Source organism: Mustelus asterias, chromosome 21 (assembly GCF_964213995.1).
Source record: "Mustelus asterias chromosome 21, sMusAst1.hap1.1, whole genome shotgun sequence".
In the NCBI taxonomy this organism is placed as follows: domain Eukaryota; kingdom Metazoa; phylum Chordata; class Chondrichthyes; order Carcharhiniformes; family Triakidae; genus Mustelus; species Mustelus asterias.
In genome coordinates this window covers 54504396-54792753 of record NC_135821.1, presented here as the reverse complement: position 1 = coordinate 54792753, position 288358 = coordinate 54504396, and the positions used below count along the sequence as shown (strand labels likewise).

The 288358-nt window shown below is 44.7% G+C and overlaps 1 protein-coding gene, 1 non-coding gene and 1 pseudogene across 4 annotated transcripts; 1 reads left to right on the top strand and 2 right to left on the bottom strand.

Annotated features, from left to right (window-relative positions):
* Nucleotides 1-51075: 51075 nt before the first annotated feature.
* On the bottom strand, nt 51076-153804 carry LOC144509285 (grainyhead-like protein 3 homolog). Of its 3 annotated transcripts, none has more exons than XM_078237909.1 (16): nt 153663-153804; nt 115288-115474; nt 110581-110651; nt 108735-109056; nt 103950-104014; nt 102768-102924; nt 98923-99034; nt 95435-95529; nt 83136-83294; nt 77849-77927; nt 72901-73040; nt 69885-69922; nt 66431-66519; nt 62042-62127; nt 57510-57574; nt 51076-52819 (listed from the first exon to the last, which is right to left on the bottom strand). In XM_078237909.1, exons 1-16 carry the CDS (start codon nt 153677-153679, stop codon nt 52705-52707), a joined length of 1797 nt encoding a protein of 598 aa, XP_078094035.1. In that variant the 5' UTR covers nt 153680-153804; the 3' UTR covers nt 51076-52704. The 3 variants fall into 3 exon arrangements, with proteins under 3 accessions (XP_078094035.1, XP_078094036.1, XP_078094037.1); XM_078237910.1 differs by having other exon boundaries at nt 95435-95526; nt 153663-153724; XM_078237911.1 differs by lacking the exon at nt 153663-153804 and adding an exon at nt 141770-141832.
* A 21787-nt stretch (nt 153805-175591) lies between these two features.
* LOC144509618 (U2 spliceosomal RNA) lies at nt 175592-175810 on the top strand (annotated as a pseudogene).
* A 93017-nt stretch (nt 175811-268827) lies between these two features.
* Nucleotides 268828-269009, bottom strand: LOC144509623 (U2 spliceosomal RNA). Its single transcript, XR_013500517.1, has one exon. It is a non-coding gene; the product is annotated as a U2 spliceosomal RNA (small nuclear RNA).
* Nucleotides 269010-288358: the final 19349 nt, after the last annotated feature.

Here is a 288358-nt window from a genome sequence, read left to right as displayed (position 1 = left end):
TGCTACGTCTCGCACCAATTTTTACTGATGCACCACAGAAAGTATTTTTTCTGGTTGTACAGCTCCTGCTCTGTCCAAGACGGCAAGAGACTACAAAGGGTCGTGAATGAAGCCCAGTCCATTATGCAAATCAGCCTCCTATCCATTGACTCTGTCTACACTTCCCTCGGAAAAGCAGCCAGCATAATCAAGGACACTACGTACCCCGGACATTCTCTCTTCCACCTTCTTCCATCGGGAAAAAGATATAAAAGTCTGAGGTCACGTACCAACTGACCCAAGAACAGCTTCTTCCCTGCTGCTGTCAGAGTTTTGAATGTATCTATCTTATATTAAGTTGATCTTCTCCTACACCTTAACTATGATTGTAACACTACATTCTGCACCCTCTCTTTTCCTTTTCTATGAACGGTATGCTTTGTCTGTATAGCGCGCAAGAAACAATACTTTTCACTGTATGCTAATACATGTGACAATAATAAATCAAATCAAATCAAAAAACCTGTATAGATGAAAGAGATGCCTGCAGGATAGATGAGCAAACAGACCATAGAATCATAGAGTCATAGAAACCCTACAGTGCAGAAAGAGACCATTTGGCCCATCGAGTCTGCACCGACCACAATCCCACCCAGGCCCTACCCCCTTATCCCTACATATTTACCCGCTAATCCCTCTAACCTACGCATCTCAGGACACTAAGGGGCAATTTTAACATGGCCAATCAACCTAACCCGCACATCTTCTGCCCCCTTGTAATTGTGATTTCTGCCCTGGGAAAAAGCTTCCAACTGTTTACCCTATCTACACCTCTCAGGTCGCCCCCTCAGCCTCCGTCTTTCCAGGGAGAACAATCCCATGTAAACAACAGTAGGTACAGTACGCCAGACTTTAGCTGTCCAGCTAAATTACTGCTGCAGCTAATTTAGTATTGGTTTCAGGTTTCAGAAAGCTTCAATTTACAAACCATCCTGGCTAATTCCAGATATGTGTGGTCAATGCATTACAGAAGCTGATGTTGTGAATTATGCTTTCTTATTTAATACGTAAATTAATTACCATAGCACCATGGTACAGGAAGCGGGGGGGAGTTAATAGGGATCTAATGGTAATTGGGGAAAGTATAGTCAGGCGGATAGATATAGTTGTCTGCAGCCAAGAGGGGGAGTCCACATGGCTGTGTTGCCTGCCTGATGCCTCGGTTTGGGACATCTGCTCTGGGCTGGAGGGGAACTTACAGTGGGCAGGGGGGGAAGAGGATCCAGTGGTCATGGCCCACGTATGTACCAACGACATAGGTTGAAATAGGAGGTTTTGCTGATGGAGCATGAGCAGCTAGGTACTAAATTACAAAGCAGAACCTCAAAGTTAATAATCTCTGGATTACTATCTGAGCTACAAGATAAATTGGCCTCAGTTAAATCCATGGCTCAACGATTGGTGTGGGAGAAATGAGTTTGTTCCATGGGGCAATGGAGAAAATGGGAACTGTACCACATGGATAGTCTTAACCTGAACCATATTGGGATGAATGTTCTGGTCAGTAGTATATCTAGAGCGGTAGAGAGGACTTTGAGCTAAATGGTGAGGACAAGGGATCAAGTTTGGGAAGATGTGATGAATTAAATGGAGAAGACAAGGCAAAAGAGCAAGGTAGGGATAAGGGATATGATGATCGGAACATGGTTGCAAAGGACAGAGTGTACAAACCTAAGAGTGCACCAGTAGATAAGACTAGAGGTTATAAAAATAGTAAAAAGACAGAACTAAAGGCTCTGTACCTGAATGCTCATAGTATTTGTAACAAAATAGAAATAAATATGTGTGACCTGATCGCCATTACAGAAACATGGCCACAGGACGACAAAGGCTAAAACCTGACTATTCAAGGGTACAACCTTATGGGAGGATGAATAACAATAAGTGCTACTGTCCCATTTTCTCATAGCTTCCACAGAAATCCCAAATAACTTTGTGTAGGATCAGGCAGGAAAATCCAACCTCTAGTTTTATAATATTATTGAACCAGGGTAATAATTTTTTTTAAATTGTACATCAGTTTGTTTTGACACATTGGTGGTTCAAACAGTGTTAGATCACCAATCACTAAAGCTGGGAATCCAGATCTGTTTTCACATTCTACGAGTATCCTACATGAGAATATAAATAAATCAGCGGGAATTCTCCGACCGTCCTCACCGGCGGGATTCTCCGGTCCCGCTAGCAGTGCACCCCTGTCTGCGGGTTTCCCATCGATGTGGGATGACCTCAATGGGAATTCACATTGACAGTGGCAGGACCAAAGAACCCCAGCGCTAGCAAACAACGCGCCACCTCCTGCCGGTGGGGAACATGCGGCTGGGAGGCCGGAGAATTTCGCCCATCACATCTGATATTGATAGATTCAAATTATTCAAACTGTTTATATGAAGATTGAACTAATGCTGAAAAACCAGAAGCATTTTCAACTGCAGGCATTGTATTTGACTCTGGCTTTGCATTTTTTAAGTGATGACATGCAATTACTTGAGGATAAATAGTGCAAAGCTCTTGCTATGATTGTTCTGCGTCTCTATCGATCAATGAACAAAACAGATACGAGGAGCCTCTCCCATCAGCACCCATTATGCATCATAGTACATAAGAACATAAGAACATAGGAACTAGGAGGAGGAGTAGGTCATTTGGCTCCTATTGATCTGCCATTCAATAAGATCATGGTTGATCTTTTCGTGGACTCAGCTCCACTTACCCGCCCACTCACCATGACCCTTAATTCCTTTACTGTTCAAAAATGTATTTATCCTTGCCTTAAAAGCATTCAATGAGGTAGCCTCAACTGCTTCACTGGGCAGGTAATTCCACAGATTCACAACCCTTTGGGTGAAAAATTTCCTCCTCAACTCAGTCCTAAATCTGCTCCCCTTTAATTTGAAGCCATGCCCCCGAGTTCTAGTTTCACCTGCCAGTGGAAACAACTTCCCTGCTTCTATCTTATCTATTCCCTTCATGATTCTATATATTTCTATAAGATCTCCCCTCATTCTTCTGAATTCCAATGAGTATAGCCCCCAGTCTACTCAGTCTCTCCTCATAAGCCAACCCTCTCAACTCTGGAATCAACCTAGTGAATCTCCTCTGCACCCCCTCCAGTGCCAGTAAATCCTTTCTCAAGCAAGGAGACCAAAACTGTACAGAGTACTCTGCACTTCTTACTATTTTTTCCTAGTTAGTGAATAGGATAGATTTTCTAATCTCTATTTATTATTGTGGTTCTGTAGGATTGAATTCATCAACTGTCGCCGCTACAATACCAACCAAGTATCAAACAGTGAGGTATGAAATACCCGAGAGGAAAGGGTTTGGTTCTCAGGCGAGGAGATTTGATGATGATATGCAGGTAATAATTCTTCAAACTTCCACCAACTGATTGAAACTACAAACAATTTATTTTTAAATTATTGATTAAAAACATAGACTGTACATATATGCTAAAGTGGTGAATTTCAAGATAAAGGACTTCTTATTTTCGCATCGTTTAAGCTTTCAGTACTTCTAGCTCAGATAGTGCATGGGTTCGGTGCTCAATAATGGGCCTCGGGTGCTCTGCCAGACTCCCATTGTGAGAGACAGGCAGAACCCACTCGACAAAAGGCAGGGATCCCAGATGTGCGGGTTGTCTGACATGTAGGGAATCAAAATTCCGCCCACCCTTTACAAAGCAAATAGCATTGGGCAGGAGGAAGAGACTTGCTAGACAGCGAGTTCCCACTGGAGGCCATTTTGCCCAGTGCATAAGAAAAATAGCTTCCACAGTGGCACGATGGTTAGCACTTCTGCCTCACAGCGCCAGGGACCCAGGTTCAATTCCAACCTTGGATGACTGTCAGAGTGTAGTTTGCACGTTCTCCCCATGTCTGCATGGGTTTCCTTCGGATGCTCCTGTTTCCTCCCACACTCCAAAGATGCACAGGTTAGGTGGATTGGCCATGCTAAATTGTCCCTTAGTGTCAAGGGTATTAAAGAGTGGAGATAGGGCTTGGGATTGTTGTCAGTGCAGGCTGGATGGGCCAAATGGCCTCCTTCTGCACTGTACGGATTCTATGATTCAGATAATTAGGTGGATACCACTGGAGAATGAGAGGATAATCCAGGCCTGAATTGAAATAACAGTATAGACTCCTTGTACATTAGCAAAAGGGGAAATGGTTGGGATCAAGAGTAAAGTCCAGGCAACCTCCAACCAATGTTACCAGATTATTTGGCTGCATTGGGCATGCATATGCTGGAAGTGTGTCTGCAGTGACATGGGTGCCAGTATTCCCTGTGCAAATTAGATACACTCCAGCTGACTCTACAGACTCCAATAGGGTAAGCACTGGTGGACACTGGGCAGGTGCAAAACTAGGATTGCCTTCAGATTGATGGACACCATCTCTTGGTGCAGCCAATGAGATTTAACTGTGAAAAATGTAACTATCTTCAAAAAGCTCGAGGGAGTTTATCTCCTGTGTCCGGGGGAACATTTCTCCCTCAATCAACGTCACAAAAACAGATAGAAAAAGTAAAATGCTGGAAAGGCTCAGCAGGTCTGGCAGCATCTATGGAGAGAGAAATAGAGTTAATGCTTCGAGTCCATGCGACTCTTCTTCAGAGTTGAAGAGAGGTCGAAATGTGATGGATTATATACTGTGGAAGAGAAGGGGTGTCGCAGGTGGAGCAAAATAGGAGGTGGGGATAGGTCGGAGCTCAGGAATGATTTATCACTGACACAAGACAAAGGGAGTGTTAATGGTCGCGTTACAGACCAAAGAAGGTGCTAATTGTGACATAAAGATCGGACAGCAGAATGCGTGAATAGCAGAGAAAGGGTAAGTGTTCTCTGAAAGCCAAATGTAAGAACAAGTTATAGACTGGCTCTGTGGGGGGAGGGGAGTTGGGGAAAAAGTACAGAAACCCAAAAACAGGTTATCTTTCTGTATGAAAATTGGCGACTGTATTTCCTATATTACAACAATGACTACCAAAGGGTACTTCACTGGCTGCGATGTGGGGCAGCACGGTGGCACAGTGGTTAGCACTGCTGCCTCACAGCGCCAGGGACACAGGTTCGATTCCTGCCTTGGTCACGGTCGGTGTGGAGTCTGCATGTCCTCCTTGTGTCTGCATGGGTTTCCTCCGGTTTCCTCCCACAGTCCAAAGATGTGTGGGTTAGGTTGATTGGCTATGCTCAATTGACCCTAGTGTCAGGGGGATTAGCAGGGTAAATGTGTGGGGTTACGGGGATAGGGTCTGGGGGGTTGGTACAGACTCGATGAATGGTCTCCTTTTGGACTGTAGGGATTCTATGTGTTTCAAGATGTCCATTAAAATCAATCAACCCTCCCTTGCTCACTCCCTCCCTATTCATCACAGAACATTTTACTTTGAATACAAACACTTGCAAGTTCCCCTCCAAGTCACAGACCGTCCTGCCTTGGGAGCATATCACCAGTAATGAGGGTGAATGTTCACCATACCGACAGCAGGAGTGTATTCAGGAAGGCAGTTCACCACCACCTTGTTTGGAGATGAGCAATAAAGGCTAGCCTTGACGCAACACCCATTATTACATGGATTTAATAAACAAAATCAAAAATGGCTAGCAGAAAGGAAACTTTCAACTCTTAGGTTTCCTATTAGTTCGGCAGTCCTTGCATTTTTCCTTTGGCTGTGAATTGCTTTGGGACCTCCTGAGGCACAGTAGAAATGCACATTGAAATCTAAGTCCTAGAAAAGAAAACACAATGACTGGAATCTCCATGGGAAGATGATGGCCTAATAGTATTATCAGTAGACTATTAATCCAGAAATTCAGTAATGTTCTAGGGACGCAGGTTCGAATCCCACGACGGCAGATGGTGGAATTTGAATTCAATAAAAATATCTGGAATTAAGAATCTACTGATGACCATGAAAACATTGTTAATTGTAAGGAAATACCCACCTGGTTCACTGATGTCCTTTAGGGAAGGAAATCTGTCATCTTTACCTGGTCTGACCTACATGTGACTCCAGAACAACAGCAATGTGGTTGACTCTCAGCTGCCCTTGGACAACTAGGGATGGGCAATAAATGCTGGCCAGCCAGCGACGCCCATGTCCCACAAATGAGAACAGCCCTAGCTCCCTCAACCTCTCCTCATAAGACCTACCCTCCAAACCAGGCAGCATCCTGGTAAATCTCCTTTGCACTCTTTCCAGCACTTCCACATCCTTCTTATAGTGAGGTGACCAGAACTGCACACAATATTCCAAATGTGGTCTCACCAAGGTCCTGTACAGTTGCAGCATAACCCCACGGCTCTTAAACTCCAACCCCCTGTTAATAAAAGCTAACACACTATCGGCCTTCTTCACAGCTCTATCCACTTGAGTGGCAACCTACAGAGATCTGTGGATATGGACGCCAAGATCTCTCTGTTCCTCCACAGTCTTCAGAACCCTACCTTTGACCCTGTAATCCACATTTAAATTTGTCCTACCAAAATGAATCACCTCACATTTATCAGGGTTAAACTCCATCTGCATTTTTCAGCCCAGCTTTGCATCTCTTTCCCAAATCCACTATGTGTAAAAGTGGTTCAACAAATGGCAACAGATGTGCCCTGGAGGATTCCAAGGCTTCACCAGACTTATCATAGAATCCCTGCAGTGCAGAAGGAAGCCATTCGGCCCAACAAGTGTGCACCGACTCTCCGACAGAACATCTTACCCAGGCCCTATCTCCTCGTATTTATACTGCTAATCCCCTTAACCTACACATCTTGGAACACTAACTTGCACATTTTTGTCTGTGGGAGGAAACCAGAGCACCCGGAGGAAATGCACGCAGAAATGGGGAGAACGTGCAAACTCCACACAGTCACCCGAGCCCAGAATTAAACCCGGGTTCCTGGCGCTGCGAGGCAGCAGTGCTAAGCACTGTGTCACCGTGCAGGATAGGTGACTGGCTGATGGACAGAAGACAGAGAGTTGGGATAAATAGTTTTTTTTCTGGATGGCAAGAAGTAATTAGTGGAGTGCCACAGGGTTCGGTCCTTGGGCCCCAGCTATTTACAATCTATATTAATGACTTGGATACGGGAGTAGAAGGCTCTGTAGCCAAATTTGCACATGACACAAAAATAGGCAGGTCAGTAAGTTGCAATGAGGAAAATAGAACCTTACAAATGGATATAGATAGGTTAGGAGAGTGGACCAAAATGTGGCAGATGGAGTTTAACGTGGATCAGTGTGAGGTCGTGCATTTTGGTCGCAAAAATGGGAAGGCAAATTATCTAAATGGGGAGAGACTTCAGGGTGCTCCGGTGCAGAGGGATCATTCAAGAGTCAAAGAAAATTAGGTTGCAGGTACAGCAGATAATAAAGGAAGCAAATGGAATGTTGCCATTTATAACTAAAGGAATAGAATATAAAGGTAAGGAAGTATTGTTGCAACTAAACAAGGCATTGGTGAGGCCACACCTGGAGTATTGTGCACAGTTTTGGTCCCCTTATTTGAGGAAAGATGTAGTGGCATTGGAGGCAGTTCAGAGGAGGTTCACTAGATTGATTCCAGAGGGGTTTGTCGTATGAAGAGAGATTGAACAGTTCAGGCCTACACTCTCTGGAATTTAGAAGAATGAGGGGCGATCAAATTGAGGTATGCAAGGTGATTAAAGGTATGGATAAAGTAGGCATGGAGCGGATGCTTCCTCTTGTGGGGCATTCTAGGATGAGAGGCCATAATCGTAGGATAAGGAGTAGCAAATTTAAAACAGAGGTTTGTGAGTCTGTGGAATTCGCTATCCCAAAGTGCGGTGGATGCTGGGACAGTGAGTACATTTAAGGAAGAATTAGACAGATTTTTAATTAGTAATGGGTTGAAAGGTTATGGTGAGAAGGCAGGAAAATGGGGATAGGAGCATATCAGCCATGATCGAATGGCGGAGCGGACTCAATGGGCCGAATGGCCTCATTCTGCTCCTATATCTTATGATCTTATGAACTTATGAACATGGTGAGTCTTATGATTCTCTAGAATCACAGAATTGTTATGGCACAGAAGGAGACCATTCATCCCATCATATCTGCACCGGCTCTCCAAACAAGCATTCTGACTTAGTGCCTTTTCCCCGTAATCCTGCGCATTGTTTCTATTCAAATTGTGTTTCCTTTCAACACAAGTGTAATTTCCATTTGGGTGCAGAGCAGTCACTTCAAGGTGACCTAAATATCTTCATAGACATCTTCATTGAGCTTGTTGCTTCTTGTTTGTTGTGCCAGGTGGTGAAATGGTTGTAAGTAAGAGTTGAAAAAGACATGGGCGTAATAGCTGGAAGATTATAACTGCAATTGGGGAGTAGAGGAGGAGGGAGATGAGCAGTTATCAAGAGGAATGGAAGGCGTGGGTTGGAATGTATGGCTGGAGAAGATTACTGGGTGAGGCTGGGAAAAGATTTCAAAATGAAGATTGAGGATTTTGAAGTTAATTTGATGGTGCAGAGAGTGTGTGTATGTGTGTGTGTGTGTGTGGGTGGGTGGTGGGGGGGGGGGGGGGGTGAAAGGTAAACAGTGCTTTATGTGGGGTGGGACCTGGGCTGTGGAATTCTGGGTCAGTTGAAATTTGCACTGGTTAATAGCTAATAAGGAGATAATTTCAGAGGTTGCACTGTCAAGTGTCAAAGGCATGAATGAAGGCGTTAGCACTGATGGCAGTAAAATAGGGGAGGACAAGGAAAGGACTGGTGGCTTTGAAGACTCCGATGAGGGTGAAATCATCCTTAAGCAACATTGGACCCAACCTATAAACTTCAGAATTGTTGATGGAGGCTGAAGAAATTGTGTCGAGATACAACTGAACGGCTCCAACTCTGCCCATCCTTGAGCTGTAGAAATGTATAACACATCAGGACTTAAAGTTACATACAGGCAGTTAAATAGGCAATAGCACTGGAATCAGGAAGGTCGCAGAGAGGTAGATCTGAGTGTGAGCGATCTGCTTGCAGAAGCTGACCATATGTAAATAATTTCGCTGAGGGGTAGCATGTGGATGATGAACGAAGGGGACCAAGGATGCAACCTAGGACACACAGGCGACTGTGCAATCAGGGGAAGAGAATGGACTTGAAAATATCCGAACCAGACACTAACCGCAGACTTGAATAATAGTCACAGTGTGCAAACAGTTCAGACGGTTATAAAATTTACTTTTACTGACCAAACACAGTTACTGCTGAACAAATGCTTTTGTTTGAAATACGTGGAGTTTAATGAGCTCTAAGATGAGCCACCAGATGGCAAAACCTGCCAGAGGTGAAAGGAATTTAACAGTCATTTTCTAATAAAGTTTGGTTAGCCTGTGAACTGTGCAGATTAGGGGCAGGTAGTGTTTGCCAATGAATGAGAAAGCATTCTGCTAAGTATGTGAGGCTGTTCTGAAAATATAGTCCATCCTTCCATTAGGAGTTCCAGTTTGCCAATCACTAGTGATGGTTGAACACCCCTTCAGGTCATTGCCTCTCGCCTGGTCCCATTTCATATTGACACACCTGCCTGTCTTTCAGCGCCCATTGTCCATCTCCCCCACTCCCCCCATTTAGGGTTCACACTATCCCCCTTCTGCCCTCTTCCTTCAGCACTACTCCTGGCTCCTGCCAGCTGCCACTGCTGCTCAGAGACATGGAACTCTTGGAAGGTGGTCCGAGTACAATTCCCTGATCTTGCAAAGGCATCAGGAATATTGCTACCTACAGTATTCGGCAGAGTTCTACGGCCAGAGCACCAGACAGCAGCCAAGAGTAACAGTGAAGAACAGAGCCAGAAATGGCAACGACCGGCATCTATGAGTATAACAGGTATTCACCGAAAACCTCCAACCTCGTCCGTGGCTGGGATTCTCCGGGGCTGCTGCAGTGAATAGAGTTTTGGCTGAGCAGGGTGGACGAGATTGGAGAATCCTGGCCGTTGATTCCAAAATACCGAATTCCAGTTGTCCGGGCAATATTAGATGGAGGGAGTCCAATTTAAACCTTCTATAGGTGAGTGATGAGTTTTGAGCTGGAGGAAATGACAGCTTTTCTTACAGGGGATGTAAGCATCGCTGGCCAATCCCTTATTGCCACAACTGAATGGCTTACTCAGCCGTTTCTGATTCAGCCACATTCCTAGGAGTCTGGAATCACAAGTAGGCCAGACCAGATAAGGATGGCAAATTTTCTTCCTTTAAAAGAATTTAGTTTCATGGCCACCATTCCTGTGATAAACATTTAATTCCCAATTTTATGAATTGAATTTAAATTCTACCAGCTGCCTTGGTGGAATTTGAACCCTTGTCCCCAATACATTAGCCTGGGCCTTTAGTCCAGTGACATTCCCACTACACCGCCATCGCCCCTGAGCTAGTGCTGTGGGATCTTTTACATCCACCTGACCATGCAGATGGGGCCTTTGTTAAACATCTCACCTGGAAGGCAGCAATGAAAGCCTCTCCTGGCAGTGCCTGGGACAGGGTACTGCCTGAGCATGACCCTCTTTACCCTGGGGGCTGTACTTACCTACCTGTGTGACCCCTACAGGGACTGTCTGACAGGTCTCCGTTTGTTGGGATCCCTTCAAACAATGTTGGCCTGGCAGACTGACACAAAATGGTTACTCTCAGGTTTTAATAATTTCCTTGTGTCATTCAATTCTCATTGTCCAAGATTAGACTCAGATGCTTTCTGCATCTAATGACACATGGTGCAGACAAACCACATGCTTATACCAGTTTCCATTTCCAGTTTTCCCTGTAACCGGTTGTCAGAAGCTATATCTTGAGGGTGAGATAAGAGTGGTGCAATAGATATAAATACATATTTTTTTGTTTAAGGGGAATGTTTAAAGATTCAGCTTTGTTCTGTGGGCAGTTGGTGTGTCTGGAAAACATTTAGCTCAGATGCTGGGAGAGCAGGATAATTACTCATTTTAGCCATGTGTTGTATACTTAGAATGGAGCTAATGAATTTTTGTTTATAGATGAAGATTTCCTCTGGGTTTTTAATGGGGTTGATTGATGGGGTCATGTGGTTAATGAGAGGAGCTACGTCTGTAGGAGAAAAAACAGCTTTTCAGTTCTGGCTGAGTTTTGTTTGAAGACAGAGTTCTACAAGCTGCTCTGAGACTCATTTTCTCTTTCGGAAAGCTTCAAGACTGTCTAAACTCAATATAGCAAATATATTAATGTGTGCTCACTGTATTTAACGTGGCATTGCAGGTCTATAAGTGGGATGTTGCATATTTGGGATTGAAACAGTGATTAGTTAAATGTTAAAGTTGTTTCCAACTGTTAATAGTTAAGCCGCTTCATTTGTTAGAGTTATTGTTAAACTGTGTTATGAAATAAAGATAGAAGCAAAATATTATGAATGCTGGAATCTGAAACAAAAACAGAAAATGCTGGAAAATCTCAGCATGATGAAGGGTCATCTAGACTCGAAACATTGGCTCTATTCTCTACCCGCAGATGCTGTCAGACCTGCTGACATTTTCCAGCATTTTCTGTTTCTGATATTAAACAAAGTTTGTTTTACTATAAAAGACCGCTAATTTGTCAGTGAAATTACTATTGGAGCAAAAGCATCCTATCCTCACATTTATGCCAAAATAGAAAATTGTTGGGGTCCAGCCTGGCTTCATAATATTAATGTGCAGGTTCAGTCGGCAGTTAGGAAGGCAAATGCAATGTTAGCATTCATGTCAAGAGGGCTAGAATACAACAGCAGGGATGTACTTCTGAGGCTGTATAAAGCTCTGGTCAGACTCCATTTGGAGTATTGTGAATAGTTCTGGGCCCCATATCTAAGGAAGGATGTGCTGGCCTTGGAAAGGGTCCAGAGGAGGTTCACAAGAATGATCCCTGGAATGAAGAGCTTGTCGTATGAGGAACGGTTGAGGACTCTGGATCTGTACTAGTTGGAGTTTAGAAGGATGAGGGGGAGGGATCTTATTGAAACTTACAGGATACTGCGTGGCCTGGATAGAGTGGACGTGGAGAGGATGTTTCCACTAGTCGGAAAAACTAGAACCAGAGGGCAAACCTTCAGGCTAAAGGGACGATCCTTTAAAACAGAGATGAGGAGAAATTTCTTCAGCCAGAGAGTGGTGAATCTGTGGAACTCTTTGCCGCAGAAGGCTGCGGAGGCCGGGTCATTGAGTGTCTTTAAGACAGAGATAGATAGGTTCTTGATTAATAAGGGGATCGGGGTTATGGGGAAAAGGCAGGAGAATGGGGATGTGAAAAATATCAGCCATGATTGAATGGTGGAGCAGACTTGATGGGCCAAGTGGCCTAATTCTGCTCCTATGTCTTATGGTTTACTTATGGTCTTATATACCTTAAGGTCCTGGTCCAATACCCTAACAAAGGACATCACTCCACTTCAAACATGGCTGACCAGTAGGCTCTCCCACTCTTACCATCTGCTATAGGTGTGTTGGAAAGATTTACAGGTTGATAATCGAACTCTTTGGTCAGTTGATGAACACAGCTCCTGTGGCCATCAAATCCTGGAATGGAACCCAGAGCTTCTGACTCAGAGGCAGGGACAATACCCACAGTGTCACAAGGCCTCACTTCTCCAAAATTCCCTGCATATTGATAGTACGTAATCTTTTTCTATTCATTTAAGATATGAGGTTATTATTAAGGGCTGAGGTGATCAAATCAGTGCACGTTGAAGGAAATGCCATTAGTAAAATTCTATGATGTTTTGTGCTGCTTTTATTGTAAAGAGGAGATGAGATAAACATTTCTCTACCAAACAAAACTTCTGTCATGTTTTGGATACATTGGAATACAGGAAACTAGTGAATTTAGCAAGTGTCTTCATGGTGGTTTGGCGGGATTAGTGGAATGAAAATTCAGTGAATGTTGAAGTCCACAATTATGGGCAAAGCTGTTGGATGGTGCAGTTTGTCTCAAAGCTGTGTTTAATGAAACAGCACCTCGTGACAGCCTCCCTTATGAAACACCAATGACTAAGACAGGTTTCTTCAGATAAAACCAAGTAGTTGTGCCAATTGGCCTTGCAAAAAGTTCCTGGGACAAGGGTGGGAGGCTCCCAAATGCTTGAGGTTGTAATTGTACATACCTTTATTCCATCCAGGTGAACTCCCGTTCCTCCTCCAAATCAATGCCTGTCATGGGAATGTCCAGAGAAATTCCCAGTTTATTTGCTACTTGCTTTATGTTCAGTGGGCCTCACAAAGAGATTCTGAATCTTGTATGGTTGAATATTAATTGATAACACATAACTATGTACCTAAATGCAGAGTGTAGCCCAAGCTATGAGCTAACTCCATGCTTGCTTCTGCACAGGTCTCTGTTCAGTGAACAACTCTCTCGAGTCTCAGGTCATGAGTCTCCTTACACGACACTGTGACCCGTGCTGTTTCCCAACACCACGTTAGCCTTTGTTATGTCAGTTACCCTTATACTACACTGCCAGTATTCTGCAGTGTGTAACCTCCCTCTGCCTTCCCAGAGCCTATCCCCCCATTTTCAGGGCAAAAGTCAATAATGTGATAGAATACTCTCCGCTCACTTGGAGTGTGGCTCCAACAAGTGCGGTCGCCACACTACCGGAAGGACGTGGAGGCTTTAGAGAGAGTGCAGAGGAGGTTTACCAGGATGTTGCCTGGTATGGAAGGGCTTAGTTATGAGGAGAGATTGGGTAAACTGGGGTTGTTCTCACTGGAAAGACGGAGGATGAGGGGTGACCTAATAGAGGTGTATAAAATTATGAAAGGCATAGATAGGGTGAACGCTGGGAAGTTTTTTCCCAGGTCGGTGGTGACGTTCACGAGGGGTCATAGGTTCAAGGTGAGGGGGGGGAGGTTTAACATGGATATCAGAAGGACGTATTTTACGCAGTGGGTGGTGGGGGCCTGGAATGCGCTGCCGGGCAAGGTGGTGGAGGTGGACACACTGGGAATGTTTAAGACTTATCTAGATAGCCATATGAACAGAGTGGGAATGGAGGGATACAAAAGAATGGTCTCGTTTGGACCAGGGAGCGGCGCGGGCTTGGAGGGCCGAAGGGCCTGTTCCTGTGCTGTATTGTTCTTTGTTCTTTGTTCTAACGACAGATCCGATGCAATCCAGGACAGTTAACATCATTCCTATGTTTTAAAAGGGAGAATTCCAGCCATAATTTAGTTCAGGAAACCATGGCCAGAATTCTCCGGCTGTCCATGCCAGCAGGATCTTCTGGTCCTGCCGACGGCGCACCCCCACCACGGGTTTCCTGGCAGTGTAGGGTGCAGTCATTGGGAAATCCCATTGACAGCAGTGGGACCAGAGGAACCCACCGTCAGTGAATAGTGTGCTGCTTCCCGCCACGAGGAACATGCAGCTGGGTGGCCAGAGAATCCTCCCCATGGACCAATTAAATTCATGCCACTTGTGGGAAAGATAAGGGAGTCCTTACCCAAAGATGGAACGGAAAAACATTTAAAAACTGAAACATTTAACAGAGGAGTCAGCACAGATTTCAAAAGGGGAGATCAGGCATAATCAACGTTATTTTCTTCTCTGAGGAGCTAACAGAAAGCGTAGATTATGGCTGGAATTCTCACTCCGACGGGATTTTCTGGTCCCGTGGGCAGTGCAGCCCTTACTGCCAGTTTCCTGGTGGTGTGAGGTGGCTTCGATGGGAATTTCCATTGTCTGTGGTGGGATCAGAGGATCCGCCACTAGCACAGGGGTATTCTGTACAGTCACTGGGGTTCAGGGGTATTCAGTACAGTCACTGGGGTTCAGGGTTATTCAGTACAGTCACTGGGGTTCAGGGGTATTCTGTACAGTCACTGGGGTTCAGGGGTATTCAGTACAGTCACTGGGGTTCAGGGTTATTCAGTACAGTCACTGGGGTTCAGGGGTATTCAGTACAGTCACTGGGGTTCAGGGGTATTCAGTACAGTCACTGGGGTTCAGGGGTATTCAGTACAGTCACTGGGGTTCAGGGGTATTCAGTACAGTCACTGGGGTTCAGGGGTATTCAGTACAGTCACTGGGGTTCAGGGGTATGCAGTACAGTCACTGGGGTTCAGGAGTATTCAGTACAGTCACCGGGGTTCAGGGTATTCTGTACAGTCACTGGGGTTCAGGGGTATTCAGTACAGTCACTGAGGTTTAGGGGTATAAAATAATGAGAGGCATAGACAAGGTAGATAGTCAATATCTTTTCCCAAAGGTAGGGGAGTCTAAAACTTGAGGGCATGGGTTTAAGGTGAGAAGGGAGAGATACAAAAGTGTCCAGAGGGGCAATTTTTTCACACAGAGGGTGGTGAGTGTCTGGAACAAGCTGCCAGAGGTGGCAGTAGAGGCGGATACAATTTTATCTTTTAAAAAGCATTTAGATAGTTACATGGGTACGATGGGTATAGAGGGATATGGGCCAAATGCGGGCAATTGGGATTAGCTTAGGGATTTGTTTAAAAAGGGACAAGTTGGGCCGAAGGGCCTGTTTCCATGCTGTAAACCTCTATGACTCTATGACAAACAGCACACTGCCTCCACCCGCTGAGAAAACAGCTGGATATAGCACTTGGGGTGAATGGGATCAAAGGTTATGGGGAGAAAGCAGGATTAGGCTCTTGAGTTGGACGATTGGCCATGATCGTGATGAATGGTGGAACAGGCTTGAAGAGCCAAATAGCCTCCTCCTGCTCCTATCTTCTATGTTTCCATGTAAAACACTGAGGGCAGGCCAGAGAATCCCGCCCGATATGTATCTGGATTTTCGAAAGGTCTTTGACAAGTTACAGCAAGGTAGACTCTTGATCAAGGTCAGAATATATGGAGTCAGGGGACAAGGTGAGAATGATAGCAAAGAAAAAACACAGAGTAAGTATACTTGGAAAAAAATTAGAAAGTAGAAATTTGCAATGGTTGATGGAACCAAGATTCAATGTTTAATGAAATGATTTCGAGCTGGGAATCAAAATTTGCAAATAACTCTATACAAAGAAGGACTGCAACAAAATAGAAGACGGGATTTATAAACCTTCCAGATGGGTATGTCAGGGGAGGTAGTGGCATAGTTGTATTGTTGCTGGACCAGTAGTCCAGCGACAATACCTCTGGGGACCCAAGTTCGAATCCCGCTATGACAGATGGTGGAATTTGTATTCAATAAAAATCTGGAATTAAAGGTCTAATGATGACGATAGAATGATGGTTGTAAAAATCCACCTGGTTCATTAATCAATGTCCTTTAAGGAAGAAAATCTGTCATCCTTACCTGGTCTGGAGATCCACAGCAATATGGTTGACTCTTAAACACTCTCACAAATAAGTAGTTAAATTTGTAGATTGGTTACCTGTCACTACTGAGTGATTAGCCTATGCCAGTGATGACCCACCTCTGGGAAGATTACCAAGTGGAGGGGACGTGTTGGCCCACTTACCTGACACCAGTAATTCTGACTTTTCCCCTGCTCCTGCCTTCATATTCGCCTCCTGTGGGACCAGAAAGATTCCGTTCATTGAGAGAGCAACGCCTCAAAGAGATTTGAACAAGCAATTTGAGATAGGAAACGTGTAGGTTGGAAGATGGGAGTGTTAACCAAGGGTATTCCATTCCGGGAGGGATTCAGGTTGCTTCTTTTTGGGGAAATTAGAACTTGTAGAGGTTGGGGGAACAAGAAAGGGAATATTGGAATAATCAAGTCTTGAGGTGGGCAATGCCTGGACTATCTTCCAGGTTGTATAATAGGTGCCAGTATATAATCTATACTGGAACAGCTTTGGTAATGGCACAGTTAGTTCTGGAGCACAAGTCTTCAGTGCTTCAGTCCAGAATGCTATCAGGACCCATAGCCTTTGCTGTATCTACTGCACTCAGCATTTTCTGAGAACGCATGGGATGAATCGAATTGGATGAGTTAAAAGAAATTGATGAATGTAAAATCAATCCTTCAAATCAGTCTCCTGCTGTTTAGTTGTTATCCCTGTTGCATGTCACTTTTGGTTCTCTTCTGCCACTTCAGTCACTGTGTTGTGCTGTTTGCAACTTTGAAAAGACATTACATCAGTCACAAACACTATCTAAGGACCCTTCACATTTCTAACACAAGGAAACAAATGATTGGTTCACCCCCTGTCACAAGTTAATGAATCAGATGATGGTACACTTTAATAAGCAAAAAATAATGCTGGGATCTGAAGAAAGAGCAGAGCAGAGGCTACTAGAAAAACTCAGCAGGCCCGGCAGCATCTATTAGAAGAGCAAGAGTTAATGTTTTGAGTCCTTTGACTCTGCGTCAGAACTGAAGGGAGGGAGAATGTGTTAGAACTGTAGAAACTGCAACAAGAAGTAGTAACTTTAAGAACAAAGGGCAGATAGCTTGGTGTGAGGGAGGGATGGGGAAGGAGTGGCGGGGGGTAGTGGGAGGTGAGGTGGGCAGCACGGTAGCACAGTGGTTAGCACTGCTGCTTCACAGCTCCAGGGACCTGGGTTCGATTCCCGGCTTGGGTCACTGTCTGTGTGGAGTTTGCACATTCTCCTCGTGTCTGCGTGGGTTTCCTCCGGGTGCTCCGGTTTCCTCCCACAGTCCAAAGATGTGCGGGTTAGGTTGATTGGCCATGATAAAATTGCCCCTTAGTGTCCTGGGATGTGTGGATTAGCGGGTAAAATATGTAGGGATATGGGGGTAGGGCCTGGGTGGGATTGTGGTCGGTGCAGACTCGATGGGCCAAATGGCCTCTTTCTGTACTGTAGGGTTTCTATGATTTCTTCTATGATTTCTATGATTTCATACTTTATTTGGTTTGACTGTCTATCATCATTTGTAAATGGAAACACCAATGGTGAAGGGTATTGAATTCCTTCATGTCTAAGGTTGAGGACATTGCACATTTACCTCTGTCACTACTTTCCCATTTGCTCCCAACCTCTCCCACAATCACCGATCCAATAACCTGCTCACAGTTGCTCAGTTTCAGTTCTACCAGGGCTCCAGACCTCCTTATAGCTTTGCTCCAAATCTGGACTAAAGAGCTGAATTCCAGGGCTGGGGTGAGAATAATTGTCATTGGCAACAAGGCAACGTGGCACCAAGGAGCCCTATTAAAACTGAAGTCAACATGAATTGGGGAAAACTGCCCTTTGGTTGAAGTCACACCTAGCATGAAGGAAGATGGCTGTGATTGTTGGAGGCTGGTCAGCTCAGCAGCATGATATCACTGCAAAGATTCCTCAGAGCAGTGTCCTAGGCCCAGCCATCTTCAACTGCCTGATCAATGAGAGTGCCTTCATCTTAAGAACAGAATGGGGATGTTCATTGCTGGTTACACGGTGTTCAGTTCCATTCTTCAATGTTGTGGTGATCTGCATCTAGCAAGACCTAGGCAACAATTAGGTTTGATTGCTAAGTGGCAAGTAACATTTGCACTGTGCAAGTGCCAGCTAATGACAATCTCCAACATAAGAAAGTCTAAACAACTTCCCTTGACATTACCATTCCTGAAATCCCCACCACCTGATGAGTCGCCACTGAGCAGAAACTGGACCTGCCATATAAATACTGTGGCTGCAAGGGCAGGTCAGAGGCTGGGGAATCTATGGTGACCAACTCACCTGCTGACTCTCCAAAACCTGTCCTTGGCATAAACTGAGAGTGTGATGAAATACTCTCCACTTGCTTGGATGAGTGCAACTCCAACAACACTGATGAAGCCCAGTACCGTCCAGGACAAAGCAGCCCATTTGATCAGCACTCCTTCCATCACCTTAAACATCCACTCCCTGCACTATCGAGACATTGCCTCTGGGACTGTGTATCATCTACATGATTCACTGCAGCAAATCACCAAGGTTCTTCAACTGCACCTTCCAAGCCCTTGTTCTTCTGAGTGATGGAGGTTTGCAAACATATGTGAACACAACCACCTCCTCATTCTTTCCAAGTTACAGATCATCTTGGCTTGGAAATATTGTCACTCATTCAAAATCCTACAACTCCCTCCCTAACAGTACTATAGGTATACCGATATCATGTGAATGCAGTGGTTCAAGAAAGTGGCTCGCCACCACATTCTCAAGGGCATTAGGGTTGGGCAATAAATGCTGACCTAACCAGCGAACCCCACATCCCATGAGTGAATCAGATAAAATCTCTGCTGTAGTAGTGCGAGTGACCCATTAATACACCAATATCCTATGTTGATCAATAAGCTCTTACACCGACATACCTTTACAGAATGAAAACCCGGGACCAGGTTCCTATGATTATGGTCATGGATCGATTGAAACTTTCAGCACCTCTGTCTCCAAAAGAGGAATGGGTGGACTTGCGTCCAAAGTGAGTTTCTGCATTTTCTTATCAGAATATAATTGTGATATCAAGGAACATATCCAGCTCTTGTTTGGTGAGCATGTTGCTGTTTGTGCTAATTGTTCTGCAAATGGTTGAGTCTTTACATAAGCATTCTCTGTAAAACAGATAAATAACTGAGTCTGTGGGTGGAATTCTCCCATGCCCCCACCAGGTGGGGGGAAGGGGGGGCACGATGGCGGTGTGGGGGGGAGAATTTGGTAGGAGGCCTGCTAATTGGATTTACATCATTGTGAATTTACAGTGGGATCTTGCGATGCTGCCCACCAGGGCAGCTGGAGGCTGGCATGCAACCAATTTACATCCTACTAATGGGATGTAGCTGAAGGCCCAACCAGAATCTTGCATCCACGTCTGGTTCTCCATGACGCCAGCGGGAAAACACAAAAAACATACACCGGCCCAGAACAAGCTTAGCCCAACATGGCGTGCCAAAGGTCAGGACTCACCTGAAGAAGGCCCGGGGCTGTCTCTGGAGTTTGGAGTAGAGGCAGCCAGCAACCCTGGAGCCTGGAAGACCACAGCAGTGGGTGGCGGGGGGGGGGGGGGGGGGGGGGGTGGGGGGGGGGGGGGTGGGGGGGGGAGCATCAATCATTTGGATCTTCCAGTTTGAGTGTATTGAGATGGTCCATTTTCCAGGCTCGGTGTGTTCCTGGGGATCCATCTTCTTCCTTCAGGGCGGCACGGTAGCACAGTGGTTAGCACTGCTGCTTCACAGCTCCAGGGACCTGGGTTCGATTCCCGGCTTGGGTCACTGTCTGTGTGGAGTTTGCACATTCTCCTCGTGTCTGCATGGGTTTCCTCCGGGTGCTCCGGTTTCCTCACACAGTCCAAGGATGTGCAGGTTGGGTTGAATGGCCATGATAAATTGCCACTTCGTGTCCTGAGATGCGTAGATTAGAGGGATTAGCGGGTAAATATGTTGGGATATGGGGGTAGGGCCTGGGTAGGATTGTGGTCAGTGCAGACTCGATGGGCCAAATGGCCTCTTTCTGCACTGTGGGGTTTCTATGTAGGGTTTCTTTCTATGAATGCATCTTTTTTCTTCAATGGTGGGTCAGCGATGTCATGTGCCTTTTCAACGTGGCACCTGAGTATGAGGGCAGACCGCGCGCCGTCATACTCAGAATTTGGTATGATGGCATACACATTTGGTGTATATGCTTGGCTGAGGAGGAAATGGTGTGAAGCTACCATCTGTGGGATTATGAATGAACACCTCTAAGTCAGAATCCTGCCACAGAAGATGGCGTGAAGCTCCCGGATGCTTAACTAATTACGCCAGGGAAGCCCATCAGCCTCTGTAGTGGGAAGGACTCTCCGTCCCTACCATGGGACTCAGTGCTGGATGCATATAACAGATTGTCAAAGTCTTGTGCATGGGAACTCTCAGATCAATTTTAATCAATGTCAGTTGGAGACTGAAATACACTGAGTCCTTTCCACATTATTCTCTCCCTTCCATAACTATTCCAATGGTAACATTTCTTTCTTTTTACTCACTGTTTAGGTACCCCGTCAGGGGCGGAAAAGATTTTCTCAGACTCCAGGAGCAAATGCCTACAATATTCCATCTCCGCTTTTATCAAAGGTGGATTATCACATGGGGAACAGCAGCATGTTCCAGCCTCCCATTGCCATGAAACTGGATGATTTCAAGAATGTGACACCAGGTCCCAATGAGTATGATGTGAGTAGCGAAACTTAACATTACTGAAAGGTTGCTGCAACTGGAGAAAGTATCAGAGAGCTACTAATTGAGTGAAGCAATATGTTGTCACGTTACAGTCCAAAAGGAGGCACAAATTAGTTCATTGTTGATCTCAGTGATTTATTTGAGCTTTTTTTTAACTCACACACTTGCTAGAGGTGGCACGGTGGCACAGTAGTGGTTAGCTCTGCTGCCTCACAGCGCCAGGGACCCGTGTTCAATTCCAGCCTCGGGTCATTGTCTGTGTGGAGTTTGCACGTTCTCCCCGTGTCTACGTGGGTTTCCTCTGGGTGCTCCGGTTTCCTCCCACAGTCCAGTGGGCTAGGTGGATTGGCCATGCTACATTGTCCCTTAGTGTCAGGGGGATTCGCAGGGTAAATACGTGGTACTTTTTTCGATGTGATGTGACTGAGCTATAGCAGGTTGAGGCTCGGATAGAGACAAATGTGCGATAACAGTACCAAGTCCCATTAATCTGCAGTTTCACTGTTACAATCCCTCAATCACATATCATATGTTGGGTAGCAAAGGTAACATCCTGATTGACTGATAGTTCAGTATAGTTCCTTGTGTAAAATGTGGCTTCATTCACATATTGCCAAATGACTTGTGTGCCAGTAGTAATATGCGATGTTCAGTTTGGGGGGGGGGGGATAAGCACACAACAATACATGGAGTCAGGAGCTGGCTGAGATGGCACCAGGAATCCGGCACATTGATCCGTTTACTTTTGATAAGAACATCACCAACAACTGGAGAAAGTTTGACAAGTCGATGAAAATCCAAGCCTACACATTGCTGAACCTGGCAGATCCATAGGCTGTGGGGAAATCGGAATCCTTTACATTCCAGGAGAAGGAAGACCAAGAGGACCCTGAGGTAGAGTGAAAGAAATTTGAAGAAATCTGCATGCCTGTAAAATCTGTAATTATGCATAGGCACAATTTCAACACTGCCAGTCATAAACCCAATGAATCGATAGAGTCGCACATCTCAACACTGAACAGTCCGGCAAAAAAGTGCCAATTTGGTGCTCTCACTGATGAACTGTAAGCAACTGTATAGTGTGTGGAATATACACTAACAATGTATCTGTGAAAAATACCTTAACATTGGAATCCGTCATTAATATTTGCATGTTGAATGAACAGTCCGAGAGGAGCACTGAACAATTAAGAAGAAAAGCTGAAGACTTTTCAGTACAAAACGCACCCTGCTCAAACTGCAATAAGAGCTTTAACAACACCAGGTTAAAGTCCAACAGGTTTATTTGGTAGCAAATACCATGAGCTTTCGGAGCGCTGCTCCTTCGTCAGATGGAGTGGAAATGTGCTTTCAAACAGGGCACAGAGACACAAAAATCAAGTTACAGAATACTGATTAGAATGCGAATCCCTACAACCAGCCAGATCTTAAAGATACAGACAATATGGGTGGAGGGAGCATTAAGCACAGGTTAAAGAGATGTGTATTGAACCTCCTTAACATCTCTTTAACCTGTGCTTCATGCTCCCTCCACCCACATTGTCTGTATCTTTAAGATCTGGCTGGCTGTAGGGATTCGCATTCTAATCAGTATTCTGGAACTTGATTTTTGTGTCTCTGTGCCCTGTTTGAGAGCACATTTCCACTCCATCTGATGAAGGAGCAGCGCTCCGAAAGCCAATGGTATTTGCTACCAAATAAACCTGTTGGACTTTAACCTGGTGTTGTTAAAACTCTTACTGTGTTCACCCCAGTCCAACGCCGGCAACTACACATCAAACTGCAATGGCCAGCACCCACAGAAAGAACCGTATGTTTTGCATTTACCAAGCATTGTAAGAAACGTGGTGAACGGAATCACTTTGTCAAGTGTTATGATCGAAGACATATCAACCAGCTCCTGTCATAAGACATGCTGCAGCCAGCTATCTCTCCGAAGCTCAGTTTATAAACAAAGTGAATGAGCTGGAGATAAATAAATGAAAATCTTTAACCTCCAGATGCATTCTCCTGTGAAAGTGTTGACTTCTTCAGTGAAAAGGATGAAATATTCACAACTCTCAACATTGCTCACAGCAACGTCAAACTGAAAGTTAAGATTGATACTGGGGCAAAATGCAGTGTTCTGTCAAAGCCACTGCTGGAGAAATCGAGCCCTGTACTGCACTCGATTCCACCCATAAAGTAAACCTTGTAGCATATAATGGACAAACCATACGCACAGACAGCACAGTCACCCTGGACTGCTCGCAGCGCAAGTTTCAATTCCATGTAGTCAATCAGGATGTTAAATCAGTGCTGAGTCTCCATGACAGCATTGCACTCGGATCTGCCTTGGGCTGGATGTGCATGTTTTACAGCAACAAGCATTCGAGGTGCTGAAATACAGACCTGTTAGACCTGTTATTGGGAATCTGCCTATTATATATCACTCAAGCCTGGGTGATTCAATGCCACTCACTGTCTGTGCTCCAAGAAGAGTACCCCTTGCTAGGAAACAGAAGGTAATAGGTGAACTAGACAGAATGATGAGACTCATTCTCAAAAAGCCTCTCCATACTGCGTCACCACACCTGCAGTGAATGATGCTCATCCTCCCATCATACAACCTCACTCTGATCGACAAATATGGTAAGGAACTGTCCTTAGCAGATGCCCTTTCCAGGGCTCACCAACCCCCCACTGAGCAGGCTGAGTGTGAGGAGGACATTGACATTCTGACAATCCAAGTGTTGGCATCGTGGAGACGCAATGAACTCGAAGCTGCCCTGCAAACAGACCACACACACAAACAACTCCATGACATCATCCTGAAGGGAGGGTCTGCAATAGCATAAGAGGTTCTCCATGAGCTCCATATGTTTTACACTGAGAGCGTAAGATGGGCTGATACTGCACGGCTACAGGTTCCTAATCCCTCACTATCTGCTGAAATACTGAACCCAGCAGCTCCCCCAAGGACACCCAGGGGTCAAAGCTACAAAACGCAAGGCAAAAGAAACTATGCACAGCTGTCAATGTATGTCGACATAGAGAGGAAGGTGTCCAGGTGTGTACCTTGCAATGGGCTCAGGCCTCACCAAGCTAAACAACCACTGCACCTTCCTAAGATTCCAGATGCTCCATGGTCACGCACCACAGCAGATGTATTTGAGTGGGAAACAGCATCTGGTCCTAGTTGATTCATTCTCAGAGTGGTTGGCTGTTAATGACTTACCTGACATGACACACACTACAGTAACCTGGAAACTGAAGAGATACTTTGCCATGCATGGCACTCCACAATGGCTAATGATGCACAGTGCCCGGCAGTTTGTGTGCAGGGAGTTCAAGGACTTTTCCCACATATAGGACTTTGAGCATGTTACAAGCAGCCCCCTTTTATCCACAATCGAATGCTTTGACAGAGTGTGCAGTCCATTCAGCAAAGCACCTCCTCGGAAATTGCCTCTGCGGCAACTCAGACTTTTATGCTTCATTGCTTCGTTTGTGCAAACTGTCATGGGAAGGTCTGCCCTCGTCAGCACAGAGAATGTTCTCCAGATGCACCAGAACCATGTTGCCAAAACCCAGTTGCAGCCTAAAGTGGAAGAAAATGTGAAGGAAGCTCTCCTGAAATGATGACAAAGAGGGAAGAGCTACAATGACCACAAAACTCACAAACTCTGGACTCTGGAGCTGGGCTAGACAGTCGGAATGTAAACTACGTGGGGTTATGACAAACTGGCTGTTGGGCACAGCCATGCTCCCCAACACAACAACAACACAGTCTCCTCAGATGGCGCCATGTATGTCAGGAACCTGCGTTATCTGAACCAACCCAGCCAAGTGTCACAGAGGCTTACACACTGAGTCGGCAGTCCGTGCCTCCCACACTAGCTGAGATGGAGGCCCTTCCTGCTCTTAGTGCAACAATCCCTGGAGCCACCGCACCCATCCCGGGTTGACCTGGTGCCGTCCATCATGTGGACAATATCCTGGCTGTCTCCCAGGCACAACCAACCAACCAACCAACCAACCATGCTTGGTCTAATGTGCGGGGGAGGGGGTGGGGGCTGGGGGCATGGCTGGGCAGAGAAAGTATTATTTCTGAAGAGGAAAATGGCACAATGTCATTGTTCTAATGTGCAGAGTGGGAGTGGAAGATTTCTTGAAATCATTGCACTAGTAATTTGTGTAGATAAAGGAAAGTGAACATTGATGTTATTTCCATAAGCCTTTTAATGTATTAACTGCTGAAAATTCAATTAGGCACAAATTGTGGGTCATAATAACAGATACGGGAGGTGATAGTCATGTCAAATGATAGATGTGCAGAAGGATTTCACTGCACTGTTTACAACTCTTTCCGCAGATTTCTAATGTTTACCTTGGGAAAACGAACAATGTCTCGGCTGAATCTGCATTTTTATCGAAAACCAGCAGGAACATGCTTGCTCCAGGCACTCTGAAGGGACCCTCTCCTTGTAAGTACACACATCCTACCAGTACAAGGAAGTAATCTGCATCTAGGTGCTTTTTGCATAAATAGCACAAGGCTCACTGAAGAAATGAGGTAAGTTATTGAGGAAGTTGCAAATAATATTTAAGGTTTGATCCACTTATTCCCGCACTACGATCGGAATGTATAGGGCTGATTTGCATGTTTATTATACTTTTGCTTGCTTTCTTTCCCAATCAGTGTTGCTAAAACTGAGGTGGACTTTCTGTCACAGAATGGTTATCCTGTAAAAGTAAATCAGCCTTATTGTTGTGAATGCTCCATTATTTTAAGTTCACTGAAAGGAATTAAAGCTGCATGGAAAACTGAACTTGGCACAAAGGCCAAGATGTTCCAGTCCCGACCGTGTCGGCCAGTTTGGCGACAGAACTGGAAAATATGGTGAGAACTGCAAAGTTGCGTTTTACGTTGGTGTAAACGTGTGTCACTATTGTTCCCTCCTTCTGTCAATGATGGGAGTGTTTTCCTGATGTTCAACGTCAAGAACATCATTTGAATATATTAACATATAATTATCAGGCCCCTAAACCCGAACCACCTTGCCCATCAGAAAATCCATCCATCTCGGCATGACGATAGAACGGTGTGAATCACGACTGGGCTCCCAAGGCGGGTACCTGGTTGCAGACTTCCCAGGAGTGCTCAGGTGTGTGCAGCAGTTGAGGGGGAAGAAAGCCATGGCCGGGCACTACCTGGGGGCACTGCCTGCTCCCAGGTAGTGCCAGGGCAGTGCCAGGGGAGTGCAGAGGGGATTCCAGGGTGGACTCCTTGCCTTTAAAAATGGTGCCTTGAGCCTCAGCTGACCATCACTGAAGTGGTTGCTGTGCAGGGAATTTTACCTTTTTTTTAATGTGCTTCAGGTAAAAACATAAGAACATAGGAATAGGAGTAGACCTTTAAGCCCCTCCAGCCTGCTCCATTATTCAACTAGATCATCGCTGATCTCCTACCTCAATGCTTCCCGCAACCAGGGGTAACATCCTTTCTGCATCTACCCTGTCAAGCCCTGTAAGAGTTTTGTGCTCTCCATTGAGATTGCTTCTCATTCTAAGGTTTATTTATTAGTCATAAGTAAGGCTTACATTAACACTGCAACGAAGTTACTGTAAAATTCCCCTAGTCGCCACACTCCGATGCCTGTTCGGGACAATGCACCTAACAAGGAGGAGCACCCGGAGGAAACCCACGCAGACACGGGAAGAACGTGCAAACTCCACACAGACAATGACCGAAGCCGGGAATTGAACCCGGGTCCCTGGCGCTGTGAGGCAGCAGTGCTAACCACTGTGCCACCCTGCTGCCCCATTCCTCTGAACTCTAGAGAACACAGGCCCAATCTCCTCAATCCTCCCTCATCGGACAACCCTGCCATCCCAGGGATTAATCTAGCGAAGCTTTGTTGCACTCACTCCATGGCCAGTGTATCCCTCCTTGGACGAGGAGACCAAAACTGCACACAATATTCCAGGTGTGGTCTCACGAAGGCTGTGTACAACTGCAGCAACTGCAAAGCACTGTAATAGGCAAAAGATCTTTCCTAGATTTGGTAAACAACAAGGTTCTTTTGCTGCAATTACCAAGGGTCAATAAATTGTGCAGAATATTTGTTTTGTATACCTGTGGACTGTACTGTAGTGTTCAATTGTTCTGTGTTTAATTATGTGAATTTGTTTACAATTAATCATCATCGTGCTTGATTGGTTAAGCCTGGGTGTGAACTCAGAGAATAGCAAACCAAAGTTATAGAAAGAGGGGAAGCATTGGGTAGACAGGTTAAAACACTGTAAATAAAACCTGTTACATATATGGAAATTAATGTCATTGTTGCGTAGGTCTGAGCCCATAACTTTCAGGCCCCGAGTGTCATAACTGGGAGAACCCTAAAGATGCACTAGGGAACCCTCACCACGCACACACCCCATTCCCTGTCGGAAGTCCTACATAAAGATTGCATGGAAATTGCCCAGGAAGTACAAACTTGGGAACCATCTGATACTGTGATTTATATCGCAAATGTCAAATGCTTCTGGCTGTCATACAGCAATAGTTACCCAGGAAAAGTTAGAAGAAGAATTAAAACCGCTTCTAACTTCTTGGTGACTATGGCACTGAATCCCCCTCCCCACCCCCATTCATTGTGCCCCTAGGTCTGACTTCCTTCCCCATCCCCTCATTGACCACACTTCTCCACTGATTAACACCCCCACTGACCATCCAACTGTCCCCGACTGACCACCCCACAACTGACCTCCTGACCCGTCCCCTCCACTGACCACTGGACCCCACACTGACAACTCGATCTTCCAAACTTACCTTCTCCCTGGCTTCCCAAAGTGACCGGGACCTTTGAACTTACCTGCTTTACAGCTGCTAGTGCTGTAAGAAAGGGAGCGTGGCTTCCTTACCCTTGACTCAGCTGCCCTCAACACAAGGCCTGGGGAACTCACTGCAGTGAACCTTTCTCACCCAGCCAGAGTCAGAAGCTCGAGCGAGAAAGAAGGTGAGTAACTAGGGTTGATTCAACTGTGATTGCCGCTCCATGAAAGTTCAGGGCCATAAAATACACAACCTAACATCACTGTTAATATGTCAGATGTTGAAACTCTTTTCCAGGTCAATACAGAGTCAGCCATTCTTTGACAAAGGAGTCATCAAAATCCATAGTCTCCTCTTTTAGATCCAAGACAATCCGCCTGAAATATCCAAAGGATTCAAGTCCAGGACCAGCAGCCTATCAACCTTATAAACCAATGGGACAAGAGAGGATGCAATTTGTACATCTACATCCCTGGTACGTGTAGCTGACTCCATCTGAGTGGTTACTAATACAGCAAAACCTAAATGTTGGAGGTCTGATTGTGGAAAAAAATATGATGTGTAGATTCTGAGTTTTCAGAAAGTGTGAAGTTTTCATCCTCTGAGTTTAATGGAAAATTTGGGGTGGGCGGTGGAGCAAAGGGGCAAATAACACGGTGCAGAGCCATTTTGACCTATGGTGATCCTCAAGCAAAGACCCAAGAATCTAAACAAATTGCATAACACAGTATGTGTCACTTTAGACCAGGAGTAGACCGTTCAGCCACTCAAGTCCATTCTATCATTCTATTGCAGCACAATTGAACAATAACTCAACTTTATTTATCTGCCTTTACTTCACAAGTCTTGGTAACCATACCCAATAAAAATCAATCAATCTCTGCCTTGAAATTGTCAGTTGACCTATATTCCTGCCCAAAATATATAATGTAGTGTGTGAGCATCTGGAACAAAGGCTGGGGGGACTGGGGAACATGTTATGGCTCGAACTAATTTTTCAAATTATACTGCTGAAAAGAGAGGTATGTTGCTGAGATTTCCATCATGCACACATCGGGACAAATACAAGAATGCCAAATTTCAAACTATCAGAGCACGATGGCACAGTGGTTAGCACTGCTGCCTCACAGCACCAGGGACCCGGGCTTGAGTCACTGTCTGTGTGGAGTCTGCACGTTCTCCCCGTGTCTGCGTGGGTTTCCTCCAGGTGCTCCGGTTTCCTCCCACAGACAGAAAGATGAGCTGGTTGGGTGCATTGACCCGGACAGGTGCCGGAGTGTGGCGACTAGGGGAATTTCACAGTAACTTCATTGCAGTGTTAATATAAGCCTTACTTGTGAGTAATAATTAAACTTTAACTTTTAAGCAACAGTAGAAAAGGGTGCTGAATGGACAAGGTGTTGCCATGGAGAAAACATTTGAGACAATTTCACAAATGGATAAATTTCTCAACTGAGACCCTGTGGATAGGTTCCAATATCATGAAATAAGCTGTAGTTAACTTCATTATGTAAATCACTCGGGCTAATTTACTGTTTTTATGTCATAGATTTATTATCATTTAAGTAAATATTTGTGACTTCTCATATTGTTTTGTTCCAATTTATCTTTTCTAGGAAGAAACATTACATGTGTCTCTCCGCTCCTCCCTTCCCAGTACGTAAAAACCCCACTCCTCCCGGCCCTGGTTACTATGACGTTGTTGATTTTCACGATCCACCCAAGCACTATATGTCTAATGCTGTGTTTGTATCTAACACGAGCCGCTGGACTGGAAATGTCCACAGCAAAGATGTTCCAGGGCCAGGTACGAGACTATGATGGTTACTGATAAGGAACGGGAATAGCACGATGTTGTAACTTTCGCAATAGATGGTTGGCGCTGTTCTTGAAGGTTGTGATGCACATTAGAGTTTGCAGACGATGTCAGCGACTACTGCAAAAACCTTTAATGACTTAACAAACACATAGGTGGGAAATCTGCTGCCCATTGGTACATTCTTGCTGTAACTCATGGGTAGGCCAGAGGGGCCTGAATTTAGGCTGATTCAAGCCTTACATTGGGACTTAAAGTTTAAAATTATTTTATTAGTCACATTAACATCTAAAGATCTAAACATCTAAAGATATGTGGGTTAGGTGGATTGGCCATGCTAAATTGCCCCTTAGTGTCAGGGAGCTAGCTAAGGTAAATGCATGGGGTTACGGGGATAGAGTCTAGTTGGGATTGTGGTCGGTGCAGACTCAATGGACCGAATGGCCTCCTTCTGCACTGTAGAATTTGATGATTCTATACACTCTGCAGGCTTATGAGGTTTTCACCTGTCTTGATACAAAGAGAGATGTCAGTGACTCCCAAAGCAGACAGTTATATTCAGCGCCCATCCAATGCTGCTAAATGCCAGATATTTATCTCCAACGTATACATGGAATATACCATTTTGATGCACACTCTCAGCTCTAAGGCTGACGCATGACAAAAATTAAAATGAAATGCATTTGTGTGAAGGAATGTATGCAAAATAAACTCAGGAATAATGGGTGGATTTGTGGAGGTTGATTGCCAAAGGAGGCGAACAGGTAAAAACCTTAAAATATCGTCTGATTAAAAACAGATTTGACGTATCCAGTCATCATAAATTTGTGGCTTTTGCGGCTATGCTGCACCTGGCACAAGCAAATAATCTGGAAGAGTGCCACGGGTCTGCTAGAAATGCGATAAGGGTTGAACATACAGCAGGCACTATCTGGAAGTGTGCACCATGGGAGATTGGCTATAATATCCACACTGCTGAGTTCATCAGCACTGAAGCTGCAAACGTCCTCAGTTCTGCTGAACCTCCGTTGGAACCCCCGGCATCTGTTTACACTGCACCCCCGCTGATTCTCGGGTTACTGGCCGGCTCTGTAAGAGACAGATCCAAGCCCAACCCTTAAACAGGATACTGGTGTAAAGGGCAGCACTGAGAGAATTGAAACGTCCCAGCCTCCACATGGGTGCAAAAGAAGGTGGAGAGGAGATTTGACCGAGGTCTTCAAAATCATGAGAGACAGTGTAGATGGAAAAATGTCCCCTTTGGCAATGTGGGGTCAGGAACCAGTGGACACAAATTTAAGGCAAAAGAACCAAAAGATGACACGTGAGAAACATGTGAGATTCAGTAGTGAGGATCTGGAATGCGCTGCCTGGGTTGCAGGGGCAGATTTGATTGTGCCTTTCAAAAGGGAACTGAATAAGCTCCTGCAGGGAGAAGAAAAAATTTGCAGGGGAAAAGGCAAACAAGAGGGACGCTGCATTGCTCTTGCAAAGAGCTGGCACACACCCCCGTGGGCCGAGTGGCCTCCTGTGCCTTAAGCATTCTCCACTTTCATAATTGGACCCTACTGGAGGGGGAGGGAAGGAGAGAGTTCAGGGGAGCTACCTGGATCATCGAAGGAATATTTTTATGCGCACAGCGGGGGAGGAGGGGGCAATGTGGAGATAGATGGGCAGCGCAGCACCTCATCCCTCCTGCCCTGTGCCACATAAGCACAGTTTGTTTGGGCCCAGGGCAGTAGGTAGGTGATGGGAATGTTGTTCCAGTGGGGTGCATGGACACCATTGCCATACAAAATGTTGACCCTGCAAGCTGCAGCTGATCCATCCAGAATGAAAGTCAATATATGTTAAACACCAGTAAGGTACAAATTGTAAATCAGGATGATTGTGCTGACTGATGGGGTTTTAGCAAATTTTGTTTATTGATTTCCCCAGGATGTCAAATACAAATGCAACATGATTACCAAGCAGTTTTGCTTGCTTCCTTGTGTTAAAACCACAAGCCAACTGCTTGCAGTCAACCTGCGAAGCACAAGGAAATGTTGAACGCCCCCAAAAAAAAACATTTTTGCCAGCTTCACTCACCATTACTCTCCACCCACAGTTTGCAAATTGACACCTCCTAATGGCCCTGAAGGTTGAAGCACACACAGAGAGATCTCTCCCCGTGGGAAAAGCCAAAGAGTGTAACTGTTGTCGATGAAATGTCGCCAGGTCTGTAAGAGCTTTCAGGAATAGGAAGATACTTTACTACGAAAAAAAACCCTGCATGCCATCTCAACTTAGCCATTTCAAAATACCATGCAGCTGTAAAACATTGCAGGGTCAATTTGCAAACAAGAACTCAATAAACAAATAGTTGCATTCCTATTGTCCTTGTTATGATAGATAGCATTCCCTGACATTCCCTTTGCACATTGCCAGGTTCTTAGTAAATATGGGCTTCTGAAGCTGTGTTGAAGGAAGAACTTGGTTCTATTTTTAAAACTTCCTGTAGTGTATTTTTTGCATTTTGGCAAACTTCTCAGTTTTCTGTCTTTGCAGCAGGTAAGTTTCCCTTTGGCTAGTCGAACAAAAGCAAAATACGGCAGATGCTGGAAATCTGAAATAAGAACTGTGCTGGAAAAAAAACTCAGCAGGTCTGACGGCCTGTGTGGAGAGAGGAATGTGGAGTTAACGTTTGGAGTCTAGTATGGGCGGCACGGTGGCATAGTGGTTAGCACTGCTGCCTCACAGCGCCAGGGACCCGGGTTCAATTCCGGCCTCGGGTCCCTGTCTGTGTGGAGTTTGAACGTTCTCCCCGTGTCTGCGTGGGTTTCCTCCGGGTGCTCCGGTTTCCTCCCACAGTCCAAAGATGTGCGGATTAGGTTGATTGGCCATGCTCAATTAATCCTAGTGTTAGGGGTAAATATGAGTGGTTATGGGAATAGGGGCTGGGTGGGATTGTGGTCAGTACAGACTCGATGGGCCGAATGGCCTCCTTCTGCACCCAAAGATTTCTATGAGGAAGAGTCACAGGGACTCCAAACATCAACTCTGTTCCTCTCGCCCAGAGGCTGCCAGACCGGCTGAGTTTATCCAGCATTTGATTCCCTTTAGTCAGGTTGTGGGAAAGGGTCCGGCAGTCATGGATCAGCAGCTTGTCACATTCCCAGCTCCATTTTCCTCTCTGCTGCCTGGAATGGGAAAGTAAGTTAGGCAGAGTCTACAAGGTTGGCATTTCAACTCTTTTGTGGGGAGCAGGGGCAAATGAATTTTCACCCCATCAGCATTTAAGAATATTGGCACTGGGAAAAGAAACTCCTTCTCAGATCCTTAAATTCTCACCTCTGTCTGAGAGTTGTGATCTAATGATTTGCTAAACCCTTAGCAGATGTCATCATTTCAAATTTTTCAATTGTAATTTGCAGCTTATCAATGTAGATTCATAGACATTCACAGCAGAGAGGGAGGCCATTCAGCCCATTGTGTACATACCGGTCACCAAAGACCTGACCGCACTAATCCCATTTTCCAGCCCTTGGCCCATAGCCCTGGAGGTTATGGCGGCACAAGTGAATATCTAAATAATTCTTCAATGTTAAGACAGTTTCAGACTTAACCACCCTTTCAGGCAGTGAGTTCCAGACTCCCACCACCCTCTGGGTGGAAATGTTTCTCCTCAGCTCCCCTTTTAACCTTCTACCTCTCAACTTAAATCTATGCCCCCTGGTTATTGACACCTCTACTAATGGAAAGCATGCCTCCCATCCACCCTATCTACGCCCTTCATAATCTTATACACCTCTATCAGGTCCCCTCTCAACCAAGGAAAACAGCCCCAGCCTATCCAATCTTTCTTCATAGCTCAGACCCTCCAGCCCAGGCAGCATCTTGGTGAATCTCCTCTGTACCCTCTCCATGCAATCACATCCTTCCTGTAATGCGGTGACCAATACTGCACTCAGTACTGCACTACCCTGCTGAAAGATAAAACGCTGTATGTTCATACGAATTATAGATATGGGTGAGCGGGATTTGTGGAGCAGATTGGTGTGCCATATTTTGTGACATGCCTCCTTTATCCATGGCACTGACTAAGGTAGTGTTACCTTGCCAGGCTCCCTGAAGCACTTTTTATTTCCTCATACCTTTGCCTCATGCAGCAGGACGCCCAAACTGCATTGCTCTTGCAAAGAGCTAGCACAGATTCAATGGGCCGAATTACTGTCATCCAACAAAAGGGCTTGGGGGTTGCACCAATCTGCCTCTTGCACAACAACTGTTTTGCATCCCTCCAGGTTACGTTTTCTTACAGTTGACTTTTAACTGCCAGTTCTTTTCCACCATTCAGTGTACGGAATGACTGTCATATATTCAGGAACTGTTTTCAGTAAAAGACTGAAAGAGGTTTTGCCTCAATGTGCAGCCATTCACTTTATGTGGTAAACGCCTTTAACTTTTCCTCCAGCAGTTGTAATGGGGAAGTAGGTGCGAGATTTTTCTCCAATGTGCACAGAAACACCTCAGTGTGGAAATGAGCTGACCTTGTACACTCACATAGGGTCAACTCTCCATGAGTACCACAGTGTGGAAATGAGCTGACCTTGTACACTCACATAGGGTCAACTCTCCATGAGTACCTCAGTGTGGAAATGAGCTGACCTTGTACACTCACATAGGGTCAACTCTCCATGAGTACCACAACGTGTTGCAGTCCAGATAGCACTGAGACAAGGAGTGGGGGGAATTTTACACTCCAGTTTTTGGAGGGCAGGAACGGTGGAGGGGCCGGGGAGTTGAGTGCGAGTCCCAAAACTTTTACTGGCGGGATATCAATTATCATCCCGCTGCTCCCCCCTCCTGCCTCCCTCCAAGGCATTTGGGGTCCTGTCTTCACTAGGATGAGGCTGTTCGGGGATCCTGTTATCGCTAGGATGAGGCTGTTCGGGGATCCTGTTATTGCTAGGATGAGGCTGTTCAGGGCCCTGTTATCATGAGAGTGAGGCAGTTCGGGCTCTGTTATCACAAGGGTGAGGCTGTTCGGGGATCCAGTCATCACTAGGGGAAGGTTGTTCGGGGATCCTGTTATCACTAGGGTGAGGCTGTTCAGGGCCCTGTCATCACTAGATTGAGGCTGTTCAGGGCCCTGTCATCACTAGATTGAGGCTGTTTGGGGCCCTGTTGTCACTAGGGCGAGGCTGTTCGGGATCCTGTTATCATTAGGATGAGGCTGTTCGGGGATTCTGTTATCGCTAGAGTGAGGCTGTCCGGGCCTTGTTATCACTAGAGTGAGGCTGTTCGGGGCCCCGTTGTCACTAGGGTGAGGCTGTTCAGGGCCCAGTCATCATTAGGATGAGGCTGTTCGGGGCCCTGTCATCACTAGGATGAGGCTTTTCAGGGCCCTGTTATCATTAGGACGAGGCTGTTCAGGGCCCTGTCGTCATGAGGATGAGGCTGTTCAGGGCCTAGTCATCATTAGGATGAGGCTGTTCGGGGATCCTGTTATCACTAGGGCAAAGCTGTTCAGGCCCAGTCATCACTAGGGCGAGGCTGTTCGGGATCCTGTTATCATTAGGATGAGGCTGTTCGGGATCCTGTCATCACTAAGATGAGGCTGTTCGGGGATCCTGTTATCACTAGGGTGAGGCTGTTCGGGATCCTGTTATCACTAGGGCGAGGCTGTTTGGGCCCAGTGATCACAAGGGTAAGACTGTGGTCAGGGAACTGAGAAATGGAGTACAGCTGTTCACCTATATTCCAATCAACCTTTTAACTCTAACCGCTGTCCAGTGACATCCCTTTCTCATCCCTCTGGATAACAGTGTGGGGAAGAAGTTTCAGGTTGTTTTTGAGGATGTGCTTGCTGATTGTGGCAGTATTTGTCTCATCGCAAAGTCGAATTATTAAAGTACGAATCACAAAGTGGATATCATTGCCCTACACCACTAAACCAGCCAACTGTTCACTCTGAGCCTGCCCATGCAGAGTGTTTACTTACCTCACACTCAACACACGTTCCATCGTGGAGGCCAGAGACAAACTTGAAACTGAGCCTCAGATCTTGTTGTCGTAACCTGGCCAACTCTTGCTACTCGTCCTGCCTCTCGTGACACCTTGCCCATTGTAAGGATTCCAGTTTTGGGTGGCTGCCTTCTCAGCAGCGATATTGAGGTATGTCCTGGGAGGGGAATAAAAGGACAGCGGGTGGAGGACCGATTAAAGGTCAGGATCAGTTGTCAAAAGTGCTATAGATCTGGGAGGAGTTCCGAAGCATTAAATAAAAACACAGTTATTGAGTGTGGCCGATACTGGCTCTACATCAGACCAACCTATTTAGTGCAGGGGCTCTGAAATAGGTGGTCACATAGATAAGGGACCTCACAGCTGTTGAAGACTGCGACCCGCAGGCACAGAGGCAGCCACTGATGTTACAGTGTCCATTCCATTGGTGCTGATCAGGGCAGGATATTATTCCTCAATGGTCACAATGCCATTCAAATTCTGCCTGACAATATTTTGATGTCTATATTTTATAAATCGTATAAATATAATTTTATAATTCTTATTTAGCTAAAAAGTATGAAATAAGTTCATTACTGGTGAGGCATTGGTTTTCCAACATTGTGGCCATGGCCTCCCTTTCAGTTGAGGTTTCTGTTCAACAGATGCTACCAAGTGGGTGGCATGGTGGCACAGTGGTTAGTACTGCTGCCTCACAGTGCCAGGGACCCGGGTTCAATTCCAGCCTGAGGTGACTGCCTGTGTGGAGTTTGCACGTTGCCCCCGTGTCTGCGTGGGTTTCTTCCAGGCTCTGGTTTCCTCCCACACTCCAAAGATGTGCGCGTTAGGTTGATTGACCATTGTAAATTACCCCTTAGTGTCAGGGTGATTTGCAGGGTAAATACATGGGGTTACAGGGCGGCACGGTAGCACAGTGGTTAGCACTGCTGCTTCACAGCTCCAGGGACCTGGGTTCGATTCCCGGCTTGGGTCACTGTCTGTGTGGAGTTTGCACATTCTCCTCATGTCTGCGTGGGTTTCCTCCGGGTGCTCCGGTTTCCTCCCACAGTCCAAAGATGTGCGGGTTAGGTTGATTGGCCATGCTGAAATTGCCCTTTAGTGTCCTGGGATGCATAGATTAGAGGGATTAGCGGGTAAAATATGTAGGGATATGGGGGTAGGGCCTGGGTGAGATTGTGGTCGGTGCAGACTCGATGGGCCAAATGGCCTCCTTCTGCACTCTAGGGATTCTATGATTCTAAGTATAAATGACAAAACACATTAAAACCAGCCTGATCATGGAAACTTCCTTATTAACATATTTTAATAAATAAACATTTCCTGGTGCTCCTTATAGATGATCATGAGGCTATTTCCAATGTTTGGTCATGGTGAGAGAATCAGGCCTCTGTCAGCCAGGGAGGCGATGGAGTAGAGTTAAGTTGGATCATTTACACCACATCTGAAGGCCAACACATGATCAGACAAGAGCAGACTATGGCCAGAATTCTCTGATGCCTATGCCCCGGCACTGCTGCCAGCGAGAATGGAGAATTTGCTGCTCAGCCAAATCTGCATTCACAGCAGCGAGACTGGAGAATACCAGCTGCGGATGAGGTCAGGGAATCCTGGCCTCCACTCATTGCAATGGGACAGAGAATCCCAGCTGCAGACAAGGTCGGAGAATCCCAGCCTCCGTTCGCTGCAGCGGAACTGGAGAATCCCAGCCACGGATAACATCAGAAAATCCCAGCCTCCATTCACTGCAGCGGGACTGGAGAATCCCAGCCGCTGACGAGGTCGGAGAATCTCAGCCTCCATTCACTGCAGCGGGACTGGAGAATCCCAGCCCTGGACGAGGTCAGAGAATCCCAGTCTCTATTCACTGCAGTGGGACCAGAGAATTCCAGCCACGGAAGAGGTTGGAGAATCCTGGCCTCCATTCACTTCAGCGGGAGTGGAGAATCCCAACTGTGGACAAGGTCAGAGAATCCTGGCCTCCACACACTGCAGCGGGGCCGGAGATTCCCAGCTATCGATGAGATCGGAGAATTCCGGCCGATAGCTGTGAACTACACTCACCCTCAGTAAAACTAATTCAGCAGAGTCGCAGAGTCAGATCACCATGACTCCTTTATTTTTGATAGCTTTAAGGTGTAATTATCAATTAAATCCATGATAGCTTATATCATATGCTTAGCTGACCCTAGCAGAAAACTAATGGGAATGTTATGTTTATTTATTCATATAGACACAAATTACTAATTCAGGTGAATAAATCACTCATACTTCCAGCTAAATGAATAGCATGATTCAAGGATTGTAACTCTTTTAAGATAGGAGAGGATATTGAAAATTGGAGAAATAGGCTCTGATATTTTTACCCTCATTTTCCCTAAAACAATCCAAGACTGTCAAACTTGAAATCCTTGAACAATGTAAATGGAAAAGTCAGTCTGGACTCCAATTCAAACTCAGTTCTTTCAGATGGGACTCCAGTATCTTGAAGTTGGAACAATCAGAGAAACAGTATCGTTTAATCATTGTGAATGGTACTTGCCAAACTTGAAGTTTAAGTTTTATTTATTAATGTCACCAGTCGGCTTACACTAACGCTGCAATTAAGTTACTGTGAAAATCCCCCAGTCACCCCTTTTCGGGTACACTGAGGGAGAATGTAGAAAGGCCAATGCACCTAAGCAGCATGCTTTTCGGAAGTATCACTAAATCTTAATTAAAATACTATTAGAAATGCCTTCCAAAATGCTATCACATGCTGTTGTTTATCTGTTCTTCCTCCCACAGCTTCCTATGTGCCAGAGAAGAAAGGCAAACAGTCGTTCCTGTACAACAGTGGTGGAAAGTGGGTGCCGTTATAGACATTGATGGAGAAGCAAGCAAGGACAAATGGCTTTCCAGTGATTACACGTCACATCAGCTTATATTGCACATATGAAGGTGTGAGCTGTGCTTTGGGTGGCACTGGACACACAACAGCATGGACTCATTATCAATTTTGTCAGAATTCTATTGTGGAAAAAATACAATCATCATCAAGTTTTGGAATGTATTATTAACCTTGGACTGGGGACAGTTTCACCTGCATGTATCATGTGATGAATGTTTCCTAATGAAGTATAAAAACTTCTCCAAAAGAAGAACAACTTTTTATTTTCTGTAGGAATCAACCTTAATGATGAGGGCATTTGCATTTAAACTATTGCTTATGTTATCCATACAGGCACTGAAAGCATAAAGGTGTGATCTACTTTAAGTATTGGGTTAACATATTTATTTATCATTATTTCAACCAAACAGCTCACGTAATGACACTTATTCTCGAAAGCAAAACCACATCATTATGGCCATTATAAGAAATTAGGGAGAATGTGGTGATTCAAAACTGCACAGGATAGCATGTTATGTCAAATGCATTCATAGTGAGTCAGCTTTACATTGTTGGCATCTCTGAATAAAATGCAAACTGGTATATTAATGACAAGCAACTGTGTTTCTTAAAACCTACCATTTTGACCAAGCTTTTGGTCATCCCACCTAATATCTTCCTACAATGCTTCCTCCAGACTAACTCATTACCATAGCTATTAACCCACTATACTGCAAGGACTGCCGCGAAAATGGGAATTATTCAGTTGTTTTTGTGCCTGGTAGCTGTGGGTTGTCCATGTTTCACAGATGTAGAAGAGAGGGTTTTAAACCAAATAGAGTGGACCAGGGATCAAATCTGGGAAGATGTGATAAACCAAATAGTTGAGACAAGAGAGAAAGCTAGTACTATGGGAAAGGACAGACAAACCATGACTGGAAGGGACAGAGAGTACAAATAGAACATAGAACATAGAACAGTACAGCACAGAACAGGCCCTTCGGCCCACGATGTTGTGCCGAGCTTTATCTGAAACCAAGATCAAGCTGTCCCACTCCCTATCATCCTGGTGTGCTCCATGTGCCTATCCAATAACCATTTAAATGTTCCTAAAGTGTCTGACTCCACTATCACTGCAGGCAGTCCATTCCACACCCCATCCACTCTCTGCGTAAAGAACCTACCTCTGATATCCTTCCTATATCTCCCACCATGAACCCTATAGTTATGCCCCCTTGTAATAGCTCCATCCACCTGAGGAAATAGTCTTTGAACGTTCACTCTATCTATCCCCTTCATCATTTTATAAACCTCTATTAAGAGGTTTATGTAAGAGTAAGTCAGCAGATAAGACTGGAGATTACAAAAATAATAGAAGGACAAAATTAAAGGTTTCGTATCTGAATGCATGTAGCATTGAAAACAAAACAGATCAATTAATAGTGCAAATAGAAATAAATGAGGATGATCTGATAGCCATTACAGAGACAAGGCTGCAGGATGACAGATTGGGACCTGAATATTGAAGGGTGCACAACATTTAGGAAGGATAATAGCTAGGAAACGGTGGTGGCTGGCTCATTAATTAATGACGGTATTAGCACAATAGGGAGGGATGTCCTAAGCTCAAGTAACCATGATGCAGAGCAGTTTGGATAAAGATGAAAAATGATAAAGGCACAAAATCACTTTTGGGAGTGGTGTACAAGCCTCAGAGCGGTAGAGAAATAATCATCGGGGGTTTTAACCTACATATACATTGGAAAAATCCGATTGGCAAAGGTTGCCTAATGAGGAATTGATAGAATATTTTCAGGATAGTTTCTTAGAACAGCACCAATTCTGGCACCAATCAGAGAGCAGACTATATTAGATCTGGTACTGTGCAATGAGATAGGATTAATTAATCCTCATAGTGAAGGAGTCTCTCGGTAGCAGTGATCATAATGTGATTGAATTTTACTTTCAGTTGGAGGGAGAGAAGAGTGGCTATAAGTAGCATTGGTTTGTAATGGAGTTCCTCAGGGATCGGTGTTGGGGTCCTTGCTCTTCCTGATATATATTAAAGGCCTAGACTGTGGTGTTCACGACATGATTTCAAAATTTGAATTTGATGACATAAAGATTGGAAACGCTGTCTTGAACTTCAAACGGACATGGACATTTTGATAAATTGGGCAGACAAGTGGCTAATGAAGGTCACTGCAAAGAAGTGTGAGATGATTAATTTTGGCCGGAAGAATATGGAGAGACAGTATAAAATAAATGGAGAAACTCCAAAGGAATAGAGGGAATTCAGTGTATATGTACATAGATAATTGAAGATGGCAGGGCATGTTGAGAGAGCAATTCATGAAGCATATGATATCTTAGGTTTTATTAATAGGGCCATTGAGTGCAAAAATAAGGAGGTCATGTTGAACTTGTATAAGACATTAGTTATGTCTCATCTAGAAAACTGCATGCAGTTCTGCACACCATACTTAACAAAGGATGTGAAGCATTGGAGAGAGGAGATTCGCAAGGATGATTAAAGGGATAAAGAACTATAGCTATGAGGATGGATTGGAGAGGTTGACACTGTTTTTCTAGAACGAGAGTGCACAGAAAGAGTGGTGGAAGCAGTCCTTGAATGTTTTTAAGGCAGAGGTAGCTTTCTCAAGCTCAAGAGATGAGGGTTCTCCATCTAAATCATTCACCAGAGGAAGCTGGTGGGAGAGTGTCAAGAGTGGACTGGAAGATACGATTGTGTCGCAGGCTCACTAATGATATTTAAATCAAGATTTACATATATTTAAATATTATAATCAGCCCTGAGTCCTTCCCAGGCTCGAGGCTGATCACGCTGGAAATCGGGGCCCAGTAAGATCGCGAGAGGAGAGAAATCAGGCGCAAACTTGATTTTTGATCTCTCTTGCGATGTGCTGGCTCACCCCACCCATTGACTGGCGTGATAAGCCAGCAAGATTGCCCCCATTCTACAGTCATTCTAAACCAAACCATTTGATAATTGGATTAAATGCTGACTAATCCTGACAACACCGAGACCAATACCTATCCACTAGACCAATACCTAAATAACAAGATGTACAATACTCAATATTTAAATGAAGCAATACTCTTTTATTCTCATCACCATTGATACATTGGTAGGTTTGAATAAACACCCAGATTACCATTGTAATGACAAGGTACCATGCTTCATTTTGCCGATCGTCCAGAATATTCAATTCAAGAACAACCAAGCAATACAAGAGAGGACACATAGAGTATCCTCTATGGTCCCTCAAGTCCGTCATGCCAAATTATGGCACTTCCATGCCCATTCATGCACTTACAGATATCTGGGCTTTCAGCCAAGAATAAATAATGAGGGTTGGCTGAGAGTGCAAAAACCAGAACCCCATGGAAACTAATACTTGATTGAAAGCTCTGATTCTGTGATCTATGCTGTCAATTGCACAATGTTAAAGAGGTTTCAAGTGCTTGCAGTTTTTGTTGTTAATACTTTAAAGGGTTTGAATGGTTGACATTTTTATTTGCCTGCAGTAAAAAGGAATTATTTGAAGGAAGTGGACAATAATCAATGAATGACTTTTTAAAAAACCTTTTCTAAAACATTCTAACAAGGTTTATTTGTTCTACATAATGGATAGTGGTACATGGACATGGGGGTGCCATTGATTGGCATGGGACAGATGAGTAGCCACAGGGAATAAGTGGGGAGCATAAAGTGGTATGGATGGGGCATGAGCGAACATTTGAACTTAATCTTTCAAAAGGTTCTCTCGTGCAGCCTATGGTTCCTGACACCTCTGAGGTGCTGTGACCGATGACTCTTGGAAAAGCTGGCTTGACTCCATGGCAGTTGCAGGGGATTAGGACATGCCTATCCCCTCAATAGAGCTTGCTAGATCAGGATTGCAGGATGCAGGCTCGTGATCCAAACGCTTAAAATGCCCTGGTGAAAATCAGAAATCCAGAAATGGGGTTGCCAATTGGAATTGAATCCTAGTTGCCATTTCTAAAGCACACCAGAGTCTCCCCAACTCTGTCAAAATTCAGCCCTATGCCACCTAATTCCAGACATATCTGCCAGGGGAGAAGCGTCGCAGCATCTACCCTGTCAGGTCCTCTCAGAATCTTTTATGTTTCAGTGAAACCACTTTGGTATTCTTCTAATCTTCACAGGGGATAGGCCCATTCAAATCAATCTTTCCCCATAACGTAATCCTCTCACCCCACCAGGCGTCAATTTAGTTAGTTATTGCACATCATTTAAGGCAGGAATATCCTTCTATGGATACACAGTCAGAATCTGTACGCTATACTCTGGGTGTGGTCTCGCAAATGTCGCAAAAGTGCCTTTTTCTTGCATTTCAACTCCTTTGCAATAAAGGGCAACATACCTTAGTAAATGTTTGCTGTACCTCCATGTTAACTTCCCTGTTCCATGAACAAAGAAACTCAAACACCAACATTGAATAGTTTCTCACCATTTGAAAAAATGTTCCGTTTTTCTCTTCCTCTTACCAAAGTGAATAACCTCACATTTTCTCACGTTGTACTGTATTTGCCACTTCCTTGCCAAATTAGTAAACCCATCTGCATCTGTTTGCGGACTCCATGGGCTGCATTTTCTCAAGGTCTTCAGCACCCAGCCTGGGATCAAATGAAGAATCCGAGCCCACACTTACTGTCAGCGCAACTGATGATGCAATCTTCCTGGAGGTTGTCTCCCAATTGGCTGCTTCTGAACTCGTTGTCTTATTAAGCATAATGGGCAGGCTTATAATACTGCTGGTGAACATGGAGAAGCCCATGGAGGCATGCATAAACCGTCTGGACAATAGCCATTAGGCTCATAGGAGTGGAGAGGAAATCCCTCTGTGTGGATTGTTTGAGGTGGGAATACGGCCTATCCTGCCCTTAACTCCATCTTTGGGATATGACCCCTCCAGCTCCAATGGATCCCCATCTTGCCAGCTGCGTCCATTGGTGGCATCTGTAGGTGGTGGAGGCTGTTCCATCAGTGGCAGAATGCCCGTGTGGCCACAAAATCGGACCTAGTGTGATCCATAATTGCCTACCCATCCATGAAAAATGTCTCGGGTTGTGGGAATACATCAGGAGGCCATCCTGATAAGCTAACAACTATTTTGCCTCCCTCTCTCCCACTCCACCACCATCACCCCCATGTATCTGAGCCCTCTATCACAGCCTTGCAAGATTAAGCCCTTTGTGCCCTCCTTATAACATACTTTCCCATCTAATGTTGTTCCATCAGCAGGGCACCTTTATTCTTACTCATTGTTTCCTGTCCTTCAGCCAATTCTCCCTCCATATTAAAAATATTGCTCACAATCCTATCAGCTTTTATTGTGTGCAAAAGCCTTTCATGTGGCATAGTATTGAATATTTTTATTGAAAATCCTGTTATAGAGACGGGAGAAAAGCAAACTGAACTCTTCTATGTTCTTGCCATCTGTCCATAAGGAGAAGTGTTTTAAGTTTTGAAATAGGCTGTGGCATGTTTGGCCAAACACTCTGTGAAGTCCATTTTTAAACTGACTCACAGAAAATTCTCTTTAGCGTTAAACCAGAAGTATTGTTTATTCCTATATTCAAACCAGTACACTGGCCATCACAGTTACACACACACAGACACACACACAGACACACCCACACATACAGACAGACAGACAGATAGACATACACACACACAGACACACACACACACACAGACACGCCCACACACAGACACACAGACACACAGACACACACATGCAGACACACATATAAACACACACACACAGACGCACATACACACACAGACACACACACACACACAGATGCACACACACAGACACGCCCACACACACATGGACAGACACACAGACACACGCACAGACACACACAGGCAGACACATACAGACAGACACACACACACAGACAGACAGACACACACACAGACACGCACACACACACAGCCAGACACACAGACACACACACGCAGACACACATATAAACACACACACACATACACACACAGACACACATACACACACAGACACACACAAAGACACACACACGCAGACACACCCACACAAGCACACTAGAAGGAAATAGGAAAGAAGAGTTTCATAACTAGGAATGACTTTGCAAAATAAAACAAGATATGTATATTAATTCATTTGAATGTCAGAGTTCAAAATATCAGAGCCTAGCGAGGATTCCTTCATATAGGAGTTAAGGTTTAGGCGGGTCCAGCTAACTGAAAGATGGAGTTGCACAATTGGTGCTGTTGGTAATGAGGGTGGTATGTAGACATATGTTTTGCTCCACAGGCAATGCCAGGAATTTTTCAAAGAACTAGGCTTCAAGGAGGTTTAGACTTGAGACAGGCTTTGTTATTAGTCTGGAGTCTTGCTTTGGTGCTGACAGGCTGGAAGTTAACAGCTGACTGCCCTGGGAGTCCAGGAATGTAACATTTAAACTTTCCAAAAACCAAAGGAGCTTAGGTCATGTGGTGTTGCCACTGATGAGACATTTTCAGATTAAGAATCAGTTTCTATGTCTCTGGTCAAAATGCATTGTTCATCTTAGGCAATAGATGGTGGCTTTTGGCGCCTCCGCAGGTATTACAAGTTTTGATGGTTCACTCTCTTTGTTTTAAGTTAAGACTGGGGAGACTGACCAGCTGCTGCTCCCTTGTTCCATTGATTATATTGGGTCCACACAATGATCGGTGTATGATTATGCAAGGATGTGAGTTGAGCTTTGTCCTTTAATTACTGTTGGAAATTTCCAGATCTGTAGCCAACTTGCAAATCATGTGATCTATCATGTTTTTGATCCAGCAAAGTCCTCTATAAATAAGCAGAAAGTAAGGTTTGGTTTAAACAGTTATGGTCTATTTCATGTCTTTTGGACATTGTAATCCTGCGATGAAAAAGAGAAAATATTTCTGTTAAGTTTAAATCGGAGTTGAAGTTTGTGAACTCCAGTTGCCAGAAAACCTCTGAGTTTCTGTGCCTGTGCTGGCCAGGAACTAGCCACACATGTGCAGTTCAAGGCTTTTTGCCTTTTCATGTCTCCTTCTTGTGTGACAGCCAGGAAAGGGGCTGCACCTGTGCAGCTAATGCTTTTTCTCATCTTCAAACCAGGAACCCGGCCTGTGCACATGAGCAGAAGAAAAGTGAAACAGGTAAAACTGCACATCAGGTGACCTGAAGAGAAGAATCATTGCAGAGACTGTGTCCCAGGGAACAGGACACGGGAGGGGAAGAGGGAGAAAGTCCCAAACAAAGAAGAAGGTCCTAAATAAGGAAGTGGGACAGGAAGAGGTCCCAGCAGACAGTCCCAGGTAAGGAAGAAGAGCAGAGATGAGAAACAGATCCTGTTACATAAAGTTGAGAGAAAGAAGCAGAGGAAAAGATTCCAAGTAAATGAAAGAGCTGCAAGTAGCTGACTTGAAAAGACTTGAAAGAAATGGGCTCAAGAGAAGCCCTGAAGATCTGAGGGAGCGGCTGAAGATTGGTGACTCTGTGCTACAGTCTATAAGGCAGAGATAACCTTTGGAGCAGTGGTGTTCTGCTTGGTGTGGCTGAAAATCTGAAAGTGTGTTGGGAAGGTAAAGATTGAGTATCCGCAGAGATCCAGAGATCAGAAGACATGATTGAAACCCTGGAGGTGGATCCTTGTTGAAGCTGTCTGAGTGGGAGCAATGTTTAGAGAGAATTCCAATGCGAGTTCTTCAAACATGTAGGTTGGAATCACTCAAGAGAAAGACAGAGTTTTATTTAACTGGTTGGCTCACAGAATAACAATCATCTGGGTGGGATGCTGACAAATCCATAGAATGTTTTTTTTGGTCGCATCTGTCATTTACTTTCAAGTGTGGTGTGTCTGACCACATTTGACCTATTGGTTCACATTGTACCTCATACTTATCCTTAACATTAAAGTATAAGATAGGCATGGTAAATTGATTTATTTTTCCTTATTTGTATGTATCTGTAAATATATAACTGAGGTCAGGGAATAGTAAACACTTGAATCATTTTATTGTGTTTGTACTGGAATCATCCAACGTTTCTGTCAGGTATAATATAGTTATTTTTTTCTTGTTTAAAAAATGTTTTATTCTTTGTGTTAAAAATTCATCAGCAGATTCCTGTGAATTTGTTCAGTAACTTACCTCCACACTTTCTAAAAATATAGAAGTTAGGATCTATCAAGCCAAGTTTCACTCTGGGATTGGAATTACCCAGTATTAACATCCGCTGGGATCATAACAATCCAAATACATCACCTCCGCTGGTTCCCTTTTATCCAACCAGCTACTTAAACCTTTAAAAAAACAGGCTGGTCAGACATGACTTCCCTTTCACAAAATTGTGTTGGCTCTGTCTAATCATATGTTGATTTTTTAATTGCCCCGCTACCACTTCCTTAAAAATGGATTCCAGCATTTTCACGATGACTGATGTCAGGCTAACTCCCCTATGGCTTCCTGTTCTCTCAGCCCCACCAGTCTTGGATGGTGAGGTTATATTTGCTACCTTCTAACCCATTGAGACTGTTCTAGAATCGAGGAAATATAATGCGTTCATTGTTTCAATTACGATTTTTTGTCCCCCTGCAGGAACAAAATTTGTGTGTGCTGTGGTAGTATCCAATAGCAAACATTTAAATGATGTGGTAAAGTATCACTTCTTTCCAAATTGCATGCTTCAATTGCAAGATCTGTTAGCCATTGGTAAAAGCTACAACATCTCATCGACAAAAGTGAAAGGAGAAAACTTAAACAACAGTAAATAACGTTATATAGACCCATGGGGGGGGGAGGGCAATTCTCCCAAACAAACTCTAAGTGCCGAATTCGTATGAAAACTGGAGTAACTCCCGCCAATTTTTTTAGTGTGATTTTCAGAATGAATTTCCGATACTGTGTGCACTGCAGAGTGTCCTCGAGGGATTCACACTGAAAATCAGGGGGCAGGGCCTATTCCTGCTGGAGAGGCCGGCAGCATAGCGCTGAGTGGGCCACTGTGCATGCGCCGATCTCTCAGCGCTCGAGATCGATGCATGCACAGTGGCTCCATACTGCCCCTACCCGCTCACTGGCTAGCCCAGCGACCCAGCATCACTGCCCTTCCAACCATCCCACCCCCCAATCGCTGGCCTCCCGGATGTCTCCAGGCCAAGCCCAATGTTTCCCCTCCCAATCCCCCCCTGCCCCCCTCCCCCCCGCAGCCCCGACCCCCTGACAGCCCCAACCCGCCCCCACCTGGATGGTCAGCCCCGACCACCCCCTTCCCTCCTTCTGCAATCGATCCCAATGCAGAGTGCCAGTGGGTCCCCCTACACCCACCGATTGGCTCCCCAATAGGCCGCCCCACAATAGGCCCTTCCCCCTTCTAGCCCAGCCTCCTTGGCACTGCCCAATGCCTGATGGGCAGTGCCAAGGTGCCCCTTGAGCAGTGCCAGCCAGGGGGCCAAGCTGGCACTGCCTGGAGGAACCCTTCCTTACCCCTGACCTCCTGGTTGGGGGGGGGGGGGGGGCCTCCAGCAGGGTTGGGCCACCTGTTCCCCATTAGTGGGGAGCTGTTGTAAACCCTGATTTCAGTCCCGGGCCCGCTAATGACATTCAAATTGAAATTTCAATATTCAAATCAGCTCCGCGATGATTTCCGCACGGAGCTGATTACTCCAAAAAACCTGGAGCCGGAGACTCATGGAGGCCATGGCGCCCAGTGAAGAATCCACTAAATGGCCTCCACTCAGCGAGCTGAGAGAAATGTCTCCGTGCACTTTAAAGTATGCTCCAAGTCAATAATAGATCTCTGTGTTATTATGTTGTGCCACAGGTTAAATTATCCAGTCTTGTCCTTGGTTTCTGTGATATTTTGTACTGACATTATTTCATGAACAAATTGCTCACTGCGGTCATACATCCATCTATCCTTAAATCATTCCACACTAATGTATAGGAAACATAAACTGTAAGAGTGCCAATAGATGTGCAAGCACACTTGGCTCACAATGTGCCCACTGGCCAATGCGTAGTTCCTCCCCCCCAGTTCCATTGTGTGCTCTCATCAGCTGGCCCCCAGTCTGTGCTTGCTTGAGTGGTGATGTCACTTACTCACCGAGTGGTTAAAAATAACACAGCAAACAGCACACCATAAATTACAAGTTTTTTATTTAACTTTTTTTTAAAACATAAAATAAACAATTCTTTTGGTCACACAACAATGTTTTCCAGTTAATAAAATGTGTCTGTTACTTGTTCGATCCGCATTTTCCAATATTATTCACAATCCAGTCAGTGACAGTTACAGTAGCTGGTACAAAAGGACTAATGGGATGTCTGGTTTACCCCACAAATTAAGATGAACTGATAAACTACAAGTGGCACAGGTACCTATGTCTTTTTGGGCCATCCATTCCCTGTTGCTGGTGCTTTAACTGCCGGTATCTGCCATTGCCATTAATTGCTTCCGACGGTGGACAAAATATTCCCTTTTTGTGAAGCAATGCAGACCTATGACTCTAGCACTGAAGGAAGAAAGAGATTAACAGCTCCCCCATATCTCCCCCATGGTCCACCCAAACTAGAACTACTGGTACAAGCCAGATTGTTAGGAACTGGTGCTGTGTCTCGGACTGAGAATAGTCCTGAGCACAATTCAGGGCGGGTATTAGTGCGAATAACTAGTTAGTGTTATTAAAGCATGAGGCATACAAAAGATTTTATTTTTAAATGTTGTGAACATCATCATCTTAGAACCAGTTACCTCCTTTAACAAAAAACAGGCTCTTTGTTTAAATTCATTTTTACAGGATGTGGGTATCACTGGCTAGTCCATCATTTATTGCTCATTTCTAGTTACCCTTGAGAAGGTGATGGTGAGCAGCCTTCTTGAACTGCTGGGGTCCCTGATGTGTCGGCATATCCACAGTGCTCTTCGGGAGGGAATTCCAGGATTTTGACCCAGTGACAGTGAAGGAGCGGCGACGTATTTCCATGTCAGGATGGTGAATGACTTGGAGCGGAACTTCCAGGCGGTGGTGTTCCCAGGTATCTGCTAGATATTAGTGGTTGTGGATTTGGAAGGTGCTGTCAAAGGAACCTTGGTGAGTTCCTGCAGTGCATCTTATAGATGGTATACATGGCTTCCACTGTTTGTTGGTGGTGGAGGGATTGAATGTTTGTGGAAAAGGTAGCAATCAAGCAGGCTGCTTTGTCCTGGATGGCTTCGAGCTTCTTGAGTGTTGTTGGAGCTGCACTCATCCAGGCAAATGGGGAGTGTTCCATCACACTCCTGACTTGTGCCTTGTAGATTGTGGACAGGCTTTGGCAGGGGTCAGGAGGTGAGTTACTCATCGTAGGATTCCTAGCCTTTGAACTGCTCTCTGGAAGCCACAGTATTTATGTGGCTGGTCTAGTTCCGTTTCTTGCTTAGCACCAATTGTATAATCTTTCCGTGACGTGGAATACAGGAACATTTCGGTAACCAGGCAGGGGGCACGGAGGGGGGAGCAGGGTGTGGATTCTCTGGCCTCCTTGCAGTGTGCTTCTCACAGCAAGGAGGCAGCATGTTGTTCATCGCTGGCGGGATCCTCTGGTCCCACTGCTCTCAATGGGTTTTCCCATAGACTGCACCACATACTACCGGGTAACCCACAGGTGGGGGTTGGCCATCAGCAGGACCAGAGGATCCCGCAGGGGTGAACAGCCAGAGAATTCCAGCCAAGCTAACTAACAGATAGTTTAAAAACCCATTTGGTTTACTTAAATTCTTTAGGGAAGTAAATCTGCTTTGGTCTGGAAAATATGTGATTCCAGATGGCAGCAATATGGTTGACTCTTAACTGTCTTCTGGGATAACCAAGTACAAGGTACAATGGCAGCAAAGTTGAATAAGACTATAACTGGAAAGACTACCCAGTATCATTCAAAATGTCAAACTTGGACATGGCTAAGGCACACCTTGTATATCCAGGTACAGGAAGGTGGGAGGGGGTGGGATGGGAGGAGGTTGGAGCGGGGGTTGGTGGAGCGATAGAAAGAAGATAGAACAAGACTAGAAATACATTTTCTTTTCATCAGATAAGGTAAAAAAGGTAACATTTGTTTCAAATTTGTGAACTTTGTAAGCTGCATCTCCATGGATACCCAAGAGATGGATACAATGGTACATAGACACAGTGGGAGGCTTAATTCTCTCATTGGAAGTGAGATGCATCAACTAAGGGAATTTCATTTGAAAAGTTAGACTTTACATTTCTCAATTGAAATTTTGACAGGAATTTGGCAGTGACGTTTTAAATGCCGTGTCATTCAGAATCGCTGAAGAAGCAGATTCATTACTGTGGGATCACAAAAATATATCAGGCAATTCTGACACCACGCCCACAGTTCAAAAGATATCATAAAGAAAACATGAAATGTCCATCACCGCACTGTTCATACTTGAGCCTTACTCTTTATATGTACAACATATATGCTTCACAATGCGGAGATCTTCAGCTCAATACTAATAGATGTCATAAACTGACTATCATAATACACAAACCCCATAATAATCGTAATAAGTCAATAGAAAATCAGGCAAGACAATTCATAAGATATTTTCCTGCCCTTGTGCACTAACATTACTGAAAGTGTCAGCCTGAGTCAATAGCACAAGCTGACTTTATGTCTCAAGCAAGTGCTCTCATTAACGTTAGTGAAGAGAGAAAAACATATACTCAGAAAAAGACAATAACTTGAATCACTCTGATTCGTCCTATCTTCAGGCAGAGAAATGTAACGTTTCCTTAAGAAGTTTGTCAAGCAACTGACCATTAAATTTGGAAACTCAGTAAAAATATGATAGCACAAGACAACAAGCCAGTAGGAATCAATGGTCTCCTTGGTTTACTGCCTTGGAGAACAATGCTTCCATGCTCCGAATTTGACAGGTAACAATGCCAGAGAACATTTGCTATAAAAATAAAGAAGTTATACATGGCGATAGATTTTTTTTTGAAGTAGTCAGTTAACATGGCTATTAATATTTTAAATTTAGTCGTCTGAGTAATATTTTGGTAACTGGGTGATTGCCCAGGTCACTGTGTGTTTCTCCCTCTTTAATCCAAGATACAATAATTTCTATATACCCATTGTACATTGCTTTAATATTTCAAATCATGATATGATACCAGCACACCATGATTCGGAAATACATGACCCCTGTAAGTTGATCGGTTTCCAGATTTTGGAAATCCTCAAGGTCCCCATAGAATTTTGGCATTAAAATGACATGAAAATTTCCTCGACTGAAGCATTAGGGAAGTATATCACAGATTAATAGGCGCGAATGGGAAGGATATGATTGTGAAACCGTACACTTCGTTTTATATTTCAAGAAAATATAAATATTTTTTGAATTATCACAGAGATAAATATTTTTTGAATTAGCGCAGAGTCAATGTCCCTCAAAGGAGAAAGTCGGGTTTTTTTATTTTTTCCTGAGCAATGAACTCTTCCACTTACTTCATGAGTACCGTAAAAACAATTTATAGCAATGGCTTTGCTATTCCTTGTAAAAATATTTTAAATTGAAAAACCTGATGAAAATTTGAAACCAGTTGAATTTGCAATTAAAAAGACACACATACATTGCAGAGAAAGATGATTAACCATAATATCACACATTCAAATACACTGAAGTATACAATCGAGTGGCTAGTGATTCCACGTATATTGTCCAACTGAGAAAAAACGTATTGGGCAGAGTATGTAGCACTTTTGACACTGGAGGCTTGACAAGTTGAGTAGTATAAACAAATAAAGGAGAAAAAAAAGTTCTTCAATGATACAGGGCTTCGTCCAACATGAGGATAGATTAAAAATACGATAACATTGAGGTCTTTGTGCTTTGGCTTCAACAAGTCAATTTTTACAACTGACCAGAAGAAAGTGATCTTGGATCCATATATTGAAAGCAGCTAATAGTGTTTGTATCTGGGGAGAAGGAGAAGAGGTAGAGCAGTAGCTGGTGTGTTGCTAATTTTGAGGCTCCTTTGACTTTGTCCATGAGTGCTGAGACTCTTTAAACCTCTTTAAGTGTTATCTGACAGCCTCCACTTATGTCTTTTATCTCCACCAAAAATGCAGCGTGGTTGCAGTAATGCTGCACAATGTTATCATCCATGTTTACCAAGATTCTGTGGGAGGAAAAATGAAAAATGAACGTTAATTAGGGCTCATTAATTGCAGTCAAAGCTCTTAAGGCTAAAATAGAAACCCCACTCTCAAGGGATAGCTTCTCACCGCACGTGAGTCATGTGAAAAGTATTCAAAGTACTTTTAAATAACTTTTAATATGGCAATCTCCTTCACATGACGTGGCAAAGTGACTGAAACCGCAGTCTTCTATTTGATGAGTGCAACATCTATTCTTTAATAAGCCTGTAGGACACATGCTTCTAATGAAGAAGAACACTTTGAATTTGCACCTCCACTCTGGTTTGGAATTCAATTCCATCCCTACTTGTTGCAGATTCAGCTGCACCACAACAAGTTGCAACTTGTTTAGAAAGTCAGGGCTAAAGTAACACAACCAGCTTACAATACTTATGATTTCTAAATTTAAATACTAAATTCCTTCAATGAACTGGGAACACCTGTTTTGACGTTCTTGCAATGAGTCATTGAGCAAGGCCCAGAATCAGTGCTCAGATCAGTAAGGCTACATTCCAACCCAGTCACGAACAAACATTCCAAGGTGATTAACTATTTGTGTGCATTCATTTCCTCTTATTCATCTGCAATCCCTTTTGTTTTGCAACACTCTTTTATTAAAATTATCAAACCCATAAATCATGTTTCAGTTTAATGTTAATGCAGGCTCTCACACTGACATTTTTATTATCAGGTTGAATAAACAACTTGAGGAAGGTTTCAGGATCCTGCTTGAATTCCGGTCCTACCTATTGTTCAATGTTAAAAATGTGTCCTTATATATCATAAAATGGTGCAAGTTTAAGAATTTACCTAAGGATATTATGAAGAAATACCATTCTCCAGATTAAAAAAATGCAAAGAAACTTTGAACTTCACTGTGTAATCATAGGATCGTAGAATCCCTACAGTGCAGAAGGAGGCCATTTGGCCCATCAAGTCTGCACCGACCACAATCCCCCCTGGCCCTATTCTCATAACCCCACATATTTACCCTGCTAGTCCCCCGGACACTAGGGTCAATTTAGCATGGCCAATCAACCTAACCTGCACATCTTTGGACTGCGGGAGGAAACTGGGACACCAGGAAGAAACCCAGGCAGACACGGGGAGAATGGGCCGACTCCGAGGCTGGAATTGAACCCAGGTCCCTGGCTCTGTGAGGCAGCAGTGCTAACCACTGTGCCACCGTACTGAGAATTTAATCATAATATAGTGGCTTTCTGGAAATACAGCAGACAAATGAGTGAAAAACATTTTAAAGGAATAACACTGGCGCTATTTTGAGAATTTGAGATTGCTGTGAGCCTTTCCAGTTTACAATAGTCTGTGTTGATCGGAGACAGTTTTGGTTTTGCAGCAGAGTGTGTGCAGTGCACTTTAGTCCCAAAGTCAACCAAATAGTATTGTGTGTGACCCCACTTTCATGAGCTAGTCTGGGAATGCTGTAACAGAACAACAACTGTTGTGAGGTTAAAATATCTGCTTGGACATTAAAATATAACATTCAAATAGAATTACAACACCAATGTAGATCATTTGACCCAAACATCTTGGGTGAGATTTAGTGGGCCGTTTCACTGCAGGCTGCCAATCCCGTTATGGCTGTTAAATCTCAATAGAGGGCCATAACAGGATTTGCACCAGTGAGATCTGGGTTCGAGATCTTTCCCATCTCCCCCGCCGGTGACATAATCAGGTTCGCTCACAGGAAGGGTGTGAACTTGATTCACATGAAGTTAAATACAATTAAACGCCTTACACCGTAACACCCGGCCCTGTGGAATGATCCCCCGTGCAGTGCGATGTCACGCTGGTGAGAATCACTATTGGTTTTCAAAAGCAGAAACCAGTGGTGATGACCATGCCGGGGGTGCTGACGTGCCTGGGGGCCCCAGGAGCTGAGGCCAAGGCTGCGCATTGCTCTCTGGCCCCCTGGTAGTGTGCCAGAGGACACTGAAATGTGCCCTTAAGTGGCACTCGCATGGGGCACTGCTGGGGGTAACCCTCTTCCATTGTTGGGGGGGGGGGGTTCCCATGTGTGTAATGTGTGTAAGAGGGAATAAGAGGGGTATATGCTGGTGACAGGACGGGGGCGGGGGGGGGGGGGGGGCGGGGGGCAAGGGAGAGAAGGGAGAGTGCCCCTCCGATACTTCGTGGTGGGGGTTGGTCACTCCTAAGCTTGAGGGAGGAGAAGTCTTCCATGGCTGCAGGGGGTTGGGAGGGAGTTTATTCTGTTTGCAGATCGGGGCACCTTGTAAAGATTATGGCTCAATCTCTGTGGAGTCAGCCACCCCACCTTTATCCAGGCCCTGCTCCGCCAGAGCAAGCTATGCCCCAGATTTTGTTTTGACGCAGTATCTGAGGATCTGGTCAGAAAATGTGGCCGTATTTCTGGGCAGAAACACACCAATTTTCACTCAGAAACTGACACTTTGCCATTTTGTTATAAAATTCCAGCCCCTTATATTGGAGTTATCTTACACGCGCAACTGCATCTTCGATCCGTGTCAATAACCTGTTCATACTCCTTTCCTTCAACATCCTGCTAACCTATTCTTAAATGTTAGTATGGTCCTTGCTTCAGTTGTTAACTCCAGCAGTGCATTGCTCACTTGCCAGCTTCTGTTTAGAAAAGTTTCCTGTGCTCTCTGTTCTTTATCTCTTTCCCCTTCATTAGGTCCTTCAATCACTGGAGTCAGGTCTTTTCTATCTGTCCCATCATATTCATTATGTTATCAGCAATTGTTATCCCATTGTAGATATTCTTGTTAATGTAAAATTACTCTGCATTATAATGGTTAGACAAACTGGTACAAATTCAGATGCAGTAAAATGGGATGCAGATTCACCCCCGTTGTTCACCATCAGTGTCTATTTTACTCTCGCCTTTAATAATCCACATAAATCCATGTATCCAGAAATGTATAAACATGCCAATCAAGAAACAATCCAGGCCACAGGGGAACCCACTCTGCCAAGATCCTTTTTATTAAGCATTAATAGTAAGTTGCGATAATGAAATAAGAATGTTACGATTGGATATGGATAGGCTAAGTGAATGGGGCCACATTTGGCAGATGGAGTTTAATGTGGATACGTGTGAGGTTATCCATTTTGGTAGGAAAAAAACAAAGGCAAGTTATTATCTAAATGGAGGGAAACCTCGGAGTGCTTCAGTGCAGAGGGATCTGGGTGTCCTCGTGCATGAATTGTAGAAAACTAATATTTAGGTACAGCAGGTAATAAGGAAGGCAAATGGAATCTTGGTTAAAAGATTGCTAAAGGAATAGAATATAAAAGTAGTGAAGTGTTGCTGCTACTGTACAAGTGAGACCGCACTTAGAATAATGTGTACGGTTTTGGTTCCTTTACTTGAGGAGGGATGTAGTTGCATTGGAGGCAGTTCAGAGGAGGTTCACTAGACTGATTCCAGAGATGGGGGGCTTTGTTTTACCAAGAGAGATTGGGCAGTTTAGGCCAATATTCTCTAGAGTTAAGAACAATGAGAGGAGATCTAATTGAGGTGTACAAGATGATAAGGGAGATTGACAAAGTAGACATGGAGAGGATGTTTCCTCTTGTGGGGCAATCTAGAACAAGAGGTCATAGTTTTAGGATAAGGGGGGGGGCAGATTTAAAACAAAGGGAGGAGAAATTACTTCTCTCAAAGGGTTGAGAGTCTGGAATTCATTACCCGGGAGCATGATGGAAGCAGGGACATTGAGTAAATTTAAGGAAGAGGTGGACAGATTTTTAATTTGTAAGGGTTGGAGGGGGCTATGGTGAACAGGCAGGAAAGTGGAGTTGAGGCCAAGATGAGATTAGCCATGATCGTACTGAATGGCAGAGCAGGCACAAGGGGCAAAATTGTCTACTCCTGCTCCTAGTTCTTATGTTTTTAACGGCATTATTTAAAATTCCCCAACCACTGATAACTCATAATATCAGAGCTACCTCAGGTTATATCAACTCACAGTAGAAAAACTCCATTTGAAAAGTATTAGATGCTGCATCACTTCCAAACCATGGAGCTTACCCATAATTACTTTGTGATTTAAATTCAATGTTACCCTTATCCCATCCACCACTTCCCTGTTACCCGGTAAATTTGTCTATTTTTGTTACTACATAATTGTTCCATGTGTTTGATTTGATTACTTAGTCCGCATAGGAACATTTTAATGTGAACCCGTGATGGGGTCGATGAGCCATTAAAATCCCAGTTCACTTCGGCGGGACTGGAAAACCCTGCCGACATGAAGGGCTGGAAAATTCCGGTCGTCCTTGGGCCATGAACATGTTACTTGAGTGAAACACCATTATTACCAAAATACCATTATAATGTAGGGCATGATCTTACGGCCATTCACGCCATGCTCCCGCTGCAGTGAGGTCGGAGAATTTGACAGCCGGGATCAGAGAATTCCGCTGGCGTAAATGACCGAAGGAATCCGGCCGTTGTCTAAAAGAGAGAGTCACTCCACCGATGCAAGTAATGACTACAATTGCCCTGACTTCAGAGTTGTGTCTGAAAAAAATCTACAGCTGAAGAACATGTACTGGTCATTACTTCAGTCTATGTGCTTAACAGCCCACTGGCAGTTGCAACTAATCTGGCAGTGTAAATGAGATACGTACAACACAAGAGGTAAAATCCGTTCAATTACTCACCCTTTCATACAGTTCTTGTAAACTTTGCAAATTCTCTCCTCAAGCAGTCCATACTTTTCTGAAATCTAGGTCAAGAACATCAAAATACAATTGATAAAAGGGTCATGCAAAATCACTTCAAATATCTGAGGTCATCGCTGCTTGGAGGTTTATGCCTAATAAGGGTTGAAAACATGCAAAAGAATGATAGCATATTTACTCAAAGTTTCTACCGTCCATTGGGAGTCCTTAATCATAGAATCACAGCATCCCTTCAGTGCAGAAAGAGGCCATTCAGCCCATCAAGCCTGCACCGACAACAATCCCACCCAGGGTCTATCATGTAATCCCATGTATTGACCCTGCTAATCTCCCTGAAACTAAGGGGCAATTTAGCATGGCTAATCCACCTAACCTGCACATTTTTGGAGTGTGGGAGGAAACTGGAGCACCCAGAGGAAACCCACGCAGTCACGGGGAGAATGTGCAAACTCCAAACAAACAGACACCCGAGGCTGGAATTGAACCTCGTGTTCCCGGTGCTGTGAGGCAGCAGTGCTAACCACTATGCCACCGTGCCACCCCGCACCCCCCATACATTTTTCTAAATAAAGCATTCTAGTCAAAGACAAAAACATGCATTTACATGGCATCTTCAATGCATTATAAAACAAGTGACACTGAGCCACATGTTGGGGATATTAGGGCAGATGACCACAAGTTGGGACAATAATTGTAAGGAGTATCTCAAAGGAGGAAAGCAAAGGAGAGAGGCAGAGGGAGAAAGGGAGGAAAATCCAGTGCTTAGGACCCAGCCAGCTAAAGATACAATCACCAGTGCTGGAAGAATCAAAACTGGGGATACTCAAGAATGCAGGGTTAGAATAGCACAGCTATCTCAGAGAGTTGTAGGCTTGAGCAGATTTCAGGAAAATGAGCAGGGGAAAGCCACAAAGGGATTTCTAAACAAAGAGGAGGATGATAAATTGAGGCATTGCTTAATCAGCAGCTATCAATATATGTGACGATGGAGAATATGGAACGATAGGAAATTCCCCAACGCTCCCAACAACCACATTCCTGACCTACGCTCTCCTCAAGCTGGGGATCAAAGAATTTACACTTGCTTCTCTGTAACTCTCAACTTCCAGCAGTTTTTTCTGTAACAGCCTGAACAATTCCCCTAAAAGTTCAATGGGTGGATTTGCCACGTGAACAATATTAGTGGAGAAAAACTAAAGTAATGAAGGAAATCAAAATATTAACAACCCTGCACTTGTTGCTGCTGAGCACATTATCACCAGAGGTGAAGAAATCCTTGATGATCTGGTAGTTGATTATATTTGAGTCTTTCCAGTTTGTGAAAAGCTAACACAACCTTAATTCAATGGGTTGTCAGAGGGCAAATCGTTGTTTGCACTAATAAGATGTCTGCACTTATTTGGAAAGGTTCTCCACAGATGCTGACTGACAGTTTGAGTTTTTCCAGCACTTTTTTTGATTTTACTTGATTTCCAACATCCACAGTATTTTGCTTTGTATTTTGAAAGGTAATGCCCCTGTTAGAATGGTAGGCAGGGGAACATGCTAACACATTGATAGGCCAGCATTGTATTGCACATTTTCATCCCATAAAACCTTAATTTCCAATTGATTTTCCAGATGAATTTTGCAAATATGCAGAGTGGACCATACTTTTCACATCAATTTTCTTCCACCTCTCCTTGCTTCTGGTTGGGTACAATTCCACAGCTACCAGACACACTCTAGGCAGCATCTTGTTGAGGCATTCGAGGTCTTGTCTGCTGGCTGGACAGCCAATGAGAGATCCGTGCTGCCTCTTTTTCAGAAGGCCCGCCAAACCACAAGCCAATCAGTGGCTAGACCAATGGGACGTTTTCCCAGTTGGGAAGCTGGGAGCTGCCGGCCAGAGTCCTCAGCAGTGCCACTGCTGCCAGGCATCAGAGTCCAAGGATCATGGAGTGGCCCAGCTAGGTAATATGGTAAATGACATGTCGCGGGGGGTGGGGGGAGAGAGAGGGGTGTAGAGGCTGGGCAGCAAGGCCAGAGGTTGGCTCACAGCAGTACCCTCGCCCCCTCCCTCCCCAATGTTGAATCTCTCAAACAAGCAGCCCGTAATGGTTTGCTTGTCATGGTTTCCACATGAAGACGGGCCACCTGTAGCTGCATTAAAACCAGCATCGGAAGGATGATGCCCTCAAGTGGTCATTAATTGGCCTCTTAAGGGCCTCAATTGGCGGCAGGCTGGGAAAGTCGACCATGGGCCTTCCCACCCAGAGCTTAATTCGGGCAGGGGCAGGAAGGTGGTGGGGTTCGATTGCATCACCAAACCACCAGAGTAAACGTCTTTCCCTCCTCCATGCTCACCACGAGTGAGAGCACTAGGTTCCTCCCTCTGACACCATCAAAGTAGCTAAGCCTGATCTTGTCCTCCTCTGACACCCATACTGATACACTTCTAGTAGATCACTTGGTAACAATCAGGAGCTGGAATCCTGATCAAGTTACCCCTTCCTAACTCAGGAACACTGGAGCCATTTGTACCACTCAGAAAATCATGCAAACTGAGATCAATTAATTCAGCATTATTTAGGGACCTTCATGCTTTACAGATTATTGGCATGGTTGCTGGTTTCTGGTATGTTTGACCTATCTTACCTAGAGAGACTGTGGTCTTACTCGGCTACTTGCTTTATACTGGTTTATACTTATGACATATAAGTATAACATGATATATATATGGGCGGCACGGTAGCACAGTGGTTAGCACTGCTGCTTCACAGCTCCAGGGACCTGGGTTCGATTCCTGGCTTGGGTCACTGTCAGTGTGGAGTTTGCACATTCTCCTCGTGTCTGCGTGGGTTTCCTCTGGGTGCTCCGGTTTCCTCCCACAGTCCAAAGATGTGCGGGTTAGGTTGATTGGCCATTCAAAAATTGCCCCTTAGTGTCCTGAGATGCGTAGGTTAGAGGGATTAGTGGGTAAAATATGTAGGGATATGGGGGTAGGGCCTGGGTGGGATTGTGGTCGGTGCAGACTCGATGGGCTGAGTGGCCTCTTTCTGTACTGTAGGGTTTCTATGATTTCTATGATATATGACTGTGTGGCCCAATTCCCCTCCAACTCCATTTTCAAGTTTCCTGATGACACCACTGTAGTGGTGGAATAGTAGATCATAGTCGTGTTGGATCTCAAACAATGACGAGACACAGTACAAGAAAGAGATAGATAATCTGGTGAACTGGTGCAATGGCAATAATCTCTCCCTCAATGTCAACAAAACGAGGGAGATAGTCATCGACTTCAGGAAGTGTAGTGGAGGACATGCCCCTGTCTACATTAATGGGGATGAAGTGGAAATGGTCGAGAGCTTCAAGTTTCGAGATGTCCAGATCGCCAACAACCTGTCCTGTTCCCTCCACATTGATGGTATAGTTAAGAAAGCCCTCCAAAGCCTTTACTTTCTCAAGAGACTAAGGAAATTTGGCATGTCCACTGTGACTCTCACCAATTTTTACAGATGCACCATAGAGAGCATCCTTTCCAGACGTAAAACAACTTGGTATGGCTCCTGCTCTGACCAAGACCGCAAGAAACTACAAAGGCTGGTGAACGTAGCCCAGTCCATCAAGCAAACCAGCCTCCCATCCATTGACTCTGTCTACACTTCCCACAGCCTCAGAAAAGCAGCCAGCATAATCAAGGTCTCCATGCACCCCCGGACATACTCTCTTCCACCTTCTTCCACCAGGAAAAAGATAGAAAAGTCTGAGATCACGTACCAACCGACTCAAGAATAACTTCTTCCTTGCTGCCATCAGACTTTTGAATGGACCAATTATATATTAAGCTGATCTTTCTCTACACCCTATCAGTGACTGCAACACTATATTCTGCACCCTCTCCTTTTCTTCTCCCCTATATACTCTATGAATGGTATGTTTTGTCTGCATAGTGCCCAAGAAACAATACTTTTCATTGTATCCCAAAACATATGACAATATTAAATCAAATCAATACAAAGAAGATGTGTGACAAAATCTCTTGAATACAGTGTATTCCATACTTTCTTCCTCTCTCTCTCGAGTCCAGCTCATGACAGCTTATGTCACTGATACATCAATCATTAGCATATCCATTCTGATTACCCATTACACTACACTTCTGGTCTTTATGGCTTAAGTACTCATTGAACAAACTTTCTAAGTATAGGAGGGTCCCACTAAATTAATTTTTATTGTCTGGATGAATGTTAGTTGAATTCACTTGGTATCACACAAGTATCCACATAGTCAGTCCCCATGGATGCACTGAACATTACTCCTCTTGAACTCAATGGCTAAAGGAGAAACAGATTGCCCCACTGAGTTTTGCTACACAGAGCCAGATGTAAATCATTGTGAAATTCCTCAATTTGTTGGAAATGCCATGAAATACCATGAAATGGGACTCACACATTGCATTTTCCCCACTAACCTTACTACATTTTAAAGTAAGGTATTCACTAGAGAGAGGTAGGTAACCTGATACTAACAGCATTCTTCAATCCATTAAGGTTAGGCGTCTTTAAGAGCAGAGCATCGAAAACTTCATCTGACTCCCTCCGCACATATAACAGCACTAGAAAGGAATTTAGAAATGTATTAATTATATTAAAATTTATACTTGATCATTACTTATCCCATTTTCCAAGGAAAACCATGCAAAGTGAAGAGTCAGTATCAATATATTATATTTACACATGATACATAATTATAGAATTGCTCGATATCATTGTTCATTAAAAGTTTAAAAATGCAGAAGAATTTGAGAATTGCAATAACTTACAAAACTACACAATATTCCAATAACCTTTATCAAGTGATTTTCTATATTTTACAACAAAAATGATTACTGCTCAGTGTTTATTCTGTGCTTAGTTGCATTAGGTTTGACACATTTAATAATGGATCTACACTGCACGCTGCAGCATTTTAATTTAAAATACATGAGCATAGGATTTGTTCATTCCTAATAAATAAGGGTTTTGACGACAGTCTCTATTTTAAATTAATTACACCATGAGGGAGTTTGCTTCTTGACCTATGACCCATATATGAGATTATATTAAATGATATGAATCTATTATTCATCATATAAAACCAACAGAGATTTCAAACAAAGCACACTTCTTTATATCCTGCAACCTTCAAACACTGAAAAATGAATTGTAATCTCTGGACATTTATTCCCAAGTTGGAAGTATGAATATAAAATTATCTGGAGAGAAATTTATACTACAATGGAGTTTGAATATTTTGATCATTTTTTTATTTTCTACTTTAGAGAGATATAGCACTAATTTATACCAAGGGACAGGTTATTTTCAATAATATTCAGTTTTCATGTGGGCACATTCATTTTTATGATAGTATTCATGAAGTTTCGAGTAGTTTTAAATTTTGATCATGTGCTCTCAAAAATATGTGTTATGAAACAGCCACGTTGGAAGGTAATGTGACCCATTAACCCTCACGCACCACCCAAGAGGAACAGTCAGGCCTGGATTTTTGCAATGACAGAGAAAATCCAGAAATCCTGACCCCCAAGACAGCACCTACCATTTTTATAGGGGAGAGATTGGGCCCAGGTCAGAATTTGCACATGCGTTTCACAGAGGCTGTAGCCCATATAAGTCAGCAGCTGCCTTCTATCATGTCTAAGACTGGCAATCCAGCTGTGTGAAACATGACAGGTGCAGATCAGATGTCATGGGAGCAGATTTGAACTTTGTGGAATCCATTGGAGAGGTAGGGTACCGCTTTGGATATGGTCCCAGGACAGCTTTGGGGGAGGTCAGGTGCCTCTTGGGCGAGGTAAGATGTCTCTTGGGATTGTTAAATATTAGCATGAATGTGCATGAACCTATTTACCGTCAAGCCCATTGGACCTGTCAAAAAATGTCAAAATGAACTGTCAAAGGCAACTATCAAAAACACCTGTCGAGATATTTAATATTCCCACCCTTTAAAACTTTAAAAAATGTCATGAGTATTTTTTTTAAAAGTGCTTGCTATTTAACTCTTGTGTGTTGACACAACCCTGGGGGTTTCCATTCCTGGATCAGTGCAGCATGACTGATTTCATATACCTTCCATCATTACAGTAGGGTGCTTGACATTTCAAAGTTTTACTAACAATTCCAAGTGGTTCTAAACTCTTTGAAGTGGGATTATGAATTCTGATGCTAAATTTTATAAGGAATTATGCATTTGAATTAAATATTTGTTCTGATAAGGATTTTGTAGTTGAAAGGTGAATATGCAGTGAATTGGTTTTTATGAATGAGTTTTTAAAAAATCTGCATTAGAGATTTAGAATTTTATTTTGTTTCATCTCAGCATGGCTCCTGAGGTCCACCCACGGTGGACGCTGAGTGAGTTGGCATTGTTGGTGTAACAGCAAAGGATGGTGGGTGGGAGGCATGGATTGGTATGAGTTGGTATTAAGTTGGAAAAGATCAAGGGCCAAAAGGTTGGCAGAAGTGGCATAGGTTGGCATAAAGGATACAAGGAAACAAGGAGAGGGGGGGATGAAGGGCGTGAAGTTGTTTTATGTTTTGCTGTCTTTTTAAAAATACTTAACAACAGTGCCAGACCACAGAGGCAGGCCTTCCACCTAACCCGCCTCTGCATTCATCCTGGGGTTCACCCAAAGTGGCGCCCAGAGAACCCAAAAGGAAAATTCCAATTTCCAGCATACTTTCTCCAGGATCGGATTTCCAGAGCTGGGAGATACCTTGGCTACGTGTTCCCAATCCAAGAGCGGAAATCCAGGCCTCGGAATGGTAACAGAGCTCAAGATGGTGAAATGAAATCCCAGCAACAGGTACTAAAATGCAACACAATAGCATTGCGTAGTGGTCTTGTCACTGGACTAGTAATCCAGAGACCCAAGGCGATTCTCTGGGGACCCGGGTTTGAATCCCACCTTGGCAGATGGTGAAATTTGAATTCAATAAAAAAAATCTGGAATTAAATGTTTAATGATGACCATGAAAAGACTGTCAATTGTTGTAAAAGCCCATCTGGCTTACTAATGTCTTTTAGGGAAGGAAATCCGCCGCCCTTATCTGGTCTGGCCTACATGTGATTCCAGACCCACAGCATTATGGTTGACTCTTAAATGTCCTCAGGGATGGGCAATAAATGCCGGCCCAGCCAGCAATGCCCACATTCCATGAACGAATTAAAAGAAAAGGGGCTAATTGCCCTTTTAAGTGCCTTAAGTGGCTCCCTGCTGCTGCCATGTGGGTAGCCACAGCTATCGATAGCAGCCTCCAGGGAAGTGCAGAAAGGTGGGAGAACATCGTGGAACTGGCCAATGTGTATTGTTCCAAATTTCCATGCTGCCCCAGTCATCTCCAACCCTGGGGGCTGGGAAAATTCAGCCCAATATGATGTTGGATTTAGTTCTGTTGAATTTTGCTTTTCTTGCGACCTCAGTAGACTTTTGTCTAATGAATGTATCTCTGCAACCACTATTGTTACCATCAGTATACTTCCACGATGTTTTGCTCTTGCTTCAATTTATGGGCCTCCAAAAATCAGGGCCGGAATTTTACTGCCCGCCGTCACGGGAATCGGAGCAGGCAAGGGGCGTACAATGGGAAGGTCCGTTGACTTAGGTCGGGATTTTATGGTTTTGGGACAAGCAAAGCGTAAAATCCCGCCCAAGGAGTTTGGAATGTCCAGCAGTTTAAGAAAGTATTTATGAGTTAATTTTAAGGCAGTAACATTTACAAGCCTTCAGATTTTGATCTTATGGCTTCATCAAAACTAGCTGTCTATTTGGTTACCTGGAGTGCCTTCTGATTTTTATTATGTTTGTTGTTAAAAGTCACAAATCAAATCCAGACGTATTTCCCAATCTTTATTTTAAACAGTAACTTGCATTATCAGATAGTTGTTTAATAACGCAGCATAGACAAGAACACTAATTCTACTTTACCTGATAACTGGGGAAGGTCTGTAAAATTAGTGAGTATAAAACTCAGTTGGACCGTTTAGCAGGAAAGCTATTGAATACTTGGCCTAATCTGCCTCTGCCAGGTATCACGGTTTCTGATTACATTATTGTTTAGTTTGGAGCTGCTTGCAGGGAAACCAATGAAAACTGTCTCTTTTAATGATGCATTAGGTCTATAGAAGCTACAGTGTCCCATTGTTGCCTCTGCCACGCTACACCTGACACTTGGGCTACCGTCCATGGCGACATTTTAAACATGTTATCGGACTTTAAAATTAATGGTGGTTCAATCCAAGCGACCACTCTCGGTGTCATTGTTTTAAACTGAACAAGGGCGCAAATCTGTATCTTAACCCAGTCTACCCCTAGCAGGTCCTTTAAATAGCAGAGGGAGCTTGTGACACATTACTGTTTGACACCACTCTTCAGAAAATAGGTACAGTTAGGCTGCCAGGCAGGGGCCTAACTTACATTCAAAAGTGAATATCCGCTGACGAAGTGCCTACATACTGACGAGACTCAGTATGTAGGCACTAAAGATCAAGGTAAATATTTTCATTGAGCATTCTTTTCTGCGGATTCTTGGTGGGTCAGGAGAAGTCGGAGAGCTTCACACATCCTTTGGCCTTCCCAGCCCTCACCTTTCCCAGCGATGGCATCTCCTCTCAAATCCCAGCGCTGACTTTAAAGTACACATTCCCTCCATGGCTTTCCAATTAATGGCTCTCTCTCACAGATTTCCGGCCCTGCTGACTGACCCTGAAGTAACTCCTGCCAACTTGGGGACAGGAAGTAGGGGCAACACTGCATTAATTCAAGTGAGGCCCAGGAGTGAAATGGCCAAGGCAAAGCAATTCTCTGCCAGAGCGTCCCTCCCACCCTGAGCACTCAGTGTTAAAGACAATTTTGGCTGTACCTCTTTCTGGTTCACAAAGCCTGGCTTGTTTGACTGGTGGGTTCAATTCATCTTTGTAGAGAATCTTGTTTTCCCTTTTCATTGGAAACCTGCAAGGTAAGAGCACGCGATTAGGAGTGATAAACAACACTGTCAGATGTCACATCAGAATGCAATTATGGGTACACTGTGGTCAATTCAAAATTCCATTATCCAACTCCATTCTAGACATGTGCGCAACGCAAGCTGAGGTTTCAGGCACCTGATGTGATTTTAGATATTTAAAGTAAATCTGATTTTTTTTTAAAGGGCTTCATCTCACTGTAATTCTTGGTTCAGCATGTTGGTCACCAGTCAAATGTGCCCCAGAGCTTCTCATCAGATTGAAACAGAAACGCCTGTCCTAAATGGCATTCTTTGCTGCATCAGTGTAGAATGGGAGTGCACTAAGTATTGTCCTTAACTGAGTCTACAGGAGGATTTTATATAATCTAGGTGAATTATTCTTGATGGTGCCTGTCGCAAGATGTATCCTTTTAATTTTGTATGGAGAGTACATGTGTAATGATATAATACAAGCCTTGAGTGTATTTACACTGTAACTACCCAGCAGAGACTGGTAACCAGTATTCAGGTTCAGTCAGGCTGAATCCTGTTTCCATTGATTGACTTCTGCCTGGTTGGATTCTGTTTACGAGAGGGCTCTGTAAACACCTGGATGCATGATTGTCTCTTAACATTAGAAATGTAAATGTTTGCAGAACCGGTGGGAGAGAAATCCCTGATACATTTAGATTGAGGTTATTGCAAATAGTCGCAACAGTTGTTCCCTCCAGCACTGGTTCACTATGGTTGCAGTGTGTATTAGCCGCAGGATGCACTGCAGCAGGTTGCCAAGGCTTCTTCGATAACAAGCCACAGCCTCTATCAGAAGAATGAGGCTCGTAGACGCATGGGATCACCATCACCTGCAAGTTCGCCTTCAAATCACACAACACCTTGACTTGGACATATATCACTGTTCCTTCATTGTTGCTGGGTTTAAATGCTGGAACTCTACCTAACAGCACTCTGAAAGTACCTTCAATGCAAGAATTCAGCAGTTCAAGTGGGCCTCTTAGGCTAAGGACGGCAAAATGTTTAACACTACTGGTTCATAGCTCCAGGGACACAGGTTCAATTCTGGCCTTGGGTGACCTTGTGTGGAGTTTGCACATTCTCCCTGTGTCTGCGTGGGTTTACTCCAGGTGCTCCGGTTTCCTCCCACAGTCCAAAAATGTGCAGGTTAACTGGATTCGCCATGCTATAATTGTCTCTTAGTTTGTAGGTTAGGTGGATTAGTGGGATAAATGTGTGGTGTTATGGGGATGGGGCAGGGGGTGAGCCTGGATAAGATGCTCTGTCGAAGAGTCTGTGCAGATTCAATGGGCTGAATGGCCTCCTTCTGCACTGTAGGGATTCTATGATTCTATGCTTCTCTGATCAACGTATCCTTGGGGTAACCTGGGATGGGCAGTAAATTTTTCTACCTTTTCTAATTTTCTAAATTTCTTAAAAAGGAGGAACGTGTTAGGATGTGGTTGAGGTTGGGGGAGTGGCAGAATGTGAATTGTTCCTTAAGAAAGCCAGCATGAACACAATGGACTGAATTGGTTGTTTTCTGTGCTGTAATGATCCTATGATTCAGTAAAGGAACCAAGAGTTAAGGGGATAAGGTGGGAAAGTGGAGTTGGGGATTATGATATATACAGTGAGGAGGTGGTGGCATATTGGTATTGACACTGGACTAGTAATCCAGAGACCCAGGGTAACGCTCCAGGGTCCCAGGTTCAAATCCCGCCACTGCAGATGGTGAAATTTGAATTCAATAAAAATCTGGAATTAAAAATCTAATAATGACCATGAAACCATTGTCGATTGCTGTAAAAGCCCATCTGGTTAACTAATGCCCCTTTGGAAAATATCCTTACCTGCTCTGGCTAGATCCACAGCAATGTGGTTAACTCTTAACTACCCCCTCAAGGGCAATTAGAGATGGGCAATAAATGCTGTCCTGGCCAGCGATGCCCACGTCCCACAAATGAACAAAACAAAATCATGATCTCATTGAATGAGAAGAATTCAATTCTCATCGAATGGCAGAGCAGACTGGATGGGCCGAATGGCTTACTTCTGCTCCTCCATCTTATGATTCTATGAATGCTGGCATCGTCAGTGATGCCCGCATTGCAAGAATAAATCTCCCTTCAGCCAGCGGAAGCCATATGACCCTATCCCCTCCAGTCTCACTTTGCCCTGCCCCGGCATCAGGTCAGGCTCTGAGCCCACATTTGCCCTGTTCCTTTCACATCCGTGCAGAGCTGAAGTTACTTCATAGCAAACCGACAGTGTAAATGGACCCTTTGTCTCCATCAAGAGCTGCTTTAATCTTTTAATTAAACCACAAAAAAAAAACTATCATACACTTTCGTAAACCGTTTAATCTACAGTCTTGCCTGTGGCCTAACAGAACTGTCGAACACTTTCAGCATGTGTTGTGCGGCTGAAACTGAAACTGTGCTTAAAATTAAAAATAAAATCAAAGCAGCGTGATATATAATAACCCTCACCCAAACATGGGTCAAAAACATTTCAACCTCAGGTTTCAGCTGGAGGTGTTTACAACAGGTCTGGCTGTCCATTCTGTTCTACTCTCATATAACTCACAACTGTGACTTGTTCTGAAATTTATTTTAAACTACAAATAATCCCCAAATGTGGACAGCCTTATACAGTTATCCTGTTTATCTTCAGTGGCCATTATCTTACCTGTGCAGTTCAATGATGGCACAGTCATTCATAGAAGAATGAAATAATAATTTGTAGTTGCGAATTAATCTGTGATGATGGCGGTTTTAAGTTCCAGAGTTAATTGAAAGCTTGCGGTAAGATTTGGAGGATTAGTTACTCTTTTGGACTGACATTCAGCTCATTCACCTGACTTCATAAAACATATCCAGTGATTAATACTAAAAGATGAATGTTCCATCATTTACACTGACATATTTTTCAGTGTAATTACCTTTTTCACTGTTTCTATGCTGGAGCTGTTTTGTGCATGCTAAGCTTTGACATGCACACAGAGTCAGATGAAAAGTTTGCCCATCAGTTAAAAAGGACTTGAATTTATCGAGTGCCCTTCAGGAGCTAATGATGTCCCAAAGCGTTTTACAACCAATTAAGTTCTTCTGAAGTGTAATGTAAGAACGTTAAATTCCACTGTCCCCTGTAGGAGATGGTGTCAGTACGTAAAGCCATTTGAAATTTCCTTTATGACTCTGTCAAAGGCTCTCTAATTATCGAATTGCTGAATGGAGGCATATCGCAGGGCTCCTCTGAATTATAGTGAGGTACCTCACTATCAACCACATAGCACCATCAACATGGAAAACTATCCCCAAAGCACTTCACAACTTTAGAGTAAACAAAAACTTACCTCTCAGGATTTGTGACTTCACAACTCATTGAATGCCCCTGAAAAGTAAAGTAAATTAATATAATTTTCCAAGTATTAGGGTACTTTAAAAAAAATAGCAGTTACTGCTAACGTTAAAAGAGGATTTTGGAAAGCAACTTTGCAAAGATATTTCTCCTCATTTGCATGGGTTTCCTCCGCGTGCTCCAGTTTCCTCCCACACTCCAAAGATGTGCAGATTAGGTGGATTGGCCATGCTAAATTTCTCCTTAGTGTCCCAAGGTGTGTAGGTTAGGGGTATTAGTGGGGTAGGTGCATGGGGTTACGGAGATAGGACAGGGAGGTGGACCTGAGTGAGATGCTGAGTTGGTGCAGACTCAATGGGCCGAATGGCCTCCTTGTGCACTGTAGGGATTCTATGATCTCAGTCCAAAATGGCCGACACTGACCTTGGGTTCTGGACTTTTGGTCAGCTAGAAGGGAAACATCTTCCTAGCTTCTACCCTGGCAAAGAGCTGAAGAGTTTCATATGTTTCATTTGATCACCTCTCATTCTTCCAAATACTAGGGGAAAAGGCCTTGGGCAGTATTTTCTGGCCCTGACCAACGGGATCATCTGGTCCCACCGACCATCAATGTACCTTTGGTTGAGCCACCGCTGATTGTCCTAAAGTGGGTCCCGCGATGACAGGGGCTGGAAAATCCTGGCCTTCATCTACTCCATTAGGAGCTGGATGGTAACATATATATGTAAGCTCAGTCTCCAACCGCAGTGCAAAAACTGACTTGAAAACAAGATGTGGCTCAAATGGTCCATTCACCACATAGGATTATGTCCAGTTTATGGACCAAGGAAGTCAGCTTGGTTCTCAGATTCATGTTGCACCGCCTAATCTCTATTGAGTCAGTAGTAAAGGTGTGAAAGTTGGCCTCTGGAGGCAAGGAAGCATTCTCACCTTCAGGCTAGGAAATAATGCAATGTACCCCATTGGAAAGTCAACAGGCACAACAGGTTGGGCCCTATTTTACCATTTTGATTCTGAGTGCTGAAACTGGGAGTGTTTCAGATCCGACTTTTAGACCCATTCTCAGGCGCCCCCCTATGCACTCTGCCTGAGAAAAAGGAGCGATTCTGAATCGCGCTGCAGAAGCCTGTGGGCGGGGCTTAACACTACCCGAAATACTGCTGCTCCAATCGGAGCCATCAACTGCGCATGTGCAGCAAAATAAAATAGAAATACGCTCCGCTGCCACATCGCTCCTGGGCCTGATAATGCCTCCCTCCCAGCCCCCACAGACATTGCCCCATGCCCACAACATAACTGTCCCCCTTATCCCCCCGCTACCCAGACCGATCGCAGCCTCCTGCCCCTCTTCCCCCCACCGATCGCATGCAGAGTGGCAGCGGATCCCCCCTTCCCCCCTACCAATCACACACAGAGTGGCAGCGGCCCCCCCCCTGCACCCTCCTGCCACCAGAGAATCATAGAACCATAGAACCATAGAAAATTACAGCTCAGAAACAGGCCTTTTGGCCCTTCTTGTCTGTGCCAAACCATTTTATGCCTAGTCCCACTGACCTGCACTTGGACCATATCCCTCCACACCCCTCTCATCCATGAACCCGTCCAAGTTTTTCTTAAATGTTAAAAGTTTACCACTTTATCCGGCAGCTCATTCCACACTCCCACCACTCTCTGTGTGAAGAAGCCCCCCCTAATATTCCCTTTAAACTTTTCTCCTTTCACCCTTAACCCATGCCCTCTGGTTTTTTTCTCCCCTAGCCTCAGCGGAAAAAGTCTGCTTGCATTCACTCTATCTATACCCATCAAAATCATCTAACCTGCTTCCTTCCCCCTACCAGAGAGTGATCTGATCCGCCTCCCTCCCTCCCCCCCCCACACCAGAGAGCGATCTGACCCACCTCCTCCCCCCACCCAGAGAGCGATCTGACCCGCCTCCCTCCCTCCCCCCCACCAGAGAGCGATCTGACCCGCCTCCTCCCCCCACCCAGAGAGCGATCTGACCCACCTCCTCCCCCCACCCAGAGAGCGATCTGACCCACCTCCTCCCCCGCACCAGAGAGCGATCTGACCCGCCTCCTCCCCCCACCCAGAGAGCGATCTGACCCGTCTCCCTCCCCCTCACCACCACCAATCTGAGTCAGAGAGCCGCCGGAAGCTCTGAACTCACCTCCTCACAGCCTGGAGTGCCCGAATCGGACCTTCGTGGACCATGTCTGTTTTGTGCTGAATCTGCACGGGCGAACGCGGTGGTGAAGGGTAAAGTGCCGTTAAGTTTAGGCGTCCAGCCCATTAAGTCAATTTAAATGCACGCAAATGCATTTAAATTGACGTCGCACCCGTTTTGGGCGCGGTCCCGACGGCGGCCATTTTCAGCGATTGGTAAAGGGGGAACGGGCGCGGAGGCAGGCGCGGATCGTGCTACTCGCCTCACGTCCAACTCTACCAAGTTTTCATGCCCCAAAACGGGCGCAACGTGATGGTAAAATTGGGCCTGTTATGTTGCCTTCCATGTTAAAATTAAAGTTTCTTTATTGGTCATAAGTAGGCTTACATTAACATTGCAATGAAGTTACTGTGAAATTCCCCTAGCCGCCACACTTTGGCGTCTGTTTGGGTCAACGCATCTAACCAGCACGTCTTTCAGACTGTGGGAGGAAACTGGAGCACCCAGAGGAAACCCACAGGGAGAACATGCAGACTCCGCACAGACAGTGACCCAAGCTGGGAATCGAACCCGGGTCTCTGGCGCTGTAAGGCAGCAGTGCTAACCACTGTGCCCCCCCCGCCCAGCCCCCCCCCCCCCCCCCCCCCCCCGCACCCAGCCCACCGCAGTGCTGAATATTTCAGTTCAGGCATGAAGAATAGGTAATTGAGGTGGATTTGTTGTTTGCCCATTAGATTCAACTTGGGTAAGAATAAGAAAGGAAATAAAAATCTCAACTGGAGACTTGTAAAATAAATAGTAACGATCTTTCTACATTATTATTGCACTCATCGGTGCACTTACTTACCAATCCAGTCCGTTGTGAATAAAGAATATGGGCTTCTGGGGTGAATAGAACTGGAGGAGAAATTAGATCTGATATTGGCTTGAAGTATGTAATATCATTTCCTTTGTGGTCTGGCCGTGAAATCCTCTTGCTGATGATGGCTGTTAAATGAAAAGGATGAGACGGAAGATTAAGAGCGTATTTCTTTGCAGGTTGATAATGAATACAGATAGGAAAGGGCTTTGCAGATACCCTCACTCAGGTTTAACAGCCTTCAGAGACTGGGGCCAAATTCCCACCCACCACAGCTATTGCAAACTTTACAATCTTCAATCACTCCAACAGAGCAGAAGAAATCAAGATCTAAGAAAAGACATTATCAAAGCTAACCACCCCAAAGACAAATGGCAGAGGGTTGCAGTGGGGGTGGCGGGAGGTGGGGGCGGGGGGGGGGGGGGGGGGAGGGGGGGGGGGGGGGAGGGGGGGGGGCACAGAGGTTAAACCATCAAATGCGCAAAATGAGATTGGAAATCATGTGCCCGTCACAGTTTTTATGGCTGTGGATTTCATGGCACCTGAATGTACCAACACGGAGAGGAGAGGTGCTTCATTACCGTATTAAACCCGGATCCCAATTGCATTGCTGAGTCAGCTTGCATTGAGTCAGAAAGCCCAGTATTGAAAAAAAAGCAGGAGCCACCAACTAAATGCCTTTTCCAGCACTTCTTGTGGGCCAGGAGGAGCAGGAATGGGTCGCTCAAAGAAGCCTTCAACCTCCTACCTGCAGATCATAGTCTCTCTCCTTTTGCCAATTGTTGACTCCCTCCACGCTACCAGCCTCAATATCTGCTCTTCCCCCAAAACTGTAAATGCTGACTAAAATAACTCCTCAGAGGGTGGTCTCCCTTCACCAGATTCCCTTTATTTACAAACTCAATACCACTCCTTGTGTGCTTCTGGTACAAAGTCAGAATCAGGAATGCCAGTGGACCTGACACTCTCATATACAGGTGAAGGGGGGTTGGGGGGGGGGGGGGGGAGGGGGCGGGGGGGAGGTGAATATTATGACTTCAATGAGACCCATAAGGTTGGCCTCTTGGAGTATGAGCTCCCTGATTGAGGTCATAATTGTCTGCCCAATCAGGAAGCTCATACTCCAAGAGGCCAAACTTATGGGTCTCATTGAAGTCATAATATTGACCTGCCCCCCAACTCCACCCCCCCTCCCCCTTCTCGCCACATTACTGCTGAATACCTCTGGCTGTGGCCTTCTGTGGCTGGTTCTCCCCAGCCCACCCCAACGCCAAGCCTGGTCATTGGTTTGCCTATCAATTGGGCTGGCTACTGGGCGAGAAAGGGATGCTGGGTGGTAAATGATAATGAGGACTTGCTGCTTAGTTTTGTAGGAGCTCTGCGATCCCCTGTTTCCTGTCGCCTTCCCGCCTCTCTGAGAATATCAGGAGCACGGAGTCCATTCCTTCCAAATTTTTTGAATCGATCTAATCTTCTGTTCACTCACTCTGACTGTACTTACAGTGTCAACCAGAGCTGTACTTTGCAAAATGCTTTTATCTCGGGAGGAATATCCCCAGTGGCACAAATGGAAAAGCTGGGTTTCAAACACCAGAACCCTCATGGCCACTCCGAGTGAGAATCCCACAGTAAAAAAATAAAAAACAAAAAATGTATCTCCTAGAAACCCCAAATGAAAGCAAAATATAATGCAAAACACAAAGCAGGTCAGTCAATATCTGTAATGAGAAAAAGCAGGGTATGTAACATCGTGGGATGTATTCTTCATCAGACTGAAGATTAAACAATAAAGAGTAAGTTTAGTAAAGTTAAGAAGTTGGAGAGGAAATAATGGTGAAAGATAAGAGGAAAAGGACCAATTATAGCAAGGTAATTAATGAATTAAATAGCCTGAAAGCTGTCAAGTAGAAAATAAGTGATTTAAAAGATAATACAGACATATGGAAAGAGCAAAAGAATGTGGAAATAATGGGGGAAAGGGTTGAAAAGGCAAAGGAGAGTCACATGCAGAACAAACATTTGCGAAATAAATAAACAACAGAAGAGGAAAAATGTAAAAGATGTGTTTGCGGCAGGAATTGAATTCTAACCGAAGAGGAGAATCCCAGGAGACAAGAGGATGAAGAATGATCATACGCTGAGGTCCCAGGTTACAGCTAGCTCCGAATCCTGAAAACTGTCAGCCCACCCTCCTCCCAGAAATTGCCAGGCCCTTCCGACATCGCAAGCAACAACTGTTATGAAGAGAATATGGAGTGCAGCTGGGTCTGAAGCTCCCAGCATCACGTTCTCCCCGTGTCTGCGTGGGTTTCCTCCTGGCGCTCCGGTTTCCTCCCACACTCCCAAGATGTGCGAGTTAGGTTGATTGACCATGTCAGGGGGATTAGCAGGGTAAATACAGGGAGGGGTTACAGGGATAGGACCTGGGTGGGATTGTTGTCGGTGCAGGCTCGATGGGCCGAATGGGTCAGGATTCTATGAAAATCTCAGTTAAGACAAGATAGATAAGAGGCAGGATTTTTCCTGCGAGCTAGTGAACCTCACGGTTAGGCTGAAATGGGGATTAGGAGATTGAACGTGGGGGGGAAGAGTCACTCAACGTGATTTTTCTCAGAGGGACTAATTAGCGGTTGCTAACCAATTAAGGGTGGTGGGCGGGCTCTTGAAACTGGAGGGCCAATCAGAGGTTTTATAGCTTGAAGGCAGCCATTGGATGCCGTGGCAGTTAATTGAGGGAAAGGATGCTTCAGAATGGAGATGCCAGTTGTATTATCACTTTCTAGGTTGACATACAGGAAACTGAAGGGCAGACAGAAAGTTTGAGCACAAAGCTTCAATGGCAACTTGTTGTTGCTTCAGCTAACACTGCGCAAGAGAATTGAATCACGTGACACTTCATAACTTCCCCTGATGGCATATATATTAGCATGAGCACATATTTAAATGATTATCTTTAATATATTAGCAAATCCTCTTTCATGACACTGTATTGTCATTCCAACTATATTAAATTTAAAATAAAAAATGACATTTGCAGCAAGGCCATACTATGGTCTGAGGACAGGGGTGAGGTTGGAGGTGGGGGGAAGGGAGGGTTGTGGAGCCCTCTCCAGGGCAACCTATGGCTCCTGCAGCAGCCTGGCAGTGCAGGGAGGGTCTCTAGGCCTGGAGTCAGGAGGCCACCTCCAGGCGGCTACGCCAGCCTCTGCCACCCATGTGCACCTAGAGGCCAACTGGAAAATCCCATCTGGTCTCCTCCAGTTGGCTTCAGGTTGCCATTAATTGGTTGAATTGGTGAGGGCTGAGAGCCCTGCCACCATCACCTGCCACAACCTCCACCACCAACCCCCACCCCCTGATGTTTTTCATTTCAGGAAAACGGCCCGGTTTGGGGGGGGCAGAATGGAAACTGGCACACGGGACGGTCCTGCCCTCCTCCGCTCCTGCCCCTGACCCAGTCGAGGATTGTTGCTTTTGAGTCTTACTTTGGAGTTTCAGCAGGAAACATTTGGATGTCAGGTTGGAAATGGAAAAGCGAATGTTAAGGTGAAGAGGCACGGTCAGTTCAGGGTAACAGAGATATTCAGCAAAACAGCCATGTAAGCTCCATTTGGGTTTCCCAGTTTGGAGGTGGCTGGAAGGTAAGATTGAGAAGATGGAGTGTTTGAGACACTGGGTAATGATGTGACAGAAGGAAATGGGCATCTACTGTGTCTGCAGGGGAGGGCACCAGTAGAAGGGTAGCTGGAAGTGGGGATGGTGAAAGATTTTGCAAGAGTATTGTTCAGGGAACCAGACCCTTTGAAAGACAGAGAGAGCTGAGGAAAACATGCTTAATCTGTGGGATCATTTTATATACAGTGAAAATGGTTGAAGGGGAGCTGCGAATTGAACAGAAAGTGAAAACAAGAAGGACTCTACTGATGTTGTGAGAGGAAGGGGAGAGATAAGAACAAACAACGGGGAAAGGGCGGGATGCAGGGTCCGTTTGAAGGAAACGGGAGAGATTTAAGTTTATTTATTAGTGTCACAAGTAGGCTTACATTAACACTGCAATGAAGTTACTGTGAAGACCCCCCCCCCCCCCAGTCACCACACTCTGGCACCTGTTCAGGTACACTGAGGGACAGTTTAGCATGGTCAATGCACCTAACCGGCACGTCTTTCGGACTGTGGGAGGAAACCGGAGCATCTGGAGGAAACCAATGCAGACACGGGGAGAACGTGCAGACTCCACACACACAGTGACCCGAGCCGGGAATCGAACCCGGGTCCCTGGTGCTGTGAGGCAGCAGCGCTAACCACTGCGCCAAGTTTCAGAAGCTCTGTGGGAAATGGGGTTGTCAGAGAAAACTGAGGAGCTCTGAAGTTTAATGATGCATTAACTCCCTCTGTGTAGACCATCTCTCCCTGTCTCTTGCTCCACCTTTTTCTCTCTGTTTTGTAATCTCACTAAAATGTCTGTTCACCTCTTTGCCATTAGTCCGATGAAGGGTATACATTTCTCTCTACTGATGGCTGACTAACTTGCTGTGTATTTTTACCATTTTCTGAATTAGAACTTAGAATTAGAATTAGAATTTAGTTTTTAAAAAAGTGATCTTTCTCCTGATATTTCACAGAGAATTAAATCTTATCCTCCTTCGAGTTCTTCAAGTTGAATATTTCCTGTTCAGGACAGAGCATATATTTTGTACATTCTTGACTTTGCTCCCGCGATTGTTGTGCTGGAGATAGAGTCTTGTGCTATTATGATTTTCATCCACTTTATTCTGTAGGGTTTTGTCATGCCATCCCAAACAGTGGCTGGAATTCCCCGATCTCGCCCGTGGCTGGGATTACCTGATCCTGCTGCGGTGAATGGAGATTTGACTGAGTGTTGACAGTAGTAGTGGGGCATACAAGACCGGAGAATTCCGGACAGTGTTTTACTTACTGTCCGTGGTGGAATCTGGGAACTTGCTTTTTCTTTTTGATTGTTTGCGCTCTTCATCTCTCATTTTCCTCTCAGCACCCTGGAACAAAGGACAGAAGAAGAATATGGAATCACTCTCCAGATTGTGAGCTTCAAGTTAAGTTGTTAACAGGAAGCAACTTGCTTCCTTGTGTAAAATTCAAATGGTTAATTGCAACAGGACTGTATAAGCAGTAGTGAGTCGGTTAGGATTATATTCATTGGAGTTTAGGAGAGTGCGAGGGATCTCATAGAAACTTATAAAATTCTAACGGGATTAGGCAGGGTAGATTCAGAAAGAATGTTCCTGATGGTGGGAGAGTCCTGGACAAGTTTGAGGATAAGGGGTAAACCTTTTAGCACCGAAGTGAGGAGAAACGTCTTCACCCAGAGGGTGGTGAATGTGTGGAATTCACTATCACCGAATGTAGTTGAGGTCAAAACATTGGGCGGGATTTTACAACCTTGTTTGAGCAAGACCAGAAATTCCCGCCCAAGGTCAATGAACATTTCTGTTGTCCGCCCCTCACCCGCTCTGATTCTGTGGCCAGCGGGGCGGTAGAATTCTGGCGATTGTGTGATTTCAAGAAGGAATTAGATCTGTGGAATTCACTACCACACAAAGTAGTTGAGGTCAAAACATTGTGTGGTTTCAAGAAGGAACTAGATATAGCTCTTGAGGCTAAAGGGATCAAGGGGTATGGGGGGAAGATGGAATCAGGACATTGACTTTGATGATCAGCCATGATCATAATGAATTGCAGAGCAGGCTCGAAGGGCCGAATGGCCTACTCCTGCTTCTATTTTCCTTGTTTCTGTGTTTCTATAAGGCACTAACAACCAAATGCTACATCATCATTCTCAAAGAATCCACACATTGTATTTCCTGTTGGCAGATCCAATTGTAGAATCATAGAATGATACAACACTGGAGGCCATTCAGTCCACCATGCCTGTGCCAGCTCTTTGGTTAAGATATCCAATTAATCTAATTTCTCTGTTCTTTCCCCATAACCCTTTAACTTTGCTCCTTTAAAGTATTTATCTAACTTGCTTTTGAATGTTACTGGTGAATCTGTCCCTATGGTTCCAGAATTTGTGAGTCACCTTAACTCTGTATCCTTTGTGTAATGATTGTAACAACTCACTCTGTAAAGAAATGTTTCCTCCTGTCACCTCCAGTTCTTTTGCTTGTCACTTGTGTGTTTTGGTTACAGACCCATCTGCTCGTGGAAATCATTTCTTTTTATTTACTCAATCAAATCCATTCAGGATTTGGAACACCTCCAACAAATTTCTTCTTATCTTTCTCTATTCTAAGAACACCCTCAGCCTCTACACGTAACTGATGTCCCTCTTCCCTGTCACCAGTCCAGCAAATCTCTTCTGCATCATTAAAGTCTCATGGTTCCAGAATTGAACACAATAGGCAGATTTTCCATTCCCATCAGTGGGATCAACTGCCAGAAGAGTTAGATGGACTCAAAATATTAATGCTATTTTCTCCCTGCCAGACCTGTCGAGCTCTTCCAGCATTTTCTGTTTTTTTTTTCAGATTCCAGCATCCGAGGTATTTTACTTTAATTTATAGGGTGGCACAGTGGCACAGTGGTTAGCACTGCTGCCTCGTAGCTCCAGGGACCCGTGTTCAATTCCGGCCTTGGCTCACTGTCAGTGTGGAGTTTGCACGTTCTCCCCGTGTCCGCGTGGGTTTCCTCCGAGTGCTCCGGTTTCCTCCCACAGTCCAAAGAAGCGTGGGTTAGGTTAATGGGCCATGCTAAATTGCCCCTCAGTGTCAGGGGGACTAGCAAGGTAAATATGTGGGTTATGGGTGGGATTGTTGTCAGTGCAGTCTCAATGGGCCGAATGGCCTTTCTGCACTGAAGGGATTCTATGGGGCAAATTTTCTGTTCCGCCCGCCACGGGAATTGGAGCGAAGTGAGGGACAGATCATGGAAAGGTCCGTTTTAAGAGCGAGTGTGGCCGGAAAATTCCACCCTATGATTCTATGGTATGTCCTCTTGATGTCTTTTATTATTAGCCTCACTTTACTACATTTGCAAGTTTCATATCATCTGCAGATGTTGATATTATAATGTATAATATCAATTCCAGGCCATTGATATATCTGAAAAAAGCAGTGGTCCCCATATTCAGCCCTGGGGAGCACCATTGCGTACATCTTTTTGTAGCAATCCAATTGATCTCTTTACCTCCTTTAGGCATTGCTAACCTATCACTTTAATCTGATTAAAGCACTTGAAAAAAATAGACTAGTGCTCCTTACAGTTCTATCTAACTGAATCTATCTACTGTCTATGCAAAGTATCTGGTCAGGAGACAAACTATCAGATTGTTATTCATTTCCAAACCCATGCATTTACACGGCTTTTGAAAATATAAGGGTGGTGTTTAGGTCCACATACCATATCACCGGATAAACAAAACAGACTGTTTCTACACTTTGGGTGTACCTTAAACTCCAAGGAGTTCTTTCTCACCCATTCTCTCTTTCACTGTCACATTCCATTTCAGCTCCATCTGTTATTTTGTGATGGTTGATGCCTCAGGTATATATTACATATCTTTCACTAATCCTAGCTCGGGTTTTAAAAGAGATCCTATCTCTTTTCATTTTTTACCATTATTCACAATGGAAAAGAAAAACACACTTACGCCAAAAGACCTCTGTAGTACACAAGAGGTTTATTATAACAATGGCTCTTCAGCCAGTGCAAGTTTTATAGAATACTCCGCAGCCATTGCAGTCAACAAGATGGCATTTTCCAACCAGGGCTGAATTGCTAACTAAGTGCCGTTAAGAACTAGAAGCCTTCCAATTGCATTCACCCGACATCCAATCAATGTAAAAATACAGTCAAACATCTACTAATGCACTCCTAACTTTGCGGAATCACTCTTTCATAACTTTCCCACTAGTAACAGTAACACTATGTACCTGTCTAATCTATGACAAAATGGGTTTGATCACCTGTTGAGAAAGCAGGTGTCTCACTCACTATTATAAACATAAACATCAGGGGAAAGAGACAATAGTCTGAGATCACGTACCAACAGATTCAAGAACAGCTTCGTCCCTGCTGTCATCAGACTTTTCATAGAATCTCTACAGTGCAGAGGGAAGTCATTTGGCCCATCGAGCCTGCACCGACAACAATCCCACTCAGGCCCTATCCCCGTAACTCCATGTACTTATCCTACTAATCCCCCTGACACTAAGGGGCGATTTAGCATGTCCAATCAACCTAACCCGCACATCTTTGGACTGTGGGAGGCAAATGGAGCATCTGGAGGAAACCCACGCAGATACAGGGAGAACGTGCAAACTCCACACAGACAGTCACCCAAGGCCCGGAATTGAACCTGGGTCTCTGGCACTGTGAGGCAGCAATGCTAACCACTGTGCCATCGTGAATGGTCTAATCATATATTAAGCTGATCTTTCTCTTCACCCTATCTGTAACTGCAAAACTACATTCTGCACCCTTTCCTTTCCTTCTCCCCTATGTATTCTATGAACGGTATGCTGTATAGTGTGCAAGAAACAATTATTTTTACTGTATCCTAATACATGTGACAATAATAAATCAAATCAATTCAAGTTTTAAATGACTAGGTTAGAGGTCTCATGCGTTGCCTCGAAAAGGTTTACCTTCCAGAGATGGGGGGGGGAATTTTCCCACCCCACCTGCCACGGGAATCGTAGCAGGAGAGGGGCGGACAATGGAAAGGTCCGTTGACCTCGGGTGGGATTTTCCGATTTTAGGGTGAGCATGGCCGGAAAATCCCGCCCAGGGTCTGCAAAGCATAGAACCTAGAAACAGACTTTGATAGCCACGTTTTTATTTAGAACTTGCCCACTCAGGGCATGAACTGATGAGAAGCCGACAGATCTTTTCCAGCATTTTCTGCTTATCGTTTCATCAGTTTCAATGGAGTAATCAAGATCCAAAGAACTGACTTAACTCAATCACTCAGGCTATATGCGCACAAGTCAGGGGGCATTCCTCAACTGCACTCACCCAAAGTGTTCGAAAAAAACTATTTTGCAGGTTTTGGCATTTCAGTTGTGCAATGTATATTCCTATCACTGAGATTGTTTTCATTGCAGCAATGGCAGAACATTTCCTTTTTTATCGGAGGTTCATCTTATGCACAAAGAGAAAAAAAATCTTTATCCACTGACATCAATAGGGGTTTCAGACAGGGAGGAGAGCAGGATATATTTTCTCCCATTATGTTAACTCTTTGCAATAAAAAGATAAAATTTATGGCTCTTGTCCATAATAAGCCACAACGTTGAATATACCTAATTACAAATATGATCTGCAGTTTATCAATGCACGAAAATGAATGACGCAATACACCAATCCTTTACCAAATCCAGTTTGGCATTAGCAACTAACTAGAATGTTCACAATATTAGAATGTAGCCATTGGAAACTTAATGGATTGTTTTCTGTGACCAAAATATTTAAATAAATTTTCATACAAATTATACTATTGTCACCTTCATACTAATGCTCTTGATATTCTGTCAAATAATTTTTTAATCTCCAAACTCAGAAGAGCAGCTTTTATGGAACATTTACATTTTCTAAACTATCCTTCGTGTCACTGAGCAAGGCTAACAATTTTGTACCAATCAGGACTGAAGGGAGGGCATATTTGTGCTGTGGTTTGATACTTACTGGGAATTAAACTATGATCAGCCACAATCACCATTTTCTTTTTGTTGATATCTGAAACTTTTTTTCCCACAATGTATCCACTTTTTATTTTTCTTATCTATATTTCTTGACCTTTGCTAATTATGGGACATAGGACTTAGAAGCAGGAGTAAGCCATTGGCCCTTCAAGCCTGCTCCACCATTCATTACGGTCATAGCTGATCTGGTTGTGGTCTTAATTTCATGTTGCTCTCTGCCCCCCCATAAACCTTGCCTCCCTTGCCTAACTAAAGTCTATCCAACTCAGCCTTGAATACATTTAAAGACCCTACCTTCCGGGGAAGAGAATTCTAATGCCCATCTGAGAGAAAATAAATTCTCCTCATCTCTGCCTTAGAGAGGAGCCCACTTCTTCTTAAACTATGTTCCTCAGTTCTAGTTTCACCCCCACAAGAGGAAACATCCTTCCTGTATCCACCCCATCCAGTCCCCTCAAGGTATTTTTGTTTCAATAAGATCATGTTATAAGATCATGCTACAAGACATCAACATCCAAACAAGCGCAGATCAAACTGTACCTTGTCCACAAATATTTTGATCTGACAGACGGCCCGGTGAATAGGCTTGTCTGATTTGGCTTCACAGTCGTAGGTGTCTATCTGGAGATTCAGGGGAAGACCTTTGACTCCCTTCTGTGAGGAGAAGTCCGTACTAAGGCAGTTAATACCAATGTAAACCTATTGGAGAGAAAAGAAAATGGAAAAATTATCTTTTTTGCACACTGATCAATGCTCCTTTTATAATTAAAGTATCCATTTGGGTGAGACTGGGAATTTTGGACTGAATTGTTAGAGGATTCAGATTATGATTATCTCTGGGGAGCAGGTGACACATTAAAATTCTCATTTACTGAAAGAAGTATTTCAAATGAACTCTTTTTTATAGGTGGATCCTACGGATAATCACTGGTACTCTGCGCTAAACAGGTTAAAGTGAGTGGGCAACAAGATGGCAGATGGGTTATGATGTGCGGAAGTGTGAGGTTCTTCACTTTGGTCGTGAGATTAGAATTGTGAAATATTTTTAAAATGGTATGAAACTTCTAAATCTAAACGGCGGCACGGTGGCACAGTGGTTAGACACTGCTGCCTCACAGCGCCAGGGACCCAGGTTCAATTCTGGTCTTTGGTCACTGTCTTTGTGGAGTCTGCACTTTTGCACCGTGTCTGCGGGGGTTTCCTCCAGGTGCTCTGGTTTCCTCCCACAGCCCAAAGATATGTGGGTTAGGTTGATTGGCCATGCTAAATTGCCCTTTAGTGTCAGGGGGACTAGCAGGGTAAATACGTGGGGTTATATGGATAGGGCCTAGGTTGGATTATTGTTGGATTGTTGTCGATGGGCCGAATGGTCTCCTTCTGCACTGTAAGGATTCTATGATTCTATGAAATGTTGAGAGAGACTTGGATGTAATTGTACAAGGGGGTACAGAAAGTTAGTGTGCAGTTACAGCAAGCAATTAGGAAAGGCAATTAGTATGTGTTGGCCTTTATTGCAAGGCGTTTGGAGTACAAAGTAAGGAAGTGTTGCTACAACTGCACAGGGCCTTTGTAAGACCACAGCTGGACTACTGTTTTATTCGCCATATCTATGGAAGGATATACTTGCATTGGAGGTGATTAAGCACAGGTTCACTGGATTCTCTCCTGGAATTAGTGCACTGTTCTATCATTAGATGCTGAGTAAATCAGGCCTATGTTCTTTGGATTTTGAAGAATGAGTGGTTTTCTCAATGAAACCTACAAGAGACTTGAAGAGACTTAACAAGGTAGACACTGAGAGAATGTTCCCTCATTGCTGGGAAATGTAAAACATAGGAGGACCATCTAAGGATGTGGGGGAGGTGAGTGCGCAATCATTTAAGACTGAAATGAAGAGAGATTTCTTCACTCAAAAGGTTTTCAATCTTTGGAATTCTCTACCCTACAGGTTGTGGACGTTCCATTGGCAAGTATATTTAAGGCTTGGGTAGGTAGATTCTTGGGGTTTAAGACAATCAAGGGATATGGGCAGTGGGTGGGAAAGTGAAGTTGAGGCATAAGATTGGCTATGAATATATGGAATCTTGGAACAGGCTCAAGGGGCCTAATTCTTATGATCTTAACTTTAGAGTGAGATAGTATTATTTGATGGACTTGAAGCTCTATCATACTTTTACTAATGAAATGACCTGCCAACACGAATATAATTTCAAGAGTTGTCCTGATGTCTGCAGAGTGTGATTTTTACAAAAAGAAACACAGGAATTATTTGCTCATGACTGATGCACAAATCGATAGCTGTGAAAATGTTGCAGAACCTTCCAACTATGTCCAAACAAATCCAAGTGAAGCTCTTCAGAGTATTTATTGCACAAAGCATACACATCTGTTGCTTTACTGTCAGGATAATGAAGTCCGAGCTGTAATAAAACCAATCATGTGTAACCTTATTGAAATTAATATCAACTACGTGCTATATTCCTTTCATGATGATCATGTGGCAAACGACCAGATTCTGCTGATCATTCACCCGATTCAGCTTGTTTACGACATTACTATCCAACTGGGCCTCACAATAGCTGGGGGTGACAGAGAGCCAGCGGCTTGAGGCATCCAAAATCAATCGACTGGAGGAACTCTGTTTCAGAGCTATTTGGAAATTTCAGTTACCTGGGGATCAGCATCCATGAGGTCCCCATGCAAATATTTCAATTAGACTTTCAAATAAAGGAGACCTTTTGTTTCTGGCATTGGTTTGGTGGATATTTGTTTGCTGGCAAATTCATACGTTCATCTGTTTTGGCAGGAGTATGTTTCAAATGCCTTGTATGGTCTGAATTTTACCATGGACGTTGGAATCCTAACATCACGGGTGTTCTGAGCCTGCACTTGCCAGCAGTGAGAACAGCTCGGCAATATTATCGGAGGCAACTTCCTAATTGGCCACCTCTGGAATCGTCATTAGTAAGCAAAGTGGGTAGGAGGTAGACACTGTCAGCCCAATCGCAGGCCTCAGTTATGGAGAGGCAATGGCCTAGTGGTATTATCACTAGACTATTCATCCAGAAAATCAACTAATATTCTGGGGACCTGGGTTCGAATCCTGCCACGGCAGCTGGTGAAATTTGAATTCCATAAAAAATATCTGGAATTAAGAATCTACTGACAACCATTGTCGATTGTCGGAAAACCCATCTGGTTCACTAATATCATAGAATCCCGACAGTGCAGAAGGAAGCCATTCAGCCCATCGAGTTTATATTGACTCTCCGACAGAGGATTCCACCCAGGCCCTTTTCCCATAACTTCATATATTTACCCCACTAATCCCCCTAACCTGCACATCTTGGGACACTAAAGGGCAATTTAACTTGGCCAATCCACCTAACCTGCACATCCTTGGACTGTGGGAGGAAACCGAAGCACCCGGAGGAAACCCACGCAGACACGGGGAGAACTTGCAGACTCCACACAGACAATGACCTGAGGCCGGAATTGAACCCAGGTCCCTGGTACTGAGAGGAAGCAATGCTAACCACTGTGCCACCGTGCTGCCTCTGTAAGCACCTGAGGCCACTCGCCCATGTCACACATCATTCCCCATAGCAGGAGATGCTGTTAACTGGCATCCCTGCCAGCATTAACCAACTAGTGGAGATAGAGATAAATGACTCCTGAACACTTGTTTATGTTCCACCCAGCTCCTCCTCAGTTTTATATATATTATATATATATTCAATTCATGACAGACCTTACAGATACAGTAACTGAGTGACATCTTATCATAAAGAAAGATTTGAATTTATTTCATGACACTTGTGATATAAGAAACACTGCAGTCAATTTCCACACAGTAATGTGAAAAAGACCCGATCATTTGTTTTTGTGATGTTGATTGAGGAATAACTTTTGGCCAGGACAAAGGGAAGAACATCGCTGTCTTCATTGATATAGTGCCATGAATCTTTTACACCCACTTGAGGGGGCAGACCAGGCCTCAGTTTAATGCCTCATCTGAAATAGGACACGTCTGACAGTGTAGCACTCCCTTGGTACTGTACCATCAGCCATTAACTATCAAATGGCGACAAGACACCACGTGTACCCCTCATCAAAAGCAACCTTTCCGGATGTATCACAGCTTGGTATTGCTCCTGCTCTGACCAAGACCACAAGAAACTACAAAGGGTTGTGAATGTAGCCCAGTCCATCACGCAAACCAGCCTCCCATCCAATAACTGCATCCACACTTCCCGCTGCCTCGGAAAAGCAGCCAGCATAATCAAGAATCCCAGACATACTCTTTTCTATCTTCTTCCGTCGGGAAAAAGATACAAAAATCTGAGGTCATGTACCAACCAACTCAAGAACTGTTTCTTCCCTGCTGCCATCAGACTTTTGAATGGACTTACCATAAATTAAGCTGATCTTTCTCTGCACCCTAGCTATGACTGTCACACTATATTCTGCACCCACTCCTTTCCTTCTCCCTTTGGTACTCTATGAATGGCATGCTTTGTCTATACATCACGCAAGAAACAATACTTTTCACTATATCCCAACACATGACAATAATAATCAAATCAAACCAGGGGCCTCCCCCAACTGGTGTGGGCTGGGGTAGGGGAACTGATGCGACCCATAATTTAGCACTGAGTAACGAAATGGCGAAAAAAGTGTCTTTTAAAGAAAATGAAAAGCTATCAGAACTCTACCATTATTTAATATTATACAATACTATGTAAAGTCACTGCGTAAATCAATCCACATTAAATAATTGCGCATAAATCCTGAAACAAGCTGCCATCTAAAATTTCTATTGCAAAACAAAAGGAAAATAACAGCATTGCCATAATAAATGACAAATCTGCCCTGCAGCTCAATTCTAATTAGTATCTGACATATTCTTCGGACCTCAGAATTATGCTGTGTGATTTGACTGCACAAATGCAAAGTGGTCATGTGCTTAAGACCACAGAGCATCATTTCAAACCTGCATCACATATTTCGAAAATTGTTTTGTAAAAAATCCGTAGTTAAAGAAAACTAATTGAACTGTAAATAGTTTTTTTTGAGGTGGGGGGGTGGCGGGGGTTGGACTACAATTTAATCTCGTTCCAGTCATGTGGCTTTTCTCTCCATCTTACTCAAGTTTCCTTCAGCCGACCAAACTGGGGCAGCTGCACACCGATTACAATCAGACCCTCAAGGAGTTTCGTTTCAAGCGCATTTATAGACCGTGCTGTCAAAGGAGTTTTAAATCATCTGTCACAGCTGGATCAGACATTTTTTTTAAGAAACTTTATTTCCTTGTTCTGCTTGACAAGAAAGGAACATGAACGTAACAAGTGAGCACTAAAGGTTGCTTGTTTCGCAGGAAGCCACCTCATTGTTGCCATGTAGCAGTTAAGGAAATAATTCCAAATTACTATAGAACCTCAAAGAACAGGTGCTAGGGAGACAGAGGGACAACAGAGGGGGATACAACACTTTCTTTCTCCTTGCCTGCCCTGGTCTGTAATTAGCTTGAATGTAGTGTGTGATTCCACACCCTACAGCCTTTAGGGAGGAAGATTTGGAACATTTCAGGTAATTTTCAAGGTGTACATTATTGAGTACATGCCCTCAGGAATATTACATACCCAATAGAATGATGCCCACATCCCACCTCTTAGAGTAACTTTACTAACAGGTTATCATTCTATTGTATGATTATACGCAGATTTTTCTGCAGATGTAACTTTAACTCAACAATATTGCGTTCAAATATATCCTACAAATTATTGTACAAGAATCATTTAGACAGTGATCTTCAGTAAGGCGATGCTATTAAGCCATCGACAATCAAATGCAATCAGACCAATTTAAGAATTTCATAAATTCTTAAACTTCACGGCTTTTGGAGTTGTGATAGGAATTGTGTATATTGCAGCAGCCCTTAACTCAGTGAAAATAATTGCCAATTTTGCAAAGATGGTTCATGGCAGCTGTCACAGGACAGAAGGCAGGTCCTGCCACATTTTACTTGTAATCTTTCACCCTGCCAAAACTGGATTGCATACTTTCCTTGAAGCTGGAATTGCAGCCAAATAACAATAAACAGATGCTCAAGACATTCAGACTGAGGTCCTCCTCTGCTGTCAGGTGTGGCCAGTACAGAGGTCAACCCTGGTCTCTTTGAATTGCTATTCCTCTGACATCTCCTACAAATGAAGCAAGTTATTGGACTGCTTCAGAAGGAATGCATTGCGACTGCTTTCTGGACCTTCATGATAATGTTTCTGTGATAATCAAATACTCCTTTTCTGTTCTTAAGGAGGGACCCTTAGTGCCAGGTGCAGATCACTTGTTCTTATAAAATCATAGCATAGAATCCCTACCGTGCAGAAGCAGGCCATTCGGCCCATCGATCCTGCACAAATAACAATCCCACCCAGGCCCTATCCATGTAACCCCACATATTTACCCTACTAATCCCTCTGATACAAAAGGTCTCAACATAAAAGTAAAGTAACATGGGCGGCACAGTAGCACAGTGGTTAGCACTGCTGCTTCACAGCTCCAGGGATCTGGGTTCGATTCCCGGCTTGGGTCACTGTCTGTGTGGAGTTTGCACATTCTCCTCGTGTCTGCGTGGGTTTCCTCCAGGTGCTCCGGTTTCCTCCCGCAGTCCAAAGATGTGCAGGTTAGGTTGATTGGCCGTGCTAAAATTGCCCCTTAGTGTCCTGAGATGCGTAGGTTAGAGGGATTAGTGGGTAAATATGTAGGGATATGGGGGCAGGGCCTGGGTGGGATTGTGGTCGGTGCAGACTCGATGGGCCAAATGGCCTCTTTCTGCACTGTAGGGTTTTTATGATTCTTCTATGATAACTCGCACATCTTTGGACTGAGAGAGGGAACCGAAGCTCCCGGAGGAAACCCACGCAGACATGGGGAGAACATGCAGACTCCGCACAGACAGGCACTCAAGGCCGGAATTGAATGCAGGCCGCTGGAGCTGTGAGGCAGCAGTTCTAACCACTGTGCCACCATGACCCCCAATATATACTCCCTCTGGAACTCATTTTGTTCATGTGATGCTTTGGAAATGCACTAAGGAATTTAAACAGGATTCAGAAGCGGCCATTCAATCACTTGAAAATGTTCTGCTATTCGGTTGGATCACAGCTGATCTGTATCTTAACTTCTTCCACCTGCTGGTTCTAGAATCCTTAAAACCCTTGCCTAACAAGAATCTATACATCTCAGTGTTGAAACTTTTGATAACAAAGCCTCAAGAGCCTTTTGGGGGAAGAGAGGAAGAGTTCCAAATCACCACTCCCCTTTGCATGAAGAAGTATCATTCCGACATCACCCCTGAAGGGCCCATCCCTAATGCGAAGGCTGTGTCTCCTTGTTCAGCTCCTTCATCCTGCACAGACCAGACCAAATACTATTTCTTCATCTATCCTGTCAATTCCTTTCGTTATCTTAAACAGCTGAAATAAACCACCTCTTCATCTCTTATATTCAAGGCAATACAAGCCTAGGCTATGCAACCTGACCTTATAATTTAACCCTTTTAGCCCCACTGTTGTTTAAATGGCAACAATGGGGAGGCAGTGGTATAGTGGTATTGTCACTGGGTTAGTGGCCCAGACTAATGCTCTGGGGACCTGGGTACAAATCCCACTATGGCAGATGGTGAAGTTTAAATTCAGTAAAAAAATAAACTGGGTATTAAAAGTCTAATGGTAACCATGAAACGATTGTGGGAAAAACCCATCTGGTTCACTAATGCCCTTTAGAGAAGGAAATCTGCCATCCTTACCTGGTCTGGCCTACATGTGACTCCAGACCCACAGCAATGCGGTTGACTCTTCAATGCCCTCAGGAATGGATAACCCAATTAGTGACTCCCATGAACAAATACATTTTTTTTAAAAACAGCAGCAAACATAAAGAGGGGTGGAACTGGCCAGGAAAAAAAATGAAGAATACAAAATCATAGAACCATAGGATCGTACCACAAGATCCCATTGTGCCTATGCCAACTCTTTGAAAGAGCTACCCAGTTAGTGCCACACCCCTGTCTCCAGTTCTTTCCTTTTCAATTATAGATCAAATTCCCTATTTAACATTGTTATCAAGCCTTCTTTCACCAACCGTTCAGGTAAAATTCCAATCAACAATCACTCAGCAATGTCATTAATCTCCCTTTAAAAATCTACTTGAGCTGGTCAAGCCCGAGGATGTGTGATGAACGTGTTAAGGAGGCTGTGATAAGTGATGTGTCTGGAGCCTATCCTCAGACTTGTGAAATTCAATGTGGCCTCTAACCCTAAGAGATATTCAAAGTTGCACATTGCCAAAAATGGCGCATCAAATCAGGCTTGTGATGTACCACGCCCCATCTTAAACCACACGTCCACTGACATGGAACATGCCCACCACAAGTAGGACCCCACAAAATTGACCATATGGCATTTACTGGAGACCTGCTTATGTCGGTGGAAATAATATTTACTGCAACATGTGCTTACTACAGCAGCAGTGGATTTTCAGCATTTTCTAAGCAGCTTGCTCCGAACTGTTCCCGAAGTGAAGCCTCCTGAGAACTCCTTGGGTGGGATTTTCTGACCCTTCCTGTAAGTGGGATCTTCCGGTCCTGTCGGCGGCCAATTGCAAGCCACTTGCGCCACCGGAGAACATGCCATGGAGGGTGGGGGAGAGGGGGCTGGAAAATCCCACTACCTCTTAATTAATGCTGAAAAGAGAGTCATGTTGCCCAAGATTTTTGTCTTGGACTCATCAGGACAAACACAAGAGTGCTAAGTTTCAAAGAATCACAACAATGTATACTGCAGGTGGAGAATTTTCTTTTACTTACTGGGGAGCTTGATGAGCCAATACTTTCCTGTTGCTTTGTCCCTAGCAAAATCTTGGCCAATCAGAGTCAACTTGCCAACCAATCAATACCCACTACTCCTGTCGTTCCATGTTCCAACCCCTCTCTGAATAAAAGAGTTTTATTTACTGAGTTTCTTCTTGTATTTATTCGGAAAGTGGGGAGGGAATCCAGCAAGATTTAGAAGCAGTTCTCAAACCAGAAGAGGAAAAGTGGATTCCAAAAACAGCCTATCAGGCTATTTACTGCAACTGTAACGTTTTGGGAATTTTATGACCGTTTATCCACAGAAAAGCTGCAGAAAACAGTTTCATTTATTCATTGTGATTTCAAAGCCAAGTATTTTCATGCAAATTTTCAAAATAACATTGAGAAGAACATGCTCGTGAACTAAGCATTGAAATTATTTTCCCAAGGATAGAAAACAATAAGCAATTTATGACGGTGTTGCAATAATCAATAAATGCCCTCACCTCACCCCGGCCCACATTGCATTCGAAATTCCCTGGTCCTCAGCACTCAAAAGTGCTCAGGAGGGTCAGTGCAGACTCGATAGGCCAAATGGCCTAATTCTGCACTGCAGCGATTCTATGAAAGCATGATTAGGTAAAGGCATCTTCTTTGATTGTGAACATAAGGAGATAAGGAGGTCAGGGATACACACCCAGGGTGGGATTTTACGCTGGTGAGATTTTACAATCCCAACAAAGCCAATGAACATGCGAACAGTTTGCTACATTTTACACGCCAACCTCCGCCATGGTTCCACCCCAAAAGTTAGGATTTCAAGCAGATGGCTACTGAGGAGGCATGCAGCAGACTCAAAATTGGAATGTAAAGGAATAATTAGAAGGAGTTTAAGACAAACAAGATGACCAATTGATGTGCGGACGTTTAGTGTAGTCATTATTTTGTACTGTCTTGTGATGGCCAATCTTAGCATTTGCTCTGTAAATCCACAAGCTGTCTATGAAATAAAGCAGCATAATAACTTACATTAGGCCTGATCTCAGCAAGTGTTATTTTCTTCAAGACATGCACGTGTGATGGACATGGGCTGGAATCTCCAATCTCACCCATGGCTGGGATTCTGTGGTCCCACTGCAGTGAATGGAGATTGGGCTGAGCGCCAAATTCTCCATTCTCACTGGCAGCGATGGCAGGGCAAGTGAGATCGAAGAATTCTGGCTATAGCATCTGCTTCAGCTCACAAGAGGTTGCTATTGTTACACCTTTGGCTTATGCAATCATAAATTTAGTTATTGGGTGGTGGGGACACATACTTAATATAAGATGATCAATCCACTAAAGGGAAGAGACAAGAATTATTGTACCTGAACAAAGATCTACAGTAAAGTAACTTTTATAAGATATGTTAACTTCACTTTTTTAAAAAATCACCTATTTTAATATATCTTAAAATTAAGCACATCTCTTCATGCTTAAACTAGCTAGTGATCAGTTTTATTCCATTTGGTCACTAATGTTACTCCTGAGAGTTTTTGAATGTAAAAATCAAAAATTGATTGGAGGGCAAATGACCCTTTTTCTCCAGAAGGGAAATGGGATAATAAAACCGCTGGCTACCACCTCCAGATTCCCACAATAGAATGGATGTTGTCCTCCGTGTTTACCTCCGGGGAAAATATTATGAGGCTACAGACATGAGCTCCAGATTGTCTTGCAGTCAAAACTGGCAAAGCGATTGAACTGCCGAGATAATTGGCAAGATTGTCAGAAAGAAGATAGCTGTTACAACCCATAATTGCGATTGGATCTCCTCTGCAATTTTGCACTTGGGCCAGTTGAATAGAGCACATTTCAAATAAAGCTAGTTTAAATTTCAATATCGACCTTATGGGTTATAATGTTTCACAAAATCTAAACCTCGTAGCAAACACGATTCTCCTCTTGTGGGGAAGTGGTGGTGTAGTGGTAATGTCACTGAGACTAGTAAACCGAAGGCCCAGGGAACAGGTGCCAGAGTGTGCGATTAGGGGATTTTCAAGCAACTTCATTGCAGTGTTAATGTAAGCCTACTTGTGACACTAACAAATAAAATTTAAATTTTAACAAATCCCACTGAAGTCACGGGGGTCGGGGGGGGGGAATTAAAATTCAATTAATAAATCTGGAATTTTAAAAATTTAGTTTCAGTAATGATGACCATGGCAACTATCGATTGTTGTAAAAACCCATCTGCTTCACTAATGCCCTTTAGGGAAAGAAATCTGTCATCCTTACCTGATTTGGTCTACATGTGACTCTAGATCCACAGCGAGCCTCTATCAAACCCCTACAAAGTCTAAAAGGGATTAAACCAGACAGGCCACCCAGCCTGGGAAATGACAATGACAAACTCAACCCTGCTAAGTTCTCCTTAACTAATATCTGGGGGCTTGTGCCAAAATTGGGAGAGCTGTCTCACAGGCTAGTCAAACAACAACTTGACATAGTCACACTCATTGAATTGTACCTTACAATGTCCGAGACACCACCATCATCATCCCTGGGTCTGTCCTGTCTCACCGACAGGACAGACCCACCAGAAATGGCAACGGTGGTATACAGTTAGGAGGGAGTTGCCCTGGGAGTCATTGACTCCAGACCCCATTAGAGGAGGTGATGGCCGAGTGGTATTATCGCTAGGCTGTTAACCCAGAAACTCAGCTAATGTTCTGGGCATTCAAGTACTGCCGCGGCAGCTGGTGGAATTTGAATTCAATAAAAAATATCTGGAATTAAGAATCTACTGTTGACCATGAAACCATTGTCGATTGTTGGAAAAACCCATCTAGTTCACTAATGTCCTTTAGTGAACTTACCTGGGCAATTTTAGGGAAGGAAATCTGCTGTCCTTACCTGGTCTGGATTTATATGATTCCAGAGCCACATCAACACTCTGGCTCTCAACTGCCCTTGGGCAACTAGGGATGGGCAATAAATACTGGCCAGCCAGCGACGTCGATGTCCCATGAATGAACTTTAAAAATGCCTCATTGTATCAGTTCAAAAATGGGCAAGGAAAAGGCCCATAATCATTTGAGAGCAAAAAAAATCTCATCTCTGTCTTAAATGAGTGACTCCTTATTTTTAAACAGTGACCAGTTCCAATACCTCCTAGTTCTAGTTTAGTTCTTGTCTCTGCTACAGATTTCTGAAATATTATAGCTAAAAAGGATTGATTAATAAATGATGTGATTGACTTAGCTTTTGCTTTCTTTTCTATTAGAGACTTTGTTCACCTGAGGTGCTAATTTGTTGTTGTTTTATGAATACAAAACCTGAAGGAAACAGGAGCAGATTGAAATAGAATTTCCATATCATAGTTGAATATGAGGACAGGAAATGAAGTGTGAAGGACAGGAAGTACATCCATCAGCACTGCTTTTATAATAATAATGGATTACATAAATCTAGTGAGAGACAGACTGGCACATATAGATTGGTAGACTTAAGATTCAGGTGGGTGTCTTGTAGAAATCAACTATTTATTATCAAATAATTTCATCATTTCTCTTTGATCAATTGGTTCCAGGTACAACGCCTCAAAACCAGCAACCTCGCGACTGGGACTCTGTTGGATTTCAGAACCTGCTGGATTGCGGATTGGGTGGTCCAGACCATTGGCAGTTCGGACCAAGCTGGGCCAGGTGGGGTCAAGGGTACTACTGAATGTGGAAATAGGCCAGCGCGCAAGTAGCAAAGGGGGTAACTTAGTCAGGCATCATACCACATCAGTGTAGTGTTTAGCCAAATTGTCCAGGTAAGTTAATGTTTTATTATTTTACTCTATTAAAATTAATTCTAAAACTGCCTAGTTTTCAGACAACTTTGCGTTTTTGGACAGCGGGATTTGAGACACTGTACTGTATTATCTCGGTTAATTAGTAAATATCATTGTCGGTGACTGGGTTTCCCCAGTGATATCCCATACATCTCCCAGTTTTACCTTTGCTTCCGTGCTGGTATCCCAGACGAAGGACAGAGCATTAAATGCCACTTCTTTCACACAGCTGATTGTGTTGCTGCTTTCCTTGTAATCTGCTATAAAAGCAAATGGATAAAATGAAGCCGTGTATCATGTAAAGAAATATGAACTAAATAAGCCTCTGAGAGCGATGTCAGCATTCTGCTCCCAGTGATGTTGTTCTGGTGGAAGATGGTGCTTTTAGTGCTATTGTGAGACCACCAGAACCTTGATCCAGTAATCTGATGGACAACAGTTTGCTGGTGGGATTTCACCACCAAGCGTGAGCTCACTATTGTCTGGCTGCTGAATTCCAGCAGTGCTGGGGCGGATCTGCCAGTGAGGTACCTGAGGACATCACAAGCAGGTAAAGGGGCAGAGCTGCCCTGATGATCAGAACATGGGATGTCCAGTAGGCCTTGGGATCTACTGCCACTTGCCCATGGCAGCCCCAATAACTGGCAGCAACATGTGGAGTTTGCACGTTCTCCCCGTGTCTGCGTGGGTTTCCTCTGGGTACTCTGGTTTCCTCCCACACTCCAAATATGTGCAAGTTAGGTTGATCGGCACATGGTAAAATTGCCCCTTAGTGTCCCAAGTGTAGGTTAGGAGGATTAGCGGAGTAAATACGTGGGGTTAAGAGGATAGGGTCTGGGTTAAGATGCTCTGTTGGAGAGCCGGTGCAGACTCGATGGGCCAGATAGCCTGCTTTTGCACTGTAGGGATTCTATGATTCTATGAACAGGAATGACAATCCACTGGAGTCCTGGAACTACCATCCTGTTATCAGTTACGTGCGGCAGATGGGGGAGGAGCAGCCTCTGGCAGTATCTGCGGAGCAGGAAGGGCAATGCATATCAGGCAATAATACCTCACAGCCCAAAGTTTCCAACCATCCCCACCTCCATTCCATTTGATTGTGTTAGTGAATCCAACACCAGCCATCCATTAAGATACATTTTTAAATGTGGTTCCTACTTTAATAATAAAAGTATGCTGGGTGCCTCAAAAGTGAGACTAATTTTGAATTGCTCTAACAAAACGCTTCCACCGATGAAATAAATAAAAGCAACATACTGCAGATGCTGGAAATCTGAAATAGAAACAGAAAATGCTGGAAAAACTCAGCAGATCTGGCTGCATCTGTGGAGAGAGAAGCAGAGTTAAGGTTTCAGGCCGGTATGACTCTCCACAGATATGATGGGCTGAACGGACCTTTTCTCTGCTGTGACCTTCAACAGTTCTACATTAAATCCTTCTTTCCTTTCCTTGTCCTAACCCTTCAGGAAAGTCCTCTGGTACGGACATTGATCAGGGCAGAAACATCACCTTTCCCTCTAGACAAACCCACAAGCGACTGAGGTCTGTGATTTCTTAGTCTGAACCATTTATGTGGGGAATTCAGCAGACACACTGTTTAACCATTGACCCCTCACACCCTCCACCTTGCCTGGCGGCCTCAAGAATGAAAAAGTCTAGGTCCTCAGTGAAAAATGACTTTTCACACCCCCCGACCCTACAGCCAGCGGTTGCAGGTTAGCAGAACAAGTGAACCACATTACACAACACAGCCATTAATCCACAATCACATCCTATTACATTGTATGTGCACAGAAACAGACCATTCAGCCCATCAGGTCGTGCTTGTACTATTCTGGTTTCTGCTCGGGTTTATGCTTCACCTGAGCTTTGTCCTTGTTGATCTAACCTTTCAGTGGCCGCATCCTCACAAACTTGCCTGCTAAGCTGAATTTCTACAGCACAATTTGGCTGACTGTTGATGTGAGGCTAAAGTCATCCTGGGAATTTTTTTGCTGATTATTTGAATCAATTGACTTTGCAAGATTGAGCAGTGTGTCACCTTGCAGCACTTTCGCTTAACAGCACTGGCATCTATAACGCTCCTGGCATGTACTTTGCTGAGATCGTATTCAGTTCCTTGTGCGATACATTCTCCAATCACCAGTTAGACTTTAAATTTTCCTTTAAATCTAAAAGTCACGACTGTTCTATATTATTAAGCATCTTAAATTATTTTCCCATGCATTTCACTTCACCAATTGACCCATTCCAAATCTAACATAATGGATTCCTCTCTGTAAAGGATTTTAATGGATCGCAGGTGAAATGAATATTGAACATTTCAATAAATATTAATGACAGCTAATGTTAAATTTTAGTGCGGTAAAGATTGATATTAGTCCTCAGCACAATATCAGCATTTTCAGCATATTTCTGCCAGATTTTCAGGAACAAAAAAAAGTAAAAAGGAAAGAAAAGGAATTGGAAATAAAATGTGGGCTGCGATTCTCCTATCCCGCTGCGTTAATTTTTTAGCCCAGCGGTCCGGGAGACTCTCGTATCGGTCGATTTGTGAGGTTCGTGCTGCGTTCGCGCCTCGCTAGCATCTCCCAGCGCCGGATTTCTGGCGGCATCTGCTCCATGCTGGAAATCAGTGGGGAGGTGCAAAGACCATTTACATAGTCATCTGAATGTTATTTGAATATCATTTGTGAGGCCGGGACTGAAGTCTCCGGGCCCGCAATCCTCTCCAACCCCAGCCAGAGTATTTAACTCCTGTGGGAATTACAATAGCTCCCCACTTTCGGGGAACTAGTGGCCCGACCCTGCTGGAGTGAAGAAGGGGCAATCGGGGCCCCCCAGAGGGTCAGAAGGCAGGCTGCTGCCCCCTGGGCATTGGCACCTTGGCAGCGACAGCCTGTGCACCTTGGCACTGCCCATTGGGCATGGGGTGGCGCCAAGGGGCATGGCCTATGGGGGGATCTAGGGGGAAAGGCCTGGTGGGGGCGGGGTCTGGTGGGGCAATTGATGGGGGTGGGGGTTCCGCTGCCACTCTGCAGACAGGATTGGTGGGGGAAGGAGGGAGGCCAGTGATCAGGGCGGGCTGGGTGGTGATTCGGGGGGGCAGTCTGCTGCGGGGGATCGGGAGTGCTGGGCAGGGGGCGGTCAGGATTGCAGGGTGGGGGGTGGCCGAGAATCCTGGGGTTGGGGAGTGGGGGGGTGGTGGGGGGCTGGAGATTGGGGTGGGCTGGGAGGGGGTGTTCGGGGATGGCCCAGGAATAGCTGCTGAGATAGTGATCGGGCCGTGGGGGGGAGGGGGTGGAAGAGCCAGCATTGCGGGATTGTGGGGCCGGCCAATGATCGGGCTGGCCAGCAATCGGGAGGCCGGCGGTGCGGGGCCACTGTGCACACGGCAATCTTGGCGCTGACAGATTGGCGCATGCACACTGGCCCACTCAGCAATATGCTGCTGGCCTCCCAGGTGGGAATAGCCCCGCCCATTGAATTTTAATTATATTTACGCCAGTGGCCTCTGCAGTGCACAGAGTGTGGGAGGTTCTTCTCTGTGGAAACAGCGGGAATTACTCCAGTTTTCATGCAAATTCAACACTTAGAATTTTTTGAGAGAATTCTGTCCCCAATATCCATGACGGTACCAATTTCCTTACCAAAATCAATGACCCGTTGCTTGACTGTATGCTGTCGGGAATGCCAATGTTTCCAATACTTCACTTGTTCCTCCGGAGTCTTCGCATTGTCAAAAACAGCCATAATCATACTCTACATAGAAGAAGATAGTAATCGATCACTTCGTGATGAAACACTTTTCTGAAGCAGACCCTCAAAAAGCAAGCAAAGGATAGGTTGGGAAGTTACTGGAATTCAGAGCGTAATCTTCTGCACCAAAGTCTAAGTTCGGTGGTGGATGTGGAAGTGTTAGTGATTGTGTGATGATACTGTGCCTTTAAGTGATGTATTTGAACTATGTTCTTGTGCAGGGTCTGTTGTAGCAGTTCTATGCAGTCAATGCCATTGTGTCTATCCTGTATTGTTGCTGCAGCAGCATAATTGCTTCTAATGGTGAGAATGTCGATTTAAATCCGAACTAATGCTGCTCTGCTGTTCTCCCTTGGGATTTCCCAGAGTAGGGCTTCATTGGGATGATTGACAGGTATGGTCATATGCTGCGGAAGTTGGGCTTATATAGAATAGTCAAGCTTAGCTGCTGCGTGCGGAGTTGAGAGAGAGCAGTGCCTCTCTTTGCCCCTCTCTGAAGTTGGAGACTAGATTCTGCCAGGAGCTAAGTCTCTTTTTTTGAGATTCAACTGTTTGAGCGTGTTTTTTTCTCTAAGAGTTGCTGTTTTGGAAACTGCTGTCTGGATCTCTGTCCAGACCTGTTAAAAAGCTAAAAATCCAGCCTCACATGAGCATACTTTTGTTTTGCGCTGAATAATTCTGAAGAAAGGTGTGTGTCGAGGGGGGTATTGCTTTACATTGGAACAACAGAGATAGCTAGCTGTTAAGGATTGTATTTTGCCATGTCTAAATATTTTAATTGGTAAAAGTTATGCTAATTCTTTTTCCTATATTCTAATTGTGCTCTTAAATAAAGTTTATTTTGATGAAAGCTTCCTAGTGAATCATTTGTTTCATACCTGGAGTGAATCTACTGTATATAAATGTATGTTGATGGTCTGGAATTTCCTGGAAACTTGTACTGACATGTCTATACCATAGAGACCTTAAAAAGGTGCCAAAAACCATGGTGTCCATTTGAGCCACCCTGCCTGTACCCTCGCCAAAGCAGTGAGAGGTTGATTTGTCATAGTGCTAGCCACACTGAAATCAATGGCAATCGTGAATTTCCTGGGCTAACTCCAGTTTTCACGTCGTTGGCGCTTAGACAGGAAAACAACGGGGTGGGTGCCATGGCGACAGCACGATTAACGACTGGGGAAGACAGTTCACGTGAAACTGCTCGTAACTTTTGTAAATGTGAAAAGCCAATTTCAGATGATGTCCTTGTCATTCTTCAAATGAGGACGAGCGTGAACTCAAACTTTTCATATTAGAAAAGAACGGATTAATCACCGATGACCGCTCACTGTTGACTTTGGATAGTTATTGTGTTATTGCATTGTCAGGTTAAACTAATGAAAATGGTTTCTGATAACATTGGATGCTGAGCAACTGTACATTGTACATTCTAAACTACAGATGATCCTTTGGATGATAAAGCACAAATTTAGAAATTGAAGCTTTACAGTTTAAACATGCCACCTTTCAACATGCTTTGCTGAATTTAATCTGCACACACAGCACCTGTGAGAAGAACGGCCCCATTTTTATTTTGGGTGTGGGGCCTTCTTCAAAGGGGCCCACCCCAATCATCATCTGTTCCCTCCACAAATATGGACTGAACCATTTGGTGCTGCCACCATTTTCTGTTTATACTTTGCAGACCTCCAGCATTTGCACCTTTTGCTTTCTGAAGGCAAAAATTCAGTTACCATTCCAATAGAAGATCCTGCCCGTCGCCACACTGCAAGACGGATGTGGTTGCACTCGGAAAGATGCAGGGGAGATTCTCCAGGATGTTGCCTGAGGTGGAGTGTTTCAGCTATGAGGAGAGGCTGGTTAGGCTGGGGCTGTTTTGCTTAAAGCAGAGAAGACTGCTCTAAGGAAAGTTTCCATAAGTTTGAGGAGAGAACCACATTGAGGTGTACAAAACTATGAGGGACATAGACAGGGCAGATAGGAAGAAACATTTCCCCTTAGTAGGGGAGTCTATACCTGGGGGGGGTAGGGTGGGGGGGGGGGTGGTGGTGGGGTAGGAGGCATAGATCTAAGGTAAGGTAAAGGGGATTTGGAGGGGATTTGAGGAAAAACCTTTTCACCCAGAAGGTGATGGGAATCTAATAGAGGTGGGAACCCTCACAACATTTAAGAAGCGTTTAGATGAGTGTTTGAAATGCCATAGCATACAAGGCTATGTACCCAGTGCTGGAAAATGGGATTAGAATAGAGAGGCCAGCATAGACACGATGGGCCAAAGGGCCTCCTCTATGCTGTAAAACTCTATTTTCAATCCTAAATTATGAAGTTGTCAGTTTATGACAATAGTTTACAATAGCCTGATTTGCCCGAGTAATAAATTCCTCCACAGTATCCAAGACAACAGCGCACTGAATGAACTGTTTCAGGAGATTTTAAACAAAAAGCACCAATTAAGAAAGCTATAGGTTTCTTGAGACCAGATAGAAATTTGTTGGCATTCACATCCAGAATTGTGATACTTTCCTTGCAAATGATAAATTAAAATCAACAAAACCCTACAAAGATAACACCTAAAAGATTGTTTGACATCAGGATTATGGAGATTGCTTAAATCGTGATGAGGCACGAGTGACTTACTTCATAGACTACCCTCCACTCCAAGCTGCTTTCCCATCATATGTGTTGCCTTAGCAAAAGCTCCTTTTCAAACTTATGTGATTCCATCTGGTGACCTCCCTTTACTCACTGGGCAAGTGGAAGTATCGCTAAGAAATATAACTGTTGACCTGTGAGTGCTGACACATCACACTTAGCTTTTAAATCTGCTGTGACTCTTTTTCACCAGAGTAAAAGAATTGATTCAAAATGTTCCTACATTTGAACCCTCTGCCTTACTTTAGAAAATACAGGAGCTTCACAATAAATGTGGTATATAAGCGTAGATCTTGCTTTATGAGAGGGGTGTCATCAGTATTTGGTAAAACCCTCTTTTTGATGGGGTGAAAAAAGGTCACTGGGGCCCAATCTTACTGTCCGTTCATGCCACGCTCCCACTGCAACGAGGTCAGAGAATTTGGTAGCCAGCCAAATCTCCGTTCACTGCGGCAGGATGGGAAAATCCCACCTGCACGAATGGTGGTAAGATTCTGGACCAGGTGTCAGTCGGAATTCTCCAATCTCATCCACGGCTGGGATTCTCCGGCGCCACTGCTCTAAATGGGGGTTTGCCTGAGCGCTAAATTCTCTGTTCTCGCCGGCAGCGGTGACAGGGCGTACAACATCGGAGAATTTCAGCTGTCATTTCCATTGTAAGGATGTTGTGTAAAAGTAACACAATAATGTGAAACGGCCATGATCTGCATGGTAACATTGTGTGTTTGCCAACGATTAGAAACTGCTTGGGAACCTTTTCTTTCCCCATGAAAAGCAGACGTCTCATTTGGATATATGTCCAGTCCATACATCCTTGCAGCTCGGAAAGAGCCAGATGTGTTTAAACATTGACGTGCTCGCGACATTAATGGGTGGAAAACACAAATGTGCAATCACAGCTGGCAAGGCTCCATCCCAAGAGGGCACATTTGGTGTCCATGTGAATAATGGTCATACTAATTTATAAACAATTTAACAAGATCAAGTCGGTGTGAAAACATATCAGCTCACAGCAAATTTCACTAGCCGTGCAAAAGAAAATCTAGCTTAATGAAGCCAAGATGTAGAATCTAAAACAACTTACTCGGACTTTGGTTGAGGGCAATTGCTGACATTTGTCACCTTCCACAGCTCTCAATGTGACCGGGTAAAACTGTCCCTTGTTGAGGTAACCCATCGATTCCTCCCCTGGTTTCTGGTTGACAGATTTAGGTCCTTCCAGCATACATTCAAAATCCGCCCTTAAAATGAGGAAAAACATATCGTAAAAACAATTTTGTCATTTTTTTGAGCATCACAGGTGTGGCTTTTTCGAATTTTACCTTCCCTTGAGGGAGTGTGGCTGCTGGCAACCTAAATCAGGCATCTGACAACACGTGGTTTTTTTTTGACTATTTAAAGGTTTGTGCCAGCAGCAAGACAAGGGGTTGAATGGCCTCCTTCTGTCCTGTCAGTTTCTATGGGGATTTTGTGAATTCTGTTCATTTCTAATACACTCTGCACAAGCAGTGGGCAAAGCTTCACTCCAGCAGCTCCAAACCAGAAAAGTCTGTCGATTAAAACAAATTCACACTTAGCCAAACGTTCATGGCTGTGATGTAGGAACTCGGAACAAGACAATAGGAATCTTTTACTAATCACTATTTGCTTTGAAACATGTACTTTACTGATTGCATCACGAAAATTTTGCCAAGGTGATTAATCCCAGTTAAAGTCCCACTACATCCAGAACTGTAATAGTTTTGCTTGCAAATGGTAAATAAAAATGAACAAGATTCATGGAAAACTGTTCAACGCTGAAATAGGTTCCGGGTTCAATTTGGAAATTCCATTTACTTTTTAAAAGAGCGCCATTATTTGTAACACATAAATACTTTATCTAGCCTATCCTAACATTGTGTAACTAAGACCTCTCAGAGGGTTTGATATTCTGTTTTGTATCCTTCTCCCACACCAACCCCATCAATAGCCGAACCTTGGGCGAGATTCTCCGGCCTCCCAGCCGGGAAGTGGCGCCTTGTTTGCTAGCGGCGGGATTCTCTGGTCTCGCCGCTGTCAATAGGAATTCCCATTGACGTCACCCCATGCCAGCAGATAAACTGTGCGGGTGGGTGCGCTGCCGGCGGGACCAGAAAATCCTGCCGGCGTAAACAGCTGGAGAATTCCAGCCCTTAACAAGAAGTGTTTTCATAAAATACAAAATAGAAAGTGGCTTTCTTTAAAAATATTTGACCTAATGGCGCAAACTGAGAGGGAATATACCTACCTTGATTTACTATTTGTAATGTTTTCCTCATCACAGGATGGTCTTATCAAATCATTAAGAAAGGCCTATTTAAAGAAATGGAAAAGATTGTTACATTTGTTACATCCACAGTATTATTTCCCCAAGTTTTCCACTGTCCACTTTGTGCTTTCCTTTTCAGATGGCCAAGTCTGTCCATGTGCATTGCGTTGGAGCCAACAAATCAATAGAGTCCTTTAACCAACTTCCCAGCGCCAATTAATTTCCTCTTAAATTTTTGGTCAAGGGCAATAAACTCATTCATTGAGAAAGTTTTGTTGCTTAAAGTAAATAAGAATGGTGATTTACGTTGTCGCTGTCTTAATTGAGAATTCAGTTTTGTAGCATTGTAATCACAGAGCCCAGCTCCATATTGACACATTTAAGATAGGCTTTACCACTGAGCTAGTTAAAGCAGTGAGTAACTGAACTAACCGGGTGGGAAAGGTCCCAGGTTCAATCTATGGCTTGTGTTGAATTAACTGAGCCCCAGGCAAATATTCCAAATGTTTACATTGGTCTCAGGCCTCAGATCCATTGGATAGTGAAAAAAGGGAAGTAGGCTAGAGTTCTGTCTCCTGGTAAATATGATGTGGAGATGCCGGCGTTGGACTGGGGTAAACACAGTAAGACGTTTAACAACACCAGGTTAAAGTCCAACAGGTTTATTTGGTAGCAAAAGCCACACAAGCTTTCGGAGCTGCAAGCCCCTTCTTCAGGTGAGTGGGAATTCTGTTCACAAACAGAGCATATAAAGACACAAACTCAATTTACATGAATAATGGTTGGAATGCGAATACTTACAACTAATCAAGTCTTTAAGAAACAAAACAACGTGAGTGGAGAGAGCATCAAGACAGGCTAAAAAGATGTGTATTGTCTCCAGACAAGACAGCCAGTGAAACTCTGTGGGGGTTACAAATAGTGTGCCATGAACCCAATATCCCGGTTGAGGCCGTCCTCGTGTGTGCGGAACTTGGCTATCAGTTTCTGCTCAGCGACTCTGCGCCGTCGTGTGTCGTGAAGGCCGCCTTGGAGAAGCGTTCTCGGGTAAGCGTTCTCCAAGGCGGCCTTCGCGACACACGACGGCGCAGAGTCGCTGAGCAGAAACTGATAGCCAAGTTCCGCACACACGAGGACGGCCTCAACCGGGATATTGGGTTCATGGCACACTATTTGTAACCCCCACAGAGTTTCACTGGCTGTCTTGTCTGGAGACAATACACATCTTTTTAGCCTGTCTTGATGCTCTCTCCACTCACGTTGTTTTGTTTCTTAAAGACTTGATTAGTTGTAAGTATTCGCATTCCAACCATTATTCATGTAAATTGAGTTTGTGTCTTTATATGCTCTGTTTGTGAACAGAATTCCCACTCACCTGAAGAAGGGGCTTGCAGCTCCGAAAGCTTGTGTGGCTTTTGCTACCAAATAAACCTGTTGGACTTTAACCTGGTGTTGTTAAACTTCTTCCTGGTAAATATCCAGAGATCCTTGTTGGGAGAGGAAAGTGTTGGATTTAGTCAATGTATATCATAGAATCACTACAGTGCAGAAGGAGGCCATTGGGTCCACCGAACCTGCATGGACAACAATCCCACCCAGGCTCTATCCCCATAAACCCCCATTTTTACCCTGCTCATACCCTTGACACCAAGTTGCAATTTAGCATGGTCAATCAGTCTAACCCGCTCATCTTTAGGGTGTGGGAGGAAACCAGAGCACCGGGAGGAAGTACATGCAGACACGGGGAGAACATGAAAACTCCACACAGACAGTCACCCGAGTCTGGAATTGAACCTGGGTCCCTGGCACTGTGAGGCAGCAGTGCTAATCACTGTGCCACTGTGCCGCCATCTAGCTCCCTGACCAGCAGAACTATCTGGGACGACTCATAAAGAGTGCCCATGAAACAGAACCTCATAAATGAGTTGATGCTTTCAGAAGCAAAAAAGGACAAAAGGGACACAAAAACTAGGAAGAAAATATATTTTGAAGTACCTGCAATATGCAAGACATTTTATTGGCATTTATTGCCTTTTGTTTCATGGAGTCTTTGAATTGCATGAGTGTCTTATTGTATTTTGAAAAGTTAAGCTCAAGGATTTAAAGGTTCAAATTATACCACTGAATGGTTATGTGGATGCTTAAATTTTACAGTGTTCTGCTCTCCCTAACCTCTCCCTAACCTCTTCAATGCACGCTCTCCTCAATTTGGAAAGTCCAGTGCACGATATTGTCATGGTTACCATTGATGGAACATCAATACCGGAATTCTCCAGCTGTTCATGCACCACCACCATTGCCAGTGAGAATGGAGACTTTAGCACTCAGCCAAATCTCCGTTCACTGCAGCGGGACTGGAGAATCCCAGCCGTGGGCAAGGTCAGAGAATCCGTTCCCTAACATCCGTTCCCTATACATCAGAGTATATGACGTATTTCTCCTACTCTTTTCCCCAGTTCTGTGGCAGACATTTTAGGGCTATGGGGAGGGGGCTAATAGATTGAACTTTGGTCTTTCCTATCTGGGCCCTGGATCCAAATCCAATTCAGACTAATACGATATAGCTCTGCTTGAAATGAATGTGAGTTTAAATTTATTTGTAAGTGTCACAAGTAGGCTTCCATTAACACCGCAATGAAGTTACTGTGAAAATCCCCTAGTCGTCACACTCTGGCGCCTGTTCGGGTACACTGAGGGAGAATTTAACATGGCTAATGCACCTAACCAGCATGTCTTTTGGACTGTGGGAGGAAACCAGAACACCCGGAGGAAACCCACGCAGACACAGGGAGAACATGCAAACCCCACACAGACAGTGTCCCAAACCAGGAATCGGACCCGGGTCCTTGGCTCTGTGAGGCAGCAGTGCTAAACACTGAGCCACCGTGCCACCATGCCACCGTGCCACCATGCCACCACAGTGGTCTGAATCTAGCATTCAGGGCTCGTGTTGTGCATTGTCCCTTATTGAACTCTATTCGGCACCAAATGGCAATCACATCCAGAATAGCCTGGGGGTTGTTGGCATGGGAAATGGTAAAATGACACCTTTGTGCAACAGAGCGTGTTCTTCTGATGCAGGGACTGAGATTAGAGCAAGCTTTACGTTGCTGGCCCTGATTTAATCACACAGTGGGATCAGTCTGTGTTAGGAGCAACAGGTTTGCATGTTGACGCCCAAGAGATGGCTTCATAGTGTAAAACTTAAGACAACTAAATTTAAGAGAACTTTGCTATCCATGAAACAGAAGGGCAGCAGTAACTGAATATAGCTAACATTGGTAGGGAAAATAACTTCACTTTGCAACTTCAGCTTCCAATTTCTTATTTAACTTAGTAGCAGATTCTCCTATTGTCAAATTCTAATTCACAAACTAAAGTGCGCACTAATTCTTCAAATTTACATGTTGGTAGCTGAGCTTTCAAACTTCCTGCCCCTTTATTGTGTCCAGTCATCTTCAGCTTTAACCGGAGTTCAACAATTTCGGTCTGTCACTTTCTGTTGGTTCTATAACCAGGACTAATTCATTACCATTGGCTGAAATTTCACAACGTAAGTTTTGATAGCCATTCATTCTGCATAAATACCTCACTGAGCCCCAAAAGTATGCAAGACAAACTCCAGAATATTCATCCATTTGTTCATTCCGTCCTTTCCTGATACCTTCCACACCTGTCCCTCATTTGTCCCTCCTGCACCACAGAAACGCAGGAACGCTCAGCCATTCCAGCTCCACTGCTGCTTCATCAGTTAATGCCTCAACAGAAATAATTTATTTGAATCCTCTCTTCTCTTTGAAGCTCTTTTCTCCTTTTGATTTTTTCTTCATATCATTTCATTACTTAGCTAAAAACATAACCTGATGACTCATTGCAAGGTCCTTGTCTAGCCAACCATTGTGCTGGGCAGGGGGGTGGGATTGAGTACCATCACACCATAAGATATAGGAGCAGAATTAGGCCATTCGGCCCATTGAGTCAGCTTCCCCATTCAATCATGGCTGATATGTTTCTCATCCCCATTCTCCCACCTTTCCCCCGTAACCTTTGATCCCCTTATCAATCGAGAACCTATCTATCTCTGTTTTAAATACACTCAATGACCTGGCCTCCACACCCTTCTGTGGCAACGAATTCCATAGATTTGCTACCCCTGTGGCTGAAGAAATTCCTCTTCATCTCAGTTCTAAAGGGTCATCCCTTTACTTTGAGGCTGTGCCCTCGGATCCTTGTCTCTTCTACTAATGGAAACATCTTCCCCATGTCCACTCTATCCAGGCTTTTCAGTATTCTGTAAGTTTCAAAGAGATACCCCAAAGAGATCCTTCTAAACTTCATCGAGTACAGACTCAGAGTTCTCAGACACTCCTTATACGTCAAGCTTTTCATTCCCGGGATCATACTCGTGAACCTCTTCTGGACCCTCTTCAAGGACAGCACATCCTTCCTTAGATATGGGGCCCAAAATTGCTCACAATGCTCCAAATGGGGTCTGACCAGAGCCTTATAAAGCCTCAGCAGTAGTGCGAAGATTAATGTCCTCCACTACTCTACCTCCCCACTGCGACCAAATTGAGATCAAGACCATGCCAAGCATAGAAACACAAGCCTGAACCTGCCATGTTCCATTGGTACACAATCAATTTAAGCCAGTACCAATATTAATTGCTTGGGTCTTAATCTTGCTAAAATGTTCTAAGCTAGCTCATTTTCATAAATAATTACTTTAACAAATATTCGTATTACAATGAAAACTAAACCTACCTCAGGTGACATGTCCTTGAATGCATCTTTGAAACTGTTCTCAGGAGCCCACCTTTGTGTTGGTTGCGTCATTAAAATATTATCAAATGAATCAGTTAGACCGCAGTCATATAGATCCGAGGGAATAATGGTATAGTTATCCAACAGCGGCTGCGACTTGGGAGTTGTAAAGATAGAATCTGAATGGAGCCGCTGGGATCTTCTGGTCGGATCAGGGTACTCTGTTGACATGGCGATATCTTCGGACAAAAGTTTCATAGCTTGAACAGAGTTATCCAGAGACGTCATGTCTTCAAATTCAAATCCAATTCTAGAGTTACTCCTGTCGATAAAATGCATTTGTGAAAAGGCATTGAATTAAACTTTTCTCCCACCCTTATTTTATTTGATTGTTCACTTTTCGGAAGGCTTTCTACTCCAAACACTCATCTCAGTGATTGAGCCAATGAGAGCCAGCCAGCTTTCAGTGAGACAATAAGTCAGTCAGTGAGTGAGGAGCTCAGTCACAGGATTCCTTCCAGTGTAAGAGCAGGTACAATTTTAGCCTATCTGTCTGGTGGATACCAGGCAGGTGGGCAGTTACAATGCCCTGTCGATTTAGCACGTGATTTCCTGCCTCTTTTGCATTGATTCTGATTTTAATGTGACTCTTTACAAAGGATGGAAAAAGCACCTGGCTGAAACTAAAGGAAGTCCATCCTTAAATATGCAGAGCGATGCCATCACTTTAACTCTGGCCTGAAGAAGGGAGGCTGCTGTAACTTTCCTATGAGGTCAAGACAGTGAAAGAGGATCTGGGACCAGCAGAACTTATTTGAGGTTTCCTTCACTTTTTATTTATGTTGCCATGCCTGGAACCCTAACTGTCATAGAATCATAGAATCCCTACAGTGCCAAAGAAGGCCATTCAGCCCATTGAGTCTGCATGAACCACAATCCCGTATCCCCACATATTTACCCTGCTAATCCCCTGTCGCTAGGGTCAATTTAGCATGGCCAATCAACCTAACCCGCACATCTTTGGAGTGTGGGAAGAAACCGGAACACGCGGAGGAAACTCACGCAGACACAGGGAGAAAATGCAAACTTCACACAGTGACCCAAGACCGGAATTCAACCCGGGTCCCTGGTGCTGTGAGGTAGCAATGCTAACCACTGTGCCACCGTACCGCCCCCTTCATTCTAGAAAAAAAAGGGAAGAGGCAAAGATGCATCCAAAATTATTTTTGTGGAGCCGGAGGAACAGGAGTGTGCGTTCCTCCGAGCTCCACAAAACCGGTCCCACCATTGCCCAGATTGGATATTCTCCCACACCCCCCCATAACCCCTGGCCCCCATGTCTCTTCCATCTGCTGACCTGCATGTTGTCTGGGTACCACCATGTTGTGGCTGCCCTGAGGGAATCATATCCCACAGCAGTCTGTCAGACAAACAAGAACAGGGACTATTTCTGTCTGGAAATACTGGGTGGCCGGGGGGGGGGGTGTGTGCGAGGGGGGGCACCGGTGTGATGGCCGGTGCACTCAGCCACGAGCCATTGTATTAAAAATGGGGCAGAGATGAGGAAATGGTTCGTTGCCATTTTAATGATTTTCTGGAGAGATATTTGCTTGATTCTGGCTCTGAGACAGGGCGTTCATTTCTTGCAGCATTTTTGCTTGCGTTGAAAGGGGGAAAAAAGAGCCCTGGCTCTACAGTTAAAGGCCCACTTGGGAGTAAGAAGAAATGGAAAGAAGCATTTGTCCACAGGGGAATTCAGTCCAGCGTTTTCTGCCATTTTCAACTGAGTAGAACGTGATGTGGCCAGTCAATGCGGGAAAAAAACCCATCAAGACCTATTCCATACCTCTTTACTAAATTCGGTTCACACTGGCGAGGCACTTTTCCAGGCAGAAGAAACCTTTCCTGCTTTGGGACCTATAAAAGAAACATCACATTTTTAAAAAAATGAACACACAGGAAGCTGTTGAGATTGACAGAAATTTATCAGCCGGCAGGAATCAGTGTGAACTGCCAAGAGTGATTGTATGAACACATACTAAGGAGGGTCCAACCTATCTGTTTGTTCATATCAATTCATGTGCACTGAGTAACTTGGATCTTATCTGACTTTTGAGAATGAGATAATAGGCTATGGTTTTCTATATGCTTCTCAAATTTTGTAGTACATTTTATAGCGGCATTACTATTGCTTTGCAAGTTCAATGTGCACATCTCAAGTGCAACACTCAAAAGGCTCTTCTCTCCCCTGCGTTCACATCTCTCTCCCCTGATGTAAAGGGAGCAAATGATCACGTAGCAGCCCTGAGTTTTGCATTTATGATGTGGGGGAGCAGTCACGGGCATTCAGCCTCTGATCTTCGGGTAAGCGTTCTCCAAGGCGGCCTTCACGACACACGACAGCGCAGAGTCGCTGAGTAGAAACTGATAGCCAAGTTCCGCACACATGAGGACGGCCTAAACCGGGATGTTGGGTTAGTGTCACACTATCAATAACCCCCACAGTTTGCTTCCTGGACTTGCAGAATCTCACTGGCTGTCCTGTCTGGAGACAATACACATCTCTTTAACCTGTGCTTAATGCTCCCTCCACTCACATTGTCTGTATCTTTAAGACCTGGTTGGCTGTAGAGATTCGCATTCTAATCAGTATTCTGTAACTTGATTTTGTGTCTCTGTGTCCTGTTTGAGAGCAGATTTCCACTCCATCTGATGAAGGAGCAGCGCTCCGAAAGCTAATGGCATTTGCTACCAAATAAACCTGTTGGACTTTAACGTGGTGTTGTTAAAACTCTTACTGTTTTTGCATTTATGCCAATTGTTTGATGTACCAGTGAATTTCTCAGTAGTTTGACACACCGTCACATGCAGTCACTTTTTATTTAGGATTTCATAAGATACGTGGGAGAACAACAGGCCATTCAGCCCAGCCTGTCGAAGCCAGGGGGTAGAATTTTTGACCCCGCCACAGCAGGGCCATAAAATGAGGCGAGGCATCCAAACATCCATTGAGTTTGGCCGTCAGGAGGGGCTGGAAAATCCTGCCCCACGCAGGTCCATAAAATTCTGCCCAGCATTTGTGATTGACTTGAGCCTTGCCCATCCTATCAAATAGAAGTTGGCCCATGTTTTTGTTTCAATGCCAATTGTATCTTAAATTAAGCTACATTTTATTTGACAAAAAACAGTTCTTCCTGACTATAGTGGCATCTCAAACCATCCAATTACACTGTATTAACCAGAAAGATTTATCATGTGACATCCCAACCACGTAAGCAGGGTGAAAACAAAAGGATATTGGATGGGTGGTAAGAGAATTTTATTAATGATGAGTTGTATAACAGTGACATGAGCAGCACAAAGAAAATTATTTCTGGTGAGGCTTTTATTAAATGGAGAATTGAAATGTTGACAAGGGAAATTAAGTTCAAATCCGCATGCAGTGTGATATTAATGGAACTGATTTGTGGAGGCCAGGCTTCTGGCCATATCATGGAACTGTTTGAACATAGATGAACAGAATAAGCCGGAGCAGGATCAGTCTCATTCAGCCCTTCGATCCTACCCTATCCTTCGATCCTACCTTCCTCAACTCTACCTCCTGCACTATCCCAATATCCCTGAATCCCCTTAGTATCCAAAAGCCTATAGATCTCTGTCTTGAACATATCAATGGCTGAGAATTCACCTGCTTCTGGGCAATTATGGTGCTATTGGTGTTAAAGGTCACTGTTTGGACTTCCCAGCCTTTTAGTGTGCGCAGTGATGGAATTGAAGAGAGATATAGGGGTACATTTTCCAGTCCTGCCCATTGCGGGAATTGTCACAGGAAAATTGGATGGATCATTTAAAGGTCCGTTGAACTTGGGCAGGAATTTTTGGTTTCATAGAGGAATAGGGCAGGATTTTCCAGCTGTGCTCACCCCAAGACTGGAAATTCCCGCTCGAGGTCAATGGACCTCTCCATGGTCCATGTCCCGCCCTGTGGCTGGCGAGACGGGAAAATTCTGCCCCTAGAGCCATGGAGCAATACAGCATGGAACCAGGTCCAATCAGTCCATTCCAACCATGGTGCCCTCTGAGCTATTCCCAATTGCCCCATTTGGCCCTTATCCCTCCAAACCTTTCCCATCCATGTTTTCATCCAAGTGTTTTTTAAATGTTGCTATTGGACCTGCCTCAACCACTTCCCCTGGCAGCTCATTCCATATACCCACCATCCTTTGCGTGAAGAAGTTGCCCCTCAGGTTCCTTTTAAGTCTTTCCCCTTTCACCTTAAGCCTATGCCCTCCAGTTTTCAATTCCCTTCCCTGTGAAAAAGACTTTCAGGGGGCAGGGATTGACAGGAAAATCTCACCCATAGAATCACAAAGAAAAGGGAGAGGATTAAAATTTACAGCAAGTCATTTTAGCCATTCCGGTGCCATTTTGATTCCGGGCAGAGAGCAAAAAGCTCCTTGAATTGAGTTCTGGGGTGGCACGGTGGCACAGTGGTTAGCACTGCTGCCTCACAACACCAAGGACTTGGGTTCGATTCCTGGCTTGGGGTCACTGTCTGTGTGGCGTTTGTACATTCTCCCCATGTCTGCGTGGGTTTCCTCTGGGTGCTCCGGTTTCCTCCCACAGTCTGAAAGATGTGCTGGTTAGGTGCATTGACCTGAATAGGCGCCGGACTGTGGCGACGAGGGGAATTTCGCAGTAACTTCATTGCAATGTTAATGTAAGCCTTATAGAACATAGAACAGTACAGCACAGAACAGGCCCTTCGGCCCACGATGTTGTGCCGAGCTTTATCTGAAACCAAGATCAAGCTATCCCACTCCCTATCATCCTGGTGTGCTCCATGTGCCTATCCAATAACCGCTTAAATGTTTCTAAAGTGTCTGACTCCACTATCACTGCAGGCAGTCCATTCCACACCCCAACCACTCTCTGCGTAAAGAACCTACCTCTGATGTCCGTCCTGTATCTCCCACCACGAACCCTATAGTTATGCCCCCTTGTAATAGCTCCATCCACCCGAGGAAATAGTCTTTGAACGTTCACTCTATCTATCCCCTTCATCATTTTATACACCTCTATCAAGTCTCCCCTCAGCCTCCTCCGCTCCAGAGAGAATAGCCCTAGCTCCCTCAACCTTTCCTCATATGACCTACCCTCCAAACCAGGCAGCATCCTGGTAAATCTCCTCTGCACTCCTTCCAGCGCTTCCACATCCTTCCTATAGTGAGGTGACCAGAACTGCACACAATATTCCAAATGTGGTCTCACCAAGGTCCTGTACAGTTGCAGCATAACCCCACGGCTCTTAAACTCCAACCCCCTGTTAATAAAAGCTAACACACTACAGGCCTTCTTCACAGCTCTATCCACTTGAGTGGCAACCTTTAGAGATCTGTGGATATGGACCCCAAGATCTCTCTGTTCCTCCACAGTCTTCAGAACCCTACCTTTGACCCTGTAATCCACATTTAAATTTGTCCTACCAAAATGAATCACCTCACATTTATCAGGGTTAAACTCCATTTGCCATTTTTCAGCCCAGCTTTGCATCCTATCTATGTCTCTTTGCAGCCTACAACAGCCCTCCACCTCATCCACTACTCCACCAATCTTAGTGTCATCAGCAAATTTACTGATCCACCCTTCAGCCCCCTCCTCTAAGTCATTAATAAAAATCACAAAGAGCAGAGGACCAAGCACTGATCCCTGCGGCACACCGCTAGCAACCTGCCTCCAATCCGAAAATTTTCCATCGACCACCACCCTCTGTCTTCGATCAGACAGCCAGTTGCCTATCCAATCGGCCAACTTTCCCTCTATCCCACACCTCCTCACTTTCATCATAAGCCGACCATGGGGGACCTTATCAAACGCCTTACTAAAATCCATGTATATGACATCAACTGCCCTACCTTCATCAACACACTTAGTTACCTCCTCAAAAAATTCTATCAAATTTGTGAGGCACGACTTGCCCTTCACGAATCCGTGCTGACTATCTCGGATTAATCCGCATCTTTCTAAATGGTCGTAAATCCCATCCCTAAGGACCCTTTCCATCAATTTACCAACCACCGAAGTAAGACTAACCGGTCTATAATTACCAGGGTCATTTCTATTCCCTTTCTTAAACAGAGGAACAACATTCGCCATTCTCCAGTCCTCTGGCACCATCCCCGTGGACAGCGAGGACCCAAAGATCAACGCCAAAGGCTCTGCAATCTCATCCCTTGCCTCCCAAAGAATCCTAGGATACATTTCATCAGGCCCAGGGGACTTATCGACCTTCAGTTTATTCAAAACTGCCAAGACATCCTCCCTCCGAACATCTATTTCCTCCAGCATATTAGCCTGTAACACCTTCTCTTCCTCAAAAACATGGCCCCTCTCCTTGGTGAACACTGAAGAAAAGTATTCATTCATCACCTCGCCTATTTCTACTGACTCCATACTAATAAATAAATAAATGTTTACTTTTTAAATTAAAAACCTGCTTTAGTGAAAATGTGATTGCCCCTTTGATCACATACTTTTCAATCAAAACAAATACCTTATAATAGTCGTAGAGGAAACTCAGAGCTGCTACACTTTCGTCATCACCATTGATGCTCATCATAGCCTTTGTTGCTGCAGTTAGTGGATTTTCCAGGTAGTTTTTCCAAGCTTCGTCCTCGTTACTGACAGAATGTAATTGGAAATTGACTCCTTCATTGTGCAACACCACCACAGGTCTAAAACTGAGAAAGATTCATCAAAATTGCAGTGAAAACCAAGTCAGCTGGCATCATTGAGACAAATGAACCAAAATGGCTGCTTGCAAATGAGGTGAAAAATACACAAAACAATTATTTGAGTGAAGTGCCGTGGTAGATGAACACGCAGCGCCACACTGGTTCGATACCCCCATTTGCAGAGATCCTGGTCTTCGCCATGCAGAGAACCATTGAACCATAGAAAGATTACAGCACAGAAGGTGACCATTCGACCCATCTTGTCCATGCCAGCCCCAAGGATACCCAGGTGCCCTTTCTAATCCCACCTTCCTGCACCCAGCCCATGGGCGGGAGGTTACGGCCTCGCTCATCCCAAAACCGTAAAATCCCGCCCGAGGTCAGCGGACCTTTCCATGGTCCGCCCCGATTCCCATGGCAGGCGGGATGGTAAAATTCCAGCCCATAACTCTGCAGCTTACGGCACTTAAGGTGCAGATCCAGGTACCTTTTAAAAGAGTTTAGGGTCTCTGTCTCCCCCATTAATGCGGGCAGTGAATTCCAGACACTCGTCATCCTCTGCGTTAAAAGGTTCTTCCTCATGTTCCTCATGAACAAAGTTGGAGAAAGGGATTTTTCCTAATTCCTGGCAGGTTGCACAAGAGCAGGTTTGAGCCAATGTTACGTGACCAATGAGACCAGTAATAACGAGGATAAACTAATTTCATGGAATTTTGAATTTGCCGCTGAACCCAATGGCCTGTTTAATGCATCCCGGACTTTGGGGAATGGGTGAATGCCAGTGGAAAAATGGAATGCCGTCACATTCTGAGGAACATGTCCTTTCCTCACGATGACACTCAGACAGGAGGGAGATGTATGATCGGGTGTCAGGGTAGAGTTTAGCCCGCTGTTTACGCCAGTAATAAACCAATACAGTGGGCGGGTAAGATGGCAGCCAGCATGCCAATTACTGTCAGTTAAGGGCCTCATCCCACCTCGGCCACCATATTGCAGCAGGTGGGGGAAAAGCGGAACAAAGGAGAGCAACCTTTCACAATCTTGGACTAAAAGGCAGAAAGGAATGCTGGTGTGGGGGGGGGGGGTGGGGGGGAGTTGGCTCCTCGGAGGGGTGCTTTGTAAACTTTGGGGCACCCCTCCTAGGATGGCACCCCCCCACCCCCCATGTACCTCCACTCCAGCTTCCAGAAATATCCTCCCATTCCCCCATCCTCCTCCCTAGAATCCCTAATTCTTCCCTGACCAAAATCCCTGGACTTAACTGTCAGTCCAGTCTCCATGGGCCCTCTTCTGGGAGCTCCTTGTAATCCCAGGAGCAGCTACTGCTGAGTTCTGGCGCTGCTGGAACGATCATAGAATCATAGAATCCCAACCATGCCCATTGAGTCTGCACCGAATCTCTGAAAGCTGCCGGACAATCAGGTTGAGGGTGGGATTTCCTTTCCCTCTGAGAGTAAGTCCCACTCTCAGCGCTTTGATTTGATTTGATTTTGATTTGATTTGATTTATTTTGTCATATGTATTGAGATACAGTGAAAAGTATTGTTTCTTGCTATACAGACAAAGCATACCATTCATAGAGAAGGAAATGAGAGGGTGCAGAATGTAGTGTTACAGCCATAGTTAGGGTACAGAGAAAGATCAACTTAATGCAAGGTAGGTGCATTCAAAAGTCTGACAAGAAGCTGTTCTTGAGTCGGTTGGTACGTGTCCTCAGACTTTAGTATCTTTTTCCCGAGGGAAGAAGGTGGAAGAGAGTATGTCCGGGGTGCGTGGGGTCCTTAATTATGCTGACTGCTTTAAAGCTGCCTCCAGCATATGATTGCTGCAGGACAGCCTAAAGGTGGTAGGCTCACGACAAATCTTTCGACCAGGAGTGAGCAAATGACCCAACACCCCCCCACCACCCATGTGAAAAACACCCCAGTAATTTTAAATAGGACCAGGCCTATTTGTCTGTGCTCGCTTGAATGATGCTTATGTTTCCTGTGAGAATAACTTGTTCCATTTCAATATGATTTATTCCCCCTACTATTTTTAAAACATAACAAAATAGCCAAGCCTTGTCACACCCCTCAGTGACATTTTAACTACAGGTCTCCTTGCTGCTCTCCAACAGTTTGTTTTCACAAGCTTCTGTCAACAATCATGTCCACAAATCAACCTTCTAAAGAAAAATATTAAATACCCACACAATATTGCTATCCGCATGCAAGGCTTTGATCTTTCTGAGATAATGGTTTCATTTCTGACACTCACCCAGAATTAACACAATATATTCCTCTTAAAGGCACCACCTTGCACTGTCTCAAATTCTTTTCCAGTAAAACAAATAAGCATCGGGCAACTAAGGTCATTTCAGAAGAATATATTCCTGCCATAAAACGTGCTTTTAAGTCATGAGGAGGGATTCTTTCTCCTTTGAGAGATATGTACATAATTAGGTTTCTTTTCTTTTAATTATAGGCATGGAGAGAGATTCTCCCACCTCCCAGCCGTGTGTTTCCCACCAGTGGGAGGTGGCACGTTGTTTGCTAGCGGCGGGATTCCACCACTGTCGATGGGAATTCCCATTGACGTCACCCCACACCAGCAGGAAACCAATGGGTGGGGGTGCACTGCCAGCAGGACCGGAGAACCCCATGAACTGCTGGAGAATTCCAGTCATGGGGTTTTGCAGAACAGATGACAAGATGGCCACCGTTGAAGGGATTTGAAACCAAACACTGCCCTGCATGCAAACTAGCATATTTCTACCAAATTCAGGCAAAGCTCAATAGAGTTACAGGTCCAAAGGTATGCAAGTTAGGTTAAGTTGATTGGCCATGCTAAAGTTGTCCCTTAAGGTCCCAAAATGTGTCAGTTAGGGGGGAGTAGCGGGCTAAATATGTGGGGTTAGGGGGATAAGGTATGGGTGGGACGCTCTGTCAGAGAGTCGATGCAGACTCAAAGGGCCGAATGGCCTGCTCTTGCATTGTAGGATTTCTATGTTCTTTTTAAAATTAGCAATCTATGGATGGAGAGGGGTTGATAGGCTAAGGGTGAGCACTTTGAGGGAAAAACTGTCAGTGCTCAATTATCTTCTGCAAAATGTCAATTTGATGTTCCAAGAGAAGTGAAGGAAGTGTTACATTGCTCTCTAACAGGTTATCACCTCAGCACTGCACCACATCAGGCATTGATCCAACTGTGTCTCTCAGCTCTCGAAGTTGACTCTGTTCCTATACCAGACAATATGAATGCGGTACATTGATACCTGTGTCTGGTTCCTCTGTTTGACTGAGGCCGCTGGGAACAGATTGTGCTTATCTAAACAACACCGAGCAAGGGGAACATTTCCAAAGAAACCATAGAATCCCTACAGTGCAGAAGGAGGCCATTCGGTCCATCAAGTCTGCACCGACAACAATCCCACTTAGGCCTTTATCCCCGTAACTCCACATATGTACCCCGCTAATCCCTCTAACCTACGCATCCCGGGACACTAAGGGACAATTTAGCATGGCCAATCAACCTAACCTGCACATCTTTGGACTATGGGAGGAAACCGGAGCACCCGGAGGAATCCCATGCAGACACGAGGAGAATGTGCATATATAATGAAACAAACAGTGCAAACTGATCCCATGGTGGAAATCACTCCCACTTCTGAGTCTGCCACCGAACGTAGACTCCAGAATGGAAGATTCCAGCCATTGACTACAGTTTCCACTTATTAACTCTTGACACTTCTGTCCTTTGAAGTAAATCAGAGGAAAATCAAAGTCTAGAGATAGTACAAGTAGAAAACCCCAACCAGAGAGGGGATGATTTTAATCAAATCCGTTTGACAGGAATCCTGTCAGGACTGGATCTATCACCACTTTTACATCCCACCCAATTTTACTCAGTATTGAAATAATTTATCTTAGGCAGTAAAATGGCCGGAATTCTCTGGACATTACTGTCGGTGAGATTTTCTGGTCCCACCGGGGGCCTGCTGTGGATTTCCCAGCAGAGTGGGGTGGCTTTGACGAGAATTCCCATGGACAGCAACGGGACCAGAGGGTCCCATCGCCAGCAAACAGCACGCCGCCTCCTGCCATCGAGAAAAACATTGAGGGGAGGCCAGAGAATCTCACCCAATATCATTAATGTCAATAGCCCGGAGATCCGGATAATTTGTAGTATAGAATTAAGCCAGTTGCCCCTTTGTATTTGTGCCAGCTCTTTGCTAGGGCCCTTCATGACTAGTCCCGCTGTATGTTCTCCCTCATAGCCTTGTATCTTATTTTACTTAAACATTTATCCATTCTCCCTTAGGTCTTGTAGTAATCTCTTCCTTTACCATAGGTAGCAAACCATGTCATTTTCTCCCTGTGCAAACAAATTTCTACCAGTCTCATTTACCATTTTGTTCATTGCAATTTTAAATCTGGATTCTCTTGTCTGCTTATTCACTCTTACCAATGCCCTTCGTTAAAAATCTCTTTTAAACAGCCCCTTGGATCTTTATATTAATGGGAATAGTCCCAATATCTCAATCATCTTCTCAGAATTGTTATGTGCCCCACCCCCACATCTTCAGATAGTGCTACCAACGGGCAGCCTGTAGGTGAGAGGGAGGAAAGCACAAACAGAATCCTGCAAGCCTGTGGAAGTTATAGAGCAGGAGTGGGAAAAGAAGGCATGGATATGTAAGCGAGGAGCCAATTGAGGGCAGTATAAGCAAGCCTTGTCTCCTACGATCGGGAAACTGATTTTTTTCTACATTTACTGAGGATTAATAATTAAAATAGTTGATTTAAAGTATTGGCTGAAGATCCAGCTCTCAACCTCTTCATTCTTTTGAAGTGTATATTTTCAGATGGATTCAACAATACCATGCACAAATTTACAGTGAACAATTCTACTTTGGTCACTGTCTGCATGGAGTCTGCACGTTCTCCCCGTGTCTGCGTGGGTTTCCTCTGAGTGCTCCGGTTTCCTTCCACAGTCTGAAAGACGGTTAGGTGCATTGGCCATGCTAAATTCTTCCCCAATGTACCTGAACAGGCGCCGGAGTGTGGCGACTAGGGGATTTTCACAGTACCTTCATTGCAATGTTAATGTAAACCTACTTCTGACACTAAGAAATAAACTTTTAAAAAGTAAAATGATCATAGAAATTATAGAAACCCTACAGTACAGAAAGAGGCCCTTCGGCCCATTGAGTCTGCACCAACCACAATCCCACCCAGGCCCTACCCCCATCTCCCTACATATTTACCCACTAATCCCTCTAACCTACACATCTCAGGACACTAAGGGCAATTTTTTAGCATGGCCAATCAACCTGACCTGCACATCATGATACTACACAATTGTGGTAGTAGATGGGATACAAAAGAAATATATATTTCTCTCCACACGCAACCAAGTCCCCAACAATCAACAAGCGAATCAATTGGTGAGGCCAGGCACTTTTTATAATTGCATCAAAAAATACTTGGGGGTATCCTGGCATGGTAGTATCGTCATTATGTTACTGGAATTGTAATCCAGAGGTCAATTCTAATAATCTGGAGAATGAGTTCAAACCCCACCTTGGCAGTCAGGAAATTTAAATTCAGTCATTTAAATAAACCAGAAATATAAAATAGAATCAGTAATGGTGACCATAAAGCAATGGGATAGTCCTCGAACAAGGAAATTTATCATCTTTACCCAAATAGGCTTGCATGTGATTCTGGACTCATAGCAATAACATTGACTTTCAGTAACTACTGACTATATAAAGCCCTGGCTCAGTCTCAATTGAATAGATTGGAAAGTGTGGAGTTGTTCATCTCAGAGAAGATTGAGAGGAGATTTGTTAGAACTGCTCAAAATCATGAGGGGTCTAGACAGAATACATAGTGAGAAACTTCCCATTAGTCAAAGTGTGAGAACCAAGGAACACCAAGTTAAGTGAAAAAAACCAACAGCAACATGAGGAAAAACTATTTGACACAGTGAGTGGTTAGGATGTGGAATGCATTGCCTGATAGTGTGGTGGAGGCTAATTCAATTGTGGTTTTCAAAAGAGGATTGGAAAAACACCTGAAAGAAAAAATAATTGCAGGGCAAGGGCAGAGGGAGCGGGTGGTGGGATTAACTGAACTGCCACTGCAGAGAGCTGGCATGGTTGCAACTGGTTGCATGACCTCCTTCTATGCTAGGACCGGTCTATGATTCTGTGACCCTTAACTGTCCTCTGAAATGGTCCAGCGTGTCACTCAGTTGTCAAGAAGGTGGTTCACCACTGTAACGGCAATGAATGATGGGTAATGAATGCTGATACCCACATCCTAGGAATGATTTAAATAAAACTCCATGCTTGCGCACTCAGTGGGTAACCTCCACCATGGGTATCTGGCAGTGGCATGTGTGCAGCCCACGTGTTTCCTGGCATTAATTATAATGGAGAGAGTTATTTGCAGAGCATCTTTGATTTTGAATTGCACAGCCAGTGACCAATGCCCTCCACCAGAAACAGAATCAGGGGGTCTGGCCTAATATTCTTCAATGACCACTACAATGAGAAAATGCACATAGTGTCAGCAATAGAATCCCAACAGTGCAGAAGGAGGTCATTCAGCCCATCAAACCTGCACCGACAACAATCCCACCCTATCCCCATGACCCCACATATTTCTGCTGCTAGCCCCCTTGATATTAGGGGGCAATTTAGTGAGGCCAATCAACCTAGCCTACACATCTTTGGAGTGTGGGAGGAAACTGGAGCACCTGGAGCAGACAAGGGGAGAACGTGCAAACTCTACACAGACAGTCACCCAAGGCTGGAATTGAACCCAGGTCCCGTGCACTGTGAGGCCACAATTCCACTGTGCCACCGTGCCACACTTGGTGTCCTGGTAATTGATTCTTGAAGAACCACATGACCTTTACAGCTTTGAATGCCAGAAGGTTCTTCAGTTTCTACTTTGTTACACAACTGGAGAAATATGCTAATATAAATTCCTCGTGTTGACTATTCCAAAAATTGAACTAGAAAAGCCAAATTGTAGAGATATTTTCAATTCACAATATGAACCAGATGTTAAGCAAATAACCCTCACACTATATTCCAGGTTCTGGTACGGGCATGATCCTGTAGTCTTCAAACAAATAAGAACAGCAGTTGCTATTACCCAATCACGCAACATTCAGCATCAGTCAGATGAGGGTGGAGAATAAAAATTGAACTTCGAAAGCATTTAAAATATTTCAGTTTCATTGACATTGGAAAACTTAACAAACCCAAAATCAAAATGGCAGCTGCGTATGATTTTGTTGAAGATAATTCATGCAAAACCAAATTTAAAGTTCAAGCAAAGGAATGTTACTCGGGATGCCTCAGGGTTCAAATGCAAGAAGTACTCAAAGATGGTTCCGGCTGGCTCGGACATTCATGGGGGAGTCAAAGACCTGGGAAAAGCACATAGTTCTATCCTCTGGCAGTTGTGGTCATGAGGAGATGGTCTCTGTCAATCATGGAGAGGCATAGAAAGAGGAATTGGAAGTTCTCAGTCTTTACATTGTTTTGCAAACTCAGAAAGCAGTGACATTTACACTGGCACCCCTGGCACTAATCCAGAAAAGATTGCATTTGTCACGCATACATCTTAGGCCTTCTTACCTACTGGTTGGCTCAGCAATCACTCACCACTGTTACTCCCTCAGTTAAAGGAAGACTTACAAATAAACACATATGCACATGTAATTGGTCATTACATACAAATTATGTTGGAGGGAGGAGGGGGGGCAGTATGAGGATGGGTGGGGTTTCAGCATCCCTGATAGCGATTATGACAATCCCACTCTGAAAATCACAATGCAGCAAGTATTGATCATCTCTCTAGCCACCAGTGGTTAGCACTGCTGCCTCACAGTGCCAGGTTCGATTCCTGGCTTGGGTCACTGTGCAGAGTCTGCACATTCTCCCCATGTCTACGTGGGTTTCTTCTGGGTGCTCCAGTTTTCTCCCACAGTCCAAAAATGTGCTGGTTAGGTGAATTGGCCAAGGCACCTGTTCGGGTACACTGAGGGAGAATTTATCATGGCCAATTCACCTATCCTGCACATCTTTGTACTGTGGGAGGAAACCGTGGCACCCGGAGGAACCCACGCAGACACAGGGAGAACGTGCAAACTCCACACAGACAGTGACCCAAGCCGGGTCTTGGACCCGGGTCCCTAGCGCTGTGAGGCAGCAGTGGTAACACTGTGCCACCGTGCCGCCCCAGACAGCTGAGGCTATTGTCTTCAGCCCCTGCCACCAATGCCTTTCCCACCAAACACCCTTACCACCAATTTTAGCCCCTTCAGCGATTATTATTTCAGTTTGAACCAGAATGTTTGAATTCTCAACATCCTCTTTGACCCCAAGTTAAGCTTCAGACCCAATATCCGCTCACAAATAAAAACAAATTACTGCGGATGCTGGAATCTGAAACCAAAAGAGAAAACACTGGAAAATCTTAGCAGGTCTGGCAGCATCTGTAAGGAGAGAAAAGAGCTGACACTTCGAGTCCAGATAACCCTTTGTCAAAGCTAAAAGGTTAATCATCAAATCATTAAAAGGCATAGATTTCTATGCCTTTTAGCTTTGACAAAGTGTCATCTGGACTCAAAACGTCAGCTCTTTTCTCTCCCTACAGATGCTGCCAGACCTGCTGAGATTTTCCAGTATTTTCTCTTTTGGATTCTCTTGCAAATCACTGTCCACTTCCATCTCTGGAACCTCAGAGCCTACGTCAGCTCATCTGCTGCTGAAAACTTCATCTCTTTGTCACCTGCAGGCTTAACTATTGCAATTCTTCTCTGAGGCAGCCTACTTACTCTCTGTAACCTTCAACTTATCCAGTTTTCTGATACTTCCTGTCCAGTGTCAAGTCTGGTTGATCATCGACAATGATCTTATTGAATGGTGGAGCGGGCTTGAGACTCTGAATGACCTACTCCAGTTTCCATGTTCCTATGTTCCTAGTCGTGTGGTCACCTATATTGATTCTTGGTCCTCCAATGTTTCCAACTGAAATTCTTATTCTTGAGTTTAATGCCCTCTTGGCCTTACCCCCTATTTTTGTAATCTTCCTTAGCCCAAAACTACCCATCCCTCCAGCTCATTGTTCCACTGTCTGACCTGTAGCGCATCCCCATTTCCCTTCATCCACCATTAACAGACATTCCTGGAACCCATTCCTTAAACCCATCTATCACTCCACTTCCACTTCCATATAGCTCCTTCTTCAACTCTGCATCCAATTTAAACCCCTGTCAAATGCCTTGGGAAATTTGCCCATATTAAGTGCACTATATAAAATATATGTTATCATGATAGCACATTTGCTGGAACATCATGCACACTCATTCATTAATTAATGTTATGCACATTTCATATATTTTGTAATATGCTATCCATTTATTTTGCAATGGACAGAAAATTGTGTGGAGGAGGCCCTAAACTTCCTGCCACAGAATCCTGGCAAGCAAAGCAAAGCAAATTAATAAAATTACCACTAACATGCTATTCAATTTAGATATGTCAACACACAAACACCTACATGCCAATGGTGCATTGTGTCTTTGATAACTGATGTGATGTTGACCTATCATGATTCTGTATATCTACTTTTTCTCAATCATTACACAGAGAGAAATAGGGCCTGTAAGTTGAATAAAGTTCACACGTTCAGGGGACTTTTATCAAACTTATGATGGTAGAGGTTTAACATTCTTGAAAATTATAGAATCATACAGTGTAGAAGGAGGCCATTCGGCCCATCAAACCTGCACCAACCACAATCCCACCCATATCCCCATAACGCCATGCATTTACCCAAGCTAGTTCCCCTGACACTAAGGGGCAATTTAGCATTGCCAATACACCTAACCCACACATCTTTGGACTCGGGGAGGAAACTGGAGCACCCAGAGGAAATGGGGAGAATATGCAAACACCACACAGACAGTGACCCAAGCCAGGGATCGAATCCCGGTCCCTAGTGCTGTGAGGCAGCAGTGCTAACCACTGTGCCACCGTGCCGCCCCAAAGCTTATAGTTTATAAGCTTATATTTAAGGTTTATAGAGTATAATTTGCTTTTGATGATATTAGCAGGCAAATGTTTAACGTACTTTTAAGTTCATTATTTGAGGGAGACATGAATGGGATCTGATTCCAGAATTGGGAAATTCTCTGCATCAACATTCCTGAATATTTTTATAAATTATTCCAGTCTTGACTGTTCTGTTTGCTAAGAATGATCACATTGGTCGACATATGAATTTGTTGCATAAAGCAAGGGAGAAAGAGTTCTCTACGTTTCACTATGATTAGAAGTAAAAATAGTCCAGTAGGATTTGCATTCTCCAACTTAATGCAGATATTGCAAAGGGCCAAAGTAGCAAGAGGCCTTAATGAATCAAGGGCTTTGAAGTGTTCTGACTCACAGAGCAATCAATCCCAAAAAGCAGATCCATTACAAGGGCCACTACCTCGATTTCTGAATGAGTACAAGATAAGGGTAAGATTCAGCTGAGAGCCTGTGATTGATGAGAGTCATCTGTTCTACATTTGACCTGTGAATCCGCAGTTGCATACTGTTCTCAGTGAAATTGTCTCTTCAAGCTATGACCCAAGATACCCCAAAGCTAGGATCATCACATTGTATTTCTTTATTGTCTTTCTTTATTTTTCCTTTTCTCCTCCACTCTTCCCCCTTTTTATCCCCCCTTTCCTTACCTTTTCTCCCCCTTTGCTTCCCTTTCCCCCCTTTTTCTTAATTTTACCTCACCCCCACCCATCTCCCCCCACATCTTCATCTGTCACAGATTGCCCTCTGATTTCAGCTTCTCTGCCATTTGGCCACACATACCTTCTATTCTCTCTATGGACTGTCGTAAGCACCTCTTAGCCTTTCCCTTGTTTTTGTGGCTATGACTCATCTTTCATTCCCTCACCCTGCAGTATAAATATCTCCCACTTTCTATGCCTCTTAGCTTTGACAAAGGGTCCATCTGGACTCGAAACGCCAGCTCTTTTCTCTCCTTACAGATGCTGCCAAACCTGCTGAGATTTTCTCTTTTGGTTTCAGATTTCAGTATCCGCAGTAATTTGCTTTTATTTCAGCTAGAATCATCAGTATAGACTGGGGGATTGAATTTGTGATCTCAGTTCACAATCTACCTGGTAATTTATCCCGTGGGGGACTAAGGCCTTGAACCAGCAAGACCACAGATACAGTACCTTCTCTATGTCAGGATGCATCTTGGAAACCTATCTTCCAAGGTTAGGTTGGAAGGTTAGCAAAGGAGAAATCAGAGTTCATTCCTATTTCTGGTTGCTATCCAGTAATGCTGGGACATAAGAACATAGGAAATAGAAGCAGGAGTAGACCAGATGGTGCTTCAGGTCTACTCTCTTTCAGCCTTGAATATATTCAACCTTGGAGCATGCACAACCCTCTGGGATGGAGAGTTCCAAAGATTCATAACCCTCTGAGTGAAGAAATTGCTCCTCACCTCAGCCTAAATGATCAATCCTTTATCTTGAGTCTGCGTTCCCATGATCTAGATTCTCCAGCCAGGGAAAATAACCTCTCCATGTCTACTCTATCAAATCTCTTGAGAATCTTGAATGTTTCAAGGGGCTTACCTCTCATTCTTCTAAACTCCAAAGAATGTGGGCCCAATTTATCCATCCTCTCCTCATAGGACAATTCTTTTCATTCAAGGAGCTAATCTAGTGAATCTTCACAAAGTAAGGATATCCTTCCTCGGTATACAGACTGATACAATGCACAGTACTCCCGGTGTGGTCTCACCCACACCCACACGGCTGCAGCAAGACTTCCTTACTCCATTCCCCTTAAATAAAAAAACAATGCGCCATTTGCCTCCTAATTGTTTTCTGTCATTGCATGCTACTTTCCTGTGTTCCTTGTACAAGTATAACACACGTCTCTCCGAACACCAACATTTAGAAGTTTTGTGCCTTAAAGTATATTTTACATTTCTATTCTTACAATCAAAGTGAGGAACCTGACCATTCCCACATAGTACTCCATCTGTCTATATCTCTTTATTATTTATTTATTGTCACAAGTAGGCTTACATTAACTTTGCAAATGAAGTTACTGTGAAAATCCCTAGTTGTCACACTCCGGCGCCTGTTCAGGTACACTGAGGGAGAATTTAGCATGGCCAATGCACCTAATCAGTACACCTTTCAGACTGTGGGAGGAAACCGGAACACCCGGAGGAAACCCACACAGAGACGGGGAGAACGTGCAGACCTCTGCACAAACAGTGACCCAAGCCGGGAATCGAACCTCGGTCCCTGGCACTGTTAGGCAGCAGTGCTAAGCACTTTATAGCCTCTTTGTGTCCTCCACAAAGCTTACAGCTTTGTATCATCAGCAAACTTGGATATATTACTCTTGGTCTCTTTGTCTAAGTCATGAATATAAATTGTAAATAGCTGAGACCCCAGCATTGATCTAGGTGACATTTCACTAATTACAGCTTGCCAACATGAAAATGCCCCATCTATCCTTATAATCTGCTTCCCGTCCATTAACCAATTTTCCTTCCATGCTAATATATTATCCCAACTCTATGTACACTTATCTTGCACACTAACCTTTTGTGTGACATCTTATCCAAGTAATACTGGTTCCCCTGGATCTATCCCGTTAGTTATACCCTCAGAAAACCTGTCTTAAATGAACCTAATATGAGTTCCCTCTTGTATCACCACATTGACTCTCTCTGATCATACTCTGCTTTTCTAAGTGCATTGTTAAGACTATCTTAATAACAAATTGCAGCATTTTCCCAAAGACTGGGTAAACAGATGGTGAAACAGGCATGCCTACATATTGTTCATCAATTATGCAGTGCAAATTTCCTCTCCACAAACTTCACTTCCTGTTGCTTTTCTGTCAGTATTAACCATTGTGATTTTTATGTCAATATTTTCCATTCAGTCCTACTAGAATTATAGAATCATAGAATCCCTACAGTGCAGATGGAGGCCATTCAGCCTATTGGTCCACACTGATTCCGAAAGATCATCTTACCCAAGCCCTCCCCTTCACCCTATCCCCATAACCTTTGTGCATTTACCATGACTAATCCACCTACACAACATCGGACACTAAGGGGCGGTTTAGCATGGCTAATCCACCTAACCTGCACATCTTTGGGCTGTGGGAGGAAACCGGAGCACCCGGAGGAAACCCATGCAGACACGTGGAGGAAACTCATACAGACATGGGGAGAACATGCAAACTCCACACAGTCCCCACTCCCCAAGGCCGGAATCAAACCTGGGTCCCTGATGTAAATATATATATACATTAAATAATGTTTCACATTTGTAAAGAAGACAATATAGATAATTGGTTACCCATTCCTTGGCATTTACTCAAGAATCCAAACCGTAAACGTACAGACAATAATAAAGGCAAATAATTGTTTGGTGAGGTGCTTGGATACATTCGTCCAAGAATTATGCTGTTGCTGTTCTGAGTGGGCTGCTAACAGACACTCAAGAATGGTTCAGGCCAATTTGAAAAGAGAAGAGAGACTTGCATTTTTATAGCACCTTTCACAACTTCAGGATGTCCCATAGCACCTTACAGTCAATGAAATACCCTTTGTTTTGAAGTGCCCTAATTGTTGTAATGTAGGAAGCCCTGATTCCACAATAGACTTCCATTTAGATCCCTCCAGAATAGTCATAGAATAGTGCGGCAGCATGGGGGCACAGTGGTTAGTGCTGTTGTTTCACAGAGCCAGGGACCCGGGTTCAATTCCAGCCATTGGGTTACTGTCTGTGTGGAGTTTGCACAATCTCCCCGTCTCTGCCTGGGTTTCCTCCGGGTGCTCCAGTTTCCTCCCACTGTCCAAAGATGTGCAGGTTTGGTTGATTGGTCAAGCTAAGTTGCCCCTTAATATCAGGGGGTTAGCAGGGTAAATAAGTGAGGTTATGGGAATAGGGCCTGGGTGGGATTGTGGTTGGTGCAGACTCAATGGGCCGAATGGCTTCCTACTGTGCTGTAGGGGGATTCTTTGATTCTAAGATGAGGAGGTCAGAGGTGCATTGAGTACAGCCTGTATAAATTTCCACTGACTCCAAACCACAGCTTTGTTCCTGTTGTTTTAGGAACAGAAGTATCTAATAACTTTTCAAAAGAATGAGAATAGCCTTTAAATCCTTGGCTAGAGATTTTGACAGTAAGCTAACAGGGCCCTCCCATCGTAATCTAATATTTCAATGAAGTGCCAAGATTGCCTAATTAGTCCCGAAACCATTACACAATTTTCAACTTATGGAACCATTTGGAGGCAGGGCTCGTCAATTATCTAATGCATTAGTCACAACGAAACCTGACAGATTCAGACATGCTGTTGCTAGGGGTGGTTCGAAACTACAAGCTCCTGAGATCCCTGAACTGTTATATTTGTCACAGTGGGCAGCGCACCCATACTTCCATTCACTGAGCATTACTCTCCATAGAATTACATAGAATGCACAGTAAAGAAACAGACCTTTCAGCCCAACAAATTTGTATTGGTCTTTATGCTCCTCTTCCTCTGCACCCATCTTCACTTAACACTATCAGCATAACCTTATATTGAGTTCAGCTTCATATAACCATCCAACTGCACCAATGCCAAATACCTCAACAATGCAGAGGGATCTGGATGTACAGGTACACAGGTCACTGAAAGTGGCAACGCAGGTGGAGAAGGTAGTCAAGAAGGAAGACGGCATGCTTGCCTGTATCGGGCAGGGCATTGAGTTTAAAAATTGGAAAGTCATGTTGCAGCTTTATAGAACCTTGGTTAAGCCGCACTTGGCATATAGTGTTCAATTCTGGTCGCCTCCAAAGGTGTAGGCTTTGGAGAGGGTACAGAAAAGATTTATCAGGACGTTGCCTGGTATGGAGTGTATTAGTTATGAGGAGGGGTTGGAGATACTTGTTTTTTTCTCACTGAAATGGCGGAGGTTGAGGGGCAACTTGATAGAAGTCGACAAGATTATGAGGGGCCTGCACAGAGTGGATAGTCAGAAGCTTTTAACCGGGGTGGAAGAGTCAATTACGAGGGGGCATAGGTTTAAGGTGCGAGGGGCAAGGTTTAAAGGAGATGTATGAGGCAAGGTTTTTACACAGAGGGTGGTGGGTGCCTGGAACTCGCTGCAGGGGGGGTTAGCGGAAGCAAATACGATAGTGACTTTTAAGGGGCATCTGGACAAATAAATGAATAAGTTGGGAATAGACAGATATGGTCCCTGGAAGGGTAGGGGGTTTTAGTTCAGTTGGGCAACATGGTCGGTGCAGGCTTGGAGGGCCGAAGGGCCTGTTCCTGTGCTGTAATTTTCTTTGTTCTTTGTTCTTATTCCCTGTGGTGGTCAATTCCACATTCGAGCCTCACTCTCAGTAAATAAATTTCTCCCGAGTTCCCCAAATTAACAAAATTGGAGATTTTATCTTTTGCTATCTCAAAGGATTTGGAAAAAACAATGCAAAATATACTCAAATGTTTGTGAAAGTAAGGCAAAGTGGGTTTCCTTGTGATGACTTTTCAAGATATTCAATTCAGAAGAAGCTGGCATACCCAGAGTAACATAACAGCACGACCGAAGGGATGCTATTGATTAAGCTTTGGGAGCCAATGCTCAAGTCAATAGGTCAGGTATAATAACAATATCGGTGCGCTGAAATTATAATGCCAACGCAGCAGTTGCTATGCAAAGCTAAATCCCATGCCTTGCAGAATGATGTGCTGGCCTTGTTGGATGTTACCAAGACAAGTTATGGACTCATTTGGAAATGCTGCCTGTGCAGTTTTAGCCTTGTGCACCGAGTGCGGTGAAGCGTGTGCTACAAAATCTTGGGACAATGCAACCCCTGCAAGTTAAAGGGATAAATGTCAAAGGAATTAAAGGCTCAAAGAATTGAAGCAAGCATTTGCAGAATTGAATAGAACAAACAGAGCAACACTTCCTCATGCTCCTGATTGGTCCATGATAATATTCTGCTGCTTCTGATGAGAAGGGTTGTTCTATTCAACACTCCCAGGACAAGTTAATGCATCCTCCTCCATCGGAGCTGGCAGCCAGATGGGACACTGGCTACAGCACCTACTAGATATGGGAACAAGCACTGGAGCTATCACAAGATTCCATGCCACAAAAGATGCATTTTGAACGGTTTCAGATTTACTGTTCATCTCAGCCAAGTCATCACGATCTTATATATCCTTCATTATATTTTGTGCTTACCCATACTTGAGTGGGGCTGTATTCATGGTGTAGGAAACAGTTGAAAACCTTGACACAATTTTATCTTCTAAGGGCTTCACATACCAACTCATCATAATAGAAACATTGGGGGAAGGATTTGTTCACATTGCACCACACTGAAGCAGCGCTAAGCAGGCTATGGTGATCCCGAAGAGCCAGACAGTACCGCCGGTATCTACCTGTGCTGCTCACTCAGCTTTCACCATCAATATCACTGAGATTTATAGCAGTGCTACCCAACCAAAGCTTTCTCCTACAGTCACTTACTGGCAAATAGGGTGGACTTTGGATTGAACACAAAACAGTCGTCATTGGCCCCCTGTATTCTAGGTAATGTATCACTGCAGTTACATTGGCCATTACTGGATGGAATTCTCCCATTTTCAGACTAAATGCCGTGCAGTGGGCAGGAACGTGGAGTGTTTTGCGCTGCGATGGTCAACGGGAAAACACGCCAAATTTCCCAGATCGGACCTCATTAATTATCCACTTTTGGCAGGAAGAATAGAGAAGGAGCATATTATTTAACTAGAGAGAGTGCAGAAACCTGGGTTCGATTCCCAGCTTGGGTCACTGTCTGTGCGGAGTTTGTACATTCTCCCTGTGTCTGCATAGGTTTCCATGGGTGGTCCGGTTTCCTCCCGCGGTCCAAAAGACATGCTGGGTTAGGTGCATTGGCCATGCTAAATTCTCCCTCAGTGTACCTGAACAAGCACCGGAGTGTGGTGACTCTGGGATTTTCACAGTAACTTCATTGCAGTGTTAATGTAAGCCTACTTGTGACATTAATAAATAAACATTAATAAATAAACTTAACTTACAGAGGGAATTGAGTGTCCTGATACACAAATCACATAAAGCTAGCATACAGGTACAGCAAGTGATTGGGAAGGCAAATGAACTGTTGGCCTTTATTGCAAGGGGAATGGAGTATAAAAGTAGGGAGGATACATCTGCACAGGGCTTTAGTGAGACTGCGAGTGGAATTCTTCCATTGTCATACTAAATGCCATGGCGGGGTCGGGAATGTGGAGTGTTTCCCGCTGCAGGAAAACATGTCAAATCTCCCAGCTCCAACCTCATTAATTATGTACCTGTGTGTTTCACACCGTATTCCGTGGCGGAGCAGGCCTGGATGATGCGTAGTCCACCATCATGTCCAGGCACCATATTGAAAAGGTGCCCAACATCACTGACCCATTATTGAAGACAATAGGTGAGCCATCTGGAAATGAAGCAAATGTCTGGGAGCACTCTGAGGCCAGAAGGCCTGAGAATGAAGATAGATCTCCAGGGACATCATGAGGCTGGAAGATGGACCCCCTCCAAGGCACCAAATCTGGAAGGTTTACCTGTAGATGCTCCCGCCACCCACTGCTATGTTTCTCCAGGGTCCAGGGTTGTGGGCAACCTCCATCCTGAACTCCACGTACCACCCCAAGCATTGTTCAGATGAGTCCTAACATCTGTACGCAATCTTGTTCCGAACATGTCTCATATCAGCGTGTTTTCCCACCAGCATCATGGAGAATCTAGCAAGAAGGGCCAGCCCTTCATCTGCATCCCAATTACAGGAGGTAAATGAGGTTCAGGCCAGCCTCTGGTGGTTTTTCCGACCGGCCATGGTGGGCACCAGCAAAAGATCCCACGGTAAATTCACACCTCCATGAAACCGGTTTCTTGGCCTACCAAGTACCACCGGCATCAAAAATGGCAGTAGGGCTTGCCAATACTAAGGGCCAATACATGTGCCCCATGTCTTGTTATTAAGTGGGAACGGAGATGAAACATCAGACCCTGTTTGATCTACTTATTGACATCAAGTTGACCGACTACAAAACAGAGTAATGGACTAAAGGTACTGAAAATGCTGGAAACACTCAGTGACACTCAACATCCGTCCAAATGCCCCCTATTTTCCCGATTGCTCCTCCTGCCACCATGGGACCATGAAATTTCAGCCTGTTAACACTGTTTTCCTCTCTTTACAGATGTCATTTGCTGAATATGTCCAGCATTTTCTATTTGTATTTCATATTAATGGTGTCCACAGTGTTTTGCCATTTTACTGGGGATTAAATGCTGTTGCTCAGTGGTAAAAGTTAGGAAGTGGTTTTTCACCATTCTGTATCTACATAAATGATGAGAAACATTGCTGAATTGTTTCAAGTTTTCATTTAAATATTCTCGCATCAAATCTCAAGTCTTGCACATCCAAATAAGTCAATTTACTGGACTCCACCAATGTAATCATATATCTTAATGTATATACCTTTTAAGGTTTTGAGTTTTCCCTTGAACTCTGTGTCAGCAACACTATTGATGCCACGTACTCTTTAAAGGGGAATGTCTCTTAATGTCTTAATTTAGAAACAAAACAAAGGCAGGAATGGTAAAAGCAAAAGACTGCGGATGCTGGAATCTGAAACAAAATGCTAGAAATTCTCAATAAGTCTGACAGCATCTGTGGAGAGAGAATAGAGCCAACTATTCCAGGCTTGAAACATTGGCTCTATTCTCTCTCCACATACAGGAAAGGAAATGGTTACCTTGTTTTTAATCAACAGAGAAATAAATAATCTGGTTGATCATAATGTTTTGCCATTTCCTCCACAAGCCTCAAGAAGCACAGAAAATAAAAGCTCTCAATCTACATTTATTTGGATGTGTAAAATAAAGGAATTGCAATATCAGGTGTCTGGAGCTAGTGCAAAGGTCTGTGCATCACTGCTCTCGCTCACAAACACATGAGGAACGATGCATATGAACTGCAGGAGGAATTAACTGCATTTTTCAGGGAAATTGCCATTTCTTATGAAATTATGTTACTCCAACAGAATAATCGTCAGTCTTTTCTGGTCCAACTGTTCAATTTGCAGGTTCTTTTCAATTTTCCACTGCCAGTAATGGTAAATGTGAAGAGTGCTTAATCAAGTGCTAACATCTGGAAAATTGTGGGTAATTATAACATGAATAAACTCTCAGTAAAGATAATCCCACCAGTGCAGACATCCACCAAAGTGAATGGAACAATTTTCATTGATCTCAGTGCAGGTAGGACTCAACTTATAAACTGACCCATATGGCTGGCAGGTTCCATGGAGCTGGTACTCTCTGCTGCTTCAGCTTTGTCATGGGCTGCACGGTGGCACAGTGGTTAGCACTACTGCCTCACAGTGCCAGGGACCCGGGTTCAACTCCAACCTCAGGTGACTGTCTGTGTGGAGTTTGCACGTTCTCCCCGTGTCTACGTGGGTTTCCTCTGGGTGCTCCAGTTTCCTCCCACAGTCCAAAGATGTGTAGGTTAGGTGGATTGGCCATGCTAAATTGCACCTAAGTCAGGGGGATTAGCAAGGTAAATACGTGGGGTTAAGGGGATAGGGTGGGATTGTTGTTGGTGCGGGCTTGATGGGCCAAATGGCCTTCTTCTGCACTGTAGGCATTCTATGATCTACTGTGGAAATCCTAGTCACCACACAAACAAGAGTCTCCACCAAAATTTAGATATAATTGCCAAAGCAAAGCAGGGACAACTCCAAGGAATTTTTTAGTTCAAGTTTTCCAGTTGTACCTTTCTGATTTACATTTTGAAGTATGTTGGACAATTTTAACTTGATTTTTAACATTGTCAGTGTAAAAATGCCAAGCACAGTATTCGAGGTCTGACATGTGTCCTACGAACGACCACACTCAAAGAGAAGGGTGCTCCGTTACCCAGGAGCTATGAAATAGCCCAAAGGGATGGTCATGTTAGTGTAGTGGTTATGATGCTGGACTATTAATTCCGAGTTTAGGGCTATCATAAGAAGCATGAAGTGTTGTTAGTTAACTCTGATCATTTATGGTTACTTATAATCAAGAATTTCGTTCATTCTGTCCTTCAGTGATGGAAAGTTCTAATCTGCCCTACGTGTGACACCTGTCCTGCAGTATGGTTGACTGTACTGCCATTCAACAAGCCACTCAATAGTAAAACAATTACTACAGTCACCAGCCTGGGAGCGTGAGCAACACCCAGAACTTCATAGTGAATACCCCTTGTTACACCGACGGGGTGGGAAATGAATGTGGATTGAATGGCTTTTCTCCCACCTCGAGAACAAAGTTAAAAGAAACAACCCTTACAAAGAACAGGAAAAATGGGTGAGACAAAGATCCTGTTTGCCCCATCAGTGTTATTTTGTCTTTCTCACCAATGTTATTTTGTCTGCTGTGCCAATGTTATTTGCTTCCAGCGACTATGCGGTGCCAAACCACATTCCAATGGTGATTGTTTCCTACAACCAGCCTGATCTGTATATGTGCCTGCACATAATATGCAGGTATATTAAGGTGTACAAATGAAATAAAAAGCGCTACTAATTTTTAAAAGTATGTCACTTTTTTAAAAAATCCTAACTATGGAAATCCGGACAGGAAGAGTTCCACAATTACTGAAAAATGATGCAAGTCATTGAACAATGTGAGTGGGCTTCTAATCATTCTAAGTCAGTTGCCATTAATCAGTGAGGCCCCTCAATCGCATGAGCAGGTAAAAAGTCACATATACTGCAGTAGTCTTATCTTCAAATGTGCATCAATAACCCTATTGACATCACAGCACATCATCTGTTCAATACTGGAGCTTTTAGTTCTGAGCACATAATCAATGCATAACTAATAACATGATTGAGAAATATCAGGAACTATTTCATCATTAATGATAGAATACAATTGAATAAATAAAAGGTTACAGAAAACATTATTTTCTTTTATGAGATGGCACCTTTACAATGCCTAGGTGAAAATACAATTAAAATCTAATCTGTATATAAGTGAATAACTTATAAATAACATAAACTCTTACAAAGTCTAACTTTATTCAAGTGTGAAGTTTTGGCTAACACCAGTCCCAATCCATTACTAAGATGCAGAGGAGCAACACAAGTCTTTTTCGGAATAGGGAAAAAAAAAGGCCTTTTGGTCCAATAAACCTGTCCTCGATTGATTTCCAGCCACCTACCTGCATTCTTGTCTTATCTCTCAATTTCCTCCCCTCATGAAAGACATATAGTTGTCCCTTGAACCCATTTCCAATTATATATGCTTTAAAAGTCTCCCTCTGGTAATTTATTTCTCTAGTCATTTACCCTTTGTGTAAAATATTTCCAGCTACCTTACCTCTAACTTTGTGATTCTTGTGATTTCTGATATTTGAACTTCTCGACGCAGTGAACAATGTGCCTGGTCTATTTCATCAATCTCTTCCATAATCTTGAAAACATAATTTATATAACCTCAAAGTCTTTTTTTCCCCCAAAGGGACCAAACCCAATCTCCTTAATCGCTGCTTGTAATTTAAAATTTTTGATAACCAGAGTCATTTTAGTTGGATTTTTTTTCTGTCAAGGGCAGTTATTAATCCATCCTCGTGATGACAGGTCCACAGACCAAGGGGGTCTGATGAAACTTTAAGCATCAACAATAAGGTTTCTTCTGATTTATATTCTGTTTGGTGGTTAATAAACACACTACCTTACTGACCTTTGGTCTTCTACAGCCTTGCATAAGGCTGCAGGTCCTATACAGAACCATAGAACCCCTACTCCACAGATAGAGGCCATCCAGCTCTCTGAAAGAGCCCCTTTGACCTATCCCCATAATTCCGCACATTTACCATGGCTAATCCCCCTAACCTATACATCTTTGGACACTAAGGGACAGTTTAGCATGGCCAATCCACCTAATATACATATCTTTGGACACTAAAGGACAATTTAGCATGGTCAATCCATCTAACCTACACATCTTTGGACACTAAGGGACAATTTGCATGGTCAATCCACCTAACCTGCACATCTTTGGACTGTGGAAGGAAACTGGAGCACCCGGAGGAAACCTACACGGACATGGGGAGAATGTGCTAATAAACCTGGAACTGATCTCGAAATTGAGGAATAAGAGCAAAATAGGAAAAATAGTATGATGAAATCATCATAGAAACCCTACAGTACAGAAAGAGGCCATTCAGCCCATCAAGTCTGCACCGACCACAATCCCACCCAGGCCCTACCCCCATATCCCTACATATTTACCCACTAATCCCTCTAACCTACACATCTCAGGACACTAAGGGCAATTTTTAGCTTGGCCAATCAACCTAACCCGCACATCTTTGGACTGTGGGAGGAAACCGGAGCACCCGGAGGAAACCCACGCAGACACGAGGAGAATGTGCAAACTCCACACAGACAGTGACCCAAGCTGGGAATCGAACCCAGGTCCCTGGAGCTATGAAGCAGCAGTGCTAACCACTGTGCTACCGTGCTATGACTTTTATGACGTAAAGTGAGTTTTATGTCACTGTGTGGATATTTTTTGAAACAGTGAAATCATATCCTAATCATGGGCAGTAGACTTTGTATTTAAAATGTGGTTAAAATAATAACTTTTACATTAAAATTGTCCAAAGAAAATGCAGAATCTTGTGATTAAATGGTGATACTTTTTTATGGTATTGTATATATCATATTGTAACGCTACCACATGGTACACAAAAAAGTTAAAGTTTATCTATTAGTCACAGGTCGACTTACATTAACACTGCAATGAAGTTACTGTGAAAATCCCCAAGCACCATAAATTCCCTTTCAAGAGAATTCAACTATATAAGATTCATATTAAAGATATTGATTGAGGTGATAATTCTGTTGCAATAAGCTGCGCTCTGAGCTGATTATTGTGCCAATGAAATGGGAATATATTTGCCACAACACAGTCTATCTTTAGTGTCATTTCAGGACAGCTCAAGGAATAGTACACAGACAAAAGTAATCTATCCAATGCTTATGAAGGACACTATAATCATAATGCTTGAAACCTAATTGAAATGTCCCCTTTCACATTAAACGGCATGTAAGAAACTCTAAATGCAAGGATGAGTTATGAGAAAGTATTGCTTAAATTTCCTACATTACAACAAAGTCCACACTTCAAAAGTACTTCACTGGCTGAGGGTGTGAAAGATATTATACAAATGTAAGTTTTCTTTTTAAAAGGTTCTTGATTACTATTTAGTTTGCAGTCTCTTTCACACATTGCAAATCAATTTGAACAAATTTATTTTTATTGTCCAAATCTTATTGTTCCCATAATACAGGTCCTTGAAAGCTTTCTCCAGGCACAGTTACAGCCATTATTGGTTCACACAGAATTATTACACTGTTCAAAGTCAGTGGTGCAGAGATGACCCATGTTAATATGACTCACCTTCTCCTACATAATATTGGAGTTAGTCCTAGCAGTGAAGTATTAGATGAGGAGAGAGTTCAGAAATTCTATTACCAGCACAAACTCTCAATTAATGCCCACAATTGGTGAGAGAGAGAGGAGTATGATTTTGGATAGAATGCTCGTACCATGATCCCATGAGAAATATTAAAACCTTAATCAGTTCCGACATCCATAGGAATGTTAGAATAGAAATGGGATATTTAAGTCCTTAAACCTGTTCCACCATTCACTGAGATCACAGCTAATTTGTGACCTAACTCCTTTACCCAATATTCTTTAGCCTTGGGTTAACAAAAATCTATCAATCTCAGTCATAAAATCAACAAATACCATTTAGGGAAGTGAATTCCAAACTTAATCCACTTTTGTGTGTAGAAGTGTTTCACTCCTGAAAGGTCTGGCCCTAATTGTTTGACTTTTATCCCCTTGGCCTATTCTCCCCAACCAGCCAACAGAAATAGTTTCCCATACCAACTTGCAAACTTAAGTTTTCAAATTCCCGGATGGACGGCACGGTGGCACAGTGTTTAGCGCTGCTGTCTCACAGTGCCAGGGATCCAAGTTCAATTGCGGCCTTGGGTGATCGTGTGGAGTTTGCACATTCTGCCCCGTGCCTGCGTGGGTTTCGTCTGGGTGCTCTGGTTTCCTCCCACAGTTCAAAAATGTGCAAGTTAGGTGGATTGGCCACGCTAAATTTCCCCTAGTGTGTAGGTTAGGTGGATTAGCTATGGTAGATGTGCAAGGTTCTGGGGATAGAGTAAAGGCTTGGGCCTGGGTTGTATGCTCTTCAGAGGGTTGGTGCAGACTCGATGGGCTAAATGGCCTCCTTTTGCTCTCGAGGGATTCTATGATTCTATGAAAAAGGATAAATAGACTACTTTCTAGTTTGTGTAATCTCTCCTCGTAATTTAATCCTTGGAGTCCAGGTAACATTTTGGTAAACCTATGCTGCACTTCTTCCAAGCATAACAGACCCTTTCTGAAATGTGATGCCCAGAATTGCTCACACCACTCCAGGTGTGGCCTAACTAAGACTTTGTATAACTGCAGCATGACTTCTAGTCCTCCAATTTCTCTTGATCTAAGCGCCATTTGCCTTTTTTTCATTATATTTTAAAGACCTATGTGTATGGAACCCAAATCCCTTTAGACTTGCATGTTTCTAGCTTTTCACCATTTCGAAAGTAATCTATTCTATCCTATCTTGGTCCAAAATGGGTGACTTCATATTTGTCGACACTGAAATCTATTTGCCACAGTTTTGTCCATTCACCTCATCTATTAATATCTCTTTATCATATTTAAACAAGTGATACAAATCCTGCTTATTTTCAGTATTTTTTGTATGTAAATCTATCTTCAAAAGGTAGCGAGTTAATGTCCCTACCTCTGAGCCAGAAGCTCTGGGTTCGAGCCCCAATGCAGGACTTGATGGCCAAGGAAGGTGTGTTTATAACATGGCCAACAGATTATCAACCTGCAAAGTTCTTCCAACATGCCAATGGTAGACTGTCAGAGTAGGGGAGACTACTGGTCAGCCATGCTTGGCGTGGAGTGGCACCTCTCTGGCAACAGGTTGGCAACCTATGCCAATTAAAAACTCACTGGGTGGGATTTTCCAGCCGAGCTCGCCGCAAAACCGAAAATCCCACCTGAAGTCAACGGACCTTTGCATGGTCCGCCCCCCCCTCGTCGCCTACGATTCCCGTGGCAGCCGGGACAGGAAAATTCTCTCTGCTATGTAATCAGATGAAAGTCTGCCTTGCGCACCGCTAGGTGTGGGTAGAGAACAACAACCACTAAACAAAATGTTGATTTGTTCTTTCTGTTGTGGACATTGCATAAAATTGACAGCACGGAAGCAGGCCATTTGGCTCAGCAGTACTATGCAGGTACTTGTACTCCACATAAGCCTGGTTTTGCTCAAATTGCCTTGTTCCACCTTGCCCCCATATCTCTTTATACACTTTTCCCTCATACGTGCATCCAACCTCTCCTTAGTTGGGTTGATGTTATCTGAAAGTGAGTTCTAATTCTCACCATTCCTGTGTTAGGAACTTCCTGCTAAATTTTTGCTTAATCTGTTTGTGGCAATTTCATCTTCACACTCCTTGTTCTACACTCACCCACATGTAAAAATAGTTTCTTTGCATCCAGCCAATTGAACCCCTTCATAATTATAAAACCCCTTCCTCTTAGTCTTCTCTTCTTCAGAGAAGAGAACTAAGCCTGCTCAACATTTCCTTATAGTTCCATCCGCTCAATTCTGGTTACATCCTTGTACATTTTTCTGCACTTTGTTCAGGACCACATTTTTTTATTGACACGTAGTACTCCAAGTACTCCTTGGTCCAGCCAAGGTTTTATTTAAATGTAAGTTGCACATTATGCTTCCAAGAACAGGTTTTCTATTAAAGAGTAGTTACTGGATAGAACGCAAGAATTTATTTACAATTATAATTTACCTACACAGCAACATTCTTTGCATTTCCAAAGTAATTCACTGTGTGTAACTGAGATACTTTGACATGATACGGCACTGTATAAAAACAAGACATTATTAATTGGACATTTATAATGTAGAAGCCATCGTTACATATTGTGCTGTGTGCTTGGGTACATAATGCTGTCACTTTTCCATTCAGCATTGACTGTTCTATCTCAGACAAGCTATATCCAGACTTTTCTATGCTCATGATCTAGTGCACATACCTTTTCATAAATTAGGTTGTAGCTTCATGAGTCTCCTCTCCAGTTGAACAGCCCAGCTTGAATAACAACACATTGGGCTTTCTGTTTAAACACAACAATGCTTCACCCAAAGTCTTGCTCAAACTGACAGTGCTGCAATAATGCGTGAACGTCATCTTTAATTTATTGGACCACATGCAGAACCGCAATTTGCTCAAACTTGACTTGACATGGTGGAGAATCCGTTTCCCCCCAGTTTGCCTCAAGACCCTCCAGAAGCAAGAGCTGAGTGTTGGCCAACTTATTTTATAAGAGACCTGGTAGAAGCCTTGGCGAACATAATGTGAGTCTGTTGTATACACACCAGCACATTAATAAGGAATGGTTTTAAGCAGAGTCTTGTGGCTAATACAATATTCAAGCAAAAACACCATAAAATAAAACTGCAGCTGGAAGCTTGATTGTAACAACTGATAACAATCTGAGTGTACAATCGCAATGCTTAATGAATGGTTTTAGCATATCTGTACTGATCTCATGACTTAATTTTGCCTCATGGCAAAAGAAGCATTGGCCCTAAAATCAGCAGTAAACAGGTGCCCTCTAATTGATATTGCTCAGGCAATGCTGCTTTGTTAGAAGGGTTCTTTGCCTTACAGCAGTTCAAGATTTTATTAAGGTTTGAGTGCTTCACACATGTCGAAATCACATACATTGGCAATGTTACTTCATCTTAATGAGCTTCTTCACTTTCCCAACACCCACTCAATAAGGAAGAAAATTGCACACATAGAAATGTGCCTCTGGCAAGCCAGTACTCTGCTGTCGAAACCAGCAACTGACAGCAGGGTACTTTAAGTTTGTGTAATTCAAATGGTGGGCTTGGTCTGACAATGTGACAAGTTATCTGTGATCACCTTGACTTACAACATCACAATAGAAACTGAGGGAACTAAGAGTTTGTTGACAATAGAAAGCCTTTCCTAACCCTCTCTCTCTTCAACTCACGCAATCAAGTTTAAGTGCATTACAACACAGGGAAGTTTTTTTTTTAACAAAAAGGCATACTGGCCTTTTCTGTCTCTTGATTTTTTGGGATTAACCAAAGGAATAGCAATTCTGTAGATGATCGCAGCAGGAAAATCCAGTCACTTCTTTCACAAGTTGTCGGTCTCGTGGGTCTGGCACAAAAAGTGCTTTTGGGTTAGGAAGCAAAATACCATGGAGGCTGCAAAGCTTAAATAAATATGGAACATGCTGGAACTACTCAGTAGGTGCGGCCGCAAGTGTTAAGAGAGAATCAGAGTTGATATTTAAAATCTGTTCTGAAACACTGGGCTGGGTTTAGTCAGCCCGATGTGAGTCTTGCCCACCTGCTGGAGGATCTTGAGGATCTCCAGTCAGTTCCAGGAGGGGGGGGGGGCGGGGGGGGAGGCCTGGTGATTTTAAGTGTCTTTCAAGCACTTTCGTGGCCAGTTTGGGATACAGGAGCCTGGCAAAGGAAACACTGCCTGTCAATGGTTGCCACCCAGTCAGTGGCCAGCAGCTCTCCAATGCTCATTAGCGCCACCAGGAGAGGTGGCAGCTGCTTGAAATGCACCCATCTGAGGCCTAGTGTTACTGAAGGACCCTAGGCCAGAGCTGATCGGGATAGGGTGGCAATGATGGAGGGGGAGGGGGGGTATGTGTATGGGGGTCAGAGGCAAGGGTGGCAAGCACAGCTTTCAGTGGCCACCCCATCCCGATGCTGGGTCCCTCAATTAGGCATTGACAATGAGGGACCACCCCCTTCCTTTGGAAAGCTCGGGTAAACCATGCAGCTCCCATTGATCCCTGAGTTATCACTGAATTGCTGTGGGCTCAGGAATAATGGGTGTTAATTGACTCATTTATGAATCTAATTGGCACCCTGCTGTTGGTGGTAGGATATTCCATGTCAACCACCTCCATCCTCCAACAGAACACTGACATGAGGCTATTCTCAGATTGATTAGGCCCGGTTACCATGGTTCCTGCTGTGACAGGCTGCATTAAATCCAGCCCACACATCATGTCATACCTGCTGAGTATTTCCAGCATTTTCTTTTTTTAATCTAAGTTAGAAATGTTTGTTTCAAAAGTAGAGAGCCACTGGAACAATATTAGTGGTGTCAACTTCTTTTTAAACAATATACAAAAAATATTCCATTTCTCTCCCCCGCTCCAATTTTATTGCTCTACACCTCTGAAGTGCATCATTGACCCAAAAGAGTTTTGGGGTGGTTAGATATCATGAAAGGTGCTAAATGAATTCATGTTATTTCTATTGGCCTTTCTTTTCTGAAGTTCCTGTTCCAAGTAGGGGCACAGTTCCAGGTCACGGCCTTACTCTGATTCCAAAGCCAAATGGCAATTCTCCTTGTGTTAGAATATACCCTATAAGGCCACTAAGCCCCATGGGCCTCGCAGGTCACAATGTCAGTGTAAATGGGAAAAGTGAACTTGGATTTGGAGTGGGATCCAGTTCCACCAGGTTTCTATTCCATTTTCTTTTCACTGTGAAATCCTGCCCTGTCGCGTATTTCTCTTTGGTGTGGATATCATTAGAAAAGATGTGACTAAGGGGAAAATGGCATCTATCAGAAATCCCACCATTTCCACCACCCGTGTGTTCCCAAAGCAAAAGTACACCTATATGATCCACAGGTACACTTGTGTGTCAGAATAAGATCTGTCAAAAATGGAGTCCGAAAATGCTAAAAATGCTGAGAGTTTTAGGACAGCATCAGCCACTGCCTCTCAACTCTAATGGAGCACTGGGTTTCCACGGACATATTCCTGGTTCTCTGTAAAATGGATGGTCAAGGAACACCAGAAATGATGCAAGTGTCTGCTCTCTCAGGGCAGATCACCTGAGTACTGAAATTGAAACCCCAAGCATTATGGGGCCTGAATGCCATTTTGACCGTGGGTTGATCCTGCCCTCCTAGCTGCTATACATACAGTACAATCCCAACTGTGCAGAAAAAGGCCATTCGGCCTATTAGGCCTACACCGACAACAATCCCACCCAGGCCCTATCCCCGTAACCCTACATATTTACCCTGCTAATCTCCCTGACGTGAAGAATCAATTTAGCATGGCCAATCAACCTAACACCTTTGGAGTGTGGGAGGAAACTGGAGCACCCGGAGAAAACCCACGCAGACACGGGGAGAATGTGCAAGCTCCACACAGACAGTGACCCGAGGCTGGAATTGAACCTGGGTCCCCGGTGCTGTGAGGCAGCAATGCCAGTGTTCACATGCAATTATATTCCATCACAATCATCCAATAGTAATCAGCATCAAGAACTCTTTTGCAGCTCCTGACGTGGACTATATTCACCTTCCCGCAGCTCCTCTGACAATGTAACATTTCCTCTGTAATGAGTGCCTGCAATATATTTGTTCAGCCTCTTCTGCACACGTTCTTGCAAATAGCATCGGAGCATCATTGGCAGATGCCCAGAAGTTCATTATCTGCCGTTTAGTGTTTGCTTCATCAACAAAGTACTAAATGTGTGACAAAGTGTTCATCACTTGAACAATTGTTATTTTCAGTTCAGTACATTGACAAGTTACAGAGTTTGCTTTGGACTGAAATGGTAAAAGAATAAGTACGTCGATATACATCGATGTGGCTCTCGAATTTGCGAATTGAACTTTCTCCTCTGGCAAAACCCATTTTTGTGAAATATATCTCAACTCATTTCATTATTTTCTCATTACAGCAGATATGCATAGGAAGCGTTGCATGATTTCCAATTTACAAACAACTTATGTTGCTAAATTTCTCTCCCCGCCACTTACTTCAAGTCACAATTTTACGAGCTCAGTTGAATTTCTAATTGTGAGCCTGGGACCTGTTTAAAGAGCAGAACGGTTGTGTTCTGCCAGACAGTAAGGCAATTAAGTGATTAGCACATCCACATTTACAATGAGGAAGAGCAGATGGCGCCACAGAATACCCGACAGAAAATTCTCCTGACCCATTGTACGCTTGGCAATGCAGAGCCTGACACAAGGGAAGTGCTGCTCTTTAACAAAGCTAAGCACTTTCCAGGTATACGCATAAGTATGATGTGGAGATGCCGGCGTTGGACTGGGGGTGGGCACAGTAAGTAGTCTCACAACACCAGGTTAAAGTCCAACAGGTTTATTTGGTAGCACGAGCTTTCGGAGCGTTGTCCCTTCATCATCACTCACCTGATGAAGGGGCAGTGTTCCGAAAGCTCATGCTACCAAACAAACCTGTTGGACTTTAACCTGGTGTTGTAAGACTACTTACTACGCAGTAGATATGGGTTTGCAATTCTGAGTTGTGCGTCAACATCATTGACTCAATTCAGGAGTTTTTAAATGAGAAACTGACCAGGCCAGACTTTTTCCGTCTGGTTCACAAGGATTCTGCAATCTCTGACAGTTGTAGAGGAAGAGAATTATCCAAGTAACACAGCAAAGTCTTGTGTGAATCCCACTGCCCCATCTCTTATATCTAAAGTCAATGTTCTCGTCCCTCTCTAACTTTTGCTTATTAATCAATAAGTTCCACCATTACGTTCATCGCTGCGTTAGTTTTTTAAAAAAATCCATTTTGATTGCAGTATAAGCCATTGGAATCGAAACATCAGCTCTTTTCTCTCCTTACAGATGCTGCCAGACCTGCTGAGATTTTCCAGCATTTGTTCTTTTGGTTTCAGATTCCAGCATCTGCAGTAATTTGTTTTTAGCTATATGATCATTGTGGTCTGTAGCTGACCTCTGCTTTGCCTGATCAGCTAGCTATACATTAGTCACATCAATGCATAGGTAATACTTATTTATATGAACTTATTTCATAAGCAGTTAAGATCTACGTCTCTTGAGAGAGTCTTCCTCTCTCTCAAATTGCATCCATCGCCCAACCGTGCAGCCAGTGGAATGGATAGATATCCATCAAATCTTACCCATGTAAGATCTCTGTCATTTCAGTGGGGTTCTTTACTCACTCATCAGTTACATCAATTGTAACGAGAGTAGCCCATGTGAGGTTATCATAGAATCCCTACACTGCAGAAGGAGGCCATTCAGCCCATCAAGCCTGCACCAACAACAATCCTATCCAGATCCTATCCCCGTAACCCACATTTTTACCCCACTAATCCCCCTGTCACTAAGGGGAAATTTAACACGGCCAGTCAACCTAACCAAACATTTTTGGAATGTGGGAGGAAATCGGAGCACCCAGAGGAAACGCATGCCGACACAAGGGGAATGTGCAAACTCCACACAGACAATCACTCAAGGCTGGAATTGAACCTGGGTCCTTGGCGCTGTGAGGCAACAGTGCTAACCATTGTGCCACCATGCCACCCGATTCAGAATTATTCCTTACTGAAGTGTGATAACAGCAAGCAGGTAAGATCATAAGGTCATAAGAAATAGGAGCAGGAGTTGGCCATTTACTCTCTCTCTGTCTACTTTTCCCGCTGCCTCGGCAAAGCAGCCAGCATAATTAAGGACCCCACGCACCCCGGACATTCTCTCTTCCACCTTCTTCCATCAGGAAACAGATACAAACGTCTGAGGTCACATACTAACCGACTCAAGAACAGCTTCTGCCCTGCTACTGTCAGACTTTTGAATGGACCTACCTTGCATTAAGTTGATTTTTCTCTACAGCCTAGCTATGACTGTAGCACTACATTCTGCACTGTCTCGTTTCCTTCTCTATGAATGGTATGCTTTGTCTGTATAGCGTGCAAGAAACAATACTTTTCACTGTATGTTAATACATGTGACAATAATAAATCAAATCAAATCAAAATCAAGCCTGCTCCACCATTCAGTAAGATCAAAGTTGATCTGAATCATGGCCTTAATTCAATTCTCCTGCCTACCCAGGGTCTGATGATCAATTAAAAATCTAACTCAGTCTTGTACATTTTCAATGACCCAACATCCACTTGTCACCAGGAGAGAGAACTACAAAGGGTAACAACCCTCTGAGAGAAAGAGATTCTCTTCATCCCCATCCCCATTGCTAGACCCTTTATTTTTAAACTGTGCCCATTAGTTTCACATGGGGAAATGTCCTCCCAGGATCCACCTTGTCAAGTCCCCGCAGAATCTTCCATGTCTCAACAAGATCACCTCTGATTCTCCTAAACTCCCTCAGTATTATAGGCCAATCCTGTTCAATACTCCTTAATCCCAGAAATTAGCCAAGCCAATCATCTCTGAACTGCTCAATTTCAAGTATATCCCTTCTGAAGTGTGGAGACCAAAATGTACACAGCGGACTGAATGCTCCTAAATCCCTGTCCACAGTGGCAGGTTTGATGATGGGCGCTGGGGGAGAATCTGATGGGAAGTCCAGAAATCGGGATCACATCAGTGTGAATTTACAGCAGGAATTTTTGCTAGTGCCTACCATGGCAGGCCGGAAAACCTACCAGAAGCTGGCGTGAACCTCATTTACATTCCATTAATGGATGTGGATGAAGATCACACACACTTCCAATGCCAGATTCTCCGCAATGCTGACATGCCAGCATAAAACAATGTGGAACGCGGATGCCGGGACTCATCTGAACAATGCCTGGGGCTGCCTTTGGAGTTCAGGATGGACGCTGTCAGCAACCCTGGACTCTGGAAGACCACAGCAGGGGGGAGAATCTATGGATGCATCTTCCAGATACAGGTGACCTGGAGGGGATCCATCTTCCGCCTCAGAATGTTCCTCAAGATCCACCTTCTTTCTCAGGAGATGTTGGGCACCTTTTCAATATGGCACCCCAACATAATGGTGGACTACACATCATCCAGACCTTCCCCACCACAGAATACAGCGTGAAACACACAAGTGCATCATTAATTAGGTCGGAGCTGGGAGATTTGGTGCCTGCAGCGGGAAACACTCCACATTCCCAACCCCACCATGGCATTTAGTATGACAATGGAAGAATTCCACCCACAGTCTCACTAAAGCCCTGTGCAGATGTAACTACCTCCTTTATACTCCATTCCCCTTTCAACAAAGGCCAACAGTTCATTTGCTTTCCTATATGCTTGCTATACCTGTATGCTAGCTTTTTGTGCTTTGTGTGCTGGGACACTCAGATCCCTCTGTACAATGGGTTTCTGCATTCTCCCTCCATTTAAATAACATGCAGCTTTTATTTTCTTCCTGTTAAAGTGGACAAGCATTGTGGCATAGTGGTTAGCACTGCTGCCTCATAGCCTTGGTGACTGTCTGTGTGGAGTTTGCATATTCTCCCCGTGTCTGCATGGGTTTCCTCCCACAGTCCAAAATTGAATAGGTTAGATAGATAGGGAAAAGTGTGGGGTTATGGGGTAGGGTGGGGGAGAGTGCCTGGATAAGCTATTCTGTTTGGGAGTGGGTGCAGATTTGATGGGCCAAATGGCCTCTCTGCACTTTAGGGATTCTATGATTCTATAAGTTTACAATTCCCATGATGTTCTCCATCTGCCAAATGTTTGCCTGTGCATTTAATCTATCTATATCCCTTTGCATGCTCTTTGTATCCTCCTTACAACTTACTTTCTTACTTATCAGGAAATTTAACTACTATATACTCGGTCCCTTCATTCTGGTCATTAATATAAATCATAATAGTTGAGGTCCCAACACTGATCCCTTGTTATCTAACCAATCCTCTATCCATGCTAAGATGTTACCCCTAGAACCATGAGCTCAAATGTATTGTGGTAACCTTTTAGGTGACATCTTACTGAATGCCTTTTAGAAATCCAAATGCACCACATCTATTGGTTCTCCTTTATCCATCCTTGTTACTTCCTCAAAGAGTTCCAATAAATCAGTCAAACACGATTTATCTTTCACAAAACCATGTTGACTCTGCCTGATTGTATTATAATTTTCTAAATGTCCTGCCATTATTTCCTGAATAATAGATTCAAGCATTTTCCTAATGACAGATGTTAGACTGTTTCCTGCTTTCTGTCTCCCTTCTTTCCTGAATAAGGTAACGGTCACAGAATTTAACATGGTTCAGACAATAAAGGGAAGAAGAAATGGAAATTGGAAACTTAACTGCAATGTTTTAAAGTCAAAGCAATCTATTTGGCTACAATGAGCAGAGATAAAAAAATAATTAATATTAAAATGCTTTCTAATATACACAATTATGTAAGACAGCACATGATTTTCAGAAAGGTAGTAATTTATTTTCTGCCTCTGACATTCCTATAGCACTGCAAATACACCATCCCTCAGTATAATTGAATAAAGTGGATAACTGAAGGGAAACACCCAAACTACAGGAAGCCTGGCAGTGAATTTGCTCAAAGCAAATCTTATGCAAATGTTACCTGACTAACTCTTCTTGAAAACCTAAAACACTGGGCGACACAGTGACACAGTGGTTAGCACTGCTGCCTCACAGCACCAGGGACCCAGGTTCAATTCTGGCGTTGGGTGACTGCCTGTGTGGAGTTTGCACGTTCTCCCCGTGTCTGTGTGGGTTTCCCACGCAGGTGCTCCAGTTTCCTCCCATGGCCCAAAGATGTGCAGGTTAGGTTGATTGGCCATGATAAAATTGCTCCATCATTTCCCAAGATGTGTCGGTTAGCGGGGATTACCAGGGTAAATAGGTGGGGTTATGGGGATAAGGTCTGGATAAAGTCACTGGAGTCAGGGAAAGTCCCAGAGGATTGGAAAATCGCTGTTGTAACCCCACTGTTCAAGAAGGGAACAAGAAAAAAGATGGAAAATTATAGGCCAATTAGCCTAACCTCAGTTGTTGGCAAAATTCTAGAATCCATCGTTAAGGATGAGATTTCTAAATTCTTGGAAGTGCAGGGTCGGATTAAGACAAGTCAGCATGGATTTAGTAAGGGGAGGTCGTGCCTGACAAACCTGTTAGAGTTCTTTGAAGAGATAACAAATAGGTTAGACCAAGGAGAGCCAATGGATGTTATCTATCTTGACTTCCAAAAGGCCTTTGACAAGGTGCCTCACGGGAGACTGCTGAGTAAAATAAGGGCCCATGGTATTCGAGGCAAGGTACTAACATGGATTGACGATTGGCTGTCAGACAGAAGGCAGAGAGTTGGGATAAAAGGTTCTTTCTCAGAATGGCAACCGGTGACAAGTGGTGTCCCGCAGGGTTCAGTGTTGGGGCCACAGCTGTTCTCTTTATATATTAACGATCTAGATGACGGGACTGGGAGCATTCTGGCCAAGTTTGCCGATGATACAAAGATAGGTGGAGGGGCAGGTAGTATTGAGGAGGTGGGGAGGCTGCAGAAAGATTTAGACAGTTTAGGAGAGTGGTCCAAGAAGTGGCTGATGAAATTCAACGTGGGCAAGTGCGAGGTCGTACACTTTGGAAAAAAGAATAGAGGCATGGACTATTTTCTAAACGGTGACAAAATTCATAATGCTAAAGTGCAAAGGGACTTGGGAGTCCTAGTCCAGGATTCTCTAAAGGTAAACTTGCAGGTTGAGTCCGTAATTAAGAAAGCAAATGTAATGTTGTCATTTATCTCAAGAGGCTTGGAATACAAAAGCAGGGATGTACTTCTGAGGCTTTATAAAGCACTGGTTAGGCCCCATTTGGAGTACTGTGAGCAATTTTGGGCCCCACACCTCAGGAAGGACATACTGGCACTGGAGCGGGTCCAGCGGAGATTCACACGGATGATCCCAGGAATGGTAGGCCTGACATACGATGAACGTCTGAAGATCGTGGGATTATATTCATTGGAGTTTAGGAGGTTGAGGGGAGATCTGATAGAAACTTACAAGATAATGAACGGCTTAGATAGGATGGACGTAGGGAAGTTGTTTCCATTAACAGGGGAGACTAGGACGCGGGGGCACAGCCTTAGAATAAAAGGGAGTCACTTTAGAACAGAGATGAGGAGAAATTTCTTCAGCCAGAGAGTGGTGGGTCTGTGGAATTCATTGCCACAGAGGGCTGTGGAGGCGGAGACGTTGAGCGTCTTCAAGACAGAAATTGATAAATTCTTGATTTCTCGAGGAATTAAGGGCTATGGGGAGAGAGCGGGTAAATGGAGTTGAAATCAACCATGATTGAATGGTGGAGTGGACTCGATGGGCCGAATGGCCTTACTTCCGCTCCTATGTCTTATGGTCTTATGGTCTTATGGAATACTCCATCAGAGATTCGGTGCAGACCTGATGGGCCAAATGGCCTGATTCTGCACTGTAGAGTTCCTATGATTCCATGAATATGATTGTGTAGCTGCTCACAACTCACTTGCCAATTCGAAAACCACTCAAAACATCTCTAGTGGTTTCCTTGGTACCTGATGCATGTCTCATTCTTGTTGTGCTATTCCCAGACATCTTGATGGAAGAGGCCACATCTTCATTAAAAACACTGTTTTACCAAAAGACACAAAACACTGCTGTTCGAGCACTCAGTGCCAACTAAAACAAAACGCCTTAAAGATACACTTGGTTGTCAACGACAACGCATCTGCTTTGATCATCAATGTCTCAATGACAGCTTTCGTGCATGTCCCTGCTATTTCTCTATCACTGAATACCAAACCTCAACCAGTGGGTGCTGAAAATGTACAATCAGTTCAGATTGACAAATTAAACATTGAGCACCAATGAAACAATCAGGGGATGTTCACCCCGACTCTTTGGACTGTTCACAGCCTTTTGGAGATGATACTAAATTCTGTAATATTTTTCATTTGAGATCTCTTCGGTTCTATCCACCATCTAGTATGTGCTGTGTCGTTAAGTAAATTTATTTTCTAAAGTTTTACAGCCTCAGCTTTGCCCACCGCACTGAATTTATTTGTCTATTTATTTTGGCTAATTGCTAAGTAGTAAAATGAAAGTGCAGCAATCAAGCGTGCAGACACTATGGAAGAGACTTCAGACCTGAGGCAGTCAGAATGACTGGCCACAGTTGTGACATTGCCTAATGCCCATTATAAATTCAACGCATTTGATTACACTTCTGTGAATATCTAACAAGTAACGCAAAGCCGTAACAGACAGCTTTTGTGCGGGTAAAAAATAACAGGCGAGATGGAGCATTCATTTATTTGCTATCTATTTAGTGGATTTAACATCATCCCAGTGAGCAGAGATTGGGTATCTGAATATGAAGTTGATATCCAGCAGGGTATTTGTGTCTGATAGCAGTGGGGTGATGACTCCCCTATCACATCTAATTAGTTGTCCTGATTTGGAAAGCGAATCAAGCTAACAAACCTGTTCATGTCAGAAAGAATTTCGTTATGGGGGGGAAAACCCCAGAACACAGTCTGCTGTATGCAAACTAGTGGAAGAAATGAGTTGCCCCGCGTACTACTAGGCGCAAAAGAGAATAAGGAGAAAAGTAATTGTTTTCTAATGTTGGTGCGCATTCAAGAACATGATTATCAAGTCAGATCATGAATGATCTGTCACGGGATAGTAAAACAGATCATTCACACCCATGGAGTAAATACAGAGACAAGTATAAACCTGTCCGATTTCTCGACGATTTCTCCTTTTTGACATTTCAATTCTCATCACTATCGTGAACGTAGAATGGAGCATTTGCTGAAACCATGACTACAGGATGCTCTGATGTGATCACATGGTCAGACCTAACCTTTCAATTACATTCTTCAGGTTTCTTACGGTGGTAAAGAAGGAAGCCACACAATTGTGAACATTTCTAATAATGTTCACTTCTTCCACTGGGGATAAGCAAATACACACAAAGCAAAAACCCATCACACTGCAGCACAAACTTGGCACTCATCTTTTCAGGAAACACCACAGACTAATAGCATGGTTTAAGCTGGCACGTGTTCCCTCTCCTTGAACAGAGCAGTGTCTTAAAATAAAGTCACGTTAACTGTCGGGACATGTCTCTGCCACAGCATTCACTTACCCAAGCTCTTTGGACATAGTCTGGCTCTTCACAACCTTCGCAAGTGATATATTTGTTATAACAGCTGCTCTTACTCTCTCAGGTCAAAAAACATCCAGGTGGTTTTGTGTGATATTTCTAGTTAAAAGCTAACCGCGTCAGTGATGGATCTCTATTTATTTCCCTTAAGGTTCACTGCAGGAATTTTGCTGACAGCTAGATTCTCCAGCCCTGTTTTTGATTGGTCTCCTCAGATACAGGTACGCCTGCAGGTGAGTCAGACAGGTGTACAATAACAGGTGCAATCGCTTAACCCTTTAACCACTGGATGCTTAGAAACTTTACCTTCCCCGAATTTTTAGAGTGGAAGAACTTGCACGAATTATAGTGCATTCCTATTGCTCCATATACCACAAAATGTTGACTTCTGAAGTGTAGCTACTGTTAAATGTCGAAAGATAGGAGAGAATTTAAATGTGGATTACAGGGTCAAAGGTAGGGTTCTGAAGACTGTGGAGGAACAGAGAGATCTTGGGGTCCATATCCACAGATCTCTAAAGGTTGCCACTCAAGTGGATAGAGCTGTGAAGAAGGCCTATAGTGTGTTAGCTTTTATTAACAGGGGGTTGGAGTTTAAGAGCCGTGGGGTTATGCTGCAACTGTACAGGACCTTGGTGAGACCACATTTGGAATATTGTGTGCAGTTCTGGTCACCTCACTATAAGAAGGATGTGGAAGCGCTGGAAAGAGTGCAGAGGAGATTTACCAGGATGCTGCCTGGTTTGGAGGGTAGGTCTTATGAGGAAAGGTTGAGGGAGCTAGGGCTGTTCTCTCTGGAGCGGAGGAGGCTGAGGGGAGACTTAATAGAGGTTTATAAAATGATGAAGGGGATAGATAGAGTGAACGTTCAAAGACTATTTCCTCGGGTGGATGGAACAAGGGGGCATAACTATAGAGTTCGTGGTGGGAGATATAGAAAGGATATCAGAGGTAGGTTCTTTACGCAGAGAGTGGTTGGGATGTGGAATGGACTGCCTGCAGTGATAGTGGAGTCAGACACTTTAGGAACATTTAAGCGGTTATTGGATAGGCACATGGAGCGCACCAGGATGATAGGGAGTGGGATAGCTTGATCTTGGTTTTAGATAAAGCTCGGCACAACATCGTGGGCCGAAGGGCCTGTTCTGTGCTGTACTGTTCTATGTTCTATGTTCTATGTTGTATGTTCTAGAATTTGGCAATAACAATGTGCCACACACAAAGCAATGTAATAAATTACCAGATCATCTGCTTTTAGGTGTTCTGTTGGTTGAGGAATAACAGTTAGCCAGTACACCGAAAGAACCTTCCAGTTCTTTCAAACACTGCCCTTCTTTAATGTTCCCCCTCTCATTGGAAGGATGCATCGTCCAATAGTGCCACTCTTTCTCAAGTATTTCACAGAGGTGCCAGCGGTTGAAGCACCTGCTCTACACATTCTAAAATATGTCTGAAGCGACATCTCCGAGTTTCAAAACTCAAACTGGTATATGTCACAGATGTGTGAAGCCAGGATTTTCAGCTGGGGAATGCTGGTGTAAGGATAGTATAGGCAGAAGGGGTGGAAAAAGAGCCTACATTAAGCGTGCACACTGGAAGAAAAAGCAAGCTGCCAGCGAAAATAATGAGAAGCAAGAACAGAACAAAGCTGCCTGTAAACACAACAAAAAGAAGAATTGGTTAAGAGGATTGGTTAAGTAACAGAAAGCAAAGAGTGGGGATAAATGGGTGTTTTTCTGGTTGGTGATCAGTGACTAGTGGTGTGCCTCAGGGATCAGTGTTGGAACCCTAATTGTTTATCATTTACATAGATGATTTGGAGTTGGGGATCAAGTGTAATGTGTCAAAATTCGCAGATGACACTAAGATGAGTGGAAGAGCAAAGAGTGCAGAGGACATTGAGGGCCCCATTTTACCATTTTGATTCTAAGTGCTGGGCGGACTTGAAACTGGGAGTGTTTCAGATCCGACTTTTAGACCCGTTCTTAGGCACCCCCATACACACTCTGCCTGAAAAAATAGCAGTGATTCCGAATCACGCTGAGCGGGACTTAACGCGCCCAAAACGCTACAGCTCCAATCGATGCCTCCAACTGCGCATGCGCGAAAAAAAACAATGGTAGTATGCTGCTCCCCTGTCACATCCCTCCCAGATAATGTCTCCCCCTGGCCCCCACAGATATTAGCCCACCCCCATAACATTACTGACCCCCTTATCCCCCCACCACCCAGACCATTCACGGGCCCCCCCCCCTTCCCCCCTACCAATCTCAGGCAGAGTGGCAGCAAATCCCCCACCTTCCCTTCCACTGATCTCAGGCAGAGTGGCAGCGGACCCACCATCCTCCCCCGCCCCCCCCCCCCCCCCCCCCCCCAACCGATCTCAAGCAGAGAGCCATTGGATGCTCGGCACCTACCTTCTGGAGCGCCTGAATTGAACTTCTATCGGACTTCTATGGAGCATGTCTGTTTTGAGCTGATTCTGGTTGGGCAAACGCAGTGGTTAAGGGGGAAGTGCTAGCAAAGTTGGGCATGCAGCCCATTAAGTCAATTTAAATGCATGCAAACGTATTTAAATGGCCGTCGTGTCCATTTCGGGCGTGGTCCCAATCGCGGCCATTTTTGGGCCTTGGTAAAGGGGGAACCGGCGCGAAGGCCGGTGTGCATCACGCTACTCACCTCACTCCCGACTTTACCAAGTTTTCTCGCCTGAAAACGGGCGCAACGCGATGGTAAAATCGGGCCCTGAACATCTGCAAAGGAATATAGATAGTTTAAGTGAGTGGGCAAGGGTCTGGCAGATGGAGAACAATGTTGGAAATGTGAGGTCATCTATTTTGGTAGGAATAACAGGAAAATGGACTATTATTTAAATGGTAAAAAAATGCAGCATGCTGCTGTACAGAGGGACCTGGGTGTCCTTGTGCATGAATCATAAAAGGTTGTCTGCAGGTGCAGCAGGTAATTAAGAAGGCAAATGGAATTTTGTCTTTCATTGCTAGAGGGATGGAGTTTAAAAACAGGGAGCTTATGTTGCAGCTGTATAAGGTGCTGGTGAGGCCACACCCTGGACTGTGTATAGTTTTGGTCTCCTTACTTGAGAAAGGATATATTGGCACTGGAGGGGGTGCAGAGGAGATTCACTAGGTTGATTACGGAGTTGAGAAGGTTGGCTTATGAGGAAAGACTGAGTAGACTGGGACTATACTCATTGGAATTCAGAAGAATGAGGGGAGATCTTATAGAAACATATAAAATGATGAAGGGAATAGATAAGATAGAAGCAGAGAGGTTGTTTCCACTGGCGGCTGAAACCAGAACCAGGGGGCAGAGCCTCAAAACAAGGGGGAGCAGATTTAGGACTGAGTTGAGGAGGAACCTCTTTGCCCAAAGGGTGTGAATCTGTGGAATTCCCTGCCCAGTTGAATGGCTACCTCGTTGAATGTTCTTAAGGTAGAGGTAGATAGATTTTTGAACAGTAAAGGAATTCAGGATTATGGTGAGTGGGCGGGTAAGTGGAGCTGAGTCCACAAAAAGATCAGCCATGATCTTATTGAATGGCGGATCAGGCTCGAGGGGCCAAATGGCCTACTCCTGCTCCTAGTTCTTATATTCTTATCTTATGTTAAGAAGCGTTGAGAGAAACAAAGCAACTCAGAGTCTAAGGATGATTAGTCACCGAATGTGCTCACCATTACAGGTGCAAGAATGGATTTGCGGAGACTTCAAAGTCACTCTAAATTCAATATTGTGTGCGGAACAATCCCTCTGTCCTATATTGATTACAGGTTGAAAGAGAAGCCTTAGGAATTATCTTTGGAGTAAAGAGATTCCACCAATTCTTGTATGGAGGTTCACACTGTTGATGGACCATTTTTCATTACCAACAATTTTTGGACCACACACAGGAATTCCATCACTGGCAGCAAGTAGAATGCAGAGATGGGCATTAATTTTGTCTGCATATACTCACACCATCAAGTATCGACAATCAAGTCTTCATTGTAATGCTGATGGGCTTTTTCGGTTACCACTACCAAGTAGCTTGTCAGTAAATAGTTCGAGCGGAAACATCTTGTACTTTGAACAGGTAGACAGTACACCTGTCACTTCACCCGGAGTGATCCAATACTCTCCAGGGTAATGGAAATGGTGCCAAGAGACAAGACATCAGAACCAAAACCTGATTTGAAACTGTACTCCACTCGAGGATTGCAGTTACCTGTACAGTCGGGATGTCTTTTTTGGGGGCTCAGAGTAATCATTCTGCCATCATTGAGAAGAAGAGTGTTGGACAAATTATATGAGGGTCATTATGGAATTATGAAAATGAAAGAGATAATGAGGAGCTATTCCTGAGAGCCTCGATTGGATGCAGAAATGGAGGAGGAGGCTCGGACGTGTTCTTCACACATGAAGGTGCAGAACCTGCCATTGTTAGCACCGCAACATTCTTGGAAATGGCTAGAAGAGGCTTGGCAATGGGGATGTTTTGAAGGACACGTGTTCCTAGTCACCGTCGATGCTCATTTAAAGTGGCCATAAGTCGCCATGGCAAAGTCAAGTTCATCAGAAGAAATGATTGAGGTTAGAAGAAATCTTTAATGGAATTGGATTTCCTGAGCAATTAGTGAGTGATAATATTTATCTCTCAAGAGTTTGAAAGTTTCCTGAAAGAGAACAGCATACAACATATTAGGTCTGCACCGTAACATTCTGCTACGAATGGACGAGCAGAACTTTGTGTGTAAACAATGAAGCACATGTTAAAGGCAACCAGGAAACAAGGTTCAAATGTCTAAATCAATCCCTACTCATATACAGGAATATTTCTCATTCAACAACAAAAATGTCTCCAGCATCACTGATGATGAAGCAACAATTACGTTCGGCATTCGACTTATTGAGACCTTGAAAGACGCAGTAAATTGTCCAGAACAAACAACAAGGTCAGATCAAATGGCAGCAAGACAAAGCTTAACATTGTGCCTTCTGACAAGGACAAGATGTTCTGGCTAGGAATTACTCCACAAGAGAGAAGTGAGTTCCTGCCACGATCATCGCACAGACTGGACCTATCTGATATACCATTCAGACTAGGGTAATGTCATCTGGAAGAGGCATTTGGACCAGCTGTTGGCAGGGAGCACTGATCCATCAGAGATAGAACCTGCAACAAATCCAAAATCAGCTGTTCCAGATTCTGACCTGAACCTTCCTGAAACCCTAACACCAACTGATCCGGTTAATTTGATTTGATTTGATTTATTATTCTCACATGTATTAGTATACAGTGAAAAGTATTGTTTCTTGCGCACTATACAGACAAAGCATACCGTACATAGAGAAGAAAAGGAGAGAGTCCAGAAATCATTCTATGATTTCTATGAATGCAGTGTTACAGTCATAGCTAAGGTGTAGAGAAAGATCAACTTAATGCAAGGTAAGTCCATTCAACAGTCTGATGGCAGCAGGGAAGAAGCTGTTTTTGAGACGGTTGGTACGTGACCTCAGACTTTTGTACCTTTTTCCCGATGGAAGAAAGTGGAAGAGGGTATGTCCGGTGTGCATGGGGTCCTTAATTATAGTGGCCGTTTTTCTGAGGCAGCGGCAAGTGTAGACAGAGTTAATGGGTGGGAGGTTGAGGAAAACAACACTTCCATTTCAGACCAAACATAGAGTCAACCTCCAGTTACATGTTGGAGCTGGTCAAAACAACTGCAGACAACAGTCATACAAAGTTGAAAATGCCAAACTAGTGTCAAGGAGCAGATGCCCTGAGGTTCACCGGCAACCATTCAGAGGACAATGCCCTCCAACCATCTGACTTATTGATCATTGTTGTTTGACTATGGTTCATGTTACACTTGGTTACACTTGTTTGGGACTTGCGATTTAAAGTGGGAGGAAATGTGGGGCGGGATTCTCCAGCCGTGCTCGCTTCAAGACCAGAGAACCCCGCCCGAGGTCAATGGACCTTTTCATGGTCCGCCCCCCCCCCCCCCCCCCCCCCCCGCCTGCTACAATTCCCGTGGCGGGCGGGCTGGGAGAATTCCGGCCGTTATGTACTAATATTGATTTTGGAGAAGCATCACTGAAACTGCACTGAGCACTGTGTAACAATATTTGCATGATTTCACTGGAACTGACTTCATTGATTGCTAGCGCGGATAACTGTGCAGAGTCAAGCAGCAGCCTGTCCTGAGCACACCCTGTTAATAAAACTCCTTTAATTTGTCAGCCTCTGTGCCTCCTAGCATCAATCCTGTGGATACAACAACATACATCTATATATTCTGGAATAAATGAAGTAGAGAACACACGTCAGTGTATGAATATAAACTCCTGGACTGCTTCCAATCTCATCACAGAAACAAAGCCCGGTTCATTGTGGAATATTTTACACATTATACTGAAAAATAAGCAGCTTTGAGCCTTCAATCTTTGACAGATTTTCCAGCAGCACTGAAGGTAAGGACAAGGACACTGCGTGACCCGTTCATTTAGATAACTCAAAATACTGTCAAATAACTTCAAACCCTATGAGCCAACGAGCGACAGGGCTGCTGTAATGCCCTGTGCCACAGCACTGTCCTATAGTTCATTGCTTCCTGAATTAGAAATGTAAGATTTGCCAGACAGAAAAGATCATGGATTGCCTTCTACCATTTGCCTAATCACATGACATAAAAGTAGTGGAGTGGTTGTAGAACCAATTTTTATTACCCAATCTTGAATACCCAATCTTTACCAATTAATCTCCAGCAGACCCAGACATGTCTGTGGCATGGTGGCTCAGTGGTTAGCATTGCTGCCTCACAGCGCCAGGGACCTGGGTTCAATTCCCGTCTTGGGTCACTGTGTGGAGTTAGCACGTTCTCCCCGTGCCTGCGTGGGTTTCCTCCGGGTGCTCTGGTTTCCTCCCACAATCCAAAAGACATGCTGGTTAGGTGAATTGGCCATGCTAAATTCTCCCTCAGTATACTCAAACAGATGCCGGAGTGTGGCGACTCGGGGATTTTCACAGTAACTTTATTGCAGTGTTACTGTAAGCATGTGAGACTAATAAATACACTTAAAGAAACCTCCAGTGGTAGAAAACTTTGAGAACAATAGGTTCAAAGTCATTTGTTCCTCTGAATACTACACTTAACTGTGACATATCTCAAATTACTTGCATCCTGTAACTCAAAATATCATTTACTGGAAGATACCTATCTGATTTACATCTGGATACTCTGATTCCATTATCACCCAAGCGAATCTGTTCGATAAATTCAAGATGTGGAGATGCCGGCGTTGGACTGGGGTAAACACAGTAAGAAGTTTAACAACACCAGGTTAAAGTCCAACAGGTTTATTTGGTAGCAAAAGCCACACAAGCTTTCGGAGCTCCAAGCCCTCCAATGAGGACGGCCTCAACCGGGATATTGGGTTCATGTCACACTATTTGTAACCCCCACAGTTGCCTGGACCTGCAGAGTTTCACTGGCTGTCTTGTCTGGAGACAATACACATCTTTTTAGCCTGTCTTGATGCTCTCTCCACTCACGTTGTTTGTATCTTAAAGACTTGATTAGCTGTAAGTATTCGCATTCCAACCATTATTCATGTAAATTGAGTCTGTGTCTTTATATGCCCTGTTTTGTGAACAGAATTCCCACTCACCTGAAGAAGGGGCTTGGAGCTCCGAAAGCTTGTGTGGCTTTTGCTACCAAATAAACCTGTTGGACTTTAACCTGGTGTTGTTAAACTTCTTACGATAAATTCAACACTAACTAAATGCAATAATGTTTCTGAAGATTAGTTTTAATTTCCTCCGCTTCATGCATGGGCCATGTCATCTGGTTCTGTAGTTCAAGATGACACAGCTTGTTACGGGTTACATTGTCTAGTCCCTGTAGAATGCAGAAAATAGCTATTCCAATCTTACCCCTTGCCATGTAATCATGGGACCATCTAACCTTTCCCTCTCTGGCCCTGAGCAATCCATCCTGAGCAAGGCCCCAGCTTCACCTCCTCACACCCCGTCTTAATAGATTTTGAGCTCGGTATGAGGCTGAGCTCTTCTTCTGTCGTCTTCACCTCTTCCTTGACCAAGATCTTCCCCCCACCCTCTCCCCCAGGCAGATGTTTTACCCATCTCCAGTTTTCTTCCTCCACCGGGACCCCACTCCCTCTAACCCTCTTTAAATCTTTTCATTGAGAACTGCTGGCAGTACGTTGGCTGTCTCAGTTTTTCTGCTCCCCTCACACAGTCTAACCTAAATCCATCTGAAGTTGCAGCTCCCTATTCTCTCAGGTCTGAATCCAACATTGTCAGAAAAACTGCTGACAAGGATGACACTATTGGTTGTCTGACGTGCCATCCTCTACATGCCGAAAGTAAGCCGCAGGTACAGCAGGCGGTAAAGAAGGCAAATGGTATGTTGGCCTTCATATCGAGCTGATTTGAGTACAGGAATAGGGATGCTTTGCTGCAATTGTATAGGGCGATGGTGATGCCACACCTGGAGTATTGTGTTCGGTTTTGGTGTCCTTATCTGAGGAAGGATGCCCTTGCTATAGAAGGAGTGTAGCAAAGGTTTACCAGGCTGATTCCTGGGATGGCAGGTCTGTCATATAAGGAGAGGCTAAGTTGGTTAAGATTATATTCATTGGAGTTTAGAAGAGTGGGAGGGGATAGAAACATAGAAGATAGAAGCAGGAGTAGGCTATTTGGCCCTTCGAGCCTGCTCCGCCATTCATTTCAAAATTCAATATCCGGATCCCCTCTCTCCCCCCCCATATCCCTTGATCCCTTTAGCCCTTAGAGCTATAACTAACTTCTTGAAATCAGACAACGTTTTGGCCTCAACAACATTCTGTGGTAGTGAATTCCACACATTCATCACCCTTTGGATAAAGAAATTTCTCCTCACCTCAGTTCTAAAAGGTTTATCCCTTATCTTCAAGCTATGACCCCTAGTTCTGGACTCCCCCACCATCGGGAACATTCTTTCTGAATCCACCCTGTCTAATCCTGTTAGAATTTTATAAGTTTCTATGAATCTACCCTGTCAAAGCGATAAACCTTTCAGCACTGAGGTGAGGAGAAATTTCTTCACCCAGAGGGTGATGAATCTGTGGAATTCACCACCACAGAGTGTCGTTGAGGCCAAAACGTTGTCTGATTTTAAGAAGAAATTAGAGATAGCTCTAGGGGCTAAAGGGATCAAGGGATATGGGGGGAAGGCAGAATAGGGATGATCAGCCATGATCAAAATGAATAGTGGAGCAGGCTCGAAGGGCCGAATGGCCTACTCCAGTTTCTAAGTTTCTGGGTAACAGAGGCCAAATGTCTACTCTTTGACATTTCTTCCTACTCTACCCCCTACCCTCCGGGAACAGATTCCACCACTTAATGTTGAGCCGTTGTTTCCAGGGTAGTCACTGACCTCAGCTACTCTGGGGATCTTCCCTTCATTTTTCCCAACCCAGAACAGTTTGTTTCTGCTTCCGCTCCAAAATCCATAAACAGGACAGCCCTGTCGACCCATTATTTCAACCTGTTCCTGCCCCATTACCGACCTAAAATATTAACTCTGTATCTCTCTCCACAGCAGCTGTCACACCTTTTTTTTATTAATTCGTGGGACTTGGGCATCGCTGGCTGGCCAGCATTTGTTAGCCATCTCTAGTTGCCCTTGGAGGGCAGTTGAGAGTCAACCACATTACTGTGGCTCTGGAGTCACATGTAGGCCAGACCAGGTAAGGATGGCAGATTTCCTTCCCGAAAGGACATTAGTGAACCAGATGGGTTTTTCCGACAATGGTTTCACGATCACCTGTAGATTCTTAATTCCAGATTTTTTTTTATTGAATTGAAATTCCACAATTTACCTTGGGCGGGATTTGAACCTGGGTCCCCAGAACATTAGCAGAGTTTCTGGATTAATAGCCTAGTGATAATACCACTAGGCCAGCGCTTCCTCTGCTGAATATTTCTCAGAATTTCTGCTTTTGCTTTTGAACAGCGTCACGTCTCAGCCTTTCCTTTTCCAACGGGAATACGCTGAATTTGCCAAATCAACTCACAGAATCCAATCCCTCCGCCATGTCTCCTCCCCACCCTCCACCTCCTCAATTATTCTGCTTGCTCTCAGAAGCTGCATTATCCTTCCTGTATTGCAGCAGAAACCATTCTGTGCGTGTGGATGGACTAATGAGTTATGAAGTGGTAAGATTGTCACACTTCATTGTCTCGACATTGATCTTTCCCTACCCTGCACACTTGAGTTGCATTACTCAATGCCACGGAGTCATGTTGCAATGGTTCCAGTTCATTGTTAATCAGGATCCTAGATCTTTATTGTTTTCTATAGTTTTAATCTCTTTTGAGTTAGGTAATTGCTCCTTCCGGGAATCTCTGTCCTCATGTGAAGTACTTTGTATTTCTTCATGTTGAATTTCATCTCTCTTTTTTTCTAATTCTCAAGTCTATTTAAATATTCCTCCACCCTAATCCAATTCAGTACTGGGGGGAGAGGCAGTAGCAGAATAGTATTGTCACTGGACTAGCAATCCAGTAGACCCAGTCTAATGCTCTGGGGGCCTGGGTCCCACCACAGCAGAAGGTGAAGTTTGAATTCAATAAAAATCTGGAATTAGAAGGCTAACGCTGACCACCACTGTTGTAAGTCCAGCCACCACCACCACCCCCCCTATCCCCTGCCCCCCACATCTGCCATCTGCTTTTGGGAAGGAAATCTGCCATCCTTACCTGCTCTGGTCCAGGCTACATGTGACTTCAGGTCCACAGCAATGTAAATACCCTCTGAAAGCCAATCTGTCCAAGGCCCAGCCGACATTTATTTTCCCAATCTGTTTATCAAAATGCCACAAATTAAGGTACAGATGCTGTCGGACCGGCTGAGTTTCTCCAGCATTTTCTGTTTTTGCTTCCGATTCCAGCATCCGCAGTATTTTGCCTTTAGCTAAGGTAAATATATCTCAGGTTGAAATGTATCCAAGAATCCTTAGGATTGCAGGAACTCTGGTTCAAATAGTCCAGAAATCACTGAACATTAAAAAATGAGATGGAGTACAGGAAAAAGATAGAGAATTTAATGAAATGGTGCGGCAACAATATCTCTCCCTCAGTGTCAGTAAAACGAAGGAGATAGTCATCGACTTCAGGAAGTGTAGTGGAGGACATGCCCCTGTCTGCATCAATGGGGAGGAAATGGAAATGGTCAAGAGCTTCAAGTTTCTAGGTGCCCAGATCAACAACAAACTCTCCTGATCTCTCCACGCCAACGTTATAGTTAATAAAGCCCACCAAAGCCTCAACTTTCTCAGGGGGCTAATCAAATTCAGCATGTCCACTAGGACTCACCAATTTTTACAACAGCTCCATAGAAAGCACCCTTTCCGGATGTATCACAGCTTGGTATGGCTCCTCCTCTGACCAAGACCACAAGAAACTACAAACGGTTGTGAATGTAGCCCAATCCATCACACAAACCAGTCTCCCATCCATTGACTCCGTCTACACTTCCTGCTGCCACAGAAAAGCAGCCAGCATAATTAAAGACCCCACGTACCCCGGACATTCTCTCTTCCACCTTCTTCCATCGGGAAAAAGATACAAAAGTCTGAGATCACGTATCAACCCACTCAAGAACAGCTTCTTCCCTGCTGCCATCAGACTTTTGAATGGACCCACCTTATATTAAGTTGATCTTTTTCTACACCCTAGCTATGACTGTAACACTGCATTCTGCGCCCTCTCCTTTCCTTCTCCCGTATGAACTCTATAAATGGCTTGCTTTTCTGTATAACACACAAGAAACAATACTTTTCACTGTATCCCAATGCATGTAACAATAATAAATCAAATAAAAATCAAAAAGAAAGAATAAAGGTGGGTTTTGTATCATTTATAAATTAAGCTAAGGTAATTTTTTATGAAATATTTTTTAAAATGTTCTCCTCGGCAATCGCTCTCAGGATTCTATTGATCACAACATATCTGTTGTGAAATACATCCTGTCTTTATTTTTGATACCAGCTTTTCCGGATGAACTGTATCAAAAACCCTCTTGCAATTCAAGTCACCGCATCCACTCTCTCACCCCTACTGTGGTCCTCTGCCACACCTTCAAAGAAAACCAGTCAGTTGGATGAGCAAAATATCCGCTTCATGAAGCCCTGTTGACAATCTCTCGTGATCTTATTTCCATTCAGGTGTTCCATGATCTTATCTTTAATAAGGGTTTGTACAACTTCTCCACAATGAAGCACTTGCCTGTAGCTTCTTGAGTAAATGCCATCTACAAATAGGAGTAATACGTGCCCTTCTCCAGTCTCTGACATCTCTCCAATGTTCACCGATTCCTGGCACATTTGGGCCAGAATCTTGGCTATTTCCTCCTTAGGTTCCTCGAGAATTCCTTAATACATCTCAACTAATCCCTGAGATTTATTTGCCTTAATTTTTCACATTTTGATTAAAGGACTGATAATAATGGGAACAGTGCATCTCAGAAAATTATTTTGTTCCCTTTCCAGGTCAAATAAGTTACCCGTTTTGTCCTTGGTTAAAAGAAACTGAAGCAAAGAATGTACTGGACCTCTTTGCAGGCTGCGTGGCATCTATCGTCATGCCCTCTCTCAATCCTCACTCTCAGTGCATTACTCTATGGACTAGATTTTAGAGTTTTTGCAGGGTGGTGGAATGGAAAGTGAGTTGTCAGCTGGCTTCGGTCCCCACCATCCCAGCACCGTGAATCAGGCGTCGTCGGATGACCAATTAGTGACTGCCTAGCAGGAAGGTGGCTAATTAATGGTCCAAAGTGGGGGGGAGCTCCCCACCCAATTTAATCTATCGACCAGGCAGGACCGGGGTTACACAGGAAGCCAGACACGGCCACCAATTTAAAGATCCCTCCCTTTACAATCTCTCCTTATGACAGGCTCGAAACATACAGACACTGCCACCTTCACAAGCAGACGGCATGCTGCCGTGGTCCAGTGGGCAGGCCTTTACATCCGCTCTTGTACCAGCTAATCATCCCTGCTGTCAAGCACCACCAAACATTTTCCTCTCCCGACACCCAAAAAATGAGTGGGCAAAGAAAAATTGCATACGGTTGGGTCGTTATCAAGGCCAATGGCTTGTTAATTTGTTATTGAAAAATAGTGGGCAGGCTCCCGGTTTCTGTGCCTGCTCATCATTCATAATATTGGGCAGTAGCGTCATGATTGCCGACCTGACATCATCATGCCTATGTGCTGGGCGTGCAGGTAGGGGAGAGGGGGCAGCCTGCCTTATTTGTGGCCATGGTGGCACAATGGTTAGCACTGCTGCATCACAGCACGAGAGACCCGGATTCAATTCTGGCCTTGGATCACTGTCTATGCAGAGTCTGCACATTCTCCCCATGTCTGCGTGGGTTTCCACCGGGTGCACCGGTTTCTTCTCACACTCCAAAGATGTGCAGGTTAGATGGATTGGCCATGCTAACTTGACCCTTAATGCCCCAAGATGTGCAGGTTAGGGGAATTAGTGAGATAAATCTGTGGGGTTATGGGGATAGGGCAGGGAGTGGGCCTGGGTAAGATGCTTTGTTGGAGAGTCAGTACGGACTCGATGGATGAATGGCCTCCTTCTGCACGATGTGGAGATGCCGGCGTTGGACTGGGGTAAGCACAGTAAGAAGTTTAACAACATCAGGTTGAAGTCCAACAGGTTTATTTGGTAGCAAAAGCCACACAAGCTTTCGGAGCTCCAAGCCCCTTCTTCAGGTGAGTGGGAATTATGTTCACAAAACAGGGCATATAAAGACACAGACTCAATTTACATGAATAATGGTTGGAATGCGAATACTCTCGGCTAATCAAGTCTTTAAGATACAAACAACGTGAGTGGAGAGAGCATCACGACAGGCTAAAAAGATGTGTATTGTCTCCAGACAGGACAGCTAGTGAAACTCTGCAGGTCCAGGCAAGCTGTGGGGATTACAAATAGTGTGACATGAACCCAATATCCCGGTTGAGGCCGTCCTCATGTGTGCGGAACTTGGCTATCAGTTTCTGCTCAGCGACTCTGCGCCGTCGTATGTCGTGAAGGCCGCCTTGGAGAACGCTTACCCGAATATCAGAGGCCGAATGCCCGTGACCGCTGAAGTGCTCCCCAACAGGAAGAGAACAGTCTTGCCTGGTGATTGTCGAGCGGTGTTCATTCATCTGTTGTCACAGCATCTGCATGGTTTCCCCAATGTACCATGCCTCGGGACATCCTTTCCTGCAGCGTATCAGGTAGACAACGTTGGCCGAGTTGCAAGAGTATGTACCGTGTACCTGGTGGATGGTGTTCTCACGTGAGATGATGGCATCTGTGTCGATGATCCAGCACGTCTTGCAGAGGTTGCTGTGGCAGGGTTGTGTGGTGTCGTGGTCACTGTTCTCCTGAAGGCTGGGTAGTTTGCTGCGGACAATGGTCTGTTTGAGGTTGTGCGGTTGTTTGAAGGCAAGAAGTGGGGGTGTGGGGATGGCCTTGGCGAGATGTTCATCTTCATCAATGACATGTTGAAGGGTCCGGAGGAGATGCTGTAGCTTCTCCGCTCCGGGGAAGTACTGGACGACGAAGGGTACTCTGTCCACCGTGTCCCGTGTTTGTCTTCTGAGGAGATCAGTGCGGTTTTTCGCTGTGGCGCGTCGGAACTGTTGATTGATGAGTCGAGCGCTATATCCTGTTCTTATGAGGCCATCTTTCAGCGTCTGGAGGTGTCTGTTGCGACCCTCCTCATCCTAACAGATCCTGTGTATACGGAGGGCTTGTCCGTAGGGGATGGCTTCTTTAATGTGTTTAGGGTGGAAGCTGGAGAAATGGAGCATCGTGAGGTTATCCGTGGGCTTGCGGTACAGTGAGGTGCTGAGGTGACCGTCCTTAATGGAGATGCGTGTGTCCAAGAATGCAACCGATTCCGGAGAGTAGTCCATGGTGAGTCTGATGGTGGGATGGAACTTGTTGATGTCATCATATAGTTGTTTCAGTGATTGTTCGCCATGAGTCCAAAGGAAGAAAATGTCATCGATGTATCTAGTGTATAGCATCAGTTGAAGGTCCCGTGCGGTGAAGAAGTCTTGTTCGAACCATTCCATTCATTATTCATGTAAATTGAGTCTGTGTCTTTATATGCCCTGTTTGTGAACAGAATTCCCACTCACCTGAAGAAGGGGCTTGGAGCTCCGAAAGCTTGTGTGGCTTTTGCTACCAAATAAACCTGTTGGACTTTAACCTGGTGTTGTTAAACTTCTTACTCCTTCTACAGTGCAGGGATTCCATGGATTCTATGGATTTCCAGCAATATATCTCATTTTTCATTCTTTAATTAACAAAAAAAAATTACCCTTCACTTGGCTTGCCATATTCAATTCAGTTTTTTTTTGTGCCTTTTAGCAAGTTAGTGCCTTTTAAACACAGGACCTTTGCTGTTCGTGAGTGTACATTGGTCCATTTAATCACCTCCTATAGATTCTACACTCCTCTAACCATACACAAAGTTTCAAGGCCCATTATGACAGGGGTGTCAACTGCTTTAAGGAGATCCCTGAAAAAATTGTAAATGTTATTTACATTTCAATAGCCTCTCCAATGTTTGTAATGATAAATGCGATAATTACATTATGATCATTGATACCAAAAGCCTCACCCACTTCTTCATAGGGATTTGGTCATTTCAATTACTCATGAGAAAATCAAAACATTTTCTTCTATTGTTGACTCTTTAATAAACTGAGTCATAAAACAGACACCCATTAACTCTAGAAATCCCTTCACTGCCTGATGTTGGGCCAGATTTTCTGTTAGAAATAATGACGAGGCTAATAGTCCTCACGGTCATTTCTATGGAAATTAGGAAGCAAATCGCAGCAACCACACGTACTTTTCCAAATTTATTTATGCGATGTGGCCATTGCTGGCTAGTCCAGCATTCATTGCCCATCCTTAACTGCCCATGAGAAGTAGGTGGTGAGCTGCCTTCATGAACCACTGCAGTCCCTGTGGTGTAGGTACACCCACAGAGCTGTTAGGGAGGCAATTCCAGGATTTTGACCCAGCAACAGCGAAGGGACAGTGATATATTTCCAGGTCAGGATGATGAGTGACTTGGAAGACAACTTCCAGATGGTGGTGTTCCCAACTAACTGCTGCCCTTGTCCTTCTAGATGGTAGCAGTCATGGGTTTGGAAGGTGCTACCTAAAGGGCCTTGGTGAGTTCCTGCAGTGCATCTTATAGTTGGCACACATGGCTGCCACTGTTCATCGGTGGTGGAGGGAGTGAATGTTTGTGGAAGGGGTGGCAATCGTGTGGGTTGCTTTGTCCTAAATGGTGTTGAACTTCTTGGGTGTTGGAGCTGCACCCATCCAGGCAGGTGGGGAGTATTCCATCACACTCCTGATTTGAGCTTTGTAGATGGTGGACAGGCTTTGGGGAGTCAGGAAGTGAGTTACTCAACGCAGAATTCCTAGCCTCTGACCTGTTCCTTGGCCACAGTATTTATATGGCTAGTCCATTTCAGTTTCTGGTCAATGGTAGCCCCCAGGATGTTGATAGTAGGAGACTCAGCGATGTTAATGCCATTGAATGTTATACAATGGTTAGATTCTCTCTTGTTGGAGATGGTCATTGCCTGGCACTTGTGTGGCACGAATGTTACTGGCCACTTGTCAGCCCAAGCCTGGATATTTTCCAGGTCTTGCCGCAATTGGATATGGACTGCATCAATGCCTGAGGAGTCACAAATGGTGTTGAACATTGTGCAGTCATCAGCAAACATCATCACTTCTGACCTTATGATGGAAGGAAGGTCATTGCTGAAGCAGCTGAAGATGGTTGGGCCTAGGATACTACCCTAAGGAACTCCTGCAGTGATGTCCTGGAGCTGAGATAATTGACCTACAACCACAACCATCTTCTTTTGTGCCAGGTATGACTCCAACCAGTGGAGAGTTTTGCCCCTGACTCCTATTGACTCCAGTTTTGCTCGGGGTCCTTGATGGCTTATTCAGTCACATGCGGCCTTGATGCCAAGGATAGTCACTCTCACATCGCCTCTGGCATTCAGCTCTTTTGTCCAAGTTTGAACCCGAGTTGTAATGAGGTCAGAAGCTGAGCGACCTTGGTGGAACCCATATGCATTATTCATGACAGAAATCAGCATGTTGCATCCAAAATGCCCAGTTCCTCCATTCAAATTCATTGAATGGTGTGAGGTTGCTGTACTTACCTGATATATACAAAGCAAAATCGTAGGAAAACATTAGGGCTTACCTATTCCAGTATAAGTACCCTTTTAATGGAACAGTAAGTCTTAATTGCTGTTAAATAATCTTTCTGGTGGTGAAAATTAAATTTTGCAGCTGTGAAGACTCATTCCTCCAAATTTTAATTATTGTTGAAAATTTAAGATGCTAAACTTTTTTAACGTTTTCTTTCTATTCTATCTCTCTTTCGTAATCTAATCTTTCTTTCCCTCACTGTGGGTGGGATAATCCGGCCCCCCCCGTGACGTACATTCTAGCAGCAGAGGCAATCCGCCATTGGCTAGTGACAGGATGTTGTGGTTTCACCGATGTCTATGGATTTTGCGTGCCCTGCACCCTCCACCACTGGGGAGAGAGCCGCAGGGCAGGTGGGGTGGGGGGGGGGGGGGGGGTGCAGAAGGGAGAGGGGGGGTCACCATCTGCAGGACTGGAAGTTCCCACTGGCAGAAAGGGCCGTAAAAATTTGGCATGTATTTCACTTTCGGTATCTGGCTTGGTATTGGAGTCACTCAGCCTCGGCTCTATTCATTAATGATTGTTCCTTGTGGTTGGTTAAGAAGATACACAGTGACTCACACTGTTCACACAAGTTCCAGATGTCGAGAAGAGAGAGTTGCACTTTCTGGCCAGTTAGTTGAATGGATCTTCCAATGCAAATGCCGGAGTAATTCACTGGGCAAGTGCTGTTTGATCATCACTGACCATTACTGTTCTAATCACTAAATGCTGAATCATTTGGTCCCTTTCTATTCATCTCAAAGTTCCAAATCCACTCTAATCCCTCTAACATAGGAGTCACAATACTAACCAATAAAAGTTTACATAGAAAATAGGGACAGATGTAGGCCATTCGGCCCTTCGAGCCTGCCCCACCATTCAATACGATCATGGATGATCATCCAACTCAATAGCCTGTTCCCCCTTTCCCCTATATCCTTTGATTCCATTTGCCCCAAGATCTATATCTAACTCCTTCTTGAAAACATATGTTTTGGCTTCAACTGCTTTCTGCAGTAGCAAATTTCACAGGCTTATCACTCTTTTGGTGAAGAAATTTCTCCTCATCTCAGTTCTAAAAGATTTAATCCGTATCCTTAAACTATGACCCCTGGTTCTGGACTCCCCCAGCTTTAGTAACATTCTTCCTGCATCCACGCTATCTAGTCCTGTTAGAATTTTTAGGCTTCTATGAAATCCCCCTCATTCTTCTGAACTCCAGCGAATATAATCCTAACTGACTCAACCTCTCCTCATACGTCAGTTCCGCCGTCCCAGGAATCAGTCTGGTAAACCTTTGTTGCACTCCTTCTATAGCAAGAAAATCCTTCCTCAGATAAGGAGACCAAAACTGCACACAACACTCCAGGTGTGGTCTCACCAAGGCTTTGTATAATTGCAGCAAGACATCCCTGTTCCTGTAGTTAAATCCTCTCGCTATGAAGGCCAACATACAACTTGCTTTATTTACTGCCTGCTGCACCTGCATACTTACCTTCAGTGACTGGTACATGAGGATACCCAAGCCTTGTTACCCATTCCCCTCTCTCAATTTATAGCCATTCAGATAATAATGTGCCTTCCTGTTTTTGCTATCAAAGTGGATAACCTCACATTGATGGTGCATCAGCCATGAATTCACCCACTCATTCAACTTGTCCAAAACACATTGAAGCATCTCTGCATCTCCTCACAGCTCACCCACCACGCTCCCATCTCCCTCACCCCCCACCCAGCTTTGTGTCATCTGTAAATTTGGAGATATTTTAGTTCCCTCATCTAGATGATTAATAAATCTCTGTTACAATTCCAAAATGATACTTCCGACTGAATTTAATGATTCCCTGGAGGCAAATTCGGAGGCAGGGGAGGGGAGGCATTCAATCGAATGGGAGGGCACGGTTTGTGGGTCCTGTCAAGCTTGCCTGCGGCCTTCTGAGGGGGTCCATCATTTGCAAGTGCCCTGTGCCTGATTGTGGGATCCAGCATTGGGAATAGGGGAAGTACAACTGAAAGCCACCCCTCCCACCCTTGATCCCCCATCCACCATCCAACTCACCAGAAAACCCCTCCCTGTGACCGTTCCCCCCCCCCTCCCCGCCCCCCCCCCCCCCCCCCCCCCCCCACTCCCCATCCTTCCCACACTGATCACTATCTGGGGATCCAGCAGTAATCCTCAAGGTAGTTCCAAATGTAAAAACGACAGGTGCCACCACTCTTGGTGATGCTGCCAGTCATGCTGCTAGCCTCTGTTTGGTCAGCAGTTCTCAGGGGCGGGATTTCTACCCTACCAGGGGCTTGACTGCACAGAAGGCCCGATGCTGTCCAACTCATTGCCTGATTACCTTGTAAAAATATTCGGCCTCGAGGAGAGAAGTAGCTTACGGCTCCCACCAAGTGAGACCCCAATCACCAACATGGGGCATAGATCAGCTTGATAATCAATATCTTTTCCCAAAGGTAGGGGAGTCTAAAACTAGAGGGCATAGGTTTAAGTTGAGAGGGGAGAGATGCAAAAGGGTCCAGAGGGGCAATTCTTTCACACAGAAGGTGGGAGTGTCTGGAACATGCTGCCAGAGGTAGTAGTAGAGGCGGGTACAATTTTGTCTTTTAAAAAGCATTTAGACAGTTACATGAGTAAGATGGGTATAGAGGGTTATGGGCACAGCGCAGGCAATTGGGACTAGCTTAGTGGTTAAAAAAAGGGCGGCATGGACAAGTTGGGCCGAAGGGCCTGTTTCTATGCTGGAAACCTCTATGACTCTATTAAATTCCACTCTTTGTCCCCCCATTCTTATTGTACACCTTCTCTCACCTGCACCTTAATCCTGAGGTTTTTTTATACTGCCACATTGCCCCCATTTCTCCCGAAAAAGGCTCTTCAAAACATAGAAACTAGAAGTCAAAATAGGCCATTCGGCCCTTCGAGCCTGCTCCGCCATTCATCTTGATCATGGCTGATCATCGAATTCAATATCCCAATCCTCCCTTCCCCCCATATCTCTTGATCCCTTTAGCCCCTAGAGCTATAATAGAAACAGTTTGCATTCTTCCAGATATAGATTCCACTGGTTTGAATTTTTTCACCATTAATCTATGATGCAAATGATACCCTAATTTATCATCCAGGACATACATTTAATTTGTCAGACTTCTTGCCAACCAAGGAACTGAAACCAGAAGCTCCCCAACAAGTAAAGAATGAAAACAAGAGGCTAAGTGGTCCCAGGTTCACCACACGCTCTCTCAGTGACCAAGTTATGAGTGACTTTGACAGAGGGTTGCACACTAAACACGTTTCTGTTGTCCCACCTGGCGAACAGTGGTTGCTGCAGGTTGGATCAAGTCACATTCAAAAGGAAATGGAGTGAAACAATCCATTAGAGTGTGAAGGAAAAGACTATTTTTAAAAATGATCATTCTACAACTAATATAGTCATAGCTAATTTGCTATCCAGTTTATCATTTTAACGTCTCGATGAAGGGTTTTTTTTTAATGTGTTCATGGGATGTGGGCATCGCTGGCAGGGCCAGCATTTATTACCCATCCCTGATTGTCCTTGAACAGAGTGGACTTTTACAAAAATCAACAAGGGCTTCGTGGTCGTCATTAGATTTTTATTTCCAAAATTTATTGAATTCAAATTTCACCATCTGCTGTGGTGGAATTCAAAGCCAGGTCCCTGGCGAATTACCCTCGGATTCGGGATTACTAGTCCAGTGACAATACCACTGTGCCACCGCCTCCCCTTATACTTGCTGCCGGAATTTTACCGCCCCGGAGCGTGTGAGGGGCAGAGCATGGGGAGGTCCGTTGACCTTGGGCGGGATTTTATGGTTTCGGGAAGAACGAGGCCGTAAAATCCTGCCAACAATGTTACAGGACTCGTAGTATAGACTCCAGTTTAACGGTCTGGAGCTGTGAGTTCAAATCCCACCACAGCAACTGGGGAATTTAAATTCAGTTAATTTTTAAAAATCTGAAATAAAAAGCTAGTATCGGCAATGGTGATCATAAAACCATCAGATTGTTGTAAAAGCCCATCCGATTCACTAGGGCCCTTTGGAGAAGGCAACTTGCTGTCCCTACCCAGCCCGGCGTATATGTGGCTGGGGACCCACTGTAATGTGGTTGACTCTTACCTCCTCTGAAGTAGCCCTGGACAGCACTCTGTTCTACTCAACAAAGTGGCTCATCACTCACTTCACAAAGGCAATATAAGGATGGCACGGTGGCACAATGGTTAGCACTGCTGCTTCACAGTGCCAGGAACCTGGGTTCAATTCCTGGCTTGGGTTACTGTCTGTGTGGAGTTTGCACATTCTCCCTGTGTCTGTGTGGGTTTCCTCCAGGTGCTCTGGTTTCCTCCCACAGTCCAAAGATGTGCAGATTAGATGGATTGACCATGCTAAATTGCCCCTAGTGTCCAAGGGTGTGTAGTTTAGGTGTATTAGCCATGGTAAATGTGCAGGGTTATGGGAATAGGGCGGAGGTGAGGGCCGGGTGGCAGGTGGGCCTGGGGTAAGATGCTCTTTTGGAGAGTGGGTGCAGACATGATGGGCTGAATGACTTCCTTCTTCAGTGTAGGGATTCTATTGAATGGCTTTTTGGCCCTTTGGCTAAGATCTAATGTAGAATCAAACCTGACATTAGGTGTAATGCCTGTTCTTGTCAGCTTGGATCAAGTATGTCACTTTAATGGGGACCATGAATTGGATTCAGTTTGAATTGTTTTTTGGAGCAAGCAAGGAGATGGATTAAGGGCTTGCTCTGTCCACTCTGCACATTGGCTTTGTAACTTTGAGCAAGGAATAACATTTGTTTAAAAGGCAATGTAAGATGGGTAACAAATGCTGGACTAGCCAGTGATGCTTAGTGTCTGTGAATGAGTATTTAAAAATATAATTTTGGCAAATCTATTCAATGGTCACTGAAGAATTATAACTTGAGTTGAAACAGTCATCTTAAATTGAAATATTATTAAATCAAAATGATGATATTTATATGGTGCTAATCTAAACAACCAATGTGATTGCAGTTTTTGAATGATGCTAATATCTTATTTTTTACTGGAATCAGTCAATGTGAATTCTCTGAGTTATGTTCTCAGAAAATTCAAACTCTCCAGGTTTAGAAGAGAAAACAGGCTGAAAAGGGTTTTACAGGAAAATATTAATCATTAGCCAAGGAACAAATAGCCTGCAGACTCTTAGAGGGTCACTTCAGCTTAGTGCTGGAGTGTTGTATTGTCAGTGTGGGTTGGGCATGTGTTCTCGAAACCACCTAATTTTCCTTTTCATTGACATTGTTGTTGACTGTGACCCCTTTAACGTCAAGGCTTACACATGGGTAATGACCACTTGTCTAAAGTGCTGGAGAGTGATGGACACATGACCTATCCCATCTTTAAGCTAGTAGGATCATATCCAAGCAAAGAGTCAATGAGAGAAACAAAAGGAGTGAATGGGTAAACGATGTTTACACAGTTGACATGTTTTACGATATAGGCAGATTTATACAAAGACATGCGAGGACGTAAGTGGCACTGTTTAGATCCACGATAATCTAAATAGCATGTGGGCTGGTAATGGAGATGAACTGAAAGAAAAAATAGATGTGGCACAAATTGTTTTTTCTACATCAAAATGAGAGACAGAGTTTAATTCGAAACTAAACTTTGTTTTATTCTATCTGATGTATCGCAGGCCCTTAGTAGTGATTGCAATATATTCCATTTCATGCAAAGATTTCAATGATCATCACAATTTCAGCCAACATGAGTTCAAATATTGAAGTCTCCTCATCAATAGAAATATAAAACAAAAGCTGGATATTGCAAAGCACATCAAGACCCATGGGCGTATTAATGCTTCAGTGTTGTGTATGTGTGTGTGTGGTTATGTTTTATTGGCACCACCATAAATAACACTAGGTGGTCCCCGGAGGATTTGTGTCAGAGTAAAAACCCTGGGCCCAGCCTTGGCTAACTTTGTTAAACATAGCTTAAAGTCCGCTAGACAATTGCATAATAATCTCTTTCAATATTACATCCAGAAGTACAAATACGCTCATGTACAAACAAAACAGTGAAAGAAACATTACTGAAACCAGACGGAAAACTAACAGAAAATATCCCCTTTAACAAATGCTCTACAAAAAGGTATTGAACTGCAAATGCTGTCGAATCATTACTCAATCAGCGTAGGTATCTACTCTCAGTATGTGCTTTATATTCCCATTTGTGCACATACTTAACATATCAACCAAATCTTTTCAAAAGTAATGTATTGACTTTGCGCACAATGCTGTTGTAGATCTAATGGGGATTTTCAGGTCAATCACATCTCATTCTTTAACAATGTCTAAATGAATACACCAGTGATTTAGCAGTACACCTGGCGCTTATACTGAAGTTGCTTCGTCTTTGCTTCGAAAACGTGCAGGATGCCATCCACATAAAATTGTAAAGCTGTCATAGATACGTGGATGTCGTTCTTGCAATTACACACTATGATGATGCCACTGAGTCAGTTATAACACCTACATTGACAGAGGGGGAAGAATTACGATGTCATTTCCTTTGGCAAAAAGAAAATGGCACACTGACATCGTGTGCACAGGCAACTTGCTTTAGCAGCAAACATCAACATGATGCATACACGGGCGGCACGGTAGCACAGTGGCTAGCACTACCGCTTCACAGTGCCAAGGACCCGGGTTCGATTCCCGGTTTGGGTCACTGTCTGTGTGGAGTTTGCACGTTCTCTCCAGGTGCTCCGGCTTCCTCCCAAATAGGCGCCGGACTGTGGTGACTAGGGGAATTCCACAGTAACTTCATTGCAGTGTTAATGTAAGCCTTACTTGTGACTAATAAATTAACTTTACACTGTACAATTGATCAATTAAACTTCATCTGTTTAGCATGAAGTAAGTGAGAAGGGGAAAAAAGATAGACATGGACCTAGGAAGTTTTAGTCCCCAATTCAGTCGATATGTTCTCACTTCTGAGTTATAAAATCATAGGTTCAAGATCCTATTCTGGACTTTGTGGTTCCGCTGCAGGAAAGGAAGATTTGGCTAAGTGCAGCGGCAGCAGGGTGTGTACGGCTGGAAAATTCCCCTCCCCCAATCTAAAAATCTAAATGTAGAATCTACGCTGATACATCGGTGCAGTGCTGAGGGAGTGCTGCACCATGAGAAGAGCTTTCTATTTCGGGCGGGATGTGAAACCAAGGTCTGATCTGCCCTCTCAGGTAAACATAAAAGATCCCACAGCTCGATTCTGACAAAGGGCAGGGGAGTTATCCCCAGTGTCCGGGCCAAAATCTATCCCTCAACCAACATCACCAAAGGGGAAGTTACCTGATTTGATCACAATGCTGTTTGTAGGACTTTGCTTGAACAGCACAAATTACCTGATGCATTTCTTAGATTACAAGAATGACTAAACTTCATAGTTCGTCAGCTGTAAAGAATTTTGATGTGTTCTGAAAGTTGCTAAATTATTGCCCTGTGTCTCCATGGGTTTCCTCCGGGTGCTCTGATTTCCTCCCGCAGTCCAACGATGTGCCGGTTAGTTGGATTGGCCATGTTAAATTGCCCCTTAGTGTCCCAAGATGTGTAGGTTAGGGGGATTACTGGGGTAAATACATGGGATCATGGGGATAGGGCCTGGGTAAAATCCTCTATCATAGTGTTGATGCAGGCTTGAAGGGTCAAATGGCCTCCTTCTGCACTGCCACACTGGCAGTGCTCAACTGGCAGTGCCAGTCTGTACGGTAGCCACTGCTGGTCTGTATGGTGGCCATTGCCAGTCTGTACAAGGACCATTACCAGGCAGCCGGTGGCCACTGCTGGGCACCCCCCATGTGTTAGGTGGGCCATGCCAAGTGGGCATTGCCCGATGGGCACCGCCCGGCCATTTCCCCAACCACTCGGGGCTTCAGTGGCTTCTGAGCTCCCTGGCTTGGCCATCATACCAGGTCTCCGCTAGTGGAGACTAGTAATGATTCTTGCCATTCTCACGCTGCGCCTGGATGGATTTGATCAGGTTATACATATTTAAATGCTACTTCAAATATGCTAATCGGACACACGTCCTTTCTGGGCATGATCTAGTTCACACCATTAGGAACGGGCTGGGAGAATCACAAACTGTTTGGCGCTGGTGCGAAATGGTTTTTTAGGCCCGGATGCTACTCTTCGAGACCAGCATAATCAACCGACAGCGCAGTGAGGTCGGAAAATCGCTCCCTCCATTTGTTCAGGCATGGAGGAGGCAGTCTTACCCCATTCTGAAAATTCACTCGCTGTAGCCAGCACAAGACTTACTTGTAAAACCTTAAATGCTAAACTTAAAAACAGCTTGGGTTGGGTGTGGGTGAAGCCACTTGAAAGAGTTGGATTCTGTATCAATTTCACGATCAGGCCTAATTTCACTCAATTTGGCAAACTGCCAGTGTGCGATAGGCTCCCTTTGGACAATTTGGGACCAAATAAGATGCCTAGGAGGCGAGGAGCCTGCTTCAGCCTGAGCGAGTGGCCAGCAAGGGAAATGGATAAAATGGTGACAGCAGGATGTTTCTGACGGGGAACGAAAGGCTTTGGCTTTGGTCTTCTTGCTGTTTCGCAACAGACAGCCCATCCAAAACAGGATGTTGGACAAGTCGTCAAATAGCCCAGAAGCAATGGAGGGGTTGAGAGCGTCAGTGGATATAAAGTTAGGTGTTATCGCGTCGTACATAAAATCTTTTTCAATGCTGCCAAGGCTTTAAGAGTCAGTCCTTGAGACTTTGCAGGTCATATTGGAAGGCTGGCAAGAGAAGCCACTATTACAGAGACTCATGAGGGAATCTCAAAGCTATAGAACCTCTTACCTCCTTCGGGCTATCCTTCCTCTGACAGATTTCAGGCTTTTAAAACCCAAATTTTACGTCATCTAAAATAATTCTCTGATTCAATTTTTTGAACCTTCCTGCTACCTTACCCTGTGCGCCTCTCACCTCAATAAACCTGTACCCATGCAGTGTTGGGCCAATGATAACATTGGTTTCCTATCTCACTCCAATCAACCCACATGCATCACTCTTTTGGAAAATCAACCTCAAATAATTTGAATGAGGTCAAATGTGACATTTGGAAACAAGATTGGGGTCTCAATTAGGTATGACTCTTAAACTATGCATATTCTAAGTTGTTACCATAACAGCATCTCCACACCCTCTTCAATAGCATTGCACACGGGCTTTAAGACTACAGAAGTTATGCATTTGAATATTTTCTATTGTGAATTCCAAAGGCTGGACTTGTGCCAAACCACACAGGCGGCCTGTATGACGCTACAATCAATAACGCTATTGTATAGAGAATGCCACGGAGTCTATTACTGTCCTTCCCTTATCATCATCTCCACAAGTTATTGAAACACCTTCCCTAATTATTCTGTTTTTTCCGTTTTGGGTATGTGCAGTGCGATGGATTTGGTGCTGCTCCCAAAATGCTGTGTACGTGTGTGGCAGTTCCAGCTGTATATTGAATTAAGGTAATTTTGTTTGGCAGGTTATTTTGCCAGATGTTCAACAATGATCTGGATACCAAGCAATGCCAGGCATTCATTTAAAGGCTTCAGGTCTCCGGATATTAACTCCTATCAGAGCAACAGTTTTGTTCTTATTTTAGAAACGTGTTTGATGCGATAATTGCACCGGCAGGAACAACATTCATTATGATTTTAACAAACATAATCATAAAATTCTTAGAAAGAATTGCATTAAAATCTTGGGAATCAAATGAGTCAAAAGAGACTAAGATATTTACATTTAAGTGGCAGTTTTCAACTGCTCGGGATGCCCTGAAGTGCTTTACAACTTTTGAAGTTACTGTTCTCAGAATGTTAGCAAACACAACGCAGATACATTATAGAATCTATGGGCGGAATTTACAGCCGTGCTTGCCCCAAGGCCAGAAAGTCTCGCCCGAGGTCAACCGACCCTTGCGGTGGTCCTGTCCTGCCCACCACAATTATCTTGGAGGGCGGGATGAGGAAACTCTGCCCAAAGAATCCAACAGCGCGGAAAGAGGCCATTTGGCCCATCAAGCCTGCACCGACAACAGGCCCTATCCCATAACCCCATGTATTTACCCCGCTAATCCCCCTGACAGTAAGGGGCAATTTAGCACGGCCAATCCACCTAACCTGCATATCTTTGGACTGTGGGAGGAAACCGGAGCACCTGGAGGAAACCCACGCAGACACGGGGAGAATGTGCAAACTCCACACAGATAGTCACCCGAGGCTGGAATCGAACCCGGGTCCCTGGCGCTGTGAGACAGCAGTGCTAACCACCGCGCCACTGTGCCGCCCAAGTGAAATAAATTACGAGTATTCCCAGGGAAGAAATTGATGGAACACCAGAAAGCAGGGTGAATTGGCAATCGTAGCCAGAACACACATCCAAGCAAAGGACATTAGGCTTCATTTCAACAGAACTGCAAAAGCCAGTTAAGTATCTCAATTCAGCTCACCAGTTGGGCTGACTCTGACACCCCACCAGGGGAGGGAAATAGCGGGGGGAAGTGAATGGGATAGAGGTGGGTTTGAGCTGGCAACAACAAGAGTTATCTTTAGCGTCAGGAGGAAACTATAGTGTAAAAAAGGTTCATCGAATTATGCAACTTGAGAGAGGCCCTTCAGCCTATCATATCTGTGCTGGCTCTATCAAAGAACGATTTAATTACTTCTACTTTCATAGCCCTAGAAATGTTGTCCAACTCTCTTTTGGAATTTACTGTTGAAGCCGCGTCTGCCAATCTTTCAGACAATGCATTCCAGTTCATAACTCGTGTGCAAAAGAAATTCTCCTCATCTCCACAAATTATCTTAAACGTGTGGTATCTGGCTACTGATCTTGCTGCCGGTGGAATCAGTTTCTTCTTATTTGCTTCATTAAAATGCATAATCTTGAACATCTCTATTGAAGAATCCCCTTAGTTGCTTCTGTTCTTAAGTAAGGAGAACTTACATTTTTGAGGGCAACCTCCAGTAGTCTCTTTAAAGACCACCACCAGATAGGCCTCTGTAAATCAAGTTGGGGTAGAATCCTAATAAAAGTGTTATGATCTTGATTTGGATATTCAAGGCCCCTAATAGCCTAATAGTCCCTAATAGGCACTGGGAAGTCATTGGAAACGATTTTCCAGCCCTTCACACCGGTGAGATCATCTGGTCCCGTCGACGGTTCCCCCCCACCGCATGTCTCTCAGCGATGAGGAGTGGAGTCAGTGGGAAAACCCATTGACAGCAGCAAGACCAACAGATCCTGCCACCAGTCAATGGTGTTGCCACCAAGAAAAACGCCATGGGGAGGACAGAGAATCCTGGCAATTGACTTCCAATTGGTAGCTGGCACACTTCAAGGGCAGATTGACAATGAGAAATCACAACACAAAATTTCTTCCTCAACAGAAGTTTAAGTTAATTTATTTAGTGTCACAAGTAGGCTTACATGAACACTACAATGAGGTTACTGTGAAAATCCCCTAGTCAACACACTCCAGCGCGTGTTCGGGTACACTGAGGGAGAATTTAGCATGGCCAGCGCACCTGGCCAGCACGTCTTTCGGACTGTGGGAGGAAACCAGAGCACCCGGAGGAAACCCATGAAGACACAGGGAGAACGTGCAGACTCTGCACAGACAGTGCAGACTCAAGCTGGGAATTGAACCCAGGTCCCTGGTGCTGTGAGGCAGCAATGCTAACCACTGTGCCACCGTGCCACCTGGTATTTACAAATGTTTGGTCCAGAAACTGGGCACAACAAGGACAGATTCCACCTCCTCTGTTTTAGTCGAGTTGACTAAGGGATAAATACTGATCAAGAAGCTTCCCCCTCAGCTACAGCTTGCATTTATTTACCATGTTTAATACAGTCAAATGCCTCAGGCGCTTCCCAGGAACATTATCAAACCAAACTGGCACCATGCCACATAAAGAGATTTTAGAACCAGCTGATCAGGAAGATTGTTCAAAAAAGGTCTATGGATCTACTCACAGAAAGAGACAGTAGGGAGGTACAGACTATTAGGCAGGGTGTTACAGTGTCTGAACCAACCTCAGCATCAAGGTTGCTACCCCAAAGTTACGCTAACAGAGAAAAATATATACATGGAAAAATTGGACTTTAAAAAGACCTGAGTTTTATATTTTAAAATGGACAAAAACCCCAAAGGTGGCTGAGAATGTACACTTAGCGACTGACAGGAATGGCCGCATCTGAGGAACAATGGAACCCCTCCCTATTTCCAGAGAAGGTACTTGGAACAGCATCCAAAGACTGATTACCATCTCCAGAAATTCAAAGGTACACGATGACTCTCATCTCAAAGACTCTGGGTGCAATTGCCGAGATGGACTTGCATATTTTGGGTTTCTAGTTGGAATATACAAATAGGGAGTTGGAAACTAGCCAGGAGAGAGTGTAGGTTTGTGTGCGTGTGTGTGCGTGCGTGCATGTGTGTGTGTGTGTGAGATTGTGTGTGTGTGTGAGATTGTGTGCATGTGTGCATGTCCGTGTGTGTGTGAATGTGTGAGTGCGTGTGTGTGTGTGCATGCGTGCATTCGCTCGCTGCTGGAAATGTTCCACATTGAAGGTGTGTGACTCAGCACCAGAACAAGTGCCCCTGCTAAAACAAAATAGCCATATTTTGCAGGAATATCTAAAATCTCTGTCTCTGAATTAGAAGTCAACCAGCCAACAAAAAGGATCGCAGCTAAAAAAAGAATTGAAATAACTCTAACAAACCACAGAACACCCGAATCAAAGAATCAACTACTTGCCTGCAGAAGTCAACAATACTGGAATCAATTTATAATGGCATCAATGCTTCATCATCTATTCCTTACAACTCAAGGACTGTTCCGTCTAACATTTTATTGATATTTATTTACTATTGAACTCAATTCTTGCTTCTAATCTATAAGAATGCAGGTGCATGTGTTTTATCATTTCTCCTTACCTTTTTAGTTATTAATAAACTTACTCTATCTTTACTCATGAAAGCCTGGTTAAATTGGTTCTGTTTTAAAACATGAGAAGGTACCCAAGGGAAACCTTGTTAGATTAAACCTTGTTGCTATCGGCAGAGGGTAGGTTGAATAAAGACATCTTTCCTCACCAGATTTGTGACAATTTGGGGGTATCCCAGCCAACAGTGACAAATCGAGGGGTTCTCGTCAAGATCAACAACTTTTGGGAAACCTCGCTAGGAGCTGGTCGGAACACCAGTTGGGTGATGTCTGCGCTGCGATTGAACTTAAAAATGAAGCCAGGGAACTGAAAGCATTCAAAAGAAGTTGTTATTTTATGTTTCTGTGGGTATGGAGAGAAAGCGGGAGTGGGATACTAAAAGTGCATGATCAGCCATGATCATATTGAATGGTGGAACAGGCTCAAAGGGCCGAATGGCCTACTTCTGTACCTATTTTGTATGTTTCTATGTTCCTCTGCACTTACCTTCTTTCCACTGCCTCTGCCAACTGCACACCATTGACTGACGGGAGAGCAGTAATGGCAACACATTGAGCCAGATGCAGCCAAAATCAAGGTTCTCACTGACTGATTTGGACCCTGTTTCATTGAGTTGCTGTGAAATCGAACCATCATAAATCTCACTTTTAGAATGCTAAATACATCCTCTGGGTCCTGACATTTGTGGCAGTGCGTGCCAGTAAGTCCTGTAATAGGAACAGTTCACCACCACCTTCTCAAGGGCAACTAGGGATGGGCAATAGGTGCTGGCCAGCCAGCGACACCCATGTCCTATGAATGAATACAAAAAAATAAACAGTATAGGCAGTGATGTACCTGTCAATGAAACAGCACATTATTATCCATACTGCTCATTTCTTCTCCTTTATAAATATTAGTTACCACTCTATGCTTCTTTTCTTTTACACTTGAAGAATTATTTGGGGTTTGCATCTCTTTTTGTTTCAATCAATGTTTCTCAGTGGTTATCAACCGGAGGCAAACCTCCAGGGAGGAAAGCGATGGGTGGAATCTTCTGCTCCCTGAGGTGATGAGGGGCAAGATGGGAAGGAACTTAATTAGGCAGGATTGTGTCATACCTAAACCCTGCTGCCTTCACTCCTCTCCTGCTTCATGGCTGACCTTCCCACCCAACCCAAAGGCAGGCCCTTAAGTGGTCAATAATGATCATTTAAGGGCCTTTACCACAGCTGCAGGGATTAACAAAGCTCCATGTTGGCCTGCCCACATGAGACCTTCACAACTAGTAAATGTGTGCAACCAATTGCTACCAGGTGGGAGTTGGGGGTCCCTCAATCAAAGGCAATCTGTGTCTGATCTACGAACTTGACATCAAGCAGCGAGGTGTCTGCTGGGAGCCACATCCCTTCCCTTGCTTCTGCTTCCCCTGCCTTCCTCTCCCCATGCCCTCACCCTGGGAAATCGCCCTACACCCCCACCCTGCCCCTGCCACCCCACCCCATCCCCCCACTTCCCACAGTATCACCCACCTTTCTCCACGATCCTGGAATTCGAGCGAGTGTTGTTATGGCAACATCCTCCTTTGTGGCAGTGCCAATCACAGGATTGGTTGGCAGCTCCTGGTGAGAGGGATGGCGACCCCTGGGGTCTTGATTCTGGAGGTAGGCCAGTGAATGCTCTCAGATCTGCCTGATTGGCAGAAGATCCAACAAACCTCCAGTGGAAGAGGTAACACAGGTCTCTCGCCAGCTCTCTTAGCGGGTGAGATCCTCGCTGTCATCAGAAGATTCTGCCCAATATCAATCTATTGTGAATGGCTAACAGCTCTCATTATTGTTAAGTGGTAAATCGAACAGCAAATGCAGAAATTTGAAAGATGCGGTCCAAGTTATCCTGCTCCTGCATAGGTTACACAATGGTCAGTATTTAGCTGATAACCTTCGCGTTTAAATCCATGGTAGGGTGTGAAATTCAGGTATTTACTCTCTAGTTATTCACAAAACATGCCAGAGGGAATAAAGGCTGGTGCAGTTATATGAAAGTGAATATTTAGTGGAAAGGTAATTTATATTTACAGCCAAACAAACTCTCTACACATGAAAATGTAACTTTACAAGTGTGGAGTTTCATTATTTCAGAATTTAATTAGAGTTATTGATATAAAAATTAACATATTAACATATTTTTCTTTACTTTTTCTTTCCATTTTATCTCGCTCACTCTTAATCCCATAAATCTTTCTCTCTGTTCATTTTGTTTTCTGCACATGATTTTACGATGAATGAAATCTAATTTATACTCTCAGGTTCATATTTTCTGCTTTAATCCCTGTGTGCCTCCGAGGGTTCAACAATCTGATGTTTGAAGAGATTCCTTTTTGCTTGCCCTGCTCACACATGCTACAACTCCCCTGTGGAGGGTGATGTGCAGGTTCAGACACCCATTGGCAACAAGTTACCCCTCAAACACCCCGCAAAAAGACTGTGGGGCAGTTTCCGGTCGGGCAAACAGTCAGCGTGGTTCTTTCACTGTTGACCATAAACTCTGAGCGGATTTTATCCCTAAAACATCTGCATCACCACATTAATGTCCCTGACTCCACCCAGGAGGTTTTGTGAGAGTGACTGATTTGCCCAACTGAGGAAAGTGAGTCTGCTCACTTGACAGCTCAGTGACTTGAACTGGCGACCTTTTAGTTTGGTGCAAAGTGCACTTAATGTCTAGGCTCTGACTAATTGTTCTCTCATTCTCGATTTCCCACCAGTTCCTCCTTCCAGTCTAAAGTCACAGGTTGTTTGGTTAAAAGGCAGTGATACAGACCCTCTAATCAATGGAAATGTGGACTTTTTAAATTGCTACCATGGATCAGACAGTTTCGAAAATACTACTCATCTTCTAACATGAGACAAGTGTGCATAGACACCTTCTGAAAGCCTCTGACGGCACAACAAAGGGATATTTCAGGAGCCTACAGAATACATGCACACTGCAGAATTTGCCTGCAGGACACTAGCATCTGAATTGCAGCTAACAGTTACTACCCAGGCATGTGTCTGTATGTGTGATCTATTGACACGGGGTGATGTATTCCAGGCTCATTTTCTGTTTTAAAGATCGTCTTGTTCAAATATCAGCTTTGAACCTCCAAGAATGCTCTTACAATCATAAATATATCTTTGTTATGAAAGACCTGGGGGCAAATATTCATCTTGAGTCTTGACGCAAAACGGGTGATATTCGATTGGTCGCATGTCACATATAACACCTGCAATGGGTTGCGGTGCTGCAAAAAGGATTGGTCAATCCAGAGACAATTTCCTACCCCACAGTATTAATATAGGAACATAGAAACATAGCAGCATGGACCCTTCGGCCCATCAAGCCTGCTCCATCATTCAATATGATCGTGGCTGATCTGGTTGTGGTCTCAACTCCCATCTGTACCCTTGCCCCCTCTGCCAGTCCACCCCTCCCCCTCTCCCTTATCCCTTGACTCCCTTATCTATCAAAAATCTGTCCAGCTTTCCCTTGAATGAATTTGAAATAATCACGATAAAATAAGCCTAAAGCCATTCGGCCCATCTTAGTTCATGCATCCAGCAGGATCCTAATGTTTTCTCATTGCAGGAACCAAATGTTTCCCCAGTAACTCCAGGCACTAGAGCTCCCTCCTGCTGGATAACCAATGAGTCGCACAGATTAAAACAACAAAGAGATACACAGGCCGGAATTTTACTGTCCGGCTCACCATGGGAATGGGAGTAGGCGAGGGGCGGACCATGGAAAGGTCCGTTGACCTCAGGTGAGATCTTATGGTTTCGGGAAGAGCAAGGCCATGAAATCCCCAGGAAAGCACTGCTGCCTCACAGCGCCAGGGACCCAGGTTCGAATTCCCGGCTTGGGTCACGGTCTGTGCGGAGTCTGCACGTTCTCCCCGTGTCTGCGTGGGTTTCCTCCGGGTGCTCCGGTTTCTTCCCACAATCCAAAAGATATGCTGGTTAGGTGCATTGGCCGTGCTAAATTCTCCCTCAGTGTACCCGAACAAGCACCGGAGCGTGGCGACTCAGGGATTTTCACAGTAACTTCAGTGTAGTGTTAATGTAAGCCTACTTGTGACACTGATAAATAAGCTTAAATTTAAAGTTAAGTAGAAGCCACTCAACATCTGGTTGCTGCATTAATACCTCAGGCTGAATGTTTGATCAGCTGGCAGCTGCAGACACCTGGTCAAAGAGGCTTGTAGGGTGTCACAGAGGACCAGCAATCTGTCTTCCAGCACATCACTAGGATTACTGAGATGTCTGTCCAGAGGGGTGGCAGTGGCTCCATGGTGTAAGCCCATTGTCCGCTCTCAGAACGGCAGCACTCACCCTCCCACCATTGCCACTCCACCAGTGACCATACTGCTGCTGGCCATGCCAATTGAATCCGACCCTTGTAGGGTCAGAGATGATCAAGTTCATCCTGGAAAGCCATCTTCAGTCAGCAGCCTTCCACCAGCCGTGCTGCAGCTAATTGAATCACACTGAGTAGGAGCACAAGGAGAGACACAAGACAAACACGAGGGATGAATCGTTGACTTTTGTGTGTAATATGGCGATGATTGCTTTATAAATTTGGTTTGAAATATTTGTTTTGTGGTAGCTTTTACTTTAGTTTTTTTTATTCCTTGGACACGGGCGTCACTGGCTGAGCCAACATTTATTGCCCACCCTAGTTGCCCTTGGAGAGCAGTTGAGAGTCAACCACATTGCTGTGGTTCTGGAGTCACATGTAGGCCAGACCAGGTAAGGACGGCAGATTTCCTTCCCTAAAGGACATTAGTGAACCAGATGGGTTTTTCCGACAATCAACAATAGTTTCACAGTCATCAGTAGATTCTTAATTCCAGGCTTTTTTATTGAATTCAAATCCCACCATCTGCTATGGGGCGGCACGGTAGCACAGTGGTTAGCACTGCTGCTTCACAGCTCCAGGGACCTGGGTTCGAATCCCGGCTCGGGTCACTGTCTGTGTGGAGTTTGCACATTCTCCTCGTGTCTGCGTGGGTTTCCTCCGGGTGATCCGGTTTCCTCCCACAGTCCAAAGATGTGCGGGTTAGGTTGATTGGCCATGCTAAAATTGCCCCTTAGTGTCCTGGGATGTGTAGATTAGAGGGATTAGCGGGTAAAATATGTAGGGATATGGGGTTAGGGCCTGGGTGGGATTGTGGTCGGTGCAGACTCGATGGGCCGAATGGCCTCTTTCTGTACTGTAGGGTTTCTATGATTTCTATGGACAGGATTTGAACCCGGGTCCCCAGAACATTAGCTGAGTTTCTGGATTAATGGTCTAGCAATAATACCACGAAGCCATTGCCTCCTCAGGTGAGTACTATGATGGTCAGTGACAGAGGGAAGTTGTGGGACTATTGGTAAATGAGGAATCACAGTTGTGCTCACTGACCCTCTTACTCACATTCTGGCTTGATGTTTTACATTTCATTTGTGATTAGTTTTGTTTAAAGCAGTATCCATTTAAGGGGCTTCCCTTTTAATTTGTCCTGCAGTTTATTTGATTACATTTACTTGTTTTTTGGTTTGTGCCAAAATAGGGCATCACATTCGAATGAGTTCATCACAAACAGCTTGGCTGGAAAGGGGATGTGTTGGCTACTCCACCCCTTCCTCCTCCGTCTGTCGCTGTGTAGCTAGAGGTACTAGCTGTGCTCTCTGGATGGTAAGGTCTACAGCAGACTGTAGCAAATCCCGACACTCACTCTGCCATGTACTGCAGGACATCTCAAGAGTGGCCCAGGCACCTGAAGTATTGTTTAAGTACCCCAATGATCTGCCTGATCACATTTTGTGTGGAAGCACCCCTTCTGTTATATGAATGCTGCCCACTTGTGCAAGCGTCATGCACTGGAGTCATGAGCCATGGGGTCATTGGCTAGACCTTGTCACCCATAGCCAACCTCAGGTTTGACGTGTTGGCTCAAATGCCAGTTGTACTGCTGCAGAATCAAGGCTTCATGCGTGCTGCCAGATCACTTGATATTGGCCTGCATGATACATTTCTTATGATCACATACCAGCTGGGCATTGAGGGAACGCAGTGACTTGCAATGCACCTCAGAGTTGATCTGCGGAAATGTCGGAGTGACGTTTACTCCCCTTGCACCATGGGAAAACCTGCACCCTCGCAAAGCTACATGTCTGCCTTTCTCCCCAGCAGGAGAGAATGAAATGGATTCAACTCAATTGGAATTCACAGAGTTAGTGACCTTCCTCACGCAATGTATTATAACCATTTACTATTATTAACTTACATTAAGCTGATCTTTCTCTACACCCTAGCTATGACTGTAACACTACATTCTACACCCTCTCCTTTCCTTCCCTATGTATGGTAAGCTTTGTCTATATAGCACGCAAGAAACAATACTTTTCACTGTACATTAATATGTGTGACAATAATAAATCAAATCAAATCAACAGTGGGTAATGAACTGGGGGGTGATGTCAATACCATTTGCTTCAACCAGGAGTAAGCCAGATACATAAAAGTTCATGACCATGGTCCCGTTCAAAACCACTGGCAATGTTGTCTTTGCCTTGAGCTGAGGTTGCAGTGATGGCGCCAGCTGTGTCACACGACAGCGCAGAGTCGCTGAGCAGAAACTGATAGCCAAGTTCCGCACACACGAGGACGGCCTCAACCGGGATATTGGGTTCATGTCACACTATTTGTAACCCCCACAATTGCCTAGACCTGCAGAGTTTCACTGGCTGTCTTGTCTGGGGACAATACACATCTTTTTAGCCTGTCTTGATGCTCTCTCCACTCACATTGTTTTGTTTCTTAAAGACTTGGTTAGTTGTAAGTATTCGCATTCCAACCATTATTCTGTAAATTGAGTTTGTGTCTTTATATGCTCTGTTTGTGAACAGAATTCCCACTCACCTGAAGAAGGGGCTTAGAGCTCCGAAAGCTTGTGTGGCTTTTGCTACCAAATAAACCTGTTGGACTTTAACCTGGTGTTGTTAAACTTCTTACTTTGATGACAGAAGACAGAGGGTGGTTATAGAGGGTTGTTTTTCAAACTGGAGACCTGAGACCAGCGGTGTGCCTCAGGGATCGGTGCTGGGTCCACTGTTATTTGTCATTTTTATTAATGATTTGGATGAGAATTTAAGAGGTATGCTTAGTAAGATTGCAGATGACACCAAAATTGGTGGTATAGTGGACAGTGAAGAAGGTTATCTAGGATTGCAATGGGATCTTGATCAATTGGGCCAGTGGGCTGATGAATGGCAGATGGAGTTTAATTTTGATAAATGTGAGATGATGCATTTTGGTAGATCAAACCTGGGCAGGACTTACTCAGTTAACAGTTGGGCATTGGGGAGAGTTATAGAACAAAGAGATCTAGGGGTACAGGTTCATAGCTCCTTGAAAGTGGAGGCACAGGTGGACAGAGTGGTGCAGCGGGAATTCGGCATGCTTGGTTTCATTGGTCAGAACATTGAATACAGGAGTTGGGACATTTTATTGAAGTTGTGCAAGACATTGGTAAGGCCACACTTTGAATACAGTTCTGGTCACCCTATTATAGAAAGGATATTATTAAACTAGAAAGAGTGCAGAAAAGATATAATAGGATAACAACATATTAGAGACAAAATGCCGGTGGTGCCAAAACAACACCCGTGGTGCCAAAACACCTGTTACGCCAAAACAACCTCTGTTGCACCAAAACAACACCTGTAACGCCAAAACAACACCTGTTACACCAAAACAACACCTATAACGCCAAAACAACACCTGTTACACCAAAACAACACCTGTAATGCCAAAACAACACCTGTTACGCCAAGACAACACCTGTTACACCAAAACACCTGTTACACCAAGACAACACCTGTTACACCAAAACAACACCTGGTACACCAAGACAACACCTGTTACACCAAAACAACACCTGTAATGCCAAAACAACACCTGTAATGCCAAAACAACACCTGTAACGCCAAAACAACACCTGTTACACCAAAACAACACCTATAACGCCAAAACAACACCTGTTACACCAAAACAACACCTGTAATGCCAAAACAACACCTGTTACACCAAGACAACACCTGTTACACCAAAACAACACCTGTAATGCCAAAACAACACCTGTAATGCCAAAACAACACCTGTAACGCCAAAACAACACCTGTTACACCAAAACAACACCTATAACGCCAAAACAACACCTGTTACACCAAAACAACACCTGTAATGCCAAAACAACACCTGTTACGCCAAGACAACACCTGTTACACTAAAACACCTGTTACACCAAGACAACACCTGTTACACCAAAACAACACCTGTAATGCCAAAACAACACCTGTTACACCAAGACAACACCTGTTACACCAAAACACCTGTTACACCAAGACAACACCTGTTACACCAAAACAACAGCTGGTACACCAAGACAACACCTGTTACACCAAAACAACACCTGTAATGCCAAAACAACACCTGTTATGCCAAAACAACCTCTGTTGCTCCAAAACAACATCTGTAACGCCAAAACCACACCTGTCACGCCAAAACGTGGGCATTACTCATATGTAATTTGTGGCCCTTTCCTTCTTTGGAGAGCAATGGCAGCTACATTGATGTGGAAGTAAAGGCGAACAAATGTTGGAATCCATTTGCAATGTTGCCTAAATTGCACAAGAATGGCTATGTATATGTGCGTGTGTGCTTGTGATTCATGTCACTCTTTGTGCTTCGCTGAACTGATGATTCAGCACAGTGGTCACACCTAGTAAATCCATTGTACCATCCTATTTATCTTCCCGGATGAAAATATGATAGATGCCTGCCAGTCTCGAGCTGGAAAAATGCCTGTAAAAGCCTTCCTGTCACATAAATAATAATGCCAGAAATCTTCATTGATGTTGCTATTTAAGTCAATGTGGTTGCCTGAAGGCAAATGAGGTGACAACCACAGCATACATATTTCCCCAAATCTTATTAGGTATTGATGTATTATGGGGAATTCCTGTTCAAGGAATAACTAGTTTCAAATAAAATTATACTTCATCATCAAGTCCTCACCCTGACATGTTGATTGGACTTTTCAATCATACAATTTCTTTCATCCTTTTAATCACAGTGGAACAATTGCTACATAAATATTTAAATTTTGGATTCTACACTGCAAAGAAGGGCGTTGAGGCAATAATAAAAATGCAATGCAAATTCATTGTGATTGTGTCTAGTGCGAGGAAGCACAAATAGAAGGAAAAGGTTGGGAAATTGAGATGTGTTTTCTCCAAAACAGGTTACAGAGTGATTTGATATCATGAAGTGATGGAGGATAGTGGGGTGGCACAGCGACACAGTGGTTAGCACTGCTGTCTTACTGCACCAGGGACCCGGGTTCGATTCCCGGCTTGGGTCACTGTCCGTGTGGGGTTTGCACATTCTCCCCGTGTCTGCGTGGGTTTCCTCCAGGTGCTCCGGTTTCCTCCCACATTCTGAAAGACGTGCTGGTTAGGGTGCATTGACCCGAACAGGTGCCAGACTGTGGCGACTAGGGGAATTTCACAGTAACTTCATTGCAGTGTTAATGTAAGCCTTACTTGTGACTAATAAATAAACTTCACTTTAGTAGCTGGAGAGTGGCTGATTCAGTGACTGAGGGGTCTCGAATTGGGGATTTTACCCCTGAATAAAATGGTCAACAAATGTTTTGAAACCTGCAAAGAGGTGGGAAATGTTCAATGGTCTTAGCGACAAGACAACAGAAGGGCATGGAAACAGTTTAGTAAAGTAATGAAGAGGCACAGGAAAAATGCAAAACAAACAATGAATTGAAAGAAATAAGAAGAAAAATGCTCAAACCATTCTTGATCAATAATGTCTTTGGAATGTTTAATTCTCCTCTGACCATTATCATTGAAGAATCCCCATGATGCAGAAGGAAGCTATTCGGCCCTTCAAGCCTGCATTGGTTCTCCAACAGAGTATTCCCACCCAGGCCCTATCCTCATAACTCCACATATTTATCCCGCTAATCCCTCTAAGCGACACATCTTAAGACACTAAGGGGCAATTTGGCATGGCCAATCCACCTAACCTGCACGTCTTTGGAGTGTGGGAGGAAACCGGAGCACCCGGAGGAAACCCACGCAGACACGGGGAGAATGTGCAGACTTCGCACAGACGGTGACCCAAGCCGAGAATCGAACCTGGGTCGCTGGTGCTGTGAGGCAGCAGTGCTAACCACTCAGTGGTTGCTCAGTGATTACTCTCAGTGGTTTTCTGAAATTTCGCCCTCTTAATTCTTCCACCACTGCCGTTGGCTGGGATTTTCCAGCCGCGCTCGTCCCAAAACCAGAAAATCTCACCTGAGTTCAACGAACCTTTGCTTGGTTCGCCACTCACCTGCTACGATTCCCATGGCGGACGGGGTGGGGAAACTCCCCCCTTTGTGTCTCTCACTTCACATACTATGTTGTAGCTATCCTGCTTCTCAGTTTCAAATCAAACCCAGTCAAATTCATCATGTACACAAAGAAAAAATTCTTCCTTTCAGGTAATGAAGACCAGAAACCGAGTTTAAGCTTTGCTCCATTTTTGCTTTGTTTTCTTCAGATTTTATTTTCCTTTCTGAGCAGCTGCCCAGGTATCTATTCTCCATGACTTGCATTTGGGGGTCAGTGACAAAGAGATGTCACTGGCCATTCACCTTGCCTGTAGAGTTTAGGTGTTGTTTTAGAATGCAGATTTACTCCAACTCAGGACTTTTATTTGTCCGGTTGGGGGAGCAATTCTAGCTTGAGGTCAGGGTTAACAATCCATTAATGGCTTCCACTTGTGAACCAAGTGGCCACAGCTTCCCTGGCCTGTCCTCAAGTGCTTGAGGGTCATCCAGATTTTCCATAAAACATAGAACAGTACAGCACAGAACAGGCCCTTCAGCCCACGATGTTGTGCCGAGCTTTATCTGAAGCCAAGACCAAGCTATCCCACTCCCTATCATCCTGGTGTGCTCCATGTGCCTATCCAATAACCGCTTAAATGTTCCTAAAGTGTCTGACTCCACTATCACTGCAGGCAGTCCATTCCACACCCCAACCACTCTCTGCGTAAAGAACCTACCTCTGATATCCTTCCTGTATCTCCCACCACGAACCCTATAGTTATGCCCCCTTGTAATAGCTCCATCCACCCGAGGAAATAGTCTTTGAACGTTCACTCTATCTATCCCCTTCATCATTTTATAAACCTCTATTAAGTCTCCCCTCAGCCTCCTCCGCTCCAGAGAGAACAGCCCTAGCTCCCTCAACCTTTCCTCATAAGACCTACCCTCCAAACCAGGCAGCATCCTGGTAAATCTCCTCTGCACTCTTTCCAGCGCTTCCACATCCTTCTTATAGTGAGGTGACCAGAACTGCACACAATATTCCAAATGTGGTCTCACCAAGGTCCTGTACAGTTGCAGCATAACCCCACGGCTCTTAAACTCCAACCCCCTGTTAATAAAAGCTAACACACTATAGGCTTTCTTCACAGCTCTATCCACTTGAGTGGCAACCTTTAGAGATCTGTGGATATGGACCCCAAGATCTCTCTGTTCCTCCACAGTCTTCAGAACCCTACCTTTGACCCTGTAATCCACATTTAAATTAGTCCTACCAAAATGAATCACCTCACATTTATCAGGGTTAAACTCCATTTGCCATTTTTCAGCCCAGCTTTGCATCCTATCTATGTCTCTTTGCAGCCTACAACACCCCTCCACCTCATCCACTACTCCACCTTGGTGTCATCAGCAAATTTACTGATCCACCCTTCAGCCCCCTCCTCTAAGTCATTAATAAAAATCACAAAGAGCAGAGGACCAAGCACTGATCCCTGTGGCACTCCGCTAGCAACCTGCCTCCAATCCAAAGATTTTCCATCCACCACCACCCTCTGTCTTCGATCAGACAGCCAGTTACCTATCCAATCGGCCAACTTTCCCTATATCCCACACCTCCTCACTTTCATCATAAGCCGACCATGGGGGACCTTATCAAACGCCTTACTAAAATCCATGTATATGACATCAACTGCCCTACCTTCATCAACACAAATGGAAGGTTGAAATCTGGGATCTCACCATTTGGGTTAGATACCAGGTTGTGTTTGGTGATGTTTGTAGTCAACAGGGAGGTGAGCCACTCAGAGGTGAGGCTGTCATCAGTTTGAAAGGTTGTGAGGTGAGTGTTCCACAAGGGGCTATGAGATCTCAGATGGGTGCATGGGATTTCTTTTGAGGTCCTGTGTCAGGAGGAGTGCTTTGTTAGCTCTCAGCTGATATTTCACCTGTGGATATCCGAATATTGTGCTAGCACAGAAAGCCACTCAAGCTTCGTTGGTCCCAACATCCCAGAAATAACCCCTATGGCTTCCCAGAGGTGGATATCTACCACGTTTGTGTAGCAGCTCCTGAGTCAGGTTCAGCAGCAGTACTCTGTTGTATAGTCACTTAGGAGAAGAGAATCACTGCGCAAAGTGTTGGCTCTGCTGCCCCAGTTGGGACGCTCACCTGAAGAAGGGGCTTGCAGCTCCGAAAGCTTGTGTGGCTTTTGCTACCAAATAAACCTGTTGGACTTTAACCTGGTGTTGTTAAACTTCTTACTGTGTTTACCCCAGTCCAACGCTGGCATCTCCACATCACCAGTTGGGACGCACCAGTTTCCATATGTGATTCACTCCCCCTTTGACCTTGCCTGCTGTGTTCTGAAGGTGTTGCCAGTGGGTCAGTGTACATTAAGAGAGATGCCAAGGTATCTTGGCATTGGATCGAGGCTGAGTGGTCAGCCACAGAACTGGCCATGAAGTTCTTCCCTGGCCTTTGAGTTGCTCAGGTGAAAGGCTAAAGCAACAATCTCGTCAGTGTTTGGTCAACGTTTCCGTTTTATGAAGGCTTCGAGAGAAGATAAATCTTCAGTGAGTGTTCCATAATGTCCTGAAGGTCTTTCACCAGTATTCAGCATATGCAAAGAGCTGTCACTTTGTGGGAGGAAGGTCACTGATGGAGATGTTGAAGAGTTTTGATTGGTACAAGGCCTGATCCCTGAGGGAGCCTCTTATTGGTTACTTGTAGGCAGCTGATTTGATCTCTGAGGTTCACCCGATTACTGATCATGGGGCCCTCCAGCACTGACCCACCGTGACTCAGTCTTTAGCAGACCTGTGGCATTTGATCAAGGGAAGGAGCAACAAGACTCTTCAACCAACGAGACTGATGACTGCTCACTGACAGAATCTAAACCAGAAATTATTCTTTAGAAAATATAAATCAGATTTAAATCATATACAGAGTGCGAACTGTCACTGTCTGTGTGGAGTTTGCACATTCTCCTCGTGTCTGCGTGGGTTTCCTCCAGGTGCTCCGGTTTCCTCCCACAGTCCAAAGATGTGCGGGTTAGGTTGATTGGCCAGGTTAAAAATTGCCCCTTAGAGTCCTGGGATGTGTAGGTTAGAGGGATTGGCGGGTAAATATGTGGGGGTAGGGCCTGGGTGGGATTGTGGTCGGTGCAGACTCGATGGGCCAGATGGCCTCCTTCTGCACTGTGGGGTTTCTATGAAAAAGATTGGGAAAGGAGAGAAGCAAACAGAGATAGTAAAATGAAAGTACTTTGTACGAATTTCCTTTTGAGGAAATGAGAATCCACATTTGTAAGATAAATTGTTCTCCCCGTGTCTGCGTGGGTTTCCTCAAAGGAGCTCCAGTTTCTGAAAGACGTGCTGGTTAGGTGTGTTGGCCGTGCTAAATTCTCCCTCAGTGTATCCAAACAGGCGCCGGAGTGTGGCGAACAGGGGATTTTCACAGTAACTTCATTGCAGTGTTAATGTAAGCCTACTTGTCACACTAATAAATAAACTTTAAAACTTAAATTCTTCAGGGCCAGGAAAGTTGTTTAGTTAGCACTTATCACCCCAAGCGTGGTGGAGTCAGAATCATTGAATGGTTTCAAGAAGGAAGTAGATATATTTTTGATTTTAAAATGGATTAAAGGGATATGGGGAACAGGTGGGGAGGTGGATTTGAGACCAGGGAGAGATCAGCCATGATTTGATTGAATGGCAGGGCAGGCTCGAAGATCTGAATTGCCTACTTCTGCTCCCAATTCTTATGTTCCCATGTTCCTATTAGAAACTCGCTTACTCCTGAATGGATCAGCCGCTATTTTTCCAGTCATTTCGGGTTTGGACAGACTGGCCAAAATCCTAAGTTCAGGCTGTTGCAGCATTTCAGTGCCAGGTCTATCAGCAAGCATTATAACAGCAGACTGTCGGGGAGTCTCTATGATAGCAGCTTCCATATCTGTGTGTTGTGCAAGAAGTTGCAGCGAGTGCTGTTAGCCTCATCATTTCACAAAATGGTGCTGTGAGCTGCTAGCTATGTGTTGTTAGCCTGATTTCACAAAATCAGACTCCATATTTACACTGTTCTCACCCACCTTCTTTCTTTAGACACTGTCTCCTCTGTCCTCAGCAAAACCTTCAGCCTGCTCCAGGACCCCTACTTCAGCCACATATGCGCCACCTCACTAAACTCCAAATGCAACATGATTCCAAAGCTCTTCTCGTACTATCTTGATGCCTGTGAAGGGATTGAAAGGTTCATCGGAAACATTGAATAATTAATGTATCCCTTGTATCACTGGTGGCAGGGCATTGTGCTGGCCCTTCTCCCACCTCTTCCTCCTCAGGTGAAGGCTGTACATGCCATCTACCTCCTCCAGCTGTTTTTAAATTCATTCATGGGACATGGGTGTTGCTGGCTGACCAGCATTTATTGCCCATCCCTAGTTGCTCTTGGAGGGCAGTTGAGAGTCAACCGCATTGCTGTGGCTCTGGAGTCACATGTAGGCCAGACCAGGGAAGGATGACAGATTTCCTTCCCTAAAGGACATTAGCGAACCAGATGGGCTTTTCCGACAATCGACAATGGTTTCATGGTCATCAGTAAATTCTTAATTCCAGGTTTTTTTTATTGAGCTCAAATTCTACCATCTGCCATGGGGGGATTCGAATCCAGGTCCCCAGAACATCAGTTGAGTTTCTAGATTAATATGCTAGCAATAATACCACTAGGCCATTGCCTCCCCTAAATCCCACCTGGATTGTGATACTGTGCAGGACACCTATTTCTAGGAGATCTTTCTGGAGCATACGGTATAACTCGCAAAGCAGATGAACATTTACTTTGGGAGCCCGAAAGTAAGTGTGATGATTCTCCTTATGGTGCCATGGCTTTTGTTACACCTGGCTGTCAGTGTGATGCAGATTGTAAAGGAGTTTCATGGACAATGATAAAAGTGGGAAGCCAAGAAAGAATCCTTCAACATTATTGGCAAGTTGGAAAAATGGGAGACCACCACAAGATGAATAGCTGGTAACAACTCCTTGGGAACTGGACACAGGCATGCATGATCTTTTAGTAGTGGTCAAATACAAGCTGCACCCTGACTGAGTGAAACCCCTCACAGTTGAGTAAATCCCGCTGGCTGGTCCTGTGCTGTCCTGATAGCAACATGAGTGCATTGCAGTCAATGTGTCAGCCACCACAGACTGTCACCTATTAATAGAGGATGGGAGGGTGAGTAACCAATATGCAAAGCACCAAATCACTGCAACTCCAACAAACTCGGTAACATAGATTACACTGCATTGAATGCCTGCAGCTTTTAGAATCCTGAAACAAACAGGCTGAACAATGGGTGGCTTTTCCATTCTTTCGCAATAAGATCACACTGGGACAGTAGTTACACCATGGGCGGCACGGTAGCACAGTGGTTAGCACTGCTGCCTCACAACTTCAAGGAACCGGGTTCAATCCCAGCCTTGGATGGCTGTGTGGAGTTTGTATGTTCTCTCATGTCTGTGTGGATTTCTAGATTCCTCTTACAGTCCAATAATATGCAGGTTAAGGGATTCGCCATGCTAAATTGCCCCTTAGTGTCCCAAGATGTGTAGACTAGGGGAATTAACGGGATAAATGTATGGGGTTACAGGGAAAGAAACATGAGTGCCATCTTTCCCACTCTGTCGGAGTGTTGGTGCAGACTCGATGGGCTGAATGGCCTCCTTCTGCACTGTAGGAATTTTATAATTCTATGACCCTGATATGCATGAGATTCATAAGGCTCCCATCTCCATAAAGCTGCCATTTGTACAGTGGTGATGTGGAGATGCCGGCGTTGGACTGGGGTAAACACAGTAAGAAGTCTAACAACACCAGGTTAAAGTCCAACAGGTTTATTTGGTAGCAAATGCCACTAGCTTTCCGAGCGCTGCCCCTTCGTCAGGTGGAGTGAGAGATGTGCTCACAAACAGGGCATATAAAATGCTACAACAACAGATGAATGAACACCGCTCGACAATCACCAGGCAAGACTGTTCTCTTCCTGTTGGGGAGCACTTCAGCGGTCACGGGCATACAGCCTCTGATCTTCGGGTAAGCGTTCTCCAAGGTGGCCTTCATGACACACGACAGCGCAGGGTCGCTGAGCAGAAACTGATAGCCAAGTTCCGCACACATGAGGACGGCCTCAACCGTCCATGTCACATGTCACACTATCTGTAACCCCCAAAATTTGCCTGGACTTGCAAAATCTCACTAACTGTCCTGTCTGGAGACAATACACATCTCTTTAACCTGTGCTTAATGCTCTCTCCACTCACATTGTCTGTACCTTTAAGACTCGATTTACTGTATTAGCATTGATTGGCATTCCAATCATTATTCTGTAAATTGAGTTTGTGTCTTTATGTGCCCTGTTTGTGAGCACATCTCTCACTCCACCTGACGAAGGGCCAGCGCTCCGAAAGCTAGTGGTATTTGCTACCAAATAAACCTGTTGGACTTTAACCTGGTGTTGTTAGACTTCTTACTGTAATTTGTACAGTGGCACAGAGTGGGAAGTGAGTGTGGATGGATCAATAACTATGGGTTCCATTTTACCCACATTGTGCTTGCCCGGTAAGTGAAGGACAAAGAGGGTTAAAACTCCCTCCCCTTCACATTGTGAAATATTGGCAGCCAAAAGGGTAAACATTCATGCCCGTGTGAGGCACTTGCTGAGCTTGAGCTGCATAAATATACTTTGTCCCAGATAAGCCAAAAAGTAGTGTCAATGACATTAATGCTTTTGTAATGACATTACGAACTTCTCGATTTTAACACAGGCATTGTCCCATTTTAAAGACATAGGTTAATGTTCTCCATTAAATAACACAAAGGAATGTCAGCAGGTCACCATGCTCGAATGGAGTGTAGTTTAATGATAGGGCACAACACACTACCAGGAATCGTTGGTTCACAATGCATCAGGCTGCTGAGACTGCATGATCAGTTATTTACCTTACAATAAGCCTGAACGCAGGAAGCCTCCATAAATCAGTTTATGAATTTCTTATTAAATGCGTTGACACATATGCACACTGAATTTTGAGTTCCTGAAATCTGATTTGCATTAGGTGTGTCTGATGCGAGGCCACCTGTTCCATGCAACAAACATACCTGTGGGCAAGAACAGTGCACATTTGTTCTGAAACTTGGGCAGCAAGGTGGCGCAGTGGTTAGCACTGCTGCTTCACAGTGCCAGGGACCCGGGTTCGATTCCCGGCTTGGGTCAGTGCAGATGCTGGAAATCTTTCAAGTAGATGAATCCTCACCATAACAGTCATTGGCCTGAAACGTTAACTCCATTCTCCTCTCAACAAATGTTGCCTGACCGGCTGAATATTTCCAGCATTTTCTCTTTGTATTTCACATACTTCCCTGTTGATGATTTCCAGTTGATATTAACATGTTGCAATGTTCCTGACTGTCCTCTCCAAATATCTTTCCCTTTATTCCTTCAGGAGTTAAGACCAGCGTTTGTTATCCATCCTCCCCGTGTCTGCGTGGGTTTCCTCCCACATTCTGAAAGACATGCTGGTTAGGTGCATTGACCCGAACAGGTGCCGGAGTGTGACGACTAGGGGAATTTCGCAGTAACTTCATTGCAGTGTTAATGTAAGCCTTACTTGTGACTAATAAATAAATTTAACTTTACTTTAAATTTAGTCAGATTTTATACCAAAGTACTTGCTGCAACTGACCTCTAAGTTTACAACAAACTTGAACTTGCAGAGTGTAATTGGTGCAAAATACTGCTCTGGTTGGGGATTCGGGGCAAACATCAACACAAGCCTTGTCATGTAAACATGGTGTTAGTGCCGATAAGGACTAGTAAGGGGGAGGATTAGGACCGTTCAGACTTTTCAAAGCCATGACACTTCTCAATCTTTTGTTAGACAAGAGCTTCAGATCTGCAGATAACACTAATAAGGCAGTGTAGTGGTGGCAGTTCCTTGCCCCGCAGATTAGGTTGGTGCATGCCATTACAGGGAGTCACCTATCTTTTCTAAACAGCACATAATTACTGTGATTACGACTGAACACTTCTGCAAAAGCGACAACTCATCCACGTAATTTTCTCGGAGATGCATGTTCGCTACCCCCATTTTTCCCGTTAATGATGTAGCATCTGATTGCAAAGAGTTCACACAGAACAAAAGGATTCTCACTCCCCAAGAATTTCATCTTTTTCGCAGTTCCTGCTGGTATAAAGACAGGTATCGTGAGGAACCTATATGCCAAAAAAATTGTGGTCGATATATATCCACTTGCTGGGATTGATGGAAACATGTACATTTATTGGTATTCCATTAGTGTCGTTCGCACGGCAGTTAGCAGAAAAGCAGATCAAGTACAAGGTCACAGAAACAAGAACTTGCGCGGCAATATAATCTGTAGCAAATAGCATTTATTCAGCGCATACAGCATTTGTGTTTCCCTCACCTAACATGGCATTAGCAATATTAGATATGTGAATAAATGTACAATATCTAACAATAAAACTCACACACATTTTCCCACTAATAGAAAAGCAAGGCAGTGCAGATGCTGGAAATCTTTCAAGTAGATGAATCCTCACCATAACAGTCATTGGCCTGAAACGTTAACTCCATTCTCCTCTCAACAAATGTTGCCTGACCGGCTGAATATTTCCAGCATTTTCTCTTTGTATTTCACATACTTCCCTGTTGATGATTTCCAGTTGATATTAACATGTTGCAATGTTCCTGACTGTCCTCTCCAAATGTCTTTCCCTTTATTCCTTCAGGAGTTAAGACCAGCGTTTGTTGTCCATCTTTAATTGTCCTTGAACTGAACATCTCAGAGGGCAGTTAAAAGTCAACCACGGTTGCTTGTGGGTCTGGAGTCACATGTGGGTCTGACCAGTAAGGATGGCAGATTTGCTTCCCTAAAGGTGATTCGTGAAGCAAACGGGTCTTTATGACATAGAATCCCTACAGTGCAGAAGGTGGCCATTCAGCCCATCGAGCCTGCACCAAAAACAATCCCACCCAGGCCCTATCTCGGTAACCCCACCGTATCTTACTCTACCGGGTCCGGATGGGATGTACCCCAGGTTACTGTGGGAGGCGAGGGAAGAGATTGCAGAGCCTCTGGCGATGATCTTTGCGTCGTCGATGGAGACGGGAGATGTGCTGGAGGATTGGAGGATTACGGATGTGGTTCCTATTTTCAAGAAGGGGAATAGGGATAGCCCAGGAAATTACTGACCGGTGAGTCTAACCTCAGTGGTTGGTAAGCTGATGGAGAAGATCCTGAGGGACAGGATTTATGAGCATTTAGAGAGGTTTAGTATGTTCAAGAATACTCAGCATTGCTTTGTCAAAGGCAGATCGTGCCTTACGAGCCTGGTGGAGTTCTTCGAAAATGTGACTAAACACATTGATGAAGGGAAAACGATAGATGTGGTTTATATGGATTTTAGCAAGGCGTTCGATAAGGTCCCCCATGCAAGGCTTCTAGAAAAAGTGAGAGGGCATGGGATCCAAGGGGCTGCTGCCCTGTGGATCCAGAACTGGCTTGCTCAAAGGAGGCAGAGAGTGTGCATAGATGGGTCTTTTTCTAAATGGAGGTCGGTCACCAGTGGTGTGCCCCAGGGATCTGTTCTGGGACCCTTGCTGTTTGTCATTTTCATAAATGACCTGGATGAGGAAGTGGAGGGATGGGTTGGTAAGTTTGCCGACGACACGAAGGTTGGTGGGGTTGTGGATAGTCTGGAGGGATGTCAGAAGTTACAGAGGGACATAGATAGGATGCAAGACTGGGCGGAGAAGTGGCAGATGGACTTCAACCCAGATAAATGCGTAGTGGTCCATTTTGGCAGGTCAAATGGGATGAAGGAGTACAATATAAAGGGAAAGACTCTTAGTACTGTAGAGGATCAGAAGGATCTTGGGGTCCAGGTCCATAGGACTCTAAAATCGGCCCCGCAGGTGGAGGAGGTGGTTAAGAAGGCGTATGGTGTTCTGGCCTTTATCAATCGAGGGATTGAGTTTAGGAGTCCGGGGATAATGATGCAGCTATATAAGACCCTCGTCAGACCCCATTTGGAGTACTGTGCTCAGTTCTGGTCGCCTCATTACAGGAAGGATGTGGAAATGATTGAAAGCGTGCAGAGGAGATTTACAAGGATGTTGCCTGGATTGAGTGGCATGCCTTATGAGGATAGGCTGAGGGAGCTCAGTCTTTTCTTCTTGGAGAGACATAGGATGAGAGGAGACCTAATAGAGGTATATAAGATGTTGAGAGGCATAGATCGGGTGGACTCTCAGAGGTTTTTTCCCAGGGTGGAAATGGCTGCTACGAGAGGACACAGGTTTAAGGTGCTGGGGGGTAGGTACAGGGGAAATGTTAGGGGGAAGTTTTTCACACAGAGGGTGGCGGGCGAGTGGAATTGGCTGCCGTCAATGGTGGTGGAAGCAAACTCAATAGGGACATTTAAGAGACTCCTGGATGAGTACATGGGTCTTAATAGGATGGAGGGTTATAGGTAGGCCTAGAAGGTAGGGATATGTTCGGCACAACTTGTGGGGCCGAAGGGCCTGTTTGTGCTGTAGTTTTTCTATGTTTCTATGTTTCTCAATCCCCCTGACACTCAGGGGGAATTTACCATGGCCAATAAACTTAACCCGCACATCTTTGGACACCTGGAGGAAACCCACACAGACATGGGGAGAACGTGCAAACTCCACACCGAAAGTCATCCGATGCCGGAATTGAATCGAGGTCCTTGACGCCGTGAGGCAGCAGTGCTGTGCCACCATGCCATGGTAACCATTACTGAGACTAGCTTTCAATTCCATGTTTTATTAATTGATTTTAAATTCCACCGTGTCCCCAGAGCATTACCCAGGATACTAACGCAGTGACATTACCACTACGCCACATGTCTAAGCAAATGGTAAGGAATTCTGTGGGTCATGCAGATGAATAGATTGCCTGTTTTATTTAATTCAAGTCACTATTTGACATTTATAAAAAAGATTGTCATAATTTTGTTGATTAGAAAGGTAGGAGTTGATGTTTGCAAGCTGCTTCATTCTATCTCATTTTCTCCTGCTGCTTGTCATCCATTCATTTGAATCCAAATATGGACACTTGAACATACTGATTAGGAGTAGGAGTAGACCATTTGGCCCCTCAAGCCTGCTCCCCCATTCAATAAATCATGGCAGATCTGATTGTGGTCTTCATGTCATTCTCCGCCTATCCCCGATGCTTTTGAGTCCCTTGTTTGTCAAGAAACTACCTACCTCTGCTTTAAAATTATTAAATCACCCTGTCTCTGCCACTCACTGTGGAAGAGTTTCACAGGCTCACAAACATCTGAGCAAAAAAAAATTCCTCATCTCCATCTCAAATGAAAGACCCTTATTTTTAAACTACATCCACTCGTTTTGGTCTCTCCCACAAGGGGACAGACATCCTTGCAATTTCCACTCTGTCAAGCCCCTCCGGATCTTAAATGTTTCAGTAAGGTCGCCTCACAATCTTTAAACTTCAATGGATAAAGGCCCAACCTGTCTAAACCTTCCCTCATAAGATATTCCCTCCATCCCAGGAAATGAGTCGAGTCCTTCTTTGGACTGCTTCTAATGCTTTTGTGACCTTTCTTAAAGAAGGAGACCAAAACAGATGTGGCCTCACCAATGCCCTGTACAACTGTAGCAAAACTTCCCAACTTTTATATTCCATTCCCCTTGCAATAAACGACAACATATAAATTGCCTTCCTAATCACATGCTTTACCTGCATGCTAACGTTTTGTGGTTAGCATTTGCTACCTCACAGTGCCAGGGACCCGGGTCCGATTCCCAGCTTCAGTTGCTGTCTGTGCAGAGTCTGCATGTTCTCCCCGTGTCTGTGTGGGTTTCTTCCAGGTGCTCCAGTTTCCTCCCACAGTCCAAAAGACGTGCTGGTTAGTTGCATTGGCCATACTAAATTCTCCCTCAGTTACCCAAACAGGCACCGGACTGTGGTGACTAGGGGATTTTCACAGTAACTTCATTGAAGTATTAATGTAAGCCTATTTGTGACACTAATAAATAAACTTCAAAAGTGTACAGGACACCCAGATTCCTCTCCATCTCAGACTTGTGAAATCTCTCTCCCTTTAAATAATACACGGCTTTCCCATTCTTCCTGCCAAAATGGACAAGTTCGCATTTCCCCACATTATACTCCGTCTGCCAAATATTTGCCCACTCACTTAACTTATCTATGTCCCTTTGAAGACCCCCATGGGTGGGATTTTATGGCCTCGCTCGACCTGAGACTGGAAAGTCCTGCCTGAGGTCAATGGACATTTCCGTTGTCCGCCTTCGCCCGCTCCAATTCCATGATGGGCAGGGTGGTAGAATTCTGGCACTTAAGTCCTCTTCACAACGTACTTTCCTACCTATCTTTGTGTCATTAGCAAAGCTATACATTTGATCCCTTCATCCAAGTCGTTGATGTAGATTGTAAATAGCTGATCTCTGTGGAACTCCACTTGTTACACAACCCAAAAATTATCCATTATGCCTACTCCCTGTTTCCTGTTAACTAACAAATACTCCATCCACGCTAATATATTACTCTGTACACCTAGAGCTCTTACTTTGTTTAGTAATCTTTGAGGTGGTACCTTTTCAAATGCCTTCTGTAAAACTAAGTACAGCACATCCATTGGTTCCCCTTTATCCATGCTGCTATAATCCCTCAAAAAAATAAAATCATCAAACATGATTTCCCTTTCACAAAATGTCTGATTGCATTGAGATTTTCTAAGTGGCCAGCTATAACCTCCTTAATATTAAATTCTTGCATTTTCCCTATTACAGATATTAAGTTGGACCCAGTAGTTTTCTACTTTCTGTATCCCTTCTTCCCTGAATAGAGGAGTTAATTTTTTAAAAGTTCACTCATGGGATGTAGGCATCACTGACTAAACCTGCATTTATTGCCCATCCCTAATTGCCCTTTAGAAGGCAAATGGTGAGGAACCTTCTTGAAACACTGCAGCCTCAATGGTGAAGGTACATCTACAGTGCTGTTTGGGAGGGAGTTCCAGGATTTTGATCCAACGACAGTATAGTAGCGCACCCTTTTAGGGGCGAGGTTTTGTAGGGGTCATCGGGCAATTGGGCTAAAGCACAGGAATTGTGGGGCTGAACATGGGCTTTCCCAGTCAATATGCGACGGGAGTCAAAGTAATCGGTAGCACATTTCCTGCACTCTGTACATAGTTTATTTAGTACAATCATAGCTTGTTCAGTTACTAAACTTGGGAATAGGGAGGGGAGAGGGCCTGGGTAAGATACTCTATCAGAGAGTTGGTGCAGGCTCGATGGACTGAATGATCTCCTTCTGCACAGTAGGGATTCTGTGATTCTAGTCTATGAAAATAGCAAATGCCGCTAGTTGCCCTGTTGGAGCAGTGGCGTGGTCTTGCTATTGTTATCCACATCTGAAGAACAAACAAAATAAATCAGGGACTTCGATACTCCTCTCTCCAGGCCCAAGCCACCTGACACTTGAGTTATCCAACTTAGGAAAGCCATGAAGTGACAAAATTGTTCCAATTCTCAGAAAGTGTTTTCTCACAAGTAAGGGCAAATCACATATAGGAGGTACATACACTTGCAGTTTGCATAGTGACATTGGCATCGACCTGCCTGCTATTCCAGACACAAAGTCCAGAAAGAAAAATCAATTTTAATTAAAAACTTATTGGCAAGAGAACCAGAAGGGACTTGTACATGTCAACTTCCAGAAAGCATTTGAAAAAGTTCCACACAGGAGACTTATTTCGAAGGTGGAAACCCATGAAATTAAGGGGATTTGGTAGTATGGATCCTGTTAGAAGTGTTTGGTATTGTTCAGTAGGTTTTATTAGGGTATTCACAGTCTTAGGTAGTTCAACAGTAAATATTCATTAACTACTAAAAACTATTTTCCCAAAAAAAACTATGTGCCCATTTTTTGGACGTACTTAGTAGACACAATGGTTAAGAAAGCCCACCAATGCCTTTATTTTCTCAGAAGACTAAGGAAATTTGGCATGTCCACTACGACTCTCACCAACTTTTACAGATGCACCATAAAAAGCATTCTTACTGGTTGTATCACAGCTTGGTAAGGCTCCTGCTCTGTCCAAGACTAGAAGAAATTACAAAGGGTCGTGAATGATGCCCAGTCCAACCTCCCATCCACTGACACTGTCTACACTTCCTGCTGCCTCAGAAAAGCAGCCAGCATAATTAAGGACCCCACATACCCTGGACACTTCTTTCATCGGGAAAAAGATACAAAAGTCTGAGGTCATGTACCAACCGGCTCAAGAACAGCTTCTTCCCTGCTGCCATCAGACTTTTGAATGGACCTACCTCACATTAAGTTAATCTTTCTCTGCACCCTAGTGATGACTGTAACACTACATTCTGCACTCTCTCCGTTCCTTCTCTATGAACGGCACGCTTTGTTCGTATAGGACGCAAGAAACAATACTTTTCACTGTATACTAATACATGTGATAATAATAAATCATATCAAATCAAATCAAAATTGAATTTCTGGCACTCTGTGCATTACAGAGTCCGCTAGGGGATTCACGATGGTGGGGGGGGGGAGGCGGGCGCTAATCCCACCCAGACCAGCATAAGTGCGCTGAATGGGCCACTGCGCATGTGCCGATCTCCCGGTAGATTTTTCCGGGCCGCTGCGCCACTCGAGTAGTGCAGCAGGCCAGGAAAATCGCATCCTATATACATGGATACATTAAATGTCGAAAATGGGAACTGTCCTCATGCTTGCTTTTACACATGGCTCTGTCCAACACCACATTGACCTCTATGTGTGGGTCATGTGTTATCTTACATCACTGTGTGGGCAGTACTGTACTCAGTCCCACGTTAAACCTTTCTGTGCCAGAATCTTATACTACAGATAGATAATTCTTCAGTGACGGGAAACAAACAATGGTGATGGCTGGATGGTTTTCAGACTAGGAGGTGGTTTGCAGAGCTTTCCCGGAAGAGTCCATTTTGAATCCATTACTCTTTACAATTTTTCTCAATGACCTCAGCTTGGATGTAGAGAACTATATTATAATGGTTGCAGCTGATTCAAAATTTGTCAAAGAGTTGGTCATGACGAGGATAGTCGTGGACCTCAGGGCCTCAGCTGGAGTACTGTGGACAATTCTGGGCAAAACACTTCAGGAAAGATGTAAAGGCATCAAAAAAGGGACAGAAGAGAATAGTACCAGGTGTCATGACAGTATCATAAATGATGAAAGCTGTATTTTAATGGTTACATTTTTATAAATGGACTTTACTTAAAAAAAAGGACCCTGAGATCGCATGACTTCTCTTGCAGATGTCAACCATTCTGTTGTCTCTCATGGGAAACAAAAGGATGCATTCAAAGATGTGAGAGATATTTGGAAATCAGTGAGTGCTCGATAAATGTGAGTAGTGTTATGGCTCAGGTTAGAAACTCCAAAGTGTTTTATGAAGCCCACCTGAATCATAAGTTTTGCAATTTGAATTTGGCTAGGGTAAGCATGAGATGTTTCACTTCAGGTGTGATACAAAAGACCCACTAGGGAGCTTTTATCAAACAAAATTTATTTAAGAATATAGAATTTAAGAACATGTATGGAAAGAAAATTAGCAATAACTTCTAACAATTATAAACAAAAACAAAACAACAATAATGTATAACCCTTAATGAATATACATAAGCTGTCCCAAGCAAACCAACCTCCATAAACAACCCTTTAAACAGGTTCAACACAGCATAGACGAATGCTCACGTGATACTGGGATTGAGGTCGTTAGTTGAATTTTGCAGTCAAATGCTCTTGAGATTCAGAACAGGCTGAAGTCAGAACAGCTTCCCAGAACATCAGGCAAACCACTAACAGCAGATTGTTTTCCTTCAGGAAGGCAAAACCTTATTTTAAGATCACCAGCAGAATTTCCAAATAAAACAGGGAGAGAGAGAGACTTCTGTTCAGCTTGCGATCCCTGTAAAACCCAACTGCAGCTCAGAACTGAAAACTAAACCTTAAACTTAATGGGGAAAAAAACCTGTCCAAAAACACATGACCATCCTAACAATGCAGGATCGTAAAACTAATCCCAGAGTAAACACAAACAACCCCATTTAAGCTACTTAAGCAGTAATAAAAGGACATTTCCAGTCAAGCTGGGAACAATGGCATCACTGAAGGTGTGAGCTGCGGAAACCATGATTTTAAAAAAAACCTTTCTTAAAGTTACACTAACGTCACAGTAGACATCACTGACTTTGATGGTTTCCCTTCACACAGAACAGGGTAAATTCTCTGGTCCCAAGAAAATCACAAGTGAGACAGACAATTTGATGGGCCATTGCAAGGCCTCTTGACCTCGGGCAGGAATTTACAGTCTCGAGGCAGACGGAACTGGAAATTCCCACCCAAAGACCCTGACAAATAAGAAACTTCAAAGTTTGAAAAGCTGCCACCAGCAGGTTGGAGGAGGATTCAGACTCCAACTTAAATGATCATCATGCCCTATCTGAAAGATGACTCGGCATTTGTTACAGGGTCACATGAGGCAGTGCTCAACTTTACTCCCTGTTAAAAATGGCACAAACTGCTACAAGCAGACAGACTCCATTGGCAGGACCACATCACACAGGGAGTAAAAAAAGGCCACACTGCAATTCCTTGAAAGACAAATAAATAGATCCCTCTGCCGCCACCGCCCCCCCCCCCCCCCCCCCGCCCCCACCCCACCCTCCTAAAACCTGGTTCCATCTTCAAGATTACCTCTGAAGACAATTTAAAGCAGTTCGACTAAAGGAGCCGTCGCAACCGCTCACCCAGTTCTGCAATTTCAAAGCTTTCACTTCTGACAGAGTTATGATGGAATAATAGACCCACCTCAAACCAGAGACTGAGATCATTCCATTTTTAAAAATATTGTTTTTATCTTCATCTGTACCTTTTTTTTTGTGTGTGTATAAGAGTGAGTGAGAGTGAGTTTGAGTGATAGTGAGGGTGAGTGAGTGAGTGAAAGAGTGAATAAGTGAGTGAGAGTGAGTGTGTGAGTGTGAGTGAGTGAGGGAGAGTGGGTGAGTGTGGGTGAGTGAGTGTGACTGAGTGAATGAGGGTGAGTAAGTGAGTGTGAGTGAGTGAAAGAGTGAGAGTGAGTGAGGGTGTGAGTGAGTGAATGAGAGTGAGTGAGTGACGGTGAGTGAGAGAGTGAGAGTGAGTGAGTGAGAGTCGGGGTTAGTGAGTGAGTGAGTGAATGAGTGAGTGCGTGAGTGAGAGTGAGTGACAGGGTGAGTGAAAGTGAGTGAGTAAGTGTCGGGGTGAGTGAATGAGTGAGGTGAGTGAATGAGCGAGGTGAGTGAATGAGCGAGGTGAGTGAGTGAGAGTGAGTGAGTGAGTGTGTCAGGGTGAGTGAGTGAGTGAGTGAGTGAGTGAGTGAGTGAGTGAGTGTCAGGGTGAGTGAGTGAGTGTCAGGGTGAGTGAGTGAGTGAGGGAGGGAGTGTCAGGGTGAGTGAGTGAGTGAGTGTCAGGGTGAGTGAGTGAGTGACTGAGTGACTGTGAGTGTCAGGGTGAGAGAGTGAGTGACTGAGTGAGTGAGTGACTGAGTGAGTGTGAGTGTCAGGGTGAGTGAGTGAGTGAGTGAGTGAGTGTGAGTGTCAGGGTGAGTGAGTGAGTGAGTGAGTGTCAGGGTGAGTGAGTGAGTGAGTGTCAGGGTGAGTGAGTGAGTGAGTGAGTGAGTGAGTGAGTGAGTGAGACATGGGCCAGAATTTTCTGCTCTGCCACTGGTGGGTTTGTAGGCGGGTGGGACGTGCTGAAGGTTCCCGCCTGCCCCAGTGACTTTACACTGGCATGGACAAGGACTCAGGCAGGAAGGCTGCCTTTGCCCCAATCGAGGCCCTCAGGTGGCCAATCTTGGCCAGCTAAGGGATGTTTCCCACCCAGCTTCAATTTTTAGGCTAGCGGGAGGATTGAAATCTGTGTGAGAAGTTCAAAAAAGAACAGAGTTACATTTTGGGCGGGAGGTTGTGGGGCCCACTCCTGAAGCCAGGCAAACCCACCTAAGATCCGATGGCCTCTTGACCTCCCCCCACTGCCCAACACCATTCAACCCAGCCTCCAACCCAGCCTCTCACCCATTTCTTTGGCCACCCCCTTCATGCCCACTCTCTCTCTGTGGCCTTCCTTTCTCTCCCTGCCCTGAGACCCCTTGAACTTTCTGTTCCTCCTGCACCAGGTGTCAGTCGTCCGGCTGCATTTCTTCTTCTGGCCACTGCAGCACCGCAGGGATTGGAGGGTTGCTGGCCAATCAGACTGACCCACAGCTTTCTAAGGCTCCAAGGGAGTGAGGGGCGGAAGTCCCGCCTGCAGCCACTTAACCCTCATTCGAGTGTGAAACGGCTACGGGGCCCTCGCAGTTGGTGGGAAGCGAGACCCCCACCGTCCAAAAACTCAGGCCGTAGTTTCCTCTAGTAACCTCCAGGGCAAGGGTGTGAAAAAATAAACAAACCTTTTTTCCATTTTTCAATACAATAGGCTTGCTGCTAAGTTACCCGCTCACTCCAAGGGTGAAAACGCACACACTCAAATACAAACATAAACAATCACGGGCAATAAAAGTTAAGACCTTAAATTTGTCCGTGACACGGAGATGAACAACATCATCTGTGAGGAGACGTTGGAAAGTTGCACCGCGAAATGCCCTTCGGCCCATCGAGCCTGTGCCGGTCAAAGACAAACCATCCAACTATTCCAATCCCAAATTGGAACAGGGATGCTTCAGGGCTAGCCGAGCTGAAGTTTTCATGATGATGAGTGGTTTTGATGGAATAAATAAGGGAAAGATACCCAGCAATAAGTCAGGTGATGGCCAGCGATCATGGATGCAAATCATTGGAACAGATCCAAAGGTGAAATGAGGAGAAATATTTTCACTCAGAGAGTTGTCGCGGTTTGGTGGTTGAAGCAGATTCCACAAATAATTGTAAAAGGGAGGTGGATTGGCCCTTGAACAGAGAGATTTGAGAAGTTTCGGAACAGAAACAAGTATTTGGGACAATGTGAAACAGCGGAGGAATGGTCGGCTGAATCCTCCTCCCACGCTGTAAGTTTCTGTGATTCTATGAGATCAGGAGAAACTATTTTTAATGCGGCTATTAATAGAATGCTTACAGTGCAGAAGGAGGCCATTCAGCCCACCGAGTCTGCACCAACTGCAATCCCACCCAGGTCCTATCCCTGTAACCCCACATATTTACTCTACTAGTCCCCCTGACATTAAGGGGCAATTTATCATGGCCAATTCACCTAACTCTTTGGAGTGTGGGAGGAAACCGGAGCATCCGGAGGAAACCCACGCCGACATGGAGACAACGTGTTGATTCCACACAGACAGTCACCCAAGGCTGGAATTGAACCCAGGTCCCTGGCACTGCGAGGCAGCAGTGCTAACCACTGTGCCACCGTGCCAAGTTGTTACAAACTGGAATGCACTGCCTGAAAGGGTGGAGCAAGCAGGTTCAATATCAACATTCAAAAAGGAGTTGATTTGATTTGATTTATTATTGTCTCATGTATTACTATGCAATGAAAAGTATTGTTTCTTGCACGCTATACAGACAAAGCATATCATTCATAGAGAAGGAAAGGAGAGAGTGCAGAATGTAGTGTTAGAGTCGTGTAGAGAAAGATCAACTTAATGCAAGGTAGGTCCATCCAAAAGTCTGATGGCAGCAGGGAAGAAGCTGTTCTTGAGTCGGTTGGTACATGACCTCAGAGTTTCGTATCTTTTTCCCGACGGAAGAAGGTGGAAGAGAGTATGTCCGGGGTGCATAGGGTCCTTAATTATGCTGACTGCTATTCTGAGGCAGTAGGAAGTGTAGACAGTATCAATGGATGGGAGGCTGGTGTGATAGATTGGGCTACATTCACAACATTTTGTAGTTCCTTGCAGTCTTGGGCAGAGCAGGAGCCATATCAAACTATGATGTGATGCACTATCAATCAAGCAAAGACTAGTTTGTATTCAAGAACAAATAGGCTTTTATTCGCAAAAGACTTGGAGCACACCCGTGCTGATGAACTGGTCCTGAGACTGAGGCAGGGGGGTTGGGAGCAGTCACCTTTATACCTGGACCAGGGGGGGAGGAGTCTCAGGCAGGGGTGGCAGGGGCATGCCCAGGTATGTCACACACACACACAGGCAATAAGCTTAACAGTGGTTTACCACATTCACCCCCTGCTTTTAAAAAAGAGTCCGGCGGGAGTGAGGTGGGTGGAACAATATTTACAGAATTACAAATTTACAAATTCAGTCTCTCTGGGGGCTTGATCTGCCGCTGCAACCGCCGTAGTGCCGGTTGTGGTGTCGGTTCCAGTGGCCGCGGTGTTGGTTCAGGCGCCAGGCCGTAGTCGCTCGAGTCGTCTGTAGTCCCTTCCGATTGTCGGGTGCGTGGTGGCGGCTCCTGGGGCTCAGGCGTGCTGTATACGGGGGTTGGTGCTGTGGGGTTGTGGGTCGTCGTGGTCCCTGGGGCACCTGCGGGTGCCAGGTCTCGAATGGAGACCGTGTCCTACCGCCCGCCGGGGTATCCACATAGGCGTATTGGGGGTTGGCGTGGAGGAGCGGGACCCTTTCGACCAGGGGGTCCGACTTATGGGTCCTCGCGTGCTTCCAGAGCAGGACAGGGCCTGGGGATGTCAGCCACGATGGTAGTGAGGTCCCTGAGGAGGACTTCCTGGGGAAAACAAACATTCTTTCGTGAGGGGTAGCATTGGTAGCTGTGCAAAGGAGTGATTTAATCGAGTGTAGTGCATCAGGGAGGACCTCTTGCCAGCGGGTGACTGGAAGACCTTTAGACGTCAGAGCTAGTAAAACGGCCTTCCAGACTGTCGCGTTCTCCCTCTCTACCTGTCCGTTCCCCCTGGGGTTGTAGCTGGTAGTCCTACTCGAGGCTATGCCTTTGGAGAACAGGTACTGTCGCAGCTCATCACTCATAAAGGAGGATCCCCGGTCGCTATGGATATAGCTAGGGAAACCGAACAGGGTGAAGAGGCTGTGCAGGGCCCTCACGACCGTGGCTGAGGTCATATCCGGGCAGGGAATAGCGAAGGGGAAACGTGAATATTCGTCAATGACGTTGAGGAAGTATATGTTGCGGTCAGAAGAAGGGAGGGGACCTTTGAAGTCGACGCTTAGGCGTTCGAAAGGACGGGTGGCCTTTGTGAGGTGTGCTCTGTCTGGCCGATAGAAGTGCGGCTTGCACTCTGCGCAGACCTGGCAGTGTCTGGTTATAGACCTGACTTCCTCAATGGAGTAGGGCAGGTTACGGGCTTTAATGAAGTGAAAAAACCTGGTGACCCCCGGGTGGCAGAGGTCGTTGTGGAGAGTCTGCAATTGGTCTATTTGTGCACTGGCACATATTCCCCGGGACAGGGCGTCTGGGGGCTCATTGAGCTTCCCGGGCCGGTATAAGACGTTGTAATTGTAGGTGGAAAGCTCGATTCTCCACCTCAATATTTTATCATTTTTGATCTTGCCTCGCTGCGAGTTGTTAAACATGAATGCAACTGACCGTTGGTCCGTGAGTAGGGTGAATCGTTTACCAGCTAAGTAGTGGCGCCAGTGCCGTACAGCTTCCACTATGGCTTGGGCCTCCTTCTCGACAGAGGAGTGTCGAATTTCAGGGCCTTGGAGGGTTCGTGAGAAGGCAGCCACGGGTCTGCCCGCCTGGTTAAGGGTGGTGGCTAGGGCGAAGTCAGACGCATCGCTCTCCACCTGGAACGGGATGGATTCGTCTACAGCGTGCATTGTGGCCTTCGCGATGTCTGCTTTGATGCGGTCGAAGGCCAGGAGGGCCTCTGCCGTCAGGGGAAAAGAGGTGGATTTGATGAGCGGACGGGCTTTATCCGCATAATTGGGGACCCACTGGGCGTAATACGAGAAGAAACCCAGGCATCTCCTCAGTGCTTTGAGGCTGGTGGGGAGGGGAAGTTCAAGGATGCATGCGGTTGGGATCGGGACCGATGACCCCGTTTTCCACAACACAACCAAGGATGGCGAGGCGGCGTGTGCGGAATACGCACTTCTCCTTATTATAGGTCAGATTTAGGAGTGTGGCGGTGTGGAGGAATTTGTGGAGGTTGGCGTTGTGGTCCTGCTGATCATGGCCACAGATGGTGACATTATCCAGGTACGGGAAGGTGGCCCGCAGCCCGTTCTGGTCTACCATTCAGTCCATCTCACGCTGGAAAATCGAGACCCCGTTGGTGACGCCGAAGGGGAGAGGCGGCCATCCGCCTCAAAGGCAGTATATTGGTGGTCTTCCGGGCGGATAGGGAGCTGGTGGTATGCAGATTTTAAGTCGACGGTGGAGAACACCCGATATTGCGCAATCTTATTAACCATGTCAGATATGCGGGGAAGGGGGTACGCGTCCAGCTGCGTGCAGCGGTTAATGGTCTGACTGTAGTCAATGACCATGCGATGTTTCTCCCCAGTCTTAACAACTACTACTTGGGCTCTCCAGGGGCTGGTACTGGCCTCGATGATCCCCTCCCCTAGGAGCCGTTGTACTTCGGACCTGATAAAAGCCCTGTCTCCAGCACTGTACCGTCTGCTCTTGGTGGCGATGGGCTTGCAGTCGGGGATGAGATTTTGAAGGGAGGGGCGACTTTAAGGGTCGAGAGGCTGCAGGTGGTGCACGGTGGGCGATCTAAGAACTGGTGATTGCAAACAGAGAGCAGGGGAAAAGGCCCATTATACTCCATGGTGACACTCTTAAGGTGACACAGGAAATCTAGCCCCAGGAGTACGGCAGTGCAGAGTTGTGGCAGCACGAGGAGCCTGAAGTTTTTATACACTGTGCCCCGTACAGTCAGGGTCGCCACGCAGTACCCGAGGACATCCACCGAGTGGGACTTTGAAGCCATGGAGATCGTTTGCTTCACTGGCAGTACTGAAAGGGCGTAGCGACGCATTGTGTTAGAGTGAATAAAGCTCTCCGTACTCCCACAGTCAAATAAACAGTTTGTAGTGCGACCGTTTACCTCGATGTCCATCATGGACCTGGCAAGTTGGTGAGGCTTGGATTGGTCCAGCGTAACCGAAGCCACCGTTGGATTTTGCGACGTGGCTGATGGCATCCAAGATGGCGGCCTGCACGGCTCACACGCGGCTACCGGCGCCCAAGATGGCGGCCCCCGCGGGTCGCACGCGGCGTTACTGGGCTTGGAGGTCGACTTCGCCCTGCATACCTTCGCGTAATGGCCCTTCTTTCCACACCCGGAGCAGATCGCATCCTCTGCCGGGCAGCGTTGTCGGGGGTGCTTCCCCAGGCCACAGAAGTAGCACTTCGGGCCTCCAGAGACTGCCGCAGCGGTCGGGTCATAGGTGGGACGTGGCATGGCGTAGGCCTGCGGCCCTCCCGAGTACAGAGGTGGCGGCGACTGCGGCGTCCACGATGCGCCCCCGTGGTCAGGGGTGTAGGCCTCGAGATTACGGAAGGCCACCTCTAACGAGTCGGCAAGTGCTACAGTCTTTTGTAGATCCACCCCACCCTGTTCCAGCAGTTGTTGTCGGATATAGTTTGACCTGATACCCGTGACATAGGCATCTCTGATTAAGTCCTCAGTGTTTTGGCGGCTGTTACGGCCTTGCAGTTGCAGGCTCTGCCAAGTGCTCGCAACGCACGCAGGAATTGATCGCCCAATTCTCCTGGCTGTTGTCTGCGAGTAGCCAGAAGATGTCTGGCGTAGATTACATTAGTCTGTTTGTTGTACTGGCCTTTTAAAAGTTTGATCGCATCCTCGTGAGTTTCAGCGTCTCTAATCATCGAGAATACTTGATCGCTTACCGGGGCGTGGAGCACGTGTAGCTTGTCGGTTTCGGTCCGGACGACGGAGGCGGAGGTGGCGAGGAAAGTTTCGAAACATCGCAGCCAGTGATCGAAGCTGTTAGAGGCTCCTACGGCTTGAGGATCCAATTCTAATCTATCGGGTTTTAGTATCTGCTCCATTCCAAAACTTTTTGCGAATAAAATTGATGCACTATCAATCAAGCAAAGACTAGTTTGTATGCAAGAACAAATAGGCTTTTATTCGTAAAAGACTTGGAGCACAGCCATGCTGATGAACTGGTCCCGAGACTGAGGCAGGGGGGTTGGGAGCAGTCACCTTTATAGCTGGACCAGTGGGGGAGGAGTCTCAGGCAGGGCCGGCAGGGGCATGCCCAGGCATGTCACACACACACACAGGCAATAAGCTTAACAGTGGTTTACCACATGATGTATCTGAAAAGAATGCTTTCTATGGTGCATCTGTAAAAGTTGGTGAGAATTGTAGCTGACATGCCAAATTTCCTTAGTCTTCTGAGAAAGTAGAGGCGTTGGTGGGCTTTCTTAACTATAGTGTCGGCATGGGGGGATCAGGATAGGTTGTTGGTGACCTGGACACCTAAAAACTTCAAGCTCTCCATCCTTTCTACTTCGTTCCCATTGATGTAGACAGGGGAATGTTCTCCTCTATGCTTCCTGAAATCGATGACAATCTCCTTCATTTTGTTGACATTGAGGGAGAGATTATTGTTGCCGCACCAGTTCACCAGATTCTCTGTCTCATTCCTGTACTCTGTCTCGTCATTGTTTGTGATCTGACCCACTATGGTGGTGTCATCAGCAAACTTGAAAACTGACTTGGAGGGGAATTTGGCCACACAGTCACAGATGTATAAGGAGTGTAGTAGGTGGCTGAGGACACAGCCTTGTGAGGCACTGGTGTTGAGGATGATCGTGGAGAAGGTGTTGTTGCCCATCCTTACTGATTGTGGTCTGTGAGTTAGGAAATTCAGGATCCAGTCGCAGAGGGAGGAGCCAAAGCCCAGGCCACGGAGTTTGGAGATGAGTTTCATAGGAATAATAGTGTTGAAGGCTGAGCTATAGTCAATAAATACGAGTCTGACATAGGTCTCTTTGTTATCTAATAAACACTTGAAAGGGAGAAATTTGCAAGGCTATGGAGAGAGGACAGGGACTAATTAGAAAGCTCTCTCAAACAGACAACACAGGCACAATAAGTTCAAATGATCTCCTTCAGTGCTGGATTTTTCTGCTATTCTATGTAATTACTTACATCTACACCTTTGTGTAACAAGCTTGTTACTGATGAACTCTAGCAAAGCAGAGACATGTTTATTGTACAACATGGTTGACATCTATAAAAACACTAGATGTTTACAAAGATTTGCCTTATTTTATTGCAAGTTGTTGATAGCTGAACTGTCAGATATATCATACGCCTGTTTATTGAGTCCAGAAATTATAATGTTAATGAGAGAGTCATTCATATTCGATAAATGTCGTAAACACAAGTAAGGATTTTTAAGGCTATGCTACAAAGGCAAAAGCCCTGGAGGGAAATACAAGAGTGATGGATCATGCAACAAGTAGTCATTCTCTATCACTGACTTGTCACAGCCTCGGGTGGATAAGCAAGAATGTACTCTTTATTTCACCAGACTGTTGTCTCCTGTTAAAACCAATTACAAACTGGATTTCAGCAACACTTTAGGCACCCGGGATTAAGTGTGAAACTCCTGCCAAAGTCAGAGCCCCGGTCGGTGCCAATAGTTTGGTGCTTTAGTGAAATGCATGGTTTAAGAATAAAAAGAATGAAGTTCAATGAGAGGTACAGCAGTACCAAGTAATTTTATAAAGAAGTGCACATCTCGAATGTAACTCCATGTTGGTTTTGAGCGTCATATCTACGTACTGTTGTGATTAAACAAAAACAGAGAATGCTGGAAAAACTCAGCAGGTCTGACAGCATCTGTGGAGAGAGAATAGAGCCAACGTTTTGAGTCTAGATGACCCTTCATTGGAACTCATTTTGTTGTGATGAGATGTGTTGGTTTGTATGTGCTCTACTAGAAAGGAAGTCACAAATCATGCATTTTAGTGCACTGAAATGTCCCACCAACTTCACTCTCAATTTGAGGAATAGTGCACAAGTATCACTGTCATTTGAACGTACTCATTTCAAATCTTTGCCACCTCCAAAAATAAAAGAAAAGTTCTTGCATTTATTACAGCTCCTTTCATGAACTCAAGATCCTGAAGGTTCTGGACAGGGTAGACACTGAGTTGTTTCTGCTGGCTGGGGAAATACAGAACAAAAAGGGAACAGTCTCAGGATAAGGGGTCAGTTATATAGGGATAAGAGGAGAACTGTATTCTTTGCGAATCTTTAGAATTGTGTACCCCAGAGGGTTGTGAATGCACCATTGTTGAACATGGCTGGGATTCTCCAGCCACGCTCACCTCAAAACCAGAGAATCCCGCCCGGGGTCAATGGACCTCTGCGTGGTGTGACCCCCCTCTCGCCCGCTACGATTCCCGTGGTGGGCAGGATGACAGAACTCCCCCCCCATATTTGAGATAGAGAGATTTTTGATCATTTACGGAAGCATATATATGGAGAACAGACAGATCATATATTGATAAAGACAAATTACTGCGGATGCTGCAATCTGAAACAAAAACAGAAAATGCTGGAAAATCTCAGCAGATCTGACAGCGTCGGCGGAGAGGGAACAAAGCCAACATTTCGAGTCTGGATGACTCTTCGTCAGAGTTGAAGGCAATAAAAGATGAGATGAGATTTATATTGTTGTGGTGAGGAGGGGGTGCTTGGCTGTCAGGCTGGATAAAGAGACCAGGCTTGTTGGAAATGGGAGAGATTGACAAAGTTGTCATCGACAAAAAGACGAAGGGAATGTAAATGGTGATGATCATGGCTAAAAAGGGTGCTGATAGCGGCACATTAAGATATCAGAATGTATTAATAGCACAATAAAGGTAAGCGAAGAGTTAAAGGACAACCTGAGACATGTGACAGAAGGCCTTAGAGGGGTAGGGGGTGAGGGGAGACAGTGGGAAGGGGAAAAAGATGGAAAGTGAGATTTTTAAAAAAATTGAAAATGAAACAATGAAAGAAATGAAAATAAATAATAAAATAAGTTGATGGAAATGGGGTGAAGGTGGAGGAGAAAGTTCATGCTCTGAAGTTCTTGAACTCAACGTTAAGTCCGAAAGGCTGCCAAGGGCCTAATCAGTTTGCGTTGGACTTCACTAGAACATTGCTCGAGGCCAAGGATGAACATCTGGACACGAGAACAGGGCGGTGTGTTTAAATGGCAAGTGACTGGAAAGTCTGGGTCCTGCTTGCAGAAAGACCGAAGGTGTTCTGCAAAGCGGTCACCCAGTTTGCATTTGGTCTCTCCGATGTAGAACTATGAGGGATAGTTTGTTACTCACCACAAGAGGTTATGCAATTACATTCTACTGTAATACAAAAAAAAACACAAGATAAATAGGCAATCTGACATCAGGGATTTATTTAATAAGGCGTTATTATTTAATGAACCATTATTATACGGTAATCATTTTATATTTTACTTCATGTTTAATGTACCGTTTTTTAATAATAATCATAGATCCCTACAATGCAGAAGGAGGCCATTCGGCCCATTGAGACTGCACTGACAACAATCCCACCAGGCCCAGTAACCCCATGCGTTTACCCTGCTAACATTAAGGGACAATTTAGCATGGCCAATCAACCTAACCCACACATTTTTGGACTGAGGGAGGAAACCGGAGCACCCGGAGAAAACATACACAGACACGGGGAGAACGTGCAAATTCCACACAGACTGTCAGCTGAGGCTGGAATTGAACACTGGTCCCTGAGGCAGCAGTGCTAATCACTGTGCCACTGTGCCGCTGTTGAAAATTAGAAGTAAAAGGGATACTGTTCTTTGATTTCTGAGTACTCACATATTATATTATACTTTATTCTTTGAAAACTCAATCTATAATAATTGGACTGTATTCCATTGGTAAATGGAACTTTCTGCTAATTGGCATTTTTGATTAAACAGTGCCACCCATTCCCTGTGCATGAATAATAAAGATTTTCCTGTGTTAAGAAATACTGCTTAGGAACAATGGATCAGAAGGGATCGTTTTGCACTGCAGACTGTATTTTATCATGAAAAGTCAGAACTTTAAGACTGTTTGATTGGTGCAAAAGAATTTAATGAATAATATGGATAAATGCTTTAATTAGTCACTTTCGGTGCTCTGTCAGCTAGGGAAAAATGGCTTTTCATAGCTATCCAATTACTCCAGTTAGAAAATATACAGATGTGAATAGAATGCAAGGGTAAGATAGAGCTGAACCGTGATGCCCTGGCTAAAAAGTATCCTATTACTCACATCTGAAGAAGTGCCAAATAGGATAAGGTGCTGAAATATGGTCAACACTAATGTAACTATATGCGAACAACTGCCAACACCTTCAGAGAGCTTCATGTTTCTAGGTGTCCAGATCACCAACAAGCTTTCCTGGTCCTTCCACACCAACGCAATAGTTAAGAAAGTCCACCAACACCTCTACTTTCTCAGGAGGCTAAGGAAATTTGACAATATCCACTACGACTCTCACCAACTTTTACAGATGCACCATAGAAAGCAATCTCTCCGGATGTATCACAGCTTGGTATGGCACCTGTTCTGATGAAGACCGCAAGAAATTACAAAAGTTTGTGAACGCAGACCAGTGCATCACGCAAACCGGCCTCCCATCCATTGATTCTGTCTACATTTCCCACTGCCTTGGAAAAGCAGCCAGCGTAATCAAGGACCCCACGCACACCAGGCATACTCGCTTCCACCTTCCTCCATTGGGAAAAAGATACAAACGTCTGAGGTCACGTACCAACCCACTTAAGAACACCTTCACCCCTCCTTTCATTCACACTTTTGAATGGACCTACCTTATTTAAGTTGATCTTTCTAGCTATCTTTCTATCCTTCTATCACCCTAGCTATGACTGTGACACTATATTCTGCATACTCTCCTTTCCTTCTCCCCATGTACTCTACGAATGGTATGTTTTGTCCGTATAGCACAAGAAACAATACTTTTCACTGTATCCCAATACATGTGACAATAATAAATCAAATCAATTCAAATCAAATCAGAAGAGGAAGGAAACTGGAAAACTAAAGAAAGAAATCTTTGCTGTGACTGTTCCAAGATTGATGAGGTGCATGGTTCAAACTGCACTATAGATCAGGTACTCTGTTCACCTGTATGGTTTCAATGAAAGTGGAATGTGAGATAAAGCAATCCACTTGGTTAGTATCTATTTACCCAGTCCCTTCACCATTGGCACATCAAATCTTCAATCTGTATCATCAATGAGATACACTGCAGCACCTCAACAGGACTTCTTCAGTAGCACCTCCCAGATCCACCACCTCTATTACCCAGAGGTACAAGAGCAGCAGATGTTTGGAAACACGATCACCTCAAAGTTCACACCAAAATTTGACACCATCCACCTTCATTACCCCGGTCATATTACTGGAACTTCTAACCCAACAACATTGAAGGAATACCTTCCCCAAAAGACTGAAGAAGTTCAAGAAAGTGGCTCATCATGACCTTCCCAAGGACCATTAATGTGGACTTTGTTAACAATCGACAATGCCAATATCCCAAAAATGAATAGAAAAATTAACCTTTGATTGATGCTGCCACTGGTTCCCTCACTACTGGAAACACAGAGTGCAATCTTACCGGCCGTTCACGCCATGCTCCTACTGCAGCGAGGTTGGAGAATTTGGTGCCCAGCTAAATCTCTGTTCACTGCAGCGGGATGGGAAAATCCCGCCAATGTGAACAGCCGTAACAGTTCAGCCAAAGAGCCAGAAAGCAGACCACGGTAGCACAGTGGTTAGCACTGCTGCTTCACAGCTCCAGGGTCCTGGGTTCGATTCCCGGCTGGGTCACTGTCTGTGTGGAGTTTGCACATTCTCCTCGTGTCTGCGTGGGTTTCCTCCGGGTGCTCCGGTTTCCTCCCACAGTCCAAAGATGTGCGGGTTAGGTTGATTGGCCATGCTAAAATTGCCCCTTAGTGTCCGGAAGTGCGTAGGTTAGAGGGATTAGTGGGTAATATATGTAGGGATATGGGAGTAGGGCCTGGGTGGGATTGTGGTCGGTGCAGACTTGATGGGCCGAATGGCCTGTTTCTGCACTGTAGGGTTTCTATGATTTCTATCTCTGTCAGTTTTCTGAACTCTCTGTCTGCATCTACGATTACTGAAAAACAGAAGAACACAGCAATAAGGAGCTTGAGTAGACCATTCGGCCCGTCAAGCCTGCTCCATCAGTCAATATGATCATGGCTGATCTGATTGTGGCCTCAGCTCGACTTTCCGCCTGCTCCCATAACTCTTGACCCCCTCATCGATCAAAAATCTATTGACGTCAGCTTTGAATATATTCAAAGATCCAGCCTGCACTGCTCTCTGGGGAAGAGAATCCCACAGGCCAGCCTTTTAAGAGAAAACAAATTCTCCTCACCTCCCGCTTAAATGGGAGACTCCTAATTTTGAAACTGTGTCCCCTAGCTTGAGACCCCCTCACAAGGGGAATCATTTTCTCAGCATCCACCCTGGAAAATCCCTTCAGGATCTAGGTGGCATGGTAGCAATGGGTGGCACGGTGGCACTGCTGTCTCACAGCGCCAGGAACCTAGGTTCAATTCCGGCCTTGGGTCTCTGTCTGTGTGGAGTTTGCACAATCTCCCCTTGACTGCGTGGGTTTCCTCCGGGTGCTCTGGTTTCTTCCCACAGTCCAAAGATAAGCAGTTTAGGTGGATTGGCCATGCTAAATTGCCTCTTAGTGTCAGGGGGATTAGCAGGTAAATACATTGGGTTATGGGGATAGGGCCTGGGGGGATTGTTGTCAGTTCAGACTAGATGGGCTGAATGGCCTCCTTCTGTACTGTAGGAATTCCATTCTATTCTATCTTATATATTTTAATAAGCTCATTTTTTTTCTTCTAAATTCCAATGGCGATAGGCCCAACCTGCTCAACCCTTCCTCAGAAGGTAACCCCTTCAACACAGGGGTCAGTCGAGTGAGCTTGGTCTGAACTGCTTTGAACACAATTATATCCTTCCTTAAGTAAGAAGACCAGTATTGCACAGTGTACTCCAGATGCAGTCTCACTCAGGCCCAGTACAGCTGTGGAAACTTGTTGTTAGATGTCACATTACAATGCGACTTATCTCTAACGGTTCTGCTCCCTGGTGACTGTTAAAAAGGCTAATGAGGTCCTTGAGTTTATAGAGGCAGGGACACAAAAACAAGGATGCCAAACTTTTATAAAATATTGGTTAGATGCCAGCTGGACTATTGTGGTCAATTCTGAGCATTGCGCTTAGCAAGGGCATCAAATCCTTTGAGACTTTTCAGAGGAAACTTTTTTTGAATGGTAACAGGGATGAAATTGCAAGCAGAGACTTGAGAAACTGGGGTTGTCGTCCATAGAGCAAAGAAGCTTAAGGAGATATCGAGATGTTCAAAAATCACCAAGGATTTTGATGGAGTCGGTTGGCGGAAGTCTCCGTGAACAGATGACACAGATTTACTTAGTTGGTTAAAGAACCAAAGGTGACAGGAGGAAAAGAAATGTTCCACAATGAGCTATGATGATCTGGGATGTACTTGAAAGGGTGGTGAATACAAATTCAGTATTAACCCTCAAAAATAATTTGATAAATAGAGTTGGAAAATTTTGCAGGTAATGAAGAAAGAACAGGGATATGGGACAGGTTGGATAGCTCTTTCAAACCAATTCAGTACAGGTACAATAGACCAAATGGACTACCTCTCTGCTGTATCATTGCATGGCACCTTTAAACAACAACTTACTTTACATAATGACTTTCACATTTTCTTCAGCACATCTACATCGTAAATGGCTGCATCCCTATTTGCATTCAATTAGGCTGCCAAGTGCATAGTTGCGTGGGTCACTGTCTGTGTGGAGTCTGCACGTTCTCCCCGTGTTTGCATGGGTTTCCTCTGGGTGCTCCACTTTCCTCCCACAGCGCAAAAGACCCGCTGGTTAGGTGCATTGGCCATACTAAATTCTCCCTCAGTGTACCCGAACAGGCACCAGATTGTGGTGACTAGGAGATTTTCACAGTAACTTCATTGCAGTATTAATGTAAGCCTGCTTGTGATACTAATAAATAAACTTTTAAAACTTTTTTTAAATTTTGGAATAAAAAACATTAAAGGTTGTAGTTTCAGCCACCAGGAGACATTGTTTCTTAGCAACTTTCCAAAGTTTCTCTCTCTCAATAATATTGGATTAAATTTTCACAGCAGGGGGAGGTGGGTTTTTGGGTGGGAAGGGGGCAAAATCCCTGAAATGGACATTGGGTCGGGATCCCGACATCATTCTGTCATCTTCTAGGTTTCACTGGGGTGAGATTGAAGGCAAATGGAAAATCCCTTTGGATCTAAATAAAAGCACATTTCTGCGGATGCTGGAATCCGAAACCAAAAGAGAAAATGCTGGAAAATCTCAGCAGGTCTGGCAGCATCTGTAAGGAGAGAAAAGAGCTGATGTTTCGAGTCCAGATAACCCTTGAGCTTTGACAAAGGGTCATCGGGACTCGAAATGTTTGGTCTTTTCTCTCCTTACAGATGCTGCCAGACTGCTGGGATTTTCCAGCATTTTCTCTTTTGGATCCCTTTGAATCTGTTTAGGTAAGTAATTAAAGTAGCTAAGATATTAAGATCTATTTTAACCCTCGATCCTGATCTTCCCAGCCACAGAACCTGTTCCTGGAGTTATCAGCAACTTGTCAGGCTTGCTGAAATGGGTGCATAATGGAAGGAGCATCTGCAATGAAACTGACAAACTAAGATGCCTTTGATCAGTGAAAGTGAAGAGCTCCAGCCGTGGCCATTGAGAGGCTGCTGTTCAAAACACTTCTTATCTGAGAGTACTATCACCGATTGGCAGAAAAATGCCAACTTCACAGAAGGCACTCCACCTGTTCAGCAGTTGATTCACCTTCAGCTGCGCTTCCCTGCAGCCAGCCCTTACTACAGCATGGGAGCCCTCTTGTGGCCCTCCATCTTGCATTTCTGATGGAGGACAGGAGCAAAAGAAATGCCACCACCATCAGTACCAACTACAGCAACAGGCCCCAATGTTCAGGAGGCACAAGCTCTCATGGCAGAGCCCTAGAACAAGGCCTCTTTCACATTTACTTGTCACTGGAGGACCACCCTTAACAACACTGCCAATCGCGACCCATTACCACCCTCTTCTCCAGCAAAGAGGGAAAGTGGAGAGGTGAGTGCTTGACATATTTTGTGTCAAGAGGAGAGATGGGCAACATTTGTGGAGGGTGACTGTGAGGCATGAGGCAGAGAGGGCAATTGGCTGAGGGTGAGTCTGAGTGCTGGCTGTTCAGGGGAGGATAAAGTAAAAAGTAAAGTTTATTTATTAGTTACAAGTAGGTTTACGTTAACACTGCAGTGAATTTACTGTGAAAATCCCTTAGTTGCCACACTCCGGCATCTGTTCGGGTACACTGAGGGAGAATTTAGCGTGGCCAATGCACCCAACCAGCAGGTCTTTCGGACTGTGGGAGGAAACCCATGCAGACACGGGGAGAATGTGCAGACTCCACACAGACAGGGACACAAGCTGGGAATTGAACCCAGGTCCCTGGCGCTGTGAGGCAGCAGTGCTAACCACTGTGCTACCGTGCCGCCCCACAATTAAAGCCAAGGATGTGAGATGGCTGGAGATATTGGAATGAGTGGAGCTGCAAGGTGTATTGACCTGAGGAATATTGTGCAAGAGAATGCTGGGAATATCAATGTGGGACTTGACACCCTTAAAGTGTTATACCATTCACCAATCATCTCATAGAGTTTTACAGCACAAAAAGGGACCCTTCGACCCATCATGTCTGCACCAGCCATCAAGCAGCTATTTATTCTAATTCCATTTTCCAGCACTTGGTCTGTAGCCTTGTATGCTATGGCATTTCAAGTGCTCATCTAAATGCTTCTTAAACGTTGTGAGGGTTCTGGCCTCTCCCGCCCTTTCAAGCAGTGAGTTCCAGATTCCCACCGTCCTCTGGGAGGAAACGTTTTTCCTCAAATCCCCTCTAAATCTCCTGCCTCTTACCCCTTGAGGTCCTGGATCCTCTTGCTGCACCGTCTCCAGGTTGGAGGAAGTGTACTTCTCCTGTTGATTTCTTTGGCCACTTCCAACCATGCCTTCCTGGCTGGAGAGGGTGTCCTCTTTGTCCTGTCCTTGGGAGAGCTCTTCTCGCTCCAGTCCCTCAGAACCTGCAGTCGGACTTCCAGGTAAGGGAGAGAAAGAGAGATACCGAGAGAGCAGCCTTCCCAGCTTTCCTCTCTACTCCTGTAGCTGCTACAGCCTCAGAAATCCATGTGCTGTGCACCCTAGTAGCTCTCAAGTCGTGGTCCCTTTAGATAGAAACCGTTCCTTTCACTGAATCTTCCCGCCCACCCTTCCTGATGGATTGGACAACACAGAGGCTGGATTCCAATGCTGTGATTCTAGGAAGGAGCCTTGGCAAAGCCAGTTGTTTTAGTACACAGCTTCTCAACTGGCGAATGGTCATGTTGATAAGTTGATAAAATTCTGCCCTCTGTCACCATCTTGTTTCTGAAAACAACTTGCAATCATCAAACTGTTTATGGGGAATCCCGCAAGCAATCTCCTAGTAGCCTATCCATCAATAAACATATATTCCAATTTTCCAACCCATTAGTCTTTATTATTTTACTTCCATAAGTGAAATTATGAGCAATGGTGAGTTTTTGGTCATATGCTTCCTTAGAAGCATGTGTGCCGGGTGCCACGGTCGCACAGTGGTTAGTACTGCTGCTTCACAGCGCTAGAGACCCAGGTTCGATTCCCAGCTTGGATCACTGCCTGCGTGGAGTTTGCACGTTCTCCCCGTATCTGCGTGGGTTTCCACCCACATTCTGAAAGATGTGCTGGTTAGGTGCATTGACCCAAACAGGTGCCAGACTGTGGCGACTGGGGGAATTTCACAGTCACTTCATTGCAGTGTTAATGTAAGCCTTATTTATGACTAATAAATAAACTAACTTTAGAATGTTGTTTAATTAAGGGGAAAGAAAAAAAAATACCTTTGATAATCAGCATTATCTTTAGAAAACTCTTCGTTAGTTACACGGCCATTCAAATGGCAAATCTAGCTTTTCCAAGCATACAGTGCACAAGATTTATAGAGGATAACACAACAGAAATCAAAAAGAAATCCTGATTTATCCAGGTGACAGTATTTAATGGAGGTGATGGGGGCCCGTGTCACCTCTTTTCAGGAAGGGCCTCAGTATTAAATGCCACTTTAGGCATCTCACCGGACAGAGGTGAGCCTTCCCCAGGATCAAGAACCCCAATCAGCAGTTCAACTGAAGTGCAGCGCCACAGGGGAGGCAGTGGCTGCTGCTGGTAATGCGCCCTCATGAGGCCGAGTATCATCATAAGGATCCCAAGCCATAAGAGAGTGATGCAAAGAGTCAGGGGAAGGCATGGCACAGAGTGGATCAGCAGTAAGGGCAGGGTTTTTGACTCTCAGGGGGGGGGCCCTTCCGAATGCTGGATCCCTCGATCAGTCATTGAGTATTTATGAATGAGGGAAAGTCCACTCCCTAGGACCCCATAAGCAACTCCGCGTGGGTTTGCTTGTCGTACTCCTCACATGCCAATTGACTCCCCCACCCGTCGTTGGATTAATACCAACAGGTGGAATGAGGTCCTAAGTAAATATTAATTGTTCACTTCAGGGCCTTAATAGGGGCAGCACAGTGGTACATAGGCACAGCACAGTGGCACTGCTGCCTCACAGCTGCAGGGACCCAAGTTCAATTCTAGCCTTTGGCCACTGTGTGGCGTTTGCACGTTCTCCCCGTGTCTGTGAGGGTTTCCTCCCACAGTCTGAAAGATGTGTAAATTAGGTGGGCTGGCCATGCTAAATTGCCCCTTAGTATCCAAAGATGTCAAGTTTAGATGGATTTTAGCCCTGGGAAATGTGTGAGGTTACGTGGATAGGGTGGGGGAGAGGACCTGCGTAAAATACTCTGTCAGAGAGTCAGTGCAGACCCGAGGGGCTGAATGGCCTCTTCTGCACTATAGGGGTTCTATGATGATAATTCCCAGAAGGAAGAAGCAGTTAAACAGCATGGAAGTACAGGGATATAAGAATACTGGTCTGAACCGTTTCTGTCTTCTGGGTTGGCAGCGGGGCACATTAGCTATCCATGAATCTTTCCATCACAAACTTAACTGGGGTGGGGGAAGGAAGGCTGTGGGTCCCCACCTCCACCCTCCAGACCAATTGAATGTCCCCCTGCAACCAAATTTGCCACAGTTGAAGACACTAGATTTGGTCCTGATTTTCCAGACATATATTTGCTGCCCTGTTTAAAGAGCCATGTGGAGTGTCCATCCCGCTTGAAGAACAGCACAGTCTAAATTCACTTACTGCACAAAGTCTTACTTTTCCTGTTTCAGTTTTATGCTCCACAATTTCAAACAAATTAATCTAATTAGCAACACGGAATGTCCCAATGATCAGCAATCAAGAAGCTATCCTCACAAATTGCAGCACCGTACCTGTACATCATCCTAATTTGTTAGGATTAGAAATGTTTATTCAGCTTTGTAACTAATATAGGGATTAGTCCACTTGATCATTTCCCACCAATATTACTGCAGCAGCAAGAACATGGCTGGAGAGTACAGGTTTGCGCCAGGCAATGACCATCACCAATAGGAGACAATCTAAATACTGCCCCTTGACAATCAATGGTGTCAACATCACTGTCAACATCCTTGGGGTTACCATTGACCGAGCACTCAACTGGACTAGCCACATAAAGTGGCTACAAGAGCAGGTCAGAGGCTTGGAATACTGCAGCAAGTAACTCACCCACTGGCTCCCCAATGTCTGTCCACCATCTACAAGGCACAAGTCAGGAGTGTGATGGAATACTCCCCACTTTCCTGGATGGGTGCAGCTCCAACAACACTCAAGAAGTTTGACACCATCCACGACAAAGCAGCCCTCTTGATTGGCACCACATCTGCAAACATCCATTCCCTCCACCACCGACGCTCAGTAGCAGCAGTGTGTACTTTCTACAAGATGCACTGCAGCAATTCACCAAAGATCCTTAGACAGCACCTTCCAAACCCAGAAGGACAAGGGCAGCAGATACATGGGAACACCACCACCTGCAAGTTCCCCTCCAAGCCACTCACCATCCTGACTTGGATCTAAGCTCTGCAGTCCTTCCACATCCAGTCGACAATGGAGGCGGACAATTAAACAACTCACTGGAGGAGGAGGCTCCACAAATATCCCCATCCTCAATGCTGGAGGAGCCCAGTACATCAGTGCAAAAGATAAGGCTGAAGTATTTGCAGCAATCTTCAGCCAGAAGTTCCGAGTGGATGATCCATCTCGGCCTCCTCCAGTGGTCACCAGCATCACAGATGCCAGTCTCCAGCCAATTCGATTCACTCCACGTGATATCAAGAAACGGTTGGAGGCACTGGATACGGCAAAGGCAATGGGCCCTGATAACATTCTGGCAATAGTGCTGAAGAGTTGTGATCCAGAACTTGCCGCTCCCCTAGCCAAGCTCTCCCAGTACAGTTACAACACTGACATCTACCCAACAATGTGGAAAATTGCCCAGATATGTCCTGTACACAAAAAGCAGGACAAATCCAACCCATCCAATAACTGCCCAGTCTACTCTTGATCAGCAGTAAAGTGATGGAAGGGGTCATCAACAGTGCTATCAAGCAGCACCTGCTCAGCAATAACCTGCTCAGTAACGCCCAGTTTGGGTTTCACCAAGGTCATTCAGCTCCTCACCTCATTATAGCCTTGGTTCAAACATGGACAAAAGAGCTGAATTCCAGAGGTGAGGTGAGAGTGACAGCCCTTGATATCAAGGCCACATTTGACCGAGTGTGGCATCAAGGAGCCCTAGCAAAACTGGAATCAATGGATATTGGGGCAAACTCTCCGCTGGTTGGATTTATACCTGGTACATAGGAAGATGATTGTGATTGTGGAGGGTCAGTCATCTCAGCTCCAGGACATCTCTGCAGGAGTCCCTCAGGGTAGTGCCTTAGGCCCAACAATCTTCAGCTGCTTCATCAATGACCTTCCCCCTCCATCATAAGGTCAGAAATGGGGATGTTCGTCAATGATTGCACAACATTCAGCACCATTCACGACTCTTCAGATACTGAAGCAGTCCATGTTCAAATGCAACAAGATCTGGACAATATCCAGCCTTGGGCTGACAAGTGGCAAGTGACATTCGCGCCACACAAATGCCAGGCAATGACCATCACCAATAAGAGACACTCTAACCACCACCCTTTGACATTCAATGGTGTTACCATCACTGAATCCCCCACTGAAAACATTCTTGGGGTTACCATTGACCAGAAACTCAACTGGACTCACCACATAACACAGTGGCTACAAAAGCAGGTCAGAGGCTAGGAATACTGTGGCGAGTAACTCACCTCCTGACTCCCCAGACCCAATCCACCATCTACAAGGCACAAGTCAGGAGTGTGATGGAATATTCCCTACTTGCTTGGATGTGTGCAGCTCCAACAACACTCAAGAAGCTTGACACCATCCAAGACAAAGCAGCCCACTTGATTGGCACCACATCTACAAACATTCAATCCCTCCATCACCGACGTTCAGTAGCAGCACTGTGTACTATCTACAAGATGCGCTGCAGCAATCCACCAAAGATCCTTAGACAGCCCCTTCCAAACCCCCGACCACTTCCATCTAGAAGGACAAGGGCAGCAGATACATGAGAACACCACCACCTGCAAGTTCCCCCCCCCAAGCCCTCACCATTCTGACTTGGAAATATATCGCCGTTCCTTCGCAGTCTCTGGGTCAAAATCCTGGAATTACCTCTCTAATGGCATTGTGGGTCAACCCACAGAACATGGACTGCAGCGATTCAAGAAGGTAGCTCACCACCACCTTCTCAAGGGCAACTAGGGATGGGCAATAAATGCTGGCCAGCCAGCAACACCCATGTCCTACAAATGATTTTTAAAAATCTGTGCATGTTTAGGTCATACATCTGGAAGTGTGAGAATATCAGCTTGAATTCATATTTCACTTTAATAACATTTATTTAACATTTCCCCCTCTTGCTTCCACTTTAGTTTATCTGTACACTTGTTTAATGTCTTTTTATGTATTTCTTCCCTTTCCCCTAACCTCAAATAATAAGCCCAAACCAAATGTTATTGTTGTATATGTCCATGGTAAAGAATGAATTCAAGCCATACTTTGGTGGTAGATCCAATGTTTTGTTACCATGCCAAATACTTAGCAACTGTGCATAGTTAAAATGGCCAAAAACAATAGGGCATTTAAAAAGCAAACCCTTTGTCTAATTACTGGATTTGGTGAAATGGATGTATGCTCATTCCTTTTCAATCATCGCATTGTCTTGGTTTGGCTGGGGTCCAAGTTTCTCTATTTTGAAATAATACCATTTATATGCTCGGCTTTTTGCTCTTTATTTTCCTTTTCTCTTTCAACTACCTCACCCTTGCACGCACATACTTACACATCGTGAATCATTCTGTGTGCGATCTAAATTAGGAAAATTCTGGATGCAAAACATTAAGCCAGGAGTCATTCACACACACTTGAGGCATCGCCCCATACAAAAATGTTGGCTATGTTCTTCCACAATTGTGGGAAAGAAAGGGATGCCATCTTTTGGCAAACCCTTTCCAAAGCTGACTAAAGGCAGTGTTGGACAAATGTGGATGAGAAACTGGGCGGAATTTTCTGGCCATTCACCTCAGCGGAATTTTCTGGCCATTCACGTCAGTGGGATTTTCTGGTCCCGTTGCAGTAAATGGGGATTTGGCTGAGTGCCAAATTCTCCGTCCTTGCTTGCAGCAACGGTGGAGCATGAACAGCGGGAGAATTCCCATCACTGTCTTTGGAGAACGCCATTTCAACAACTGAGGGGGCGATTTTACCCTCACGTTGCACCCGTTTTCGGGCGCGACGTGGTGGTAAAGTTGGGCGTAAAGCGCCTCGCGCTATTGGTGCCGGTTTTCGCGACCGGCGCCATTTTATGAGCGTCAGATTTCCGGCGCAGTCAGCCTCTCACCGGAAATGGGCAGGTGGCAGGTTAATATATGGAAATTCACTATAATGCTGTTTTACATCTGCTTAGTGAGCCTGGCGCTCAATCGTCTGGGCCCGCTCTCCTTTATGACCTCGCCAGGAAAGGTTCCTGCCAGCAAGGAGTAGACATGTTCCCCATGAACAGGAGCAGTCGACTTGGCCTCACCGATGGAACTGGAGGCCTTTGAGATCCCCCAGGGAGGCTGAGCACCAGGGAGTGCTCCTTGGGCAGTGCCAGACTGGCAGACTGGCACCTGGGCAATGCCATTTTGGCACCTGGGCAATGCCTTCCGGGCACCTGGGCAATTTCCATCAGGGAATGCCAGGGGGTGGGGGTAATGGGGCTGGGGTCAGTTGGGGAGGGGCTAATGGACAGGGCCAGTGGGTGGGGCCAATGAGGGAGGGGCTAACCAGGGGGAGGGGCTGAAGGAGGAGGGGTCCCACTGCCACTCTGCAGGCATCGGTAGGGGCAAGGGAGGGTGAGGGGAGCCACTGCCATTCTGCAGGGATCGGTGGGGGGAGGGTAGCGGGTCCGCAATCTTTGGGGGTGGGCGGTGGGTCCATGATTGGCGGGGGAGGTGGGGTCCACGATTGGTCTGGGTGGTAGGGGGGTTGGCAGGGGCTGCATCTCAGGCCGTGGAACACAGTGATTGCAGGGAGGGAGCTGCTTCAGGCCTACAAGGGCCTACAGCTCTCTTTTTTCTGTCAGATGCCTGCTACTGCTAATGCGCATGTGCAGCATCAGAGGTCTCTCTGCAAGGTTTCAGGTGCCTTAAGTCCCGCCCACAAGCGTCTGCAGCGAGCAACAGGCTTGCTGATATTTTTGCAGGCAGAGTGCATATGGGGGGGCCTGAAAACACATCCAAAAGACATCTGAAACTCCCAGTTTCAAGTCCACCAGCACTTAGAAACAAAATGGTAAAATGGCCCCTGAGTGTCCTCAATGTTCACCTGGGAATTATTCCAAATCAGTCTATGTTGTTCATGCCATCTTTCTGTTTGATCTTTTGACTTTTTTTATTAATTTATGGGAAGGGAGCATCATTGGCTAGGCCAGCATTTATCGCCCATCCATAGTTGTCCTTCAGAAGGTAGCGGTGAGCTGCCTTCTTGAACCGCTGCATTGCCTGAGGTCTAGGTACATGCACAGTGCTATTTGTGAGGGAGTGCCAGGATTTTGACCCAGTGACAGTGAGGGAATGGTGATATATTTCCATGTCTTAGGGCAGATGCTGCTGATCTAGACGGAGCGCTGAGGCTACCCGGTCCTCTCGACTGCCAAAGCTCCTCGGTGAGCTTTGTTTCATTGCCATGATGGTTTTAGACTGACAGGGACAAAGGTTTAATTGTTCTGAGTTTGACAATTTACCATCAAATGTCAAACAATGTTTGCTGAAACTTAAACCAATACGTAGAAAACCCCTATTTGCCGTCTAACCTACATCTTTTTTCTTTATTCTTTCTTGGACTGTGGGCATTGCTGAAAAGACCAGCATTTGTTGGCCATCCCGAATGACCCTTGAGCAGAGTGGCTTTTCAGAGGTCAGTTAAAAGTCAATCAGGTTGCTGTGGGTCCGGAGTGACATGTAGGCCAGACCAGGTATGGAAGGCAGATTTCCTTCCCTAAAGAACCAAATGGGGTTTTCTAACAATCGATGATAGTTGTCATGGTCACCATTACTGTGAACAGTGTTATTTTGTTAATTGAATTTAAATTCCACCAGCCACCATGTTCAGCAGGAATCTGGGTCCCCAGTGTATTAGCCTGGGCCTCTGTAATACCAGTCCAGTGATATTACCACGACACCACAATCTTCTCCATCTATATTTAAAAGGCTTTTCAAAAAGAAAACTGGCATTATGGCACACAGGAAGACTTAGATCAGATAGGCACAAAATATAGCCAAGATTCATCATAGATTGGATTTCAAGGGGCTGAATTGCCTCAGATTGAAGCAATATTCATTTTTACTTTTTTTGGGAGTTAAAGTTTATTTATTAGTGTCACAATTGGGCTAAATCAACACTGCAATGAAGTTACTGTGAAAATTCCCTAGTCCCACATTCCAGCGCCTGTTTGGGTACACTGAGGGAGAATTTAGCATGGTCAATCCACCTAACCAGCAGGTCTTTCGGCCAATGGAAGGAAACCGGAGCACCCAGAGGAAACCCACGCAGACATGGGGAGAATGTGCAAATTCCACACAGACAGTGACCCAAGTGGGGAATTGAACCCAGGTCCCTGGTGCTGTGAGGCAGCAGTGCTAACCACTGTGCCACCGTGCCGGTGGTTGGAGGTGGTTGAGGGTTTGGGAGGGTAGTCGAGGGTGGGAGAGTAGTTGAGAGCAGAGGATAATCAGGGGGCAGGGGACAAAGGGTCGACATGAGATGTGGGGGGGTTGTCAAGGGGTTGGGTGGTTGGGGGGGCAGTCAGGTATTGGGGTCGTCGGGTCGTCGATGAGAGGCCATACCAACCAAGGCCTCATATGATCTCTCATGGGAGGGCATAAAAGATTCCATGGCACTATCTTGAAGAAACGAGGAGTCCTCCCCAGTGTTCTCAATGTGTCCCTCAACCAAAGAAATCGAGTTACTGATGTACTTGGGATCTTTCTGTGCACAGATTGGCTGCCTTGTCCTACATTGCAACAGTGCACCTGACATTTGCTTCATTGGCTGTGATGCTCGTTGGGTTCTCGAGAAAGGCGCTATCTAAAAGCAAGTCTCTCTTACTTTCACTGGCTACACTAACTGGAGAAAGGAGCTCCTTCTTGCCTCCATCAGCACAGAAATTTCTCAGTCGACATCTCCAACACTGTAAGTGTCTCATTGCTATTTCTACCTGTTTGCAATCCCCTGTGAGGTTTGTCTCACTGGTAAGTCAACTCTATCTTCAACACTATTAGAAAGGTTCTGTCAGAAAAGCTTAAAGGATTGGACTGTGAGTTTTCATTCACTTGTTGTCAGGTAACAAAGAGCTCAATGTACAGTCAAACCTGTTTATTATTCTTATAATCTACCTTCAAACCATTTCTGCTCAGCTCTGAAGGATTTATTCCATTTACTCCTTAAAATAGAGCTGTTTAGGGTGAGAAAATAGCTATGCTCAGCCATGCAGGACAGGTGTAATTCTCTCGTGGGAAGGGATTTGTTTCCCTATCTTATGGCTGAATAAGATGTCTGGTTAAAGCAACTCATTGCTACCACTCATTACCTCTCCTCAGCAATGCTGCTATTGATCTGTCTCAGTTTGGCACTCGCTGGGCAGAATCTCCCCAAAAATGCACAGAGTGTTGGCTCAGGCGAGAAAACCGACGTGAAGCTTGTGGCCATCTTTTCTCGCTGTGTTGAACAACACTGTGCATTTTAAAAGGAGAAGCAAGATTCACAACGTCAGCTGGTGGGGATAGGATCTAAAGATGCCAACAATGTCAGAAATCCAAAGATTGTAAAGGACACCCCAATCTCCACTGTTTGAGTGGTTGTGCACAAGAGCACAGCACATGAGAGGCAAGCATGAGTTCAAAGGGGAGGCGATGGCCTCATGATATTATCGCTTGACTATCAATCCAGAAACTCAGCTGATGTTCTGGGGACCTGGGTTCGAATCCCGCCACGGCAGATGGTGGAATTTGAATTCAATTAAAAATATCTGGCATTAAGAATTTACTGATGACCACGAACCCATTGTTGGAATAACCCATCTAGTTCACTAGTGTCCTTTAGGAAAAGAAATCTGCCATCCTTACCTGGTCTGGCCTACAGACTCCAGAGCCACAGCAATGTGAGTGACTCTCAACTGCCCTCCAAGGGCAACTAGGGGTGGGCAATAAATGCTGGCCAGCCAATGACGCCCGTGTCCCACAAATGAATAAAGCAACAATCTAGCCTGCACTACCTAAAAGCAACCTTCATCTTTTAAAGGTCAGGTACATTTTGAGCGGAGATGTTGTGGGTGTGGAGAAGAGTCTGATATGTAAACAGAGTAAGTATGGCACAAGAGGGGAGAGAATCAGCTCCGAGATTCTCTGACCCAGGACTAGAGACCTTGGAGAAGCGCACAGGAGGGGAGAAACCTTCTATTCACAGGGGACCAGACGATCCTCTAAACAGGCACCGTGAGGGAGCGTGCAGTGCTGCAAGAGGTTCAATGACCTACACGAGTGGGCAAGGTCAGTGGTTGTCTTTCTAAATGTCATATCCTACCAACGGCACCACGAGTCTCACACACTGCTCAATGCACCAAACCCACAACACACACCTACTAATAATCCCCATCAATCACACCTTATACCTGACCTTCACAGCTTCACCTCACAGCCTTAGCACTGATGCAAACCTCACATAAATATCTCAAAGCCTGCGCACAGTGCCAATTATTTAACAGATTGCACCATACTCACTGACACACTTCCTCTCTCCTGCAGGACAAGGTACTGCACAAGTGCGTGCAACAGGAACTAATCAGTGGAGACATATGTGACAGCTTGTCCTCATGCCAATGGGGGGGTGACAGTGCTCTGAAGCCAGCCGCTGGACTGAAGGCACTGACGATGGCTGTATACTCATTTCCAAACCTCTTTCCCACTTCCTCCCTCATCTCCCAATCTCTTCTGGTATACAACCTACAAATGGTCCACACATGCAGCGCTCGGTTTCTCCCCTTTAGGCTAACCAAGGTGTGCCACCTGACCGGGCAGTGATGGGAATGCAAGAGGTGGAAGACAGTGTAAAACATGGTCATTTGCTCTCACTTGCAACCATCTAGGGATTACAGCCCGTGGCGAGAGCAGGAACATGGCGTGTTCCCTGCGGTGAAGGCCAGCGGGAAACCACACCATATCTTCCAGCCTGACCTCATTAATTATGAAAATGAGGGTATTTCATAGAAGAAGTCATAGAAACCCTACAGTGCAGAAGGAGGCCATTCGGCCCATCGAGTCTGCACCGACCACAATCCCACCCAGGCCCTACCCCCACATATTTACCCGCTAATCCCTCTAACCTACACATCTCAGGACTCCAAGGGGCAATTTTTAACCTGGCCAATCAACCTAACCCGCACATCTTTGGACTGTGGGAGGAAACTGGAGCACCCGGAGGAAACCCATGCAGACACGAGGAGAATGTGCAAACTCCACACAGACAGTGACCCGAGCCGGGAATCGAACCTGGGACCCTGGAGCTGTGAAGCAGCAGTGCTAACCACTGGGCTACCGTGCCGTATTTCTTGGCAAGACCGGCTTGAGGACATGTAGTCCACAATCGTATCTGGGCGCCATATTGAAAAGGCACCCAACATCACTGACCCTCTCCTGAAGAAAGAGGACGGACCTTTTGAACAAAGATCAAAGAAGAGTGCAGCAAAAGAACAGGTCCTTTGGCCCTCCAAGCCTGTGCCAATCATGATGCCCTAACTAAACTAAAAAAAAACCTTCTGTACTTACTCGGGCTGTATCCCTCTATTCCCTCTCTAAACCTGTACCCATCCCGATACCTCTTAAATGGTGTTAAAGTTCTTGCTTCCACCACCTCCTCTGGCAGTGCGTTCCAGGCACCCACCACTCTCTGCATGAAAAGCTTCCTCCACACATCTCCCTTAAACTTACCCCCTCTCACCTTGAACCTGTGCCCCCTTGTAATTGACACTTCCACCCTAAGAAAAAGCCTCTCCACCCTGTCTATGCCTCTCATAATTTTGTATCAGGTCTCCCCTCAACTTCTGTCTTTCCAGTGAAAACAATTCTAGTTTATTCAACCTCTCCTCATAGTCAACACCCTCAATACCAGGCAATGTCCTGGTGAGCCTTCTTTCCACTCTCTCCAAAGCTTCCACGTCCTTCTGGTAGTGTGGCAACTAGAACTGCACGCAATACTCCAAATGCGGCCTAACCAAGCTTTTAGACAGCTGCAACATGATTTCCCAACGCTTGTAGTCAATGCCCCGGCCAATGAAAGCAAGCTTTGAGACCAGAAGATGGACATTCCTGATGAGAGTGAATCTGGAAAATCAGCCTGTAGGTACTTCCTTCACCCACTGCTGTGGGATCCAGAGCTGTGTGTGGCCTCCATTCTGAATTCCAGAGGCAACCCCAGGCATTGTTCAAGGACTCCCAACATCTGCACGTCGTGTTGTTTATGACGTGTTCTCGGCCGGCGTGTTTTCCCGCTGGTGTCACGGAGAATCAGGTGTGGGAGGAGGATTCTGGTTTGGCTTTCATCCGAATCCCATTAACAGGCTGCAAATCAGCTTCACTCCCGTCTCCAGCGGGTTTCCCAATTCACCATGGTCGACACCGGCGGAAGATCCCATGGGAAAATCAAGCTGACATGAAGCCGTTCCCACTAAATGCACACACCATCACCACCACACACACACACACTCCCCCCTGCCCCTTCCCCACCCTCTGGCGAGGCCATGGGAGAATTCTGCCCACCGATGCTGCACATAGAGAGGGACGTTGTACATGTGGTGAAACACCAGGCAGGAGTAGGCGGCGGCTGCCTAGGTTTCAGCTCCCAGGATGCTGAGGTCATTCGAGTTATGCTCCAGATATGACTTAGATGAAGATTTCAATGGGGCAGCGCACATGGAAAGGCTGGTGGTTGTGCAAAATGAAATGCTTGATCCATTAGCAGGACAGACAGAAACACTGCAGTCACATGGAAAAGTCCAGCACTAACCTCACACAGGGTTTTGTGCAGAGCTTTTGAGTTCATTGTTTGCAGAGTGGAATTGATGACCAACTCCATGAGGACACTTGCAGACCCAACATGAAGCAGGGTCTGATGGCGAGTGTCTCAGCTTCCACTGCAGCGCAAGCAGAAACCACTCGGTCTCTGAGTGCTACAGTGGAAGCTCAGACTGAAGACATGCAAACTCAGCTTGCCAGAGCAAATACATCAGTTCCTGCCATCAAGGCTCAGGATAGCAGTGTTGAAAGGAACTTAATTACAGGGTGTCACAGCCCATCCTCAAACATATTGGGAGGTTTGCTGAGGCACCACCTGGGGGAATTGTTCCATTGAGCACAAACCTACTATCATAAGGACAACGGCATTCACCTTCCCACCAATGTCACTCAGTAGATGCCCCGTCAGCCCACCAGGCCAGACTCCAGCCACCCATGCTGAGATGGCGCAGTCTGCAGCCAGGCTGTCTGGCGTGAGGTCATCCTACAAGGTCATTGCAGTCCCACTGGTAGCACAGTTGGTTGAGTCAATTGCAGAAAGCAAGGCAAGAAGGAGGCAGGTGCTTACTTTCTTCCTTCTGCTCCTCCTCTTCCTCTTTAATCTTCACCAGCTCGCTGTGTACCTGCTGGTGACGATGGCGAGGTTTTACAATACAGATAACAACAGATAATGACGTGAGCTCTGAAGAGAGTGCTGCACGGCTCCTCCACAATGAGACAGGCAGTTGAAACATCACTTAAGCACCACAGTGATCTGCCCAATGACAGCATAGCTCAGGGAAGGCGATGGCCTAGTGGTATTATCACTAGACCATTAATCCAGAAACTCAGCTAATGTTCTGAGGACCCGGTTCAAATCCTGCCACAGCAGATGGTGAAATTTGAATTCAATAAAAAATATCTAGAATTAAGAACCTATTGATGACCATGAAACCATTGTTGATTGTCGGAAAAACCCATCTGGTTCACTAATGTCCTTTAGGGAAGGAAATCTGTCATCCTTACCTGATCTGGCTTACATGTGACACACAGCAATGTGGTTGACTCTCAACTGCCATCTGAAATGGCCTAGCAAGCCACTCAGTTCAAGAGCAATTAGGGATGGGCAATAAATGCTGGCCATCTAGCGATGCCCATGTCCCAATAATGAATAAAAGAAGCATATTGCCCATGTTGGAGTGGGTTGCACACTGGAGTCATGTGCTAGGTGGTCTTGTTTGCCAACAGATTTTTGTGATGGTTCCAGTTCTCATGGTACGGCAGAGTAGTATCAAAGTATCAGGTCTCCTGCTTGGCGAGTAGGCACTAAGCTGCAGGATATTGAAGAAAGTGAAATTTTTGTCATTGCAGTCCATCCTTGAATTTACACACCTTACAGTGATACGTGTCTCGCCAATGGTACTATGTACCACAGGAAAGCCTGCCTGATATTCTAGCAAAGTCAACTCCTCAGCTTCTCTCTAGAAAGAGGGAAGACAATTTATTCCCCTTTGGCGTACAGAGTGTCAGTCAACTTGTAGCAGATTCCTGTGAGCACTTCCTTAGTGAATCAGATAGATTGCATAGACTATTCCACTGGGTAGATTGACTCTCCAACTGAGGGCTCTTCTCCCCCTTGTCTACTTCCCTCATTTTTATCCTGTGTCTAAATTCCTTTATGGCTTTCCATTTCCACCACCCCATCATCTCTAGAATTCTCCAGTGCTGGCATATTGTTTCATAGGATCCATACAGTGCAGAAGGAGGCCATTCAGCCCATCGAGTCTGCACCGACCACAATCCCACCCAAGTCCTATTCCCACAACCCCACATATTTACCATGCTAATCCCCTGACACGAGGGTCAATTTAACATGGCCAATCAACCTAACCTGCACATCTTTGGACTGGGAGAAAACCGGAGCACCTGGAGAAAACCCACGCAGACACGGGGAGAATGTGCAAACTCCACACAGACATAACCTCTCTCCCTAGAACTATCTGTGCCTCCAACTCTGGTCTGACTCCTCCTTTCGTGGCAGTCTTGCTTCAGCCATCAAGGCCATACATTCTGGAATTACCTCTACCCCAAATCTCTCTGGCTCAAAAACCTTGCAAAAAAACTCTTGAACCAAGCTTTTGGGAAGGTTTCTATAAAGCTCAAAGTCCATTTGTGTTAGATTATGCCTCTGTAAAGTGTACTGGGGAGTTTCTCCAAGTTAAATGCTCTTTATAAAGGTATGCTATATTGCGCTGTTTGCAGCCACTGGAGTCATCCGAGTAAAATTATTGGGCTAAATCACCGGGGCTTTGCACAAATGTTAGAAAATGGAAGGCTAGCTAAAGGATAGCAAGGGTTAGATTGTTCAGTCTTGCAGCATTCTTGTGGTATAGGCAAGATAAATCATTGTCAATATGATCAAACACTTCAACTGCATTCGATTGAAAATCCTGCCAATTTCCTGACGTTCCATAGCTGTAAATGACCACCAAGTCCATGCAGTCCTGAAACTGCTTTCCAATGTTCCAAACGTCAGGGATGAGAATCAAATCTCAGTCGACGGCAAGGTTTGTCCAATGAACAGAGCTGGAAATGCGTGAATCATAGAATCTTACAATGCAGAAGGAGGCCATTTGGCCCATCGTGTCTGCACCGACCACAATCCCACCCAGGCCCTATCCCCGTATCACCATGCATTTACCCTAGCTAGTCCCCCTGACACTAAGGGACAATTTAGCATGGCCAATCCACCTAACCCACACAGTTTCGCACATCTATTTGTCTGAACCCAGGTCATTCCCAATGCCTCCTCCCAGCCACCTCCTCCCCCCATCTCCTCCAACCCCCCCGACCCCCGCCACTGCTTTCACTGCTGAATTTTTCCACAGACCCCTTTGGGGTCGAAATTCTTGTACAGTTTCTCAAGGTTAATGTGGGAATATAGCTTAAAATGTTCTGTATGCTTTTAAAGAGAGAAAAAAAAACATTCCAATGTTGTGATGTGCCCGAGGCAGGATTTGTGTTAATGTGAAAGATAATCAAGAGTTGTCAGAAGCACAGACCCTGTCACACACCTGTAAGGAACTAAAATACAGCAAGACTCAGAAAAAAGACAGAGTCAGCACTCAAGCAAATCAACCGCTCAAGGCAAGTTAACCCTTGGAGCAATTTAGGCAATAAAGTATATGGGGAATTGACAGTGGGCTATACAAGGCGGAGAGCAGCCGAAAGATATGCTTTATTCTATCATGAAAGGCACGTTTCTGGGTGTTATGAAGGTCTTTCTCACGACATAACTAAACGATGCATTCCATTGTTCCTCCCATACATTCAGTTTATGTAGCATTTATTCAATCTTATTGTTAGCTGCAATTTTGTTTTGATAGGAATTGCTACAAGCACAATGAGTGGTTGAATATCCTAATCTGCTCTATGAGTGACCTCTCATCTTTAGATGAGTCCGGGGCTGGCTGCTGTACTAAAAGTTCACAAACCAAGAAATCTGTGTTAAAACTAAACTGCTCCTGTATGGAAACACTGATTACCCCTGGCTTTATACCATCAGGCTGCCCTATGTTTAAGACTGAAGTAATTACTACGTAACTTTGCGATAAAATATTCATTGATTTCTTAGGACTTGGAACCACCCCCCCACTTGCCCTCCAACTCCACGAGTTCAGAATACTAACACATGTTTTAAGTGAAATGGTGAGCTCTTTTTTTTATTAGTGTCACAAGTAGGCTTACATTAACACTGCAATGAAGTTACTGTGAAAATCCCATGGTCGCCACACTCCGGCGCCTGTTCGGGTACACTGAGGGAGAATTTAGCACGGCCAATGCACCCTAACCAGTACGTCTTTCGGAGCCAGAGTGGGACTTTGGAGATTAAGAAGAAACTTCGAATGATGGAAATCCAAAATAAAAACAGATGTACAAAAGATCCATCGGTGTCAGAAAATGTCAATGAAGCATTCATCGTTCAGAGGCTGCCAGACCTGTTGGATATTTTAAGCATCCCTCTATCTTTACCTGTGAATTTGGCATTGCTGCAAGGAGTTCCAGTTTCTGTCATCTGATACACAAAGAAAATGACAAAGGCATTGTAAACAGCCTTCCTACCAGAAATGTTGTGTCAAGAGCAGAATTCACAAGTTTAAATTAGTTATGAGTGCTGTCATGGTAATTGGCACAAACATCCATGAGGACATTCCTAGGATAGCACAGTACTTATCCATTAAAAACATCTTTCAGTGGCAGACACTATCATTCCCATAGAGTGTAGAGAAGGGGTTATAGGGTGCAAGTTGGGAAAGAACAGTATGATTTTCTCCCCCCCAACATCCCACCTCACCACCTTTGCAGCATTTTAGGTGACACGGCGGCACAGTGGTTGGCACTGCTGCCTCACAGCGCCAGGTACCCGGGTTCAATTTCAGCCTCGGGTGATCGTCTGCGTGGAGTTTTCACATTCTCCCCCTGTCTGTGTGGGTTTCCTGCGGGCGCTCTGGCTTCCTCCCACACTTCAAAGATGTGCTGGTTAGGTGGACTGGCCATGTTAAATTGGGGGACATGATGTGGAGATGCCGGCGTTGGACTGGGGTAAACACAGTAAGAAGTTTAACAACACCAGGTTAAAGTCCAACAGGTTTATTTGGTAGCAAAAGCCACACAAGCTTTTGGAGCCCCAAGGAGCCCAGGGAGCCCCTGAAGAAGGGGCTTGGGGCTCCAAAAGCTTGTGTGGCCTTTGCTACCAAATAAACCTGTTGGACTTTAACCTGGTGTTGTTAGACTTCTTATTGGGGGACTAGCAGGATGAATACGTGGGGTTACGGGGATAGGACCTGAGTGGGATTATTGTTGGTGTAGACTCGTTGGGCTGAATGGCCTCCTTCTGCATGGTCGGGATTCTATGATTATTCCCGAATTATACAAACTGATACCGGAGTAAACTTGCGGTAGTTAGTTTTGGACGGGAGGTCAGAAAGGGAAAAATACAATTGCAAATGCTGGAAATCTAAAACAAAAAGAGAAAGTGCTAAACCGAGAGTTGGATGAGAAATTGTGCACTTATGTGGCATCTTCACACACTCTGATGCTGTCCTTAACGCTATACCGTTAACGATTAACTTTTTGAAGTTATTGCATCTTCCATCAACGTCGGCACTGCATTGTCTCAATTCCTCAGCTATGCTGCAACCCAAACTCTCATGCATTTCCTGATTTAATTGAAAAGTACAATATAAAATTAAAGCATTATATACAGAAAAAGAAGGAATGTCTGGGCAGAATTTTCCCAGGCCCATAGTAGTGGGCTTGGAGGAGGCACGGTTTGGGGGGAGGGGGGAGGGGGGTGGCGATAGGCTGAGAGCTGCATTAAGATGGTTCCTCCACATATATCTGCCAGCAGGGATTTTTCCCAGGGATGGACTGGAACCTTTGGAGCAATCTGGGCAATAAAGAATATGGGGAATTGACAATGGGCTGTACAGGGTGGAGGAGAGCAGCTGAAAGATGTCCTTTTTACTATCATTAAAGACGCGGTTCTGGGTGTTATGAAGGTCTTTCTCACGACATAACTAAATTATGCATTCCATTGTTCCTCCCATACATTCAGTTTATGTAGCATTCATTCACTCTTATTGTTACCTGCAATTTTGATTTGATAGGAATTGCTAAAAGCACAAGGAGTATTTCAATATCCTTCTCAGAATTCTGCTGGTTCAAAGCCCGATTCTGGTTATTTTGTTGTCTTGCTAGCACTGTACTGGAGCCAGAATGGCCTCCCCCACCAGCTCAATGTAGGCCACAAGCTCCATGTCCAAATGAAGGGGCCACGGGCAGGTGAGTCCCCATCTTAACAGTTCCTCTCGATAGGCTTTCCCTCCGCTCAAGGGGCCTACTGGCTCTGGTCTCTACAATCTTTGAATTGAGCCAGGTCTCTGAGGGCTCCTCCATATTGAGACACCCTGGTGGTTCCCGACTTGCCTTAGCAGCTCCCAGCTCTCCTGGGGATGGAGGGGGGGTGGGGGGAGCTGACGAGGTTCCAGAATGCTGACCCTTTGATTGAGCTGATGGCACTGGGAGCCTGTCTGCTCTCATTAATAGGATGGTTAACATGGAGGCGACAGATTAAGAGGCCACCTCCTGGCTGCTTGTGCCACTGGAGTCACTGTTGGCATGTGCAGATTCTAGACCCCCGTTGGGACCCCGTGCCTCCAGGAAAATACAGGCCAATGAGGCCTTTTGCTTCCACCATTCGCGAAAGTTGAGATGAAAATTTGTTGTTGATCTCTTTCAACTGCCAAATTTATCCATTTGCATTCAGACTTCAGAGAATCAAGGAATCCCTACAGTGCAGAAGGAGGCCATTCAGCCCATCGAGCCTGCACCGACCACAATCCCCCCCAGTCCTATCCCCGTAACCCCACATATTTAGCCAACTAGTCCTCCTGACACTAAAGGGCAATTTAGCATGGTCACTCAACCTAACCTGCACATCTTTGGACCGTAGGAGGAAACTGGAGCACTTGGAGGAAACCCATTCAACACGGGAAGAACGTGCAAACTTCACACAGACAGTCACCTGAGGCCTGAATAGAATCTGGCATTGTGAGGCAGCAGTGCTAACCACTGTTCCACCATGTATTTCTTCTCTAAACTCCTGTCCATTGGTAAATGTTGCACCGATGGTGTTACCTTCTCAATTTTCACACATGCACAATGGTTAGCATTGTTGCCTCACAGCACCAGGGACCCAGGTTCAATTCTGGCCTTGGGTGACTGTGTTGAGTCTGCACTTTCTCCCCCGTGTCTGTTTGTGTTTCCTCTGGGTGCTCCGGTTTCCTCTCACAGTCTGAAAGATGTGCTGGTTAGATGCATTGGCCGTGCTGAATTCTTCCTCAGTGTACCCGAACAGGCGCCAGAGTGTGGCAACTAGGGGATTTTCACAGTAACTTCAGTGCAGTGTTAATGTAAGCTTACTTGTGACCCTAACAAAATAAACATAAACTTAAACATGCTCTTCCTACAGCTTGTTGGAACTCTGGCCTATTCTCTCCTTCTTCCCAAGGGCCGCCAGCCAAACTATTATGGTGCTCAAACAAAAACAGAAAATACTGGAGAAACTCAGAAGGTCTGACAGCATCTGTGGAGAGAGAATGGAGCCAACATTTTGAGCCTGGATAACCCTTCGTCAGAGCTTTATCCGCAGTATTTTGCCTTTATCTTAGTGTTTAACTCACTGCCACTTCTCTTCCAGGAATACCTACCCTGAAGAAGTACTATCTACAGTATTTTGCCTTTATCTGTATGGTGCTTAATGCTGGCTGACCCAGCACCGATATAGTGCAGGGTAAACGGGCTGTACTATAGCTAATTTCCCCCTCCGATTAATCACGACCTCTGCGATGGACGGGCGCATGTGCAAACACCACGTGAACAAAACCAAGTTTAGTTTTTATGTCCCCAGTGAGTGGACACTCCAGGAAAACCGGGGATGCCAGAGTTCACAGCAGCGTTCTCAGAGGTCAGACAGCACTCTCAGAATGAAGGGCTCTTTGTAATTGGTAGCTGTCTCCCATTAACGACTGGAGCTGGTACAGCCAGGTTGTAAAGTCACAACCCCTTGGATAATTTATGCTGACTGGTTAGATAAACAGTACCTGAGAATGACCCAAAGGAAAGATAATTTTATCTGGCGATCTGCAGTTTGTTATCTAAGGGTAGAAAAGTAAAAAAGAGATTACCTGGGAAGCAACAAGCCTGGTTTTCACTGATTAATTAAAATTTAATCGTAAATCCTTCTCACATGTCTCCAAATTTCTTCAGGCAGTGAAAGTTGAGTGTAGGTTTAAGAGGTTCACAAAGTACAGTCAAGTATCGCCCGATGGTTTAATTGCATTATCAGTGTATAGTAGGAGAAGGGAATCATTTAGGGAGGATAAGCAGATTTGTATGTATTTTAAGGATGATTTAAAGAAAGAGCTCCCAGAAACATCCCTAAATGCTTTACATAGAACCAAAACAGCTGCTCTCATTTCTCTTGTGGCCAAGTATAAAAGCCATGTTGCTCACTGCAAGGTCCCACAAACAGCAATGAGATGAATGACCAGCTGGGAAGTATTTTTCATGCTTTTGGATGGCTAGGAGAATTCCTGGTCTTCTTCAAATATTGCCATTAAAATTTTAAAGGGTTGATTTTTCCTGGCCAGTTACTGTCTGGGAACAATCGGTCTGTCACCATCAAACTTTATTCTTTCATAGGATGTGGGCATCGCTGGCTGGGCCAGTATTTGTTGCCCATCCTTAATTGCCCTTGAACTGAGTGGCTTGCTAGGCTATTTCAGAGGACAGCTGAGAGTCAACCATATTGCTGTGTGTCTGGAGTCACATGTAGGCCAGACCCAGGTAAGGACGGCAGACTTCGTTCCCTAAAGAGACATTAGTGAACCAGGTAGGCTTTTACAACAATCGTTTCATGGTCATCATTAGATTTTAATTCCAGATTTTTTTTATTGAATTCAAATTTCACCATCTGCCGTGGTGGGATTGGAACCCAGGTTCTCGGAGGATTACCCTGGGTCTCTGCATTACTAGTCCTGTGACAATACCACTATGCCACTGCCTCCCCTCCCACTGCCGAAATACACTGCACCAGGGAGAATGAAGTAGTTCCTGGGTTTCCTCTGTGCTTTCAACTGCATCTTGAACTATCTGGACTTCAGATGGAGACATAGGCCGCAAGTAGGAGAGGAATTGCAAAAGCAACTTGGCCCTTAAAGACAGCAGCACCATTAAAGGTACAGATACATTAAAAGCTTAAAATACCTAGGATATAGTCAATTAGCACTGTTTGATGAAGCTTAACCTTTGGGAGGCAGGTTCTGAGAATTATTGTTAGCCTGAAGCAAAAATATGAAGGTCTCAGCTGTTCTTAAGGCACGTAACTGCCCACAATATCAACACCTTTATGCTGCTATATCATGGATGGAACTGCTGCAGCACCTAATCCACAACTCTAGGTAGCCCTGCGGACTCTGTTGGAATAAGCTGGTAAGAGGATAGCACCACAGAACCAAGAAGTATAGAAATAGGGAAAATAAGTTAAGGGGCTGAATTTTATCTACCCCTGGCAGTGTTGGGGGGAAGTGCAGTGGCAAGTAAAATGGGATGGGCACTCATCCCAACTGCCCAACCCACACCAATAATACAGAGTGCCAAATTTGGCATTCCGCCCACCATATTTACATCGATGGTAGCCATGATGGTAGCCATGGCGTTGGACTGGGGTGGGCACAGTAAGAAGTCTCACAACACCAGGTTAAAGTCCAACAGGTTTATTTGGTATCACGAGGCTTTGGAGCGCTTGATGAAGGAGCAGCGCTCCGAAAGCTCGTGATTCCAAATAAACCTGTTGGACTTTAACCTGGTGTTGTGAGACTTCTTACCATGTTTACGTCAACCATTGAGGTCAGTTAGGCTTTTTATCAAGTCTATTTTAATGATTCAGGAAGCCTGACTGGATAGGAACATTGTTTATTACAGAACGCAGAGTAAAACCATTACTGTGGTGTACACACACTACTTCCTGTCTGGGATTGCAGTTCAACAGGCCCAGTCCTGGGCCTAGCTTACAAAAGGCTCAGGTATTGAGTTCCAGCTGGGCAGGCCACTGCCTGTTACCAGGGGAACACATACTCAATGGGCTCCACAAGGAGATCAATCAGTGATTCCCCATGGACCTCATGGAGGTTATGACACCCCTTCACTCTGACAATATCCTCCCCACGCTATAAAATGTTTAGCGTGGGCAGCAGAAGCTAAATTTTTAACCAGGAATGTTTAATGGTGGGAAGGAGGGGTGGGCTCATTGTTCAGGGCTCCCTTTTGCCGATCATAGGGCGGCCCTCCTTAGACTGAACACCTCCTTCCTTCCCACCTGCTCCATCTCTTAAACTCACCCCATCCACCTCGCTTCACTGCCCCTCTCCCTAACCATTCCTAACCCTCCTGGGCCAAGGCCCCGCACCCATCTTCTCCAAGGATCCTCAGCCTTGGGCTCCACTCCTCACTTGCAGTCCCGCCAGCTACCACTGATACCTTCCTGGTGTTGTTGGGTCTGAGGGAGCTGCTGGCCAAAGGGTGGAACGTCTGTACTTATGAGAGGCAGAAGCCCCACTCGAACCCCAGAAATGAGCCCAATGTCTTTTATTACTGTGGAGTTCACCCCAGCGCACCAGCACACAGCTAGCAACCCAATTTACCCAGGTGCACTCCAGGCACCCCCTGGCTTCAACTGGGCACCCCTGGCACTACACAGATACCCTAGTACAGCCCAAGCACCCTGACACTACCCAGGCACCCCCTTGCACAGCCCAGGCACCCCTTGCACTACCCAGGCACCCCCTGACATGACCATGACACTATCCAGGCATGACCACGACATATCTGGGCACCCCGATGGCATGACTCAGGCAGAACACCAGCACCTCCTGGCACTACCTGGGCATAACCCTCACCCCCTGGGTGCTGCACTGATCTCCAAGCTTCCCTGGGAATACTGCTCGCCAGGTGCATACCTTCAGAGACCAGTACTTCTAGACAGCACGCCGCTATGGACGGATGCTTTGATGTGGGGTTGATTCTGGCATAAGAATCTGATGGTTATACATAAATCTATTGTAAGGAGTTTCCCGAAGTTGAAAGTCAGGAAACATGGCCTGTCACTCACGGGGGAGGAAATGATCTCATTATGCTTTCACATTGTCATGAGATGTGATTTTGGACTTCTCGCAATATTTTCTTCTGCAATCACTAAACCTATTGGACACAAACAGGAGGGGAACGTCCCAGCCAGTGTAAGAAGAGAGTTATTGTGGGAGTGGGAAGAGAATGTTGGCTTTACCCAAGTATCCAGGATGAGGTGGATGGTAAGGAGGAGAGGGAATTCCTGCTCTGAGGCAGGAGAACAATTGTTGATGCCGCTGGAGAAGCCAAACTTCAGCACCTGAGACTAAATGTGCTACTCAGCTGCCTCCAAATAAAGTCAAATCACAAAACCAGGGCCCTTCCTCATAGGCAGTCCCTTGAGGTTGGTGATGTTTTCATAATGGTTTGAAGGACTTTTACGTGGCTGATAGGTCCTATCCACATTCCACCGGCTCTGCCACACGTGAGGCAGCTGGTGCTTGAAGGATTGGGCAAGTTGGTTCTTTGGAAGTTTGTACACACCCTCTGATACCCAACCCCACCTCAGTATGCTCCTGGAAAAGTCTCTCTGTGTGTTTGGTGCCTCCTCAAATGACTCCATTTATGTTAGTCGGTCACGAACCATGAATTAGCGAGGTTGTTTAACCTTGGTTAGGTCAGTTGTCTGGATAGCTGTTTCATGATGCAGAGCGATGCCAACAGCGCAGGTTCAATTCCTGTACCGGCTAAGGCTATTTATTCATGTACTGTACCAGCTTCTCAACCTTGCCCCTTGCTTGAGGTATGGTTATCCTCAGATTAAGTTTGAAGTTTATTTATTAATGTCACAAGTAGGCTTACATTAACACTGCAACGAGATTACTGTGAAAATCCTCGAGTCGCCACATTCCGGCACCTGTTTGGGTACACTGGGAGAGAATTCAGAATAGCCAGTGCACCTAACCAGCACATCTTTAGGCCTGTGGGAGGGAACCGGAGCACCCAGAGGAAACCCACGCAGACAATGGGAAAACGTGCAACCTCCACACAGACAGTGACCCAAGCCGGGAATTGAACCCGGGCTCTGTGAGGCAGCAGTGCTAACCACTGTGCCACCGTGCTGCCCTAAGTCACCATCAGCCAGCTCTTCCTCTCGAAGGGGAGAGCAGCTTATGGTCATCTGAGACTAAAGCGACCTTACCTCTAACCTTTTCAAAGATGCTTTGAGAACATCCCTTGTACATTCCCGCTGCCCTCCAGGGAGTCTCCCTGCATCCCCTTGGGAGTCTCCTGCTGTGACGAAGTTCAGAGCAGAGCAATCGCTTCGGAAGTCTGGTGTCAAGTATATGAAGAAACTCAGGGTGCTCACATTACTGAACATGGGCTCCATCAGCGAGTGAGCAGGGCACACACCATTCTGCCATAAATACGAAAGCAGCACAATAAGGACTTTTCTTGCAATGCCAGCCTATCCCTTAAAACAGCAACGTTCGACACAGTAACACCAGGTTCTTCTGGAAGATGACTGGCCCCAACTACATCAGGCATTATTACAGGAAACCTGTTATAAGTCTTTGGAGGCCAAAGTCCCTTCACCAAAATCCCTTTATTTACAAACTCTAACAGCAGTACACAGAGTACTAGCAGTCTACCTCCAGGGGTGCCAGAGGAACTGACACACCCAGTTAAGTACAAGGCAAAGACTCCCTGATTGGCCCATCAATTGGATCCTTAATCAGGGAGTTCATACTCCAATAGGCCAACCTCAATGGCCTGATTGAAGGCATTACAAAACCTTAGTACACGTACAGCAGATATCAATGGGCCCAATGGACTCCTTCTGCACTGTAGGGATTCTGCGTTTGCTGCACACCTGGCACAGTGAGGTATAACCACCTGAAACATCACTGAGGAAATTCAGAGGAGTGTAATCTATTCAGGTACAGAATGAGGAGGATTAGCTACTGTAAAAGGGTCTTCCAATGTCCACCTGAGCTGCTGAAGCAGGATGAAGATTCAACGTTTCAGACAAAGTTCAATACGTAGCACATCGCCATGTCTTCGAGTTCTGAGGTTGGGTTTGAGCCAGCAACCTTCTCTCAGAAGTGAGAATACTATCGATTGAGCCAAAGTGAATTGAAAGGTGGTTAGGGGGAAACGATTCTAGAGGACAGGGGTGCAATAGCCGGATAATAGGTCTTGGGTGCTGGAACAGGGAAAAATTGCAAGAAAAAGCCATCATCTGTGACCATGGCTGGAGACCATCGGGTGGTCTGAGGCCATGGGAGAATCTGAACTTGGGGGCAAGGAGTTTAAAATCGTTTGACTTTAGCACAGGAAACAAGTGCAAGTTAGACAGGATGAAGCATTGGCTGTACATGAACTTGTCCGGAAAGTATTAAACTTGTGAAAGCAACTGGATTGGAGGATTGCAGATGTGGTCCCTATATTCAAGAAAGGGAACAGGGACAGCCCGGGAAATTACCGACCGGTGAGTCTAACCTCAGTGGTTGGTAAGTTGATGGAGAGGATCCTGAGAGACAGGATTTATGATCATCTAGAGAAGTTTAGTATGATCAAAAGTAGTCAGCACGGCTTTGTCAAGGGCAGGTCGTGCCTTACGAGCCTGGTTGAGTTCTTTGAAAATGTGACCAAACACATTGACGAAGGAAGAGCGGTGGATGTGGTCTATATGGACTTCAGCAAGGCGTTCGATAAGGTCCCCCATGCAAGACTTCTTGAGAAAGTGAGAGGGCATGGGATCCAAGGGGCTGTTGCCTTGTGGATCCAGAACTGGCTTGCCTGCAGAAGGCAGAGAGTGGCTGTGGAGGGGTCTTTCTCTGCATGGAGGTCAGTGACCAGTGGAGTGCCCCAGGGATCTGTTCTGGGACCCTTGCTGTTTGTCATTTTCATAAATGACCTGGATGAGGAAGTGGAGGGATGGGTTGGTAAGTTTGCTGACGACACCAAGGTAGGTGGTGTTGTGGATAGTTTGGAGGGATGTCAGAAGTTGCAGCGAGACATAGATAGAATGCAAGACTGGGCGGAGAAGTGGCAGATGGACTTCAACCCGGATAAGTGTGTGGTGATCCATTTTGGCAGATCCAATGGGATGAAGCAGCAGTATAATATGAAGGGTACCATTCTTAGCAGTGTAGAGGATCAGAAGGACCTTGGGGTCCGGGTCCATAGGACTCTTAAATCGGCCTCGCAGGTGGAGGATGCGGTCAAGAAGGCGTACGGCGTACTGGCCTTCATTAATCGAGGGATTGAGTTTAGGAGTCGGGAGATAATGCTGCAGCTTTATAGGACCCTGGTTAGACCCCACTTGGAGTACTGCGCGCAGTTCTGGTCACCTCATTACAGGAAAGATGTTGAAGCCATTGAAAGGGTGCAGAGGAGATTTACAAGGATGTTGCCTGGATTGGGGGGCATGCCTTATGAGGATAGGTTGAGGGAGCTTGGTCTCTTCTCCCTGGAGAGACGAAGGATGAGAGGTGACCTGATAGAGGTTTACAAGATGTTGAGAGGTCTGGATAGGGTAGACTCTCAGAGGCTATTTCCAAGGGCTGAAATGGTTGCTACGAGAGGACACAGGTTTAAGGTGCTGGGGGGTAGGTACAGAGGAGATGTCAGGGGTAAGTTTTTCACTCAGAGGGTGGTGGGTGAGTGGAATCGGCTGACGTCGGTGGTGGTGGAGGCAAACTCGTTGGGGTCTTTTAAGAGACTTCTGGATGAGTACATGGGATTTAATGGGATTGAGGGCTATAGATAGGCCTAGAGGTGGGGATGTGATCGGCGCAACTTGTGGGCCGAAGGGCCTGTTTGTGCTGTGGCTTTCTATGTTCTATGTTCTATGTTCTAACTGGCAGAGGATGGTGTTGGGGAAGTTAATCCTGAAATGATGAAGTCATGCATTTGGATAGCGGCAGTAGAGCGTAAGTATTCCAGAGGGAAGAGAATACAATCAGACGTGAAGTAATGGTTTGGGGGTCAGCAGAAAGATCATTTTGGCTCACTGAATTTCAGCTGTGAGGACAGCAGGGACAGATAAAGGACTTGCAGCCAGAGGAACACAGACTGGCTGTCTTTTATCCTGTGATCTTTGAGCTGAAATAAATTTTAATCCTTTCAGGATTTGGAGTTGAACAAACATTTAGACAGGATAGCAATAGTCTTGAATCAGTGATGATCGAAGGACCTACTTGTCCTGTTCAGAATGTTGCGTGATTTCAAGCAGAAATTGGATATAGCTCTTGGGGCTAAAGGGATCAAAGGATATTGGGGGGAAGGGAGGATCAGGATATTGAATTTGATGATCAGCTATGATTATAATGAATGGCGGAGCAGCCCCAAAGGGCCGAATGTCTTACTCCTGCTTCTAGTTTCTATGTTTCTATGTTTACAGATTCCATCATGGGTCAGTCATAACACTTCACAACTCCCCTTCTCTCTCACGATCTCAAGTCTGTGATTTTCCTTAAGAAATAGAATCATTGAATCCTACAGTGCAGAAGGAGGCCATTCTATCCATCGGGTCTGCACCGACCACAATCCCACCCAGGCCCTATCCCCATAACCCCATGCATTTACCCTAGCTAGTCCCCTGACACTAAGGGGCAATTTAGCATGGCCAATCCACCTAACCCGCACATCTTTGGACTGTGGGAGGTAACTGGAGCACCCGGAGGAAACCCACGCAGACACGGGGAGAACGTGAAAACTCCACACATACAGTGACCCAAGCCGGGAATCGAACCCTGGTCCCTGGCGCTGTGAGGCAGCAATGCTAATCATTGTGCTACCGTGCCGCCCCCAACAAATAGTCGATATAGGATTTACACTACAATTATGTGAGAACGCTAGCTCAACATAATATTTTACAGCGACACTACACTTGCAGACAGACAGCAATTACTGAAGGTCCTCAAGTAGTCACCATGTTAATTTTTCTTGGATATGATTGTTGTGCCACAGATGAAACTGATCACTTGATGGATGATAAAGTTCTGAGGTGGGAACTGTGAACAGATAATACTGATCAAGAACTATCAAAACTATGCATCATAGCTGGTTGCCAGTTTTTAAAAATTTGTTTACAGCATGTGGGCATCACTGGCTGGGCCAGCATTTGTTGCCTATCCCTATTTGCCCTTGAAATGAGTGGCTAGCTAGGCCAGTTCAGAGGACATTAACCACATTGCTGTGGATCTGGAGTCACATGTAGGCCAGACCAAGTAAGGACGGCAGATTTCCTTCCCTAAAGGACATTAGTGAACCAGATGGGTTTTGTATGACAATCGACAATGGTTTCACGGTCATGGTTAGACTTTTAATCCAAGGTTTTTATTGTGGCAGCATGAGGCACAGTGGTTAGCACTGCTGCCTCACGGTGCCAGGGACCCACGTTCGATTCCCGGCTTGGGTCACTGTCCAGGCAGAGTCTGCACGTTCCCTCCTTGTCTGCGTGTGTTTCCTCCAGGTGCTCCAGTTTCCTCCCATAGTCCAAAAGATTATTATTTAGTTATTAGTGTCAGAAGTAGGCTTACATTCACACTGCAATGATGTTACTGTGAAAATCCCCCAGTCGCCACACTCTGGTGCCTGTTCGGGTACACTGAGGGAGAATTTAGTATGGTCAATGCACCTAATCAGCATGTCTTTCAGACTGTGGGAGGAAACCGGAGCACCCGGAGGAAACCCACGCAGACACACGCAGACTCTGCACAGACAGTGAACCAGGACAAGAATCGAACCCGGATGTGCTGGTTGGGTGCATTGGCCATGCTAAATTCTCTCTCAGCATACCTGAACAGGTGCCAGAATGTGGCAACTAGTGGATTTTCACAGTAACTTCATTGCAGCGTAAGCCTACTTGTGACACAAATAAATAAACTTAAACTGAATTGAAATTTCAACGTGGTGGGATTTGAACCCGCGTCCCCACAGCATTTCCCTGGGCCTTTGGATCACTAGTCCAACAACAACGCTGCTGTGTCATTGCCTCCCCTTCAAGTCAGTGCTCAGTCTATTCCATAATTCCTTCACTCTCACCGTGTTTGAGTGCATCCCATTAATTTCCTTCTTATCATCACTCCATTAAGAACAGTCGGACAAACCAGGAAGTCAGTTATTAAAAGCTTTAGTGAGAGAAGCGTGGTATTACACCGCTACACACTGTCTATTCAAAAGTTATTAAAAATTGACTGACAGGCCGATATTGAAAAGGGGTAAGAAAGAATAGCATTAAAGATAGATGATATCACTGATGCTGAGATTCGTCTCAGACACGGATATAATGACAGCAAATCAGACCTACCAAAGTCTTCTGAATCATTTATATTTTGCAACAAACCTTATAACTGAAAAATATATATATTCAATCATCTGGGTTGCAACAATAATATTTTAGAAATATCAAACAATAAGCCTGTATTAAATTCTGTGGAATTTTACATTTTAAAAATGTGTAATATAAATAATAAACAGTTTGCACTTTCACTATTGCAGATATATACTTGGGCAGCACGATGGCACAGTGGTTAGCACTGTTGTCTCATAGTGCCAGGGACCCGGATTTGATTCCCGGCTTGGGTCACTGTCTGTGTAAAGTTTGCACATTCTCCCCGTGTCTGCGTGGGTTTCCTCCGGGTGCTCCGGTTTCCTCCCCCAGTCCAAAGTTGTGCGGGTTAGGTGGATTGGGCAATGCTAAATTGCCCCTTGGTGTCAGGGGGACCAGCTAGGGTAAATGCATGGGGTTATGGGGATAGGGTCTGGGTGGGATTGTGGTCGGTGCAGACTCGATGGCCTCCTCCTGCACTGTAGGATTCTATGATTTCTCAGCAGTGTAAGGTCACCAGCTCAGACGTCCTGGAGCATTCCATTACCATTCACTCATCGCTAAACCAACAGTGTCTGTGCTGGCTTGGCAACATTTATTGAATGGATGCCAGCCGTATACCCAAAGAACTCTACGCAATCCATTGGGTTATCCCCAACCCCCGGGCAAAGGGCAGCCAAACTATACCTCTGCCACAAGAACAACTGGAAGCCAGATCCGAAGATGGCAGATCTCTGGCGGACACTCTGGAGGCCGACCGTTAGGAAGGATGAGGCAAGAAGAAAGAAAAAGCTCAGCTTGCCAAGAAGGGGGCCCAAAGAAAACAGAAGCCAGTGGATTGTGCATCCTTTCAGCCCATTGTCTCCCTTTGCAGCGAATGCGGCTGAGACTGCCGTGCCCAAGTAGGACTGCTGAGCCATACCCGGCAATGCTTAACACAGAATTGCCCATCACAGCACAGACCATCCTATTGCAAGATTGGGCACCATTATATATGTGAGGCGGGATCTTCCCCAAAAAATTCTAAAATGCCAAACGAGCGAGAAAATGAAAGAGTTTCAGACCCGTTTTTTGGGTAAGTTTGAAAATGCTATCTTATGACACTGTCACTTTTTTGGACAGGAGGGTGATTCTCACCAGTAGGGGGAGCAGAGCATAAGCTCACGGGTGAAGCCAGCTGCAGACTGCTTGGGGCACATTGTGCAGGTGCCCCGATCGCCCAGTGAACTGAGAGATCACCTGCCACCCTCCCCCTGCTGATCGCTCCCTCTGTCGGTCTCCCCGCCCCCCCCCCACCCCCCGCTCCCCCACTCCCACCGATCACCCGCCGTGCAGAGCATCCGCCTGCCAATCACCCCCCCCCATCTGCAGAGTTCCCTCCTCTGTCAATCACCCCCACCTGCAGAGTTTCTCCACCAATCACCAACCCCCCCAGAGCTCCCTCTCTCCAATTGCTATCCATGTAGCAGTCCCCCCACCCCCCCATTGCCTCTCCCTCTGTCTTAGCCCCACCCCTGCTCAGGCTCCATCCCCATTCAGGCCCCATCCCTCTTAGGTTCCACCCCCTTGTCATTGCCCCTGGCACAGTTATGATGCCCGGTGGGCACTGCCCAATCATGCCCCTGACCACCCAGGGGTTTCAATGGCCTCTGATTCCCCCCACTATGGCCATCATTCCTGGTCACCGTTGGTGGGGACCATGAGTGATTCTCATCGGCGAGAGAGACATGTCATTAATATTCAAATTGATGTTGCGCCCAAAGAGATTGCGATTGGGAAAAAATGGCCGGGAAAGTGGTTTTCAGCGCGGGACCAGTTTGGGCCCAGCACGAAAGCCTCGTGTGATCTCTTCCCGGCTCACTGCACCAGTCGATCACTGCAGCGGGTTGGAAAGATCACGTCAATGGTTTTTACGAGGGATTTGGTGCTAGGTTTCAGTTTTTTCTACCTTGTGTACATAGTAGGGTGAAAATCCTGGAAGTCTCTCCCTAACAGCACAGTGGGTGGACCTACACCACATGCTCAGCAGCGGTTCAAGATGGTGGCTCACTAACATCTTCTCAATGAAAATTAGGGATGGGCAATAAATGCTGGTCCAGCCAATGATGCCCACATCCCTTGAATGAATAAAATAAAGTGCAACTCTGTATCATAGAGTCATAGAGGTTTACAGCATGGAAACAGGCCCTTCGGCCCAACTTGTCCATGCCGCCCTTATTTTTTTTTAAAAACCACTAAGCTAATCCCAATTGCCCGCATTTGGCCCATATCCCTCAATACCCATCGTACCCATGTAACTATTTAAATGCTTTTTAAAAGATAAAATTGTATCCGCCTCTACTACTACCTCTGGCAGCTTGTTCCAGACACTCACCCCCCTCTGTGTGAAAAAATTGCCTCTCTGGACACTTTTGTATCTCTCCCCTCTCACCTTAAACCTATGCCCTCTAGTTTTAAACTCCCCTACCTTTGGCAAAAGATATTGACTATCTACCTTGTCTAAGCCCCTCATTATTTTATAGACCTCTATCAGGTCACCCCTCAGCCTCCTACGCTCCAGAGAAAAAAGTCCCAGTCTATTCAGCCTCTCCTTATAACTCAATCCATCAAGTCCCGGTAGCATCCTAGTAAATCTTTTCTGCACTCTTTCTAGTTTAATAATATAGAATCATAGAAACCCTACAGCACAAAAAGAGGCCTTTCGGCCTATCGAGTCTGCGCCGACCACAATCCCACCCAGGCCCTACTCCCATATCCCTACATATTTACCCACTAATCCCTCTAACATACGCATCTCAGGACACTAAGGGCAATTTTAGCATGGCCAATCAACCTAACCCACACATCTTTGGACTGTGGGAGGAAACCGGAACACCCGGAGGAAATCCACGCTAACACAAGGAGAATGTGCAAACTCCACACAGACAGTGACCCAAGCCAGGAATCGAACCCAGGTCCCTGGAGCTGTGAAGCAGCAGTGGTAACCACTGTGCTACCGTGCCACCCTTTAAGTTTATTTGTTAGTATCACAAGTAGGTTTACATTAACATTGCAATGAAGTTACTCTGGCACCTGTTCAGGTACACTGAGGGAGAATTTAGCATGGCCAATGCATCTAACCAGCACGTCTTTTGGACTATGGGAGGAAACCCACGCAGACACGGGACGAATGTGCAGACTCCGCAGACAGTTACCCAAGCCGGGAATCGAACCCAGGTCCCTGGCGCTGTGAGGCAGTAGTGCTAACCACTGTGCCACCGTGTTGCCTAATAATATCCTTTCCATAATTGGGTGACCAGAATTGCACATAGTATTCCAAGTGTGGCCTTACCAATGTCTTGTACAACTTCAACAAAACATCCCAACTCCTGTATTCAATGTTCTGATCGATGAAACCAAGCATGCTGAATGCCTTCTTCACCACTCTGTCCATCTGTGACTCCACTTTCAAGGGGCTATGAACATGTACCCCTAAATCTCTTTGTTCTGTAACTCTCCCCAACACCCTACCATTAACTGAGTAAGTCTTGTCCTGATTCAATCTACCAAAATGCATTACCTCGCATTTGTCTAAATTAAACTCCATCTGCCATTCGTCAGCCCACTGGCCCAATTGATCAAGATCCCGCTGCAATTGGAGATAGCCTTCCTCACTGTCCACCATGCCACCAATCTTGGTGTCATCTGCAAACTTACTAACCATGCCTCCGATATTCTCATCCAAATCATTAATATAAATGACAAATAACAGTGCGCCCAGCACTGATCCCTGAGGCACACCACTGGTCACAAGCTTCCAGTTTGAAAAACAATTCTCTACAACCATCCTCTGGCTTCTGTCAAAAAGCCAATTTTATATCCATTTAGATACCTCACCCTGGATCCCGTGAGATTTAACTTTATGCAACAACCTACCATGTGGTACCTTGTCAAAGGCCTTGCTAAAGTCCATGCAGACATCATCAACTGCACTGCCCTCATCTACCTTCTTGGTTACCCCTTCAAAAAACTCAATTAAATTTGTGAGACATGATGTTCCATTCACAAAGCCACGCTGACTGTCCCTACTCAGTCCTTGCATCTTTAAATGCCTGTAGATCCTGTCTCTCAAAATACCTTCCAACAATTTACCCACCACAGATGTGAGGCTAACTGCCTTGTAGTTCCCAGGCTTTTCCCTGCAGCCCTTTTTAAACAAAGGCACAAACATTTGCCACCCTCCAATCTTCAGGCACCTCACCCGTGACTATCGATGATTCAAATATCTCGTGTGGAACACAGTTTCTCATTTGTGTAGACGTGATGGTAAAGAACCAATTGTCCACCATCACCTTAAGCAGTGATTGGCATGACTGCTTGCTGGCAAGTGCAAATTTCATTCTTGTCTGTTATTGATAGTGACCTAACCCTAACCTTAACCTCCACGTCATTCAGCCGCTGCTTAATCCAGGTCCAGGTCTCGTAGAATAAAATGGCTTTCAAGAAAAAAATACATTGCTTATATTTACACGTATCTGTAGATTCCAGTTTCTTTCACTTGTTGAATTTTACTTTGAGGATATCATACGCTGAGTGCCACCGTGTGGCATATCATTGTATTACATATGATGAAACTGATGGAGCAACCAGGGATGATTTGACAGAATGTTATTCAGGCAATTGTGCTGTCCAATGCCAATATGCGCAGCAAACAGGACTAGTATTTATATACTGCCTTCCGTTACCTCAGGACTTGCCAAAGCACCATCACGAATTTTTGAAGGGCAGTCACCACTGCACAAACACAGTGGCCAAGTTGTACTCAACAAATTCTCACACAAATCTATGTAATAATAACCAGATAATCTGTCTTAATGATGTTCCTTCGGGTGCCCCGGTTTCCTCCCACAGTCCAAAGATGTGCAGGTTAAGTTGATTAGCCGTGCTAAATTGCCCCTTAGTGTCCCGGGATGTGTATGTTAGAGGGATTAGCAGGGTAAATATGTGGGTTTTTGGGGATAGGTCCTAACCTACATTCTCCCCGTGTCTGCGTGGGTTTCCTCCGGGTGCTCCAGTTTCCTCCCACAGTCCAAAGATGTGCGGGTTAGGTGGATTGGCTATGCTAAATTACCCCTTAGTGTTGGGGGACTAGCTGGGGTAAATGCATGGGGTTATGGGGATAGGGCCCGGGTGGGATTGTTGTTAGTGCAGGCTCAACGGGCCAATAGGCCTCCTTCTGCACTGTAGGGATTCTATGATCATCTTCTATGATCAACAGAACGCCACGAACAGCAATGTCAGTTGAAGGATAGATATTGTCCAGAACACCAGGAAACTCTGCTTTGCTCTACTTTGGATACAGTGTCGCAGGAGTTTTTAAACCTCCCCCCAGAGAAGGAACACAGGCCCTCAGCTTAGCAGCTCATTCAAAAGACAGCACCTCTGACAGTGCAGCACTCCCTCAGTCCCCCACTGTAACATGGGGCTGGATTTTGTCCTCAAGCCTCTGGAGAGGAACGTGAGCCCATTGCCTTCTGACTCAGAAGCAAGGGTACTACTAACGGAGCCAAGGCTGGCACTGTCTGCAGTCTTTGTCATCTTTTCTTCAGGGTCAGAGATGAGGAAGAATTTCTTCTTTCAGAGGGTAGAGAATCTGTAGAATTCTTTACTGCAGAGAGCCAAAGAGGCTGGGTCATTAAGTATATTCTAGGCTGAGATGGATAGATTCTTAATCAACAAGGGAATCAAGGGTTCTGAGGACAAGGCAGGAAAGTGGAGTTGAGGATTATCACATCAGATCAGTCATGATCTCATTAAATGGTAGCAGACTCGATGGGCCGAATGGCCTATTTCTGCTCCTACATCTTATAATTTTCTCCTCAATTTACATGCATTGATATTTCTACTAATACATTTTCTGCTAATCTCACTGTTTGTTTTGAAGAGTAGTGTCAACATTAAAACATTGCTATGGTGAAAAGAAGTATTTACGAAAATTCACTGGGTTCTCCAATGGGCTATAGTGAGTAACGGCACCATCTGGTGTTATACTGAGACAAAGGTCCCAAGTTCAATTTCAGGAAAGTGAATGAATTTATTCACCTCATGCAGTGGCAGTAATGCCTCCCCCCACTCCCCCGTATTGTGAATAACTGTACCATGTCCCTCAGAAAAATTCCCAAGCACTTTAAGAACAATAAATTATTTTTACACACCGTCACTGTTATTCCAAAAGGAAACACAGCAGCCATTTTAAAATGCCACATCAAAGCAATGAGAATCACTTGATCTTTCTTGCTGATGTTTGAGGGGAGAATGCTATAGCCAGGTTCCTCCCAGCTTTTTGAACAGTGAAGTCTTTACCCTCTACCCAAACAATCAATTATTAAACAACGTCTGTGTTTAAGATCTCATTCCAAGGAAAATTCCGCGAACAGTGCATCATTCCTTCCTTGTTGTACTGAAGTGCAGTCGGTGTTCAAGTCCTGAAAAGCTGCTTGAACCTAGAACTTTCTAACACAAATGCAAGAATGCAACTAACTCAGTCAAGCTGCAGCACGAGCTACATGTTAGCACAGTGGTTAGCACCGCTGCCTCACAGCTCCAGGGACCCGGGTTCAATTCCTGGCTTGGGACACTGTCTGTGTGGAGTTTGCACGTTCTCCCTGTGTCAGCGTGGGTTTCCTTTGGGCGCTCCAGTTTCTTCCCACAGTTCAAAGATGTGTATGTTAGGTAGGGCCATGCTAAATTGCTCCTTAGTGTCAGGCGCTGTGAGATATTGTGGCATAGTGGTTAGCATTGCTGCCTCACAGCTCCACGAACCCAAGTTCAATTCTGGCTTGGGTCACTGTCTGTGAGGAGTTCATCCTGTGTTCTTCCTGTGTCTGCATGGGTTTCCTCTGGATGCTCCGGTTTCCTCCCATACTCCCAAGATGTGCGGCTTGTGGATTGGTCATGCTAAATTTCCCCTCAGTGTCAGGGGGATTGACAGAGTAAATATGTGGGGTTCCGGGGATAGGGCCCAGGCGGGTTTGTGGTTGGTGCAGACTCAATGAGCTGAATGGCCTCCTGTACTGTAGGGATTCTATGAGTTTATGTTCCCAGGTATGCAATTAGAAAGTTTCCTTTAACCCACATGCAAGATCCAGCACCAAATGCACAGTGAACTGATGCCAAAAAGGGAACCGATCGCGGGGAAGTTAGTCACATAGCAGGTACACCTCTTTACTAATATCCCTCAATATATCTTCTATATGAAGATGGAACCATTGGAAAAGTAGAAGGCACAGCAAGTAGTCTCACAACACCAGGTTAAAGTCCAACAGGTTTATTTGGTCTCACCTGATGAAGGAGCAGTGCTCCAAAAGCTCATGCTACCAAATAAACCTGTTGGACTTTAACCTGGTGTTGTGAGACTACTTACTGTGCCCACCCCAGTCCAACGCTCGCAACTCCACTTCAGGAGGAGAAGGGCACACAGATTGTTGCAGCTCAATCACGTGTCATAAAGAAGGATGAATGATTGTGAGTGTGCCTCAATCCATAAAGCCAGCATGGATTTACAAAAGGGAAATCATGCCTGACAAATCTATTGGAATTCTTTGAGGATGTAACTGGTAGAGTTGACCGAGGAGAACCAGTGGATGTGGTTTATTTAGACTTTCAGAAGGCTTTCAACAAGGTCTCACATAACAGACTACTTTTTAAAGTTAAAGCACATGGGATTGCAGGTAATGTCTTGACTTGGATAGAAAGCTGGTTAGCAGATAAGAAACAAAGAGTTGGCATAAATGGGTCTTTTTCTGATTCGCAGTTCTATTGGGGGTTTCGCAGGGATCTGTGCTCGGACCCCAACTGTTCACATTATATATTAATGATTTGGAAGAGGGAACTGAATGTATTGTCTCCAAATTTGCAGATGATACAAATTTGGGTGGAAGGGTGAGCTGTGAGGAGGATGCAGAGATGCTTCAGTTTGATTTGGACTGGCTAAGTGTGTTGGCACATGCATGGCAGATGCAGTATAATGTGGATAAATGTAAGGTTATCCACTTTGGTAACAATAATAGGAAGACAGATTATTATTTGAATGGGTGTAAATTGAGGGAGGTGGATACTGAACGAGACCTTGGAGTCCTCGTGTGTTGGTCGCTGAATGTAAGCGCGCAGGTACAGCAGGCAGTAAAGAAGGCAAATGGTATGTTGGCCTTCATAGCGAGAGGATTTGAATATTCGAATAGGGATGTTTTGCTTCAATTGTATAGGGCGTTGGTGAGGCCACACCTGGAGTATTGTGTGCAGTTTTGATGTCCTTATCTGAGGATGTCCTTGCTACAGAGGGAGTACAGCGAAGGTTTACCAGGCTGATTCCTGAGATGGCAGGTCTGTCATATGAGGATAAATTAAGTCGGTTAGGGTTATATTCACTGGAGTTCAGAAGAGCGGGAGGGGATGTGATAGAAACTTATAAAATTCCAACAGTGTTAGACAGGGTAGATTCAGAAAGAACATTTCCAATGGTGGGGGAGTCCAGATCTGGGGGTCATAGCTTGAGGATAGGGGGTAAACCTTTTAGAACTGAGCTGAGGAGAAATTTCTTCCCTGAGAGGGTGGTGAATGTGTGGAATTCACTACCACAGAAAGTAGTTGAGGCCAAAACGTTGTCTGATTTCAAGTAGAAATTAGATATAGCTCTAGGGGCTAAAGGGATCAAGGGATATGGGAGGAAGGGGGGGTCAGGATATTAAATTCAATGGTCAGCCGTGATCAAGATGAATGGCGGAGGAGGCTCGAAGGGCCGAATGGCCTCCTCCTGCTTCTAGTTTCTATGTTTCTATGTTTAAACACAGCTTTGAAATGTTGTCCGTATGAAATACCCACATGCGAAAAGTTACAAGGTACATAATTCTTCCCGAATTTGAAGATTCCAAGCATAGCTACTGAGCGATACATCTTGCAGGGAAGTCCCAAGAGCTTATTACACTTTGTACACCATTCGGTCAATGACTTCCTGTGACAATCCTGTGCCCTGTAAGAAATGTATTTTCATCATATTTCTCTGCAGGATTTTTCAGGCAGTCTCTTGAAGTTATCGGCACCAAGATGTCTGTAATTGGTGTCCTTTGTAACTGAAGCAGTGGAATTGATATCATGTTGACTTTAATCTGGACTAATGCAGGGTCCTGTGGTTTTTAATGGTCAAAGAACAAAGAACAAAGAAAATTACAGCACAGGAACAGGCCCTTCGGCCCTCCAAGCCTGCACCGACCATGCTGCCTGATTTAACTAAAACCCCCTACGCTTCTGGGGACCATATCTCTCTATTCCCATCTTATTCATGTACTTGTCAAGATGCCCCTTAAAAGTCACGACCATATCCGCTTCTACTACCTCCCCCGGCAACGAGTTCCAGGCACCCACCACTCTCTGTGTACAAAATCTGCCTCATACATCTCCTTTAAACCTTTCCCCTCACACCTTAAACATATGCCCCCTAGGAATTGACTCTTCCACCATGGGAAAAAGCTTCTGACTATCCACTCTGTCCATGCCTCTCATAATCTTGTAGACTTCTATCAGGTCTCCCCTCAATCTCCGTCGCTCCAGTGAGAACAGACCAAGTTTCTCCAACCTCTCCTCATAGCTAATGCCCTCCATACCAGGCAACATCCTGGTAAATCTTTTCTGTACCCTCTCCAAAGCCTCCACATCCTTCTGGTAGTGTGGCGACCAGAATTGAACACTATATTCCAAGTGCGGCCTCACTAAGGTTCTATAAAGCGTCAACATGGCTTGCCAATTTTTAAACACAATACCCCGGCCGATGAAGGCAAGCATGCCGTATGCCTTCTTGACTACCTTCTCCACCTGCATTGCCACTTTCAATGACAATCCTTTGGGATTGCTGAGTGGAGCTTGATTGACAGTTTATATCATATGGCTAGGGAGAGGGATGCTTCACAGAAAAGTCCAGTTTTTAGTTTCGCTTTTCAGTGGTGGCTTGAAGTGGAGAAAAGCAACAGTGCTTTTTCCCTCTCTCTGGGTTAGAGTTTTAGTTTTGGTTCAGTTGTTGTTAGTAGTTGGTAGAGGAAGGCAGTGTCCCTCTCTCTCTCCAGAGACTTGCTGAAAGTTCCAAGACTGGGAAGCCTTAGAGATTTGTTCCAACATTCAAAGGACAAAGTCACAGCAGGTGTAAAAAGGCAGAAAATCAGCATCACGTGAGTATACTTGCTTTTTGTGCCAAGTCTAGAGAAGGGTGTATGTCTGTGGGATGGTGTTTGACTTGGAACAACATAGATAGCTAGCTGTTAAGGTTTATACTGTGTTATGTTTGAATATTGTAATTGGTAAAAGTTGTGTTATTTCTTTTTTGTTGTTGTTTTTTTTATCCCAATTCAATCAAATCAAGTCCAATTCAGAGTCTCAACAAGTTGAGACATTTCCGATCCAAGCTGACAAGACAAGGCCTCCACTCCTGTCTTGGGCCTGATCTACATGAGCCAAGCTGATTGGAGTAGGTGCAAGTCCTCCTCCTCCAAGGCTTGATCTCATTTGCATCTTAGCCAAAAGGTCGAGATGCCGCTTTTAAAAATTGCTTCAAATGAAGCTTAAATGTAACCGAAAGACCTCAACCAAGCGCAGCATCCAATCCATACTACACTTGATCTTAGCCAAAAGGCCGAGAAATTATTTCTTATTATTATATTTTAGCTGTGTTCTTAAATAAACTTTGGTTGATAAAAGCTTCCTAGTGGGTCACTTGAATCAAGCTTGGAGTGAAACACTTTATGCTCACCCTTGCCAAATTCAAAGGTAAAAACATAGGGTCTAGGCTATCTTCATAAAACACCTTGGTGTTTCTGGCCTGGATCTTAACACTTCTTTCGAGCTGTTAGACAGGATCTCTTTCCAGCTCACATGGACTGCATTACGTGCACTGTTAAAGCCATGTCAACTCCTCATGATAAGTACAAACTCCAAACATGTCTAGGTCTCTTTTAGTTTCTTGTTTCCATACATTCACTCAAGAATCATGTTTACTAAGGAAATTGGTGAGAAAGGCTATACTTTTCTTGTAGCATGAAGACCACCAATACCTCTCTGAAGAACTGAAACAGTCATTATCAGAAACATCAACATGACAATTTTACCTTCCCAGTGAGATAACAACCCTAAAGATAGATGCTCTCAGAAAGGTCTGGCAGCATGCAGATTACAAAAATGCCAACCAATTGCACTTAGGTCAAAATCTCTGTCTGTAATGCAATCTAAATTCTCCAACAATGAGCAGATATAGAGTTCGGAATCATGCATTTTCATACCGATCTATTTGGCAAAAGATTTGTGGTAGAGACCAGCCACAAGTCACTGGTGAAACAACTGCACCACCAAGATTGCAACATCTCTTGATAAAGATTCATGGTTACAACTGTGAGATCAGGTACAAGCCAGGCACCTTGATGATGGCAGGTAACGTTTCAAGTCTGGATGACCCTTCATCAGAGCTGAGATTTTCAAGCACTTTCTGTTTTCGCTTCAGATTCCAGCATTCTTCCAGCATCCGTATGCCTTCTTGGTTTAAGGTAGTCAAGAAGGCATACGGCATCCTTGCCTTCATCGGCCAGGTATTGAGTTTAAAAATTGGCAAGTCATGTTGCAGCTTTATAGAACCTTAGTTAGGACGCACTTGGAATATAGTGTTCAATTCTTGTCGCCACGCTACCAGAAGGATGTGGAGGCTTTGGAAAGGGTACAGAAAAGATTTACCAGGATGTTGCCTGGTATGGAGGGCATTAGTAATGAGGAGAGGTTGGAGAAACTTGGTTTATTCTCACTGGAACGACGAAGGTTGAGGAGTGACTTGATAGAAGTCTACAGGATTATGAGAGGCCTGGACAGAGTGGATAGTCAGAAACTTTTTCCCCAGAGTGAAAGAGTCAATTACTAGGGGGCATAGATTTAAGGTGCGAGGGGCAAGGTTTAAAGGAGATGTATGAGGCAAGTGTTTTGAACCGGGATCTTGGGTTCATGTCACACTACGTGTAACGACCACAATTTGGCCTGGCCTTGCAACATCTTACTAACTGCCCTGGCTTGAGACAATTCACACCTCTTTAGTCTGTGATTATCCCGCTCTCCACTCGCATTGTCTGCACCTGTAGAGACTTGGTTACCTGTAAAGACTCGAATTCCAACCTTTAACTTGCAATTGAGTCTTTGTCTATATATACCCTGTTTGTGAACCCAACTCTCCACTCACCCGATGAAGGAGCAGCGCTCTGAAAGCTCGTGATACCAAGTAAACCTTTTGGACTTTAACTTGGTATCGTGAGACTTCTTACAGGATGAGATTGACATGTCCCCGGGAGTAAGTTTGAAAGGTGGGTAGGTCATCATATCAAAATCCTTGTGATGTGATATTTTCAACAACTTCATCACTCATACATGGGCATAGATTGGACACAAGGACTCACAACACAGACAGTCTATTGGTTGGGTATTAACAATGACATTGAAGTCATTGAAGTACAAGGCATATCAAGAGCAAATGCCAAGTCAGCACAAAGAACTATTCATTGCACATGAAGTCCCAACACATCTTTCACACAAAGTCGCATCTGACGTCTTTCATGTCCATGGCATTGACTTCATACTATTGTTGACTACTTTACCAAGTACCTCATTCTTCAACAATTACACAATACATCAAGCACAACTGTCACACACATTTCAAGTGCTATTTTTGATTTATTTGGTGTGCTCATTATGGATAACAGTATGCCTAAGTTTAAGTTTATTTACTAGTGTCACAAGTAGGCTTACATTAACACTGCAATGAAGTTACTGTGATCATTACTGTGTTGAGTCATTTCAGGATATGTGTGAGAAGTGGAATATTGACCACACTACTTCATTTTCTCATTATCCCAGACCTAATAGCCTATCGAAACAAGTGATTTTCAAGGTGAAATTCCTAATTTTCAAATGTAGACAGATGAACAAGATATTATATCTGGGAGTGTCACCTTTAAGTACAACTATACCATCACCAGCACAGCATGAGGTTGACAGACCAGTGCACAGCAACTTACCTACTCCTACCCATTCTACTCTCTCAGAAACTAGAGAGCAAAACGTTTTAAAAATGCAAGAGAAGATGACTAACTTCCACAATACAAATGCAGGCACAGAATTGCTAAGTTTAGAGTTGGGACAATAAGTTTGCATCCAGGATCCTACAGACATTATATGGCAACCAGTCAAAGTGACAAGGATTTGTTCGAAACTAAGGTCATGTGAAGTCATTATACACAAAGGTGCAATGATGAGGCATAACTGAGGATAAATCAGACCCATTCCACTTCCTCAACCAGCAGCAGTCTTATTGCATTGAGGGCAAGATCCCAAATGCAATCAGGAACAACATACAAGAATGGCAATCCGACAGATCACTGTGTACACTTAAAGAAACTTCCTGACAGAGGGACCATTACAATATCTGGGCATCCACCAGATTATTTCTGCACTGTAGAAACTCATAGATTCATCAGTTCTATACGCTTATCTAATGATAACTAAAAATATACATATATTGTAAATAGTTATACTCCTTTGGAAGAGAGAGGAGTGTATCTTTAAAAAGAAAGGGGGATGTCGTAATATGTCTTCAATGGGTAACAGAATGCCATTCCTAGAAGGGAAGTGTGGCATGAGATCCAGTCTCAGTTTGACTTTGGCACATGAACAGAGAACACAGCACACAGAGTTCTATTGTTGATGTCTCAAGCTTCATACCTATATAGGTATGTTCTCACCTGTCCAGTCTCAATAAATGAACCCATGTGTTTACTTTGAGTGATTGGTTTCTTTATATCATTGTAAAAACACAACACTATTAGTGATAAATTATGTGAAAGATTGAAGGGAGTTTTAAGACATCACAGTCTTGGTACATGCTCTTCAGCAGATTTACTAGGCACGGTGGCACAGTGGTTAGCACTGCTGCCTCTCAGCGCCAGGGACCCAGGTTCAATTCCCAGCTTTGGTCATTGTGTGGAGTCTGCACGTTCTCCCCGTGTCTGCGTGGATTTCCTCCGGTGCTCCGGTTTCCTCCCACAGTCCGAAAGACATGCTGGTTAGGTGCATTGTCCATGCTAAATTCTCCCTCAGTGTACCCGAACAGGTGCTGGAGTGTGGTGACTAGGGGATTTTCACAGTAACTTCATTGCAGTGTTAATGTAAGCCTACTTGTGACACTAGTAAATAAACTTAAACTTAGGCATACTGAGAATGTGTTATCTCACGAAAAGCTGGCAGGGGTCACTGTCTGTGTGGAGTTTGCACGTTCTCCTCGTGTCTGCGTGGGTTTCCTCTGGGTGCTCTGGTTTCCTCCCACAGTCCAAAGCTGTGTGGGTTAGGTTGATTGGCCATGCTAAAATTGCCCCTTAGTGTCCTGGGGTGTGTAGATTAGAGGGATTAGCGGGTAAAATATGCAGGGATATGGGGGTAGGGCCTGGGTGGGATTGTGGTCGGTGCAGACTCGATGAACCGAATGGCCTCTTTCTGTACTGTAGGGTTTCTATGATTTCTATGACCTGTCCCACTGTTAAAAAGACTGCCCTCTGCTGGCTGACCAGTCAGTAACATTGACAGCACCATGAAGCTTGTAGTTCAAATTGATCAGCACAGGGCAGCTAATCGCAGGGCAGAGATTAAATTGGGTGGAGTGGCTTTGAGGAAAGTTGACATGTCTGGTTCTGGCAGGGAGCTGTGCTGGTTGAATTTAATCAGGAGAACTCAGAACCTCAGTTGACACAAATACACTCCATGTGAAATACTGTGTAGCTATTGCATCGATCACTTTTGTGGAGTGCTTTTGAAAAACTGAATCCACGCAGTGCATTTATTCCCACTACTGGAATTTACACTCAGTTAGGTCGCAACAACCTATCAATGTATTAAAAAATGCTTGCATTTGCCAATCAATAACACTTACAACTGAGAAACTGCTCACACAGATCACACAGTGTCACACTGACATCCAGAGACACAAACGTTTCATTATTTCATGGTGTCCTTGTCACTAGCAAGAAATTAAAGATTTCTTGCAAACCCATCTGTGTAAAACTGAGAGAACAAGCCAAAAAGAGTCAATATGCTACAAATAAGCCAAATCAAAATCCAGTGTAATATCCTGTCATCGAATCCCTACAGTGCAGAAGGACACCATTCAGCCCATCAGGTCTGCACTGACCCTCCAACAAAGCATCTTACCCTGGCCCTGTTCCCGTAACTCCACATATTTACCCCCCAATCCCCCTAACCTACACATCTTGGAACACTAAGGGGCAATTTAGTATGGCCAATCTACCCAACCTGCACATCTTTGGAGTGTGGGAGGAAACCGGAGCACCTGGAGGTGCTACAATTCTTGGAGCACCCAGAATTGAACCTGGGTCTCTGTCGCCGTGAGGCCACAGTACAGACCACAGTGTTAACCACTGTGCCAACCAGCTCTCTGTCTTTCTGGTCTGCTTTATTTATTGGTGATTTTTAAAAAAAATTCCACCAGCAGTAAATGTGTAATATCAGAAAATATTTTTATTGTTTTATTTTTAATTTTAAATAGCAAATGGTAGTTTTAGGGAGTCAATTAAGCCTGGCAAGTAGAAAGAGTATCAGTGGGAAAACATTTTTGTGGTACTGATCATAATTTAGTTAAGATTTAATGTGGCCCTGGAAAAAAAAGATAAATAAGAGGAAAGGTTCTAAATTTGGGGATGGCCAGTTTTGCTTGTCTAAGTGATTCAGCAAAGGTGAACTGAAAACAGCTGCTCAGAGGAAAGTGGTTTCAGAGCAATGTGGGGTAAGCAAGAAGGAGAATCAAGGGGTTCAGAGTAAACATCTTCCCGCAAAGTAAAGAGTGAGACATCCAAATCTACAGCCCCCTTGATAACAAGATCCAGAGGGAGCAAGATAAGGTAAAGCAGGAAGTTTGTATAAGACATTGAGGGTGAAATTTCCCATCCTTGTTCGCGGCTGGGATTTTCCAGTGCTGCTGAAAGTGATTGGAATTTTGGCCGGAACGCCAAATTTTCCTTCCTTGCTTGCAACGGGTTCCGCCACGGATGAGACCGGATAATCCCAGCCTATGGGTTTAATAGTGCAGAAAGCCTCGATGGGTATGGAAAATGTAGGGGTAAAGATCCTGAAAAGTAACTGGACCGGTCGATGGACAAAAGGCATGGTTTCCTTTATTAGCTGAAGCACAGAATTCAAGCAAGGGAAGTTATGCTAGAACTGTACACAACACTATTTAGACCACAGCATGAGTTCTGGTCACCACATTTCAGGAAAGATATGAATGCACTGGGGTAAATGCAAAGGAGATTGGTAAGAACGTTGCCAGGACGGGAAGATTTTAGCTATAGGAAAAGATTAGATAGGCTGGGGTTGTTTTTCTTGGAATAGAGGAAGCTGAGGGATGGCTTAATTGAGGTCTATAAAATTATGAAGAGATTAAATAGAGTAAATAGGAATAAGCTATTTACCTTAGGAGAGGAGTCAAAAACCAAATGGCATAAATTTAATGGCATAATTTGTGGAAAGATGAGGGGGGAGATAACGGAACATTTTTTCACCCAAAGGGTGGTAGGGATCTGGTACTCACTGCCTGAGGGGGTGATAGACCAGTTAGCTTAACACCTGTCATAGGGATAATGTTAGACGCTATCATTAAATACACTATAGCCGGGCACTATTGGGAAGATTTAAGGTAGTCAGGCAGAGTCAACATGGTTTTGTGAAAGGGATGTCATGTTTAACCATTTTGGAGTTCTTTGAAGAAGTAACATGAGTTGTAGTAAAGGGTAACAGGTGGATATACTGTACTTTCATGTCCAGAAAGCATCTGATCAGGTGCCACATCAAAGGTTATAACAGAACATAAAAGTGTATGTGGTAACACATTGGCATGGATAGAAGATTGTTAGTGAGCAGAAAACAGAGTGTAAACATAAACTGGTCATTTTCTGGTTGGTAAGATGCAATGAGTGGTGCACCACAGGGAACGGTGCTGGGGCCTTAACTTCTAATAATTTAGAAAAATGACTTGGATGAAGAGACCAAAGCTATGTTTGTGAAATTTGCTGATGACCCAAAGATAGGTAGGAAAGGTTGCAAAGAGGACAGAAGGAAGCCAACAAAGGGATGTAGATTAGTTAAATGAGTGGGCAAAGATCTGGAAAATTGAGTAGAATGTAGGAAAATGTGAAATTCTCCATTTTGGCAGGAAGAATAAGAGAAAAACATATTATCTAAATAGCGAGAGACTGCAGAGCTCTGAGATGCAAGGGTTGCCCTAGTGCATGAATCACAAAAGGTTAGTGTGCTGGTACAGCTAATAGGAAAGCCAATAGAATGTTGTTGCTTATTGTGAGAGGAATTGAATACAAAATTAAGGAGGTTATGTTTCAATTATACAGGGCATCGGTGAGACCACATCTGGAGTACTGTGTACAATATTGGTCTCCTTATTTAAGGAAGGATGTAAATGTGTTGGAAGCAGTTCAGAGTACCCAGAGCAGATCTGCATAATTGGATGGTGGTCACAATCCAATTAGACATTTAATATTTAATGGCCGTTCCTGTTTATAAATATCCAGGGTTGGTCTGCTGGTGTCTCTATGGAGATGTGAGTGTTGTCAATTGCTCCCCAAATCCTGGGGAAACCTTCCATTGTAGCAAAGCCTTTGGCTCATTCAAGTTAGCTGTGGCAGCCCATGGAAAATGCAATATACTGACCTGTCCTTCAGAACATTGCATCTGTAAAAACCTTAATGTAGACAGGTAAGGTGGGGAAGAGAGTCCAAAAAGGGGAAAACCCAAGGAAAGAAGCAGGATATGGTGAAACATGCTGCACAGTACAAAATGGTGGGCCTGGATGACTAAGAGTAGAATACATCCTTAAGGGAATGGCTAGTGCAGTTTGTGTAATTCAATCACACGTCCATGAAAGAGAACAGTCAGCAGTGACCTAGGTGAAGGACCCTCTTTATAGCTCCGGACAACCTCACGGTGTGATCACAAGGCAAAGCTTAGAACAGATGGGGAGCAGATAGACAGGCCTTAAAATTAACACAAAAGCAGAAGGTCTGATAAAACTACAGGTGACAGAACCCGAGATGGAGACTGTGAGGCCCAGGAGGGACAAGATATGAAACCACGACCTAAGTTTGACCTAAGCTTGCAATACAGACAAAAGGAGAAGAATGACACTTGATTGGTTACATGCAACATTACTTCAGAATAAACCACTGTGACGTGAAAATGTACAAATATATTACTTTGAGCTGTAAATGGCAGAGTGTGTCTGAACTTGAATTAGAAGGCCTCTCCCACCTGCATGTGGTGAAAGCTTGAATAAATTCCCTTGTTATGACCCACTGCGGTCTGAAGGCTCAATCTTTAGTATACTCTCCAATATAATTGTATGCAGCAGACTGTGTAATGCCACTGAGGTATTCACAGAGGTTTCTGCCTGATAAGACTTAATGGCAAAGAGATTCTGTGGCACAGTGACCTTAATAACTACTGGCATTGGGTGACCACCCTCACAGCTGGAAGCTATCTCCCCTGCCAACATCTCACAGAGAGCAGTCACTGTGGCTCAAGAGCCTGAGTCTCCTCTGGCAGTCTGTCTCAGACATTTGAAGGTAACCCATTCTCTGCCAAGATACTCAGTATAAGACCTCGCTCTGCATCTCTGTGGTTGCAGCTTCCTGCCTTCTGTAGCGACTTGATTTCAGAGCAGGGCTGCCACCCTCCTGCACCTCCAGTGCATCCTGCCCCTGACCATTGGGGCTTCTCCCTCTCATAAGAACATAAGAAATAGGAGCAGGAGTAGGCCATCTAGCCCCTCGAGCCTGCCCCGCCATTCAATAAGATCATGGCTGATCTGACGTGGAACAGTACCACTTACCCGCCTGATCCCCATAACCCTAAATTCCCTTACCGATCAGGAATCCATCCATCCGCGCTTTAAGCATATTCAGCGAGGTAGCCTCCACCACCTCAGTGGGCAGAGAATTCCAGAGATTCACCACCCTCTGGGAGAAGAAGTTCCTCCTCAACTCTGTCTTAAACCGACCCCCCTTTATTTTGAGGCTGTGTCCTCTAGTTTTAACTTCCTTACTAAGTGGAAAGAATCTCTCCGCCTCCACCCTATCCAGCCCCCGCATTATCTTATAAGTCTCCATAAGATCCCCCCTCATCCTTCTAAACTCCAACGAGTACAAACCCAATCTCCTCAGCCTCTCCTCATAATCCAAACCCCTCATCTCCGGTATCAACCTGGTGAACCTTCTCTGCACTCCCTCTCAATCTCCTCCTCCACATCTCCTCCTCACCGGAAGACATGCCTCCCTCAGAGACCGCTATTCCCATCTTCTTAAAACTAAGCAACCCGAGATGTAGATGAGGTGCCAACTGCACTTTTTTGCAGGCTCCTTCCAGCCTTAAAACAGTAAAGGTGTGCCCCGAAATCACACCTACCAATAGTGAGTGATAACAACACTCACAGCAGCCTGAACTGCTGAGGTCAAACAAAGAATCTAAATTGCCCTTACAATCAGAGTGCAAAAAAATCCAGTTCGCTACATGGCGTGCTTCACACTCTCTGACCATTTTATTCCTATTTTGGGTAAATCAAATAACCAATTAAACACGATCAAATAAACTCGGGAGAGAAATTAAAGGGGCAGCGCCTTAAAGGGATACTGCTTGACACAAAAAAGTAAATCACAATGAAACTTAAAACCTGACCATTTTACTGCCCCTAGCACATATTATTGCAGTCAGTTACACCCATAATAACTTTAATTATCAAATTTTAAACAATTGGAACATGATGGGCAGATTATCAATATCTAGGGCAGCCCGCCTAGTCTAGTATTGTGTTCCGGCATTAGTATTTTGGGAACGCGATCCAATGACATTGCGCCTAATAAGACATCAGCACAGACACAGTATAGGCCCGTTTTCACCATGTAATATTTGGCCCAAAGTGAATTCACTTTGTTTGTAGGCAGTAAACTACTAAAAGACATTGAAGCAGCTGACAAATGTCACAGAACTTACGTTTGTGACTTATTTCATTGAAAAGATGTGACAAATGAAGTGGCGCAGTGATTAGCACTGGATAGGCAACTGCACCTCCTCCATGATCATCCTCAACACAAGTGCCCCACAAGGCTGTGTTCTCAGCATTCTACTATACTCCTTATACACCTATGACTGTGTGGCCAAATTCCCCTAAACTCAATTTTCAAGTTTGCTGACGACACCACCGTAGTGGGTCTGATCTCAAACAATGACGCGACAGAGTACAGGAATGGTGAACTGGTGCGGCAACAATAATCTCTCCTTCAATGTCAACAAAATGAAGGAGATTGTCATTGACTTCAGGAAGCGTAGAGGAGAACATGCCCCTGTCTATGTCAGTGGGGATGAAGTAGAAAGGGTCGAGAGCTTCACGTATTCAGGTGGCCAAATCACCAACAACCTGTCCTGATCCCCACATGCCGATACTATATTTAAGAAAACCCACCAACGCCTCTACTTTCTCAGAAGATTAAGAAAATTTGGCATGTCAGCTATGACACTCATCAACTTTTACAGATGCACCATAGAAAGCATTCTTTCTGGCTGTATCACAGCTTGGTATGGCTCCTTCTCTGTCCAAGACCGCAAGAAACTACAAAAGGTCGTGAATGTAGCCCAATCCATCACATAGACCAGCCTCCCATCCATTGAATCTGTCTACACTTCTCGCTGCCTTGAAAAGCAGCCAGCATAATTAAGGACCCCAGGCACCCCGAACATTCTCTCTTCCACTTTCTTCCTTCGGGAAAAAGATACAAAAGTCTGAGGTCACGTACCAACCGACTCAAGAACAGCTTCCTCCCTGCTGCCATCAGCCTTTTGAATGGACGTACCTTGCATTAAGTTGATCTTTCTCTACACCCTAAGTATACCTGTAACACTACATTCTGCACTCTCTCGTTTCATTCTCTATGAACAGTACGCTTTGTCTGTATAGCGTGCAAGAAACAATACTTTTCACTATATGCTAATACATGTGACAATAATACATCAAATCAAATCAAATCAAATCAAATCACAGTGCCAGGGACCTGGGTTCAATTCCTGGCTTGGGTCACTCTGTGCGGAGTTTGCACGTTCTCCGTCTGCGTGGGTTTCCTCTGTGGGCTCTGGTTTCCTCCCAGTCTGAAAGACATGTTGGTTAGGTGCATTGGCTATGCTAAGATTCTCCCTCAGTGTACCCGAACAGGCGCCGGAGTGTCGCTACTAAGGGATTTTCACAATAACTTCATTGTAGTGTTAATTGTTTATTGTCACAAGCAAGCTTACTTGTAACAATAAATAAATAAATTCATGCCATTTGCAAATCATGTTAAGAATATCTAAACCCATTTTCCTTGCTGCCCTGCGTTTATACCTTATCTTTCTTGCTGCCAACTATTGACTTTTATTTTGGCCAAGACCATTTTCACACCAACTCTGGCAAGAAAATTCCAAAATCCCTGTCCCTTAATCGCCACAGATTTTGAGAATGGAACACTTCCTGGCATCATTAGCCTGAGAACAGATCAAGTTTTGTCTGCTTGATCCTGTCGGCGATGTTAATTTTCTGATTAATTTTGCATGCAACCAAGATTAATAATATTGAAGAAAAACATCTGGTAATTGCCAACAATTTGCTTACATCAAGATTTTGCTTATCGGGATTGCACAAAAGGTGAATTAATTCTGGTGTTTCAGTAATTTATGGTCTCAGTTAATGTGGCAAAAGTCTCATCTCAATTTAACAGATGGTCAAAAGGCTATAAAATGCGGACATAAATACGAAATGGTCCCTCGTAATGACAATATGCTGGCTTCATCCCAACAACTCTCTCAGCAGAAACAAGCAGCTGCTTTTAGAAACTGTGCCAAAGGTAGAAGTTCCAAGACTTACGGGTCAGTGATAAACAGTTTGAAACCTTCAGCGGTTCAACCACTTGAACCCGAGTTGCCCATTTCCCGCCCTGGATTTCGGAGCACCTAATGTGAATGAATCACAGGGCAAGTGATTCAGATTCCAAATCACACCTCGCCAATTAGCCGCTGGATTAAGACTGATGTTCAGCCGAGAGTAAATCACACATGTGAAACTTTAACGAGATAGAAACCATAGAAAACATAGAAACCCTACAGTGCAGAAAGAGACCATTCGGCCCATCGAGTCTGCACTGACAACAATCCCACCCAGGCCCTATCCCCGTATCCCAACATATTTACCTGCTAATCCCTCTAACCCTCATATTTAGCCACTAATCCCTCTAATTTACGCATCCCGGGACACTAAGGGGCAATTTAGCTTGGCCAATCAACCTAACCCACACATCTTTGGACTATGGGAGGAAACCGGAGCACCCGGAGGAAACCCACGCAGACACGGGGAGAATGTGCAAACTCCGCACAGACAGTGACCCGAGCTGGGAATCGAACCCAGGTCCCTGGAGCTGTGAAGCAGCAGTGCTAACCACTATGCTACCGTGCCGCCCTGCGGGAACATCAGATGGTACCAGTCTTACCTCAGCTTGTGTGTGTCCATATTATGGAAAGAAAAGCGAGAGTATCTGACATCGATCTGATCCGATAGGATTGCATGTAAGAGTGCCTGTGGCAAAATATTCTTCTTTCCCCCACCTTTACAATTTTCAGATGGGACTATAATTCATTGGAGCCCCAGGCATGCAGCGCAGAACTTATCCCCATTTCAGAAAGTTGAGAACAGCATAAAATCAGATGTGCCTATGTTCTGTACCAATAAAAGAAAATAAGTTTCCTGTCCTCTCTGTTTACACATTCAGCTCTTTGCTTCATCTGACAAAATCCTCAAAGCCAAAACCTGTGTTCAGGTGGCTCAAGAAGATAAAACTGCGAGGCTGATAGAAATCAGGAGTGGGAACTCTGATTTTCTCCCCCCTCCCAAGTACACAACACCAAAGCCATAATGGCTCCACTGATCATAGAATCCCTACAGTGCAGAAGGAGGCCATTCGACCCATTGAGCCTACACTGACAACAATCCCATCCCCACAACCCCACATATTTACCTGCCACTAAGGGGCAATTGCCATTTACAGGCCTGTGCACATTTTGAATCAGAGAACAATGCATATGCAGTGAGATGGCATGTCATGGGTACATAGGCTTGTGTTTTGCCCCTGGATTAGATTTCAATTACATCAGCAAAGAATCTTAGAATCCCTACAGTGCAGAAGAGGCTATTCTGCCCATTGAGTCTGCACCGACTTACCCAGGCCTTCTCCCCCATCCTATCCCTGTAACCCCACACATTTACCATGGTTAATCCCCCTAACCTACACACCTTGGGACTCTAAGAGGCAATTAAGCATGGCCAATCCACCTAACCTGAACATATTTGTAGCAGAGGAGGAAACCCACGCAGACACGGGGAGAATGTGAAACTCCACACGCAGTCACCTGAGGCCAGAATTGAACTTGGGTCCCTGGAGCTGTGAGGCAGTAGTGCTGCCCTAATTGAATGAGAAAATTCATCATATTCTGGGGAGCAAATCCTGAGCTGTGTGGTTCTCTGAAATACCATACGCCATCACGGAGTCTTCCTATTCCTATCTCTGTAATGTCACCAAACACTGCCCTGCTTCATCCATGTCTTTGTTACCTTTAGACTTGATTATTCCAATGCACTCATGGCTGGTCTACCACATTGTAGCCTCCGTAAACCTGAGGTCATCCAAAACACTGCTGCCATGTCCTAAGTCTCATTCACCCATCATCTCTATGCTCACCGACACATACTGGCTCCCAATTAAGCACAGCTCATTGTTAAAATTTTCATCCTTATTTTCAAATTGTCCCTTCCGATCCCTACCTTCCAGTCCTACAATCCTCCAAGATATCCAAGCTCCACCAAATCTGTCTCTTCAGAATTCCCAGTTAGAATTGCTCCACCATTAAACTGAAGCTTTGAAATCTCTCCCTTAAACATTTCTGCCTTTTGTAATCTCCTTCCTCCTTTAAGAAGCTCTTTAAAACCTACCTCTTTGACCACGATTTTGGTCATCTATCCCACTATATCCTTATGTGATTCGGTGTCAGTGATTCTCTTGGATAACACTCTTGTGAAGTACTTTGAAATATGTTACTGAGCTAAAGGTGTTAATAAGAACTTAAGAACATAAGAATCAGAAATAGGCCATCTGGCCCCTCGAGCCTGCTCCGCCCATTCAATAACATCATGGCTGATCCACTTACCCGCCTGCTCACCATAACCCTTAATTCCTTTACTGTTCAAAAATGTATCTATCCTTGCCTTAAAAACATTCAACAAGGTAGCCTCAACTGCTTCACTGGGCAGGGAATTCCACAGATTCACAACTCTTTGGGTGAGGAAGTTCCTCCTCAACTCAGTCCCAAACCTGCTCTCCCTTGTTTTGAGACTATGCCCCCCTAGTTCTGTTTCAGCCGCCAGTGGAAACAACTTCCCTGCTTCTATCTTATCTATCCCCTTCACCATTTTATATGTTTCTATAAGATCCCCCCTCATTCTTCTAAATTTCAATGAGTATAGCCCCAGTCTACTCAGTCTCTCCTCATAAGCCGATCCTCTCAACTCCGGAATCAACCTAATGAATTTCCTCTTTAGCCCCTCCAGTGCCAGTATATCCTTTCTCAAGTAAGGAGACTAAAACTGTACACAGTACTCCAAGTGTGGCCTCACTAGCACCTTATACAGCTGCAACATAACCTCCCTGTTTTTAAACTCCACCCCTCTAGCAATGAAGGACAAAATTCCATTTGCCCTTTTAATTACCTGCTGCACCTGCAAATCAACTTTTTGTGATTCATGCACAAGGACACCCAGGTCCCTCTGCACAGCAACATGCTGTAATTTTTTTACCCATTTAAATAAGTTCATTTTGCTGTTATTCCTGCCAAAGACAAGTTTCTGTTATTCTTATGGCGTAATTAGCAACTAAGCGCAGCCAGCACTTTTGTTTCTTGACTAGAAAAAGTGGTTATAGAAGGCTTTTTAGTAAATAACAGAGGGCAAAAATAGTTTTAGACCTTACTGTTCTCATCATTTGTGGTGTAAAGCAAGTTGATGTCAAAATGCCACGTCACCGCTCAACGTTTTTGTGTTGGGAGACCTTGGCTGGTTGCACTATGCAAGCCTTGGTACAAGAATCATTTGTCCTCGCAAATTAGAAATTCATTAAGCAAGGCTGAGCTGCTGAAGGATATTGTTGCAAAGATGCAACAAAGATGTGCGTTCCATATGGATTGTTTTAGCCCATTGGTATTATCTCTTCGTAAAATGGAAAAATGCCATGTACCGATACAGTTTTTCCTCAATAAATTTTTTAAACGTTTAATTTCAATTTCTAAGATGTATTCAAGCTGTTTTTCTTTACAGTACCTCAGTTTATTTTCACTTCACTTCTGTTACTTATGTACATTTTTCTGCGATGATTATGACGCAATAACTTGACTGCACTCTAGAACTTGGGGAGCACCAAATACAAACCTTATGGTCATAAATAAACTAGTTCTGAAAGTAACCCTGTATTATCATAGATTAGAATCATAGAATCAGGAAGATGTAATTCAGCCCATCGAGTCTGCACCAACAACAACCCTACCCAGGACCTAGCCCTGTAACCCCACATATTTATCCAGCTAATTCCTCTAACCTACACATCCTGGGACACTAAGGGGCAATTTAGCATGGCCAACGCACCTAACACGCACATCTTTGGACTGTGGGAGGAAACCGGAGCACCCGGAGGAAACCCACGCAGACACAGGGAGAGCGTGTAAACTCCACACAGACAGTGGCCCAAGCTGGGAATCGAACCCAGGTCCCTGGCACTTTGAGGCAACGGTGCTAACCACTGTACCGCCATGCCATTTATTAACATTTAGATTAATATTGGAATACATGTTCTTTGTACCTCAACAAAATATGAATGCAGGACAGAATGCGGTGACAGACCAAACACCCTAACACCCCATTGCATACATAAATGTGGAGGCTTTGGAGAGGGTACAGAAAAGATTTACCAGGATGTTGCGTGGTATGGAGGGCATTACCTATGAGGAGAGGTTGGAGAAACTTGGTTTGTTCTCACTGGAACGACGGAGGTTGAGGGGTGACCTGATAGAAGTCTACAAGGTTATGAGAGGCATGGACAGAGTGGATAGTCAGAAGCTTTTTCCCAGGGTGGAAGAGTCAATTACTAGGGGGCACAGGTTTAAGGTGCGAGGGGCAAGGTTTAAAGGAGATGTACAAGGCAGATTTTTTACACAGAGAGCAGTGGGTGCTTGGAACTCGTTGCCTGGGGAGGTAGTAGCAGCGGATAGAGTAGTGACTTTTAACGGGCGTCTTGACAAATACATGAATAGGATGGGAATAGAGGGATGTGGTCCCGGGAAGGGTAGGGGGTTTTAGTTCAGTCGTGCAGCATGGTCGATGTAGGCTTGGAGGGCCGAAGGGCCTGTTCCTGTGCTGTAATTTTCTTTGTTCTACAGGAGAAAATGGCTTTCATTCGCTATGTTTATGTCATGCTGTAGACTTAGCAAGATTTTTATTTGAAGCCAAGCACAATGAAATCTTCCTGTCATGTCATTCAGGTCTAAATTCTTTCAATTAACCTAGAATGGATCTTCAAGTATTTGCTTCTATAAAAACATTTTCAAAGACTTCATGGTCGATATTGAATTGAGTTAGCAAGCTGGAGGTTTCGCTACTCCAAACGAAACGATAATCAATAGTGAAAATTGGAACTTTGATGTTGAGACTTGCTGGAGCATTGGACAAAATCAGCTCTGTGTATAGATTGCTGTAATGCTACATTGCCTTTCCAGCTGGCAAAGTACTTCTGACGGTTGCGGCATTTTCTAGCATCCAATTTTCTGCCGAGTTTTTAAAAAAGACAATTTAAACAGAGCTTTTAAACTCCCAGTCGTGTCATTAAGAAAGATGTTTCTGCAAGCAAGATGCACACCATTCCATACAACACCCAAACTTGAACTGCAACTGCAGTATGCTTTGGAAGCAAAATGCCTGTAATTGATTACTTGCCTTATGGGGAGCAGTGGAGAGAGAAGGATAGAAAGAAAGCAGGGAATAAATAAGGAACAGTCAAAGGAAAAATGCTTCTTGAACAAAAGGGAGTATTATGAATAGAGGGAATATCTATCAGTGGCAATGTACAGAGCACAGTTTCAAAAGTAAAGTTTAAGAAATTAATCATGGGATAATATATTGCAAACATTAGGTATAGAGAAATCTCAGGCATAACAGCCTCGCAGTGAAAAATGGGGTGTATATGCTGTCTAAGTTGTGCATCGCTCACAGCCATTGGTTCTGTCCGTGGCCTGCATTCTTCTGAGGCAGAAACGTGGCAAGGAGAAAATATAGGTATTTGGTTTCTCGGGTAAGAAATGGCACAGCTTGTATGAGGTTGCTCAAAATAAAATGAAGTTGGGCTGGTCAAGGGTTAATTTCATTTCGCATCTTCTTCAGTTACAAGGGTAGGAGAGTTGGCATCTCCTTACTAAAGAAGTCAATACGAGTCCAAGGTCTTTCAAGAAATGTTATGAAGCTCCAGGAAAAGACACAATGAACATCATGTCCATAGTGAAACAGATTCAAGCTGTTCCCAACTACAGAGTAGCAATAATGAATGGAGCCAACTCAACAGTGGCTCCAGTTCAGACATCATTGTTAACCACAAACTTATTTAACAACAACTTTCAACGGAACAAGAGAGATGCAATTTAATGCTCTAATAACCTACAATCAATACATTATGACTTCAGTACTGGAATGAATTTCATTTTCTTGTTGACTGCCACAATCGTACTTGCTTTTATAATCCCATATAATCTCTCATCTCACAAATCCCTTAAGTAAATTTACATTTTCAATTCACTGTGAATCTAGGAAAGAGAATCATTATCTCAACAAAATCAAAGAGTGAAAAATAGGTATTAGGGCAAGTGGTTCGCCACACCCAAGGAACTGTAATTCAGTGAGGACTATCAGCTTCAACATGTCAGGAAAGAGAGGTAGTTTTAAGTAATCTATATTTGTATCTATGGGTACTAGAAACAAAGCATAGCTTTAAGTAAGTTTAATTTTGTGTTTCTGTATAAGAAAGGTTAACACTTTAGTTGGCTTCATGTTAAACAAAGGTGCCTGCATGTCTGTGTGAGTTGGTCACTTTGAAACTGTGCCTGCTTTGTAATTAAAAGGTTTACAATGTGAAAGAAAACCAGGTTTGAAAGAAGACTAGGTTGTTGTTTAGCAATCGGGGCCACCCGAGATTAGAAAGAACTTTTGAGGTTAGTTTTCGGCTGGACCCAGAAGAAGCTGGACAGGTCTAGGGAACCTCAAAAGGCAGACTTTCCAGATGAATCAAAGTCCAAAAATCAAGGTGTTGGGGGAAAACATACATCTTAGAAAGTTAAGTTAAAGAACAAGAAGTCAAACAAGGTCCTATTGGGTGAAGTTAAAGTAAAAAAGTAGAAGAAATGCTAAGTTAGAGACAACTACAAGAACCAGATTTAAAATGAGAAGCCAGATATCTGAGGTAAATCAAAAGTTTGGTGACATCTTAATACAGTAGTGTTCTGTTGGCATGGCTGGGTCTCTCTGAGATAGCATGGAAGCTTGAATGCATGTGGGAATAACACACAATTAATGCATAATGACATTATTACCGGATTAATGCTGTAGAGTAATACCTAAATGAGAGCCTGAAATCCTGGAAGTGGATCCTTGGTAAAAGCATCTGAGAGCATGTGTTGTTTGGGAGAAGATTCTAAGACATGTTTTTTTCAAGAGTGGAGTTTGGAAACACTCACGTGGAAGTCAATACCAGTGGGACCAGTTGGTGCGCAGCATTACAAGCATTTGGGGAATTTGATGAGACATCCACAGAAATTATATCGGATGGCATGTGCCACTTGGTTTCAGAATATGGCGCATTTGGCCATATTTTGACTTTGGACCCAAATACAATTTAACAGTGTAGGTATCAGAAGGCAACCTACAATTAGAGTACTGAATTTAACTGTATTTGGTTTTAACAAGATTTGAAATTCTGCACTTTTTAAAAGTCATCTCTACATTTCTGAATTCCAGAGTTATGGTCACAGCAGTTATGCCCTTAGTATCTCTGATGGCTACTAAAGATTGTATTTCATTAAAACTAATCCGAGGTTTGAATCCATTGCATAAAACCACCCTCAAAAATATGCACAATTATTTCACAATTTCCTTTAGATTTAACTGTTGTACACCTACCTGATCGAAACTATTGACTACATTTGTGAAATTGGTAAATTACTCTTCAGAAATGAAGGGCTACAGCATTTCTCAGAGTCTAAACTGTTGTAAATTTTGTACCTTGGGGCTATGCAGAGATGAAGGTTATATGTATAACAGGAATTTATTCAGTGCTTTAAAACATCTGCTCTCAAGCTTCGAGCAGTTTCTCAAGTTTGTTTACTTGTTTCTGAGTCCACATCCAGGCTTAACTAATCCAGGACAGTGAGCATCAATAATGGACTCATAATCAAACATAAATAATTGAACACTACATAAAGCACATTTTAATGCACGCTAAGATGTTGAGGGTCATTGTAGGCTGATCATTTGGGGATTGTGTGCTCTGAGGCAGCAATGGTGACTGTTGAACAGAGACTCTGGCCAGGATTAGATATTTTTCAGCCAGTTAGTCAATAGGACAGATTTTACCTGCCCTGATTTGTCATTCTTTCAGTTCCCTGATTAGCTAATCAGAGCACTGAACTGAACAGCCAATTAGGAACTTCCTAGGAAGCACCTGCAACATGATGTGGAGTTGCCAGCGTTGGACTGGGGTAGGCACACGTAAGTAGTCTCACAACACCAGGTTA

Excerpts from the sequence above, each read along its gene's own strand:
- LOC144509285 (XM_078237909.1), bottom strand. Across the intron at positions 102,925-103,949 it reads ATTACAAATAGTAAATCAAG|GGCGGATTTTGAATGTATGC; the intron begins GTAGGTATATTC and ends CCTCATTTTAAG. Across the intron at positions 73,041-77,848 it reads CCCAGATTCCACCACGGACA|CCATCATCAGCAAGAGGATT; the intron begins GTAAGTAAAACA and ends TTCATTTAACAG.